This window comes from Ambystoma mexicanum, chromosome 1p (assembly GCF_040938575.1).
Source record: "Ambystoma mexicanum isolate Mex_15411 chromosome 1p, UKY_AmexF1_1, whole genome shotgun sequence".
NCBI lineage: Eukaryota > Metazoa > Chordata > Amphibia > Caudata > Ambystomatidae > Ambystoma > Ambystoma mexicanum.
Window position 1 is genome coordinate 685,601,851 of NC_090921.1, and position 288,358 is coordinate 685,890,208.

A 288,358-nucleotide genomic window follows, 5' to 3' on the forward strand; every position below is an offset into this window, starting at 1 on the left:
GTCAGCATTTACCTAATAGACTGGCATGTCAAGGGCGCTGTTATCAAGCATGGTCCATAGATACTAGAGACAAGACTGAGGGGGACCCGCCCATCCTACTGTCCCAAACATGACCTGACCTCCGAGGAGGTTTCCTCTGCCTTAAGTATCAACATAAGTTCCGCCCGTGCAGTTATGCAGTGCCCCGCCCCGAACCGAGGAGGTGCTTATCAGCTATGCTGACGTTGCTTTCATGAGTCCATCTCAGACTGCCCGTAACATGGAAGGAATTCATGGCGTGTGATTGGGACCAGTTCATGCGTTATAAACTAGGTAACATGCAGCATGCTCAAACCAAGTGTGAAATAAACAAACACTCAATGTGTCCCCACCATATTTTGTGAACATAGATTGTAGATATAGGCTTAAAAAAGTGAAAAGCAATGAAGGAAACGAGACGGTGAGACGCCTTTTTACTGGATGTTTTGCCTTTCTTCCTTACCTGTTTCTGCCATGGGGAAAACGTGCAACCCTTGACAAGAGGTTGGGCCACAGCAATGGAAAGTTCCACAATGAGGCAACACCATTGAGCTGACCGTGTTTCAACCCATCCTACCCCCCAGAAATGTTGGGCTATGTTGAAACAACCTAGCTGACCTACAGAGTGGCTGGACAGAACAGGACACAGATCTCCAATGGCGTCTGGGCTTCACTGTTAACAAAGGCTCTGCAATTACTAATGTAAAGCAGTTCACTGACTGTTAGCACCTGCATTCATATGTATACATGTTTAGGCAATTGAACTCCTCATGTGCGGTTAGTACTTGTATGCCAGGGGGGTGAGTGGAAGGGCAGTGAGGGGACAGGAGACCACTCAGTCTCACACTAGCCCTTAAGTGGGTGCTTTCAGACTTGAAGGAGAGACTTAACTGCTTGTTACATTGAAGCTGCACCAGAATAGTCTCATGTTTTGGATCTGGGTGCATTTCCCCACTAATGTATTTTTTGGATCTAGGTGCTTTTTTCACGTGACTGTGCATTTTGAATCTAGGTGCATTTTTTCACTACTGTATATTTTAAATCTGGGTGCCTTTTCCCCCGACTGCGAGCTTTGGATCTGGGTGCATTATCCCACTACTGTGGGTTTTGATATCTGGGTGCATTTTCCCACTACTTTGGGTTTTGGGTCTGGATGCTTTTTCCCAGTAGTGTGTGCTTTTGATCTGGGCGAATTTCCCACTAATGTGAGTTTTGAATCTGGGTGTTTTTCCAACAACTGTGGGGTTTGAATCTAGGTGCATTTCCCACTACTGTATGTTTTGGATCTGGGTGCTTTTCCCGCTACTGCATGTTTTGGATCAGGGTGCATTCCCCACTACTGTATGTTGTAAGTCTAGGTGCTATGTCCCACTAATGTGAGTTTTGAATCCAGGTGCATTTTCCCACTGCTTTGCATTCTAAAAGCGCTCAGAATGTTTGTTTAGATGGATTGTTGGAAGGCTAGGTAAACCGCTGCATCTAGTTGGATTTTTGGGGTAGGAAATGTCTTACACTTACACGGATTGCTGGGGCAGGAATATGTTTACACTTAGATGTATTGTTAGAGGAATGTGCCATACCCCGATTGTTTGTGAGGGATTGGAATTGTTACACTTAGAAAGGTTTCTCATCTATGAAAGACAAACAATGAGTTACACAAAGATGGATTTTTAGAGGAAATGTGTTACTCTTGTAGAATTATGAAGTTTAGCACATGCTTGCATTAGAATTAACAGTGTATTCTTAGTGGGCTAATTTCTCTTGAAGAACTTAGGCTGGCACCGGTATGGCCAGTGTGCACATTAAATTGATCTGGGAATGGTCATTTGTGCTGTGCCCATGAGGTCAGCCACCTCTAAACCCCAGATCTATGCTGTTAATCCCTCCATCACACTTAGCGATCCTAACTCAGCCTTGGTATCCTGATATCGCAGTTAGTTAGGAGCTTACATCGAACCAGGATGATGGCTCCTAAGACTATAAAGGTAACCACTCCATGGCACCTAGAGAACCCTATTATCCTAAATCTTATGGTAGGTGCCCATTAGCTACACTAGGTCAGCCAGTATGTTACACTAAGAAGAATTGAGGATAGCCCACTGAGCCCCATGAAGCCTAGAAGAATCTATGAGGGTAGCTGGTCTTTACTCCATACACTTTCAGATGACACAGCAACATCAAAGAGGAGCTCCATCGGTGCTCTTGGATCAGGAGAGAGATCAGGAGATGGTGTGAGTGTTAGGGACTCACTATGTGTCCGGCGTGTCTTAGGTCTTCACTGCATAAGGAGTTCAGGGTGTTGAGGCATGGTCTGGTGTAAGTAGGCTTAAAACACTAAGTGTCAAGCTAGCCTGAATTTTGTCATAGGTCGGAGCTGCATTCTACTGTGAGTGGATGGATAACCATGCTTGCGGCCGAGTGGCTACTGAAGTGGTGCATTCATACATACCAAGAGCACCAAGAAAGTGCCAGGTATCATCCGCACTCCAGCCACCCCCTTCGAAGTGCCAGGAACGTTCACGCCAAAATATGTGACGTATGGAGAACAGATAAACCAGCAGAGACCTGCAGTTCGGAATAACAGCACCTATTGAAGTACCGACACCTAAGCAAACCTGGACAGTAAGGTACCCACTGCGAAATCCATATCTACAGACACGACAAAAGGACGTTTGTCAGAATGGAATACCCGAAGAAACCAAGAAGCTACTAAAAGAAAAATACTGGTGACGTCATGAGAAATCAAACTGAAACACATATAGAATATAATGTCCTAAGAATTCTGATAAAGAGACGAAAGACCATGGATAAGTGACATCTTGAGCCTAAGGTGAAACAGTTGATTTCAAAATGAAGAACCTTATGCCATTGGGCAGATGGAGACACGTGTACATACGCAAGAAACCGCGAAAAGCAAAGAATCGTGAAGCTTGCTTATGCTTAGCAGCAAAATAGATTGCGGCAGGCGCCAACTATACATATATCTACCTCAAGGGCACTTTATAAATGAGTGAAAAATCCACTCCGCACATGAGCAGAATTGAATAGAGGTTTGTAAAGGTCTAAGGAGGAGAGGGGCGCAGCAAAATCGAGAAGTAAAGACGGAGAGAAACCCAGCTGAAAGTAACCATACAAGGAAGCCAAGGCCGTACCAGGCTGGAATAGGCTAGCGATGCCTACAACTAAAGATAAGAATAACACGAGTCTCCTGTTCAGCAAGGTCGAGATAAGCCGCAGATGGTATACGACTGACAGAATTAAATCAAATACACAGAATTGCATGAAGAAGAGGCCGATTTCACGGTGTACCAGTCACGTGGTAAAGCAGGCAGAAAGGAATGAGACTTTGACACCTACGTATGGAGCCTTATCGTACCCATACTCCTTAACTTTCTCAGACCAAGAAGCAGACTCAAGGCCAAACTACAAAGCAGTAATTGACACACAGCCACTGAGGTGATGTATGGCTGTAACATAAATTTAAGAAAAGCTGGGGTGCAGACTTACTCCTTGCACCTGGCCAATTATTCTGCATGCTGCTAAGCGCAAGTGGAAAAGAATGTGTGGGATCAATGTCAACCCAATCATAGTGCACCATGTAATATAGAGTCCTATAGAGAGTAGAGCCAATGGGACGTTGTACTTTTAGTGACGTTTACAGTAGCCAGTTCGAAGGAAGGGAATAGTTGCACCACCTGTCATTATTACCCAATCCCCTCTCCCCATTATCATATACAGTTATAGTACCTATGTTAAAGTTACCTTCCTATAACCAATCAAGTTGCATGTTAGGTTTTTAAGATTACACGTCAATGATGATGAGTTTTTGGTATAAAGGTTGTGTTGTTTCTGAAATTAATCAGAATTTAAGTGAGAAGGAAGATCGAGCGGTTGCTGATGTTCATTGAACTCCCCATTTTTTGTACTTGTCATTAAACGGACTTCCATTGCCAAACTATTGAGTTGTCATTATTATTTGATGCGAGAGTACGAATCTGCATCCCCATCTATCTTAAGGGTGCTGCTGCTCATCTTAAAGGGCTGTTTGGAGACCCCCAGTCTTATGGGCTGGCAGGGGTCCATCCAGTTCACTTGGTAGCAGAGATTAGATGGTTAGATTAAATAAGACACCCAATAACCGTCGAAATAAGTAACTTCGGGTCCTCAGCAATATCACACGTCCTTTACCATCTGGCTGATAGAACGAGAAGCCCGTAGATAGTGGCTTTTTTAATTAAAAATCTGCAGGTTAGGTCTGAAGGAACCTTTGCTTTCCCCCAAAAATTCCCTTCCCACTTCTACAAGCAGCCGATCGGATGAGCAGCACAGCAAGGCGGTAACGAAGGCAGTGATCCCGAGAGTCCGGAGAGGAAAAACATGCGAACGGTGAGTGAAAAAGACTGAATGCTTTGGCAAAAAGTTGCATGCCTTAAGAACAAGTAAAGGGAAGGTAACGGAGGGAAGCAGGAACACAAATCACATCAGAGTAAGAGTATAATGTATATAAGGGGAAAATATTGACTCAAGGGTGGCCAAGCAATAGAAAGAGATACCGGGAGAAACCGAGGTAGAGAGTATATGCACACTTTCCTAGGTTTTAAAGAGCACTAGAAGAAGCCTTCATTTAAGGTCCTGAATAGATAGGATGATGTAGAAGACCTGAATCGATTAAAGACGATCTGAAAGAAATGGGCTTACATTCCATGTCGGAATACAATTAGGGGCAGAATGCATCTGAGGAAGCAGATGGCATGAGATTTGTGTAGCCGGCCGGAGTCTGTCTTGTCAGTTTTATGTTTTATGTTTTTGTGTCTTCCATGATGTCAGAAGTTTTAAAACAATTAAATAGAAGGAAAATTAATTGTGCGATTGTGATGATATGATGTTGCATGGCATGGATTGATGGTTGTAGTTAACAAAAGTAAAAGTGAAATTTTGGTTGAAAAAACGGATTGGAGCTTGCGACGATTGGTGCTTGCTCAGATTGCTGATATTGGTTGTGAAACGTAAAGCATAATAAAGTGTTGTATAGAGAATAAAATAAACAGGTTAAGCATGGAAGACATTACCCCATTGGCACACATGTTCAAACAGCTTCCGAAACATGCATCTAAGCTTAAACAGTACAGTGCAGAATGGGTTAAAGGGACCGCAGACAAAATGTTTATGCCATGGCCCCAGGGAGGATTACTATCGAAAACGGTCCGGCAGCACATGACGACATATTTGCAAGCCACATACACTGGCAGAAAGTTAGACAAACGCCTAGCTAGTTTAGAACTTTGGAAAATGTACCAGCAAGAAAAGGAGGAGGAGCCACCGTTATATTGGATACTGAATATATGCACAGAGGGGGGTGAGGAGCCTTCTGCGCCACTCGCCCCGTCTGAAGCGAAAAGCAAAACTAGTAAAGACGAAGGATTATACCCATTCAGGGAATTTAAAGCAGCCACGGTATATAGAAACTCAGCGTATGAGTCACCTATGCCAAGTAGTGATGAAAGACAAAAAAAGGGTAAAGACAGAGATATTGGGCCTCATTACAACATTAGAGGCAGCCATGCCCTTTAATAAGGGCATGGCTGCCTCCAAAATCGTGTCCGGGTCCGGGTTCCCTGAATGGGGAAATTCCAGGCCATTCCGAGTATGGAGGGCCCGGTATTTCCTCCTTCAGGGAACCCGGGCCCGCTCCTTCCCCATTCCCATTGAGCCTTCATAGGGCTCAATGGGAATGGGGAGGGAGCTAACAACGGGCCCATTACGAACGGGCCCGTTGTTAGTTCCCTGGTCCCCTCGCGGGACCCGCTATGAACGTCTGGAAAAACCAGACGTCCAGAGCGGGTCCCACGAGGGGACCTCGTAATTGTGCGGAATGGGTTTAACGGCGCTGGCACCATTACCGGCGCCGTTAAACCCATTCCGCACAAGTTATAATGAGGCCCATTACCTCTAAAGTCCCAAAGGACAAGGAGAGGCGCGAAAAGTAAAAAGGAGATGAAACACCAGCAAGTACATCTCTAGATACGGGAAGAGAGGGAAAGAGATGGAAAGGAGATGAGGATAGGACTGATGAGGAGGCATTCGCACAGAACAAATGGATGGAAGGTCCAATTTTATTGAAACTCGATGGTGAAGGCATTCAGGATATGAGACAAAAGGGAGAACGGGACGAATTAGAAAGGAGGGAAAATGAAAAACAATCAATAGGGGCTAAGAAGAAGGATGGACAGAAACGAGAGCAGTTATATCATGATGAACGGGTCAGAAAACAGGAAAAGGCAGAAGAGCAAAGAAAACGCGATCATAAGCAGAGAACAGCTGATGACCGAGATAGAATAGAACAAAGGAGAATAGAAGAAGAAGAACAAAAGATACGGGAGAAGAGAATAGAAAGATGATGGGTGGAGGAAATGCAAAGGGCAAAGGAACAAAGAGATGTGAGGAGACAAGAAGAAGATAGGCCCAGAGAGAAAGTGAGAAAGCGTAAAGAGTTTGACGAAGACATAGAATGTAAGCGAAGACAGAGAGCACAGGATCTTAAATATCTGGAAAGAGAGGTTAAAAAACCTGATCCAGTTGTAGACTGGGAAGACATGGAAGAATTCTTCCATAAGTACAATTCAGTACCAGATACGTCCAGGGCAAATATCGAAGATGACTTCGACACCAGAAGCATCAGAGAGACGATCGATATAGGATGAGATGGGGCTAGAAAGAGTACCCCAAAGGGAAGGAGAGGATGAGTGTCTGGAGAGCAATCAGTTGTACGATACTGAGGACACCTCACAAAGTAGCAGAAATAGAGAGCTGTCATTAGATAAGCTGACCCTAACCAGAAATGAGGAGGATGAGAGAAGTTGCACATGTTGGGAACAGGCAATATCGGATGCAGAAAAAGAAGAATGTGAAGAAAGAGAAGACGAGAGAAGACATGAAAAATGCTTCTCTAGGGGATAGGGAGTAAAATGGTCAGATTCTAGTGGGTCTGCACCTAAGACATCAGAGTCAGCCACACCAGCAGATTGGTTTGAAGGAGTATCATATGCTCAGAGGGTGGTGTCTCCACCACCCTATGTGAGCAGACTAAGGACATTGCCAGGTAGACAGCGATGCAGGAATATTACTCCTGCGATAGACAGAAGGATGATGAGAGCGGAAAAGGAGTGTCATGTGTCTCAGTTCCCCTTACTAGAAAAACGGGGAGTGAGGCCATAATATATACCCTGGCCTCACATGGATAGAGAGAATCTGAAAAATAAGCTCCCAATGCTGACATCGGGAGCCGGAAAATGGATACATGAGTTAGAAAAAAGGACAGGAGGGAACACGTTAGCTATAGGAGATATTACAGATCTTTTAATCGCCATACCTGGTGATAGAGCCGACGATGTGTGAGCACGAGCAGGTTACCCTGGAGTGACTACAGTTAATACCGCGCATGACAGAGCGCCGTTTAACAATTGCAGAACCGCGGTATGGAAAGCGCTTCGTGTGCTATACCCGGACACATCTGATATGGGAACTTTAATGACACGCAAGATGAAGGAGTCAGATGATCCTTTGCTTTACATCCAGAATTTTCAATACGCCAGGGTGCTGGAAACTCATGAATCTTGCGGAAAGTCTATACCTGTATTTTACCATATATTATGCCAAGGGCTGCCAGAACAGGTGCAGAAGCTGCTCAAGAAATTGGTAGGGTTTGAGGCTAAGCCATGGTCTTAAATACAGTTGACCATCGCGCACTATGGCAGGCTATTGCAAGAGAAGAATTGCAAAAAGGATGCTGCACAAAAAGGTGAAGAGGCTAAATTAGTGCAGAAAAAATTATCAAAGTATGCTATTGTGGGGGTAATGATAATTAATACAGATGGATCAAACATGCAGCAGGCCAATAGCCAAAGACAGTTTGATCATAGCAATAACGGGTTTTATCCAAGGGGAAGAGGCTCTCGAGGAAGAGGATGGCACAGTAATGAAGGAGGTTTTCAAAATATGCAAAATGTAAACCAGGGTGTGCAAAATGGGCAAATAATCAGACCACCGCCAACATGTTGGACGTGTGGAATGACAGGGCATCTAGCACGTACATGCAGAAGTCAAGGCATGGTGCAAAATGACCAAGTCATAAGAGAAGGGATAGGGAATCCATCTGCGTTCTCACAGCAGGGTGGAATCACACGGTGCAACATCAAGCGCTGAGAGTACAGCAAAGCCTGCAACCCCAGAATGTGACAAATTTTCCACAGGGTCAGACACAGGTGCGACACGCTCGTGTATACGTGAAGGCAAGTTTTCTTTGTCCGGCGATGCGATAAATACTCAGGGCTTCACAGGTGCAACAAGTCATGTTCATTTTACAACAGAACTTCCAGTGGCCATGGGAGAATGTGACATGAATGTGCCACTGCTATATTCAAGGCAAGCCCCAGTTAATATATTGGGACGAGATCTAATGACAAAGTTAAACATGACAATTTTGTTCACGGAGAAGGGCATAGTATGTTCAACTCCAGGAATGCATTATTTAAACGTGTTCCAAATGATTAGAGCATACGCAGGACAAATGGCAATGAGAGCTATTTCATTTGAACCAGACATTTTTGCTTACGGAGTGTGCATTTTAATGGCATGGCTCCCAGGCCTTGCAGATAAAACCATGAGAACCCCAGATGAGTTTTTATTCAGACCAAGAATACCTATGCATAAGGAAAAGGGATAAGTGTTTCCATTGACAATAAAAGCAGCCATAGTGTGAAGAGAAATGGCTCTGCTTGATGGTTGTGATGATGAAGGCAGACAATGGTGTGCAGTAATAGCCATTGGGACGGTTACAGATTGACTGACATCACTGATGACGATCTGTTTGAAGAACAAACAAGTGAAGATGAGATAACAATTGAGGTTAATCTCATCTATTTGGTGAAAATTATCAAAAGAGAAGTGCCTCAGAGAATGTTGCTGACACAAAAACGTCCTCAATATTTTGATGACAACATGGCAAAGGTGCCTGTCTCAGTATCGACTACAGGCCCCTATGATGTAGGCTTACTGAAAGGAGTCGGAGAAGTGAAGATTAAATTGAAACCAGGAGCAATTTTACCAAAAGCACGACAGTATCCCATGTCTAGGGAAGCAGATGAAGCGATTGTTAAGACATTTTCTGCCATGATGGAGCAGGGCATCTTAGTGACGTCAGAGTCGTCATGCAATACTTTGATTTACCCAGTTAAAAAAGGCAAAAGGGGGTCTTGGAGGCTAGTGCAAGATTTACGACCGATAAACGAGATAGTCGAGGCCGAGTTCCCTCTAGTCCCTAACCCATCCACGATTCTACGTCTTATACCTGTTGGAGCAAGGTATTTCACGGTGATTGACTTGAAAAATACATTTTTATCAATCCCATTGAACAAGGACTCACAAGATTTGACATTGTTTACGTTCAGACAAGTTCATCTGAAAAGCACAAGACTGCCACAAGGTACTGTGAGGCTTCTTCGATTTTCAACAGAGTCCTGCAGATGTGCTTGAGCAATATTGGATTAGAGAGGGTTGTCTTGCAATATGTGGACGACATCTTAATTTGCAGCACATCAGAAGGAACGTGCAGACACAATTCTATTCAGCTATTGACTGTATTGGCTGAAAAAGGATATAAAGTTGACAAATAGAAGTTACAATATTTTCAACAGGAAGTGCTGTATATAGGCCAGCTAATCTTACATGAGGTGAAAAAGGTTACCTCTGAAAGAGCTAAAGCCATTTTAAGGACAGCCAAACCACGCACCATATAACAAATGCAGAGTTTTCTCGGATTATGCAACTATGTCAGGACATCGGTCTTTGACTACAGTTCCTATATTGTTACAAGCCTTGACGAAAGCACAGGCAATGAAAGAAAAAATTGTGTGGACCGAGACCATAGAAAAAGGGTTTGTTGAACTAAAAAAGGCCATTTGCACAGCACCAGTTTTAGGGATACCCAATTATGCAGAGGAATTCTACCTGTTTTCACACACAAATGTCAGTGTTACGACAGCAGTACTCACACAGAGAACCACGTTGGGGTACAAGTCCCTTGCATACTACAGTGGTAATTAGGACCAAGTGATGAGGGGTCACTTCCTGTGCGAACAAAGTGGAGCTGCCGCAGCCTTCGCCATAGAGAAGGCTACAACCATTGTGATGGAATGCCCAATGACATAGTTTTTCAAGCACACATTATTTGCCATTATAGAGAAACCAAAAGGCACATTGACATCTCAGAGAGCTTCTGATTATGAAGTGGTCATATCAAATCCAACGATTAAAATAGTTCAATGCAAAATAGTGAACCCAGCTATTTTTATAGCAGAGCCAGTCACTGAAATATAGCCAATACATGATTGCGTGAAGTATGAGGAATTCTATGATGAGATTCCCAGAGTGAAAGAAAATGCATAGGCTAAAGGTGAAATTGTCTTTGTTGATGGTTCTTCGAGGATCAATCAAAACAATGGACAGGGGTATACCTGCGCCGCTGTGATGAAGCACATGGCAAATGGGGAATTCCGAGTACTCATTAGTGCACGATTACCCTCACACTATTCAGCACAAGCTGCAGAATTATTGGCGTTGATACTCGCACTCACGAATCATGCAGACCAAGGAGTGAAAGTGTACAGTGACTCCACCTATGTGAGGTCAACAGTACATGGAGGCCTAGTGCGCTGGAAAACGCAGCCTTATTGGACAGGCTCATCAAGGCACTACAGCTTCCAGTGGGCATAGTGGTTGTGAAATGCGCCGCCCACACGAAAGGGATAGATTTTTTTTCACGTGGAAATCAAGCAGCAGATGCTGAAGCCAAGCGTACAGCGGCTAAAGACAAAGAGTGTGGAAATAACTGATGTGCATGAGAGAATGACTGTTGCACAAAGCGAGCCTGAAGGTTATAGCAATCTGGCAAGAACTCAGTTAGTAGAGCTCCAAGGGGAGGCACCACAGGAAGAGAAGAACATATGGAAGTGACAAGGGTGTTCTTTAAACCCCTCCGAGAACTTATGGCGACAAGAGAGCACTGGTAAACCGGTGATGCCTATAGCCTTATTAAAGATAGTACTGGAACAGTTACACTATCCAGCGCACATGACGAAGGAGAATCAAGCAGCAATGATGGCTGAAGACTGGTTTATACCGAACTTGGCAGAACAGGTTGCATTTTTTATGGTGAACTGTATAATTTGTCAGCAGTTCACGGCTGAGCGTACACTATGTGTGATTAGAGGAGTCATCCCTAGGCCTAATGGGCCTTTTCAGCACTTGCATATTGATTATGTCGATATGATTCAAGTATGTAATGGGTACAGGTATCTAATTGTTGTGGTGTGTGCATTCTCTAGATAGATAGAAGCAGGTCCATGTACACACCCAGACTCTACCTGTGTGGCAAAATTCTAGGTGAGGGAGGTGTTTCCCAGATGGGGAGTGTGTGAAGTCATGAGGTCAGACAATGGTCCCCATTTTGTTACTGCAGTATTTGAAGAGATTAGCTTGTTGCTTGGCATAAAGCACATGTTTTCTTTGGCATATCATCCTCAAGGGAATGGTATATGCAAAAAGCTCAATTGCTTGTTAAAGGAAAGGATAGCCAAGTTGAAGCTTACTCTGAAGAAGGGATGGCTACACTGTCTTACACTGGCACTGTATGCACTCAGAAACCAGCCTGGTTCTGACCATCATCTCACGCCGCACGAAATTGTGACAGGCAGAAGGATGCACACGCCATTGACACCTCAAAATAGAGCTAGATGTGATGCCCAGCCAACAGGAGAAGTGTTCGGATTGGAAATGCAAAACTACTTGAATTGCATGACATCTTGTTTTACTGTAATTTCTGGACAGATGCAGCGATGACAAGAAGGGTGCAGGGCAGAACAGAATACAGAAGGAGATATTACAACCAATCAAGTTCCGAAATTACGTGTTTCTCCAATATTCCCTGGCGACACAGTCCTGGTGAGAAACCACACAAGAAAAAAGTGGGATGGGCAGAGGTTCAACAGCCCCTTTAGAGTGGAGGATGTTACAACCTCTGCAGTCAAACTGCAGGGAAGAAGAGCTTGTATCTTTCTTGGCGACATCAAGCCGTACATAGGACAAGACCCTCTGCCCGCACCCCACCACGTAGAGACAACAGACAATGGGGAAGAACCACAGCTTTGCAGATGAGATCCATAACGAGGAAGAAGGACGCATGACCAGCAAAGCAGAAACAAAGAACATTTTGTGAAAGTTGTGGTGTGATTTGGACACTTCCTTTGAGCAAAATAAAGGAAAAAGGGGACATAAAAACATGGACACTCTGTGCATCCTAGTTGCAGGGTGAAGAAGAATAATTGGACGTAAGCCACAAAAAGTAGCTTGTTGATTTTGAACTTTGGACTGAGGCACAACGAAGCGATGAAAAGAAAAGATTTGCCAGATTTTGATTGAGGATACATCAATTGGAAGAGAATACAGTATCCTAACTCTTTTGATACAGAAGCCTTATTTGGACTTACTCATGGGGTCACGCAATAGTGACCTCACCAAAGACATTCTGATCTATTTCGAGTTAATATTGAGGTCAAACCCATCGTTGGTGGGAAGAATCACAAGCATAACAGAGTTTCTTCAAGACCCTGAAAACGAAAAGACAATCAGGAGGCTGCTCACAGTGATTGCAGAGCAGTTTCTTTTGCTTCCAGAATACAGCAAGGACAAGACAAATATCTCTGTCACGAGAAGATAGCAGACTAGCTAGTAACATTTCTTTCACTTAATTGAAGACTTTCCAGAACTTGTGGGGAGACATGCCAGTGTTGATGTCCTGACTTTCATTAGAGACCCAGTGAACTCTGTACAGATGAGTATGCTCCTGCATGGTATCCTAATGCAGGTCGAATTTTATAATCAGCAGCAGAATCACCCCAGCAGATCGTAAAACTTTCCGTCGACAGATCATGAAGGTGTTGCCAAGGACTTTGTTTTTGTTTATGCTGATAAAAAGGAATGCCATATCATCCGGAGCAAAACAGAAAACAGACATTGACTGGAACTGGTCTATTTTGAACACGCAAATTAAAATACTTGCTGAATTTATTGCCTCATTTGGAACTTTAGCTTTTAGAAAAGGAACTGTTTCCAGAGACAAGAGACAGTCTATTATTCAGACAAAAAAGGATAAGCATTTAGCATCTGTAACCTGCAAACAGAGACAACAGAATCCAGATAATATGTCAAATATTTAGCATGTATTAAAAGTTAGTTTTGCTCTTTAAATGATCGAGATGGGAAACCAGAGCAGTAACGTTGTCCTCCCTCATATTGGCCAAGGAACAAATGCTGTAAGCTCACTTATAAGTGCATTATTTACATGTGTATAATATTCATTATCATATTACTGTCATTGGCCCTCATTGCGACCCTGGCGGAGAGGGGTTTACGCCAGCGTAATGCATGGCGTACCTCTCCGCCAGATTAGGACTTTCCGTAGCGCCATGGTGATTTTTACGCCCGGATTTTCCGGGCGGAAAAATCCATGGCGCTACGGGACCCCTTGTTAATTACGCCACCGTATTCTACGGTGGCGTAATTAACGCCTTCCCCACTCCCATTATACCCTATGGGGCAAAAATGGGAATGGGGAAGGGTAAATGGGGATTGGGGACTTACCGCCCCGCCAAGGTCGGAATGGGGCGGTAAGTCCGCCAACCCCCATGGCGGAGTTGGCAGCTCTGCGCCATGGTCCATGGTGCAAATTGCACCATGGATCTCCGCCAGGGTCGTAATGAGGGCCATTGACAATTAGAACTGCATTTTTCATTGGTACACAGAGCATTCAGGTTCCTGTGCACCCACCTAATGATATACGCATGTAACCTACAAAGGTACCCAGACCTTACATACTCATTCCAGTTCCTAGAAAGAATGACAGAGTGACTGAACTTGGAATGGATGTGATAAATAATGACACACACACAAAACTTGGGGTAACAAAAGAATTGCATTGCCGGAGACAGGGTCGGCAAAGTAAACCCGAGAAGTGGTTGAGGGAAGGTACACATACATAAGTAATGAGTACATACACACCTGGTCTAGTGTCAATAAGTACAGAATCACATTCCAGAGAATGGGAGAAGCTTGGACAAACAACGAGGAGAAGTTCGACACCAAGAGAAGTTGAGAGACAAATGAAGAAAGCTGAATCTTTAAGGAGACACAAGACTCTAGATAATGAACGAGCAGAAACAGCACAGACGAGCACGCCTGATCCAGTAATGAAAGGGTCGAGCACAGGGTCTACAAGACAATCACGTGCAGAAATGATAGCAGAATCAATGTGGACATTCACAACCAGAGCCAAAAAGATACAGGAAGACAAGGAAAGACTTACCAGTCTTTATTCTATAAGAATAATACATGTGGACATGCCCAGATCAGTGATGAAGATACCTGGTAATCCTCCAGCAAGAAGAAGCTATATAGATGTGTTCAAGGATGTGGTTATAGCAAACTACAGCAAGACCATAAGAATTAGAAGGAGCACACAAGAAGAAAATAATGAATTGAACGATTACTTGGACAGCACAGCACACTTGGGGTACAACATATGGTACCAACACATGAAGGAAGTGGGAAGACGCACTTCAGAGGAAGAATGCTTTGTGTGTGCACTCCTACCTTCCAGCATGGGGAAGTCAAAAATCTTTGTAGCTGTTGTAGTAGATGTGCAGACAGCAGACTGTCTGTCACACATAGCAATGTGCAAGACCAGAGGTCAGTTCATGGGTGGTGATGCTTCACTCAAGTGGGCAGCTGAAGTGACTGATCCAAATGAAGATGATTATGTACAAGACATAAAGACAAGAAATAACGGCAAAACAAAGAACATTGTGATAAGATATGAAAAGCCTAGAGTTAAGGGAGCAGAAATCAGAAGAGAAACAAACAAAAAACTGAACGTCAAAGGGAAATCTCCAGAAGTGTGCAGATGGAAGAACAGAGGTCATATGCAGATCTGGGGAACAGTGCTTTCACCAGACGGATGGGAGAAAGGAGTAGTGATCTGCAGAGCACGGATGATAATTGGACACTACAAAGAAACTGTTGAAAATGCACAGAGGGTATGCAAACCAGTATGGCCAAGACTGGCAAAACTACTAACATGGGTTGAAGAAAGAGGAGGACCTCTACAGATAGTGCCATTGGAGAATTCCAAACTGTGCTTCAGAAACAATGGTACAAGGAAAAGGGGGGAAATCAGAACTGTGGACGAATATTCGATGCACCAGGAATGATGCATGGAACAGCAGTGATTGCGGATCAAAAGCCTACATCAGACTGCCAAAAGATTGGGGAGGAATTTGCACATTGGTAAATGTCCATGATCCTGCCTGGTGATCCCAAAAGGTGACCTGAATATTGACAGTTTCCTGAAACCAGATGCTCATATGAGGATGAAGAGATCTGTGGAAATGATGAGCCGAGTAAAGAGAGAAAACAACTTCTCTGCCAAATCAGAAGAAGCCTTTCATGCAATCCCATATGAACACAGGTTGTTCATCTTGACCTCATCAGTGTTCACGACAATCCTGATGCCAAGAGTTCAGGTTGGAGCCAATACTAAATGGTTGCAGATAACCAGATGGGAGTTACTGCAGACCATCAACAGAACAATAAAGGGATTCAATGCAATCAAAGAAGAGTTAAGAGTGATTTGACTAATGACTCTCCAGAACAGATATGTCCTAGACATGATCACAGCTATGGATGGAGGTGTTTGTGCAAATATCGGAGAATTATGTTGCACATTTATACCATCTCACGATGATGAAAATGGAACCTTAACAGAGGCCATATGTATGCTGACAAAACTACAGAATCAGATGATTGATGAAGCCGATGAAGTTGATGATGACAGTTGGTTTGGATCACTGTTTTCATGGGTTCCGCAATGGATGGCAGATGCATTCAAGTTCCTAGGAGCCCTGTCAGTGATGATATTGCTTGGATTCTGTATTATCAAGATAATAATCTCTCAGTGCCAGAAAAATGCAAAAAAGGCCATAGGAATGAAAATCATGATCGACATTGAGTCAGGATGGAAACCTAAGGACCTGACTGATGAAGAAATAAGAGACTTTGTGAAGGCCAGCATTTATGCACCAGAAGGAACAAAGATTCGTTATCCAAAGAAACAGAGAACATATGTGGGAAAATGTATCTATTGCAATCCAAGTGGAGAATGTCAACTTATGACATGGAAAAAAGAGGAGCATGTAAGAACAGCAGGATGTTTAAAAGGAGTGATAAAGATATGGACCCAAAGGAACAGTTCTGCAGACCTAGATGTCTAGAGCCAGAGGATGACAGAAAGGTAAATACAGAGAAAGAAATAACAGTGGTCAATGAATTGTCCAGAGGGGGGAGTGAAGAAGGAAGTGCCAGGCATCATTCGCACTCCAGCCACCCCCTTCGAAGTGCCAGGAACGTTCATGCCAAAATATGGAGAACAGATAAACCATCAGAGAGCTGCAGTTGGGCTCTGCATAGTGCCTATCGGAATAACAGCACCTATTGAAATACTGACACCTAAGCAAACCTGGACAGTAAGGTACCCACTGCGAAATCCATATCTACAGACAGGACAAAAGGACTTTTGTCAGAATGGAATAACCGAAGAAACCAAGAAGATATTAAAAGAAGATGACTGGGAAATCAAACTGACACACATATAGAATATAATGACCTAAGAAGGCTGATAAAAAGACGAAAGGCCATGGATAAGTGACATCTTGAGCCTAAGGTGAAACAGTTGATTTCAAAATGAAGAACCTTATGCCATAGGCCTGATGGAGACATTAAGTCAGTTAACACGTACGCAAGAAACCACTTAGTAGAAAAATAGATTGCGGCAGGCGCCAACAATACATATATCTACCTCAAAAGCACTTTATAGATAAGTGAAAAATCCACTACGCAGATGAGCAGAATTAAATAGAGGTTTCTAAAGGTCTAAGGAGGAGAGGGCCACAGCAAAATCGAGAAGTAAAGACAGAGAGAAACCCCGCTGAAAGTAACCATGCAAGGAAGCCAAGGCAGTACCAGGCTTGAATAGGCTAGCGATGCCTACAACTAAAGATAAGAATAACAAGAGTCTCCAGTTCAGCAAGGTCGAGATACGCCGCAGATGGTATACAACTGACAGAATTAAAACAAATAAACATAATTGCATGAAGAAGAGGCTGATTCCACGGTGTCCCAGTCACGTGTTAAGGCAGGGAGAAAGGAATGAGACTTTGACGCCTACGCATGGAGCCTTATCGTACCCATACTCCTTAACTTTCTCAGACCAAGAATCAGACTCAAGGCCAAACTACAAAGCAGTAATTGACACACGGCCACTGAGGTGATGTATGGTTGTAACATAAATTGAAGGAAAGCTGAGGTGCAGACTTACTCCCTGTACCTGGCCAATTAATCTGCATGCTGCTAAGCGCAAGTGGAAAAGAATGTGTGGGATCAATGCCAACCCAATCATAGTGGACCATGTAATCTAGGGTCATAAAGAGAGTAGAGCCAATGGGACGTCGTACTTTTAGTGACGTTTACAGTAGCCAGTTCAAACTAAGGCTTAGTTGCCCCACCTGACAGTATTACCCAATCCCCTCTCCCCGTTACCATATACAGATATAGTACCTATGTCAAAGTTACCTTCTTATAACCAATCAAGTTGCATGTTAGGTTTTTAAGATTACACTTCAATGATGACGGGTTTTTGGTATAAAGGTTGTGTTTTTTCTGAAATTAATCGGAGTTTAAGTGAGAAGGAAGATCGAGCAGTTGCTGATGTTCATTGAACTCCGTTTTTTGTACTTTTCATTAAACGGACTCCCTTTGCCAAACTATTGAGTTGTCATTATTATTTGATGCAAGAGTACGAATCTGCATCCCCATCTATCTCAAGGGTGCTGCTGCTCATCTTAAAGCGCTGTTTGGAAACCCCCAGTTTTATGGGCCAGCTGGGGTCCATCCAGTTCAAAGGGTTAGCCCCCCCACTCGAAATGTAGGTTTGCCACCAAATGTTCTATAATGAACGAGTGCTGCTACACAGACACACAGCACTCACTGAGGTGACCAAAGGTTGCCTACCTGTCTGAGAGTTACACGTGCGAATAACCTGTGCCCTTCTTGGCGACCACAAAATGCTCTAAACTTTTAAGATGTGTTTATGCTCTTTCATATGTGGAGGCCTGGCCCTGAAGGGCATGCGAGTGCTGTACAGCCAGTAATGGGCAGGTGTTATAGCGAGAACATCTATAATAACATATATTAGCAGCAAAAGAAACATGGCTTACGTTAATGTTACTTATGGCACACAAAGCACAAATACATAATGAGCTGATAATGTACCGTACAGTCAGTAGAGGACAATGCAATTAGCTGTTACGGTTGCATGTTGTTGAGGGTAACTTTAGAATGTATAAGCAAGCATCTGTTAGAAAGACAAAATGCTATGCCATTAGCTGCTGTTTTAAGGGGAAAGGGAAAAGTATCAGGTAATGGGATTATAATAGCTGATGGAAAACCATTGGAATGCAAGATGAGGCAGAATCAGGGTCGGACTGGGCCATAAAATTGTCTCGACCACCAATGAAAAAGTGGCCCACAGTTGCAAATGGCTATTCATTCCTTTTGTGACACCGTTTGAATAGTATCCAAGGGGGATTTATTTGATAAAATGTGATGCAAATTCTGCATTTAAAATTTAAAGAATATTTATTCAGCAACACTGGTCAAAACGACTAGCTGCATAGAGAAGTAACTCATCAACTAGCCCACATTGGCCAAAAAAGGGGCCCACTTTGATGAAGAAAACTGGCCCACACCAGCATTTTGTCGATTTTGGTTCGGCCATGAGCCTATTGCCCTATAGGCCAGACCTAGCCTGGCCGAAATGTCAGTACCAATACAGAAGAGATAGGATTTGCTCACTTGATGCAGCAGGAAGTATCTGCCATCCAGCCCCAGACGATGGTGAGGAGCTCAGAGATGTGAGAGATGTCAACGGTGGAGTCATGGGAGAAGCAAAGATGTGTGTCATCAGTGTATGGCTGGAGAGCTGCGTCTCTCGGTTCCAAGATGTCGGCAAGGAGTAGTCATGGTGACATTGCAGCGCCTTGAGGGACACCACACGATAAGGGATGGGAATTTCACCTGTGCAGGTCTTATAAATAGAAAGTATTCAATCCAGTTGAGGACTGGGCCCTTCAGATCCAGGGAGGCATCTTGGCATTTAAGAGGGAATTTGTGATTTAGCGTCTATAGAAGAAAGGTCAAGTAGAATGTGGACGTACAGGGTATTCAAGTCTAGGGCAATGAGCAGGTGCTTTTAATTGTAAACAAGAGAGTTTTCAGTGTTTTTCCCATGCCTAAAATCTGATTTAAGGACAAGAAAGAGGGAATGTTCTTTGAGAAAGGCTTGTAATTATTCAGCCACATCTTCCCCTTGCCTGCAAAAGAAATGTCAGAAATAGGGTGATCATTTTCTGGATCAAGCGGGTCAGCATTCATTGTCTTGAGCAATGGAGTGTTGGTGCGTACTTGAGATGGTCCAGGGCATTGCCAGTGCTGAGGGGGGCGTTGAGCAGCTCAGCCATAGTCTGCAAGGTAATCTCTGTCATCTTCAGACGAGGAGGGGGCGGGGCCAGGGTGACACCTCGGCTATGATGAGTGCATCATTTTGATTACCGCCTTCGCATTGCCACTTATTATTGGAATGAAGTAGGATAACTTATACTTTCAAGCGAGTTTGGGAGGAATTATGTGTGCACAGCACTCCTTAAAGCAAATTGTGTTTTTAGTGTTCTGTAGCTTCTCTTGGATCAAAATGTTATTATTATTTTTATTATTATGGTATTTATTGAGCGTGGACCTAGCTTCAAGAAACAACAGAACACTTTACAAAGGTGTACAACAATGCAGATACACATGGTAGTGCCTTACAGAGGTATAGAACAGTACAGATGCATAACAGAGCGCTTTAAGTCTCAGGAGGATAGCTCAGGGGCAACATGCTCGCCTTGGAAGCAAAACGACACAAAGCAACACTGGTTGGATCCCTGGGTCCGCGGTTAGAAACCTCTGGGTATTAAGCGCGTTATAAATAACCTATCATTTTCAGAGGTAACAAAAAACAGATATAAAGCGGGGGCATGGCACAGAGGAGGGGTACAGCTATACAGGGTGGCGTGGCGGAGACCGATGGTGGAACCCCCTGTACTTAACGCCAGAATTTGCTCTCAATGATTTTCATGAGAGCAGCAATTCCATACAGCAATACTGCACAAAGGCTCTTGTTATATAGCATCAAAATGCCAGCCATGCTGTAACCTGACACCTCTCCTGAGAATATGGCAATTAAGGACATTGTGTCCCTTGTATCCACCAATACCAAACCCAACTCACAAAGTATCTTACTCGGGGATTTCAACATTGGATTTAATGACCCCTTGAATACTAATGCCATTGACCTAGCCCACACCCTATTAGACCTTGGTCACGCCCACATCATTCACGAGCCTACTCACATCAAAGGAAGAACATTGGACTGGCTCACTAACCTTAATTGCACTATTGATCTCGTATTTAACGAACCATGTATTTGGTCCGATCACCACAAAATAACTTTCTCCATCAAAACTACTACTCTATGTCCTGCACCAATCATTGTACCAGCCTCTTACACCAGGAACAAGAAAGACATTACGCCGGTTAAACTTCTTCCTTTAATACTCCCCCTTCTTAATTATACTTCCACGTCTGACCCCACAGTCCTAGTGGACACTTACAATCAAGCTATACTTAAAGCACTGAATACCATCGCCCCTCTAAAATTGCGGAAACCTAAACCCCAACATCATCTGAATTTGTGGTTCATGCTGCATTTTAGGGAATTGCGCAAAACTAAAAGAACTGCAGAAGCACACTGGAAAAAGTGTCCTTCAGTAACTAATAAGAATGAGCTGACCTTAGCATCCTTCAACTACAAAAAGGCCATTATACTTGCTAAAATAGACACCTACAACAAAAGGATCATACAAGCGGAATCAAACACAAAAGAACTCTTTAAGATTCTAAAAGAACGAGAATCTCCTATCGCCCAGATTGACAAATGTATCACAGATGCATTATGGTGTACTAATATCCAGAATACTCTCTTGGATAAAATAGCCTTGCTACAATCTAAAATTAACGCAAAAAAATGCATGCTACTCTCTGACCCTGATTACAAGCAATTACCTAGCAAGACCTCCACATGTGAGCCCACCTGCAAACCATTCAGTTTCTCACCTCTGACAATTTGAGAAGTGGAAAATATCATTAGGAAACTCAAACCATCTAATTGCCAAGGTTATGCCTGCCCCGCCCCGACCATCAAAGCAGCTGCACATGACCTTGCGCCATTTATCATCAACTTTATCAATGCCTGGAATAGTGCCCGACAACTTAAAAGACGCCTGGGTCATTCCTCTAATCAAAAAGCCGACTCTTGACCCTGCCAACCCATCTAATTGCAGGCCTATAACAACGGTACCTTTTTTACTAAAAATACTGGATAGAGCAGTTTACCTGCAATTACAGATGTACTTAGAATCCAAAAATCTATTGGGACTGAGGCAATCAGGTTTCTGACCTAGACACGGTACGGAAACTGCCTTGATAGATCTCACCACACAAATTCAAGCACTAAAAGACAATGGTAAACCAGCACTCCTCCTACTGCTTGATCTGTCAGCAGCTTTTGATCTGGTCAATCACCAAACGCTCTGCTACCACCTGAAATCTGCTGCTCATTTCTCCGACTCAGCCACATCGTGGATCAGCTCCTTCCTGGCTAACAGAACTATGAGGGTCTTCTCTTCTACTGACTCTGCTGAACCCTCCCCGGTACCTTGTGGGGTTCCACAAGGCTCTTGTGTGTCCTCTACGCTGTACAATGTCTTTGCTAAGCCCCTATTCAACATACTTGATTATCTGGGTGTTACGTATACCAACTATGCGGACGACACCCAGATACTCATTCCCATCTCTGGAGACTATGCACTGACAGCAAAACCCTCAACAAAATCTATTCAGTGATACAAGCATGGATGGCACAACATGGTCTTTGTCTAAATGGCAAAAAACTGAGCTGCTAATCCTTGGTATACATGCTAAACTCAAGAAACTAACACTGCTTTCAAATCATTTACTATTGTTGGTAACTCCATCACCGTCTCCAACAATACCAAAACACTAGGCATTTACCTTGACGCCACCCTATCCTTCTCCAAACAAACCAACGCAGTTGCATCATCATCCGGATATATACATGCAAACTCATCACCACTTGCAGACCTTTCATTACCACACCTAATTGCATCACACTTGCTAGAACTCTAGTTCTGTCCAAAATTGATTATTGTAACGCTCTCTACTTAGATACAAGCAATAAAAACATTCACAAGTTACAAGTAATTCAGAATAATGCCATTAGGGCTGCCCTTAACATCCCGAAGAAAGCACATATCTCGGAGACTAGAAGCAACCTGCGTTGGCTCCCTGTTGAGCACAGAATATCGCTCAAAAATCTTGCTCTTACACACAAAGCTAGGGCCAACCTCGCTCCGGCCTACCTTACGAACCAACTCAACTGACACATGTCCTCAAGACCACTTAGAGCGGGCCAAACGAACACAATGACCATACCAAGATTCAAATTCTATAACTCGGGAGGTACTAGCTTCCCTGTACTGGCATCAAAGTTATGGAACACACTCCCTGCTTCACTAAGAGCTGAACCCTCCTTCCACTTATTCAAGCGTGACACTAAACTCTGGCTTCAGGACGTGGACACAATGACAGTCTAACTTCTTTAGATTCCTTGTTTTATATTCTTCATTACTGTACCTACTGTATTCACCATTTATTTATTTGCTTTACCATTACTGACTTGTCTGCTATTCCTATAACTCCTTGTAAAATTGTGGAGAGCTTGAGCCTCCTGCCTTGTTTCAACTTATCTTCCTGATCTACCGTATATAACTCTAACATTCTGTAACCTGTATGAAAGATGATGCGCCCGGTTGCCCATGGGCCTGATGCGCTTTACAAATAAAACAAATACAAATACAAATACAAATACAAGGCAGTAAGTGCGGCTGCCTTCCCACGTTTTACATCAACAAATTCACTATAGCCATGATCAGAGTTTAACTCTACCACTAGGTATTTATGGTTCGACACATATGCAACAATTTTCCTATCCACTTCAAGTTTAGGTTTCTTTACTTTACGATTGAAAAACAGCATTATCTTTGTTTTTTCAAAGTTAATTATGAATGCATTAGAAGTGGAACGATTATGCCGTTCTGTCGTAGTCCTAAAAATGTATGATCTACACGGACCAGGTCGTCAGCATATGATATGCAGAATATCTTTGTATATTGCCATTGGGGCAATTATCAATCTCACTTAGTATACTCGGCAAGTCCAACATGTATATGTTAAACAGCAGGGGGGGCATCACACACCCCTGTTTTACCCCTTTCTTGGTTGCAATTGGTGTTGTGAAGGACACCCTGCTGTCAACTCTTACCTGAACACTAGTTCCATCATGCATACATCTGACCGCACTTTACAGAATTCCTGGACATCCAAAAGCCTCCATCTTGCCCCAAAGTCTGCTTCTGTCTACAGTGTCAAATGCGGCCTTAAAATCAATGAAGACCGCATACAGGTTAGGCCTACCTTTCATTTAAGCCCTGGGAGATTAATGTATCAATAAGTCTTATGCTATGTACCGTAACCAATCTAGGCCGAAAGCCTGTCTGGAAAGTATCAAATAACTGGACAAATTCTACCCATTTCTGCAATTCCTCCAGTAAAAGCAATGCAAAGATATTGCCTGCTATATCAAGCATAGATAACAATCTATAATTCCCAGGATCAGACCTATTGGGCCTCATTACAACTCCGTTGGTAGCCATGCCTGCAAAACCAGCCCGGCTGCCGCCGGAGTTGTATTTATACTGGCACCCGCAAATGGGCAAGAACTGGGTAATGCCGATTTCGGTGGACCCGGTAATTGCCCATTCGCGGGTGCTGGTGGGGCTGAAAGGGAATGGGGAGCTCAGACACACCCGCACCATTCAAAATGGTGCTGGTGCATCCGACATGGTGTGCTCGTGGGTGCCGCTCTGCCCGCCAGGTCAGACCAGGTCAGGACAGCTCGTAGTATCATAATAAATACAATAAATCATAATATCATAATAATATATAATGTTATATATTAATACTAATATAATAATATCATAATAATCATAATAAATACAAATAGTATGGCGGTTCAGGAACTACAGTGCCAGCATGCTTACCGGTACCGTAGTTCCCGGACCGTCATGCTTATAATGAGGCCCATTTGTGTTTTTTAAAGATTGGTGCCAAATATGATCTCTTCAAGGAGGTAAGAATGTTAGCCTCAGTGCAGCCTTTGTTGCCCAGTTGCCCATTTATCTGGGTCATGTTTTAGGACTTTGCTAGCCCAAATGGGCTAGGGGCACGTTAACTTTATTTTTTTTAATCCTTGATAACATCTTCTTTCTATCTATATCTATTTTAAATTCTCCAAGAGAATATTGAACATTTATACTTTCTTTACCGCACAAAAAATATGCCCCACCCACTGTGTGGTGCTTACTAGACTCACCACCCTATCATTATGCAAAGGCACTATTTTAATAATAATGTATTTCTTATATAGAGCTACACACCCATAGGTCTCAGAGCGCTCAAATAACAGAAGTCATTATCATCGACCCCGGAAGGATGAAAGGCTGAATTGACCCTGCCGGGATTCAAACCTGCCACAGTACGCTGCACACAGATATCAGGGGTGAGCGCATTGCTCGTTGTGCTATCTGACCGGCGGTATTAACCCTCACTGAGCCATCACAATACACCATGCATAGTGCACTTGCACAACAGGCTTAAAATGGAGCGACTTTGTACCTGATGAGTAGGAGAGTGCCAAGCAAGGTGGTGTAGTTCTCTCTGAACCATATTTGGAAGACGAGATATGGCCAATATGAAGTTGCTCCAAGGTGTTGTAGATGTTACATGAATTCTTTATTGCTGATATTGCATTGATAAGGCCGATGTTAGCACAGGCTTTTTTTTTTACTAACTTACTAGCAGCCGGACTGCTTTTCCCGTAGTTTTTATCAGCCTGGCGATTATGCATAATCTAGGAGAGGTATTATGATGCTGGAGAAGCAAGGTGATGCAGGAAAGGGGGCGTGACAGAAGAAATAGTTGGATTGTTAGACGGGTAAAGGTGGTTTCTCCAGTCAGTTGTATGATGCGTAGCAAATGCTGCTCCTGACCTCTCTGTCTCTTTACTGCCCCATATCTTCTTAGCCGGGTTTAGCAGATCCCATCGTGGACTATCTTACACTTTTTTTATGTTCAAACTTCAATGTTCCTCCTCTACTTAGCCACGCTCACCTTAACGGCTACACTCGCCCTGCTCCACCACAACAACACCACCCACCACAAACCCCGTCCGCAATCACTCCCAACCCAACATACTATGGGTTTTTTGGAGACCCAACATATTGACAAGCCTGACGCCCTCAGTCCTATAGAATGGATCCGCCGATTTGCTGCTCCGCCCACTCCTTGGAACCCATGCACATTGAAAGACAGAAACCTGAGACTCGGCTCTCGGTTCATAACCCCCAAGACACTCGCCAAAAAACACTCCTTTCATCCCACACACATTCAAGCAAACTCCGCTCAAACTTTGAACATCACCCAATCAGCCCCCTTGAGCACATCTGAACAGCCACTAATCAAGGGCGCCCTCGTCAATGCCCGCTCCCTGGTCGCCCATGCGCTAGATATCGCAGACTTCATCTCTATCAACAATCTACACTTCCTGGCTATCACGGAAACCTGGCTGCACCAAGCAGCAGGCCCAGCCTTATCCCTCGCCATCCCAGAAGGTTATTCAATACTAAGGAAAGACCGGGACATAGGTAAAGGAGGAGGAGTAGCCTTCATCGCTAAAACATCCCTTGGACTTAGATTAATCCCTCCGCCCAGCTTCCGATCTGCAGAACTTCTGTCAGCAAAGCTCCAACTCTCTGCCACACAAACCATACTATTACACCTCCTTTACAGACCTCCAGGCCCCATCACCACATTTGAGGAAGAGATATCTGACCTCTTGACCACCAACACCAAAACAGGATCTCAAATTATCCTTCTTGGTGACCTCAACCTCGGTCTCGGCGACCCAAACGATACCAATGCACTCTCCCTGGAAAGCACCATCTCCCAACTAGGGTTCAAGCTCAGAATCACAGACCCTACCCACAACAAAGGCAGGACCTTGGACTGGCTAGCGGATCTCAACTGCTCTACGACCATCACAAAAAACGAGCAAACTGCTTGGTCTGACCACCACGCCATCTCCTTCTCCATCCAAGGGAAATCACAACCAAACTCTCCAACCCCTACCATCCCCCAAACCCTCACCAGAAACAACCGCAACATTACCTTACAAAACCTCTGCCCACTTATAGACAATATCTGTACCCCTACAAACTACGCCAACCTAGATGCGGAGAAACTCGCTGACCTCTACAACAAAACGTTAGAATCAGCAGTAGACACCATCGCCCCACTCAAACTCACCAAAGCCAAACCGGCAGCCCATATGAACAAATGGTTCACACCAGAGCTAAAAATCCTCCGAAACTCCAAACGAGCCGCAGAAGCCACCTGGAGAAAAACGCCCAACCTCTCCAACAAAACTCAACTCTCGATAGCAGCCACCACCTACAAAACTGCTATCCTTAAGGCCAAAAAAGAGACATATGATAACAGAATTGAGAGCGCCAAATCCAAAACAAAAGAGCTTTTCAATATCCTCAGGGAACTCAAATCCCCCCCTACTCTGGCTGAAACCTGCGTGAAAGATGCAGACTGGTGTGAGAGGATTCAAAAAGCCCTAGCAGACAAAATCACCATGTTACAATCCAAAATCGAACAGAAAAAGCTCAGCCTTTCCAAAAAAACAAACCATCCTCCGTCCACCACCCCAAAAACACCTACTTGCCCCCCCTTCTCCTTCTCACCAGTTTCCACTAAAGAAGTAGAAAGCATCATTAAGGGCCTCAAGCCCTCTAGATGCCAAGGGGACTCATGCCCAGCTCCCATCATCCAAGAAGGCGCCAACACTCTGGCCCCCTTCATAACAGCCCTCATCAATGCATCCTTCAAATCAAGCTCAGTGCCCAGCAGCCTCAAGGAGGCCTGGGTCATGCCACTTCTAAAAAAACCTAATCTAGACCCCAATAACCCAACTAATTACAGGCCAATCACCACCGTTCCCTACATCCTAAAGATCCTAGACAGAGTGGCCTACCTGCAAATACAGAAGCACCTGGAAGACAACAACCTCCTGGGTCTCAGACAATCCGGCTTCAGGCCAAGGCATGGAACAGAGTCAGCCCTACTGGACCTAAAAATCCAGATGGACGAGGCAAAGGACAAGGGTAATCTAGCCATTCTCCTACTGCTAGATCTATCAGCTGCCTTCGACCTCGTCGACCATCAGATCCTCACAGAACATCTGATGACCTCAGCGGCCTTCTCTAACCAGGCGACTGCCTGGATCCAGTCCTTCCTAACCAACCGAACCACCCGGGTCTTCTCCCCAGGGGCATCAGCACTCCCTGTCCCCATCACCTGCGGCGTTCCTCAAGGCTCGTGCGTCTCGCCGACCCTATACAATATCTTCACAAAGCTATTGTTTGACCGCCTAGATAACCTAGGTGTCACATACACAAACTATGCTGACGATACCCAGGTTCTCATCACCCTATCAGGGTGCTACGACGAGGACTCCACCAGAATCAACAACCTTTATTTAGAGATCCAAGCCTGGATGGCAGAGCACGGCCTATGCCTCAACGACGAGAAAACTGAGCTCCTCATTGTCGGCTCCCAACATCGACTAAACAAACTAGACCCCCGTTACGCGTCCATCAACATAGACGGTAACCTAATCACAGTAGCCAAAGAAATTAAAACCCTTGGGGTTTATCTAGACTCTACTCTCTCGCTCAAAAGACAGGTGAACGCAACTGCCTCTTCAACAGCTTACACCAATAAGCTCATCAACGCCTGCAAACCTTTCCTATCACCTTCCAGCTGCATTACACTAGCCAGAGCGTTAGTGCTCTCAAAAATTGATTACTGCAATACCCTCTTTCTTGGCTCATCAGAACACAACCTGAACAAACTACAGGTACTTCAAAATAATGCCATCAGAGCCGCCTTCAGTATCCCACGAAACGCCCACATCTCCAGCTTCAGAAAAGATGCTCACTGGCTCCCAGTACGAGACAGAATCACCCTCAGATCCCTCGTCATCGTCCATAAATGCCGCTCTAATGACGCACCCAAATACCTGGCAGACAAGTTCCACAACCACACCTCAACTAGACCAACTAGAACACCATACGCACATTGCCTTTCCGTTCCCAAATTCTCCCTAAAAAAAGCAGGTGGCGCCAGCTTCCCGGTCCTAGCTGCCAAACTATGGAACGCTATGCCACCATACCTTAGAGCAGAACCCTCATTTTGGACTTTTAGAGCCAAAACAAAAACATGGCTTTCCAACAAAAACGCTGCTTAATGCACTTCCTCTCTGCATGCCTCTGTTGACCACCTGTAACCCGGTCTGCTACACCGTTGTTGTTTTATCACAGTCTGTATTGTATATTTTTGCCATGCTGTAACTGTTTCCAAGTCTCCGGCGCCCAGCTACCCCAGGGTTCGGCGCGCGGTACAAATAAATAAACTAAACTAAACTAAACTAAACTCTAACCTACATGTGCCACCTTACTTCCCCAGTGGGCATGGCTGGTGCATTTCAGTCCTACCTACCCCTTTTAAAATGAACGTTCAAAACAGAAACACTTCAAATTATTGAAACTCACCCTTCTCTCTGTCTGGTGATCTTTTCAGCACCCAGAAAACCCAATCCATATTCTGATATTATTCATGTATTTAATTGCATATGGTTAAACAAACCTTTGCAAAACAAAGAAAAAACATACAATCATATAATGCATCACAATTCAGTTCAATACAATACAAATAACCCAATTAACTAAAACCACAATCCAGTCTAAAACAGTATACACTATTTCATTTCATTCTGTTATTTGTAAAGGTGTATATGGGCATATAAGCCAGTACCATGCTTTGACAGATATACCCTATCCTGTCTGTAGAGATTTGGACATCCTGCCTGAATGTCCATGTGTTAAACACTTCACCATTAGCTTAGTGCAGCACACTCTTCACCACCAGGAGATCTCTCTTAATGTCAATGATACATTCTCACATGTCTGTATCAATACCAGGTCAGGTATTGTCATCGTCTGCCCCCAATTCACACTCCTCCTGACCAGGTTACCTCCACCTATGTGAGACTCGCCCCCCACTCACCCCACTGTTTCTGACAGGCTCTTACCTCGCCATGCCCGGTAGCATGTTTACAAAGGAATGGCTCATGCTCCCTACCTTCTCAAAACTATATACTACTGTAAAACAAACACAATCAACACAGTGTTCTTGCAGGATATCAAACATTCTTATCCCTAACCCAGTGGCCCAAATGTAGTCCATGCCTTATTCAACCCCACCTGCGATCTTAACTTTTTTACCCTTATTGGGAAGAAAAGAGTGCATTCATTCTTTAGCTTGAACCCTAGCCTTCCAGTGCAGTTCCGCAATGCTACACCTCACAACCCCGTCTAACCACACAATCTGGTTATCCCCCCAATGTTGACTTTTCAAGCACCAGCACAGTGAACACAAAGGGCCATCCTCAACATCCATTTTTCCCCACTCTGATATAGCTTTGATCTTTTCAAAATCATTGGAAAAAAATGGCCCCCTCAACATCACATCCTCCATATACAAAACCGTGCATCCTCCCTTCCTAACTACATGACAGGCCTGAACGGCCCTGATAACCACATAACTGGTGTCTTGAACAATCACATTTTCAAGTGAGGAAAACTAAAAGACTACAGCATTCCCCAATTCTCTTCAACAGTCTCAATAGGATTGCTTTATGCATATCACGTTCTCTAACCTAGTTCAAGCTTCCAATATTCTCTTCACCGTTTTCCCACCGGTGCCATGTCTCATAAAAAGTGACACCTGTCTACGTGCAACTAGGACTGGTAGGTGCCAATCTCCTGTCACTCAAACTAAATCGAACGGGTATAACATTGTCTCTCTATTCTGATATGCACCCCCAATTCTCCCCAACCACTGTCAGATATTTCCGTTCAGAAATTCTCAGTGTGCCTGTCTGTATGCCTTTCCGGTACAATTTGCCAATAACCTCCGCTAAGCGGAAAAGCCTCCACATACCTAGCTTCCATCTCGGTGGCATCCATGAGGCGGCTCCCTGTCTGCCTCTGGAACCATCCTAAAATATCTCGACCACTGAAAATGAGCGGGCGTACCCACAACAACATTGTCAATGCTTGCAATGCACCCAGAACCACACGGTTGACCTCGGAAATCTGAACTCAAACACGCTCAACAGCTTCAAAACTCAGACATTGCTTGCAGATTGCTTGGTTACAATAAACACCAATCTCATTGTCCACATAAACAGGGTAATTCATGATATAAATGTGTGCCGAAAAGGGGAGCGCAAGTGTGAAAATTGCAGCGCACGCGTGCTAAAACCACACACGCAGCTGTTCGTCAATTCATGGAATGCACTGCGCGTGTAAAACCTGGAATGTGCGCCAAATCCGTGGGTGGCGCATGCGGGCGCATACGTCACTAAACGCTGTGCGCAAAGCGCAAATCGTTTAGCGCACACAAGAAAAGTGGGCGTAACATGGGGCGTAACACGCGGACTGGGGAGCAACGCGTGAAAATGTGGGCGTTACGGGGGAAGAACGGGAGGTAAATGCTCGCAACGCCCACACCCACACTAACAACACGTATTCACGGAATCGAACAGGGGAAACCCATGCGCCAAAAAAAGAGGCGCTAATCGGGAAACACGTATGCCAGCAGGAAGCAGGCGTAAGCGGCCCCTCGCAGCATAAAAGTGCGCGCCAACAACAAACAAGCTCATACGCTACAATGAATATACCGTTCCTCGCAGCAGTGGTCGTGGGACACCGCAGGAGAAGGAGGACAGCCAGGCCCCGCATTTTTTTACCCAGGACCAGCCGTTTTGGGATGCCTGATGACCAGGTGTATGGGAGGTACAGGTTTCCACCACTTATAATCCTAGAACTGGTCAGAGAGTGGGAGGATGACCTCACATCACCCACCCTGTGCTCCCAAGCACTGAGCCCCTTGCAAAAGGTGCTCAATGTACTGCACCTCTTGGCTAATGGGACATTTCAGCGGACAAGTGCCATAGTTGGGGGTGTCTCACAGGCCATGCAGTCACGCTGCCTACACCAGGTGTTGGCGATCATGACTGCACGCCCCTCAGTCCGCCTTCACATATACATGGCCAGAACACCTGCAGAAAGGCAAGCTGTCATCCAGGACTTTTACGGGGTGGCACACTTCCCCAAAGTGCTAGGTGCTATTGATTGCACCCATGTGGCTCTACCTCCTCCCAGGGCCACTGAGCACATCTATCGAAACCGCAAGCACTGGCATTCCATCAACGTGCAGGTTGTATGTGATGCCAAGGGAATCATCACCTCAGTATATGCCAACAATCCGGGGTCCAGCCATGATAGTTTCATATTCCGAATGTCAACCCTAAACCGGGACCTGGAAGCTGGGCGGCATGGCGACACATGGCTAATTGGTGAGTATAAATGCCTCTGCAGATGCATGCATGTCAGACACTGAGAAATGGGAAAACCCCATTAATGACAACCATTATCACCTCCCCAGGGGACAGTGCCTACCCTCTGAGCACCTACATGATGACACCAATACGGAACCCCACCACACCACCCGGGGTAAGATACAACACAGCCCATATTGCAACCCGGGGCATAGTGGAGCGCACATTCGGAGTGCTGAAGTCACGCTTTCGCTCCTTTGACCGCTCTGGTGGGCAGCTGCTATATGCGGCCCCAGTAGTGTGCAGGATCATAGTGGCAGCATGTGTCCGGCACAATGTTGCAACCCGGCGGAGCGTGCCGGTGGACATGGTGGTACCCCCACATCCCCAACCACATGCACGGCTGCTGCGCATGGGAGGTGAAAGTGCACGTCGTGAGGCAGCCCGTACCCAGATTGTGGCAAATTTCTTCACCTAAAATCCCACCCTTCCGGAGTGCACACAGGCCTGGCACATACCAGCTGACAATTTATGATGATAACAAAAGGGACAGTCAACTGTCACAACCATACCACCCTGAGATTGTTGACCTGGAAGTGTTACATTGTGTGCATCCCTAGCTACTTAAACACACCCAATGCTGTGTCAGTAAAAGGCACACATTCATGCAGCATGAAGGACTACCCCCTAGCAAAACACTACAAACAAATAGTGGCATGTCACCCAACTCCTCCCTAACCCCATCTCAGCTACCCAACACACCATGGCATGGCATGCGATGTGAAAGCAACCAAATGAATGCACATCACATGACACAAGTGTCACAAAGTGCACCGTCCCAAATGGAAACAGGCCATGGGCAATTGCCTCTCACCAATGATATGATATGATAGTTTATTTATATAGCGCCTATACACAATGTGTTTCAAAGCGCTTCAAGGCAAGGGAGGGAACAAGGGAAAATACAACCACATTCTTACAGGCCATGAACAGTAAGGATGTGAAATTAACTACCGTACTCGGCCTGACGACATTTCAGATAGTGCAAGAGCTAGGACATAGATAAGGAAGGGAGGGGGAGAGTGGGAAGGAAATGGAAACAGACAGGCGACTACCGTACTAGGCCTGAAGACATTTCTGGTAGAGCCGGAGAAAAACAAAAGGTGAGGGAGAGGGGTGCAGAAAGGGAGGGGAGGAACAAAACAAGCGACTATCATACTAGGCCTGGTGACATTTCAGATAGTGCTGGAAGGGTGGTGGGGAGGAAAAAAACAGTAATCGGAGGGTGGAGGAAACAGACGAGGTCCAGGGACAATTCTGATAGAGTAAGTGCATAGAAGAAAGTAAGGGGAGGAGATAGGAAAAGGGAGAAGAGAAAGGAGGAGAGAAAAGAGAGTAAGCAGTCAAAAAGAGTGGAAAAGCAAGAGTGGCGAGTGAATACAATTGCAGAAGTCAGTAGTAACACATAATGTTGCAAGCCAGGATACAAGATGAAGATGGGAACAGCATGATTCAGGGCCACCATGAGTACAAGATGCAAAGGAAGTCCAGCATGAGAGTTGAGAAAGAGTGACGCACCGTGAATGAATGAAGTCCATAAAAGTCAAATCCAGCATTGGCCACAAGACAGTGATGGTGAAGGAAGGCACCAGGTAGGCGGGGCTTGCTAAGTGGTGAAAAAGAGCAGCAGGCAGGAAGGTACCAGGTGGGTGGGGCTTGCTAAGTGGTCAAAAAGAGCGGCAGGCAGGAAGGCACCAAGTGGGCGAGACTTAGGCCAGATGACCTAGATCCACTTGCACCTGCTCCCCATCTGCCAATGAAAAAAAAACGCACACATTAACAAATACTTACCAGCAAAACAAAACATCAGTACAGGATCCAACAGTGGGAACATATGACAGTAAAAAATGTAAGTAGTGCAAGTGTCACAACCTGACTAAGGCAGCACATCCAACCCTTCCAACTGCAGAGTGTTGCTGGTAGGCAAATGTGGCAGTGTACTGCATACAATATGAACTGCATCTGCAAAGGAGACAGGCTCGTTAAGACATGAAAAACTACATGTATATATGCAAAAAGTCCTGTATGTAAAACCATATACAAATCCACCATGCAGTGGAGAAATGAACAACAATCCCCACTAGGGATGTATGCACATTTTGGACTACAGACTGCCCACACAATTTATGGGAGCCCAATGCCTCTGTGTAAGTTACTGTCACTTGGTCACACCCTTTGTGAGCCCATGGAAAGGGGAAGCAGGAGGGGTGTGTGTGTCAGGAACCCAAGTTTCTAACCCAAAGATAGGACAAGCCTGTATGTGCCCAGCTGGAATACACAGTGGATGCCTACGGGAGCCACACAAAGCAACACACTGCAACATTAATTCACAATCTGAAAGAAAATGGTTATGAACACAAATGTAAATGCAAATCAAATATAGAAAAAGAAAAAGTAAATGTAAAGTAAAAGAAATAAATTAAATAATAAAATAAAAATCAGAAGCATAACCAAATAAAAATAAATGTATGAAAATCAAAATAACAAATCAAGAATTAAAATAAAATGAAAACAATAAATAGAAAAAATAAGGAGAAATAAAGATAACAAATGAATTAAATACTAATTTCATTTAGCAAATCGGAATGAAATGTGAAAAAACAAAAAACACAAAAACAAATAAAAAAAATAAAAAATGGTCATGTGTCCCCCAGAGGGGGGGGGGGGGCACCCAGTAGGGACGAGATACAGGGTGCACCCCAACACCCACATGCGTGGATGTTGAGAAAAAAAATAACCCTCCATGGGCTCATGGCCTGCACGGCTACCCTACAGTGGGAGAACTGCTGTCACTGTCATCACCCTCTGGTGGTACATCAGAAGGTGGGCGTGATATGGGAGGCAGACCACGCAAAGCCCTGGCATGCTCCTCCATGGCAGCAAGCATGCGGGTCTGAACGTTTTGGTTCTGCAGGATGATGGTACGGAGATCCCCTGCAGCACCTCACGGGTAGCATGCATTTCTGCACACAGCCTGAGCCATCATCTCACACAATGCCCCCTGTTGTGCTGCTATAGTGTACATGGAGTTCTCCCACACAGTATTGCCTGGTGGCGCACGGCCACCGCGTTGGCAGGCACCACACCTGTTTGGGGCAAGGTGATGTGCACCTTGCTGTGCTGGCACTGCCTGAGGCTGCAGGGCTGCATTCGTCCTTTGATCTGCTGGCCCAGGAACAGGAGCAAATGTTGTGGAGTGTGCCCCTGCATCCGTAACCACCACAGGGGGACTTTCCAACACTGAATGCCCCATAGAGGGGTCTACCCCCAGTGCAGGTGGGTTGGACAGAACAGCATCCCTGCCAGAAACACTCACCTGCGACGGGACATATGTCTCAATGTCAGATTCAGCACCTGATTCATAAAGGTCTCCGGAGGTTTACCCAGAGACACCCGTGGACAGTATGGTCTGTAGGAGTAATGGGTTTTCACCCATCACCACCCCACGTCCTCCACTGGTGCCTGGGAGTGGCTGTGAGTACTCTTTCTCTGCGCCATCTCCTCCTCCTCAACAACATCTAGTGCCTCATCACCTGCAAAACATAAAAGAAAACTAATGAAAACAGGCATGAGCACCATAGCCCATACACATAGGCATGACGAGGTAGACATCGAGTACATAAATTACACATGTCACACATGACAATAACTCTGGAATGCATGCACTGGCAATGAGTTTGAAGGGGAGGCAAAAAGCAGACACTGAGGACTACAAGATGGAAAAGCAACACATGTGCTGCATGCTGGATAGCACCGGCATCACACATTAGCCTGTGAGTGGCATGGACAATCCACATACATGACACATGCCAGCACACAGATGGCACATAGCATAGCCATGGCAGATTTGACAAGGACACCCAGATAGTAGCAAATCAGTACTGTCACCCATCCATGTGTGATGGACATCATGAAATAGAACATGCAAAATAATGTGACAAAACATGCATGTGCCACACGCTGCAACAAAGCCAGTGTTCACTAATGCAGTGATGGCAGGCACATGGATACATCAATGGTTGGTCACTTCGACATGACAGAAGACAATTGTCATGTTGAACATTCAAAGAGGGCCCCGAAGTGATTGTGTGCAGGCCATGTGTAGGTGCACATTACTCAATCAGACTGATTGATGAAATCATTCCCATAATAAGGAAACATATGTGGCCCATTGTGGGGTGTAATCTATGTCTGAAGTATGTTACATTTGGGGCAGAAGGGCACAAAAATGTGCGGTAAACATGCAAAGGATTTCATCAATCAGGCAGAATGAACAGGAAAACAGTACGAACAATGTTGTGGCAAGATGGCAGTTGAAGGGCAAGTGCAGTAAACAGGTGCAAATTGTCAACTGCGGTCAGAAGGGATACTTGAAAACCCAAACCCAAGGCCGGGGTATGGTTTGAAGGCACCACATGGGTGACCCATAGCAGTCATGACTACACGGCCTCACCTGGCATTCAGTCAGAACACATCACCCAAGCAACATACACTTGGTTTGCACACACATGCATGGCCACTCACCGGACATTGCCTCAAGATCTGGTAGGTCTCCCACGCCTTCGATCTCATCCTCTATGATGAAGCCTCCAGCGATAGACTCATGGTCTGTGAGTACTTCCTCCTCTGGTGGAGACCCACTGCCAGTCACCAGAGTAGAAGCATGATTGGAAGCCAGCTTGTTCTTTGCTATGAGTTTGAGGTCATTCCACCACTTAGAGCAATCATCAGCTGTGCACCTGACAAATCCAAGCGCACTAATCTGGTCCGTGATGCACTGCCAGTGGGCCCTTCATTTAGCAGTTGTAGTCTTGCACCCTGCAGTCACCAGCATTTCATGGCCATGGGCTGACACGTAGCCCACAAGTGCGTCTAATTCCACATCATTGAAACTACGCTTCCTTGACGTGCCGGAGGGGGGAGCTGTGTCTGGGGTTCCAGCCTGTACCGCAAGAGCACCCTTCTTCCTCTTGGGAGGTGGTGAGGACCCTGAGTGTCTCACGCCGCTCTGGTTGGTAGGGGCTGAAGCGCAGGTGGACTTGACACTGGAAGTAGCCAAAGGCACGATGACCAAAGGTCTCACTGGAGGCATTAGCTGCTGGGTGATGTTGTTCAGGACCAACCCCGGTGTGATGGACTTGGACCAACACTGTCCCGGCTGGGAGACTCGGAGCTGGGGTGGATTGAGCTGCAGCTGCCCCTGCAGCCTCCTCACCCTGGCTATTTGGGGCAGCAGATGACATTGCTACCCCAGATCCACGGGGCCTGGTGACAGCAACTTTCAACGCCACACGTGGCTTTGACTTGGTGACATGGAAGTTAGCCTGGGAGATATCCTCTGCCGGTTTGGTTGACAATATGGGCCGGGTTAACAAGGCCTGAGCTGGGATGGTGTCAGCTGCATCTCCCCGACCCATTGGGGGCGGGGCATAGGTGTCCCTGATTGGTCCTCCACACACTGGCCTCATCCTGCACATCCTGGCCACGTCCCCTACCACGCCCACCTCTTGGAGGTCAGCCACCTTTGCTCCCTTACCACTTGGTCGCCTCCCAACCATGGCACTGATGGAAGCGGCAGGGTACTAGATAGAATTCGTACCCTAGTGCTCTAGCAAGGCTGTCTGTGACCCCTGGGGGAAGATGACGGGTCACGCAATGCTCAGGCACCCCAAAAACAAAATTTAATGTGAACGCGACCCCTGTTACCCCAAGTGCATGGAATAAAGAACCCGCACTATGTTGTGGCACCCAGAAACACAAAAAGAAGCGTACGCGTGGTACACGCTGGCTACAATGACCTCTGAATGGGCACGCGACACACGGGGCAACCACAGTTCAAAAATACATGTGCAACTCACCGTCTGCCTGGAAAAAGAACGTGAAAAAGATGCCCATGTGCGCGTTGGCAACACCCCCGCCAAAAGAAGAATTGCACGCTGTCTGAGTATACAAGGAGTACGAACTCGAACCATTGTGAAGTAATCGTGTGTGAACTGACAAGAAGTACAAGAATCACCTGCTCACTCTCCACAAAAAGCACATACAAGAAAATGGCGTCCTACACTTACCTTTTAACCCAGCCCACACGTGCGACGTCACTTACGCGCGTACGCACTAAGGGCCTTTCCTCCTTTTACAGGCAGTGACACCCGGACGTGCAGTTTTTGCACGTGTACAATCAACATGCACGCGTGTGGAGGGGAACGCTTGCGCATGTTACTTCGCAGACGCGCTTACGCGCTAAGGGCCTTTCCTCGAATTACACACTGACATGCAGTTTTTTCACGTGCCAAATCACTCCGTATCAAGCTGGCCACGCGACAACACACGGAAGACCACGCTCCTGCCCAGAAGGCCATTTCTTGCCCCCCAGAGACCCACGCATGCTCCCACCTGCCATCTGCTGCTGCCTGCCTGCCTGCTGGCCACATGCCCTGCTGTTTGGTGCCTGCACGTCAGCCATCTGCAGGGGTCCAGTTGCTGTGACCACCCCTGCTGGAACAGAAGACTCCCGACTGGCATTCCATTGCTCCACAGCCCATCCCCAGGATCCAGTTGCCCACCCACACCTGCCTCTGGGGTTGCCATGTCCGACACAACACCATCTGGCACCAGTGGCAACCCCCCAGCAGAGAGGCAGAGGGCTGCCTGCTTTAGTGCCAATGAAGTTGGCATCCTGGTGGAGCAAGTCCTGGGGCATTATGATGCCCTCTTTGGAAGTGCATGCGCCAACAATGAAGGACGGAAGAGGATCTGGAAGGACATCGTGGCTGCCATCAACGTGGAGGGGGTGGCAGCCCGTGACATGCAACATGTCTGGAAGCGCAGGGAGGACTTCAGGTCCAGGACCCTCAGCAAGGCCCGGCACCTTTTGAAGGCAAAGTATGCAGAGGGGTGCCGGGTCTGCCTTAACAACATCCAGATGAGGGTCCTGGAACGCATACACCCAGCGCTCCACCTCCAGATCCTTCAGAGGCAGACCCATCCGGAGTCGAGCAGTAAATGTCCATGCTTACTGATTGGACGCTGTGCATGTTGAGATGTGGCAGGAGTGTGCAGGTTGCACACATGTCTTGGAAGGACCATGTATGGATGTGTATGTACAGGGACATGAGCCTGCCGCATGCGAGTCCAGTCATGTGTGAGGCACATCAATGGTGTATGTGTTCAAATGCATGGTGCCCAAATGCATGTGTCAGTGCACACATGCGTATAATTATGTGTATGTACTGTGGCATGGTTGTGGTGTGACACATGGATGCTGGTTCCACCTTCATGTATGTGCACAATGTACATGTCCATATGTGTGTATTTGATATGTGTGCCACTGTGATACACCATGGATGCATGTGACACCGACAAGTAGGAGGCTGATTGGCAGATGTGACATGGATGCCGATGATTTAACTGCGACAGGTGGTGGAGATGTACAGATGCATGTATGTCTGGTGGCGTGTGTGCATGTGTTTGGCACTCCCCGTGTTGCATGTGATGTCAGGCTAACCTTCGGATGCTCATGCTGTGGTATGTGTATGGACGGTGCTGCCTGCTGCAACATTCCTGTTAATTTGCGCATGTGTGTGGGTTCAAATGATAGGTGTGTTGGGGGTTGTGGTGACATGTGTGAAGTTTGACACTGCCACTCATTTGCAACTGTCATGTGTGTATCAGACCATTGTACAGTGCCCTGATGGCTGTGTTCTGTTTCTCCCTGTCTGCACCGTCAACTGATGAAGAGGGCGGAGATGGTGCTGTGGAGCACAGCAGCAGGGATCCCACCGCCAGCCCGAGAAGCAAGGCCCAGCTCCCCTCCCAGGTTGTCATCTTGTCGGGGAGTGAGGGGTCTGGTGCCGTGTCCGCGGCCGCAGCTGCTGAGGGTAGGTCCAAGAGGTGGAGGTAGACTTCCTCGGCAGCAGAAGGGGCAGCTGAGACCCCACAGGGGCCTATGGAGGAAGATGGCACTGATTCATCCAGGTTAGTGGAGGGTTTGGTTGAGGAGGAGGCCGTGGAAGGGCCACACACAGGGTCTGGAGCGAGGGATTACACTGGTGCTAGTGGTGCAGTCCAGGGACAGGGACAGGAGGCAGCACAGGTGGCCGCAGAGGTGCCTGTGTGTAATCCTGTCCCCGATCCTGTGACTGCATCATCCCGCACCAGCAGGGATGCGTTCGTCCAGACCCCCTTTCAGGGAGGGGATCCTCTAACACCTGGCCTTCCTCTCCCTGTGGACATGGCAATCCGGGACCACGTTGAGCCTGTCCTGGCTGGGGTGGCGTTGCGTCAACTTGGCATCCGGGTTAAGGTGCAGTTTTCCCGTGAGGACGCTGCACGTTATTTCAGATGCCTCGTTGACCGCGTTGACTGGCTAGGAGGGATCACCGGTGCTGGGTTCCCATGTGTGCTGGGCCTTATGCCGACCCCCTCCTCAACTGAACCCCCTATGTGCCAGTCGTCCTCCGTGCCATCTTCCGGGCCAAGTATCACCTGGGCACCCTGTGGAGCTGCCTCTGACCCAGCAGCCAGGCTGTTGGAGGACACATCCCTGCCACAGTCGGGAGTCGGAGGTCCAGCAGGGGTGGCCACCCCAACAACTGGACCCCAGCAGGAGGAGGACATGCAGGCATCAACAGGCAGAGCACATGCACGGCAGCAGCAGGCTCAAGGTGGGAGCGATGATGGCTCGGGCCATCAACATCAGAGGGGCAGGCATCGGCCGAAGGGTAGGAGGACCCTGGTTTGGGAGTGTCTTCCGTGTGGCAGCGGTTGGAGCAGCAAATAGATGCAGAGCGGCGGCGGGTGGAAGAGGCACGGCTCACTATGGTCAGGGCAGAGAATTCCATGCGCATGGTGCTGAGGCGGGCTGAGTGCCTCGAGGAAATTCACAGGGAGTTGGAGGTGGACATGGCATTATCCCTGCGAGACCTCGGGGCCAGGGAACAGGCCCGCCTCCAGGACGTTGAACAGGAGTTCGATGATGCTCTGGCCCTGGAAATCAACAAGTGAGCCGTAGGACTTGCCCGCCGCCATTGTATATAGTTCATTAGTGTTAGGTTTCCTTTCTATTTTTGGCATCGTGGGCCGTCCCGGGTGTGCGGTTTCCCTCCTCCCCATGCCCTAATAACGTTATTAGCTCCATGGTCCCTTAACGGGTCCCGCTAAGGACCGCTGGTCAAACCAGCCATTCCTGGTGGGACCCGCTAAGGGACCTCAGAATGTGGCAGTCGGGGTTAACGGCACCGGCATCCTTACCGGTGCCGTTAACCCCCTACCGCCTGGGTCGGAATGATCCGCGATGTGTCCGCTACTCGAGGCTGCATATGCTGATTCAGCAATTGACTTTTATGTTCCATGGTTATCACATTAGCCTATCTCTTGGCCTCCCCACATATAATAATCTACATGCCCAATTCTGCTACACATCTTGAAACTGTGTACTCAGATCTTCTTACCCATGCGTAGGTGCACAGTATCATCTCCTCTAATAACATTATGAGAATATGTATACTAACCTTTTTGAGGGGAAAGAGCACTCTGTTGTTGTTATATATAATATGGCATTAATAACCTGTTCCAAGGGCTGGGATGGGTGGTAACGGCCCGACAGCCTGAGTTAAAAGCCAGAGCAAAGCAAGGGCATTTACAATGGCACCGGGATGTTACCACCCATTCCAGCCCTTGAAATGAATTGCTAACGCCATTACCACCTGTACTAGGGGCTGGGACGGGGCTAATACAAAGTATGTTTTTTCTGTGAATGGGTCACCTTGCAGCGTCCCGTTCACAGAAAGAAAATACTGTTCAAAGATGGCCATCATGGAATGGGAAGGCGTATGGAGCCCCCCTTTTCTTTCCATGGTGGGCTGTCGAAGCAGAGCTGAAGGAGCGGCAGCGGCCAGTGCCGGAGCTGCCATGAGGTAAGGTGGGGTGGTAGTTAAAAAAAAGGAAGGAAGGGTGGGGGGAACATCAGGCGACTTGGAAAGTCGGTTGGGGCACCAGTTCCAGCCCGTGCCATTTTCATTTTTCATTTTCACATTCAGATTCTTTAAGAAGCCTCTTCTGTATTGACTGTTCGATTTAACACGAGCTACCATCAGTATTTTCTTCATGCCTTCTGAATCTTTTTTTTTTTTTTTAAATTGACGTGTTCTTCAAACGGCTCAAATAATTCCCCATAGGTAAAAAATTGACTTAATGTTAACCTTTGTATTAGGTCATTGGATAGACTATTTCAACCAACAATACCCAAATCATTGTAGTTTTGATATTTGTTAAACATAAGGATAAGGCATTTGAGACCCTTGTTGCGGGAAGCAGGTATCAATACATGGGGCCATGCTTTAGAACTTTAGGCAAAATGCCTAATTTCCCTAGCGGCATGCTCCGTGGCCAAACAACTACACAAAGCATGGTTGCTGAGGAGAAAGATGGCTGCTTATTAAATTGGGCCCCAGGCTGCGAGTATTTATCTCCTGGTTTTAAATTTTTCTTTACGCTTGGCAGTGCCTTTATGCCCATTTGTACATGACAACTAAAGCCTTATGCTGCCACAACAACCCTTTTTAGTGGATCACACTAGTTTTTTACCTAAAGTCTTATTTAGCAGGGTTATTTTAAACTGTAAGCTGTTTTGTATTTTTCTTTATGTTGTAATGTAGTTAGTCCTGATGATTTTACGTCGAAGAAAGATTTAATATTGAGACCTTTGTGTGTGACCAAACAGTGTGCTATCTTCCCAAAAGAAAGTGTACATCGAATAGAATGATGAGCCACAGTGACCCATTCCAATCATTTCTGTGCTGCCTGTGTGCCTGTAGAGCTCATAAAGAGAACATCAATGAAACAGAACTAGCTTGTTCAATGCCTTTTTTAAATTTGTTATGCTTTCATAGTCATGATCTTGCATACATAAATTAGCATAAACAGGAGCAGTTTGGCTCCCATCTCTGTTCCACACATCTCCAGAAAATGATTGTCTTGAAAGGAGAAATAATTATCTCAGTAAACGGCAGGGGTGTGATGTATAAAACTAGGATGCATGCAACAACACTTGATGTTGTAGTTTGACAAATTTCAAATTACAAAAGGTTTTAAAGTTCAACTTGATATTTTAATTCATATTTTGTGCTGCTGTAAACATATCAAATATTGATTAAGAAAACAGACCATCAGATAAACACGTTTCACACAAGACCTGCTTTTTCACAGTCACAAGTAGATTGATGCCATTTTTAAAGAAATCCCAAGAAACATATATAAAAGACATAAATGATGAAGAAAACAAAGAAACTACCAATTATTTCATTAATGAAATTCAAACCAAGTAAACAAGGTTGTGAAAAGTAGCAAAGCAGATTAAAAATATTGATGTCATTTTTTCTTCTAGAAAATAATTATCTGTAGCAACGTAGATAAATAGATAAACAGAACCAATGAGAAAACACTATTTAAAAAAGTAAAGAACACGAGGAGTCTGTGAATTATCAGCAATTCTGAGTGATATTTGAAATAAGTAGAAATCAACCAGAATCAGTAGCTTTATAAAGGAAAAAAAACAACAAGTAAAGTTTCAGTCCTTTGTGTAAAAGGGTCAACCATTCATGTATGGAGCACAATAGGAGATGATGATCCAACCAAGGTTTGAGCTGGCCTGGGCCATGCGGTTGGCTTCTGATCGACTCCAGCTTCGAGCCAGGGCATAACCAACACAAACGCCAAGCTGACCCTTTCCTGTGAGAAAAAAACATTTGTGAAGAAGCAGACAAACCGAGAAAGAAAAGAAAATATTGCCTGAAGGATTTAAAGAGCAGTTCTGAAGACAGAATTCATAACTATCCATTTAACTCAATGAGCTATTTAGCTTGCAGAGTGACCGCCGGTGTTGTGCCTTTCTAATAGGACTAACGGAGAGAAGAAGCACACCCTTTTGTTTGTAAGAACGCTTAGTATGATCTACATTATTTCAGAGCTCTTATGGCTCATAAAAACTTATTTGGTTTTTAAAGGGTGCAGGGGTGAAAACAAATGACTTTGGTATCAAAAGTCAGCGTAATTATAAACACAATAGAGTTCCTATTGGTAATAGGAACTCCCGTCCCCTGCACACCGTTGGGTACTGGAAAGAATTCGTTTTCCAATCAAAATTTAAGTATCTTCGATTATTTAGTGGTTTCACAATCGAAAATACTTACATTTTGATTGGAAAACTAATTCTTTCCAGTACCCAACGGTGTGCAGGGGACGGGAGTTCCTGTTACCAATAGGAACTCTATTGTGTTTATAATTGTGCCTTTCTAAGAGAGCATACACATTCATGTTAAAACCGTATAACGAGAACATTGTCACTGCCTTTAGATGCCTAAGTATTAGACATGCTAGTAGCACTGCCTTTCGTTAGCCATTCTCTCCCCGGTGACACTGCCCCTGAAGTTGCTCTACTGCTTCACATTCATCACTGCAGCACAGGTTGAGGAGCCTCCTCACATCATTTTCATCCTGCCCAATGACGTGGGATGAAATAATGTGGAATTTCACTGCTCTGAGTTCAGTACCCCCCAGAGGCGTTGCTAGGGGGAATCTGGGGCTGTAGCCCTTGGTCTTTGGTTGTAGCCCCAGATAAAAGGTCAGGGGCTACAACCAAAAGGCTACCTAGCCCGAGTCCCGACAGTCTCGACATTAGCATAGCCCCAGATGTTTTCCAGACCTAGCAACACCCATCGTACCCCCAATCTAGATGATATTTCCTTCCAGAGAGAACAGCTGGGCAGGTCCTATTCACACCACATATGCAACGCATCACACAGCCTCCTACCAGATTCCCACAGTTTTACTGCATGATTTAACCTGGACTTGCCCACCTTTCTGTGTTCTAGACTGCTGCCAGAACTTCTTAATATGCCAGGTTTGCCACACATGGCTCAAAAGTGGCATATGGGCATGAACAGAAATGATTCCTTACTCAGCTAAGAGGATTTAGAACACATTTTTGATTTTTTTACAGACAGTAAAGACTATAGTTCAATTGCAAAACTCAATGTTACACAATGAGATATTGATTTTCGAGATGGAGAAAAAACCTGCAATTGGTTTTGACATTATCTTTTGCATTGATAAATTCACACAAATTGCATTGACCTGATAGCTACACTGATGCCTGCACACCATGTAATTTATGTATATTTGTATGCATTTGCAACACTATGATTGTACCTTCTGTAATTGTAACGTAACCACTGTTGACTGCTTTTATTGTAACTGTAACCAGATCTAACTTACGCACCCTTATGCCCACGGGCCTGGCTGCGCTTTACAAATAAATAAATGACAAATGACAAATAGCTGACCACCAGCTGCCAAAGCATCTCTTCCTTTTCTTTGCCTTACAATCTATCCATGTCTTCCGAAATCCTTTTGGAATCAAATTATTGGGGTTGCTGTGAATAGCCCCAGGCATAGCAGTCAGATACTACCCAGGTTCACTCCTGCAGTGTCCCTAACGGATTGGGGTTGTTTGTTCGTCTGATAATTGTTCACGGAGAACTGTCTGCAGTAAATCTGCGTGCATTAGAACATTTATCAGACAAACAAACTGAAACCAAAATGCACCCAAAACCCCACTCACCCTCCCCTACTTACCTGTTTGCTCACTGCCATGTCCCCTGCACCCCTGCAGCGTCAGATCTGTCCCTCTAACGTGGGTCAGACCCGATTCCGAAGAGTCCCTTTTTCTTCAGTCCTCCGTCTCCCATGTTGAAGAAGCGGGAGACACCCCTGCAGCCCGCCAAGGGCAGAAATACAGAATATGGAGAGCAGGGGACACCTCTGCAACCCCCACTCCACATGTTCGGTATGTTTTATAATCGATCGAATGGTACTGGCCAAATTTGGTCAAATGTACCATTTGATCAATTATGAATGAACAATTCGAACATAAGGTCCTTAATCAGTAACATGTCATACATGGATGGGATGCAGAATAACTCTTACACCAAATAATCAGACCTACTCAGGAATTTTGCAAAAGTCTCATCCAACTGTTTTAATATCAATTGTCTAAAACAGGGAGTTACAACGTGCATCAACGCTCTTAAACTATAAGGCCCTTCATCATACAGCCTCTTAAAACTGGTTGGCACGCTCATGCCATGTCTGGAACATTCTACTCCTTAGCAGCACGTAAGCTCATACCCATGTGCCGGGAGGTGGGCATGACTTTTGCTTCCCACCCAATTTGCCTCTCATCGGCCATGCCTTCTACCATGCAGACTGTCTTTGAATTTGGCCTTGAAGTAGAGGGAGTACAGGCACAAGCTTATCCCAGTTCTGGTCTGCACGCCTAGCTCCTATTTCCATCCTTAGCTCACGTGACAGGAGACCATATTTTGGCCTGTTTTGCAGCATTTAATTGTCTCTAATTAATAAACCTAGCACAATTGGTGTTCCTTCCTGGCATCTTAACACAGGACGATTCAACATCTCACGATTTATGTTCTTTATAAATAGATAACCAGTTCTTGGCTACTTCAGCTTTGACACCACACAAAACAGCTTCACGTTTCATGTCTGCGATCTCCACCTAATTCTTTGCTGCAACACACACACAGCTATCGGTCCTTCTTTCTCTGTGGATTTGAACTTACTAAAATTATGCCACCAATGTACAGTCACCATATAATGACGGCTTTGCCTGCAGTCTATTGCCAGCTTCTAAGATTGCTTGATCTACTTGCGTTGATGCATCTGTACAGTTATTAAACGGCTTGCATTTTCCGCAGTGCTCTTTTCACATGCAGTTTTCATTTCTGTATAAGGATGTTCACTTGATTCCTTATTTCATCATTAGTTTCTATTAGGTCCATACATCCTTTTCTTCAGCCACTCTTCTCCATGTGTCAAGCTCATCTCTTGTGACATCATCAGCTTCTCTTTCTTTTGTCTTCATATTCCTTCGGGGATCTCCTCCAAGAGATTGTCATCTCAACCCCTAGGATCAATCCATTCACATCAAGACCCCCTTGTGCAATGCGATTGCTATTGTTGTTAACTGTTCGAGTTATACATAGGGAAGTTACACCTTTAAAATTTACATTTTAGAATGAGCAACACATGGTTTACCTTACGAGACACCAGAAGGGAAACAATGTGTTCCAGCATGGGATTCGGTGTAAAAATGAAGTCAGTAGTATAAGTAGAAAATGTACTGACTCGGACAATCTCCCGGTGCATTCCCATTGATCCTACAAAGATCCAGTTTCTTCATAAAGTATCCCACACTACTCCTCTTGCGTCTCCCTCTTCGAGTGAGGAAGATGTGACTAATTTATTCGAGACTCAAGAAATACTTGAGTCATCCTCATTGGACCCTCGATCTGGGCAAAAACAATTGAAATCCCATGCACAAATTACCATAGATGTTGGATAAGTTAGTGCATACTGGAGGATGATGTTTTCCAATTCTAACCTTAAATTAAGTATCCTTAAGTTAAGTATCCTCTTCTAAGCAGGGTTACTATACATATTCACCAGTAAAATATTATTTGTTGGTCCATCCTTAGTAATAGATAGCTTTACTGGCAAAATAGACTCAGAGTTTGTATTCAACACTTCATTCTCCAATCCCAGATTATTGTTTATCACTACTAAAAGGCCATCAAATGGGCACCCTCTTGTTCCCTTGTTAGTCTTCTTTATCAAAGTTATAAAAACTTCAATGATGGGAGTCTCACATAACCACATTTCCTGAAAAAGCAAAAAATCAAACTCCTTAACATTTTCCATCATTTAAGAATTCATAAAACCATTAAAACCTCAGGTGTTCTAAAATAAAAGAGATACCGGGTGAAAATTAATATCCGTGTTGGTTTCCCCTTTGATTACAGAGAACAAATGGGAGCCATCCCCAATCATCTTCTGATTTGGTGGATCCGGATGCAGCAAAAACCTGCCTCCGCCCTCCAACATCAACTCTACACTGAACATATTAGTATTTTGGCTTATCATTGTACACGCCTACATAAGCTTCCACTGCGACATGGTCTCTTACTTCCACATCCCTCTTGTGAACAAACGTATCATATCCTCTTTGAATTAGCTCTTAATGAATATTGTTAACCAGGCTAGTTAAGAGAAAAGTGCAATGTTCGTTCATTAAAAAGATCCTATTTCTGTAGCTCTATCCATTTCAGATTAGTGGAGGGGAGTACTAACAATGCGAGAGCTCCTTTGAGAATTACCAAAATTCTTGTCCGGTTCCTGCGTGCTTTAATTTTCTCATGGAAAATGTTCACAAATTGAATACAAAGCCGATGCCCACCAAAGGGTCCCACTTCTCTTCTTTGCTTATTTTGACACATTTTTGGGGCTACATCCCCCATTCTCTGTAACTCTTCCTCATTGACTGGGTTACCTTTTACACTTGTACAATGGCTATCATTACCAGTATCCACACAGGTCTCCCTCTGAATAATCACAGGAATGGTCTCAGCCCCTCTTATAAAACACTCAGTTCTAGCCGACTCTTGGGGTTCTGCAATTTCCTCTTGAGATTTCTCCTGAGGGTTTGCGGAGAAGAAGCATCTAATGTCCATACATTTTTTTTTAGCCTTCTTATTTTTTTAGATATTGGGGCCTTCTTCAAGTCCTCTTGAGGGCAATTAGTAACTGCTGTCAATACACTCACCTCCTTGTGAACAGGATCAACATCTCCCGTTGCTTGGGACAACTAAAATTATTATAACGTTTGTGTCTGAATTGTTGGTAGTTTTCGGGTTACTAACCCTGCTCTCACTTCCTTAAGTCGCCCGTAAAATATTCCACAGGAATGTCCATGAGTCAGAGCGGCTATAGGGAAGACTGCTTTTCTTATTTTTTTATTTTTTGTTGTTGTGGGCTCCCAGGTCTTTGCTTTTTCCGCTTGCCTTTAACTGTCCCTGTCTCTGCATTATCAGACAGTAGGGTAGAAGCTTGCACAGGATTTTCCCCTGAGCCAAATCGTTATTTTCAATACTCAGGTACATATCCGTATCCAACTTAGCCGAATGACCTGAAAATTGCCATCAAAACTGCGGTATGCACCCTCACTTCATAGCTTATGTTATCGTAAAGTTTCACCAGTACTTGTACGACCGCATTTAAAGTGAATTCTGAACCAAGGTTGATCTAGCATTAATTGTTAACTGTTTATCCCTTCTGGTCAGAGAGAGCCTCATAGCGGAACAATGGTCGTCAAATTCCCTGATGCTTGCATCCACACCAGCCCCTCTAAATAATGCTCAGAGTGAACGAAGAGACAGGAAGAGGAACTTAGATTATATGCAGTGATGTTGAGCCCCAAAATGTCCTCCTCAAGACTTAAGCAGGCATTTATTAAGGAGTTATTTGACTGATTGAACAAGTATTTTCCCAGCATATCTTTTTTATGGATCACCAAGGATAAAGGAGCTGGTTACCCGCTCGTTGATTCAGCCCCATCCTTCCCTTCTATCTGTTCCTGTAAAACTTGCCTCCACAGCTTCGGGATTGCCTGCGGGAAGAATGACGTAATTTTGGAACGAGATCCTATAGGTCCAAGACGGTTGTGCTTCCTTCCTCCGAGACTCTGGTTACTTCCCTTTCACAGGGAGTTGCCTCTTTACTCCTCAAATTGTGCCATTTCCCCATGCTCTTCATTATTAAATATGACTGAAAAACTACCAAACCCTGCTGGACGGGTCCAAAGACTCAGTGTTATGTCTGACTGGGAATATACTTGTTCAGACGGCAATCAGCTCACCTATAGAGTACTTATCCAAATAACCTTAGTTTCACCACCCATTAGAGCAAAGCTCAATCCTCAAATGCTCCCACGAAATTGTTCCGCTGACAAGTCTAGGGAAGGTTGGTAAATGTCCTACCTTCGGAGCACCTCGATAACTGCTTCCCAAAGTATGATGCAGGTGGCAGCCCCACCCGTAAAGGTGTTAGGAGGTTGTCTGTGGCTGACGCCCTGAGTAAACCTGCAGTACAACTGTACTTTCCCATTACTTCCTGTACTAAATACTCTCTGTGCCCTCATCATCCCATGGAGTCCAGGAGTGTGGCTGACCAGGAGGTGCATCACTTCTCACTGATCCATGGAGCTCCGCGGTCTGCGGCAAATGGTACTTCTATGGTGACGTGTATTGGAATTTCCCCTAGCACCCTTGGAATGCACGTACATCCCAGCGCATTCGGTCCAATGTCTGCAGCATTGAACATGTATTGTTCCTTGTTTTGCACCTGGGGTGCTGGACCCAGGACCATGTACGACTTGTATCTGCAGTTACCTGTGTCTATTGTGGACCTTCCCACCACTTTGTGGGTTGGGTAGGGCGGTTGTGTGTTATGTGGGATTTGTTCCATGACCTTTGCTCTGAAAGATCCCATGGCCTATCAAATTATGAGCCATGGTAGTGGGGCCTACCCTGGTGATTTGGGAGTGTTGCTATGCTGCTTCTTGCTAATGTTATTTGCATTGCACTGTCCATGGTGCTTCTTCCGTGCTACTTGTTAAGTGTTCAGTGCTGGAGACTGTTTCTCATCTGCCAGCTCTGTGGTTGCGGTTGGGTGATTGGGTCCCTTTAGATACGTGCATGATCTCTGTTTCTTGGCCTGATGTGGTTATCTGTGTGCTTCTCATTATGTTTTGGGGTGTTCCCTGCTGCAAGACATTTACACTGGCCGACAGTTCTGTTTGATGGAAGTTTTCTGAACTGTCAGTGTTTAGTTACTAGGCGATTGATCAAGTAGGGGCAACTGGTTGTGCTGGGTATCTCGACCCTGTGTCTGTAGGAGTGTGCCAGCCCCCAGCACCTTGTACACATTGTGCATTTGGGAGTATGGCACGTGGACGGAGTATTTTCTCATTGAGTCTTGTGGGTCATGTGTTACCATTTTGCTGGTGTTGGTGGTCAATGTATTTGAGTACTGGGATGTGTGGTGCTCTTACTGAAGCATTCTTCCTTTTGACACTGATGTTGTGGTAATCCCCTGACTGGGTGTGGTGCGGGTGTACTGCACACTTGTTGAGGTTGTCAGAGGACTCAACCAATGGAGATGGTAAGTCTTTATGATGGTTTGTGGGCACAGGGTGCTACCTTTCCACAAGTATGTTTTTCCCCACTTGTTGGTCACTTTAAGTGTGTTCCCTTTGTTTTCTGACCCTTAATGTTAATGTTAAAGGATATTTGTACCACGCACTATCACCACCGGAGTGGTCCCCTGCCGCTCAATGGGGAGGGTGTGTTGCAATGCGCCTTCTATCTTTGCTACTTCCTTTGCATGCTGCTCAGTATGTTTGCTTGCATGTATGAAGTAATGGGTGCACTCTCATGGGATATTGAGGGAGCGATGTTTGCCAGTTGGTGAGAGGCTGCCTTGGAGAGAGGGTGTGCTCCTTATTTTTTCTGTTCCTTAAGGGGGAGATGTCTTGCAATGCACCTTCTATTTTTACTATCTCTTTGCATGCTGCTCGGTATGCTTGCTTGCGTGTATATGATAATGAGTGCTCTCTCATGGAATGCTGGGAGAGTGAGCTGCTGAATGTTCTATGTGTGACAGTTGGTGAGAGGCTGCCTTGGAGAGAGGCTATGCTCCTTCTTCTTTTTTCTGTTCCTTAAGGGGAAGATGTGTTGCAATGCACCTTCTATTTGTGCTATATCTTTGCACACTGCTCAGTATGCTTGCTTGCGTGTATGAGGTAATGAGTGTTGTAGTATAGATTGCTGGAGAGAGGGTGTGCCCCTTCTTTTTGCTGTTCCTGAAAGGGAAGATGTGTGCAATGCGCCTACTGTCTCTGCGGGTTCCTTTGCACGCTGCTCAGTATGCTTGCTTGCATGTATGAGGTAATGAGTGTTGTAATATGGAATGCTGGGAGAGTGAGCTGCTGACAGTTTGGTGTGAAAGTTGGTGAGAGGCTGCCTTGGAGAGGGGCTGTGCTCCCTTTTTCTGTTCCTTAAGGGGGAGATGTGTTGCAATGTGCCTTCTATCTTTACTTTCTCTTTGCATGCTGCTCGGTATGGTTGCTTGCGTGTATGAGGTAATGAGCGTTGTAGTATTGAATGCTGGGAGAGTGAGCTGCTGACAGTTTGGTGTGAGAGTTGGTGAGGGGCTACCTTGGAGAGAGGGTGTGCTCCTTCTTTTTTATGTTCCTTAACGTGGAGATGTGTTGCAATGTGCCTTCTATCTTTACTTTCTCTTTGCATGCTGCTCGGTATGCTTGCTTGCGTGTATATGGTAATGAGTGCTCTCTCATGGAATGCTGGGAGAGTGAGCTGCTGAATTTTCTATGTGTGACAGTTAGTGAGAGGATGCCTGGAGAGAAGGTGCGCTGATGGATGTTTCATGGTTCCTACTTTCTCCTGTATCCTGTTTTGTAACTTCAGGATTAACACGTTCCTTTTATACTGGTGATGGAATTCATTGTTCTCCTCGACCCTTCAAATATGCCTAAGTAAAAAGTGTAAACAAGTATTTATTTACTTACGAGGGTTTCCTCTGCCGTGTTGTTACAGCCTCAGTAAAAAGTAGACATCTCACTAATATAAATTGTGAATATGGCCAGTGCATGAGAAAGCAGTTCTTAATGCAGCAATCACCTTGTAGACACCTGCGGTACAGTTCTCGCAAATAAGGACTACAATTGATCTGTAATTGATATTATTACATAAAAACATGACGTCACTGAATGCAAGCATTCCAGTCTACGAGGCTAGAAGGAAATATTGCTTGACGACTAGGCGCCATGTGCTATGAGTGCCAGGAATTAAAGAAGGGGTTCATATAGTTCTATAATAAAATTGCCACCAGGAATGCTAGATAAAATACAAATAACACAGCAAATAACACAATGTTGTGCATTAAGGACAGACTAGAGCCTTATGCATGTACAGTCATATTTGATTAGTATAAAATCACCGTCTCTCAACAACTTTTAAACGTCATTGCCTATCGATCATGGCAAAGGACATGCCATTTACGATAAATATGAAGGGAAGACTCTCATGCATTTTGAAGATCCTAAAACAATCACATCATTATCAATTCTAGTGTATTGAAAATGTGGGAGGGACATACTTCACCTCGTTTGACTGTCAATTAAAATGTGTACTTGGATTCAGAGTTTATAGGAACGAGAAAACCAATTTGCTTGTTTTGAGTCAACGCTATGTAGATATCGTTTTTATTTCCAAAGACGTTCACGCTGTCTCTATTTCAGAATGTGATTTCATTTCCACGGTTTTGTGTCAATGTGATCAATGCCAATGCACTTAAGGTGATTAACATATTTATTGGGATGGCACTTTAGCCAAAGAATTCCGAGAGCTGTGATGGCATCCCTGTGTTGAGGTGTTTCAGAATTGCTAATTTAGGTATTCAGGTTGAGCTACCCACATACCATGAAAGAGATATTTCAAAGTATATGTGATTTTACTCCTCCTCCAGTCGTTACACAGTCAAAAGTGCCTGCTCAAATGCTTTGTGAAACACGAGCCAGGCACTTTGTGCATATGATTTATAACATGCAAAGCAATAAGAATATAAGAACAGTAAGTACCGATAAAGAAGCATGATCCCCCCCCTTTGTTAGTGAACCTTCTCCTAGCACAACCTCTTTTCTGACATTTAGGTCCAGTTCCCCCACTAGAGGTCGTTTCATTCATGAAGAATTGCAAACCGCCTGGATCCCCCTTAGATGTATATCCTGTTAAAATACTACAATGAATGATGTATATGTTTAATGCCTCTGTCTCTCTGGGCTTAGTTCCTGATAAGTTAAAGCAAGTGGTGATTACTCCACTGTGAGAGAAACCAAACTTGGATCCTTCATAACCCAGTCATTTTAGGGCAATTTCTCTTCGACCACATTTTGCAAAGCTATACGACAGAGGAGCTTCAGTGCTTTATTGAAGTAAATGGCCTCCGGCATGGAAACCAGGATGGGCACTGAAGGGGCGATAACAAGTATTGCAGATGATTGAAGATTAGCAGCAGACCCTGGTGGCTTTGGAGTGCTGGCTTTATTGGATTTGTCAGCGGCCTTTGATACTGTCAACTACAAATTACATGTATGTGGTGGTAAAGCAGTGCTAAATTTGATATTCTCATTTCTATCCCATCACTCCCAATCCATATGTGTGCACCGTTTTCCGCCAAGTGGACAACTCTTCAGTGTGGTGTCCCACAGAGTTTTGTTTTATACTCTCTAATATTTATCTATTTAGCTCTGCTTGCAGAAATTAAAGAGTCTTGCCAATTGGATTTTTTGCGATGTATGCAGATGATACCCAGATTATCTTTAAACTAGGAGGAAACGATCATCAAACACCCAGTAGATTCCGCTCCTGTCTTGAAGCCAGAGATGTCTGGATGTGCAGGCATTGCTTGAATTGGATCCAAAATGGGAACCATTATTCCTTTTTTGCACTATTCCATACTTATTTAAATCACCATTGTCCTCTTGTTTAGGAGGAGTCCACCTCCCCAGCTAAAATAATCAAATACAATGGGGGGTTACTAATGTATCCATCCTTAAATTTCTCCATCCACATATCAGCAATGGTAGGCACTTGTTTCTACAATCTTCGCACCGTATGCCGTATGCTTTAGTTTCTAGCATATTCTACGGGAGTGCTTGCGGTAAACAACCCGGTCTCATCCCGACTTGATTAGTGTAATTTGGGATTGTTGAGTCTACCCAAAAAAAACAGATCAGGTATTTGCAGCACTCCCAGAATGCAGCAGCTTGATGGTTTCTGGCCCTTTCCCTGTGAGGTCATATCTCTGCAGCCATTGCAGCTCTTCATTGGCTGACAATTGAGAGCCGCATTAAATGCAAATCTTTCTGTATGAATTCTAAACTAAACATCCAGTCTCTTTAGACAATGTGTGGCTATAATCCTTTCCATTTTTATGGAACAAATCGTCTGGCAATTCCAGCAGTTCGTCGAGTCCACCTTGAAAGCCGATGCTTCACTATCTGTACTTCACAGCTATGGAATATTTTACTATAAAATATGGGTCTGTCCCCAACTATTCACTTATCAGAAATCCTGGGGAAACTTGGCTGTATTCGTTACAGTAAGAAATCTGAGAATGTTGCATTTTCCACCAACAGCTTGGAAATATTCCTGTGTTCCTGGATACCAGCAATGGTCTTTTGATGCACTTTTTCAAATACAAAGAAATAGAAACATATATTGTTTTGCACGTGCAAATTAGCACATACATGCCAAACATCGCCAAACAATGAATACAGGTTTTGATCTTGAATTATCAATCTGAATTGGATGCGAAGCCAAGCATGCAGTGTTGTGCAATGGAGTGCAATGTCACAAGCCTTACACGAGCAGCTCCAGGCGATATCCGCAGGGCCTTGATCTGGACGAAGGGACACCGGAGCTGCTACATCCTCCTTTATACACATCACAACTTAGGACTAACTTCCCTCCCTGCACCCGCCTCCCTAACCCCAAATGTCACTTCCCGTGAATCGGCCACAACGGCGGCCGTCCCCCTCAACGATGTGGAGGGGCTGCATGAGTGCTGCTAGCACCATGACATCCATATTATGTTTGCCCCCAATGAGCATACATAGGTCCTTGCCCAACTTCATTGCTCTCAGAATTGAAATTAGTGATGGATCTAGCGACTTCATCATGGCGCTTGGCGTGATAGTTCTTACTAATTCACTGAGATACAGCTCCTACTGAGCAGTGATGAACTGCAGAGTCTGGTGAGAAGTCTCTGGCGCTAGAGCTTGCCTCACTTTTACCCATGCTATCATGTGTACAGTTCCTTCGAATTAGTTCACTGAGTGGAAGGCAGTCTTTGATTTGACGAGGAAGTGCACTCATTCTTGATTAAAACGGTTTGTATAAAGTACATCAGCGAACCCAGAGATACCAAGAATGCCATCTCTGTTCACATCTGTAGTAAATATAATGTTGGAAGGATTTTTTTATTAAGCTATATTTAAAAAAATCCACAATATCATTTCAAACTATCAAAATGACATCAATTGCATGCTGTCCTAAAAGGTATTCATTCAAAACACATCCCACCGTTTTTGCATGCAAAGTTGAGCCATCCTAGCAATGGCCTCCTCTTCCAGAACTGCACCTTTCTTCTCACCAGCACTTCTGGCATCAGTAGCTTCAAGTGGTCCTTTTTTGCCTGAGGCAAACTTTGAAAATCATTGTCATGGAATCAAGGTGAATTCCTAGGGACATCCAGCAGTCCCTCGGCCATCCCTGAAGCAAGAGGCGCTCCACTTTCTTTTGTGAACAACCCCAGCATTGACTAGGTTATGCAGGACATGTGAAGACCTTGACACCAGCCAAAACGTTTCTTCCACTAACCATACCTCAAAGGGTAAATGAGGCCGAGCAGCCTCCAGACTTTGCATATTCCACAGATAAGAGCCGACGCTCCCCATTTACCTTCTTCAGGGCAATGCCAAGTGGTGAAATAATGAGGTTAGCAAAGGGTGGGTATTTTAAAAAATGCAATGTACCTCCTCAGTTTCTTCATGTATCTGTTCCCCTGCCACGCTTAGTTGCTTATTGACTGGGGATGGGTCTCATTCCACTGATCCTCTCTTTTATCCTGTAGGGATCCAGCAAACCAGCTAGGAAATCCTCCCCAATGATCTGCTGGGTCATATGGCTAATATGTCACTAAACGCTGCATCCGTTCCACTCTAACTGGCTTAGGAAGCCTTTCCCAAATGCCTCATCGCACCCACTCACCAAGAACACTGTTTCCTGTGGATGTACTCTCACCACTGCACTGCAAGCCCAGCCCGCTGTCTGACTACACACTTGGAGGCTGTGTGACGAAACTTGGATCCCAATCTCAAACATGTCCTTTTGCTAAATGCCAGGTCCGAGCATGCAGAATGATCCCTGGCTATGGGTGAGCATGGATGAGAATCCCCTCCTGAAAGAAGGTGCCAGGCAGAGTCAGCCCGCTTGTTGTGTGGTCTGTCGCAATACGCTTCGTTGGGGATTCACGCTGTTCCGAGAGGCACTATCCAACTCAACCTAGTGCTTGGAATGCTGCACCCCTAGATTGAGATCAACTCCTCATCGCATTAGAGCAAGGCCATGCCCCTGAGACTAGTCTGTACCCTTATAATGATTCCCATCACCATCCTTCTACGAGGGAACCATGTCCCCACGTATTAACGGGCTTTTATCAATAAAGATCGACACCCCAATGTACTTTCCAGGTCCTTCTCCTCTGTGCCTGCATTCCTGCACTACAGTTCTCCATGCTGGAATTTGAATGTGTCAATGACCTCCACAGCCCAGAACGTACCCTTGGTGGTTGCCAATAAATGTGGTCTCATGGGCTTTGAAATTATTCATTGGCCAATCTTTTAGTCTGCATGCCCACAGTAGGTGTTTTCGATGCCTGCACCCCTCTCCTGGGGTGTGCACTAAAGGGCCACCTATCCACCCAGCAGCCTGTGTTTACTTATGTATGGCTGCAGTGTTCAATGCATTTCACTCTCCTCTTCATTGCCTTAGACGGATCTACGGGATTTTTTTTCGAAAATAAAAGACTGCAGGACATGTCAACGCACTTAAACTCCCCTTTATAATATGTATTACCCTAACCCACCACCCCACACATAAATGCACTGAAATATACATTTCGAAATTTGGCATTTTTGGCCGCAGTATTTACGGCCACGAAATAATGGGGTGATAACCCTTAGACATCTTCCAGTGTGCATGTAAATCCCAACAGTGCAAAAAGCTTCTCCAGCTATGCAGGTCATCGCTGTGCTCGTGCTTTGCTTCTCTTACACTAACCCTTGACTCATCAGGGTCTGGCTCCTGCCACTGTCTTCACCACCTGCAGGCATAGCCACACCCACAGCACCACCTAGCCTGATCTCCTCCCCTAGGGACAGACCACAAATGTCTGTGTTTCTCATGTTCCTCGGCCACCCTCTAGGGGGCGCATTGCAACCTGTGGCTCTCCAGATATTGTGATCTACAGCTTCCAATATCCCTCACCATTGCCTGTGGTCAATAGGCCTGATGGGTGATGTAGGACAAAACATATGTAGAAGCACTGGTTGCCCACCCTGCTATAGAGAGAACATGATGACCTCCTCTCCCCCAGTCGAGACCTAGGATTCTAGTCGTGGAAGGCCTACCTCTGACTCCCATCCCTGCCAACTGTCCCCCCACCAAGCTCACATTCATTCCTCTTCTCAACTAGTCTCTGGGGTGGGGACTGAGGACCCACCACACGTCACTTCCAACAATTGGTAACTGGACCTCTGCCTGTGCAGTTCTTTTTTCCAATCATCTGGTGCTGGCCATTCTTGTAGGATGCAGGAAGCATAAGCTCAAAAGGAAGATTTTGGAAGGGCAGAGAATTTTGCCCGGGAAAGGAATCTAGATTCCCAGGTACCTGTATCCTGAACGTGCAGTATCCACACACCTGACAGAGAATCCAGCAATGTGAGTCCAATCCACTCAAGGTATGGTAACCCATATGCACACATGGTGTCACTGGAAGCCACTTGGCAATCACAGCAGTCACCGCTATCTTTCAATAAATTGATTAGGAGGGTACAGGTGATGGAAGCTGTGCAGCAAGGTGGCAGATATGGCATGGAGCTAGTGCAGGCTGTGAAACGGGTCGTCCAGGCTGTTCTAAGTGATTTCGTAAATGGAATTTGGTCGAATCCAAAAGCATTGATTTTTATTTCTTCTTTTAATCCAATTTGCCGCAAATATAAGCAAGTGGGAGACCCCCCTTGCCCCACCACCTTAATTACCTTTCCCACCCCCCACATATATCTGAGGCTAAATTCAGCCAAAAGAATTCGATGGATTTGACTTCAACCAAACCTCCTGTTGCAGCGAATGGTGAGGCTGTAGGTAAGTGTTGCTGAGACAGAATCTGCTCATCCACAGGCTCAAATGATGCTAATGAAGCGGGCGCTGCAGCATCTGCTTCCAGGGACAGGCATGAAAGGACACTGCTCTGGCATGCAAGCAGACCTCTACATTCCCGAATGACCTTGCTGCTGCAACACTGTACTCGCTCTGCACCCAATGGCGTGTATGATAATTCATCCTTGTGCTTACTAAGCAGATGGTCAATGGCAATGCAGTACACCTCTGGCCACGTGCCCCCTTCGCTGTCGCGTTATCCAAGCAGTCTTCCGCCAGGCTCACCAGGTGTTCTGCATGGACATCTAAAGCACCCTCGCCTGCATACAAATCACTGCTATTTCTAAATGCTGGACCGCTGATCCAGCATCCAATGATGACCTTGTTCTTAGTGAAGGCAGCCAGGCAGCTGTTACGCAGTGTCATAGACCGATCGGATAAAACCTGGTACAACATGGTGGAACTACAGTTCAGCGTCAGCAACCATTTTGAGGTTTAAGCTGTGCTGGAAGGACGTGCCTGGTACACAGACGGTATGCATGCAGTCCAGAGCACTCACCTCTTTGTGCCAAGCCTCCTCATTTATCCGTTTTTAGGTTCATGGGTAGACCATGTTTGTCTGTGGTTTTTCCATGGTCATTCATGGACAAGGTCTGTGGATGACCATGATTTGTCAATGATTTTGGCCATGGTTGACCATTGATAAGGGAAAATGGTAAATGGATGACATGGGTTTTCCATGCGTTTTGCCTAGGTTATCCATTGGTAACCAGGGTATAATGCTGTCCATGGTACCAGTATGTCTTTGATCCTGAAGAGTTTGGGTAACCATGAGTGGTTATGGATAAACATGAACATTTACATGTGTTGGCATGTTTATTTATCCCTTTTTTCATTTTACCTGTCGATTTTATACAATTTCTTTTTTTATTATAATACAGCGAAAGGCTTTCTATACAAGAAAAACAATCATTATTAAGATTACAAACGTGGATATGTGGAACAGTCCACTTCAAATGCATAGTTATGTGACAAGCCGATGCAGGATTAACATTTCATGCAGGTTACTTTTAATGCACTGTGTATTCCACTTGCTCGTAGACTTAATTGTAAAATTTTTGGTTTAAAATTAAAACTGTATATAACCATGTGTGCCCATGGTTAGAAGCATGTTTCACAGGGCCAGCACCGTGGAGTCCCACTCCATGGGAATGGGGACACGGAAACACCAGCACCATTGCTAACAATGCTAGTGCTTCTGTAAGAAAATGCATGTAGGAGCCGTTACTCCCGACAGGTCAGACGTGCCGGGAGATCCAGCCACTGCACGCATTCATGTGGTCTGGCGATCTGGAAAGGGTGCCGGTTGTTGCTACGGCACCCTTATTTCCAGACCACCAGACTTAGAATGAGGCCCATTGTAATGGAGATGGCTTATGCTCATTTGACAGGGTGACATTTTAAAATCAGTAAGACCCTAGCTCAAATTGTTAACAGATTCTATTGTCCTGGTTTTTATGCTGATTTCAAAAAGTACATCAATACCTGTGAGCTTTGTCAGGAGACTAGTAAAGGAATGTCTCCTCCTGCTCCTTTTCAACCTTTACCTATTATAGATGTTCCTTTCTCCCGAATAGGGATTGACATAGTAGGCCAACTAGAAACCTTGAAATTGGGTAATACATACATCCTTGTCCTTTTAGATTATGCCACCAGGTATTCCAAAGCATTCCCTTTAAGGCAGTGGTATTCAAACTGTGGGTCGCGACCCCCTAGGGGTCCGCGGGTGCATCCCAGGGGGGCCCTGAGAGCTCAGCATGAAAAAAGATTTTTTTTTTTTTTTTTTTTTTTTTTTTTTTAGATTGGAAGAAATGGGCAGGGGTGGCCCACATGGGCGGGCTGAAGCATGAAACTGTCTCAGGCAACAATGAAAAAGTGGCCCACAGTTGTAAATGGATATTCATTCCTTTAGTCACAGACTGGGCCTCATTACTACTATGGCGGACCAGTAACAACGGTGCTGGTAAGCTACCGGCACCGTTGCTACCGTTCCGCCATAGTAAGAGTTGTGCTCGTGGGTGCTTGACAGCCCCCGCCAGGTCTGACCTCAGCTCGTCGGATGCACCGGCACCGTTATTAACGGTGCCGGTGCATCCGAGCTCCCCCTTCCCATTTGAGCCATATGGGGCTCAAATGGGAATGGGGATCTACCGGCACCTTCGAAAGGGCAATTATCATGTCCGCCTAACTCGGCATGACCTAGTAATTGCCCATTCGCGGGTGCCAGACCCGGATGCAACTCCAGTGGCAGCCGTGCCGGTTTTACCGGCACAGCTACCGCCAGAGTAGTTATGAAGCCCACTGTTTCAATAGTACCCAAAGGGGTGCTTTGTGTTAAAATGTAAGTAAATTGTGATATATTCAGCAACAATGGTCAACATTACTAACTGCATAGTGGCCCCTCACCCATTATGGAGGAGCTAAGGAGCCAGCCCAGTGAAACAGTGAGCACTCCCTCAGCTGCTTTATCCAGCTAATGGAGTGCTCCTGGGCTGGCTGAACTGTCAAAGGGAAACACTGTTTCCCTTTGACAGTTCAGTTTAGTTCCCCAGCCGCACATGCTCACTGAGCCATGCAAGTGCTGGGGCGTTTTGCTTCGCCAGCATTGCATAGCTCATTGGAAATGCTGGCTGGGGCACTGCATGTCTGTATGTCCGAGGGGGAGCTCCTGCGCCTCCTCGCACATACGGACAGAGCAGCTGGAGCAGCACCCACACACAGGCCAATGCAGAAGGTACGTTTATGTTCATTGTTTTTATTTAAACATGTGTATGGATGCGTTATGAGTGAGTGTATGGTGATGGATGCTCATGTGAATGATAGAGTGATTGCTGTATGAATGTGCAGCGCCTTGCATATACACATAATCATGTTCATTGTGTTAGGACCAGTGGGGCCCAGGGGACAGGGATGGTATCTTTTTACCGGACATCTATCATTCAAAACCCTCTGCCTTGTCCACAAGGCTTTCTGGGGCCTCGGTCCAAAATACCTTCAGCTATTCCTCCGCAAATACCTCCCCTCTCGAGCTCTTCACTCCTCTACCTCCAACTCCCTCAGGATCAGTCGTTTATCAAAGAAACGAGCTGGGGGTAGATCTCCGTCTTCGGCTGGGGCCTCCCTCTGGAACAGCACCCTGCCACTCTAAAACTTGAGGAGAACCATCTTTCTTCCTGCACTTATCAGACCTACCCTGTCTGCTGCCTTAAACGTAGCACTTGCAAATTGCTGGCTGCACTACCACTGTTTGTTGCCTTTATTATTTATTTATTGTTATTTATCTGTTTCTCCTCTGCTTCGCACTTTCCACTTCTCCCCCCTTCCATGCACTTTTCCCCTCACACTTGCACGTTCTCAATGTCACTGGGCCTAGTAAGATCGCTGTTTTATTCTCCTCTGTTCCCCTCCCTTGCCTTGTCACGCTCTGAAACACTTGTGTACGAGCGCGATAGAAATAAAATATCAATGCCTGCCCCCTGGACTCCCAGCAACAATTGCAAACTGTTTGGCTATTTACCCATTTTTTGTTAAAAGTATGCTCTACAATGCAACATTTTAACCTATTATTTAAAAATAAATTCACAGGGGGAAACCCCCCCGAACCTCCCCTTAATGCCCCTCCACTTAAAAAAGATTCACCAGCCGCCACTGGCCCTCAGTCTGTGTTGGGAACGGGATGGGGGAACCGAGGGACTATGGTGGGAGCACAATGGGCGGGAACCATGGGATAGTGATGGGAGCAGAGTGGGGAGAGCCCTGGGTGTGTGATGGGGTGGGGAGAGACCAGCGACTGGGTAGGAGTGGGATGAGGGAGCCCAGCGACTTTGATGGGAGCAGGTGACGGCGCGCAATATATACTGTCCATTTGGCATTTCTGGGGGGTCCCGACCTGCCCAAATTTTGCTCAGGGGGGCCCTGGCCAAAAAAGTTTGAAGACCACTGCTTTAAGGAATGATACTCTTGACAAATCCTGAAGCATTTATTACCATTTTCTTCCAGAACTGGTTGCCAAAAGAAATCTTGACTGACCAAGCTTCCACTTGTATGAGTAATCGCATGGCTGAGGCAAAAGATATTCTTCAAATGAAAACCCTAAGAACCTTAATGTATCATCCCCAGACTGACGGATAAGTTGAAAGGTTCAATCAGACTCTAAAGCATATCCTATTGGTTGAAGCAGATGGTAAGAACTGGGATGTTATGATACCTTGGGCTCTGTTTGCTATCAGAAAACATCCACAATCCTCTACTGGTGTGTCTCTCTTTGAATTGTTGCATGGAAGGAAACACCCGAGATGTGTTAGACATGTTACGGGAAACCAGGGAGGTGAGGGAGAGAGCCACTATTTCCTTATTGCAAATTGCTCAAAGACTGAAGGAACAAATGGCAGCAGAAAGGAAAATAATTCATTTAAACATGGTAAAAGTCCAAGAACAGCCAAAAGAATGTCAAGACATGAAGGCATTGACCTGATCTTTATCCATAGCGCAAAAAGTCTTGGTCCTACTAACCAAATCTGGTAAAACAAGATCTAGATGGCCTGGACCGTACGAAGTAATTGAACAGATTGGACCTCACAATTACAAAATATCACAGCTCGATAGGAACATTAAAACCCATATACAGCATATCAATCTACTTAAAGAGTGGCAAGAATGTATGGGTAAAGATACTCCCATCATGCTAGTCAGTCTTCAATCAGAGGAAAACCAGGATAACCAACTCATCTCTGCTGAGCTATCCCAAATTCAAAAACAGGATTTATTGGATTTATTACAACATTGTCCTGATATATTTAGACTTGAACCAGGGAGGGTGAAAGGAGTGTATCATTATATATGTACTCCTCCAGGGCAGGTAGTACATCAAACATCTCACTGCATCCTTGAAAGCAGAAAGCAAATCATTCAGGAAGTAGAGGCTATGTCAAAGGCCTATGTTATTGAACCATCACAGAGCCCATGGTCCTCCCGGATTGTCTTAGTTGCCAAACCAAATAATTCCTTGAGATTTTGTATAGATTTCAGAAAAGTGAATGATGTGTCCCAATTTGATAGCTATACTATGCCCAGAATAGATGATTTGCTTGATAAATTAGGTGATGCCAATTACCTTTCCACTATTGATCTAACTAAAGGGTATTGGCAAGTACCTTTTAATGCAGCTGACAACCCCAAGACTGCTTTATTACTCCTCTTGGGTTATTTCAATTCAAAGTAATACCTTTTGAATTGCATTGGGACTCTGCTGCTTTCCAGTTTTTAATGGATCAATTTCTAAGACCTTTGTCATCTTTTTGTGGACAACATTATACATACCAAAACTTGGCCTGAACGTATATTCTATTTGTACCAAGTCACTTGTGCTAACAGCTAACCCAAGAAAATGTTGCTTAGCCAGATCAGCTGTAAAATGTGTGGGCTTCTTTGTAGGGAATGGTCCGGTGCAGCCCCAATCAGATACAGTTAAGGCTATAATGAAAACCTCCCCTCCCAAAACAAAGAAAGAGTTACAAGCCTTTTTGGGTCTTGTTGGCTACTATCAAAGATGAATTCCAAATGTGTCCTCCATCTCTGGTCCTCTTACTGACAATCTTAAAAATGTAGCTCGTCAGAAATTACAGTGGCAACCAGAAGATCAAAATTATTTCGATAAGTTGAAACATATATTATGTAATTAACCTGTTTTGAAAGTGGAAGACTTTCATCAACCCTTTATTTTGCAATTTGACACTTACCATATTTTGGGAGCAGTATTATCTCAGCTCCATGATAGGGTAGAACATCCAATCCTCTATTTAAACTGGAAATTGTTTGATCTGGAAAATAACTATGCAATTCTAGAATTAGAAGCCCTTGCCATCAAATGAGCAATAACATATTTGACATTTTATTTAACAGGAAGGAAGTTCTGGTTTATTACTGACCATGCCCCTTTAATTACTGACCATGCCCCTTTGAAATGGTTGAGTTTAAGGAAAGATACCAACACTAGAGTAATGTGCTGGTTTGTAGATGTACAGCCTTATTACTTCTCAGTGGAACATCAGAAATGTAAATAACAAGTGAATGTTGATTTAATTTCCCAATTTCCCTTAGAGGCTGAGAAAACCAGCGACATTAGGGGAAGGGTATGTGATAAATTAGTGATGATTCCTCCCAGAAACCTGGTCTGGGACCCTCTTCATGTGGCTGGGGAAAGGCATAGGCTTCCTGATCATGAAGCAGGGGGTGGTGTAGTGTACTGCGTGAGGTTCACATCGGGGGCCAGACCAGGAAACTGGGAACTCCCCCCTTTTAACTTTTCCCATGATCCCATATGTTTGCCAAGCTTTTCCCAAACTGTAGAAATCAAAAGTAACAGCTTTACAGAAGGGGACTACGGTCCCAGAATCCTAGAGGTGCTGGGACGAGGAAGAGGGCTGAAGAAGCATGTAATTGCAGCAGTCAGGCAATTGAGCCTTAGGGCCCACACCTGAAGAAACCAGGGAGGTATAAAAGGGCCCCTCAGGTGCAGCCAATTAGAAGGAGAGGAGTGAGCTGGAACTTTGACCAGAATTCAAGTCATAGCATTAGTAGCAGAAGGAAGCAAGCACAAGGCAGGCAAACCAAGCAGAAGTGGGAGAACAAGAGGGACACCAGAATGTGGACACAGCAGATTTCACCTGCGTGTTCTGAGAGGGTCCTGTCCCCCCAAACTCTAAAGTGCAGAGCTCTGCACCAGAAGACATGTAGGAGATCTGTCTTTTCATGTGAGCCTGATTGCTATGGTTCCCGTATTCTGAATATGTTGGAGACTGAGGTGAGGAGCAGTTACCTAGCCGTGGGTCTCAGGAGCTAGAGGGGCACCAGAAACATGTGGCCGAACCAGAAGCAGCTTCATGGAAGAAGGGTGTGGGTCCTTAAGCAGCAGACGTCTTGGTAGAGGTCATAGAAAGAGTGTGACCCACAGGGTAAGTGTTGGAGAAGCTGGTGAGTGAAGCACAGCGTTCTAATACCTTGCATGAGCATTGCTGTTAGCAGTATCCAGTTCGCCGTTCACTCACATATGAGTTAAAGTGAGTAGAAGTTGTTTGTTTATTCTGAATTTCCTGAATAATGGGAAATGTAGCACTTGCGTGTGAATGAAAAATCTTTCTACTCACATACTGCTTACATCCATTGTTCACTATTCTAAGACTGTTACTATTAAAAAAAGTGGATGTGTGTCACCAATTAAGGAGGGTGAACGTTGCGAAGGCCATTACCGAATACCTAACCTTACTAAAGACATTGTTGAAACCTTTAACTTGTGACTATAACATCAAGGAGTGGTGCCGTGTGCCTAATTCTGATTCCCAAAGTATTCCCAAATGACGATTGAACACTATCCCTCACTTTATATGGGAATACAGTTAAATACCAAACTTTAAGATCTTTAAACTTTAAATACATCAGGAAGTGGTTGAATGTGCATAATTGTGGGTTCTGAAGACAGACTATATTCTATTCTTCACTTTAACAAGGCATAACTTTCCCAAATACCGAATTAAAGTGTACATATTCTTGAAGCAGAGAACACGCATTGCCCAACCCAAGCGTCTCTGCATATTAACAACAATACCTGACTTTCTCAAAGTTGAAAAGCAATATAACTGCATTGTGAAGTTACTAACAGTGGATTGGCCTAAGATACAAGTGTGCAAGCATAACCTGAAGCTAAGAGAGTGCCACTAATGCTTCTAGGTAAATACTGACACTGATATCTGGCAGAAAGGTATAAGTGAAGCTGGGTAAGGGAGACTAGCTGCTTTTAAAGATTATATTGAAGTAGACACACCTGTAGTGCCAAAGACTGTTGAAGACGAAGAGAAGTGAGTATTAGAGGCAAACTCAGGTTGTTATTGTGGCAGATAGACATGAGAGGCAAAGAGACTGCCCCTTTTGAAGAAAGATTTTCAGAGGAAGAGTGCATTGCCTACCAAAGGGTGTTAAAGTACTTTAAAAGTATATCTTGTCTAAAAGTCCAAATAATTTAAGTAGTGGTAGTTGTCAAAAATACTGAAGCTGTGGTGGTATATCTAAATGTCAGTGGATGCAACATTGCAGTAGACTAAACAAGGTGGAGCACTGTGAGACAAGAGGTAACTGTTCTCATGGTAAAAGGAATAGAAGTGTGGTTGTTGAAGCGGAAGCAGCCACACTGAGAAGTCACCCTGACAATAGCATTGTGAATGCTAAAACATATAACTCAAGAAATCCTAACTGTTGATAAAGAGCTGTATATTATTAACAGTGTGGATATTGCATTTCCTTTTGAACTGTGGCAAATCGTCTTGAAGAGGCGATCAAGCATTGTGGCCACGAGTACCACTGGTGATATTTTGGCTAGAAGTGGACAGTGGATATTTTCACTGAGTCGAAGAGATTTGGTGTCAGTGGAACTTTGGTTTATGAACTTTTACTTTGACTTTGAAACATCAAGAACTGATTCAAGACATTTCTCCCTTTGGTTGAACATTTGCAGAAGTAACTTTGATTTCTGGGGAAGGTAGATTGGCCAGGACAGTGAAAGGTAATTCATGAACAGTGAATGTCATGTCATGTTGTATTGCCATATATGTTCTTTGTGTGTTTGTTGTCTATTGTGAGGGCCAGTTATCCTGTGTTAGAGTGTGTTTCCTTAGCGTTTGCTTAGGCTGGGAATTCCTCAGCAGAGTAGGGACCGTGAGGCATTTTTTAATATAATATTAAGAATAAAACAGCATGCTCTGATAAATCATCAAACAGTTGTCCACCTCGCATTACTCACCCCTCACAAATTCATTCATACCTGCTCTCCGTGTCTCAACTCTGCACCGCCACGCAGACCCGCTTGTCCCGCCTAGTGTTTCTCATCTATCAAGTACAAGCAAACACGGAATATGATGATTGCACACAGATGAGAGGCGGTGGGGCCTGCCTTTTTGCACCGCGATAACCTCTCACCAGTGGCCAATATTCTTTTTTGCAGAGAGCCCCAGGCTCTGGGTTAGTAAAACAAGAATAAAGTACATAATGGGTGCGCAGAAATGTTGAGATGTAAACTTAGATTGTCAATTAAAAACTTAAAACAGATACTATTGTAAGTTCATGAATTGAATCTAAACTTACAAACTTTTGATTCAAAGGTCATCTTTTTAATGTTTTACTCTAAAAAGGGGCCAGCACCTTCGCGCCTCAATGCAGCAGCCACCACTCCATATAACAATGGTTACCTCCCCTTGCATAGTCCTCTTACTGGCATAGAGAGTGTTGGGGTAATTACCACGATTCATGGGCATTCCATAGCAAAAATAACTAGGCCAAACAGGCCAGTGTTGACGAGGTATATATGCGGACAACTTTGTATATCCGTGAGGCATGCTTAATGGAAGGTTTCCTGTCCATGTATGCTTCTGTTACATATACAAGACCATACAAAGAGCATGGTCATAATGACCATGATTTATGGACAGGGCGTGGACAAAAATAGCATGAACAAATATCAGAGACAGAACAGGGATGAACATGTATATACATGAAAAACTCGGTATACCCAGGATACCATGGGCAACTGAAGAACAAGGCTATCACTCACTGACTGGTATATTGGGAAGGTGATACAGTCCTCAACCAGTCAAGTAGGGCACTTAGAACCTACATCATCATTTTTAAGAAAATAAACATCAGGACTTGTTATGTCACTGGCATCAACAAAGAACATCAGAACTAACTAGTACAACGGTTGATAAAGCGTTCAAAGAATAGCAAGGTAGGCAAATGTGTGGTGGCTAGAGTCTGACCCAAACTATTTCAGAATGTTCGGGTACCTTCCCCTACCCCCCAACTCAAGCATAGCATATGAAGGTGGGTTGTTAAATTGAAAGATGTAAGTTACGACATAGCTTACTGCATCCTTGTAATATTCTCCCCAGGCAAGCAACATTCCCTGGCAGGCGATGCGAGTGTAACTGGAGGGTGAAATGTTTAGCACGCTTTGGGGCACAGCCCTGGGGCGACGCGTACTTGACACCTTTCTGATCCAGGTGCCTCTAGCCGACAGCCATTGTTCCCCACTTAGCTCTGCATATAAATATGGAAATTGCCTAAAATGATCATTGAGATGGTGTTTCTCTTTCAAACTGGCCTTGGCTAGACCCTGATGGGGAACTCTGCCTTTTTTGGGGTAGTCCACATATTGCTTTATTCACGAAGACCTGTAGGAACGACCCAGCAGAATGAAGTGATAAGGTATGCTTGTTTTATCCCCTCTGATTCAGGCACGAGGCCAATTTCCATTCAATATTAAGGCTTAACACCAGTCCTTTCAAAAAGTCCTGAGAATAAGAACACATGGGATTAACTGCTGATGATGTGAATTGCGGCAGAAGATGTTGAAAAGGAAGCAACAGAGAACTCTGACAGAGAAGCTCTGAAAGCTGTTACAGACCTCTGCAAGATGGCTTTAGAGTGAGACCACTAGTATGGTGCTCATTTCCTTCTCAGACAGGATAGCTGAGCACCCATAGTCTGACTGCTGTGGCATGACATTTTCTGCCAGTCGATTGAACAAGAAACTACGGTTCGAAAGGAGTCTGGACCATCTGTGAATGACCGACACCCTATTGTTTACTGAGACAGAGAACAGCATTTGCATCAACAACACTAAAGTGGGTGTCAGGTAACATTTTGGCTGTGCTTTAATCTCTCGTCCCTGTAACACAATGTATCCAACATATACTCTCTGAGAATGACTTATTGAAATTCAAAATGCATTTTATCCTAAGTGACTTTCTGAATTTCAATAAGTCATTATCAGAGAGTATATGTTGGATACAATTGTGTCACAGTTTCCTGCCAAACCCGAAGTACTCAACATTAGACCCCAAGTACTCAACAATAGGGGTTCCCTCACGTGTTGCTCTTTACTCTCTCATGCCATAAAATAAACTTGCACCATGAAAACGACTTCAGATCCAGCTAAGAGTGCCACCACTTGGGCTCTGTGTATCCTGCCATTACCGCTTCAGCGGAGGATATCCACTAACAGGTTGTGAAAATGATCTTGCTCCCTCCAGCCACCTGTCCGGTGTCCACTCTCCATAGTTGTCATCAAGTTCTAGGAGCCAGGAACCACTGTCATTGCTGGGCTGAAGGTTCAGCCTTCATGCCACCAGCAAGTATCAGTTCACTGTGTTGTTTAACCAAACTGCCCATACCCATCTAAATTTGCCTCATCGCCCCACAGCGGGCTATGGCAATGAAAATGGACCGAAAATGGACCTTTAGAATTAATGTACACGCAATGCTGCAAATATAAGGGTTCCAACCTTCGAGGAAATCACAAGTCCTGATTGCACAGTTCCATCACTGCGTTTTTTTTACTATACTGATGAACTGCACGGCAGACATTATGATTTCAGTAGAATTTATTTAGTGAATAAAAAGCAAATATTTCATAATATAATATCTGGAATAATACATGGACATCCAACTACAGTGTCTGTCTTAATGATCATGTTACACAATATCTGGTGCCACCCAGACTTTCATAATGTCCAGCCCGTGGAATGTGCAGTGACCTAACAGTCCTACGTAGCTCTTGTGTTTGCCCCCAACTACAGAAACGACAAGAGAACATCTCTGACAGTTATCTTTGAGGCGCACACCAAAAACAATGGATGAGAAACAAATATGCATGCATCCTCATCTAAAAACTGGAATCTTGGGTAGGTCTTTGCCCTTGATTCTCCTCCTTATTTACATGTGTCAATTGGGTGACAGCCCACTCAAAGAACCTTAAAAACCCACCCATGAATAAGATCAGACCAATCAACATAAATGGTTTGAGTTTTGATGTTTTCAGTCACAGATAACTCTCGGTCACATAATCTAGTGTGTTAACAGTGCCACCCTCACACTTTCAGACACAGAACAAGCTGGTTTACAATGTATCTTCTTAAATAAATGGCATCAAAATAATGGGGCAGGTGATTCGCGACTTGAATTACAATGGGGTTTCACCTGCACGTCAATCTGAACCAAATCTTATTGATGGTTTCACCGAAATCCACGTGTGATGCAGTTCTCAGAATAACGTTTTTAAAAAAAATAACTTACTGTAGTTACACCTCAAATAGGATTCTTCAATACTTATACTCATTGAAATCTAAAACATTGCCCGCTGCCTATTGGCTCCCAGCTTTGAATAGACCCTACTTGACTGAATCTTCTATGATGTTGAATTTGTTGCAGACCATTAGAAGGGCTTGGGTTTCTCAGGGTTTCTGTTGCTTTTGGAATACTGGGACAGTGGGGCCTAACTCACTTTCTATTGTAAAATAATAAGTATCACCCGCACAACACCCTTGTAGCAACCAGACCATAGTCTATGTGGTGAAAAGGAGACAGGGAGAACAATGATGTAGTGGCACAAGATTGTGATGGCCTTGAGGTTGGCTCAAGAGTGCCTGCATGCATTGGAGGTTATTACACCAAATAACCACAATAGATTCACTGCCAATACTGCAATGTGTGGGTTATGATGGCATGCTGGTATGCCAGGAAATGATAGCGGCATGATGGCGAGGGAGGGTACCCTCTGCGAAGCTCTGTTTAAAAGGGAGAGGTATCCTGCTTATTCCTAAATTTGCATCCCTCTCATCCTCACAGCTCTAATCAGGATTGTGTTATGTCCTTCATAGCAAGACCGCCTTTCTTTCTCAAGTACACAGTGGCCCAGAAATACTCTTTGGTTATGTGAAGAGTCCATATAGATTATTTATTTTGTTAGAAATCATAAGGATGCCGGCTAGAGAGCTAAGCTATAGTGAGTGCCCACATCTAGGTTTTACAGCAGCTGGGCCGCGATTCTCTGATCAAATTTTTAAAGTCAGGCTGCCTGCATGGCATACGGCAGCTTTACTCTCTTAAGCTATGGTGGAGCTACAGCAGCCTTCTGACAGAAAACATGTAGGCCAGCCACTGGCGCGTTGAGAAGATGCACAAAATGAAGTATCTCAGTGGTCTTCCGAGCCTCTCTGCATTCTCTCGTAGCGTATCTTTCTATGAGCTGCGGTCTGAACCACTTAACCTGCTCTATCCTTGTGATATGAGATGAGCCATATTCCAAGGTTGTCTTTTTGGGCGCCCTTACATCATCCTATAGACGGAGTGTGGTATGAGGGGCCTTACACGGGTTTTAATGCCAAACACATCAGTGGCTCCTTCTAAGCCACTCATCTGTAACTGAAGACGGTATTGCAGCTTTCTGTGACTCTATGTGAGCAGGAGACATGTCTGCTTGTGTATGTGCTTTGGCTTAAGTAGTGTGTGTGTGGGGTCCTGAGTGGATCGATTTGATTGTGAATCACACGACTATTGGTTGCTTCACAGTCTGTCGAATACCTGGATATTTTTTATTTTTTATTTAGGCCAAATAGATTTGCCTGAATTCGTCATCAGCTCATTTTAGTGATACAGCAAACCACTATGTCTTGTGCAGGCTGGAAAGAAAGGGCTTGCAAATAAAGTCAGAATCATGCCCACGTGCCTGCGAGCGACTGCCAGCCCCAACACTGCAGAGGGCCATCTTTGTTCTTTTTTGAAAGCCATCCACAGCCCACCCCAGTGGCATTCATTTTTCTATCTGCAGCATGGAGCAGGCAGTGGTTACCAAGAATGGAAGCATGGTCTGCTGACCTGAAGGAACCTAGCTTTCTCTTTGCTGCTCCCTATTTTGGCAGTGTCAACCACGCCACTGAGTGGGTTTGCAATATTTATGTCAGGTTAGAAAGGATTACGCTTAAGACTCCTTTTCCTTCTAAGCATCCGCAGATGGCAGTTTATCACGTGAAGCCCCAGCGTGGAAGAGATTTGCAGAGGTGCATGGCAAAGGGTAGATGCCTGGCTCATGCCTAATTCTTTTCATTGCCCTCAAGACCCTTATGGGAACTTGCCTAGTTGTCCAGATGGCTTCCCTAAGTGGGTGTGGGTTGGCGTTAGGCGAATGAACTGTTCTAGCCCTGCAGAGGTGAAAGGCTCTCTTCATCATCATTACATTTGTATGGCACAACCAATCACCAAAGGCATCAAGGCGCTAACATAACGAATGAGATGACAAGGAATTAGAATTATACACAAATAAGTGAGTTTTGAGAGATACTTTAAACCGCTCGAAGTCGCAAAGTTTTTGTAGAGTCCACAAAAGGGAGTTCCACAGTTTGGAACCTACCACCGAGAAGGCACTGCCACCCCAAAATTCCAGCAGATAGGACGGCACTGCTACCAGACAAGAAGAAGCTGACCACAGAAGACGTTTAGGCAGATAAGGGAGAAATGCCTCCTGCAGGGATAGACACCCCTTTTTGTAGTAAGCTCGGTGAATCACGCAGAGAGACTTGCATTGGACACGCGCTGCCGCGGGCAGCCAGTGAAGGTCTTCCCGGGCTGCAGAAACGCGATGGCCCTAGGGGATGCCTTTGGCCAGGGGAACTGCTGAATTTTGTAATACCTGCAGTCGATTGATCAAGTAGTCAGGTTGAGCTAACAAGGTTGCATTGCAGTAGTGCAAGCTACCATTAATGGAAGTAGCTATAACTGGAGCATGGAAATTGATGGGAATAAAAGGCAAGATTGGTCTTCGACTTGTTCATTTTGATGAAGCCTGCGCTGCAGATTGAGTGTACCTGAGCCTCCAAGGAGAGTGAGCTAGTGATTTTCAGGCCAATATTTTTTTACCACTTTCACAGGGACTGAGAGAGGACCTAGGGAGGGTGGCCAGAAATCTGCAACCCACCAAGACTTCCCCCATTCAATTTAAACCAATTTTCACTCATCCAGGAGCTCACTTCTTTCAAAAAAACACGCAGTCCTGCTGCTATGCCAGCCTGATCGCCATCAAGGCGAAACAGGAGTTGAGTAGTCCGCCTCTATCTAGTTTGGTTCCAGAGGAAGAGGTGGCTGATTGAAGCTCATAGGCAGGCTGAAACACGTGTCGACTATCAGAAGAAATCAGACACTGCAAAAAAAGGGCAGGGCCCAGAAAAGACTATTAAGATTCTAGGGGTTCCCTGATGAATCAGGGGTTGTGCATATTAGTATATATGTATGTCATTTACAGTCTGTCTCGGATTAATGTTGAATATATATGGTTTTTGTGCTTTATGAATTGATTTATGTTGAGTTATACATGAAATATTGGTTATTCTGCATTACGTATACTTATTTTTGTACAGTTTTTAACTTTTGATACATGAATAAAATAGATTATTTTGGCAGAATTTAGTTACTAAGCAGAATTGGGTGGATCCTGTGTGACATGTACGCCTGCATCACTCTTTTTTTGTCAATGAGTTTAAGAGGGGCAGGCTTCACTCAAACATTTCTCAGATAAGATCTCCCTTCCAAAGTTGATGAAGCGTCTAGACCTCTTCAAAAGCATAGCGCTCTGAGGAGGAAGCCCATGGAGGCATAGTAATGTGACATGGCTTTAACACTGGCTCTGCAACACAGCATGAGCTTCGTTTTGATATTCATATGCGCACTGTGTTAATTTAAAGAGGAAGCAGAACGAGAGGCAAAAGGGAGTTTTATTAAGTAAAGCTAACACAGGCAGCAGGCACTGCTTAAAAGGAAAATCCAGCTGACCAACTGATATCAGAACCCATGTGAGTTCTGGAACCACGGTCAAACATAAACAGTGCATGCAATAAACAATGCAGTAACATCACAATACAAGAATATGATACATCATCCAAGAATGCATAACCATAAAAGAACATAGAAACCACTTCTAAACCTAACACATCTCCCTCCTTACGCATTGACAAATGAATTAGCATATCACTCGCAACAGAAATCTTTAAAGCAGGCTAACATTTTCCTTGCCCTACTCCTAGGTGTTTCTATGACTGTGGTATGACCATCCTCACCACCTTCACTTGAAAGTGTTTAATTCCCTCCAATATTACAACCTTGTCACGTACTGCCGCAATTCTCTTTGGCCCTAAATATTTACTCTCCACACATTTAGATCCAACACAGGGATTTTTAATCAATACAAAATCTCCCACATCATACTCACCATTCTTGACCTTGGAGGCAACATCAAATCTTTGTTTGTACTCATTTTGAGCCTCCAAAATCAACCTCATAACTTCCTGCCGATCCACCTCAACACAGCCTGCCAGCTCCAACCATCCCGGACACAATTTAGTAGCATGTTGGCGACTCTTTAATGACACAAAGGGAGAGATTTCTGTGATAAGTCGTGCAGTAGCTCCACACCATTTCCTTGAGAACGTTCATCCACTCCAACCCCAAAATGAAATCCAGCTGTATCTCCCCTTTGATGAATCTGTTGGCTTTCTCAACCAACCCATTGACCCTGGGGTGATACAACGCTGTGTGAAGGTGTTTGATGCCAAACCTCTCTTAAAACTCCTTCATTCTGTCAGAGCAGAATTGGACTCTGTTGTCTGTGATTACTTATGTTGGGAATCCCTCCCTAAAGAATATGTCCTCAAAAAATGATATCATTTCAGTGGGGGTGGCCTCCCTTAATGCTCTCCACTCCAACCATTTGGTATGATAATCCACCATAACCACAACAAATTTATATCCATCCTCAAGCCCTTGTATGGGACCCATCAAATCAACAGCCACCTTTTTCCATGGTTCACTGGGCACCTGTACTGGAGAAAGTGGTATCTCTCTCACCATTTTCCCTTTATCACTTTCTTTGCACTGCTTGCATGACCGGACCCTTCTTTCAACTACACTATCCATCCCTGGCCACCAATATTACTGTCTTAACAGTCTCTTGGTACCTCCCATGTCTAAATGACCTTGGTGGGCTATGTTGACCAACCGGGCCCTGGTGCCAAGAGGAGGCACAATCTTTGATCCTCTCTGTCCGCCTCCAGCTACTCACTCTTGTTCACCGCATCACATGCAACCTCAGTGTTGACCATTTCCTGCTCTCTGGTCAGATCAGTCACGTCCCCATCCTCCACCGGAAGTCTAGACAGACAGTCAGCAATCACATTTTCCTTACCAGGTACATAACCTATTCTTAAATTGTAACCCTGTAAACCTACCATCCACCTAGCAATTCTAGGCAAACCTCTAGCCCAGTCAGAACTGCGCATAAACTGGAACAGAGGTTTATGGTCAGTTTTTACCTGAAATTCCTGACCCCAAAGAAAGAATTTAAAATGAAGTATTGCCCAAAACACTGCTACAGCTTCTCTCTCTATAACAGAATAGTTTTTTCTGCTCCCCATGAAGATCTTGAAGCAAACACTATTACATGCTCCATTTTTTTTTCCTGAATCGAGTTGAGCTAATGAGGCACCCAAACCTAATAGACTCACAACTACTGAAAGCACGGTCCTCCTCTCAGACACAAAACCACCCAACGATGGAGCCCTAGAAATGCCTTCCTTAATGGCTGTAAAAGCTATCTGACATTCCTCAGAACATTTGAAATTGATCCCTTTCTTAAGCAGATTCCTCAATGGAGTAGAAATGGAAGCAAACTTGTCAACAAATTTGTGATAGAATTCCGCTAACCACATAAATGATCTTAATTGATCTTTGTGAACCAGTACTGGGGCTTTACAAAGGCTCTCCACCAAAGTACACTTAAGTGATACACCTTGACTCGATATTTTATGTCCAAGATATACGACATCCTTGACCACTATCTTGCATTTACTCCTTTGAACTTTGAGCCCTGCCTCTCTCAACCTCTCCAGAACACACCTCAGCACCCTGTCATGTTCTTTTTCACAGTCAGCATACACCAAAATGTCATCCTGAAAAACTGCCACACTTTTTGAAAAACAGAAGCGGCTGAGACCAAACCAAAAGGCATGCAAGAAACTTAAAAGTCCCTTCAGGGGTCATAAACGTTGTTAAGTGTTGACACCTTTTGACAGAGGTAGTTGGTGGTAAGCAGCTGACAAGTCAATCACAGAGAACCATTTGGGCTCTCCAAGAGTGGCCAATGTCTAAGCTAAAATGGGTAAGGGGTGTCTCTCAATAAGAATGTTCTTGTTCAATCCCCTGAGATCCATACACAGTCTCAGTTTCCCATTACTCTTGGTCACTAGAACATAAGGAGAAAGCTATTCCGTACCACCAATGCGTTCAATTACCCCCTTCTGGACCAGACCACCTAATTCTTTACAAAGCTGCTGCCTCATATTCAGAGGAACAGGCCTCACTTTATATACCACAGGTTGGGCATTTGTTTTTAACTTAATGTCATGTTCAAAGTCCATCAACTTTCCAAGTTTTTCTGTGAAAACTTCAGCAAACTCTCTTGTCCATCTGTCATCCATTTCTGCTATGGTTACAGGATACAAAGCACTTGCTGGAATCCGCACTCCTAATTTCCTCTGCTCATCCCAGCCAAGTAACGGGGCAACCTTTCTTGCCACCAGAATATTTGCTGTACACCTCCTGCTTTTGTATGATACCAGACCTTGGAATTCTCCCACCAATTCAATGGCAGATTCTCTATAACCACACGGCTGTACTTTGGCAGGATTTAGCACACCCATATCTTTGCCCAAACTGTTTTTCAAGGTATCTTCAGAGATAGTGGTCCAAAGCGACGATGAGTCAACCTTCATTTTCAAATAACACCCATCGACCGTGAACTCATCGACTGGTCCAACCTGTTCACCTGACACAGCCAAAATTTGAAAGACATGTCTCGGTGCTCCTTCCTGGACAGGTGATGCTTCATTCAGTACACTTGTGCATGACCGGCTCAGCACCTCACCGCCCTGTTCCATCTGCTCCAACATATTTATCGAGAACTCCCTACACATGTTCGCAAAGTGACCTTTGCGTTTGCATTTAAAGCAATCTGCAAGCCTGGCAGGACAGGTGGGGAAGTTGGACACATGCTTGGGACTGCCACTTGTTGCATTTCTGGTTCAACCTTTCTCTTCTGGCTGTTGACGTAATCAACCTCTTCCTTAGTGAAACTGCACACACACCGTACGACACATGCTTGTCGACTTTCATTTCCTTCATATACTGTGTGGTCTGTCCAATGCTGCGTGCGAGTTCAACATCTTTGGCCAACAACTTCTCATCACCCTCACACTGATGGTACAGCTTAACTACTGGTCTCTTATCAAGGAATCAGTTAATGTCTCAAAGTCGCACGTGTGGCTTAAAGTTCTAAGAGACGCAATACATGATTCTACGGATTCTGACCCCTCTTGAACACGTTGAAAGAACTTGTGTCGTTCAAATGTAACGTTCTTCTTTGGCTCAAAATGTTCCTCGATCTGCTTGACATCCACTGAATATTCATCCGTATCCCCTGCAATCTCCCCGTGACTCCTTGCAAGGCCGTCAAATACGCTGAGCCCTTCTGGCTCAAGATTGTGCAGTAGAAGAGCTTTTTTTCTTGCTCTGCTGAACCTGTCTCCACCAATGGCCACAACATAATTTTCGAATATGTCCTTCCACCTGTCCCATCTAATGGGAGGATGTGCCTGGTTCCGCCAGGAAAGGCCTCGGGGGTGGGATGGCTGCAGCCATCACTCCTCCCTCGCTAGCTGATAGGGTGTTTTGGTTGGGGATGCTTTATAGTTGTAAACAAGAGAATTGTAATGGGCACCAGTATCCAATGCATCCTGCAACCCCATTAATGAAGTGCTGTCATTGTGAGACAATAATGCTTTATAGTTGTAAGCAAAGGAATTGTAATGGGCTCAAGTCTCCAATGCGTCCTGCAGCCCCTTTAATAAAGTGCTGCCATTGTGAGACAATAATGCTGCTTCATTCTGTTATCGGAACAGGGTCGCTTCCTTCAGTGTATAAAGGTTGCTTGGCAACCCACGTCACAATACCCAACCACTCCGTAGTCCTCTGGTGCGGCTATATAACTAGGCAACCCACGTCACAATGCCCAGCCTCTCCGTCGTCCTCTGGTGCAGCTACGTAACTAGGCTATGCCCCCTTTGCTGTCAGAGGCGTGGGTCGAGACGAGCCGTGATGTTTGTTGCAGTATGGGAGCCTCGCACTGTTGTGCGCCGGGATGCACGAGCCCCTCAACCAAAATGGCTCCTGTGCACCCCGCCCGCTTTTCTCCCACACACACCTCCTGACCTGGGACGCGCGTCGGGCAGGGTCGCGATGCCTGCTGCCTCAAGTCCTCCTTCTCTCTGCTCTCCTTCCGATAGTCGTCGCAAGTGATGCAGGTGGGCAGAAAGGGTTACTGGCCTACCGCACGCTTGAGTGAAGATCCTCGTCGCCAATGTTAAAGCAGAACGAGAGGTAAAAAGGAGTTTTATTAAGTAAAGCTAACACAGGCAGCAGGCACTGCTTAAAAGGAAAATCCAGCTGACCAACTGATATCAGAACCCATGTGAGTTCTGGAACCACGGTCAAACATAAACAGTGCATGCAATAAACAATGCAGTAACATCACAATACAAGAATATGATACATCATCCAAGAATGCATAACCATAAAAGAAGATAGAAACCACTTCTAAACCTAACATACCGCTCCTTTTCTCCGCAGTGAATGAAGTATAAGACGTCACAAGAAAAGCTGAAGAGATTCCGTGGACACATTCTGTGTGTTCCGACCTGCATGTCACAGGAGGGCCAGAGCGCTCTCTTAAAGGGTCTTCACCCATCTACAAAAAGCAATATCTTTTATGTGCATGCATAAATATAGCTTGTGGGCACAAAACATTGCTATACGGTTCTTATTATTTAAACAAATGTTAAAGGTTTTGAATTTTAAAGAATCAAATCAAAACCTGGGGAAAAGACCAAAAGATCATGAACCAGTAATTTCAGTACAGGAAAGTCACGCTTCCTGTTTCTCTATGGCTATAACTGCCCCTCTCCAGCCCCTTTTTCAAAATACCTCTAATCGGAGGATCAGAAGATGACTGCCTTAGTACAGACCACGTTTTAGATGTACGATCTGTCGCGGAAGAGTCATCACCTACTGGCATGGTGCGCTGAGGTCCTGGCCGTGACTCTGTGTAACAATTCCCAGTATCTTTGACCCTCACCCTATATATGTCTGAACTTTAAAAAGAAGTTTTCAAATATTAACATGCAAGTATTATACTATTACATTGCGTACCAATCCTTCTTCTCTACACTGGAGTTTGTAGGGGGAGAGGGGGGGGGGTATCTGGAGTAAAAGCCTTCTTTCTATTAGTCCTGCAGTTTTGCAGTTTACACCCTCTCCATTATATGAGGTTTGCTGCAGCTCCTGTTTTCGTTCACCTGGTGCCAGTGGTCGATCTGGTGGCCAGGCAATAGTCACCATTCACAGGTATATAGATGACACCAGGCTCTAGCTTGGTTGTCATAGAAAGAGGACATCTTCCAGCTGAGGGTTGCTGCTCTGGTTTTGTGATGGGTGTGTTCTTTTTTTTTTTAATAGAATGACCCCCCCCAACTAAAATAGACTTATTTCTGGAATAGGCTTCCCCAGTGCGATCCTAGTTATCTGTGTTAACTCTAAATAGTTTTCCACTGCATCGAGCAAAAATCAGTGGTCTTCTCTTTTAACTCTCCATTTTCTGTGTTCTCTCAGGAAGGGCTCTCACCAGGAGCTCCCAATGCCCTCGGAAAGCAATGCCACGCTCTGCTACCCGGCTGTTTATGGGGCCAAGAGATCATAGCATATTATTACCCCGATTCTTGCTACACTACACTGCTCCCGCTTGCTGCGCGTATATCAATCAAGGCTTGCTGCATTATTGACAAGGCCCTCCTTCTGCAGTAACCAATCTACCTGAGGGCAATATAACTCATGTCAAGGAGGTCACAGCTCCATCTGCAGTGACGATGCTTCGGAGCCTGACCTTCCGGCTAACAAAAAATAAATAATCCAAGAATTACGACACACCTGCTGTATGTTGTCCTCAGCCCAAAAACAAAACTGTTCTGCTGATATTTCGTTAAATATCAACAACTTATATGTTCTGTTTGCACTTTACAAAATGTGTTTCCACCTGCCCTACCGGTTACTTGTTGTTTCAAATTGGTTTCCCCTTTTCTGTGTATTGGGCATCACCTCTATTATTGGCCTGTACATTAAATATGTTGTAATGTATGTTTGTACTCTACGGCTTGACACAGATATCTGGTAGCCACGTGGGTAGGGTGGTGCTCCAAACATGCTTTCCTAGATAACTGGGTGAGGACACCAAGCTCACAGTTTGTGGTTTTTGACAGGCTTTCTGTGGAGTCTGTCACCACGAGAGAGTGACTAGAAGTCGCAGAAGTTAGTCTCTGCTCGTTCTTCACCACCGTAGCTGACCGCATTATACTTACACACCATCAAGGCCATTCCATTATGGCCGACACACTACCATGAGTTCACAATGACAACACGAATGCTGGTATACTGCAGGACCCAGATTGGCTGTTGCGTGAACCAAAAGAACCGCCTCACACCAGCCAGGAGGTGCGGCCTGCCCTTGGTGAAGACCCACAGTTAGGGGCGGTGCAGCTTTTGGATTCTGCTGGTCTGTATGAGCTTCTAGGACCTGGCATTATCATATTCCTCACCACTGCAGTTGACCGCATTATACTTGCCCACCCTCGAGGCCATTCCATCATGGCCGATGCACCGCTGTGTGTTCACTACAACCACAAGCCTACTGGTATACTACAAGACCCTGAATGGCTGCTGCGTGAACCAAAAGAACAACCTCACACCAGCTGGGAGGCATAGCCGGACCTTGGTGAAGGCCTGCAGTTAAGGCCAGTGCAGCTTTTGGTCTCTGTCGGCCTCTGACCGTGAAGCGGCAGAACGCCTGCACGCCTCCTAGCCAGTGTTGCTTTGGGATGCCATCCTACAGCCCTTTGCCCGAAAGGTAAGCTCTGCCCATCGCTGCAGACGTACGCATCAGCTTTAAATTGTACCCTTCTTGATAGTATTGCGCCCCGCTGTGCTCTCTTGTGCAATCCTGCCTTACTGCTCCCTACTCCTCCCCCCCTTTTACCCTCATATCCACTGTGGTCTGGCATGCTGGCCTACCCCTTTGCCGTACCTCGATTTGCTCAATCCTTCTGCCTCAATGGATGCCACTCCACCCTCACTGTAAAAGCATCTTTGCGCTCCCAGATGCCTGCCGCTTACCACGGTCTTCCACCGCCTACCCTTTTCCTGCCCTCACTGTGTGTTGCTCAGCCCACATCGGAGTTACCCTCTCCTAAACACATTCCCGAAAACCACCATCACGCGGCCAATAAGCTAGCACCAGTCCACGCACATGCTCAGCTGCCGCACCATGGAAACATACCCCTTACATACACGACAGGGCAAAATTCACCTTCTGCACAGTTGCCCATATTGACCTCAGTGCCCCAGATTTCACCTAAACTGGGCAACCCCCTCGACTCATCTGGGAACACCCAAGTCACACCACGCGCAAGGTATGCTACCCCTCATGATCCCTCACAGCTCCCCCACCCAATCCTCCTGGCCAGCCAAGCTGAATGGGGGAGCTCAAAATCCAAACCTCGCCCACTCAGCGAATGCTCCTTGCACCTGGACACACGATCTTCCTCACCCACTCACTATTCTCTTTCTTCCACTAAGACACAGCGCAATGCCCACCTACAATATTGCACTGCTCACCAGCCTAGACTGCACCTTGTGTTAGCCCCACTGAGCATGTCCACACCAACCAGCTAATGCAGTACCGCTCGCTCCTGTGCCTCAGACACCTCCACTTCAATGTGCCCTTCTCAACACCAGGTCTCTGGTAGCACATGCCCATGACATCCACATCCTAATCCCCATGAATAACCTTAACATCCTCACATTGTCAGAAACTTGGGTCACGCCCACCACTGGACCGCACTCTGCAGAGCTGTCCCCAATGGGTATGCCCTGCATCGTTGCGACAAAACATCGATAAAAGGAGGTGGTGTAGCCCTTATTTACAAGGACACTTACCCCCTATACTCACTCAACGTAGCCCCACTCCCCAACTGCAAATCAATATCCGCCAAACTAAAATGTACACCCAATGCCACAATCACCCTCCACATCATTTACTGACCTGCAAGCCCACTTGTAACCTTTGATGATGACCTCTTAAAACTCATACTAGCCACCTTAAGCCCACCTTCCAACTCTTAAACCTGGGTGACCTTAATCTTGGATACAATGACCCTTTGGAACAGAGGCATCAGCATTGTCTAGCTCCATGGCAGCCTTAGACTGCACTCAACTAGTCACTGCCCCCACACATGCCCATGGCCACACGTTTGATTGGGTCCTGGATCAAAATGCAACATCACTATACTATCCATCCTCCCGTGCCCTTGGTCAGACCACAACACCCTCACCACCTCATCACCCCCCGGCCATCACAGACCACCATGCACCAATGGTATCACCAGGCATGCTACCTTTATGATCCCACTCCTCGGGCACCCCCTCCCACACACCACAGACACTGCCTCCTTGGTACAACACTGCAACACTCTACTCAAAAAAACTCTACACCTCCTGCTGCCCCTCAAAATCCGAAAAGCAAAAAAGGCCCAACACCTCAACCTTTGGTTCACCGCAGAGCTTAGGGACAACCGCGCAAAAAGAGAGCAGCTGAAGCTGCCTGCCACAAAGAACCCACCACTGCCAACAAAGCTTTTTTGCTAAGACTTCCCTCCACTAGAGACAAAGTATTCATGCTGCTAAAGCATCCTCCAACTCTTGTGAACTATTTGCCATCCTTCGAGAGCTTGAGACCCCTTCACTCCCCCCAACCACCATACTTAAAGACAAATCTTGGTGTACTACCATCCAAGACACCATCACAAACAAAATTGCACTACTACAAGCTAAAATTGAAGCCAAACGATTGTGTACCTTGGCAGCCCGCCCCTCATTCCACCGCCTGGAGAACCCAGAAACAATCCTCCTTTCGAGTTTCAACCTATTTATGTCTCCAAGCTTGGCAACATTATGAAAGGCCTTAAACCTTCTCGCTGTAAAGGCAACACCTGCCCAGTGTCTATTGTAAAAGAGTTCGCCGAACCACTCCTCCCTCTCTTCACCACCATAATCAACTCCTCCTTTCCCACCTCTTCTGTCCCCCCTGTCCTCAAAGAATCATGGATCTCCCTGGTGCTAAATAAAACACCTCAATCCCTACTAATTACTGACCTATCACAACGGTCCCATTCTTTTAGAAAATCATTAATAGAGTCGCCTACCTACAAACCAAGAATTCCTAGAATCACACCATATTAAGAGTATTCGCCAATCAGGGCTCTGCCCAAGGCACGGAACTGAAATGGCCCTTCTGGACTTCAAAAACCAGATAGATGATGCAAATGACCTTGGCAACCTCTCCCTTCTCCAACTTCTGGGCCTATCTGCAGCGTTCGACCTTGTCGACCACCAAAAGCTCTGCTACCACCGTACAGCTTAAGCTCACTTCTTCCCAGAGCCTGCTAACTGGATTGCTGCATTCCTGGCCGACAGAACCTCCCAGGTCTTTTCTGGGCAAAGCTTCAGTGCACCCCACGCCAACCTCCTACAGAGTACCACAAGGGTCATGCACCCCCCCCCCACTTTGTATAACATATACTGTGTGGAATCTGAGGGTGTCCTCACTCCTTTCCCCAATATATCCTCCTCCCAGGTGGCCAGGAAAAGGCTTACGCTTTTGGGTTCCTGACTCTGGGGGTGGATATGCGAGGGAGGGTCACCTGGGTGGAGGAGACTTGGGGAGTGGGGATGAGGCACCCTTCCTTTTTATAAGGAGTCAAATGTCCCCCAGGCTTTTTTAGGGTATTACCGATTCCTTCCCTATTTTGCCATCTCCCAATATACACCAATCTGGTACTATGGCGAGAAAGAGACAACATAGAGCCATACATCTATCCTTTATTATCTCAGACATGCACAAATACCACACTGGTACTGGGACAAGGAAGAGGGATGCCGAGTACCAAGACCGTTATGCAACTGAAGAACATTGCCTGCATCTGAGGCCAGAGGGGTGGTTTAAATGGCCCGCTCAGGTGAGGCTAATGAGTTTGCCTGTGGAACGCTTGTGGAAGAAGCCGGGGGTCTAGGCAGGGAGATGTCTATCCAAAGCACCAAGGAGCTGCAGAGTCGTTGCAGCGGAAGCGGATGGTGGTGTGAGCATTCAGAAGGTCTCCGGTGGTGGGGTTGGTCTGCCAAACTCCTGGAGTCCGGAGGACTCCCTCTCCATTAACCCAAGGTGGCTGAGACCCTGAAAGAGAGGCTTGCTGAGCCGGGAGCCACAAAAGCCACAGAGAGCCTGCCGACGCAGAGAACAGCACCCGGAGAGAGCGTTCCCGGTGAGTCAAAGCAGGCTGAATGACTCTGAGGTGCTGTGGTTCAAACTGTGTCGTTTATGCAGGTCGGATCGCTCGTGAGTGAGCGAGGGACCGTGGAGGCAATCAGAATGTCGGTCCAGTTTAAAATACAAATGATTGAAAAATACGATAACCTAAAGGCTGAAAGTAATGAATGAAAGGATTTTGTGAATACCGAATTGTAAATGAAATTAAAACAGCCAAAAAAGGACCATGAAAATAGTGAACTTTGAATGTGTGAATAAGCCCATGAACATGGTACACATTCCCAGCAGAAGAGTAAACTGGGAGAGTAAACTGGGAGATTAATTCTTAATACCGAACAAAAGAAAGTGATCAGAATTAAATACCACATGAATTGAAAGCAGTGGGTGATGTTGCCTGATACAAAGGAACTGGGAATTGTGTAAACTGAATAAAACAAGCCTCGGCAAGTGCCTTAAGGATAAGAGGAACTGTGTAATTTTGAACATTAGGCAGTGGCAAAAGCTCTGAGAAGATTTGATAATGTGACAAGTGAATGGTGACAAAACAAGTATTGAGAGAGATGCAAGAGGATAAATCCAGTCCACTGTTAAGCTGAAGCAGTGGCAGTGCAATTATGAAGAGAAGCTACTAAGGTGTGTCGGTTGCATGACCTGTAATGGGTCACTCCACTCTTCTATAATTTATGATTGCATGTCAAGGAAAGATTGTGTATTTTGAATTTAAGGAACTGAACTTTGTGATATTGGTGAAAGACACATAAGCCTGATAATCTGGGAAGTATCCCAATGAATTGTCTTGTTTTGGAACATTAAGAGACTTGAAAGCTTGGGGGAGAGAAGCCCCACTTTTTGGTAAAGTGAACTGTCTTGAATCCTGGGGAAGGGTGTATCCTTTTTCTGACTAAGAGCTGAAAGAAGCTCAAAACCTTTGTTTGAACACTTCTCATGTTAATGCTGACATCCCCACACATTTTTTACAAATAGATGTGAGGGCAAGTGTAGCTTTTGGACACAGACAGGCCTTTACTTTGGACTTCCTGGCATAGACTACCATTAGTTTCAGTTAGGTAGGGAAATCCCACATTAGCATAGGACAAGTTAGGCCTTTTCCCAACCTTATTTTGATTTTAATAAAAGTTTGTAGCCCAATCTTTACTCAGTTGTCTGTGTCTACTCTCTGATGCCTTCACAAAACCTCTATTCGATTACCTTGACTTGTTAGACATCTCATACACCAACTACGCCGACGATACACAAATCTTCATCTCCCTATTCAGCAACCGCACGCAGGACTCCCTCAGAGTAAACATGATCTACGAGGACATACAAACTTGGAGGGCCACAAACCGCCTCTCCCTCATTGATGAAAAGACAGAGCGTCTCCTCATCGCCCCCCGACTCTCTTAGCCAAACTCAGCAAACCCTGCAAAGCGTTCACTATCAATGGACATAGCCTCCCTGTTGCCACTTCAGTGAAATCCCTTGGTGTATACCTGGACTCCTCTCTAAGCATGACCTGTCAGGTCAATCATACTGCCTCCACATCTGGATATGCCACCAAGCTCATCACCGCCAGCAAGCCCTTCCTGTCTGAAAAATAAATGGTGCAAATTTGCACATGCTCTTATCTGCTCAAAATATGACTATTGCAACTCATTGCTCAGTGGCACTTCTGTTAAAAACTTGAACATGCTTCAGACGATACAGAATAATGTGCTGCGAGAGGCCCTAGACATTGTCAAGCGTGACCACATCACAAATGCCAGAAAATCCACCCTTTGGCTGCTGGTCAAGGACAGAAGCAACTTCAATATCCTCTTTATCGCTCATCGCTGTCTGACTAACAAGGCCCCATCATACCATGTATGAAAACTGAAAAAACATAACCCGGTAAGCCTTCTAAGATCCGCTTTCAAACATTGCCTCATCACCCCTAGATAACCGCAAAGAATTTCTGGGGTCCAGCTTCCAGGTCCAGGCCTCCACTGTCTGGAATGACTTCTCCGCAGACCTGCCGATGAACCTTCCTACAACATCTTCAGGAAAACCTGAAAACTCACCTCTTTAGCTAACATTCATCTACCTCTATTTCTGAGACTGTCGAATGTTTTTTCCTTCTGACTTACTGTAACCAGCGTCTAGATGCCCATGGGCTTGGTGCGCTTTTATAAATGCCTAAATAAATAAATAAATTGTCCTACTAGGGCAACTCCGCAGACCATCGTTCTTCACCTGCCAAGCCATTACAAAAGGGGAAAGACCATATGCAAATCGGGCTTGGTCCCACCCCAAGAGGGGCAGTCCAACCCCTAACACGGTTGAAACATGTCTGGAGTTGATTGTGTATCTGTGCAGAGGGGACCTGGCCTAGCAGTTCGAACAAGGCTGCTCCCATTGGTGGCAGTGCCTGACTGATTTGCATATGGCTGGACCCATTTTGCAATGGCGCAGACAGGCTAAGAAATGGTGGTGTGGAAGGTTGGCCAGAGCAGGGCCAGTGGTTCAGATTAATTAAAAACCTTCCCCCCATCACTTTTTTGGTTTTAGTTTGTCACACTCAAATGCTTCGACAACATTGGCCTGGCTCAATGAGGGATCACTACTATGCCCTGCTGGGGTACAGGAAGTAGAGCCTAGTGTGCCCCTTCCAAGCACTAACACAGCTGAGGAATGTTTACAGCTAATGATTCAGACTGGTGGAGGTACGCTGCTTATCTGTTGGTATGGGTAGGCATGCACCTTAGATCGTTTGACTCCTTCCCACATCTGTGCATGGTGCCCTCTGAATATGGGACTGCATCAATGTGGTATCCAAGTTGGTCGTTTTCTTCCTTCAGCACAGTGCTTCTGGCAGAATAAATTAGAAATGCATTTACCAACAATTTATCACCAAAATCGTAATGAAGCCCCATGTGCTGTACTACCCTGATTTTCAGTAGATAATGTCTGAAGAGCTCTTCCTGCTGGCACTGAGATAGTGGACAGAACTGAAAGAGCAACCTCTTCTGTCAGTCTCATTGGATGTTCATGCTATGATGCAATACTTGTGCATTTACTTGTACCGGTGCATGTACCCCAGAGCTCATTGTGACAGAGGGTTGGAATTTGTGCAATACACACATGACACACAGGAAGTGCTGCTGTAGTACTGAAAATACCATGAGCATATCTTCCACTGCCTCCGGCTTGTTTGGGTGCTGAGAGGTGTCTTGCAATCACAGACTGATGTGCCACCCACCTCTATGAATCTCTTCTGCTCCCACCAACCAAAATCAAGAGTGCCATCAGGTATAGCGTTAAAATCACCTCCTAACATTACCTACACCAGGGGGTACTGAGATCACAGAGCAAACAGGCCAACATAGAAAGACGGATCATCAACATTGGGACCGTACACATTCACTAACAGAATTTCTCTCTAGTGGAGGATGCCATGGACCAGCACAAATCTGCCATCAGGGTGCCATTGATGCCTAGTAGCACCCAGCTGAGCGAGCGGTGTATCAGAATGAGTGCACCCCTAGCATTGGTGGAGTAGGTGGTGTAGTATCTCTGCACGCCCTAGCTCGGTGCCAAGTCAAGAGCCTGCCTTCCAAGTGCATGCGTCTTCTGGAGGAAGAGTATCCTCACTCCTTTCCGACTGGCGTATGCAGCTATTTTCTGCACCTTGATCGGGTTCCCCAAACACCTAACATTCCAACTAAGGGCTGTGATTCTCCGAGTCATCCCCATTGCTTATAGTGTCACGCTCACCCTGCGTGATCGCCTGACTCTGAACTTCTCATGTCTTCTCCCACATTTCACCAAGTGTGTTTTAAACCAACCCCCCAATTTCCTCCCCTCCCAACCCCCACCACCCACACTGCACCCCAAACTGTGGCAGACGGATGACATACATTCCCATGATGTGCAGGTGGCATGTCTTACCAGCATTTACAGTGAGGGTATTTACCTCGGCGGCTTTGCTGCACATGGCCATTACTGTGCTGTAAATGACGACGCGGGGCAAGCAGTTTGGGAAAGAGGCAGGGAGAGGTCTGGAAAGAGGTCATAGGGAATGGATAATGGGCAGAGAAGGGTCTGTCAGTGGGAGGGGACGAAAGCCGCAAGCAGCATAAGGCGCATGGGAGCAACGGAAAGGTAATCAGGTGAGTTAAGTTGGAGAAGAAGGGCCCTGATAGGGGGAGTGAAGGGGAAAGCCCCCTTCAAAAGAGGCTTTCTGAGAGAAGGGCTGGGTGTGGGAGTTGGAATTTCCCTTCTAGTTTATAGGAGCATGGGCTCAGCGGAGGAACAGCAAGCATGGTTCAGACCTGCCGGATAAAGGCAGCGCTCGGAGTCCAGTCTGCTTAAGACATGTTACCAATAGAGACGACTTTATGGAGGGCAAAAGGGGCTTGTGCCATGGCTACATGGCTACCTGATTCAAAGAAGTCACTGCCCATTATTTACAAAACATGCCATGACGTTTTATAGTGTGCTGCTGAAGTTCTAAACCTGCTGCCTGAATGCTGTTGGCAACCGCATTATTTCGGCATCAATTAATCCCGTAAAGCACTGTATGACACATAGTGGGCCAGTTTATTAAACTCTTTTTTGGTGCAAGTGATGAAATGCTCAAATGCAATTCATCACTTGCGCCAAAAAATGCACAAAATCCACAAAAGACCTCTGAATGTTTACATCTCAGATGCTCACATTCAAATGTCATTTTTCACTCCCTTTGCTCCTTGCAGAAATAAGGGGTCATTTTTAGCACTTCAGCGTGCATCCCGAATCCCCAAATGGGATGTGCTTTTCAATGCACGAAAAGGAAGGATCTTCTGTTGCAACTGTTACGACTAGTTGCAGGGCCCAAAGCACGATAGGTTAATTTCTGAAATGTTCATGCATTTACTTTGAAGTGGGCGAGCTGTGGTGTTAACAAACATGTGAGTGTATTGGTGCTGGGAGCCTGCAATACATTAGTGTCGTGAGCACTCATGTATTTAAGGGTGCCAGGCAGTGCATCTTTGTGGTACTGTTCAGCCTCCCCTAGAATGCGCAAGTCACCTTTGAGAATAATTTTGTCTAAAATGAGCACAAATGAAAAAAGCGCAAGTTCTGCGCTTTTGTCATTTGCACTCAGTTTTGGGAATCTACCCCAGTTTGTCCATTCAATATAGCATAACTCTTGTAGAATTCTCACCCTCCTTTTGGAATATATTGATTATGTTGAATCTTGATAAAATTGGATGCCACGATTTTTAAGAAGATAGTTCAGTGTGGTAAACATTAATTACAGAGATGTGCGTTCATATGCCAGGCCACAGTACCAAATTCTAGGCAGACTCAGCCTTTTCAATGTCTGAGGTTGATCAACTTCCATGTATATATACTTCTGTGATAGTAACACCTGCAGTGCTAAACAACAATGTACCTCATTAGACAGCCGTCATCCACCGTGTTCGGCGCTGCCGCTACTCACCTGGTGCAGGCTGGTGCCTGTACCCTTGGTGGTGCCTTGTCCCGCGCTGCGGTCTTCGTTCTCCCTCTGGACAGCTTTGCGGCTCAGGAACACAGCTGCTAGCGTTTCTTCAGCATTGAGCTTGGAGGACGCCGGTGACGCTTGTTTCCATGGCAACAAGCCACATCACACCATAAGGAAGATGCTGGTATTCTTCGGTGCGTCTCAATGTTCCTCTTTTCTTTGCCTCACTTTACTCTGCTGACTAGTTCTTGCCTCAAGTTTTCTCTGTCCCCTGTTACCACTCTGGGGATCCTTCTTTTATGTATTTCTTTGGGCTTGTCCTGCTGGTTTGGCTATTCCTGGCTATTCCTAAAAATAAAACAAGCAAGATATTTTTGCTCCTGAAGAAGGGGATAGTCCCCGAAACGCGTAGAGCTTGAAGCTGCAGTTCAAAATTGGGAGCTTATTTTTTTGTCTGGTTTGATTTGTTTTTTTTTTATGCTGGCCATATTGGAAGTCAGTTGATACCTTTTTTCTGTACTTTTATGAAGATATTTTGTTACCTATGTTCTAAATTGACAATTCTTTCTATATATTAAAGTGCAAATGTTATGAAATTTGACTGATTTATTTCAGCTTGTAAGGTGTGCAGGGGACGGGAGTGTCTTTAAGTTTAGACACTTTTTGTTTTATGTTTAACACATGCTTCAGTGTCAGGGCGTGTATTCCTCCCCAGCACCCAGAATTGTAATAAAATTTCTCAAATAGTTATTTAGTTTTTGAGTAATTAGGTGTGCTCTGATAGATACTTCTTTTTGTGGTTTGGCTGTTCCTTCCAGATCTTCTTTCCCAGACTCTACCTTGCTGTTGCTTGTAGGCCTACCATTTACTTTTTCTGTGAATCTTCCTTGGACCTAGCTTGGCGCGGTGGTACCCGGGTGACCATCCTTCTGAACATCGCGGTTCAGTGTCCTCAATGTTTCCATGACTCGTTATTACGGGAGGTGAGCCTGCAGTTTGGAGAGTACATCCCCAACCTTCCTTGATTTTTCAGCTCCAAAGCGTGGAAGGGGATCGACTCCTCCTACTGCCCAGCTACTGGACCACTCTGGAACAAAGCCGAAGGAGTGCTGCTTAAAAGACAACCCAGACAGCGCGCTCTAGAGACCAGGACAAGACAACAGTGCCAGCTATAAAACCTAACATAGCAACAGCATGATGGACGTTCAGAACTTGATTCCTGCAGATGGGGGCTGTAAATATTAGCAGCCGCCTCAAAAAAGATCATAAGGTGTTAGTTGGGAATGGTGATTAAATAGTCAAATTCAAGAGTGTGGGACCAAAGTGATGAGGCTCAAATGCTGCCTTTGATCCTGAACAAATTGTCTTATCTCCTTATCTACTGCCTTCCGTGAGAAGGGTTGCCTTCTCACATACAGGTGCCATTGTTTAGCCTGTTGACTGATCTTTCTTGTTATGTAGGCCATTTGAATGACGGGGTCATATACAGAAGAGAGCTGACCAAATGCCACTGGCCTGTGGCGAGAATATTTTTAGGTGTGCTGATTTAGCACAAGAAATTGGTTGATTTCTTTTATAATTTAAAGGTACTTCTGCACATCATAAACAACAGTCAACAAGTCTGAATGTTGGGTGTATTTAAAACTTTAAAATACAATCAAAACCCCCAGATTAACTCTTTTAAACTCACGCCAATTGAGATGCTGGTACTGGAATACTTACCTTGATGATGGAGAACATGAAGCTGGAATTAATGTATTGTGGTTAGTTCAACGTCAGAACTTTTCGCAAACTGGCAAAAGATTAAACAGAGGTATAAGAAAAGGTGATTAACATTACAATCATATTTAAAATGTCATCACATCAAGCATTAAATATTTCAAAATGGTATTGAGAAAGACTACAATTATGTTAAAACCTTCACCCCTACCATAATCAATCACACAAGCAATAACACCACACGAAAACGTAATGCCACACATCACAGCATTGGAGATGCCAATGAACATGTTTTGCAATACGATATCACAAATGAATAATCTAAAATCGGGGATAATATGACCAAAGAAGTGTTATCAGCTATTTAAAAGAGCTTGACATTCAAGTAACAAATGGAAAATGGACTCAACTTTGGTAATATCATTACAATAATGGCACATTCGTAATTTTCTTTTGATTTTCGCTCTGGCCCTGAACATCTCATTAGTCAAAAAGATATTACAGCATAATCTTAAAACTTGGGCACACCAAAATGCACTAGGAAATTTGAATAGATAATTTGGGAGCGTGCTTGGTGGTCTTACATCAAGTAAGATATTACAGTATGACCTATAGTTGCGTACACCCTGGTAGCAATCCAATTGGACTACCACAGTTTCTTTTTTACTTTTAGAGGTGTTGCCAACAACATCTCTATGGTTATATGATGCTGAGCTAAACAATGTTCACATCTAGCTAACCATTAATTAAAAGAGCATCCGTCTTTTGCTCTTTGAGTACATTCAGCTGGTACCAGATTGAAGGATCTTGAGCTGTTTCATTGTGAGCCCAAACATCCAGATATTTCCAGGAAGAAATATATATATATATTTTTTTAATTTTATTGGTTTGTAAATTAAACCTTTAAAATACATAAATGTTACAAAACAGACAAACAACATTCATCCATTTCCCTTTCCCTCATTGTTCTACAGAAGTATCATTTCCCACTGTCCCAGGAGAGATGTAACACATCCTCAGCCGTTATTTATGGCTACATTAGGGGTCAGCAATCGATCTTCAATTATTGCTAAAAGATGTGTTACAGGCAAGACTAGTTTCATATCCCTTCCATTAAACATTTGTTGCCACCAATCTTCAGCGTCCATTGACGGATGGGAGTCACTCCAAGGGCCCAAGAGACGAGTTCTTTCCGTTCTTAGCCCAACGCAGAAGAGCATCAAATGTTTCAAAGTTTCAGGTGCTTGAAGACAACAGCGACAGGTTGGATCTAAATTTGCATATGTTGACCAGGCCCGTAGCCGCTCTTTTGTTTTAAACCCATTTAGCCTGAACCACATGAACAGTCTTCGGGCGTGCGGGTCTGGAAACAGTTCAACGTATTTTTGTGGGTTGTTATATGCCCGAGCTTCAGTAGGAACCTCACACATTATTTTAGAGGACGTTCTTTTTGAACATGTTAGTTCCCAATCCTCTCGCCATATTTTTATTTTTGCTGCATTCGGGTTTCCTTGGAGAGTATCTATCTTAATGTCATATTCAGACATAAGAGCTTCACTGCGTTTCATCCATAATGCCAGGATCCCAGGTCCGGAGGAGGTCGCACCATGGAGTACGCCAAATTGCGGAATCTGTTCACTAATTCTCGTTTTCCGATAAAGTGATAACAGATTCCAACAAACTCTCGCATGAATTGAGATCAATGATAGTTCATATCTTATCGAGTACGTAGCCGTTCCTTTTGGTAACTTAAGGACTTTGGTCCAAAAGATGTTCTCAAGAGTAGACCATATCTCCCAAGTACAACCCAACGCATTTTCTGCCCCATATGTAAGTATAGGTATCACCTTTTGCTCATAAAAATGTAAGACTGCTTTCAGAGAAAATTTCCCATATTTATTGTTTATCATCTGCGCTTGACACGCCAATTGTTTGCATTTACGTTTAATCTCAATTTTCCATGGTTCGTCACTGAGGCTGGAACTGAGCATCATTCCAAGGTATTTCACATTAGGCGAGATAGTTAGCTTTTCTTGGTTTAATGACCATGTTAGATTTTTTGCAAGCCTAGTTTTGCCACTTTTTAAGTCTTTCAAAACCAGTATTTCACACTTCTTTGTGTTGATAGACAGGTGGTTTTCGATCACATATTTCTGGATTGCATTAATTTTCCTCTGTAAAACAATCGGTGTTAAATCCAGCAATATAAGATCGTCCGCATACAACATCCAGCTCAACCGGGATTTATGGATCTTCGGCGGAAAGATGTTTAAGCCTTCAAAGGAGTAGCCAATATCAGAAATGAACAACCCAAATAATGTCGCCGCCAGCGGGCAGCCTTGCTTGACTCCCTTAAAGGTGTTAATTGGTTGAGACAGCGTACCAGTTTGATCCACACGAACCCTTATAGAGGTTCCAGTGTGTAAATCTTTTATTGCGGCAACTAGGTCTTTCGGGCAGCCCCATTCTTTCATTTTGTTCCATAGCCGTGCTCGATCTATTGTATCAAATGCATGAGAAAAATCAATGAAAGCAAGATACACCATTGTTTGGGTTCTAATTACTTCCATTTTAAGTATATTTAACAACAATAGATTCAACGAGCATCCAACTTGCTTGACAAAACCAGTTTGTCTAACATCTACGTGTTTCGAATGAGTTGCCCATTTGACTAACTTATGCTGCAACATGGTCGCGTACACCTTCCCTAAGACGTCAAGCAAGGCGATCGGCCGGTAATTTTTAGGGCATGTTTTTAAATATGGGGACAATCACCGCTGATTTCCAGGATTGCGGTGTCTTTCTTTGGAGATTCACTCTCGCAAAGAGATCCACACAGAAGTCTGCCCATAGCTCTGGATGTTGCTTGATCGTGAAGTTAGTCAAACCGTCAGGACCAGGAGCCCTAGAATTTTTGGCTTTCTTAATTATACTCATGATCTCCTCTCTCGGGAAAGTTAATGACCAACCTGCAGCACAGTGATCGTCCAGGTTAGCGTCACCTCCAGAGTCTTTACATAGTTCTTTGAAGTGTGAAATCCATGTTGTTTCAGATACCATGGAAGCTTGTAACGCTGACTGGGATGCCTGTGTGTTGTTAATGAGCTTCCAAAAATCACGGGATTTCTTGTTATGCAGATTTCTTAACATACATTCTGAGTCGCCTTGGGTCATAATCACTTTGTAAGATTGAAGCCAGTTTTTGTAGTGTTGCTTCGCCTTTCTTATCTTCATGCAATGTGTCTCTGGGGCGTCAGAGCGTGCCTGCCGTATTATCCTTCTCATACCCCGTTTCTGTTGTAATACGGCCAAATCAAAGCAATGGGTTCGGTTCAACATAGTATGTTTAGAGCCACCATTCTTGGTTCTAAAGTTTGCCAGTAGCTGAGCATATTCTAATGTCGCAGTATCGCTATTGAATTTGTTTGTTATGAGTTCAACGTCCTTTTCAGCTAAACACAGGCGAACTCTACTTGCTCCCACATCGACTTTCACCTGCCATTTTGGTTTACCACTTACATTTGTACTTATGAATTCCATCTTTAATATTCCATGGTCGCTGTTTGAATTTCGTTGCACTTTTAATGAAGTTACCAATTGATGGAAATCGGCAGTGACAAAATATAGTCAATGGTAGAACCCTGATTTCCACGGTTCCACGTCAAAGCCGGCGGTATGTCGCCTAGCGTGCAGCCATTAAGCACCTGCAAATTTCTTACGCCCAATTCTTTCATCCATTTAGTTGCCAAATTCTTTGTCTGACGAGATTTAGATTGAAAGCAGTCTATATTCAGATCGCCACAAAGGACTATATTGGCTCCTTCTTGCTCAACCAGTAGGCGATCGATGAGACATGTGACCTCGTCAATAAACACATTGGTTCCAGCCCTCACATGATTCCAATATAAGTTCAAGATAGTTATTTGTTCTTTATTGCTCAAATGTTTGGCCAATTTGACAATCGTGGACTCTTGGATGAAAGGTGAGTGATTAATCGATTTTTCGATGCTATATCCGGACGATCGTCTTACTAAAGTTATAAGACCAGCCATAGGACGGCCTTTCACTGCTTTTATAGCTGGATTTATAGCTATCTCAAAGTCTGATGCGACAGGGCTACTGCTTAACCATGTCTCTTGCAAGCATACTATGTCCAAACCTCCCAACCACTCAGTATTCATCAAATGCTGTGAAGCCCCGTGAGTTCCAAGAGCCTAGTACACAGTGCTTCACGGCGTCAGCATCCTGGCGTTATCGTTCACAGCTATTATTTAGCGTGCCGGCCAACCATTGCCATTCAAATATTTCACCCTGAATGCAGGTATTTGTAGGTGAATTGGGCTCTGCGACACCTTGTCGCATTTTACCTTGCATTGTTATAGTGAGTTTCTCGCTTTCACTTTCAGGTACAGATTTTTTATCTTCGTCCGACAAGACCTGTTTTTTTCCGTGTTTTATGGTCTTGTTTCGAGCCATGTTTTCATAATTTGAGGCCTTGTTTTGATCACTGTGTTCGCCAGGCATGTTATGTCTTGTCGTAGTTGGCCCAATCAGTCGTGTATTGGCTAATTCAGTTGATAATACTGCCGGATTTAATAGGATAGAGGTACTTGAGGCTTGGGGCTCTGTCGCCATCTTGGGCTCACGATAGGCTCCAGAATCCCCATCGTCTAATTTATAGACATCAAAACCCAATGAAAAAAGTGATACATTCGCCTCCAAAATGGAGGTAGCTATCAAGGACGAAGTGATGTGTAAAATCACTTTATCGTTCTTTTGCTCATCTGGAAATTCCACAATCTTTAGATCCTCAGTGGTAACTGCACGTAAACTCGGTACATGATGAAGTAGCTTAATAATGTTACGCCTGTTTAAAATCAACCTGTCAGATGAGTTTAATCTCTCAACCATCAATCTGACCAGAGGCGCTAGACCATTGGCCGTAAGGGCTTTGTTCCTTACACCCGTGTCACATTCGTTAGTGGTGTGTTTAGCCCGATCGAGCCTGTGCCTGTCATTTTGCGTTACAAGCTACATTTCTTGCAATTTAACATGTCTACATGATTGTTTTCCGTATAGTTCAATCTCAGTCTGGTCTCCGGGCCCCCTCCTTCCAGGATTAGTAATACAGGAACCAAGCTTCTTATCCCTTTTTTCCTGCGTGGTCCAGAGGGTCTGGTTGTTTAAATTTCCGTTTATCGGCGTTAATGCTGTTTTCACTTCGTGGTTACTAGCCAACCTTTCAAACGGCTGCACTGGCTTTATCATGACGTCCGGCATGTACTTTAAGCAGGTTCCGTGTAGCTTGTTACGTTTTTCTTGTAGAGTCAAAAACATTGGACTTTTTACCTTCTCGGTCATATGTGCTGATTGTATTGCCGTTTTGTTGGTATAAAGGGCACTGTCAGGACACTGAACTATTGCAACCTGACTTGCTGCAGTAGGCTGTACCTTCCGTTTTACTTTTTGTAAAACGACAAATCTGCCGTCTATGCAGTCTTTCTCCAAGAAGAAGGCCTTGGGACTCTCTTTGTTGTTGCTTTGGACTTTATCGACAAGAACAGTTGGCTCTTCAAGATCTTCATATTCTGGCTCATTATAAGTTGACATATTTAGCAATTCTGATGATATTTCAGACACCTCTATAATTTCATCGCTTGAGCCTTCTTAAGTTGCGCTTTCGTTCGTGGGTAGAATAAGGGATTTTTTTGATTCAGTCGAAATTTGGATTTGAGATCGCTATTTCCTCACCTAAGCCAACTTTATTCTGTTCAATATTACTATTAGACGTAGATTCGTCTCGAGTAATTTCAAGTGCCGGATTTGCTGAGCTGCATGCTTGCACAAACGCAGTGTGAAAAGACACATCAACAATTTCCTCAATCGGCAGTATAACCGGGCCCAAATTTCCTGCACTCGACAACCTTATAGAGCCTCTTGCTGCACTATTCTCTGGTTTATCTATAATTGAAATCGGATCTGACTGCCGGGTAGACGACTCTTGAAGATTAAGTTTTACACCGTCAGACTTTACACGATTATCCTGAGTCACCATGTTTGCAGTCTGTAGAACGACGTTAGGTACACATTTGTTGGGAGCCTTGATGTTAACTTTTAGTAGGGTTTGTTCAGAATGTATTTCAGGATTGGGTACTTTGTTTATAGGATTCGGAGCCTCTATTGCTTTCGTGTTACAGGTTAGGGCAGGATGTACACTGGCCACAGATTTCTCACTCAACTCGCCGTTTTGAAGGCCACGTGTATCTTTTTTAAACAAGGCAAGAGCTTCTTTAGCGACCTCCGCAAACAATTTTTTGTCGATTGTATCATTCTTTTTTTGCTCTTGTAACAGCTTATGCCATTCGTTGCACTTTCCAAAACCCTCATGCATTGAGCGGTTAGTGTTGGCACAAATTTGTTCCAATTCTACAACTTTCAAATTTAGCAAAGCCACTACTGTAGTTAAATCTCTTGTAGCATCGTATAAATGTTCATACAACTTTGTAAATGGGGCCAAGGAGATAGCTAGTGAGGACAAAATCAATGATTGTAAATCTGAAGAGGGCATAGCATTACTTGTTTCGGGACCCTGTGTCAATCTTTTTGTACACTTGGGTAAAAGGTCGAAACGACATCTTTTTCTCCTAATTTTAGGGAATGGTCGTTCCATAAACGACGAGTTTGTTGTCTCGTCTCCATCAGAGTCATCAGTATTAGAAACCACAGATCCATTAGCGTTACTTGTACTTTGATTCCTGCGATAGGCACAATGTTTGCCACTATGCAGTCTTTTCTGCGATGATAATGGTAAGCCTGAAGTGTCGTGAGCATATGCAGACAATGTTTCATTTTTCGACATTTTTGCACGTTTGAAGGGAACATCCACCAGGGTCATCTCACATGGATTAAGTAACACGTTATTAGACCTTTTCAAAAGAGCTTTTGAGCTTCCTTCATCAATAGGAGGTGTGGCCGCACTCGCACAATTTTTGTTGTTGCCCTTAGTCAGGCTAAATAGAGTTTTCAAAACATTGTTTGCGATTTCCAATGAATCGCGTCGCATATTGGGTTTTGATGTTAGTTTTGGAGATGTTAACAAATCAGATACCATCTCTTTATTTAAGCCGGCGACCATGTCTGCACACCACTCTTCACCAGTATTGGTATTATCATTGGGCTTAGAGGTTCTTAACAAGTCTAATGGTGAACCGACGGATGTCATCGGGGCAGCCGGGGGCCGTGGGACCAATCGACAGTTGACTCCAGGAGAACTCGTCTCCAACGGAAGCTCGATGCAGGAGTCTCCATCGATTTTGCTGCACTCGGCAGCTCTGGTCTCAGTCCTCAAACCGTCTCGGTTGACGCCCCCAACTACGCACCTAGGTAGCTCATACGGCGTCGACAAAGATCCGTCATCAGCATCAGCCGGCACATTCCCGACGCACAGAGTCTCTCCGGGCTCCGCGACTTCCACGGCCTCCCACGGCAACCCTCCGGGCACCACAGGGCAGTCCACACTCACAGCCACCACCTCAGCACCGACACAGTCCAGAGGTAAGATTGCCGGTGATTGTGAAGTTTCGGATGGGGACTTAATTGGATTTTGTGATGGATTTAAAGTTCTGCACATACTCGATGCCACGTCCCTGTATGCTGTCTTATAAATATTATTATAAAGACTAAGCGTAACTTCATCGAACTCAAATTGTGTGATCTTATTTTGTGTGCATCTATCCTTGCTTTTTGTCGGGGAGTCATGCAAGACAGCAAGATTATCATTTAAAGCCGTAGGCACTCTAACAAACACATCGTTGGCCATATTAGCCAAATCTGACTGTTGCAATGGTGACAGTGTGGTCGAAGAATTGTGTGTATTTGGGATGAAAAGGGGAGCAATCAGTTCACTTGTGACCTCACATGTAGAGGTACACGAGTGATAATGACTTTCTTTTCTTGCGTGGGTATGCTGTGACTCGAGAGTTTTATTGCTGTCTGCGTGAACCTCGCGTCTCTTTTGTGCCCGTGTTTTCAACATTAAGTGGCAGGGCGTACCTTTTACTTGCGTTTGTTGTGTTTTCTCCACCACACTCATGATGGGAACCGTCGTCGGGGGCACTCCGTCACCCGCCACACGCCAGACAGCCCAACAGCTCTCCTTGTCAGCCCTTCGCTCCTCAGGGCTTAGCGCCGCAAGGGCGGCGGAGGCGGCCTCTTAACCCCTGACCCAGCTGACCACCTGACCAGGCAGCTATGGGGTGAAAGGGGTAGGCACACGCACCTCCCGTCAGGTCCGATGGTCCTCCGATGTTTTTCCGCAGCAAATGCCGAACAGCAGCACAGAATAGGCACTCGCCACAGCCCAACAGCTCTCCTTGTCAGCCCTTCGCTCCTCAGGGCTTAGCTGAAATAAAATAAAGAAATAATTCTCCTTTTGCATAGCATTCTTCTATAAAGATTTATAAAAAATATACATTGTCATGTCAAGTTGTAATATGATTAGTCTACTTTCCAAGTCAGTTTTACAAAACAGAGTATTAGTTTAGTTCATGAAAGTAAAACATTCACAAATAAGGTTAACCTACTCTATGATAAGAACTGATAAGAACTGGGAAACAATGTGTCAAGTGCAGGAATTGCAGACTTGCTCGAATCCCAGCTTCACTGTATAACCAACATGTGTGATCCTGGGCAATTCATTTAATTGTCTGATGCCTAAACTGACAAAATTACCATTCTCTAAAAGATTTCAAAATGTCAGGCCCTAAAAGTGATTTTGTTCTCATGATATGCTCTTAAAAACAGTCTCACTCGTGGTTTAACTAGTTATAGTGTTGTGTCTTATTTAATAATGGTGGCCTTGATCTATCGTACACCACAAAGTCATTTGTTTCTTCACTAATATGAATACCACTTGAAAAGCATAGTTCTCTTCTAATCTCATTCTTTGTTAGCATACATGCACTATGGTAGTTTCTAATTTATATCCACTCTCTCACCAATGTAATGGTGTATGCACCTTTCCCACTGCTTCCAATTTGCCTGCTCGAGCACGTGTAAATTCTGCTAACATGAGTCATATGTCTATGCTAGGATAGGTGTACCTTTTCATATGTCTACTGAACTGTGTGCTGCATCTCAAACTACATCCTCATCGTGGCCAAAACTATTGCACTGGATTACAGCAAAATGGTAGCTGGGATGTGAGGAGGGATACAGGCATATAGGTAATATTTAGTCATTTACTCACCCATCAACTACCCTTGGCCATACTAATAATCCCTATGGCCATTCCAACCCCCTACTACTGGCTGCTTCCTGCCCAAAACACATCCGGCTGGGAGCTTTTTGAATTAGCTTTATCAAGCTGTAACATCAAACATTGGCCTACCCGTGTTCTTTCTAAACAGAATGAATGGCTTAATAGCATTTGTAAATGTGTTGCTGGTGCAGTAAAAATGTATTTCCAAGTGCTCCTTTAGCCACTTGATTCACAAGCAGTGTGCAAGACTTGCACTGAAGGTTTGTTAAATACATGTATGTTCTGACTTGACTATGCTTATTAGGTATGCATTTTCCAGGCACTACTATCAAATGCCCAGGTACTCACACCATGTTTCAGCTGTTGCCATCCTATAACCAGGTGGTACCATTATGGCAGTGTGTGGCAAATGCCAATTTCATGCCAACACAAAACTGTTGACTCTGTAAATGTTTATTAAAATATGTCAACTGTGTCCTGAACCCTTGCCCTGGACTGGTAGTGCTGCCCTTGAAATTCCACTTGTTTATAGTTTTGATTCCAGCAAGTAGTCTGAAGAGGGCAAAGGGACTGGAAAGGAGTACACATGCATATTTTGATTGCTCCAGGGCAGCACATCAAGCTACGGGTTAAGATCGCATGGGTGGGCACAATCAGAGATTCTGAATCCCGTCATGTATTTGGTTTCGGGGTGAGGCCCGAAAGGTGTCTTTGCCCCATTCAAAAGAGCGTCTGAAGGTTGAAGTGGGGGTGCATGAACTCCTCTCATAAATCTGCATTGGGGGTAGTTGTTATAAATGTGGCCAGTCAGGAACAGGATGGATGGATGGATGAATGGATGGATTGATTTATCAATGAGGGTTGAGAAGAGGCAAGTATTACCCTTTACAGGTGCTCTTCACGCTGACAAGAGGGATTTGGGCCACCCGCCCAGGTTCTGCCAGCTCCTCCGCACCTGGACACATTCTTTCCTTTGGGCCATGGCCTTAGTGACTTCCGGCAGCCACTGGATGCTACCTTCAAGTATAATAACATATCATTTTCTCCAGGAAAGCTTAGGGGAGAATGGGGTACAAAGCCCTGGGTTTGCCCCTTGAAGAAGCAGTCACCACTATGTTACCCCTGCAGCTTCTTTTTGATGTGCCGGCAATATGGCATGCACCACACAAAGATGTCTGACTGAAAGCGCCCAGCTTTCTGGTGAAATGGAAAGTGCTGGAGTGCTTTTTTCTTCATTCACAAGCAATGGTCGACGTGGGCGGGAGCGGTTGGGAGGGGTGCTCCTCTACTTTTCTTTTAAGTAAATTATACTATTCCCATACTTTTCTTTTCAAAAGAAACCGTTCCGGAATCATTCCGTTTTAAAATAGAAGTGTAGGAAGAAGTTGAAACGTGCACATCAGTGCACTGCACTGAACATTCCAAAGCAGGTGACTTTGTTTGGGGATATGGATTGTGCGTCTGAGGGGCCGTGGTGATGATTTTTGTGCAGAGCAGGGGCCAGGCCAGCAGGAAACATAGCTCCACTACTTCTTTTCATACACTTCGACCACTGCTCCCAAGTGTTAAATAGCAGTACTGACAAGACAAAGGAAGGACTTGAAGCTGAGCATGCATGCCTTTGAGCTGGTACCGTGAGGTGACCTGCCTCCGTACTACATCCTGAGGAACTCAGAGAAGCACCTCTAAGAGTCAGGCGGAGAAACGGCCTGACTCCACATGATGCCGCAGAAGTCCAATAGCGTTGACTTTTCGGCAATGCCTTTCAACAAGCTACTTTCTATCCTTGACTAACCCAGAAATCCTTTTTAGCATCAAAACTGTGATCGCAACCCTTGACTGGCCTCAGCCTGATCGCTGAGGTCTCTTCTCTCCTTTCAAGGTGGATAGCTGAGGTGGGATCTCTTGCTGAGATTTGCGTGTGCTGGCCCCTAGAGAACTTTTCTTGGAAAGCCTTTGATGATGTCTTTGTGTGTATAGAGAACCCAGTTCACAGAGAAAAGCACGCAGATGTTTGCCTATTCCCCATTCTTTGACCTTACCATGCCACAGTTCACTGTGTGGTCTTTCAAACTAACTCGCGACCATTGACTTTCATTGACCCCGCTCATCGACTGGGAGCATTTAGACTACCTGGCTTTGCCCTCTTATCATATCACCCATTTTAATTTAGGTGCACATATGTTCACATGCCTTTGTCATTCCCACCCAGAAGTCTTGCTTTACGGTTGACGGTATCAGCCTGTATAAGCTATGATCGAAACTGACTGTTTTACTGCAAGTATCAAAGGTCATCTGCAGAATTAAACAACATTCCCCAATAAAGCTTTGTTTTGGATGGTCATTCATGTTACTTCACCAAAGGGTTACAGGTAACAAAAGTGCCAGCACCTGCCTGATAACACATAGGAACCTGCATTCCATGTGACACCGATGACATCACAGGAATGGAATATATATTACCTTTAGCTAATTTATTTATTTTATTTATCTATTTCTAATGCGCCATAGTCGTAGGCATCAGGGCGCGGAGAAGGCAGATCAAACAATAGGAAAGGGTAAACAGTAGAAAGTCTCTGTCAGGGAGAGGCCTAAGAAAATAGAAAAGTCTCTAATGATTCTTTAAAAACAGGCAGATTTCTTTTGCAGCTGAAGTTTATGGGTCATTTGTTCCATGCTACTGCCGCTTTAACAGGGTACGACCGTTCTTTTCCCTTTACCCGTCGGGATCTGCGATATGTCAGTTTCATGGAGTCTTTTGATCTAGTATTTCTGTGGGAGTCCTAGACGATGATGTGTGTTTTCAAATATCTAGGAGTGTCTCCGAACACACATTTGTGAGTTGTATTATTAATTTTTAATGGTATTCTAGCTTCTAGAAGGAGCCAGTGTAGTCCTCTTCTATATTGTGATATATGCTCACGCTTCGGTACCGTTTTAATGATTTTTACTGCATCATTTTGCAGGATCTGCAGTCTTTTAACACAAAACCTGCTTGTTCCACCTAATAAGGCATTGAAGTAGTCCAGTCTTGGAATAATTAAAGCTCTAACCAGAGTAGCACAGTTTGTATCTGACACAAAAAGTCTTATCAGGCGCAAGAGCCTGAGATGGTACTCTACATTCTTAGTGACATCTGCGATGTGGGCGTCTGCATTAAGCAATGCCTCAATGATGACCCCGAGACTTTTTACTTTGTTAACTGTGCTTATTAGATGTTGATCAATAAAGACGTTTGCATAATCCATTCCTAATTTTTCTCTAGCTTGGGCGTAACAAAAAATAAGAAGTTCAGTCTTCTGGCTATTATGGCAGAGCTCATTTTCTGCCATCCAGATACAGATCTTTCCGTATACGGACCCAATGAGCTCTGCGTCTTTTGTGTATTCTCCGCTCAGCTTGAAAGGTTTCTGAGTATCATCAGCGTAATTGGTGAAATATAATCCAATAGAGACTAAAAGGTCACACAGTGATCGACAGAAAATGTTAAAAGGGCGGGGGACAAGCAAGCCCCCTGAGGTACTTCACATGTAATACGTTCCAGGTCTGATGAGGCATTTCCCCAGGCGATCTTTGACTTTCTATTACCTAGAAATGTCCGGAACCATTAAAAAGTATTAGTGGAACAGTTGCCAATTTCCTGAATAGGCGTTAAAGGTTTGAGGTGGTCTACAAGATCAAAGGCCACTGAGAGGTCTAATAGCATCAGCAGCCCTGATATACTATCATCCATAATGTCTAACATTTGTGTTTGTAGACCGAGCATCGCGGCCTCCATCCCGTGTGCGCTCCTAAAACACGTCTGTCGTTGGTGTAGGATATTTGCCTTTTCCAGGTGTTTTTGGAGTTGGATGGTGGCTACTTTATCAACTACTTCCAACAGAAATGGGACATTGGTCATAGGTCTGAAGTTAGAATGTATTGTAGGATCTAGGTTAGGTTTTTTTAATAAGGGAGTAGCTGTAACATTTTTTAAGAGATCGGGCACATGATTATCCGAGAAAGAAGCATTTATGAAGCAAGTCAGGAAAGGTGCAAACATGTCCAAATCCTGTAGAACAATTTTAGAAGGATGAATATCAGTTTGACAAGTGGTGGAACGCATTTCGTTGAGAATTTTGATAAGAGAGCCCATCGTAATAGTCTCAAACGAGAATGGAGGGTCTTCATGAGTTTGGGGCTGAGAGGTACGACTATGAGAAGTGGAATTACCATTAGTCTTTCATGTGCTTGCAGTGTTACATTGTGCTTTTTGCACTTTATCAAAAAAGGCTTTTTGTACTGCTTCACAATCTAAATTGTTAGGAATAAAGTGTTTTATTTGGGCTTTAGGTTTCTCTAGTGACCTAACAATCTCAAATATTTCCTAAGTATCGTTTGCAGAGATGGACATTTGAGAATCAAACAACATGTTTTTGGCCCGGAATATTTTTGTCCGGTAACTTTTCTCTATAGCCTTCCATTTCTCCTTATCCTTCTGAGATTGTGTTTTAGTCCACAACCGTTCAGCTTTCCTTTTATCTTAGGGAGGCGAGATGCCGCGTATACCATTGTTGGTTATGTTCTATTTTCTCTTCGGTAACATTACATGAAGTGGTGCTGTAAATGAAAACAATAAGCTTAATTTTAATAAAATAACAAACAGTTACTAAAGCAGAATTGCTTTGATATGCCATGGGTATTATATGACTGGGGTACACCCAACATAGGCTAGGGGCAATGTATTCATATGCCAGTTGAGTCACATATGGCAAGCTACCGGCATCTTATGCCAGTTAGGGGTTCACATACCAGTATAGTCATATACGATAAATCCAGCCCACCATCCCATGTTATGTTATGTTATGTTACAACCTTTCTATAGCGCCAAAGCCCTCAGGCATCTAAGCGCTCCTTCACAAGCAGAAAAGGGTCAGTGAGGTTGAGCCGAAGATTAGAAGAAAAGTGCTGTTTTCAGAAGTTTTCGGAAAGCCAAGAGATTGCTTTCTTCTCTGAGTGCCAACGGTAGATTGTTCCATGCTTTGGACGCAAGCACTGGAAAAGAACATCCATTTCCACGAGCTCTCTTAGTCCTTGCCACCTGTAAAAGCCAGGTGGAGGTGGGGTGGTATGTAGTGATCTTATCCCTTAGGTAGGTCGGGGCTGTCCCATAGATGCATTTATGACACAGGGTCAGCATTTTAAAGGAGATCCTAGCCGATATGGGTAACCAGTGTAGTTCCTTTCTGGCAAGAGAGGTGGGTTCATACCTTTTCATGTCATAAACTATGAGCACAGATGTATTCTGGATTTTCTGCAATCTGAGGACATCTTCTCTGCTAGCACCCCCCAGTAGGGCATTGCAGTAGTCCAGGCGTGGCAAAATAACAGCCCTTACTAACTTGGCTCGATTTTCTTTGGAGATTAATGGGGCGACTTGTCTCAATAATCACAGATGGTATTGGGTATTCTTTTCAATAGCATCTACTTGAGCTCCTGCGTCTAAGGAGGCCTCCAGGTATGCACCCAGGGTGTTCACCGTATTGACTACTTCAATAGGGCTGTCCTCAACCAGGAAACTAGAAAAGGCAGGAACTAGTGCCTCTCTAGATTTTTCGGACCCATAAATCATGAGTTCCATTTTCCCGGCGTTTAGGCATAGCCAGTTTGTTGTCATCCAGTTTTTTATCACTTTATAGACTTCGTTTAGTTTATACTGATCTTCCTGGTGATCTCCTGACAGCTGGAAATTGTCTTCGTAATTTGTAAAGAAGAAGCCCAACTTTTCCAGTTCTCTTCAGAGAGGAACAATATAAATGTTAAAGAGCAGGGGTGACAAACATGCTCCCTGAGGGACGCCACACATGATGGTTTCTACTTCAGAGAACGCGTCTCCCCAATTTATTCTGGATCTTCTGCCCTCCAAAAAAGATCTAATCCGATTTATAGTCTCAGTAGCCAGACCACCCGTATCTAGCAGACTATTCAGTACTATCTTATGATCCACAAGATCAAAGGCTGCACTAAGATCTAACAATATTAGCAGGCCCTGTCTGCTCCTTTCCACTAAAGTTAACATGTGGGTTTGGAGGTCCACCAGGGCACTCTCTGTGCCGTGAAAATGACGGAAGCCTGATTGTCTTTCGTGTAGCCGACCTGTGTTTTCAATATGAAGTTGAAGGTGGATTGTGGCTACCTTATCGACCAACTTCAAGAAGAATAATGTGTTTGTAATCGACCAAAAGTCGGTAGCATCTTTAGGGTCTAAGCCTGCCTTTTTCAAAAGGGGTGTAACTGCCACTGTTTTAATGGCCTGTGGGACTGTGCAGTGTCTGAAAGAGGCATTCACGAATCTGCATAGGAATGGAGCACAAATGCCCAAATGTTCCAAAATTATCTTTGAAGGTCTGATATCCCACCGGGCAACTGGTCGGGTTCATAGCTCTCATAATATCTTCAATCTCTGTGACTGAACTCAGGGAATTTCAATCCTATATGAGTTGATTTCAGTTCCTCATTTGTAAGTGATGTATGATCGGTCAAATGATGTGTTTCGACATTCTCTGAGTTGAAGGAATTTATACTTGGGGTTTCATTCTGTAATTCTCTCCTAATTTTATCTTGAGCACAGAACAGTTTATTTGCGAAAGCTTTCTGTGTTTTAACACAGTCCTCTTCAGTGGGTATAATAGTGTGATTTTGAACTTCTGGTTTCTCCCAAGACCTGAAAAGGCGAAAAAGTTCCTTGGTATCATTGTCTGCTAATTCAATTTGATCATTATAATAGGTCCGCTCGGCATCCATGATTGTTTCTTTGAATGCTTTCTCATGTAGTTTCCAAATGGCCTTATTATTTGAGTGTTGATCTTTGAGCCAGGTACGTTCTGCGTGTCTTTTGCTAGCCTGTAATTTGGTTAGCTCTGGTGTAAACCATTTTTGTTGGCGCTCAGATTTCCTAATAGTTTTGGATTTCATTGGAGCCACATCATCCAATAAGTTTGTCATGTGTGTGTTGTATTCTTCCACAAGTACATCAGGGTGGTCTGATTCATTGGTTTTGTGCATAAGGGAGTTCATACATTCAGATAGATTATCTGTGGTAAGTGCCTTATAATTTCTATGTATAGTTTTACGCAATGGCTCATGTTTGGTCTTATTAGAGTACGGAAGCAGGGTTTGGCTAGAAACATGGAAGTGGTTGGACCAAATGCATGGTGTGGAAGTGATCCCTGATAATGTAATATTATAGCTAGCCATCCAATCCAAAATATTCCCTTTGATATGTGTTGGGTCATTGTTATGCACCAGGATGTTGTTTTTTCTTAACAACTTTTCCAATTCCTTAGCTTTTTTGTCTGTAGTATTTCCTTTCCATAGGTTCAAATCTCCTACTAGTATGATGGCAGAGTTCGTGGTCTGGATGGCATTAAGTACATTCGTGAGTTCCGCATTAAAATTATGTGAGACTCCTGGTGGTCTATATACAGTTATCAGGTGTATGCTAAAATTAGGATTAGGAATTAATTTAGTGTGTAAAATATCGCATCTCTCGCAATCAATTTTGGTCTCATACATTTTCAAATCCTCCTTACAGATAACTGTGACACCACCACCATGATCCTCTTTCCGATGTTTTCCAAAGAATGTATAGCCTGGTGGGGTGACCTGTTCTATAGTGGGTTCTTGCGCCTCGGATAGCCAGCTCTCAGTTACACACATAATATCAATATTATTGTCACTGATATAGTCCCGGACATCCAAGGTATGTTTAACCAAAGATCTAGTGTTTAGGAGCGTTACATTCAACACTAAAGTATTAAGGGGAAGGGAGGGTACTTTAATTGACTGGGGGGAATGACTATTTACCATATCCTGTGTGTCATTTATCTTACAAGTTTGTATGGTATCATCTATAATGTTGACATTTCCCTTATCTGTGTTATGCTTACCCTTTCCATTTAATGGGGATATGATCGTAAAATCCACATTTTCATTGCGTGAAACCGGGGCTGTTTCTATAATGGGGGTGGTATTTATAAAAAGCTGACTATTCGGAAACAACTATATATCACTGGTATACCTAGGATATGCCATTACCTCCGTGGCCAGAGCTACTAGGGGTGATATCGACAACATTCTATTTTGTTTACTGTAGCCTGTACACCAGGATGCTGCCATATTTTGCCTAATATAATCATGCATGACAGGTATAGTCATATTGTGTAAGGTATAGCCTGACATCCATTTATTTTTACCATATGCCAAGTGCAGCCTTCAATTCCTCAGAAAGGCCATCTAAAGTCATTCAGTTTGTCACATCTTTGGCACAGTATATATGGGTAAGGTGCTACCGTCATATGCCAAGTGCAACCTCAGTTTCCCTGGTGATGTCATACAATGACAGTGAATGCCTTGTATGCATTGTATTGTCACCATATGTAATTTGCAGCCTCACGTTTCCTGGCGCTGCTATCATGCACTGTGTGCAGCCCTAAATGCGTCAGTGATGCCATCAACTGTCAGTTAATGGTTCATATGCCTGGTATATTCACCATATGTAAGCACAGCCTCACATGTGCTGTCAAGATATACCAAGTGCCTGCTCAAATGCTTTACGAATGCCAGTGAATGTCTCAAGTGCATCCTACAGTCACCATAATCGAGTATTCTTACATTCACAGATGCTGCCATTATATTCCAAGTGCAGCCTCTGATACCTCAATAGTGCTATCCAATTCCAGTGAATGCTTCCTTTTCTGTTAAAGTTACCATATATAAGGCAAAGCCTGACGTGTACAGGAGCTGCTGTCATATGCCAGGTGTATCCTAAAATGCTTTAGCAACCCAATCTAGTGTCAATTAATCTGTCAGATGCCTGGCACGTTTGCATGGGCCAGTAAGAGGTGGAACTAAACAAGACAAGCACCTAATAATAAAAAGCTGTCTTGGAGCAAGAATAAATACAAACATTGAATGAGAAACCTGATAATGTATAGGAAAGAGAGAAAGATGTACCCCAACCACTAGAAGAATGCTGTGACCATAGATTGTACAGCTCGCAATAGCATAGGAGGTCACCAATTGGTCACACTGTAATGTAGGATTTGTTGTGAAAGGTTTAGAAGGAGCATAGGCCCCTGAAGAAGTTCTAAAGAGTGGTCCGAATGAGTATTAGAACAAAACATGTTGGGTAAATAATAGACTGGTGATCTGTATGATGATCAAAATAGTTTTTCATTTGTACACGGTTTTTGATGAATGGGTGTTAACAGTCAGTATTTAAGAAGACACAATCAATGGAGCACACTGCACTTTAAAAAGGGTTTTATAGAGGTGTTTTAATGAAGATATGTGTTTGATGCTGTATGTTACTATGAAACTTTAGATTAATTGCTTTTAGAAAATAAAATTTGATGCAGAAGAATAGTGGTTACCTTGTCCGGTACTAGCAGTCCAGATAGGGGCCAAGTTTTCATGAGGTTGTTGAACCAGGGGAAGCTTGTTCTGCTGCATTAAACACAAGTCCCTGGAATCTCCTAGTTTGTTTTATAGCAGTCTCCTTCCCGCAGCCCGCCTCTTTTGTCATCTGCCTTCCCCTGTTTTTCCTTCTGCACTCTCCTACCTTAACCTTGCAATACAGCTGAAGCAGATCCCACTCTCTTTATAGCTCCAACTATAATGAAATCAATAGTGCTTCAAATTTCCAGGAAAAGGTGCAAAGTTTCAGGCTTAATTGTTGCTAAGTGTCAATTTCTTTAATGCGGCCAAGTTCAAGATGCACAGCTTTAATGATCCTAAGTTAGATGTTAATAGTTAATATTGGCAATTCAAGCGCACAAATGTAATGTAGTCATGTTTTTGGTGACCCTCTAGCCTGGCTTTTGTCAGACCTATCCAAGGTCCTGTGTTTAGAGCAATAATTGTTTATGTTGTTTCTATCCGTTTGAGGTAAATGCGTAACTTACCTGGTATTGATATTAGGTGAATTATGAGAAGAACAAGTAATGTACAAAATACAAGAAAAATCTGCCTGTACATGTGTCTTTCTCAAAGAATGTCAGCATACGGCATATTCATGTATCCATTCACCCAGGTTCTGTTGTATGCATGCCGCAAAAGTCTCCATGCATCATGTTTTTGAATATGCGGAACAATTGTATCAATGAATAAATGCAATTTCTGTCTTGCATATTGGAATTGATAATCCAATTTTTGTTTCCTTCTTAAAAAAAAGTGATTCAATGACTGAGGATAGATAATAAAAACTACTCTCAGGTTTAATTTAATTTAACTCACACGAGAGTGCATGTGTATTATTACTTCTTTGTCTGTACACCTATCCTTTGGATGTGCATAAATAAGACTACAATAGAGGATCAGATACACCTCAAATTTCTTTTGCATACAAATAAATTGCAATTAGCTTTGACTCCATAGACAGGACTCCTCCTCTTGTTTGCTTTTTATGTTTTTGGTTCAAAGCAGTAATGTTTCTATGGTTTGTGGCACTCTCTACCATAGACGGAGGTAGGTGGGAAAGGCAAGACTGCACTAACTCAAGGAACATGTTTAAACAACATTACTATCCCTTGCCCCACCTCTTACCTGCCTCTTCTTTTCAGCCTGGAGACTTCCAAAGGCCTGCACCAGGATGGAAAGAGGAGAAGGTTGCCGGTAGGAAAGTTAGTAGAAAGGAAGGGTGCAGAGGTAAGGGTCCCAACTTCCCCTAAGTACAAAACGCCATTTTATTATACATTGTAATAGGGTAATATCGGCAGGAGGCAACATAAACAAGACACTGATCACTTTTATCTGGTGTAGTGAGCTCTTTTGTGAGCTCCTGTCTAATCTAGTCTCTGCCTTTGCTCGGTGCAACTGCGAATGCCTTCTCAGTACAACAAAGTGTTCTTGGTTTTATAAATATAAGCCGGTTTAAAACACACAAGTCATTATTTTAAAACAGCTAGGACCCTATTTATCTCTATATAACTCAACACACCCCTGTCTATGCAGCTGCAATGAAAACAAAACATACAATAAACGCCTGAAACCTGCCTCCAAGCATAACATCTGGTACGACTCTGAATTTACAGACCAAAAACATAAGTGCAGGGCTGCTGAATGGAAGTGGCACACTTCAGGCTAACCCTCTGACAAACATGCCTTCCGACTGATCCAGAGACACTACAGACTCTCCACACGGACCAAAGAAAGAGCCCACATTCAGGCACGAGTATCCAATGCGTCCAACAACATGGCTGAACTCTTCAAAATCTGCAGGGAACTTGCCTACCCGTCCGCAGTATCTTCTGCCCCTACTTCTTCCCAGGCACTTTGCAATGCACTCTCCTCTCACTTCACTTCCAAAACCCAGGAGATACTGAACAGCCTAGTCACGCAATCTTTCAACCCAACCCTCCCCCAACTGCCCACCCACCACTCACCCTCTTCCTTCCTCCTTCTCCTCTGTCGCTCCTGCCTCCCCTGAAGAAGTCACCAGAGTTGTCAATTCCATTAAGGTCTCTTCTAAACAGGTTGCCCCATGCTCTTCCAGAACTTTCAAGGACAACATCTCCTCTCTCAGCCCTGCTCTTGCTGATTTCTGCAACCACTCCTTTGCTACTTGTTCTTTTCCACCCTCTCTCAAGCAATCCCTTGTGTGCCCCCTCTTTAGAAAAACCTCTGCAGACCCTTCCTGCCCAGCCAACTACTGCCCTATTTCCATCCCCCCCTTCTTGGAGAAACTGCTCATGAAATTGGCCCTCCCCCAACTCAACTCTCATACTGAACTTGTTGGCAGTCTACATGACCACCAGTTTGGATTCTGAGCATCCACAGGCAAAGAACTGCTCTTCTGAACACCCGTGAAGTACTGCTTGCATCCCTTGACTCCAACTCCCCTGCTGTCCTCATTCTCCTTGAACTCTCTTCTGTATTTCAAACAATGAACCTTTCCATCCTCATAAAAAGGCTCTGTGATTCCATTAGTATCTTGGTTTGGGCACTGTACTGGCTTACTACCTTCCTAACTGAGCGTTCTTCCAAAATCATTGTGGGCCCCTTCTCCTCCCCTACTTCCTTCTCCACATGTGGTGTTCTGCAGGGCTCCATTCTTTCACCCTTTCTCCGCTGGCACAACTAATTGTCTCCTCCTCCCCCAACTTCCAATGCTACTCTGACAACACACAACTCCTCTTAAAATTTCCTACAAACGCACTTATACCTTCCTTTATCCCTGGCCTGACTGCCTCTCTGCACAAGATATTCACATCTGGCCCTTGGCCTCCTCAAAGGCTGACACTCACTTGCAGGTCCCGCCGCTTCTCTAGCCCGTCCAACCCGTAGGCCCTACTCACCTGTTGCGCCACCTAACCACCCCTCATTATGCCACTGCAGACGACATCAGAGCCCACAATGGAAATGGAAGAAGGCTACAGTTCGACATACCGCCTTCCATTTTTATATTGGCCTTCCTGCTTGTGTTTTTTTTTTTTGTCTGAAACGACATGTCCCATTTTTACAGACACAGTCATTGCTTTTAGCACCCTGATTTACAAACCCAGGGTGCCGAGAGCAAACATGACTGCTGGCACGGTCTTTAGCCCTTTGTACAGGCCAGAGCACTTTATTGCTTAGTGAAAACCTTTGGGGGAAGTGCTCTAAAACCTTGAAGTGAGCATTGTTAAGGTAGAATGTTGGATAAAGCAGACTCTGAGCTTTGAGGCAGAATAATAATAGTAATAATTTGTTTTTTAATATAACTCTTTAATCTAAAGCGCTTTACAAAGGATATATTTACATACATTACTATTAAAAGAATGTTGGGGGACAAACAGCAGGCCTTGAAACAGTGGTTTAGGATCACTGTTGACCCATTCTTACAAGAGCCTGCCAAACTGCTCAAGATATAATGTGGAGAAGTTTCAAATTTACAGTGCTTAAGGTGCTAACCTCAGAATCCTAGCTTTAATCCAAGTTCCAGGTTCACAGCTGTAATGTTGCAAGTACCCGGCTCACAGCTGTAATGTTGCAAGTTCCAGGTTCACAGCTTTAATGTTGTAAGTTCCAGTTTCACGGCTGTAATGTTGCTAGTTTCACAGCTGTAATGTTGCAAATGCCAGGTTCACGACTTTAATGTTGCAGGTTCCAGGCTCATAGCTGTAATGTTGCAAGTTCCAGTTTCACAGCTGTAATGTTGCAAGTTCCAGGTCCACAGCTGTAATGTTGCAAGTTCCAGGTCCACAGCTGTAATGTTGCAAGCTCCAGGCTCCCGGCTGTAATGTTGCAAGTTCCAGGTTCATAGCTTTTGAAGTGGGAAAATGGAAAAACAGACTCCCCTCTTTCCCCTCTCGCGCCTGGCCTAAAGGTTCACGGCCCAAGCACCCGCCACTAGAAGAGTTTGCCCATCTACCAGACGACCAGATACCCTGGTACAGGAACATACGGATGTGTCCATCTGCCTGGCCAGCAGCCCGCCCTGCCCATGCCGATGCCTGCGGCATGGATCAACTGGACTAAAACTATACGTTGTTAGAGATGCCATGACGACCTAGCCAACGGATAGCACACCTATGCCAACATACACACTGGACACTCCCGCACCAATCTACATGAAGAATATACTCAGTGCTATGACGTAGGCGACAGACATACTCACGGACGTGCATCTTTATTATTTTCCATATAGGCTTTCAGAAATGCAGAAACGCAAGACGCATCATGAACTCATCTAAAGAGCTTGCTTACGCTTCTCCTACACTTAGGTGCTGTAATGAGAATTATAACAAAGACACGATACTGGCCATAAGACAATATGAGACTATAACCTAAAGTGCCTGTGCATGAGACGGTTCCACCTATATACTAGGCCTGAGTAGGCCGCAAACAAGAGCTCTCGTGGACGATTAACAGAACAAGAGTCAGGTTGCTGATCCTGCAGAATGAGCCTGGGGAAAGCAGACAGCCAAGGTCGTAATGTTGCAAACCCACATTCCAAAAGCAGACCATCAAGGGCACGATGTTTCAACCTCGCACGCCGCGCACCAACATCAAAGTCGCACCTGCAATTAAACCAGGCACCCAGTGGAAAAACAATATTAATTGTGCAGAATTCTGCCTCAAACACGGTCCCATCCCACGTGACCAAGCCGAACCTGACGAGATGCCAAACCCAGGAGGAAGGAGGCGTCTGGATCCCTCGTTACGAGACACAGGCAGATACACTTGAAAGGATCAATGGACATCTGCAACGATGGGAGTAGTCGGCCGTCTAGCTCATGAATAAGTCTTCACATTGTCTGCATGTACCAATAGTGAAACATTGTTGCAAATTGCAGGTACACCGAGAGCTGGGAACAGCGATGGTCCCAGGCTGGGAAGCTCACGGGCGCACCAATCAGAACATGGGGCTCTTATCACTGACGCCATTAACATCAACCAACCATTAGGAGTCTTCATGTAACAATTCTCATGTATCTAATTGTAGGGACAACCCAGATATATCACCTGACTAACCCTCAGCCACTCATATTATTCTCTATACGTATGCTATACTAACCCTACCACTCGAGCAACCAATTAAGAGTGGCGATAGGTTTTTTTGTTAATTTTCTAAAGTGACGCAGGTAGCGCGTCATACTACAGTAAAAAGGGCCTGCGTGCCACACGATTGTGTGTGTGTCAGGTCAGACGCGTATGATCCTTGACCCATCCCTGCCGTTTGTGTTTAATAAACAGCAGAGTCACATTGCTTCTTTTGTGTGTCTCATACTCTATCTCTTTTGGGATAAACGGGAGGAGTTGGGGCCTCCCTGCCCGGAGGTCTGCGGACGGCCCGGCCGACCCCGGCAGAATTTCCCCCCCGACAAGTTGGAGGCACTGCTGAGATCTGTTTAAGATCGGCATTTTTTTACTTTTACTTTTTCCAGGCACTCCAGTTGCGAGAAGGCCCGGCGGCGCGGCCCCCTCTGCCGTTGCCCCCTTCTGAGGACTAGAGGACCATCGCGGAACTGCGAGAAGACCGGACAGCGCAATCCGAATATTGGCCCTCGGGAGCCGGTTGAGAAGTATCCCGCCCGCGGTTGGCGAGTGTCCAGACGTGGTCCAGACTAGGGGAGGTGGCGAGCCGCTTGGAGGGGTGCACGCAGTCGAGCGGCCCCGCATCAGGAGAACTTGGTGAGCATGCCACGCACAACAAACAATGTGAAATTGTGAGGGAGCGGGGAAGAATTAAATACGGGAGGCGGGAGGTGTTGAACAGGTGAACGGCGAAGGTTTGATACTTTAGTGTTAGATATAGAATGAATGATAGTTGAACAAGCGCGAGAGCAGTTGGCAACGTAACGCGAGAGAAGGGGGCGGAGCACAAAAACATCACGTGCGGCCGCTCGTAGAAACTGATTGGCCTAGGCCGCGACTACGTGTAAGGGTGTGTGTGTGTGTGGTTTCCTACGATTTGGCATTTATTGATCAATGAGTAGATGAGGATCCCTATTGTTCGAGCAAGACACTCAATAGGTAGATGACGTTTCCCTGTAGGCGGTAGCTAGTTAAGTTGCCTAAATACGGAAGATAATTGGCTGGTTAAGCCCTCCTTTCGAGGGGCGTATCACACGCGAGGCGACGCAGCGTGCGCAGTCCGATTATAGTGTTGATTTGGTTACCTTGTTCTAGGAGTGACAGGAAGACAGCTGTGGGGTTAACGGGGGTAGATTGCAGGTGTATTTTGGATTTAAAAAGTATATGAAGAACTTACCAGTAGCTTTACGTGATCGGTGACGTCACCAATATGGTTTTCATAGGATATCGCAAACACGAGGCATCCTCGTTGTGAGAGTGTTGAGGAAGAGAACGGAGGTTAGGGAGTAGACACGGAGATAAACGGTAAAACGAGTTGATCGAGAAAAGGCGAAGCGGGAAACGTGGCTGCGCACGGAGAACGCCGGCCACGGCAAGTGTAGAAGGGGGAGGAGCATGTGAAAACAGGACGACTGTATAAGCACGTAATAAGGGGTACGCAGCCGCAGGGGGCTACGTGCGCCTCGGCCGCAGGGGGCCGTAAGGGTGTTGTATAAAGGAAGAAGGGCAGAGGAAAATGTACAAATGTGACATACCATATTTTTATAATTTCCCTTAAGCAGACTATCGTAAGTCCCCAAACTTACGGGGCCAGGTAACGATATAAGGTTGTATATTGTAAACTACTAGTGGGATAAACTGACACCAGATTAAGGGAGGGTAGCGAGTGGAGCGTTACTATGTCATACGGAACAGGATCAGGAGGGTGGGGGAACACCCTCACTACGCCACTACAATACATATGCACAACACTGCCACCCCATAGGGAGAAACTGATTAAGTATAGCATAGAATGGACCCAGGGGATGGATAACAAAATGCTAACACCGTGGCCGCCTAACGGTAGCTTCGATCCATATGCCCAACATTCACTATTAAATCATCTGCACAATACATATAAAGGGAAGAAGTTGGCAAACCACATGGAGGTGTTTAACTTATGGAGGATGTTCCAGGGGTCCCGACCAGGACCAAATGGAATATTCACTATGGGGGAAATACCAAAAGGAACAGAGATTAAGGTGGAAAAAGAGAATGGGAAACAGGGGTATGAGGACCCAAAGAACACGGGGAACAGAGGTGAGGGAGGAGAAAAGAATAATAAAGCAGATGAAATAAAAAAGGAACCGAGCAATGATATACCCATAGGAGCGGGAGTAAAAACAGAAGGAGGGGGGTTGTACCCTTTAAGAGAATTGGGAGAAATAGAAAGAGGACAGTTAAGGGCGGCTGAGGGATACTCGAACCCGGCATACAGCCCTCCACCATATGTGGCTCATAGGAAAATGCCAGCAGGGGAAGGGAGGACTGGGGAAGACCAGTCTGTGGAGATAGGAAATGATGAATGGGTAGCTGCACAGATATTATTAAAATTACGAGGTTCATTACCGGGAGAAGAGAGGGAGGTAGTGAAGAAAACAGACGAGGATAATACCAGGGAGAGTGAATTGAGGGAGGAAGAACTGTTAAGACAAACAGAAGAGATTTTGGAGGAACGATTAGCAAAACTAAGGGATGAACAGAATGAATTGACCAAGCAGCTTGAGAGGGAAGAGAGAGAGAGAGCGAGGAAAAGGAAAGAAGGTAAGAACGAAGTGGAAAAAATAAGGGAACGAACTGAGGAGCAAAGGAGAGAAGCTGACAGGGTAAAAGCAGCAGCAGAAAGGGTATCAAGAGTAGTACTGCGGGAAAAGAAAAGGGAAGAAGAAGAAAAAGAAATGGCAATATGGAGGAGGAGGTTACTATCAGAATCAACTAAGAAATACGAAGAAGAGAGGGTGATGGAGAGTATAGTAGAAAAAGAAAGGGCGAAATGGGAGAGGGAGAAAGAGGATGAGAGAATATTAGAAAAGATGAGAAGTGAAGTGATGGAGGAATTGAAAAGGAAGAGGGAGGAGAATAATAAGGAGATGGAGGAAAGGTATGAAGGAGAAAGAGAGAGTGGAAGATGGGGGAATATATATGATGACACAGAAGTAGCAACAACATCAGCACAAAGGGGAGCGGTTGACAAAAGAGAAAGAGGAGAACTGGACCTAATAGACTTACAAACAGTAACGATCAGGGGGAAAAAGACCGAGTGGGGGGGTGCCGTTTATAAATAGCTTTTGTAGTGAGGAAGAGAGAGTGGAAAGTGAAGGGAGGAAGAGTGAAAGGGAAAGCTTAGATAAACTATACATCACCCGGACCAATATGGACTCACCATGGATCAGTAGGAGAAAGGATGAGATGGAGAGAAGTGAGGGGGGAAAGACAGGAGTAGAGGAAAGACGGGCAAATGAGGACGCAACATCCCCATCCCCATCATCCCCATCACGCCCTCCCCTATCGCACCCTACAGGATCAACCACCTCACGTTCATTACGCAAAATAAAACTAGCTCCCTTCACAGACGAACTGACACCCTATACATGGCGGCTTAGAGACCTCCCTAGTCGCAGGCAGGAAAGAGGTGTACACATGCCCACATTAAATAAAGAGGAAGATGGAAGAAGGGGAGAAGATGGAGAAGAAAGGGGTATGAGCAGGGGAAATACAAACGAAAGTGAAAATGCGGAAGAAAGAGAAGTGGAGGAAGGGTGTGAGGACTCAATATTATGGAACACAAAGGGTGAAACGGAACATAATTTAATGCCACTGTTGGAGAGAGGTGGGGTTAGACCACAGTATGTTCCTTGGAAGCATACCGATAAAGAAAATATCAAATGTAGGCTCCCATCATTAAGTGGAGGGGCGGGTAAATGGATATATGAAATGGAAAAACACACCGCAGGACAGAAGCTAGCAGTAGGAGATGTAAAGGGCCTTTTAATATCAATATTAGGGGATAGAGCGGATGACATATGGAAAAGAGCGGGATTTCATGGGGTAACAATAACAAATACATCGCACGACGGGGCACCGTTCGCAAACTGTAGACATGCACTATGGCAGGCATTGAGGGTACAGTACCCAGACACCTCAGATATAGGAGCAATTACATCTCGCAAAATGCTTCTCCTACACTTAGGTGCTGTAATGAGAATTATAACAAAGACACGATACTGGCCATAAGACAATATGAGACTATAACCTAAAGTGCCTGTGCATGAGACGGTTCCACCTATATACTAGGCCTGAGTAGGCCGCAAACAAGAGCTCTCGTGGACAATTAACAGAACAAGAGTCAGGTTGCTGATCCTGCAGAATGAGCCTGGGGAAAGCAGACAGCCAAGGTCGTAATGTTGCAAACCCACATTCCAAAAGCAGACCATCAAGGGCACGATGTTGCAACCTCGCACGCCGCGCACCAACATCAAAGTCGCACCTGCAATTAAACCAGGCACCCAGTGAAAAAACAATATTAATTGTGCAGAATTCTGCCTCAAACACGGTCCCATCCCACGTGACCAAGCCGAACCTGACGAGATGCCAAACCCAGGAGGAAGGAGGCGTCTGGATCCCTCGTTACGAGACACAGGCAGATACACTTGAAAGGATCAATGGACATCTGCAACGATGGGAGTAGTCGGCCGTCTAGCTCATGAATAAGTCTTCACATTGTCTGCATGTACCAATAGTGAAACATTGTTGCAAATTGCAGGTACACCGAGAGCTGGGAACAGCGATGGTCCCAGGCTGGGAAGCTCACGGGCGCACCAATCAGAACATGGGGCTCTTATCACTGACGCCATTAACATCAACCAACCATTAGGAGTCTTCATGTAACAATTCTCATGTATTTAATTGTAGGGACAACCCAGATATATCACCTGACTAACCCTCAGCCACTCATATTATTCTCTATACGTATGCTATACTAACCCTACCACTCGAGCAACCAATTAAGAGTGGCGATAGGTTTTTTTGTTAATTTTCTAAAGTGACGCAGGTAGCGCGTCATACTACAGTAAAAAGGGCCTGCGAGCCCCACGATTGTGTGTGTGTCAGGTCAGACGCGTATGATCCTTGACCCATCCCTGCCGTTTGTGTTTAATAAACAGCAGAGTCACATTGCTTCTTGTGTGTGTCTCATACTCTATCTCTTTTGGGATAAACGGGAGGAGTTGGGGCCTCCCTGCCCGGAGGTCTGCGGACGGCCCGGCCGACCCCGGCAGAATTTCCCCCCCGACACTTTAATGTTGTAAGTTCCAGTTTCACAGCTGTAATGTTGCTAGTTTCACAGCTGTAATTTTACAGGTTCCAGGCTCACAGCTGTAATGTTGCAAATGCCAGGTTCACAGTTTTAATGTTGCAGGTTCCAGGCTCATAGCTGTAATGTTGCAAGTTCCAGTTTCACAGCTGTAATGTTGCAAGTTCCAGGTTCACAGCTTTAATGTTGCAAGTTTCAGGTCCACAGCTGTAATGTTGCTAGTTTCACAGCTGTAATGTTGCAAGTTCCAGGTTCACAGCTTTAATGTTGCAAGTTCCAGTTTCACAGCTGTAATGTTGAAGGTTCCAGGCTCACAGCTGTAATGTTGCAAGTTCCAGGTTCACAGCTTGCAAGTTCCAGGCTCATAGCTTTAGTGCTGCCAAGGTTCAAGGTTCACATCATCGTTGTTGTCATCTACCAAATATATAGCTTTATTGTTGCTAGATTTCAAGCACGTACTGTAAACGTTGCCAAATTCCCAGTTCACAGCCTTAAACCCACCAGTGTCACAGCTTTAATCTGTCTAAATTCCATCTTCATGCCATTACCTTTGCCAAGTTCCTGGTGTACAGCTTTAATGTTCCTAACTTCTGGGCTGCTTGTTTTAATGTTGCCTGGGAGCAGGTGTCCAAGTTCAAGCTTCAATGCTGACAAGTTCCGGGCTCATAACTTTAATGTTGCTGTGTTTCAGGCTCTCATCATCAACATTGCTGAGTACCGGGTTTACAGCTTTAATACTGTTGGGTTCCAAGCTCATAGTGTGAACGTTGCCAAATTCAAACCTCAAAGCTTAATGTGACCAAGCCGCGCGAAAGTCCAGGCTTGTAGTTTTACGGTTGACAAGTTTCAGATTCACAGCTTTAATATTTGGCAAATTCCAGTTTGCCAGTTTTTGTATTGCCATGTTTTAAGCTTGTGACTTATAAGGCTGAACATTTTCTTTTTCAAAGATTTAATTGTGCCAAGTTCCATGTTCAAAGCTTTAATTTTGGTACAGTTCTGATTCACAGTTTTAATGTTGCTAAATACCCGGTTGTAGCTTTTATGTTTCCAAATTCCAGACTCATAGGTTTAATATTGCCAAGTTACAGATTCACAGCTTTGAAGATTGCAAATTCCAGGCTAATAGGTATAATTGCTAAGTTCTGGACTCGTAGCTTTTTATTGTCAAGTTTGCATAGTGAATACATTGAATTTTGTAGCATGTGAGTGACAGCACCCCAATCTGTCTGGAATCTGAAGTAGATAGGGTTCTAGAGAGGTCATTTGTGCCAGCGGGACAGTGGCACTGGTGGGGAAAACCTGCCATCTTAAATAAATATTTCGAACTGATTACCTGCTTGTTGAGATTTATGCACTACACCGGCAACAAACTCCCTACCATGACAACCAACGCTGATGGCTGTGCTATTTTTGCAGTGATGGAGGGTGTAGGCAGAAATAATACTAAGCTCCTAAATGATAGCGCCACGAACAACAAACAGGTAGCACACTCCTATCAGTATGATGGTGAATTCGTAAACACCCTTCCTATGGCTCCCACAGCTAACACTCAGACTCAGTTCTTTAGAAAAATAAAAACATTTAATATATACCATATATCATAACATCACTACAAACAACTGGTCTCCTAGGACATAATCTCTTGTTTTAAACAAGCACAACAAATACAATTAACATAACAATCTACTGCTTGGCGGTTAGTACGTGAGACTGATTATTCACTCCCGGGTACCCGCTCACAGAACTCGTAGGTTGCCGGTACTGAAACAACGCTACCGGCAAGCTTACCGGTACCGTTGTTTCCAGACCAGCAAATTTGTAATGTGGCCCAATGACTAGTTCTCACAGTTTTAAACTCATTGTATTTGTGTGTGTGGTCTTCCACAATAGATTAGGTTCCCTTTCCCCATCTGTTGATAATCTTTACAACAAATGTGTCCGTCCCCAATCACTTTTACTGTCTCATGCTCGTGCATCAACCTACACACATTCTAATGTAACTGTATATCATCTCATACAATGTCTATAAACAAAATGTCAAAACTACTGTGTTTGGCCCTAAAGTTTCTAAGGTCTCTCTTGCACGATGCTTAGGAGCCTCCTCTGGTATAATCTTGCCTTCATCAGGACTTCACAAATCACTACATCCCCTTCTTTGCTTTTTTAACAGCTGCATAAATTACACAAGGTACAAAAATAACTTTTTTACTTCACCCACTATCCTAGGGGAGTAAATACACAGAATTAGTAGGCTGGTTCCTGTGGACCTGGCTTCAAGGACAGAGAGGCAGAAGGAAAATTATATATCACACACAAGGGCTCAACTCCACTTCTATGCTGGGTTCACCAGAGGAAACCGGGCATCAAACTAAACCATTGGAAATAGTAATGATGAAAGTAGACAACACTACAATGAAAGATGAAGTATTCAGAGAGGGAATAGTGTGATCCAAATCCAATACACAAATAATGCAACATCCCAATAACCTTTTAGGGTGAAGTTAAAGGAGAACAGCAGGTCAAGTAATGACATGGCATAATAGAAAGAATTGATATATCGGGGTGGATATCACCCCTATCAGTCACAGGCAAACCATGGGGAAACTAGAGCTCTGCATTGACCGTAGAGCACTCAATACATGTTTATAGCTGTGGCTGGTACTCTCTAGCAGTCACCCCAATTAGTAGCAGAGAACACCTTGCCCTATCAAAGACTCCTTGCTACAAGAACGGAAGACTCAGCCATGGGGCAAAGTTACAATTAGCAAAACAAAGTGACAGGCATAACACCAGAAAAACAAGTATCCTCCGGAGCTCTCGTCTTCTAAGCATGCGTCACCCAGTTTGAACCCTGTGTGACATCATAAATCCGTGTTCCATCCATGAAACCTATCACACATTTGCATTGGTCAGTTTTGGTATGCTCCATAGAGTAGATTTATGGGTTAGTTCTACAATTGGATAGCATATCCAGGGGCTCCTCCTAGAACCACCCCTACTAGTGTTAATCTACAATGTTTCAGGGTCACAGAGAGACCATTGACTCTCGCAACAAATGATATCCCCACGTGTAAGGTGAATCTAGATTGAGCAGAATGTATCCTTTCATCCCTGGGACCATAGATGGCTCTCAGACTGACTGTACCTTTTCAAGGCAATGAGAAAGAAAATGGAGGTGTGAAGTGTTCCCAAATGTTGCCATCTCTGATCACCTAAGCCTGGGAGAGTGCCTTCAGTTAGCCGTTTGTGGGCAACAGTTGTAGCTTTTCCCCCTCTGGTTCTATGGGAACAGTCCTCTTCGTCTACCTCGATTGAATGTGCATTGTCCTGTTCGGCTGTCACATGTGCCGCGACCACAAAATGAAGCCTGTAATTATGAATTTCTGCAGATTGCTTATTGTCTTGGTAACTGGAACGTTCTCTCTCCACTCGTCCTTGGCTGTGTGCCTGTTTCTGCATGCCTCTGGCTTTGGCGATCATGTCGGCATTTCCATGTACTCGAAGCCTGTCTCTCCTTTGCCATCCATTTCAGAGACCTATAGCTTCCACATCATTACTTATGGCTTCTCCATGTTAGCAGTAGTCAAGCGTGTGCAAGCTAAATATATGAATACTTTGAATCTTGCGGTTTCTGCTTTGGCGAAGGGTGTGAATATAGAAATATGTTTGTGTGTTCTTCCTCTACCTATGTGGCTCATAAGCATGTACTTTGTGCCTATATGCAATAAACTAGTGCATGTTTGTGTAACTTCACGAATGGTTGAATATGTACTTCATGGATAAACGCTGCATACGTCGTGATGTCAGTGATGATGTCATTGATTGCTGGCTTTGCGGTCAGTCGACTTGCTCGATCAGTGTCAATTCAATATTGTCCAAATCATTGATTGGTATGGTCTGAACGACTATCTGAAAGAATAGCACCTGTGATACATCGATGATTGTGGTGATGGGCCTAAGAGCGAGGCACATTTGTTGTTTCTCTGCCTTCATGTTGGGAGTCGTGTGGGCGGCATGAGGGTCAGATTTGCCTCCCCCGTCTACACGTGTGTAGAACTAGATAGGCAACACCCTATCAAATATTAGAGAATTTATGCTCACAATAGTGAATGTCAAGCATTCCTCCACTCTCATCCTTACAGCTGCATACCACCAAGTAAGAATTCACCCAGAATCAAGACAACTAACAAAGTTCATAATAAATGGGAGCCTATTCCAGCCAGTTGTGTGACATTTTGACTGGTCTCAGTAGCTGCAGTGACTTAAAGGATCATGTACTGACTATTCCAGTCAGAGGAGGGAATATTGTTTTGTTTAGTATGATATTCTAGTAGCACAATGTCAGACTTGTAAAGACCTTGACATTTATAAGGGATGCCGGCATGATCTAAGCAAAGAAAAGTATAAATTGAAAAGTGATGAGTTTGAATACCTGGGGAGTGTCATTTCGCAAAGAGAGGGGGAACCAAAGAAGCAACTAGTAGACATCATAATAAACACACCAGAATCAACACAAAGAGCAAGTCCTGCCATTTTTGGCAATGGAGGAGTATTACTCTAAATTCATAGCTAATTTTACAGATCATACAATTAACATGTGGACTATGGCAAAGAAAGGTTAAGCATTTGAATGTAACGAGGTATCCAAAAAGGAATTGCATCACATCAAGTGGGTATTGATTCCCTACACAATTAGTAATTTGAGGGGAGAACAATAATAAATAGAGATGCAAGCAATGATGGGCTGAGAGCCAGCCTCATCCAGATAGAGGATAGCCAGGAACGTAATATAGATTCTGCATCTCAAGTCCTAAAAGGGGCTAAGCGGGCCTACTGAACCATCGGGAAGGAAAGCCTGGCTATCAAGTGGACAATGGGCAGTTGAAAAATTCCAATAATTTATTTGTGGTCTGAAATTAGAAGCATGCACAGACCTCAATCCCATGTCTAGTCAAAATTTCAGGGATAATAAAAAAGTGTAGCATTAGCCTGAAAGAGCACACATTTGTAGTGACATATGTAGCGGGTGCAAAGAATAAAGCAGATGACTGCCTGTCCCATTTGACAAACACCAAAGATACAATGGCATATGACACCCAGGAGCAAGTTTTGTCAGTAGAGAAGCCTGGTATCCAGCCAATAATGAGAGAAGCAAATAACAAGGACCTTATGTTGGGTAGTCTAAGAAGAAGCCTGGAGAAAAATAAATGGAGCAAAATATGCTTAAAGGTTTGCGGTATGAGGCTCTATGAGCCATCATCAATTAATTATATGTAGAGGCGGGCATAGTGAAAAGAGGAGACAGGATAATTCCCCCCTCTGAGGGTGCTTGACCACATAGTAGTTTTAGGCCAGGTGGTATCAAAAACGAAACAAAGGATCAGGAGTGAGTATTGGTAGCTGGCGCATGACACACAGTGAGACAATGCATTCAGTGTGAACACAGCAAATCACACACTCCTCCCAGGGGACAGTGCCCAAAATACCACAGAAAAGGGCTATTTTTTAGCATACGCCTCCTAGGCCCATCCGGAGTAGTTAATGCTGTCGTATTGCATCATATGAATGTATCTACTGGCCCAGTGGTTGGGAAAATCCTTCTGCAGTGGTATTTGCACCGAGACGTAATAACCATTCCAGAACACACGTTTAAAAGAGAGGAATTCTCTCCATTCCACTGACAGATGAGGCACAATTTAAGTCGGCAAAAATGCGGAAATTCTTAAATGATAATGGAATTGAGCACCACACAAGTGCAATATATCACCCCCTAACAAACAATGTGGTGGAGAGGTTTAATAGCATCATTAAAGAAGGTATTGAGCACAGACAGAGATTGGAGACATTAGAGTATAGAAGACAGTAGAGACACACCGGTTCACACCTGTCACGATGCCTGCCCCCGGAAAGCCAGACCAGGCCCAGTAACCCCGGAAGCAGGCATCATGCCACTTGAAGCATGCCCAAAAACCCCAGTTAGGGGCTCTTTGGGAAATCTTACCTGTTGCAGACCATGCTGCATACCTACCTGATGCAGACCATGCTGCACGAATCCACAAGCCAAATGAGGCTTAAAGGGACTACTTTACCTCAGGGACTCCTTTCCTCTCAGGTGGGGCTGTGGAAGAATACTTACGTGGGACTTCTTCCATGGCTATTTAAGCCACAACTGGACAGCCACACGTGCTTCGCGTTATTCTGCTTGCTGCAGCGTAACGCTCACTGTGTCTTCAGCAGCTCCAGTCTTCAGCCACGCCCGCTTCAGCCCTGGAACACCTGGAACAAGAAAAGGAGAAGGAGAAGAGGTCAGAAGAAAACCCTTACCTGAATCCTTGAGCCAGCACATCGAGATCTGGAAGAGAGAAGCCTTCTCAGGTGCATTGCCACGCACCTCGCAGCGCTGTGCTGTACTCACCAACCGAGGCTGCATTCCTTTACTCCATCACGAATCCAGCATCTCCAGGCCAATTATATGGGGAACTAAGGGCCGAAGTGCATTCCGCCCGCCAGGAAACCAATGCCCTCAGGAGGGAATTGATAGTGTCAAAAGAACGAACTGATGATTTGGCTAGACAGCTATTACAAAGCCAGGCTGGACAAACACCTCTACCTGGACTCGGGGCCAGCCCAGCTCTGGTGCCACGGAGTAACCCTGTGCAGATAAACCTTCCTGGAGCCGTTCCCTTGGCTCCGCCTGAACGCTTTACCGGAGACCCTAAAAGGTTTGCTATATTCATGAATCAATGTCGCTTACACTTTTTATGTAGACCTGGAGCTTTCCCAAACGATCAAGCAAGGTAGCTTTTGTACTGTCATATCTCAGCGGCAGTGCAGCGGACTGGTCCATTCTGCTAGTAAATCAGGATGACCCGATTCTTCGAGATTTCCAAGGTTTTCGAACTAGCATGGAAAGACTGTTCGCCCGACATTCCCAAGGACAGGCTTTGGATAACGAACTTTTATCCTTACGGCAAGGTAATCAGGATCTTTTATCTTACATTACAACTTTCAATAGATTACTTGTGAAAACCGAATGGCCTGAAGCCAAGCAAATTACATTATTCCATCGAGGGCTTCGGGGAGAACTCAAGGATGTTTTAGCCCAAGTCGTGAACCCGCCTTTAGACTGTGCTGAATATATAGATTTTGTGGTCCAGTTAGATCAGAGACTTCAAACCAGAAAGGCTGATCGAACTAAGTTTGAAAACAAGGTCTTGGTTAAAACCTACGTACCCTCAAAGGGGGTAGATGCCTCAGAACCCATGCAAATCGGGCGGGTTAGAGGACCCTTAACCCAGAAGGAAAGGGAAAGAAGACGGCAACAGCAATTATGTTTATATTGCGGAGCTACTGGTCATTTCCTTTGGAACTGCCCTGTAAAACCACCCAAGAAAACTATAGGAGCAGCAGACGAAAACCACTTGAAACCTGACTCGGGAAACAATCACGCCCGGCAAGCGTAGAGGTCAGCTTGCCGAGCTTAAAGAAGGACACTCTGACCTCGCATTTCACCATACCCATGGTCCTTATAGATCCAGAGCAGCCATCACGCATGCACGCGATAAAGGCGTACGTAGATAGTGGAGCCATTGGAAACTATTTGGACTACGGATTGGCTTCCAGGATGAATCTACCTCTCACCCGAAAGACCACTACCGATGTCGTCACCACTGTTGATGGAACTGAAATTGCCTCTGGGCCCGTAACTCATTCCACTGCAGAGATGACTTTGCTGGGTCAGGATGGACACCGAGAGGTTTTGGTGTTTGATTTAATCAAGGCTCCACAGTTTCAACTGATACTGGGAATCCCTTGGTTGGAAAAACACAATCCCTGTATTGATTGGCGAGAGAAGAGACTAACCTTCCCAGAATGTGCTAACACCTGTTACCCAAAGAGAACTCTAAATTCAGTACTGGCCCCAATAATCCTAGCAGCCATACAATTACCTGCTGAATACCAAGACTTTCAGGATGTCTTTCAAAAGGGGCAGGCAAACACCTTACCACCGCACAAATCGTATGATTGTCAAATAGATCTTATACCAGGAGCACAACCACCTTGCAGCAGAATCTATGCCCTCACGGAACCTGAAAATCTCCACTTGCGCCAGTACCTAGACCAGTATCTTGCTAATGGCTTCATCCGCCCGTCCAAGTCCCCTGCATCTTCCGCTTTGTTCTTCGTACCAAAAAAGGAAGGCGACCTTAAAACATGCATTGACTACCGCGCGCTGAATCAGATAACTACTAAGAATCGGTACCCATTGCCTTTGATCCCTGAACTCCTAGAACAGGTAAAGAACGCTTGTATATACACAAAACTAGACCTTCGGGGGGCATATCATCTGGTACGCGTCAAAGAGGGTGACGAATGGAAGACTGCTTTTCGCAGCAAGTACGGATTATTTGAGTACCAGGTGATGCCTTTCGGACTGTGTAACGCACCAGCAGCCTTCCAGTTCTTCATGAACGATGTCTTCCGAGAGCTCATCGATGTTTGTGTAGTCGTTTACATCGACGATATCTTAGTATACTCCCTATCAGAATCCGATCATGTAAAGCACGTCCGAGCAGTCCTAGAAAAGTTACGCCAGTATAAGTTATACGCTAAACTGGAAAAGTGCATTTTTCACACTACGGAAGTAGAGTTTCTTGGATTTATTCTGACCCCGAAAGGAATCCGGATGGATACACGGAAGGTGGACGCAATTCTTAATTGGCCTTCGCCAAGCTCAGTCAAAGGAGTGCAAAGCATGCTCTGCTTTTCCAATTTCTAACGCAGGTTTATCCCGGACTTCTCACACATTGTACATCCCATTACAACACTACTGCGAAAGAATAAATGCTTTTCATTGCCAGAAGAAGCCGAGAACGCCTTCCAAGAGTTAAAAATGAAATTCACGTCCGCTCCTGTATTACGACACCCACGCCCAGAGCTTCCCTGCATAGTGGAAACAGATGCATCCAGTTCTGCTATGGGAGCAGTGCTCTCCCAAAATGATCCCACAACTAACCAGCTGCACCCAGTGGCGTTTTGGTCAAGATATTTTTCGGCTCCCGAATTAAATTATGCTATAACCGACAAGGAACTGTTGGCCATCAAGTCCGCCTTCAAGGCTTGGCGGCACTATCTGCTGGGCGCCAGGCATACCATTACGGTCATCACTGATCACCGCAACTTACAATACCTAAAGGTAGCCAAGGCCCGATCTTCACGCCAACTCCGTTGGGCATTGTTCTTCGCCGAGTTTGATTTTGTAATAACCTATCGACCAGGTTGTAAAAATGGAAAAGCTGACGCCCTGTCCCGAATAGGAATGGGAGAAACAGAAAGAGCTTTAGAACCTGTACCCATAATTCCTGAACAGAGGATCCTTGGTCTGACATCCATACACTCTCTGGAGGACATTCAAGAAAAGGTCCATCAACTCTTTGATTCCGATGCCTTACAGGGCTGGGCAAGGAAAGGCCCAGAGTATTCTGTCACCAACAATCTACCTTATTACCAAGGCCGGCTATTTTTGCCACTAGAGGAACTACAGAAATGTGTCATTTCTCATTACCACCACACCTTGATGGAAGGACATCCTGGCATTGCTAAAACTGAAGCCAAAATCAAGAAACAGTTTTGGTGGCCCACCTGGCGAAAAGATGTCAAGTTGTTTGTCATGTCTTGTGGCATTTGCGCTCAAAATAAAGGGGAAAAGAAAAAACCTGCTGGATCATTACAACCGTTAGACATACCACCTTCTCCTTGGCATACCTTGTCATTAGACTTTATCACGGATTTACCCCCGTGCAAAGGTTATAACACCATTCTAGTTATTGTAGATCTTTTTTCTAAAATGGCCCATTTCATTCCTTTAAAAGGAATACCTTCAGCTTCAATCCTGGCCAAGGAGTTCCTTGAAAATGTTGTCCGTCTACATGGTTTTCCTTCCGTGTTAATTTCAGACCGGGGAAGTCAATTTATTTCACATTTTTGTTGGAAGTGCTGCCAGCTGGCACAAATTGATGTTAGGCTTTCAACCAGCCACCATCCCCAGACCGACGGTCAAACTGAGAGAACCAACCAGACTCTTGAGCAATACCTACGTTGTATGCTACATCAATCTGAGGAGGATTGGAATGACATTCTTTGGATTGCCGAGTATGCATACAATAATTCTGTACACTCAGGAACTAAACAAAGCCCTTTTTTACCATATATGGTCACCATCCTCGAACCCTAGACTTAGATTCTCCCCAGCATTTAGAGATGCCTGCGGTGGACCATCTCCACGCTGTTATCACACAAGCCTTTAAAGAAGCGACTGCACATTTACAAAAGGCTAAGGATAAATACAAGAAGGATGCTGATCAACACAGGAGTGAAGCACCGCAATACCAAGTAGGGGACCAAGTATGGTTAGCCACCAAGTACTTACCACTCAAGGGAACACTGACTTTTAACCCCAGGTACTTTGGACCTTATTCTATTAAGGCTATTATTAACCCAGTGGCCGTCAAGTTGGACCTGCCTGGTCATATGCGTGTTCATCCTGTTTTTCACGTGTCTCTTTTGAAGCCTGTGCAACCAGGAACAAGACTAACCACCCCACCTGAACCTATCCTCATAGACGGGGAACCCGAATTCGAAGTCAAGAATATTTTGGACTCTAAAAGGGTGAGATCAAAACTCTTCTATCTCATTGATTGGAAAGGGTATGGTCCACAAGAAAGATCTTGGGAGCCTAGTGACCATGTGCATGCACCTCAATTAGTGAAAAGGTTCCACCAAGAATTTCCAGACAAAACAAGGCCGAGAGGGAGAACAGCTTTAGGAGGGGCCTTGAGGGGGAGTGCTGTCACGATGCCTGCCCCCGGAAAGCCAGACCAGGCCCAGCAACCCCGGAAGCAGGCATCATGCCACTTGATGCATGCCCAAAAACCCCATTTATGGGCTCTTTGGCTACAGTCCTGGCGCCTATGGCGCCAGGCTCATAAGAATAAAGTCAGTCCTAGCGCCATGGGCACCAGGCTCATTACAGAAATCTTACCTGTTGCAGACCATGCTGCATACCTACCTGATGCAGACCATGCTGCACGAAGCCACAAGCCAAATGAGGCTTAAAGGGACTACTTTACCTCAGGGACTCCTTTCCTCTCGGGTGGGGCTGTGGAAGAATACTTACCTGGGACTTCTTCCAAGGCTATTTAAGCCACACCCGGACAGCCACACGTGCTTCGCGTTATTCTGCTTGCTGCAGCGTAACGCTCACTGTGTCTTCAGCAGCTCCAGTCTTCCGCCACGCCCGCTTCAGCCCTGGAACACCTGGAACAAGAAAAGGAGAAGGAGAAGAGGTCAGAACAAAACCCTTACCTGAAACCTTGATCCAGCACATCGTCGATCTGGAAGAGAGAAGCCTTCTCAGGTGCATTGCCACGCACCTCACAGTGCCGCGCTGATCTCACCAACCGAGGCTGCAGTCCTTTACTCCATCGCGAATCCAGCATCTCCAGGCCATTCTTCAACACCTGGGGGAGACAAGAACAGATAGGTGAGCAAGGGCAATATGAACCACCCCCAAAGACTTACCTGATTTACCACAGGGGGGTACTCACCTCATCTCGGGTCGGCGTAGTCAATTCTGCATCAGAGCAGCACCCCGGCCCCTAAGGGGAAAACCAGAACAATACAAATCACCCCCAAAGACTTACCTGATAACCACAGGGGGGTACTCACCTCATCTCAGGTCGGCGCAGTCAATCCCGCATCACTGCCGCACCCCGGCCCCTAAGGGGGAAAAAAAAAGGACAATACAACCTAACCCCAAAGACTTACCTGATTTACCACAGGGGGATACTCACCTCATTTCTGGTCGGCGCAGTTAATTCTGCATCATCGCTGTACCCCGGCCCCAAAGGGGAGAACCACAATAGACCTACCAGGATCTTACCAATTGCCACTTGGAACTCTTCTGGTGGTTTATATCCACAACCTGCAAGGAATCTGGCAGAGTGAAGATCAGACTTTTGAACTCTTAAGATCAATTGGACTTAGAGTCAATACTGGAACTCACCAATTCCTCCACGCCAGTGAAGTAACTGGTCGTCTACGCGCCCTGCGCCCGACGCAGGATGGAGAGCTCATCTTTCCAAATCTTCAGGTGAGATTAAGAGGGAACTTCAGGAGTGTTCTGTGGGCAGACAAGGGGAGTGGGAAGGCGGGTTAACGCTCAGATTACGGGAGGTTAATTCCCTTTCTCCAATGCAGAAAGATATTCGTACGAGTCCAACAAACGAAGCTAAGTGGGTTTGTCCAGTCTGTCATCTCGGCTCTACGTGTTACTCTGGTGGAAGCAACAGCGGGCCAGTCCAGATCGATGCCCCCGTGGGAATCAGGTGAGCGTAACAACACCCCACTCCATTACCAGGGTATCCCCATTTAAAATGGGGAGAGGTAGAAGACCAAGCACTAGCATATATCCCACAGGGCTTGATAGGGTGAGCAGGGAGAGCATAAAATAGGACATTGTGAAGAACTGAATTAAGGCTAGGCAAGGCAGAATCAATTGGGCCTAAGAAAGATGCAAAGCAATCAAGAAAACCAAATTGAATGTGGGTGATAGGGCAAGGATCAGTTCTCTATGACTGCAAAGGTCTCATAATACGTGATTTAGACCGCCCAGAGTAGTAAGAGTTATGCATGGGGATATCAAGATAACTGATGGTAGGGTGTTGAACCTAAACCATGTGTCCAAGGGTCGGATGAAGGCTCCACCACAAACCCAAACCGAGCTACAGACTGCTAGAGAGCCTGGGAACTGAGTTATGAAAGGGCTCCAATCACAGAGCCAAACATGGGAAACTACGGCAAGGATGAACCACATGTAGAGATCACCACTAGATACAAAAGGCAAGCAAAAATGTGCATACATTTAAGATCATTGTATGTACATGTATTCATGAATATTAGTGAGGGCTATCCTGAAAATCCGACATGGATCCTTCCCTTGAGGCCTGGATTTGGACAACTCTGGGTATGGCAAAGATATCTTAGAGACCTTCTTGTTCCTCTCCCCACCCCACCAGACAGGCATATCCGCCTCCTTGGGTAAAGAGGGGAGATGTGTAGCAGCACCAAGGGTTCCAGAAAAGTCGGTTGAGCAAGTGGGATGCTGGCAGTGGTGGGGAAGACCTGTTATCTGAAATACATCTTGATTACCTGATTTTCTAGCTTGATTCACTACAAATACTTTAATGAGACACCTACACGTTAAGTTTAGAGTTTGTCATAAATGTACACGGTAAAGGAGACAACTCAGAGTTGTGTTTTGCTTTGACTCGCAGTTCACATATCAAACACTTCAGACATTCATGAAATCAACGTCAATCATTTCAAAGCATTAATCTGCCAAAATACAGCAATTACAGCAGTAGGTGGTAAATTTATAGCAAATGTGGCTATTCTCAGTTCTGTGTGGTTAGGGAGCGAGAGAGGGTCTTAGGATGCTGTAGGAGTGTGAGAAATGTGACCATCCGCACAGCGGGTGTGCACTCACCTGGACTTTTTTGATATTTTTTTAAGAAATTGAATTATGGTAGATCAACCTCGGAAAATGTGTGGGGCTAATCCGCACACATTTTCCTATGCTCAACGCACAACAAACACATAGTCACTTGTACTCTGGGTGGACACAGTCTACAGGTGCAGTCCTCCTGTTATGTTCAGTTGGAATGTGATAGCCATGATTATCTGAAATCAGCAAGACGAGGACGGCAACACTTTCTTCCTGCCATGACCAGCCTAATTAAACACCAACAGCTCCATGGATCCGCCCTATCCTTTGTCTGCCTCCTGGTGTTAGCGCATACTGATAACAGTTAATTGAAGCAGGCCTGCGGGAGGCCTGGTCGCAGGATTGACAAAGGGAAGGATGCCCAACAACCTTTTAGATATGCATCTGTGTTAACTTGAAGTTACCTCCCACCCCTTCGTATGAAGGGAAGTGAATGTCATGTCTGGGACAAATGTTTACAGAAGGCAACCACTGCAGGGGGACCCCCTTTCCGAGGGAAGATGTATGTGATTTGATGGAGAAAGAAAGTCTGTGCTCACCATAACTTCAAGGGAGACCTGCGCTTTGATCAGGGACCAGAGAGAGCTCAACTAACCAGAGAGACCCTTTGATCCACAACAGACAGGAAGACTTAGTAATACATGTTATCACCCCTTTACCTTTCCTGTTGAAAAGCACTCTGTTTATGACCTCACGCATAACAGAAGATTGTTGGTGGGGATGCAGGATTGGCTCTTAAAGGTAGGCTTGGTCTGCACCAATCGCTGGGGCCCATTTGGCTTTAAAAGAGGACTGAGCCCCTCTCTTAGCAGATCATCTGAAGACTTTGCAAGGATTAACAAGAAGGACTATTTTTGGGCCCTGGCTGAAGGTGCAGTCTGCCTTACAGCTTCCGCCAGTGAAGGAAGACCGGATTTCCAAGAGGGAAGCAAGATCCCTCCCCTAAACATCTCCCAAGGAACAGAGGGAAATGCTGAATCCAGAGGACCCTCTAGCATCTCCAGAACCAGTAGCCAGCCAGCACACAGCGTGCCCTACTAGGCTCTGCAAGCAAGCTTCCTAGGTGGGAAGTGCCAGAGATTGTCTGAACCGAAAGAAGGACAAGGCCATTGCCTAAAACACTCTCCTCAGCTTTGGGCCATCTGCATTGAAGGACAACATGAGCCCAGCTAAGACGCTAAGAGGAGTGCACTGGCAAGCATCAACCAGTGTCTGCCTGAAAGGACATTTTCGAGACAGTCAAGCCCCTCGAGCAGCAACAGACTGCACCCTTGACTGTTGTCACGCCGCGTTTGCTCACGCCGTCCGAGACGCCTTTACCAGTGCTTCAGACCCGCCAACCAGCACTGAGCCAACGATTCCTGACCCTGTGCCGCTGTGTATGCCAGCCTGCAGCCGTCCATCTAGTCTCGCTCACCGAACTGCCTGCCGCTGATACCTGCAGCTGTCTCCTGTCTTGAACTCTGTCACAGAAGCTGAAAAACGCCCTGAAACCGCCTCAACGCTGTTGAGCATCAAGAACGTCTGCAAGCACAAGGTACATTGTGGTTCTGTCCCCCTGGTCCTTCTCCAAAGGCCCCTAGTGACATTTTACGACCCATTTCTCTCTTTGTGCTGAGACCAAGTATCCTTGAACATTGTGATTAATTACTTTACTGCCAACTCTCCTGTCAGTATCCCGAGTGCATCCCCTTTGCTTCTTGAAACTGTCCTCTGCATTCCTATCACAGGGTGGGTTGTATTTTGTAGTATGCCTGAACTGTCTGTTGTAATAATAATAAAGTAGATATTTTTATACAACCATGACTGGACAGTCCCTTTTATCACTGTGTAATAATTGTATTTTCCCTGTTTTGCAATTAACCAATGGTCCACGACCTTACAGAGATAAGCCTGCCGTTCTGTCCACGTTACCAACATTGGAGAAGGAGATTTATAAATGACTTTTGATTCCAATCTGTTTGTATCCCTTCTGGTGTACTAGAGGTGTGGGGCTGATTGATGGTTTAGCAACCGATATTCATCCCTGGACCACTCGTGCCGTGGATGTAGATTCGTCACAATGAGAGTAAATAGTGCAGGTTAAACAGGGTTAGCTGCAGAGCTTGTTCCGCCATACCATCCCCGGGTCCGCGCCTCCCTCAGTGACCAATGTCTAAATGCCCACTGTGAGCTGTCTCACATAGACCATTTATATTCGGAACGAACCTTCACAAAAGTAAAGTGCATCCCTCGCGTATTCCCAAATGCCACACGAAGTTTCAGGACATTCCTGCGTAAATGAAAAGAGAGAATCTGCACGGCTTGGCTAAATTCTTCAAACGCCCAGCGTGTGAGTCGACAAGACAAAAGAGGGTCTGAGCTCTGTGCCTGTCTGTGCCCACACATTGCCCGCTGTGCCCTTTACAGCCCAGTCTGCCAGACCCTCGCCCAACCAGGCGCATTCTTTAAGAATACTCACGCCTGCGCTGCCTGCCCCCCTGGCTCTATGTTTCTTCTCGCCGCCCTTATTGGCCACTCCAGGGCACGCTGGCACGCGCCACCTTTGTTCCCTTTCATTTCTGTCAGACAAAGACCCCATCCCAGTGATAAAGGTAGAATCAGAAATGCAGAGAAAATGCCAGGCGTGGGTACCATGGCAAAGAGGGCGCCATTGTTTCCGAGCCTCTTTCTTTACTTCGCTCAGTTTGCAAGCTCTGAAAATCCCAACGCATGCCTGGTCGGCTGCCAAGACACTTCCTGCCAGCTCCGGGCAGTCCAGGGTCGTCCTGCAGGGCACCGAGAGAGAGGCCACGGGCTGCTTCCGCCGATTCACGCGTGCCTTTCCTTCCAAATAATAGAATAGCGAGGGGAATAGTGCACGGGCCCGGAATACAAAAACAGCCCGAGAATGAACACTAGAAAGGCGGGAAGCGGGAAGGAAAGGACCTCCGAGGAAACAGCTGCAGGGACGTAAGGCTTCGCAAGAGAAAGCGACGTAATCATTGAAAACGACAAGGAAGCTTTCATTTGGAGGACGCCGGGTAACACTTAATATCACTCCTGCAGATGGGTCTTGCTGAATCCCTCCCCTGAACCCCGTTCATGATGGCGGCGCCATAGGCAGATGCCTTTTACTTTGCTACAATTCTGAATGACTCTGCCTTGGGTGCAACAGTCTGTCTCCCCTGAAGCACGTGTCCTTGAGTGCCAATGTCTGGGATCTGAATCGAACTCCACTTGGTGGCAAAGACTGACTCATCGCATCACTTTCTAGTCTTCCGTAGGTGGCAGTGTGGCACGGTCTGAAGTCATGTGCCACGCTCTGGTTGCCAGAACTGTCTGAATCTCTGACACCGTCTCCATTGGGTGGCCCGGTCTTCCGTCCTGAATCTGACTCTGAGTGGTGACATAGACTGGATAACTGAAGAACACTCCTTTTAATTTTAATTATAATTGGTTATTTTTTTCTTCTATTATTACCCAAAGGAAATTGGTACTTTTTCAGTCTGTTCTGCCATTGTTTGGCACTCTATTACTTTAGTCAATAAGGAAAACTTAGTTTGATTCTGCACATATTTGCACATCTGGCCTCGAGCACTTTGATGCAGTGCCAAGATACGAGGTTGGAAGGGGAGATGGGCGAACCGCTATGATCCAGTTTAAAGAAGTTACTCCCTTCTCATCCCCATGCTTGAGGCCTTATCTGCCCGTCTGTTTCTGGGCGACGGAACTCCTGGCAGACCCGACCTTCTGGGAGTTCAGGCCCTTACCCGTATGGTATTCGCTTCAGGTTTCCCATTTCCATGGGAATAGGAAATAACCATACCACAGCAGCTTATGATATCCCGGTAGTACCAGGTTGTCAGGCAATAGTATCAGTGTTACGGGGTAGACTGCCGCGTAGTGGCGGGTTTTCCTGCTGACCTCGTAATGAGGGCCATTAGAATCATTGATTGAGTGATTGAAGGCATGCCTTTCACTCCACTTCAAGAAGACTGACCTGGTCCTTATTTAGGACTGTCTGCCTAAGTTTCAAAACCCTTATAAAGCTGAACCATGGAAGGTCACCCATTGCAAAAGAAAATGATAACCACTCCCTACAGAACATCACTCCCAAGGTAGTACTGTATCTTCACACATCAGAGTCACTCACATCCACGGGACCATAGTCTTGTACCCTGCTGGGAGGATGGGACCTCTGTTGTGAATGATATTTGCGGGTGGATTCCCCACTCTCTGTGAGAATATCTGATCTGGAATTCACTGGCGTATCCAGTGAGGACACCTGGCCCCAAACATCCACAAAGGATTGCCTCATTACAGAGATTTTCTGGATACTTTTTAAATTTCAGACATTTCTTTCAGGCATTCCCTTCCCTAGCAGTGTGTATTAAACAACAAGGAATCATCTTCACCTTCCTAAAGGATCATTTTCAGGGCAACATAGTAACTGAAAGTGAGGAGACTACTGCATCAGGATGAGGAAGGTGGGTGGGGGGATGGGAAGAGCGCTATCAGGGCAGTGGCATGTGCAGTCTGTTCATCAAGGATAGTCTAAGATATGTAGCCAAGTTAGTCTGCCTGAAGGTCTCTGTATCGTTTGGATATGTAGATGATCTACATTGAAACAGGGTGGCAGTAGTATGTGGTAAGTATATTAGAAGGAAAAGAACTGTAGAGAAGGAGACAAGTACCCCCACCTCAACCACTTTGCCCATATTGCCTATATGTTGGGAACCAGAGTGTGAGACACGAGCAAAGCCATTGAACATACAGATACCAAGGAGAATCCTGGAAGCAAGGTTCCCAGTGAGAAAACCATTCTTTCATACGAGACAGTATGATGGCCATTTGAATGAAACCCCAAAAGAAACAGGACAGCTGAATGGAAGAGAAGAATGGCGACGTCACCAACACATGAAGCAAGCTTACGTACATAGAAGAGATTCAGAGACAAGAGAATTAAGATATTCTAAAAGGCATCAAGAAAGTTTCAAAGATAAGTCACATCTTGGGATCAAGATGAAGAAACTTATGCTGCAGAAACGCTGAAGATATCAAGTCATTTTACACGTGTACATATGCAAAGAAACACAAGCAGAGGAAGTATTCTTGAGGCCCGCTTTATAGTGAATAGATTGCAGCATGCACCAATGTATACATATATAAGAGCAAGTACATAATGGATGTTTCCACAACATATTATAGCAGAGCTGGACTAAAAAAGGAAGGCCTCTTTTCCAGTGTGTCGCAGTTAAAAACAATTGAACGAATTAACAGAAGCGAAACTCAGAAAGGCGAGGCTGGATGAGCCCAAAGAAGCCAAGGTCTTATCAGGCTGGGGTGAGCAGACACTGGATACAAATCGTGTGAAAGAGCGAAATGCCTGTTCAGAAGACATGGACAAAAAGAAGGAGGACGTCAGAGGTCTATTAGAAAATAGTATTTTAAATGCACTGGAGCTCAATTTTGTGGTCTTCAGTCACGTAGAAGGATGAAGTTGGACGAACATGACAACCACACCTACGCATGAGGCAGAGCGTGCCTTCACTCCCCTGAATTCTCCAGAGCAAAAGAACACTTCCAAGGACAAGTTCAAAACCTTAATTTTCAGCAGACCACTGAGGTGATCATAGATGATAGGTTAATTGGTGAGAAGCTATGGTTAAAACTAGCCCACCAGCACCTGGAGACCCAGCCTGCGTGCTGCTAACGTAGGTGGAAAAGTAATGACGGAGGTTAGAGTGCCAACCAATTGTAGGGGGCCGCATGATTAAGGGTCCTATAGTTTGCATAACCAATGGGACGTTGTGTATTTAGTGACATTCATAGTGAACTGTTTAAGGGGAGGGCTTAGTTGCCCATCTGATGTTAAGAAACCTATCACCTTATTTCACTTTGATAGACTAGTATGGATCGTATACTTAGATGTTCCTTACGAAAAAATCACAATAGCCACTAGGTTTTTGAAGTTTGCCACGTAGGATGACGTTATTAAATACGTAGGTTGACGTCATCAAAGACAATTTTGTGTTATAAAAGAAAGCTTTTTTTCAAGATGCATTAAGAAACTATGCGCTGAGACGTTTGTTGATGTCCGTTGTACTCCCTGTTTTATATAATTGATATAAAAACTGTTATCTTTTTGCCAACTACCTGAGTCATTTCGATTATTGATGTTTGAGTAACTTCTGCATCCTCATTCATCTCAAGGGTATTTCTACCTCCTCTTAAAGGGCTGGAGTCGCCCAGTTCAGAACAGTGAACAATAGACCTGTAAATAAAACAAAACAAGAATGGAACATCTGAATCCACCAAGACAGCTGGTTTCCCAGGGCAAGGGTTCCGGTGCACAGAGGGATCGCCATGAGGGTTGAAGTGGAAAAAATGAAGAGAAAGCTGTGCCCTTATTATGTGAAAGGAAAAGGCAGAAGTTGAAAGATATCCTTCTTCCGGGAGTCTCTGCACCATCACAGGCCAAATTAATTGAGGCTTTTGGTGTTTGTCTTGGGAGGATAGTTCAGGGGCAACGCGCTCGCCTTACAAGCAAGACAACACGGAGTAACACAGGTTCGATGCTCGGGTCCACGCTTAGAAACCTCTGAGTATTACGCGAGTTATACATAACCAATTATAATGAATTAAATTAAATATGCTATTAGCTAAAACACAATTAAATTCTGCAAAGCTGCCATTTCTCCACCAGAAACCAGGGGGAAGGGGAAGGAATAGATAGATGCACGTCACAGAGCTGGGGGCTTCAGCTGCCTCAGTATGTATGTGGCGTGTGAGACCCCATCTGAGAGAGCACCTACCATCAGAAGGAGACTTCAAACTTGAAAGATGTATATAATTGGGACAAAGAGCAGAGTTGCCTAAAGACGGAATTACGATGTTAGTGGGTTCCAGCGCTGAAGCAGTGCCAGTCCATGGTGTGGAAACAAGTGACACCCTGAGGATGGGACGGACACCATACATTACAACTCAGGAAATACTATAGAGGTAAAGTCCCGTGGCAAGCATCATAGGAAACCGGGATTTATGCAGAAGTGCAAGTGATGTGGTAAACGTTGACATTTCCTGAGTCATAGCCACTCTAATCAGTCACAGGGGAGGCTAGCTGGCAGTGCAGGCAGTCATAAAGAAACCAAAGGCTCTGAAGAATATGAGGACATTCTGAGCCTGACCTTGGAGGCAGCATCATTGCTTCAGGTTTACATATTGGGGGACAAAGCATCAAGATTCTCCAAAACACTCTTCTCAACCATGAATGGTCATACTTCACTTAAATTGTCGAGCAGGCGGCAATGCCTGCAATGGGTGTGGGGTGTAATCAAAGTCCCCCAAACCAATGGAACTGAAGGGCCATGTGCAAAAAGGCCTACCTGTCACTACCAAAGGAAAGCAGCATTTTAATTCACAAAGGCAGAAGAAATTCAAAGGTCCCTTTCACGTGGAAAACAGGATTTTTAAACACTGACACCAAAACGGCTTTGCGTGTGTGTTTGCAGTTTAAATGTGGAAAATGTACCCCTACTAACATAAGAATGTGCGGGAAAATATATGATGTGTGTTTATAAAAAGTAATGTATGTTATGTTTCGCATGCAAAATACCAGCAAACTTTTGAAAAGAAAAGCCCACATTGTTTCCATGATAATGTTTCTGTAGGCCCGATGCAAACCCTTTGCTTGCTGTGAGACAAATGTCAGAAAGAATGCCCCCCACAGAAAGCCTGGCTTGCATTCCAGTGGATTACAACAACAATAAAATGTGGCTTGCCTGAAAGCAGGGACTCATTTCACCAAAAGGCCAGGGGTAGCAGAAGTGACATCACATGACCCTTGACCTCTGATGACATCACAGAAAGTGATGTCATTTGACTCCAACCTGAATTGATATAAAGGGTAGTGATGGAACACGACCTTTCACAAAACAGGAAGTGGCATCACATAGCATTGTTCCTAAGCAAACTACGAAAAATATGGTTACGATATCACTATAATGTGATGATATACATTTCATACAAGAATGGTTCGCTATATGTATTGTTTAGATCAGTGTGTATACTATAGGCCCATATTACCAAATGACTGTGAATGCAAGCGGACGTCCTTGGCCAAATGATAATGATGTGCTATTATAAGCACTTATGCTTAAGCGATTTATATAGAACAAATATACATACAATATCACCCAAGCCTTCAGAAGAATGAAAGGCTGAGTTGAGGTGTTTAAGCACAGACTATATCAGGAACTCACCCCCTGAAGTGTGCCTGAAATAAACCTTTAATGAGTGTAGCAATTATTGTATACAATTCCAGAAAGACAAATTATTTGGTATCCCCATTCTTTCTTATTTAGCGTCTCTGCTGAAGGTTTTAGACTTCTGGAACCCCTGTTCTTTTTTAAAACATTTTTTATTTTTAAGAGGCCTGAACAAGAAAGCCAGCCACTCCATAAGCAAAGGGCCACATGGTGCTGGCCACAGCCCAGGACCTTGCATTAAACAAAAAGAAAAATTTAAGTTTTATCTGTGTTTTTTTTAGGGGTAGCAAAGGAGACCACAGGCAGCTATATGCAAGGCAACTCTTTTGGCTGATACATGACTGGAATGCAAGAATGAGGTGTGAAAACAGGGGCTACAATTAAGGGAGGCTGAACCTTCAACTTCAAACAGGCAACCAACTTCGAAGAGACTAATAAAAACACTGGCCCTATGTCACACCCTTGGAGTATCACACAACTCCTTCCTAACCACGGAAGCCTGATGTAGTGACCCCGGCAGAGGCCGCTGATACGAGGCGTCAGAGTTGAAGTGCCATTTCAGCAATGGGTAGCTACATCACCTGAACACGGCCGCAAGAAAGTCGGGTCCAGAGCTGAAGAGTGAGACTCCAAGAGGAACAGATCCCTATGGAGAGTAGGTAAAGGTTGAGCCCGGTGCAATTATGCTGAGTAATGCACTATATGCTGCGTAGTATGCCGAGTAGTTAGTGCTTGAGGAGATATATTGAGATACAGTGCTGTATAGATATAGAGCACTACTATTCGTGAGAGCAGTTAATAGAAAAGCTGGGACATTGTAATCAGAAGTCTTTGATTCCCTAGTGCGTGGCTAGATTGAGTAAGTGTCTTCAGCGAACGGTGTAAAACCAAACCATGGTTTAAGAAGGACAACAAGTACATTGGAACTGTTATGTCAGCACGATGTGTTCCGAGTTCAGATTCAACACCGGTTTAGTTTTCTGTTCCTTTTTGTGTTTTTCAGGAATTGAGTAGTTCGACATAATTGTTGGGACTCTCCCCTTAAATAACCGCTGACAAGTGACTTGGTTGAAGAGTGACACAGTAAGCCTTAGTCCAGTAAACTTAGGTACTGACTAAGTAGGACAACAGATACGTGCATATTACTGACTGTTGTTTCTTGTTATTTTTCCTTATTTTGTTTTCCCAGGTCAAGAATTGTGTGGTGTAGTGTTAATTATATTTTGTGAACATCACTTAGAGTGAGTAGGAAAACAGTATCGAACCAACTAGAGAGGAAGAGAGATGGTTTAAGGGTACAAATGGTCCCCTAAGCAACTAAGCATGCCTGATAACCCAATCTTCCAAGGAATACGTACACTTCTTAATTAGTGCACTGAACCCTTGCTCCTTGCCTCTAGAGATATAACAACAAGCACATGTAGCATGAAATGACTCAATGAAATTATGACACAACACTCCCTTCAGTGTCCTAGACGCAAATACAATGGTCGTCTTTCCTCTTTCTTGGATTTGTGTCAATACTGCCCCAGGGCCCTAATTTCTAGCATCCACTGTCATTATGGTTTTCAATGCAGGTTCAAACATTTGCAGCGTTGGTGCTTTATTTATTTCATGCTTTATATTCCCAAAATCTCTCTGTCAAATGTGCGTTCATCTGAATTTGTTGTGTTTTTTTTTTATATCTCTCTCATGCTGCCTGTCTTGTCGGTATAATTGTTGATGAACTTTGAGTAATACTCAGACAATCCTAGAAACACCTCAGTTGCTCTTTGTTGGAAGGAGGAGGCCCCTTGAGCATATTGTCTACTAAGTATTTCTTTTGCTTGATACCCTCCCCATTGATTGTGTGCCCTAATTATTCAACTTTCTTGACCTTTATCTTACGTTTCTCCAACTTGCATGTCAGGCAGTTATTCTTCAACATGTTTAGTACCATAAGTAGCCTCAAATTGTTCTCACTCCCATTTTGCCCTGTAACCAGAATGTTATTTTGAAAGAAATAAACACCCACAAACAAATGTTGCATTAACCTCTGGAATACTGTGGCAGCAGACGCCAATACAAATGGCATGTGCCTAAACCTATATGCGCCCATTGGCGTGACAAACCAGGTAAGCCCTTTGGAGTCTTCTTCTAACTAAATTTAATGATATGCTGATGACAGATCTAGAGTACTCAAATGCTTTGCTGGTTTCCTAGTAACAAGCATATGGTTCATGTTTGTTAGCAGGTATTGATCAACCAATATATTCGCATTCGGATCTCTAACATCAACGCACATGCAAATGGTATTATTTGGTTTCCTCACTATTACAATTGGTGCCAACTACTCTGATGACTCAATGGGCTTGATTATGCTATTCTTGTACAGTTTCTCAAGTTCTTTTATCAGTTCTTCTCGTGTTCCCATTGGAATGGGTTTAACCTTATGGACAGATGTTTTTGCTCCATGTTTTAAAACAATGTGATGTTTAAATCCCTTGACGTGCCAACCTTATCATTGAACAGCTCAGGGTAGTCCATGTGTACATTTTCTTTAGTGCAGGTGACATTATCTGCCACGTATAGGATGGGGTAGCTCTCTGCTGGATGTAGCTTTATCTTCAATGCTGCCTGTTCTTCCCATCCTACTAAAAGTGATCATTCTTCTGTTACATATAGCCTGCAACTAGTTATTCAGTCTTGAAACATCAAAGGAATCCCCTTAAATCCTATTTACCCTTATAGGAGTCTTCCCGTATTTCATGGCTCTGACATTTGCTGGCAACAAGGTCTCCATATCTTCTTTAAGTGCTCCCATAGAGATGTCTGTCCCCACCATGGGTTGACCCTGAGTCTATCATCATCCTGATCTCTACATTGTTCATGTTTAATTGTCCCACGGGCCCTTCCCTTCTTTGTTCACCACGGTGAGAATATGGTGTGGTTCCTAATCAACCTCAAATGTGAGTAAACTTCTTGCTATGCCTTTTTCTTCCAATGCTTTAATCATGCCTACCTTGGTTTTATTTCTGTTATTTCTGCACATTCTGTCAAAATGACCTATCAAATCACATCTCAAACATTCTGCCCTGATCGCCATGCAATCTATCTTTGTTACCATTCAGATGCTTATATTTGCCACACCTTTTGCATTTCAAATTCATTCTACTGTGCACCCGTGATGTGTTCTTGTTTTGTACATTGTGTTCACTTCCCATTTTTATTCCTTTCTACCTTCATTGATTTCACGTCTTTCCTATGATATTGCTTTCTCCTGATTTGAGCTATTACATAATCTTTCTAGTTGTTTTCTTCCCCTGTAATTGATTTTACCTCACTTGTGCTTATTTTTTACATGCGCACCACTTTAACACAGTTTCACTCCATCATTCTCACAATGTAAACGCCTGATCCAACATTGGATATTTGGCTTGCCAGAGCCTCTGCTGAATGTTGGTATCACCCATGTTGAGCATTAGTTGATTTCTGAGGTATTCATCAATATTTCCGGTGAACTCGCAGGACGCAATGAGGCCTCTCAGAGCCACAATGTGGTTATTCGCTGATTCCGCCTTTCCCTGCTTCCTCATGAAGAAATAATACATTTCAAGCACAACATTTGTTTTATTGCTGAAATGCTTTTCCAGTTGGCCAGAGCGACTCTTACCTCATATCCCCACTAGTTATTATGTAGCTTTACTGCATTTATTGTGCGGCCTATGTTTTTACAATGTTTGAATAGCAATTTCTGTCTTTACAGAGTTCCCCTTTCATGTATGAAGGGGCCCCTTCAAAAAGGTGTTCTCTATCTTTAAGAGATTCTGTTCCTATGCCAGAATAGCCATGCGTGATGGGTGTAGTAGTGCCCTTCCTTCCAGTGTTTGTGATGTGCATCACAGCTCAGTCCTTCTATAGTCGGTAGGGCACCAGCGCTGCATGCCGCCTTACCGCATAGCTTACCCGGAACGGCTCCTGTTTGTCTCTGCCTGTCCTTCCTTTGCCGTTGACATTGCAGTGTTTTCATACAACGCCGACAGCCACCCCCCAAAGTCGTCTGCTCTCCCTTCGCCACCCTGCTTTACCAAGGCTGATGGCATACTGCTGTGAGGAATGCCAGGCCCATGGCTGCAATGGGATATCATGAACAACGATGCAGTGAGGTCCCCTATTTTCCGGTTGATTCGTTGCCAAATATGATGTAATTAAGGGCTCATTGTAAGTAGAACAACCTTCAAATATAACATTATTTTGCCAGTGTTCTGGAAGCACATCTCACAGCTGGGACCTGCTTCCAGAACACTCAGCCAGTATCACAACATAATGGTTATAGCTAATAGCTTTCCGTGCATCACACAAAGTTGTCATGCATACGCTCCCAATGAAACAACTAACCATTTCAGCTGCATGCCCTCATTTAATCATGCTGTCTGACATATGGTAAGTTTATCTAGGCAATTACTCAGACAGACAGAGGCGGCCATCATGCTTGTGAACATAGTATTACAGAATAACACGCCTTCTCTACTTTCATATCCAAAACTGGAACAGCAGCTCGCCTCAGCCACCTAAATATTAGGAAAATTGGGCACCTCCTTCCTTTCAACACCACCAAGCATCTCTTAACCGCTCTTCTCTTCTCTAATCTGGACTACTATGCCAACTTCCTCTTTGGTCTCCCAAACTATACTTTCTGTCCTCTTGACAAGATCATTAACTTTGCTACCTGGACTTTCTATGAACTACCTCACTCCACACCTACTTCCTCTTACCGTCACCAGGCTGGATGGCTGATGATGCAAAACAGGGCCAGATTTAAATGTCTTCTCCCAGTTCACAAATCAATCCATGGTAAGGCGCCACTGTATCTATCCTCATCTACTACCTCCACATCTTTGAGATAACCTCTTAACCTACCTCTCATCTGCCTGCTAGCTAAACAAATGTCCCTTGCCTTTAACCTGCCTTTGTCCCTCACTTCCTCTGCCTCCACTCTAGCACTTCACCCATCACGGTCACATCCTGAACGCAGCTGGTCGTAGAGCCTACATGCACTTAAAAATGTCCAATTTTGGTTGTCCTTAATCTATGTATGCCCACTTATGTATTGTCCCCGGTGACTGTTTCATTTACTCCCCTCCACATCCTGGGCAGAATGTCCCTCAAACCCACACCATTGTAAGAAGCTCACTGCTTCCCATCAATTCTGATTTCTTATCTATTGAATGGTCTTTTGTGATCAAAAGAACATTGTTCCTCTTGTATATAAATATATAAATAAATAAATTACTTAACATGCAAATCGTTTTGATCTATGATAGTCAACATGAATAACCTATATCTTATGTTGCATGGTCAACCAAAGATCTTACATATTAGCTGTTCCTGGTCTAACATCTGCTGGTCTAGCATATCTTAGCCTCTTAACTGCCAGGCTATTATGCTAGTCTTATATTGGTCGGTAATTCATAGCATCACTTCTGTCCCCCTTCTTAAATATCGGAATTACCACTGGTTGCTTCCGGGAAGGTAGCGTAGGTCCCTGTGATGTATTAATGGTCATTGAAATGGTTAAACATATCGGAATGGAACAGTGGTGGCGGGCCAATAGCGGCGCTAGGGGCGGATCTCCACCAACATTCAACCAACAACATTCAGCACACCACTCGCCATCATTTCCATGAGTGTCATTCATGGACATGGTGGCTGCACTGGTTGCACTTCAAATGCGCAGTAGGGAGCGCCAATGAGCCATTCCCATTGCACATGCGTAGTGCTGCTTGAACTCAGGTGAGGCATAGAAAGCCAAGAATCCTGGCTCAATCGGAGACCTGGGGGCATTAAAAAAAGTAGCGACCCCAATGCTTACTTTGCCCTTGAGCCTGCCCGCTGTCCTGTCCCTCATGCAGGCTGCGGTGGGGTCTGAATTTGCAGAACCCACTCCAGTCTGTGCAAGAGACTGGAGAGAGGGTGGGTTACTTGATGAGACACAATGATGCCACAAGCTGAGGGAGTGGCCAGGCCTTCACTCCCATTCTTGACCCTCCTCTCTCAGATTGTGACCCCTTCCTCTGGCAGGAACTAAAAAACAAAAGTTACTCCCCTGGAGCAGAACAGCAGAGACCTGTGCGGAAGACACTACGGTAAGTGAATTTATTTTAATTTCATTTTTTTAGCAATACCTTTTCTAATAAGTCAGGTGACACCACATTCAATTGGTATGTTAGTGAGTCCCCCCGCTTTTCTTTTTAGCACTTGACCCCTGCTTCAAGGTCGCCTTGGTCTCTCCCTTGTCAAAAGTGCTTTGTGCAAGTAAATTGCAAAGTGGCAAAGAGTCAATCAGGGCCTGGCTCTGAACGCAAACACCAACTTGCCCAGTCTTTGCACTAGCCCTTTATCACTTGCAAAGAAGCAGCAAGCATACTTGTTTACAACTTTCACCACCTTTGTTCACATTTGTATGCCCGTTCTAGAGGTGCACCTATAGCCCCATTTCCCAACTTTCCTTTTCTCAATGTTGGGATCAAAAAAGTGGGTTCTTGTTGGAATATTCAAATTGTTGACTATCCATGGTATTGTACAATAGCACTCCAGGTAGTGACATTGTAGACTCTGATTGGCTAAACTCAGTGCTATCTTTTCTGATACAACCTGGAGTTTCCCAAACCTCTCACGACTGAAGGAAAGTTTGAACACTGGAAAGCAGAGCAGCTCTCACAGAGTCCTGTCAGGTTCCTGAGAGCTGCACTGCTGCGCAGTGATCGAACTTTCACACAACTGGTTGAGCACTGGACAGCAGGGCACTACAAAACCTACATTTTGGCAGGTGGCCAACCATTTAAATGTTTGGAGAGGTGCTAACTTCAGAGACAGGGCCTCATTACGACCCAGGCGGATTTCGCGGTGCTAAATGCACCGCGAAGCATGGCGGAAAGCCGCCGATAGCGCCATGGGGGTTGGCGGATTTACCGCCCCATTCCGACCTCGGCGGAGCGGTAAATCCCCAATCCCCATTCTGCCCTTCCCCATTCCCATTTTTGCCCCATAGGGTATAATGGGAGTGGGGAAGGAGTTAATTACGCCACCGTAAAATACGGTGGCGTAATTAACAACGAGGTCCCGTAGCGCCATGGTTTTCTCCGGCTGGTAAAACCAGGTGGAGAAAACCTCCATGGCGCTACGGGAACTCGTAGTATGGCGGAGAGGTACGCCATGCACTACGCTGGCGTAATACCCTCTCCGCCAGGGTCCTAATGAGGCCCACAGTGTGGTGGGAGAGGGGCAAGCCTATTTGTGTGGGGGCATCTGATTTCTTTACACTTTCTATTGAGATTATTCTAGTGCAGCTTCGATGTTACAAGCAGTTTACTCTCTCCATTAAGTCTGAAAGCACCTACTTAAGGACTGCCGCAAGAATGAGTGGTCTCCTGTCCCGTCTCTACCCTTCCACTCACTCCCCTGGTATGAAAGTACTAACCCCACTTTACGATTTCAATTGCCTAAAAATGTATGCATATGAATGCAGATACTAACAATGAAATGCTTAAGTTAATAATTGTCTACACCGTTTATAATCTGTGACCTGCTCTGTCCGGTAAATGTGAACGACGTGGAGACACATAGACAACTGATGTTTAATATATTCTTTCCTTACAGAAAGAAAGCTCCATTCAAATTTGTTTGTGCCTTTAATGGTGATGCTTGGGTGGAACGCATGGAAAAATGTATTCACCAAGTCAGATTGGTGCCTTTGTACTTCTTAAAATGAAAGAGACTGCCAGTAGGTGTCTGAAGTAAATTGATGTGCTGCAGTTGACCTGGGCTAAAATGTTGTCTAGCGTTTTGATTGTGCATATTTTATTAATGAAATATGCTATACTGCAGTGGAAGCATTTTTTGAAGAAAAGAAAATTGTAGCTGCGATATTGGTTTAATGTTCATTAGTTTCAGGAACAGATTGGGAAAACTCAGCTAGACTGGCATTTTGGTGCAGCCAGTTTGGATATATATTTACACTGCGGCATGCATTTTGGTAAAGCCAACAGGAGTATGTTGTGAGGGCACTGGCATAAATTGGTAGAACCAGCGTGGACATATTCTCTTATAGTATCATTATTGGCATTATGCGCAAATTAAAAATGAGTATTTTCTTATATGGGAATTCTGGCATGTATTGGTGCAGCCAGTATGGAAATGTATGGGTACAGCCAGCGTGAACATCTTTTTATACTTGCACATATTGTGGGCAAAGGCATCATGAAAATCCTGTGCACATTGGTGATTTGCATCTATTGGATTTTTGTCATGAGTTACCTAACAAAACCAATTGCAAACTGTTTGATTTTTTGCACAATTTTTCAAAAAGGTGTGCTGTAAAATTCACCATTTTGACCCATTATTTAAAAGAAATCTAGGGGTGAAAATGCCCCCAAAGCCCAAAGAATTGGTTCGGGCTCCCTTGCTGGGCTCGGTCGCTAAGTCATATTGGGGCACATATTTACACCCCACCACTTAAAAAACACACCAGCCGCCACTGAGATGGAATGAGAGGTATCAGTGGTATAAGAACAGTATCTAAGTTCCATCGATCACACAGGCCTCCATGATATGTCTTTGTAGATGCGTAATTGTCAACCTCGTTCCATTGCAGAGTCCCTGTGATGGCATAATATTGCGTAGTAGCATAATTACAGCAGCTACTTTCAGTTTTAGCTTGAGAGGAGGCATTGATTGAACAGTGTTTCGCTCTTTAGAAACTGAAACTTTGAGCCGGTAATCAACTGTTCATTGACATTGGAACTGCCGTGTCCTGTGTGAAGAGAAATGGGGATGGAAAGAAGTAACTTCAGAATGTTTGCAATAGTGGAAGATGTAGAAGATGTGGCCGCGTAGAACCGTGCTCATTCTGTTTGTTGAAATGTTTGCTGTTGTTGAAGCTGGTGCACTTGGCCATTTGGACAGCAAAGTGTAATTTAACACTGATGAATTGCATCAGCTGAGTACAGAAACATACCTAAGGGTGTTTATATATAGATTGGCATGACCTCTTGCAAAATGACTAAACATAAAGGTGAACATCCCTTCATTCTCAAAACAGTAGATGTGAGTAAACCGCTAGTTTATCTTTATGTCTTACAAAGACATAATTTAGAAGTCGTGAAATGGTTTATTATTGAAAAACTATTGTCTCATATAAGAGGAAGGGACCCAGAAGAGATATTCCTAGAAAAATAACAAAACTGGATATACTGTTTGAAAACAACTGACATTGGGTTAAATAAAGTGGTTTTCATTGGTCATGCAACATTATGCATACCTTATTCACAAAATAAGATAAAATCGAAGAGCTGGCAGAACAATTGCCAGGCACAAACAATATTTACAAAAGATGGGTCCAGCAAGTAAAGAAATAGGCATCGTTCAGCAACTTTGTGAAACCCTCTGTGAAATTATTAGTGGATGATACAAGTTCAGCTCCCACAGTGGGCAAGTAACCTCTGGCTCAAAGACTGTATGGTGGTGGGAATGCTTGAAATCTATATTATAAACTGCATAGCATTCAAAGCAACAAAACGGGAAAAGATATAGCAATATGCATGGAACAACAAAGAGGTATCTCTACTCTCCAGAGTGTGACCTTTCAAGGCAACACCCAAGCTGAAAAGTAGTTCAGATTACAGGAGCTGGGTGAAGCTGAAAGAGAGGCTGACTCGAAGCAGAGCTGTGTGTGTGTGGGAGGGGGTGTGTGGTTAGTTTACAAAGAGTAGAGTGTTCAGATAATGAAGTCAAGTACACGTAGAGAATGGGCATTGAAACAGTTTTCATCTGCCAGATGCTCCCAAAGGTGCCCTCACCTTTCTGGATGTGTTAATGTGTTGATTATGTGTCTGTCTCTTCAAGATCTACCTGCAGCCATCTTGGCTGGCCACCAGCACTGCTATAGTGGCAGCACTATGGAAAAACAATCTTGGACTAAACCACCGAGTAAGGGTTCACACTGATACTGGAGCTACACTCCACTGCTCATATACAGCATCCTGCAAGTACGTGCAGTTGATCTGGTCCTCTGTTCCATGTATGCACTGTCTCCAATACTTGAGTGTCCTGGGGACAAGAACAAGAAGCAATTGTATGTCAATACTTCCTTCAGCTTTGCTTAGTGCATGATTTTGTCCTTCCCTTAAAGGAGGGAGATGGGTAAAGCACATACCTAATGGTTCATACTTCCACAGATGTAGGGAGTGTCCTTTAGAAGAGTTTGTTGTAGGCCAGATCTCATATGAGTGATCTTTCCTCATCATCCTCCGATTCATTTTATACACCTTAAATTGGGTAGAAGGCAGAAGAGAATCCTGATGTCAGTGCTTGCTGGGTGCCACTTCAGGAAAGATCATGGTTTTCCTTCCCCTGTGGGGATCTCCTACTCAAGATTCCAGAAGTATGAGATGCACTGCAAACCATCTTGTTTCACCTTGGTGATGACATGCACTTTCTGGTGATAAGAGAGCGACTAGACAGACATTGATAAGACATCCATTCCAAAGATCCTCATGATATCACCTGAAAGGCATTGTTGCATAACTGCTGCTTCGATTTAGCTCAACCCGATGCTCCTGAATTTGATTGGGCTCTGCTTCCTGACAGTGTTACTATTACTATGGATGCAGCTGATCAAAAGGTTTATACAGTGTTCAAGAAGTCGCTCATTGGATGCAATCTAGCTCTTCATTATTGAGCGTACATTAACTATGCAGTGGATCCTATCTGAAGGATTTGCAGGTGCTGATCTCTACCCGAGACGAAGCACAAGGCTGCGCTTCTATTTGTGATAATAATCAGAGGCAGGAGGGATGAATTTCATACACACTAACGATAAGGTGAGGCAAAATGCTTAGTTTATTCATGACAGTAATCGGTCAAGTAACAGCAGCCCTGGCTTTCCCTCACCTCTCACTCAGTTCAACCACCACACTTGGAATCCTGGAGTCTGACCTTGCTGGGTTCCAGGAGGTCAAGGTGGTCAACATAAAGGAAGTTGGGACTGGACAACATGGAGCTACAAAGAGGGATTGGTAGCGTAGTGTGGGGAAATTATGCACCAATGAAACATCAGAACATCACAACAATGCAGTCATAGTTACAGCTTTTGCTACTAGGGCTGTGGTTATTGTAAGAGCTAATGTTTGAGTCAGAGACTGAAAGACAGAAGTGCACACATCTTCGTAACATTTCTTTTCTTGGCCAGCATTAATTTGGAGGCCAAAGGGAGGTAGAGAGCCTAAGAGGCCAATCAGCAAGCCCTGACCGTTCACCCTTAATCAAATAATTGACTGCAAGGTAACCCCTCCCTATCTTTCAGCCATCCCTTCCCCCAGAGACCATAAAGTAAGTAGAGTCAAAGGCACCCTCAGCCAGAAATCGTAAGGAAGGGCTTCTTCTGCTAAGGCTCCTCCAATGCTGGGCACTGCCAGGATTGTATGGTTGGAGGTATCCTCTCACATTTTGCAGGCATTTGGAAAACAAACATTACAGACAGCAGCTGGGCATTATGTAGCAACAGCGAAGGATAGCACAAAGAATGATCTTCCTTTCCCCTGGACCGAGGGATTCTAGACACTCCTCTCCCACACGATCCAGAGAGGAGGGCACACCTGTTCAGGGAAATGTAAGAGCTATTGGAAAAGGATGCTATGGCCTGGGCACTGTCACCTCACGAAGGACCTGAAGACCCTTCTCTTCAAAGTACATTTTGCCAATCAGGATCACTCCACCCAACCCTAACTCCCTGTGGTGCTCCTGCACTTTCTCTGCTCCCCGTATCCATCCCAACTCCTCTGTTACCCCAGCCCCATTTCTTGTAACTTCCTCGGTGAGTCCCCTATTTATAGTCCTTCAATGCTGCCTGCTATGTTTATGGTTTAGAAATCCCATACATACATGCATACATACAATACATACAATGAAGGCTCCTACTTCCCCTTTTTTCTCGTGAAAAGCACTCCAGATGCCTACGCCCAAATCTGAATCTGCAATGGTAAATAAATGGTATCTCTTGAGCGGATTCAAAATGGAGACTTTCCAACAAGTGATTCTTATGGTGATAAAAGGCAGGGGCGGCTTGTTAATAATGGGTGAGGGGGGGCAACCCACCAGAACCCTCGCCCGTTATGGGGGCGCTGCTCCAGCACAGGAGCTCTCCCTCAGCTGCTTGTTGCAGCTGAGAGAACGTGCCTGTGTCAGTTTGAACTGTCAATAGGAAACACAGTTTCCCTTTGACATTTCGCACCCCAGCCATACTGGTCCAATTGGCCATGCAAGGCTTCAGGCTTTTTGCTTCCAATGCCTTACATGGACCATTGGGGATGCATGCTGTGGTACTGCACATATGAATGTGCAAGGAGGGCTCTTGTATCTCTCCACACATACAAACGGTGCAGGCAATATGTCATCAGTGCTCTGGCTCCTGCGAATATGAAGTAACTAGGAAGCAAACTTCCTGATTCCTGTTCCTATTCTTGCTGTGCAGGAGCCAGATGCTTTCTGGAGGCGGCTGAGAATGTGAGGAACAGGGCTGTGTGCAGGTACACATTTTTTTAAAAATTATTATGTGTTTGAATTAGTGAATGATTGAGTGAATGTTGTGTGCGAATGTGAATGTGTTTGTGTGTGGCTGTTTGTGCAGGGCCGGGCTGTGAGTGGGGAGTCAGGGAGCCTTAACAACACATTTTTTTACCGGCTATCTTTAATAGATGCTCAATAGAAAAAATCTTCATTTTTTTAATCAATTGGTGGTTAATAAAAGAAAGGATGATGCATCATTACATGTCTGGAATTGCATTTTGGGGCAGCCAGTCTAGCCATTTCTTACTATGGCATGAGATTTGTACTGGATAACTGTGATCAAGCAAGCATGTTAAGTGTTATTACTTGGCTAGACTGGAATTTTTGGGCAGCCAGTCTAGCACTTTCTGACTCTGGAATGAAGTTTTTACTGGGCTTCTATGATAACCCAAGCATGATATGTATTATCACTTAGCTAGACTGGCAATTTGTGGCAGCCAGTCTGTCCCTTTCCTTCTGTGGAATGACATGGTTTACTGGGCATCTATATGATAAACCAAATATGGTATGTGTTATTACTTGGCTAGACTGGCTTTTTAGGGTAGCCAGCCTAGCCCTTTCTTACTGTGGCATGTTTTAAAAAATAAATTCTAGGTCATCTATGATAAAGCAAGCATGTTAAGTGTTATGTAAAGTGTTATTATGTGGCTAGACTGACATTTTGGTGCAGCCAGTTTAGATATTTCTTACTGTGGCATGGCATTGTATTCTGTGCATCTATGATAAAGTACGCATGACAAGTGTTATTATGTGGCTAGTCTACCATTTTTGAGCAGCCTATTTCTTACTGTGATAAATACTGTGGGGTGATTTATACACCGTCCTTCACATTCTGCGACCAGTCAATATGCACTGATGAACTTTTAATTGTGTCCCATTTGGCAGGAGAGAAAGAGGTACCAGCCCCCACCTCTGCAACAATTAATATCTAATTTGAACTCTCCTTCGTACAAATGCGCCAACTTTTGTCATTAGTTTGATCCAGAAATGTAGTTTATTTTCACATGTACTTCTGAATTATTCTAATTACGTTATTTGTAAGGTGCCCTTCTATGGTAACACGTGTTTCGGCAAAACATTAGTGCCTTTCTCAAACCAGGGTGAGTTGTTTCATGAATGTTTTGAACAAAAATTATATTCACATGTTGTGAAACAAATATTAAGGGAAAACACAATGAGAAATACATATGGTTCATCATCCAAACATTGTCAAATATCATGAATTGAATATAAGACAGAGATTCATCACATCGTACTCACATGATCACACCAAGATCAGGCAAATATTGAACCGTAATTGCCATTTATTACAATTAGATCCACATTTGACAGCCTTCACGCAAAAAAGACCACAAATTGTGTTCACACGAGCAAAAACACTAAGGAATCATTTGAGTCCTTCACTTCTTCCTATCATAAGTGACAGGCAACAACAACGAAAATTGGCTCACATCGAATATCCATGGATTCAGGAAATATATAGCACATGTTCCATGTGCCAATATGCATGTGAAAAATCAACAATATTTCGAGACAAGTATGGAAATCATATAAACATCAGACAAAACATCAATTGCAGAACTAAACATGTAGTATACGCAATAGTTTGCATTTGTCAAAGAATATACATTGGAAGCACGATTCGCCAACTACGGACACGTATCCGAGAACATTTGTCCGGTATTGGTAGCCAAAATCACACCTTGCCATTAGCCATACATTGGCAACAGGAGCACCAAATGGAAGACAAAAAAGACATCAGATTTGTCAGTTTAAAACCTGAGAGTCTTGGCAGGAGAGGTGGAAACTTAGAAATGGCACTGCGACAATCAGAAGCAAGACTCATCTGTCATTTTCAAGCTCTGAAATGTGGTCTGAACACCGACAGTGATATTATACTGTTTTTTATGAGTGTATGTAATTGTATTCATTGTGAATTAATATGTAAGTGACAGGTAAACACAGAACATACACTACTGAAAGTCCTTTCTTTATTAGGTCATGTATAGCAGTCGCTGATGTAATTCACATCAAGCATACAAGTCGAGAATTTGAAATAAACACAGCACAAGTGCATATAAAACTAACAAAATTCATATTAGACACAATACATCGTGCTCAGTCAAGATATATGGCAATCTTGAATTAAAATGTTCGCGGATAGCTTAGTTACACTAATCGCAGCATTAGTATTAATACACATCATACATATGGTACTAATCCATACATAAGCAAAAATTAGACTGCACAGTCGATGGATCCAGCATCCAATCGGCCAGAAAAATATACAGAATTATTGATGATTTTTTGCTCCCAAATGCTGTTAATTATTCGTGCATTAGGGGCAATAAGATATAACATTGCAATTGTCCCAAATGTTGTGTGTTATCTTATGTTTATCTTATTACAATAACACAAGTACTGGATCAGAATATTGTCCTTTACTTTCTTTCTTTCTTTAAATTAGAGTAGGCGTGGACGGACCCACGCAGGCGCTTCCCCATCCAATTGGATGATGTGCACCTATCCACCATTCAGCATTCAACCCACGTAAAATTCACAATTCCTCCCACTGCCCTGTCTGCCTCACAAAATCCAACAACACACTACTCCTCCTCCTGCCACTCACCCCGTCACCTCCCAACAAAGCCTACCCACTCAACTCAGTCATACCCTGCGCAGACAATCGAACCCTCATCAATTCTCTCTCTACAGCATGTCTCTCACACCTAAACAGAAAATGTTCCACAGTCTCAGGCACTCCACACACCGCACAATCCCTCGACTCTCGCTTCCCCACTCTAAACAGACATTCATTCAGCCCCACATGCCCTATTCTCAATCGATTCAGCATCACCTCCTCCCCCCTCCTCCATTCTAGGCTTCCCGGATCTACCTTTACTGACACTTTCTCATGAATACCAAACATCCACCTACCTTTCACCCCACTCTCCCACTTTTCCTGCCACTCATCCATGACCCGCTTCACCATCACTGCCTTCGTTTCATCCACACTCAAAGGCAACCTTACATCAACCGCTTCCCTTCTCATACCCTCACCCGCCGCCAGATCCACTAACTCATTTCCCAGAATGCCGCTATGACTTGGGACCCATGCCAACTCCAGATCCATCCCCCCACGCACACACCGATCAATCTTTCTCCTGATATCCAAAATCACATCCTTCCTATCACCATCCCCTGCCACAATCGCCTGCAACCCACTCAATGAATCTGAAAATACCACTACTTTCTCAAACCTCAACTCGCATACCCTTTCAATCGCCATTGCAATCGCCACCAACTCAGCCGTACAAATTGACACATCATCCGTCAGACGCCCCACTTTATACTCCCCAGTGCTTTCCAAATAATACGCCATTCCCACTCTTCCAGATACCGGATCCTTTGAACCATCCGTGAACACCCTGCACCCTTCTTTCCCTTCCACATATGCCTGTCCCAAATCTTTGATCTCACCCCGCAATCCCCGCTTCTTTGACACCACACTCGTCAACTCTAAGCACACCTTAGGAGACCTCATCATCCACATCGGACACCTCACCAGATCCATATCTTTCACAACCATCAACTCGCCCACACCCCACTGCACCCCCTTCTCCCACATATGAAACCCCAAAGTGCCCCCTTTCCTCCTCCACCGATCCCCATAATAGTCAAACCTCCAATTATAGCGCAAACATTCGCGTACCGGATGAGCCACACTCTTCGCACTACACTTCATCCACCACCTCATATTCAACACATCCCTTCTCAATCCCAATGGCATCTCCCCCACAAGTACCTGAACCGCATTCATTGGAGAGGACCTCATCACACCCGAACACACTCTCAACGCTCTCGCCTGCACCCTATCCAACCGCAACTTCTGACTCTTTGTGAAACCCACTGCCACCTGACATCCAAAATCTAGCACACTCAAAATCAATCCCTTATATAACATTCGTAAACACTTCTGCTGCGCACCCCACTCTTTCCCAGTCACCGCCCGCAACAAATTCAACCTGCGTTTACACTTGTCCATCACTCCATCCACTTGCATGTTCCAATTCAACTTTCTATCTAGAATCACCCCCAAGTACCGGAACTCCTTCACACTCTTCACCCTCACACCTTTCAGAATATTGTCCTCCGTTAGGTAAAGTGGTAGTTGTCCAAAAAGATGGCCGACAGGTGCATGACAACTAAGAAAGGACTACGAATGTTGCCATGGCACCCATCCGCAACACAAGTCTCATGGTTACTTAATTAGTGACCACCGCATGAACGCGGGATGATAGACGAGGCTGGCACGCAGGGTAAGTTATTTTCAATGGGTGATTTAATTTAAGTTGTGCGCACAACTGCAAAACGAAATATTGCCATTAATTAAAAATATTCAGGACAATGTAGCCGCGTGTGTAAATGAGATGAGTGTGCAAGATCGGTAATGAAATCAATAGAATGAGGTAGTATGCACTGTTATGAAGCCGCACGCCAGTTCGAATCAGAAATAGGTTTGACTTTGTGCGTGCAGATATATTTTAGAATGGTTACTTAGAAAGTCTTATACATTTGTGTTATTGTTCTGCGCGATCGGTATTGTGGTGACAGAAAACAGTGTACGTAAATAAAATCACAGTCAAAACTTTTTAACAACAATAGCTGATTAACAGTCATCTCTCTCATTAGGGATCTAAACCGGTTATTACGTCAAGTACAGATGGCAGCATTAAATCACATATGTACCAAGTAATCAGGTAACATTACAACTCAATCCATTGCGTAGGCTTCACAGTAAAGAGGCAATGGGCAAATGGTGTTGGTTATTTGTTTTTGAATATATATTTTGTTAAAGTTGAAATCAACATTTTGCATTGTTGAGTTTTAAAGAACATAAAAGGGGCATAACCCATGGACAAATGAGACATGTCAAGTAATACAAGCTTCAGAACAAGCATGTCTAGATTCAAACATGGAAAACTGTATGGCCTAGTACAAGACATTTGAACTAATGAGTATCTTTTATGTTTTTCTCATTTTCCCTCAAACTCCTTCCCCTTTACCCATCCCTTCTCATCTCTGTCTTATATTTGATTCATGATATTTGACAATGTTTGGATGATGAACCATATGTATTTCTCATTATGTTTTTCCTTAATATTTGTTTCACAACATGTGAATATATTTTTTGTTCAAAACATTCATGAAACAACTAGCCCTGGTTTGAGAAAGGCACTAATGTTTTGCCGAAACACGTGTTACCATAGAAGGGCACCTTGCATATAACCTAATTAAAATAATTCAGAAGTACATGTGAAAATAAACTATATTTCTGGATCAAACTAATGACAAAAGTTGGCGCATTTGTACGAAGGAGAGTTCAAATTAGATATTTCTTACTGTGGAATGGCATTTCTACCTGGCCATAAGGATAAAGCACACATGATAACTGTTAGTACATGTCTAGACTGGACTACATTGTGTAGATTCTGGCATGGCAGTTTTAAAGGCAAACCAAAGAGGAGCATGTTCTTTAATGGAGATAATGCCATATATTGGCAGAGTCAGTGTGTACATGTTTTCTTATGGTATCATTACTGGCATTATTTTCAAAGCAAACATGAGTATGTTCTTATGTGGGAATTCTGGCATGTATTGGTGTATCCAGCATGGAAAAGTATGGGCACAGCCATTGTGAACATGTTTTTATTTTGGCATATATTGCAGGCGAAGGCATAATGAAAATGCATTGGGAAATGCTCCTGTGCACTATTGGTAATTTGCATCTATTGAACTTTGGGATTGGAGTTACCCTGCGAAACCAATTGTAAACTGTTTTGTTTTTTTACCCGTTTTTTCACAGAAGGTGTGCTGTATAATGCACCATTTTGACCCAATATTTTTTTTAATAAACTTTTGAGGTGGAAACCCTCCTCCCGCGAACCCCATTGGTTGTTTCAGGCTCCCTCGAAATGCTCGGTTGCTCTGGCATATTTGTGGGAAATATTTACATGCCCCCAATTAAATAATTCACCAGCCTCCACTGATAAGAGGGTATTAATGCAGGGACACTATCTCCTCCTTCCCATTTAGCCTCCACATGATTGCTTTCTTCACTTCTTTATTGGGGAAAGAGATATTAGTTCAAGCTTCTAGATTGATGACTAATATGGATTTAGTGATTATTCATAGAAATGGCTCCCTTCATGAAGGTAATCCACAGCCGGGGTATTCTTTACCGCTCATATGTAGATAGTTGGGAGAGCCATGCTTTTTCCTCCCAGAAAGCAAGCAGTGGTATTTGACGGACAGTCCACCTGTTTCAGGAAATCAGACAGCTCCTGAATTGACAGGAGTCCTCTCTACTCTTAATACCGGTTCTACAATGAATGCAAACCAGTGCAGGTCGAATCCAGTCAGGGTGGCTTTTCCAGAATGCAGGATTTGCCAGGTTACAGTCAAGTCCTCATGGCTTTCAGGACGTCCCATTATAAGTATAGGGACTTTCAGTACAGATGGCCTTTCTCATGGGGAGGGGAGCGTGTCCCGTGCCCTGGGCCCCAGTGCACCCACGTACTCGGCTCCCCTGCCTGGGGTTGATACAATCACGTGTAGCTCTGGTTGTCTAGAAAATCCGTCCACTGCTACCATAATATAATCATGTACATAGAGAAGTCCAAAGGAATCCATAGCTGCATGTGTGAGCCTGGAGGGGCGGCATCAATGAAGGCTGAGTGAAGAGCAGGTGATCCCTGGAGTGATAAATATTCTTTTTCAGCAATGACGCTGCCAGTGGGCCAAGTGTTCATCGGGAACTCCAGAGAATGACCATTTATTTCCAATAGTCAACGTGGTCTGTGTTCCCTCGCTGTGGTATTGCCTTGCACCTCCAACCACTAGATGAAGAATTCGTTTTACCACGACCTGAAGACCTGGAATCAAGACGTCAAATTCTGTGATGTAGCTGCCTCGCTCTTCCACGCTCTGATGCGTGTTTTGAACGATCAGGTGAGTTTTTTAAATCAGATTTGGGATGATGCCGTGGATCACGCATGGGAGTCTTCTCAAACACAGGTGTGCGGGATTGCTTCTGGAAGCAGGTTAGACTTCTCCAATCGAATTTTCTATTCGACAAGTGTTGGTCCCATATTTGACGTACAGCAGGGCAATTGCCATCACGCGGGTATTCATAGCCACACCAGAAGCACACGTTTTTCCACTCACCACTTTTGCATTTGGAGTGTCAATACATTTGTACATCAGGGGGGTTGTGCTTGCAGTGCTTGTTTAGACATGTCTCTGGCTACGTGTGGAGGCCATCCTCCAAAGCATTCCGAGCCATACTCAGAATCTTCTGAAGGGTGCATTGTTTCTGCAGGAGTTTTCTCTGAAATGGGGAAAATTCACATCCGGCAATAACTTGTGACTGGCGTGCTTCCTCAATGGAACCTCTGTGGAAGTTACAGTGCTTAACACACACCCTTAGGCACATGACAACATGGCTTGTCATTACTATTTCCCTCGCTTTTATTTACCGTGGCATGAGAGATACAGCATTTGTTTTCTACTAATTGTAAGTTTAGTCCCCTTTGGATTTATGACTGTGGACGAGAGCTTAGATACCTTTGGGTGGTAGCAGCTCTCCTTTGGTATAACATAACATTGTTGTGAGGTGTAACATAATCATCCAGACAGCAGAAGGAACCGTCTTTTCTCTTGGCGTTTCCATGGTGATGTCATGAACCGGAAAGACCCACACAGTGCACCAGCAGATCCGTCATGCGCTTTTCATCATGCAGATGCCAGGGGGGCACTAGGAACACGTTGAAATTCCTCCTCCATCTTATCCAGTGGGGGCCATGATGGCTGGAGTCGTTAATGTTACAGTGGAAGGCTGGGCGTGCATGGACCTTTAACCTACAGTGACGGAGTGACTGCTCCTCCACCAGGGGCCTGATTACAGAAACGTTGCACTGGTGCAAGTGCGAAGTTGCACGATATAAGCACCAGGGCAAAAATGGCACCAATGCAAAAAAGATACATTTTCTGTGCATTTGTGCACCAGGGCAAACTTTTCCCTGGTGTAAAAAATGCACCAAAAGGTTATCTTCTGTACTAGGGCCATTTGTGAACTGTTGGTTATACCATGCCAAATTGCACTTGTCATGATGCAATTGTTTTCTAATATGTCCCGGTGTGCTTAAAAATAGGGCACAGTTTTCTACAATGCTAATACCGTCTAACTCTGCACTTGCACCAGTGCAGAGTTTCTGTAATTTGGCCCAAGGTCGTCCCAGTAAATAATGAGATGCCTCACAAGGCAGTGATGTCAAGTTCACGGACGAGGCGCCACCCGAACACGCTGCAATAAAAGGCAAAGGGGATGTGTAGATGGGGGCAGGGCAGACCGGAAGGCCAACAGCAGCCCGATCAGAAAGGAACCCCAGCCCGATTGAAAGATCTGAATTATTCCTCTCCACGGTCTATCTCACTTTTGGTGAATGGCAACTTTGCTGAATTCGCTTATGCTGGATTTGTAGCCTTTTTTTAAATTTTTTTACCTCACAGCTATATGGTAAATTGGTATAAGGTATATAATCGGGGGCGGGGAGGTGGAGTGTAAGTGGGAGGGTGTGGGATTGCCCCCACTGTTTGTGGTAAAAGAAATCGTCAAATTCGGTGAAAGAAATTCGGCAAAAGAAAATCCTAATCTAGAACAGATATTTGTAATTTGCTATGTAACGATATGCTACACATTATGTAACCCTGTGCAGCCCTATCGTCCAGCATGTAACGCTTCATGGAGAACTAAGCGTCATTCTTGCAACTGTAACTAAGACGATGTCATGCAACAGCCTCTGGGCTTTGTGCCTTTATAAATGCAAATAAATAAATAAATAAATAAAATGCGGCAAACCTTCATAGAACCAATGCAAACACAGCATTGTGAATGGACCTGAATAACATGCACCCAATGTAGTGAGCTATGGGGCCTGCATGGGCTAATGGCCCGTGTAGATGCACACGAGTAGTGTTTATCCTGAGAACCATAGGAGGGAAGCGCTCTATAGAGTCTAACAGCTTTTTAGTTATGCTAATGTGAACTTTCTAAATGCCTAATCTCTGGTGACACAGTGCGGCCGGCTTGAGAGGGAAGGGGGAGGGCCGTCACCACAGGGAGGCAGCCCTAAACCAACAGCAGAGCAGCACTGGCGCCACAGGGGCCAAATATCCAAACTCACCAATGCACACTGCGCCCCTGGATTCAGCCCCACGTGAGTAGCAATGGTCAGCAGACTTGGCAAGGAGAGCAGAAGCAGAATCAGTAATAGAGGCAGATTTTGGCGTCGAGTGTGGGGGGGAGGCAGATAATAGGGCATCAGTGGGAGGCTGGGTGGCGCACTGGGCATCAAGGAGGAGTCGGGGGAGCGGGAAGGCAGTTGCCCCCCCCCAACAGCCTACCCCCCCCTCGGATCCATATTATATGCCGATATTTATATAAGAAAAGTGTCACTCCATCACTGAATTAAACTTTTCTTGTCTTACATGGAACTCAGACTCAGGCCCTCAGTAGTGTGAAGACTGTTCCTTAAACTATAGTTTTTTAGCATCTCTTCACTGTGAATGCACCCACAGGGCTGATGGCTCTTATTAAAGCCTGTGCACTACTCCGCACACTTCTTCCCGCTCCTTTCTGCCAATCACTGCACATGCACTGCGTTGCATATGTAGAGCATGGGTCAGGTGGGCCATACATAAGAAGTGCCATTCCATGATGAAATAACATTATTTGCTCCATGTCTAGTATCTATATAAATAGAGGCACGTGATATGGAGCAAGTAAGATAAGTGTTGTTCTATCACAGAATAGCACTTTTCTTATTTTACCTGGAGCTCAGAATCAGGCCCCAAGAAGGCGAATGATAGGGAGGCAACAAGCCACCGGAGACTGTATGGCCGATGGCATCATGCATGTGCAAACTATGGCTCACTGCACCTGTCACTATTGTTGTATGCTTGAAAGTCTACACGGACAAGGCATCAGTGTGAAACGCTTCTCGTTATTCCGTATTCCTGCATAGTAATACATTCATTCCCCTCATTTCTTCACCGTAAATCCACGTATTCACCTTTTCCGCCCAACCTACTTCTCTCCCTGTAACGATATGTGGAGAGCAGAATGCAGCAGATCAGGGCTTAAAGTGGGCCGTTTAGAGCGTTGGCAGTCTCCAAACAGTGCTCCCAAGTGCTCTGCCAGCCCCGCCCCCCCCACGACTAGCCATAGACACTCCAACCCCCTCAGGCAACCCTTTCACTCCATACAGCTGCATGGTTAAAGTGCTGCCTGCAGGGGTTGGCACTTCTGATAAGAAAAAAGGAGAGATGGGAGCAACAAAAAGTATGTAACAGTTATCCTACCTCTCTATGTTTTCTTATTCAGAGATGCCGACCCTGCACCTAAGACAGCCCTTTAAGCACGCAATGATGTGGATTTAAAGGGCTGCGTGAGGAGTTTGGCACTTCTGCAGAAGAGACGGTGCACATTGTTATCATTGCCTTTGGAGCATGCCCCTCTCCTTTAGTTTCTTAATCATAAGCTCTGACCTCAGCAGGCAACATGGCGGCGGGGTTCGGAGTCTGTGATTAAGAAACAAAAAGAAGGGGTCACCAAAAGGAATGATATCAGTGCCCCCATCTCTCCTGCTCGCCTTCCAAGAAATTATACCTCCCGACCGCTGCCGTACTTAAACCACAAACCCTTAATTGAGCCCCCCCATCTATCCACCTCCCACTTAAATCACTGCAGCAGATACAACAGCACAGATCTGGTTGAAGGTAATCCTTGAAATAAACTTATCTTGATGACTTTTGAAATCAGTCATTCTAGAAGGGATTAGTGTTGAACAATTGAGCAATAACCATGAATGCAAAGAAACTCTGTACGTGTCCTTGGACAGTCGTACCTTTTGTGACCAACTGGGCGGAAGCATACAGAGCCTAGGTGTTTGGTGCACTGGTGTCTCTAGAAATGAATATGGAGTTGGGCCAGGGAGCACAGCTAGAACTAGGGGGGCAAGTTGGGGCACAAACAAGGGTCAACAGGTACAACTGGCTTAAGTAAACATATATTTTACCAAACACTTTGCCTTCATTAAAAATGTGACATAATGCAAGTTCGGGGTAGGTTTAACACAATTAAAAGTTTGCATCAAGGTAGCATACCCCCACAAGGTAACGTATCTTCCACGGTTGCAAAGACCCTCAAAAAATCCTTCCCATGGCAGATGGTCTTGCAAGTGTTTAACTGTCTGCTTTTCTTGCAACACATTCTATCAACGTGTGTTGCCACAGCTTTTAATCAATTAATGAAAAATACATAACAAAATAAATTAACAGTCTGCAAACACCACCACTCTTCCCCTTCATCATGTATCATCATGATCTAACCCACTGAATCCTGAATTTCAACCCAGTCAGCTTATATAGTTCAGCTCCATCATGATAGTTAAAAGTCCAGGGCTATTATGCAAAAAGGACCAGTATACTCGTCCTCGGCACTTAATTAAAGTGCCCACTCAGCGCATTAAAGAGATAACGCACAACAATGCTCCATATAACCTTTCTCCATTATTTTTAGTTTACCAACAATGGAAACAGTGCATCTTGCATTCCATTGCTGATAGCTCCCTCATCTAAGCGCTCTATAAGTGTTTCACTATCCACTTTAATGTTAACATAATGTAACGTAAATTGGTTTTGTGTAGCAGATATTTGAAATTTGTGGCGACCTTGTTGCGCTGTGGGTCTGCCAAAAAAGAGGCAGGTGCGTAATATGTGGCGTTGATGAGTGTGGGTCAGAAGTACCAGAGTCCTGAGCACCTGCATGGGTGTATGTGGTTTGTAGCATTGACACTATCCAGATGTAAATAGTCAGGAGCCATTATATGACTGCGCTGGGGCTCAGTATGTGATAGAGCTAAGGATGTAGCAGGCCGCACAATGAGCTCTGACTAGCTGCAGCAGAGTTCCCGTGGTCGGGGTGGTGGTGTGGTGTGGTAGCGGGCATACATCTGCCTGTGTGTTGTGGTCTGAGTTGGTAGGAAAGAGAAGGAGAGTCTTCAACTTTCCCAGTTTATAAACTTCTGAAGGATAAATAGTCAAGTCCACCAGATGCCAGGGGCAAGCACTTCATTAGTCAGAAATCATGCAGCCAGGCATCTTGGGTGTAAAAGAATATGCCCACACTACTCCCGCACCGCACTCCATGTACTCAGCCGGGCATCCTGGGTGTGAAAGAATCTGCCCATACTACTCCCGCACCGCAGTCCATGTACTCAGCCGGGCATCCTAGGCGTGAAAGAATCTGCCCACACTACTCCGAACACGGGTTACAAAGGAGCATACAAAGTAGTTTATTTTATACTGAATCCAGTTACAAAAACAGAGCAAAATCAGATAGCTATCGTCCCTCAGAACTCCTGCATGGTTCAGTGTGTTCAGTGAGAGACGCTGTACATTAGAATGCATTCGCTTTTTATACATTTAGTGGGCGCTATGTCCAGCCCCACTTCGGGTTAATAGTCCTTTTAATACATCACCGAACTAGGGTTTGTGCCAAGTCTCAAATAACTGCATATAACTGGTTTGCCTTTAATACATGTATCAACAAGCGTATGCAATAACTGTGTATTTTAAAGTTTTCCATGCAGGCCTTCTTAAACATGAATACAATGTAGTTAAACAGATGTTCTTCGTTCAGTATTTGAATACATTGTCTCAACATATGCTCGTGGATTAGTTTCATTGCACGAGTAATCCTTCTACACATTGACATAGGTCAATGAAGGACATGGTCTCTGTTCATGATCTCAACAAGTGGCCTGCAGGCAAATTACACATTAGCTATGTACAGAGGTCAAGACGGCCATGTTGTATTCTGAAATTACATCGTCCACCATTTTAGCTCACAGGGTGACTTTTACACAACGAATCCTAAAATGGCGGTTTGACCTAAAATGGCAGCTTACATGGATTTAAGGTCAAGACCTTGCAACACAGATTTCTTTTGCAAGCAACTTTCGAGCAGCTTGGCGTAGGCAAATATTAATATATTTATTACAATTGGAGGCACGATATACTTTCTATTTCGACAAACCCTCCTTTTGGCCTATGCCAAATGCTAAAAAACGACTTTGGATCTCCTTGCAAATAACTCCATGCATCATTGTCCATGCACCCTGATTCACTATCAGAAATATCTATTGCCATTAGGTCTTTTGCTAAAATATCCTTCAATACATATTCTTTGGAAGTCTTATCTGGGGCATACACTTTATGTTCTATCGAACCTATCGCTTGTGCGCAACATCCCCCTAGTATTGAACACATACCTGGCAGACACTGAATACAGCAACAAAGAAACAACTGTATTCCCAAAATAATCAAGAAGACCGACAGCACCTTCCAACCCCAAGATCGCAAGAAGTCCCAGAACCAAGCACTCAGATCCCAGTTTCCCTCGGGAACATGCACTTCGGAACTAAGGACGTGCAGATTCTGTATTGCCTTGAAGATAGTTGGGGAGGAATCTGGTGCGAAAACACAGCAAGCGGACCCCACTAATTTGCATACTCCACCACGCTCAGCTAGAATGACATCTAATGCCATTCGATTTTGAAGTGCTACTAATCTTAACGCCTTTTGTTCTAACGTCATATTATAGAGTATGTCCGTGGTCCGGTTGATGGTTCTCTCCAGTACTCTCGCTAGTTTTCTGATATCTTCTGAATTCGCTATCTGCCCCCAAAATGGCACAACTGATTTAGCTATATCTCCCAAGACTTGTGCTGGGGTGTCACCATTCCCATCCCGCCGTGGACGAGCCTTGGAAACTTCTTTTGTACTAGCTATAAACACCCCAGGTAACAGGATCCCTAAATAACAGGTTCCCTGCCAACCCCTGAGCAACCACGGGAATGCTACATTACCGCAGACAAAGTATATAGGTTCGCCTACATACAAAGGTCTGTTCTCCCCAGTCAAATTTGCAACGTTGGCACAACCTAAAAAATTTCCCATTGACTGAGTTCCATTCCTCTGTATGCAAAAAGAAACTGAATCGGGGCTATGGTTAACAGTGTAAGAAGGAGGCATGGCATACTTATTGCCTATCGGAGCCATTTTAAAGGAAATCAAAGATTGGAAAGGACGAGACAGTTTGTCAGAAGGCCTAATAGAAGCAACATTTGGTTTACTCCTATTTGCAAAAAGCGAGCATCCCAGGGGAGTCAAAACACGTTTCTCAAAACTATTCAAATTGGTGCCATCAAAGTTCCCTGAGATGCTATCATTCCATCGGCCAAAGAACAGTGCTCTAAGAGAAGCATAGCAGGCAGTTGTCAACGGTAAAGGATGAATACACCAACCTAGACCCTTATCCCAATGTTGTGGTAAATGTGAGCAGACCCAGCAGTTGGATTTATTAAAAATGGCATGTGTAGCATTCATGATAAGTAGTAGAGTGTTATTGTGGTACCTTTGTCTGTGCTGGGAATCCTGAGGGGATAAAGTGTGCAAATGTACAAAGGGAGTAGGAACAATGGGTGTCCTTTCAGTAGGCAACAAAAGTTCTAAAGAGTGAGTTTCCTCGAGGTACCATAATCCTAAGGCAGCGACTATTAAAAAACCAAATATCATTATAAGAATACAACAATACGTTTTGGGGTCCAGGCATTCTGTCCATTGTCCCGGTTGGTCACCCCCTTATTTACAAGTCCCATACGAGCGGTAGTGGTGGCGGGCATCGTAGTCTTCAAACGAAAACTCTAAAGTTTGTTGCAGGCGACCTCCCGGTCGAGCGACTTCTTAGTCCTTCCACCACCCCAGCCAACAGAATCCCCTTTCTCAAATTTGGGCAAAACGCAAGCCCTCGATGACTCTTTTCCTTCTCCAAATGCACAGCCGAACCATGCCGTAAGTCTATCAGATGCACAGCAAAACCGTGCCGTAAGTCTATCTTCGCGGTTGCAGGTTATATCGTACTTTTCCTGGTACTGATTGATCCGGAAACAATATGTCATCACTTCCTGCTGGAAGCAACGTGTCGGAGGAAAGTGAAGGGGTTGAATTTAAAACAGCCGTTTCCGGGTGCAAAATTTTGGAGAGTGTGGAGACAAAATGGCAGCTTCCCCAAGACTCCCGGGCTCAGAGATATTCTCCGACACACTCTCAGTGCTGCTTACTGCTTTGGGATCATTGGTTGCAGTATCAGCGAGGGGTTCTGTTTCTTCTGTAGCGTATGGCACAGGGCGAGGAAGTTTCTTGATGTGCGACGCGTGGATCCAGTTCTCTCATCCAGCTACCCGCACCGCTGTCTGGGTGACCAACAGGACTTGGAATGGCCCACGCCAGCTAGGTGCAAGGCAGGAGCTGCGCTCAAATGGTTTGACGAACACCCAACTCCCAGGCCGTGGCCCGGGCCCTCGTATCGCACAGGTAAAGCTTCTCGTACCTGGTGATAAATCAAATACAGGTTTTTAGTCAATTGGCTACAATAATCTGAAAGTAGTACATTTTCAACATTCTTTAAACTTCGACATTTTGGAAGGTTCCAGATATTGGCAGGTCTCCCCATTACCACCTCAAATGGAGAGAGCCCACTTTTAGTTTGAGGGGTTGCACGCATGGCTAGTAACACGATCGGTAAGGCGTCCGGCCATTTTAGTTTGGTGCCGGCACACGTCTTAGCGAGCTTGTTCTTGATGATACCGTTGTGTCTTTCTACTAGTCCGGCGCTCTGAGGATGTCTGGCAAATGGAACCGTTTGTCAATTCGGAACGCTGTACATATCAGTAGAATTACAGCGGCGACAAAATGGGACCATTGTCCGACCAGATAACTCTCGGCAAACCAAACCGGGGGAAGTATTCCTTTAACATGGTTTTCACAGTGGTCATGGCTGTAGCATCTTTAACAGGGAAAGCCTCAACCCATTTACTAAAGGCACAAATGACCACGAGGACATACTTTAGATTGTTGCATCATTCCATTTCAATGAAATCAAAGTGAATAACTTCGAAGGGGACAGAAGGTGGGCCAAAACTTCCCCTTGGAGTTGATGTCTTCTTTCCCACACTGTGTTGTAGGCAAATCATGCAGTTCTGGACATAGCGCTGGGTAATTTTCAAAATCTTGTCATTTGCCCAAACATTTTCTACCATTTTCGTAACCTGCTGGGCACAAACATGTGTAGGGCCATGTGCCATGACATCCATCATCATGACATAGGCGTCACGTAACAGCCATTTTCCTTCGACCATGTCCACCCAACACCCATCATCATCAAGTTTCTCCAAGCCTTCAGCCCACCTCTTAGACTCTTCCATTGTGGCATCAGCTTGGATATCCCATACAGACCCAACACCCTCATCCATAGGCATCTACAGTCTCCCTTGAAACATACATCTCCGTGAAGAGATCTGTGGCAGTTTGTCTAGCTATCTGATCAGCGAAAGCATTCCCTTTTCCAATATCATCTACAATCTTTTGATGTGCTGCACATTTCATAACTGCTAACTGAGTAGGGAGCACAAGCGCTGAGAGTAGTTGCACTATTAGGGAGCCATGTTGAATCTTGGTGCCACGCGAAGTTAGGAACCCTCTTTCTGACCAAAGTTTCCCAAAGTTGTGAACCACCCCAAAGGCATACTGACTATCAGTAAATATATTTACTGCAAGCCCATCGGAAAGTTCACAAGCTCAGGTCAATGCTATAATCTCTGCAGTCTGCGCAGAATTATGCGTAATGCTCTTAGTTTCCACAACCCTGCTCAATTAGTGATTGCATAAGCGGCTGTGGATGTACCATCCAGAAGTTTAAAGCAGGAGCCGACACAAAACAGCTCTCCTTGCGGATTATCCAAAGGAGTATCTTTCAAATCAATTCTACCCTTTGTTTCTTGTTCGGTCGTATACAAACATTCACGTGACTCTTCATCGCCGCAAGTAGTATCTTGCGGAAAAGGTAGGAGTTCAGCCAGATTAAGGACACAACACCTCTTAATTTGAATGTGAGGAGCAAACAAGATCAATTCATATCTTGTCAACCGTGCGGAAGTGAGGTGTTGTGTTTGAGTTCGGTTCAATAGAACATCTACAGAGTGAGGCACCATCAGGGTTAGATCATGGCCTAGGACCATTCCCTCACTCTGTTTTACAGACGCGGCAGCAGCAGCGACAGCGCGCAAACATCTTGGCAAAGCGCATGCTACAGGATCAAGGGCGGAAGAATAGTAACCGCACAGCCTATTCTTCCCTCCATGTTCCTGCGTTAATACAGCCAAAGCACATCCATCACATTCATGCACAAACAACACAAAGGCCTTTTCATAGTTTGGTGTGCCCAAAACTGGTGCAGAGCATAATGCAGTCTTAAACAAGTCATACGACTCCTGGTGTACCCCGTTCCATGGCAATGGTGAAGAACTGCCCTTCTTTGTCAAAGCCACCATCGGTTTGATCACTAGTGAGAAATTTGGGATCCACAACCTACAGTAAGAAGCCATACCTATCAAGGCCCTAACTTACTTCTGTGTATTTGGGACAGACATGCCAGAAATGTGTTTTATTCTTTCAGGTGTCAATCTTCTTCCCTCCTTTGACAGGAGGCAGCCTAAATAGGCGACCTCCTGACAACAATATTGACATTTTTTAAGCAAAGCTTTGTGACCATGCTTAGCTAGATGAATAAGTAATAACACAGTGCCCTCCTTACAGGCACTCTCAGAGTCAGCAGCTAGAAGCAAATCGTCAACGTTCTGAAGCAAAGTACAGATAGAGCGCAATTCAAGGGTATCAAGTTGTTCTTTCAAAGCCCTACTATAAATACTAGGAATCTCTGTGTACCCTTGAGGTGCACAAGTAAATGTAAACGAGCGTCCCCCTAAGGTGAACGCGAACAAATATCTACTATCCTTGTGTATAGGAATACTAAAGAACGCATTCTTTAAGTCCACAACACTAAAGTAAGTAGCTGTAGCTGGAAGCATGGTTAGGATTGTCGTTACATCAGGCACAATTGGAAATTGTGGTGCCACAACTTTATTAATGAGACGTAAATCAATTATGAAACAGAATGGAATTACATTATCGCCTTTCTTGTACATGGGTAAAATCGGACTATTACACAAACTTCCTGAAATTTCTTCAATCACACCGCGATGCACAAAATCGGAAACAATACATTTAAAAGCTTGCTCGCCCTCAACCGAAATCTTATACTGGGGAATGCGTGGCAGCTCAATTCCATGTTTCAAAACTATCTTAACAGGCTCAATCTGTAAAACACCGACATCATTGTCGTCGACAGCCCACAAACTCTCTAGTACATCAATGAATTCTGGAGGCAAAGGTCTAGTCAAAAATTGCGAGGCAGAAAATTGCTGTGGTGAAATCGTTAAGTGCACTCCATCAGAAGAACAATAAATCACTGCATTTAATTCTTTTAACAAATTCAACCCCGAAAGTTCTCTCCGCAATCCGAAGTCAACAGAAATGGACACTGGTCCGTAAAGGGAACCAAAGAAATAGGTACCGCATAGAAACCGGAGAAACAACTGGTGCACCGGAAAACCCTACAGAAACATTGGTTTGCCCTGACAGTGGAATGTTTGGAACCCGCAAATGATCAATGGAACACTTCTGTGCTCCAGTGTCTATCAAAAACTGATGTTTCCTATTTCCCAACACTATTTCAACGTAGGGACCTTTCTGATTGACGGGAATAGGTGTAGGTTCCAAACCCTGCTTCGGGCAATCCTAACAAAACAAAATATCATCAAAAGGAAGCTCTTCAAATAGATATGCAGTGGAAGGATGATCAAATATATTCCTGGTGTCCGCACTCGGAGTCTGATTGTCCTGCGAAAAAGGTTGCTGAGGGTCCTGTGTAAACTGACCTCTACCAGGGTCCCCTACGCCCGGGCGACCTCTGGATCGCCTACCCATATTACCAAATGCATTATTCGACCTTTGTTGAAGGACGGGGCATTGTGCTCGCCAATGACCCTCTCAACGACAATAGACACACTGGTTAATGTTCACAGGACCCAAGGGCACATTCCCCTGCGGGACATACTGACCTCTAATCTGAGAATTACCCCCTCTGGGGCCCCTAACAACTTGCTGCAATAGCACTTTAGTTTTTAAATCGCCTTTCCGTTTTTCAATCCTATCTTTTTCATTATTGACACGGTTCTCATAGTACTGAGCCATGTTCAGTACTTCTGATTGTGATTTTGCCTGCCAAGTGCTCTCAGAAGACATAATTTGTGACTGGATGTCAGGCAGCAATCCACGTACAAATGTGTCCACAAATAATCTTTTCCCAGACTCTGTGCCTAAGTCTTGTCCACTGAAATCCAAGAATACCTGTTCGAACCAATTAAAGAACTCGGTAGCACCTTCAGACTTTCCTTGGACACAGGCCGTAAGCTTGTCCCAAATAATTCTCTTTTCGGCAATTATGGTTTTTAATTTAGTAATGATTCTATCAGGCAGAGTTAATATCACCTGTTGCCGTCTTTCGCCAGCTGGCCTTTCCCCATCGAGTCTGGTTATATTCGCCCATGTATCTCCCAACCTGGGTACATCGTCAATAGTTCTAACTTGTTTCCATAAATCTATGGGCAGGAGTACAGGAAACAACAAATCAATGTCACCTAAGGTGAACACTGAGGACTGCAAAACTGATTCTATCTCTTTATAGAACCCTGTCGGATTTTTCCTAATATCGGGGATAGATTGCCTAATAGTATTCACTTCCTGTCTTGAGAACGGGACGTGAACAAACTGTGATACATAATTTGCAGGAATGTTCACAGCGACTATATTATTTACAGCATCGGCCGCAACCTCAACCTTCGGGACAAATGTCGGAGGAACCTCTCTCATAGGCAACTGAGAAATTGGTGACTCCGAACGCTTACTAAGCAACAGAGCCAAGTCGAGCGCTAAACCAGTCGAAGAAGTGTCAAGTGAAAAAGCTCTCTTATAAATGCTCAATAACTCTGTGGGACAACTAATCTTCCTTTTTACACATTCATCCTGCAGGTATTCTACCATTACCTGTATCACTTTCCTCTGCATTTCTAATGTATATTGACTATACGTGTCATATACCTCAACTGGAGTTATCGTTATGTCTGAAATCCATCTAATCGCGTCTTTCTTACAAATTTGCATTTCCTCCGATATCGGTTTACGACACGGAAGGAACAGTTTCTGTACATACATATTCTCCTCTTCATCATCCTCATTCTGTAACTTTTCTAACTCCTTTCTATACCCAAATAACCTCTCGACATGCTCATTTACCTTCTCCACAGTGTCTCTAGAAAGCGCTAGAGTATTTAGATCCCTTGACCCTTGCGGAACATCCACATTATTTAATCTTCCCCACATTATACATAACTGAATCCCTAAACCTTCAATAAAAACATTTTTCTCAGGAAAATGATCCGTATTACAAAGTGTGGCAAAAACACTAGCTTGATCATCCTTCTCCATACAATGCTTAGCCCATGCAATTAACTCACGTTTCTTCTCCGGCGGTACAGTATTGCGAGTGACAACTTTTGTTCCTGTACCTCGATCGATTACAAGTGGCTCAGGACCACTTGGAAGAGAGGGAGCAGGCAAATTTGATGGAGGTATTATAACTGGTGCGATAAAAAGAGGCGGAGGAGCAGGTGGAGGGACAAAAACCAGAGGAATAGGAACAACAGGTTGAGCAGGAAGAGCAGGAATAACAGCAGGAAGAGGTACAGCAGTGGGAAGAGGAACATACGGAGGTGGCGCAGAGGCACCAGGCCTTTGTTCATTTAATATTTTGTCAATAAACTCATCAGAAATATGAAGATCTTTAGAAGGATAGATTTTCTGAATTCCAAGTGAGAAAGCCCTATCCATATTTTTAGTCGCCTCAGACTGTTTGTTTTGGTCATATAACAATGCTTTTTCAGCGTTCGTTTTATGACGACGTGCATGTTTCTCTCTACCTCTAAGTTCTTGCAACGCTTCTTTTTTCCAATTCTGCAAAACATCAAATGCTGCAGGTCTAGCCTTTTTCTTTAACAAGACTCCAAATATTCAATACGAGGGATCTCAAAACTACCATTGATTGGCCACTGAAGTTCGGAGGCATGTCTGGTTTGTCTGTGCCAAATATCATTAAATACTATACTTCCAATGCCATGCTTACAGTACATAGTACATGCCGGCGACCCCTCCTGTGGTGCGGGACGGCTAACTTCCAAAGATTGTCTATCACTGCGGACTAATGCCCTAAAGCAGGTAGACAATTTCCCAGGCATATCTCAAATTCTTGGTGTTACCTGGTCAATAATTGTGTCTGCAGATACAATGCACCAAAATTCAAATTGTCAGGGTTAAATTAAGAATCGGGTCATGACTCACCTGACCAAACCTAAGGAGGACCAATCGGTATTTCTAAGAATGAATCTTACCTAACTAATCTTACCTCGTGTATGGTGATTTCGGCAATTCTGCCCGCCTCGATAAGTGCACCCTCGTCAAGATGCCGTCTCGGACCACACGCTTATCGTCCAAGGATCGGGTCGTGCAGCGCTGTTGAGGTGTCGCGTCTCGTTCAGGGGGCCCCTTATGACACACCGTCCGATCCCGGTCCGATAGCATGCGTCAACCTTCAGCAATCCGACATCAATCTTGAGGGTCCCTATTCGGGCGCCAACTGTGAAAACAGAAAAAGAATATCGAGGCTGAGTAACCCAAAAGGAAATACACCGAACACGGGTTACAAAGGGGCATACAAAGTACTTTATTTTATACTGAATCCAGTTACAAAAACAGAGCAAAATCAGATAGCTATCGGCCCTCAGTACAACACAACAAACTCCAGCGTGGTTCAGTGTGTTCAGTGAGAGATGCTGCACATTAGACTGCATTTGCTTTATATACATTTAGTGGGCGCGATGTCCAGCCCCACTTTGGGTTAATATTCCTTTTAATACATCACCCATCTAGGGTTCGTGCCAAGTCTCAAATAACCACATATAACTGGTTTGCCATTAATACAAGTATCAACAAGCGTATGCAATAACTGTGTATTTTAAAGTTTTCCATGCAGGCCTTCTTAAACATTAATACAATGTAGTTAAACAGATGTTCTTCGTTCAGTATTTGAATACATTGTCTCAACATATGCTCGTGGATTAGTTTCATTGCACAAGTAATCCTTCTACACATCAATGAAGGATAAGGTCTCTGTTCATGACCTCAACAAGTGGCCTGCAGGCAAATTACACATTAGCTATGTGCAGAGGTCAAGACGGCCATGTTGTATTCTGAAATTACATCGTCCACCATTTTAGCTCACAGGGTGACTTTTACACAATGAATCCTAAAATGGCGGTTTGACCTTAAATGGCGGCTTACATGGATTTCAAGTCAAGACCTTGCAACACAGATTTCTTTCGCAAGCGACTTTCGAGCAGCTTGGCATAGGCCAATATTAATATATTTATTACAATCGGAGGTACGATATACTTTTTATTTCGACACTCCCGCACCGCAATACATGTACTGAGCTGGGCATCCTGGGTGTGAAATAATCTGCCCACACTACTCCTGCACCGCAATCCATGTACTCAGCCGGACATCCTGGCCGTGAAAGAATCTGCCCACACTACTCCCGCACCGCAATCCATGCACTCAGCTGGGCATCCTGGGCCTGAAAGAATCTGCCCACACTACTCCCGCACCACAATCCATGTACTCAGCCGGGCATCCTGGGCGTGAAAAAATATGCCCACACTACTCCTGCGCCACAATACATGTACTCAACCAGGCATCATGGGCGTGAAAGAATCTGCCCACACTACTCCTGCACTTCGATTCATGTACTGGCACCAGATAGACAGATAGTGAATGCGTGAGTACGTGTTGTGGTGGGTGCAGAGTGCATGATTGAAAAAAGCGGCATGAGTGCCTGACTGCTTGTGTGCATGTGCTTATATGATTGTGTGTACATGCATGAGTAAAGTGTTCTGCTGGGTGCCTTGTGACTGAATCATTCACACAGTGCCCAGCAGAGAACTCACTCAGGTAGATGCACATATTCCTATACACATGCACAAACGCAGAGACACACCCATGCAGCTTTTCTCAAACGTTCAGTGATTGATAGAAGCGGTATGGGGGTGTGAATGTGTGCATGCATATATGAACGTGTATATCTGTTTGAGTGAAGTGATCTGGTGGGTGACATGTGCATGATTCAGAGATGCTGCATGGGTGCAAGGCTGCTTGTGTGCAGTTGCATGTGTATATGAATGTGTGTGTGTGTGGGGGGAGGGCATAGGGTTTGAAAGGACCATTGGAGCCGGCAGTACCAAGGTGAAAAAACATGTTCTTACTGACTGTGTAAGAACATGTTTTCTTACCTTGGTATTGCCCTGTGCCAATGTCCCCTCCGGGCACACACACACAGACACACTCACACAGTTGATATACCATATACATAAGCAATTACACACCCATACAGCATTTTAATCATTCACTTGCCATCCACTCGAACATTTTACTCATGCAGATACACACAATCATATGTCTGTGTGAGTGAAGTGTCCTGGTGGGGGTTGTGTGAATGATTGAGAGAGGCTCTATGGGTGCGTGACTGCTTGTGTGTATGAATGTGTTGGATTGGTCTTGGCGGGGGTATTGTGCCTGTCAGTTTGTGATTGTAGATTAGGTGGTCATTGATGATGAAAGGTTGAGCTCTGCAATATCAGCAGCAATGCCTAGAGCAGAGTGTATGTTATGAGCATGGACGAGAAAGTGTTCAGGTGTGCCTGCATGTGTGTGTGTCTGCATGTGTGTGCACTTGTGAGTGTGCGTTTGTGTGTGCCTATGGTGGGGCCGTAGCATGGGTTCTCATTGGTGTGAAGAAGGCCTATTGACTGGAGGGGTTTAAGGAAATGTATGGAGTTTCAGTTTCAGGAGTTGTTTCTGTGTGGGTGCGATAATGTGAGTGTAGTAGTAATAAACCAAGGCTGAACTGTGAGCTGTAGAACAAGAGTTGTGGGTCTACACCTTTTCTGAACCAAACAGGGGTCACCATTAGGCACCACCCCTTGCTGGGTCTGCCCTTACCAGGGAAGGCCAGGATAGACATTCTGGGCGTTTGCAATGTACTGTTACGTAACTCAGTCTATTGTAGCACACCTTCTGCTCCTTTTTTGAGACTCTGCTGAAGATAGTGGTGTGGGTGCGGGGACGATTGTGATATGTGGCCTTGTCACGTTTCCTCACTTTCCTTGTCTTTCCTGCCTTACCCTCTCCCTCCCCTCCACCCCCTTAACTTCATGCTTGGTCTCATTAGTTGTGATTTTGTTTTCATAAAAGATAGTGCTAAGAAACCACTTGTGGTGTGCAAGCAGTAGCAGCACCTGCATAATGGGCTAGGGATCACCCCCCACCATTATGGAGGAGCAAGGAGCCAGCCCAGTGTAAACATTGAGCACTCGGTCAGCTACGTTTTGTAACTCAGGCAGCACTCCTGGGCTAGCTTGAACTGTGAAAGAGAAACACGGTTGGGAATGAAGGCTGAGGAATTGCATGTTTTGATGTGCGTGGGAGGGGCATCTCTACTAGGCATCTATCATAGATGGCAAGTAAAAAAAATACCATTCCTGCACCCTGGGCCCACAATCGCCTTGCTTACACACATAATCACATTGATTGTGTGCATGCGTGAGGTGCTGTAGTATCCAGATGGCAGGCATGTTATTTTTTCACTGGGCATCTATGATAAAGCAAACATGATAAGTGTTATTGAGTGGATGGACTGGCATTTTGGTACAACTAGTCTAGCCAATTATTACTGTGGCATGACATTTTGAATTAAGCATCCTTTGTTAAAGGAAGCATGATACATGTTATTACATGGCTGGACTGGCATTCTCGTGCATCCAGTCTAGCCATTTTTTATTGAATGGCATTTTGTATTGGGCATCTTTGGTAAAGCAAGCATGCTAGGTCATCTAGTTAGATTGGCATTTTGGTGCATTCAGTTTGGATATGTTTGTATACTGTGGAATGCATTTTTACTTGTAAAGCCAACTGGTCTATGCCCTTATGTGAGGATACTATCATATATTTGCAGATTAATAATGGGCATGGTTTCTTACGGTATTATTACTGGCATTATGCGCAAAGCAAATATGAGTATTTTCTTAAATGGGAATACTGACATATATTGGTTGTGCCAGCATGGAAACGTAAGGGCACAGCCGGAATGCAAATGTTTTTATACTGACACATTTTGTGGGCAAAAATGCTCCTGTGCACTGTTGGTGACTTGCATCTATTGATATTTTTTTCATGAGTCATCCTACAAAACCAATTGAAAAGTGGCTTTTTCCCAATTTTTCAAACAAGTGTTCTGTAAAAGGCACAATTTTAATCCATTATTCAAAACAAATTCTCAGGCGTAGACCCCACTCCGCATCCCATGAACCACTGTTGATAAATTTGGGCTCCCGAACTAAGCTTGGTCACTGGGGTATTTCTGGGTGAAATATTGATACCCCTCCACTGGAAAATTACCAGCTGCCACTGGTCTTGGGTGTAGGCAGGATAGTTGCATGGACTCATGCTTTCTGTACTGCCCTTAACTTTTTTTCTGCCTGAGGTGAGAAGTGTACTTGCAATAATCTTGCTTATGTAGCTTTGAACTTTTTTGGTCAGACGGGCCTCCCATCCCAAATCCTCATAAAGGTCCTAGCTCGCTTCTATGTGGACATTGATTTCAGTAACATTTGTAGTTCGGTGCTCGCGAAAGGTGGGGTTAGCACCGAGAGAGGCATCGACTAGAATTCTCTGAGAACAACTTGCCAATGAGGCACCCTTTTTCAGTCCCTTTTTAATCCTGAAATAGCCCAACAGTCTGGAGCAGTTATGGGCAATTTGCAGTCCTCCACATGATTTGGCATATGTGTCAACATTGACTATACTGTCTAACGGGAGTTGTAGGCCAAAAACATCTGGAGGCCACTTGTTGCCAACCACTGGTCAGGAGTAATGGAGCAAAGGACTAACCCGCTGTTGCTTATTTACAATATGTTGTAATAATATGCAGAAACACAGCTTGTAAACTGTGCTCTGTGAGCTCTGAGCTTCTCAAGTCTTTGCATTGAGCGCACCTCATTCGTATTCTTGTTCAGTAATTGTAGTTTCAGTTTCAGACTGAAGCTATGTTTATAAGCATCAGAATGCAATGTGATGATAGATAGAAACTGGTTTGGATTCTCACACTTGACATGGGCAGATATGAGATGATGATAATCTTCCCACTGATGTATTGTTTTTAGATATTATAATTTGGAATGGTAGTATGCCATTACTTGGAAGGTAGAATGTTGAGAGAAGTCTTGGAACTTTTATGAGTCAGTTGATATACGATGATTAAAGGATAAGGTTTGTGTTTAGCAGGTCTCTGGTTATTGCTCATTTGCAACATAAAACAGTTGGCGACGAGGATAAAAATAAAGAAGAAACTTGGACGCGTGAAAAAGGAAATTGAAGTTGTTGTGCAATGAAGGTCTCGCGCAAAGAAGGCCTTAAATGAAGATGAAAATGTTTGAATAAACGGTAAAACGTGCTGAGCAAGCAAATAACATATGCAAACAAGGAAACTGTAATTGGCACATTGATATAACTTATAAGGAAAAGAAAGCGCGCGCATAGTCAAAAAACTGTGTTTAGTTTTGAAAATGTTACGAAACGTACGCACGTACCAAGGCGCGCAAGGAAAGCAAAGCGTGAGTGCTTGAAGCCGATGAGCTGCTGACGTAGAGACGTTGCGAGTACCTGGAAAACGTCAAAAGCGTGCCGCCCCATTTTGGATTTGAATGATAATATAAGATGGTGCAGGAACATTAGAGAAAGACACCTAAAGAGCTTGAGAAAACGTGACTCCATTTTAAATTCATTACTGTGAAAGAGAGGTTGTCATAGCAACGCAACCCAGCACACAAAAAAAATATTGTAATAAGAATCAAATCGCACTGTGTCAACGCGGAGCCGGTACATGACAACAGTATACCATATTGAGCTCATATTACCCATGTTCAAACAAGTAAAGGGAAGAAAGCATATATAGAAAATAATTGCATAAACTTAAAATTAAAAAGTCAAGAAAAGGGGGCAGTAACACAACAAACAACTTATGTCCTCAATAATGTGATGCCTTGAAAGAAACATGATATAGTTGAATACATCAACAAGAATAGTCTACAGGTGATAAGCAAACAAAAAGAAAAAGGAAAACACAGTGGGGGTCATTACGACCCAGGCGGTAAGTACGCCAACTTTACCACCATGGTGTAAACTATGTTTACACCATGGTGGATGGCGGATTTACTGCCCCATTCCAAGGTGAGTGGGGCGATAAATCCCCATTTCCCATTTTACCCTTCCCCATTCCCATTTTTTCCCCATAGGGCATAATGGGAGTGGGGAAGGCGCTAATTACGCCACCGTAAATTACGGTAGCGTAATTAGCACCAAGGCGGTTTAGCGCCATGGATTTTGCTAAAAGCAGCCGTTAAAATCGGAATCAGGCGTTAAGGGTTAACGCTTAACGCCTGAGTTGTAATGAGGCCCAGTGACATAAACTAGACAGAAAGCCATAAATAAAGGGAATCAAACAGCTGCAAGAAAATGGAGGAAATGTCACCTGATAATGCAAGTGGGGATATGGACACTGCATCTACAAGTAGTGCATCGCAAGTTATGTCAGGAGCATCAATTGTATCATCAGATCCAACACATTTCTTGAGGAAACCTAATCCTTTTGATCTAGAACCCCAAGAGAATCAAAGACAATTTAATACAAGAACAAACATAGAAGGAGTGGAACCAAGATCAAGTCAACCAAATTTCCGAATAGGTCAATCAAACTTTCGGCCAGGATTTGTGAGAAGCATGGATGCTCTAGAAATCGAAGAAACTGGACAAACAGGACAAATAGGAGCTGAACAAATACCACTGTCGCAGACAAACAGAAGTCAAGAATATATCAAAGAAACACACAGTGATCCTTATGAAAACCCTCCGATAGAAAGCAGAAGAAATGTAGACAATGAGTACATAGACTATGTATGTATGGCAAAGAATATGTAAGGCTAATTTATGGAGCATCGGATGAAAACAGAGCCATAAAAGTAACCATAAGCTTAGGAAATCAAAACATACCTTTCTTGGTAGACACTGGAGCCACAGGTGAACGTGATGAACAACAAAGTTTTTGAAGAAATAGCACATTTATACCCGTTACGACCGTCAAGAGCCAACATATTTCAATGGGGAGCTAAACGGCCATTAACTGTGAAAGGGAAATTCACATGTGACTTAATACATAAGAATACTCACATACCCACTGAAATATTTGTCATAGACAGCCCGGATGAAGGAAGATGTCTCATCAGCTGCAAGACAGCAACAGGTCTGAAAATCATCAATGTGAACTATAACAAGAACGAGATGATAAAGGGTATTCCACCTCAGAGACAGGATGTACAAAATATAATGGAAGGCGAAATGGATATGAGAGTGATCAAGGAAAAATGTCCCAGTTTGTTCAAAGGAGTAGGAAAGCTGAAAGGTGATGCAATACATCTCCACATTGACTCTCAGGTTTATCCGACGCCACAGAATCCAAGGAGGATCGGGTTTCATCTTCAGGAAAGAGTGTCTAGAGTACTGAAACAGTTAATTGACAATTATATAATTGAGAAGGTAGAAAGTGGTCCCACGCCATGGGTGTCGCCACTAGTAGTGGTTCCGAAAGCTAATGGACGTATTCGCTTATGTGTAGACACGAGGATTCCAAATGTAGCGATACAGAGAGAGAGAGACACCCGGGACCTAGCATTGAGGATATGATCATCAGATTCGAGATTCACAAAGCTTGATTTAAATCAAGGATATCACCAGCTAGAAATTGATCCTGAGTCCAGGTATATAAACAAATTTGCAACTCATGTAGGGTTATATCGATATAAAAGGCTACGTTTTGGGATATCATCAGCAGCAGACATTTTCCAAGAAACAATCAGGAAAGTCATTGTTCCCGTAAAAAATACATTTAACTGAAGTGATGACATATTAGTATATGGCATCACTCAAAAGGAATATGATGAAGCATTGGAAGAAGTTTTTGCAGTGCTACAAAATAGAGAACTGACGTTAAATGAGTCTAAATGTGATGTGAATAAAAAGACTCTATGTTTTTTTGGACACATATTTTCTGAAAAGGGGATAACAGCAGATTCGAGCAAAGTAAACACAATTCTTGATCTTAAACCACCAAAGAGTGTATCTGAAGTGAGGTCGTTTTTGGGAATGACAGGATATTGTGCCCATTATGTACCTAACTTTGCAATGCTAACAGACCCTTTGCGACAACTGTTAAAAAAGGAAACAGTGTTCATGTGGGATGAAAAGTGCAACGATAGTTTTGAATTAATAAAGAAAGAGCTTGTTAATGGCCGACAATTGGCTTATTATAATCCAGAGTGGGAAACGTAAGTCACTGTGAATGCAAGCCCTGTAGGATTGGGAGCAATTCTGGCGCAAGTTGAGCCAGGGAACCCGGAGAGGCATGTCGTAATGTATGCTAGTCGAGCCTTGAACAAAATTGAGCAGGGATATTCAAAGGCAGAAAAAGAAAGCTTAGCTGCTGTGTGGGCCTGTGAAAAATTCCATCATTTCATAGTTGGAAGACCTTTCGTACTCATTGCAGATCACCAGGCTTTGATATCTATTTTTGGAAATCCAAGAGTAAGGATGCCTCCATGAATTGAAAGGTGGGGTATACACCTGCAAGAATATGATTATGCTATCGTACACAAACCAGGTAAAGAGGCAAACCCCCTGATAATTTATCTCGACATCCAACAACAGAAAATGAAGATAAAATGCAAATAGAGGTGTACAATTATGTGTCATATTTGTCTGCTAATGCCTTACCGCCAGCGATATCAAGGGTAATGTTTGCTGAAAAAAGCAAAATTGATCCAACTATTCAAGCGGCAATACGTTTGACAATAACTGGTCAGTGGAAAAGGGTATCAACAGAGCAAGAGATCGACAAAGGAGTAGAGGTTGGCAAAAACTAGTGGAGAATTGGCATCAACAGATGATGGCATGCTTTTGAGGGGAAATAGACTGATGGCACCTAGAAGGTTAAGGAAGATACTGGTGACACTAGCACACGAAGGACATAGAGGAATAACAAACGCAAAGAAAATATTGAGAAATCATGTATGGTTCGCATGGATGGATGCAATGGTTGAAGACTTTGTGAAGAAATATTTTGGATGTCAGGTATCTGCTTCTGATAGTAATGCTTGTCCACTTTAAATCGACAATGGTCCTCCTTTTCAAGGATATCAATTTGAAAAATGTGCAGCATACCTGGGATTTAAGCATCAGAAGATTACTCCTCTATGGCCAAAAGCCAATGGCATGGTCGAGAAGTTCATGCTTAATCTAAAAGAATTGAGACAGAAGGCTATAGTAGACAACATGGCAGTGAATCAAGCAGTGCCACAAATGCTCAGGAGTTATCGAAATACTCCCAATGAAATAACGGGGTATTTCCCGTCTGAGCTAATGATTCGATATAAACCTCAAACTCGTATTCCACAATTGAATGATTATACTCTGGAAGAAGATGATTAAATAAGGAAATGGGATGAGGTGAAAAGAAGGAAGCTCAAAGAATGGACTGATAATAAAAGGAAGGCCAAAGATAACAACGTTGGGGTGGGAGAAAATGTGTTGGTTCAGCAAAGATTACGTTCTAAGTTGGATTTGAGATATAAGACAGTGATCTGGAAAGTAAAGAAAATAAAGGGACCTATGATCACTGCAGTTGATGAGGACAATCATGAAATCACATGAAATGCGTTGTTTTTCAGAAAGTTGTTTCAAGAGGACAAGTTCGATGTTCATCCAGCAAGATGTGGTCAAGGTGAAATAAGTGACAATTCAATGTGGGATGACTTTTCTGTGAACTCAGGAGATCTTCAGAGTAGTGAGGAAATCACTGGACATGCGGGAGGTGGTCATAATCATAATGATCATAATGGTTTGGGTTCTGTAGAAAAGGGTTTAGAATGTAGTGGAGAAGTTGAAGTTGGTGGTGGAGAATTGGAGTCTGATGCCGGAACTACAGTGGTGAGAAGTCGTTCTCTCCGAATAGTGCGTAAACCAGACAGGCTTATTGAGCAAATATAGGTGTCTGGTCAACTCAACAGAATAAATGAAATTAAGAGTAACCATATATATATATATAATATAAATGAGGGGATGTTCAAAATAATCAATCTGTCCAAACACACCCTCACCGATACCCAACACAAGGTTCTCAGTTTAGGTCTTAATTATTGTCCAAATGCAAAAAACGATTACGTAGAAACAAGAATCGATTTAGACCATTTCATTCGCAAAGTGCGGCTCAAGAAATTTTTTGCAACAAATAGTTGGCACCCACGTAAAAAAGAGGCTCAAACAGGAAGAACTAATATTGAAATCAGAGAATTGGACATTTTGACAGATCTTATGGAACTGGAAAGGGGCACAGATACGGAAACAGCGGCAGGGCCGGTAGATCTTACAGACACAGGTATCCAAACAGACTGGAGGGCCAAAAGCAGTCTTAAATTGAAATCAAAATTCAATCCAACATCAAATGTTAGCAGCAATATCGATGTGTTTCAAAGTCTAGTAATTGAGGACTTAAAAAAGTTACGCAGAAGAACAAAAAAGTCAACATTCAAAGACAATCTAACTCCGAATGAGAGACAAGCACTGCAAGAACTTCAGGAGCTAAGCAATTGTATAATTAAACCATCGGATAAAGGGCGCAACATAGTCTTACTGAATAGAGATGATTACATCAAAGAGGCATATAAGCAATTAAACGATATAAGCTGCTACACTAAACTAAAGGCCAATCCTATGGCAGAGTTGGAAAAGACGGTGAAAACATTTTTGGACAAATGGGAAGAAAGAGGCATAATATCCGAAGACACAGTAAAATTTCTGTGGATCAGGCATGCAATAACACCAACTATATACTTTCTTCCAAAAATTCACAAAAATTTGAAGAAACCCCCAGGAAGACCTATAGTCTGTCTTATAGGATCTGCATTGGAAAATGTGTCCAAGTATATAGATGAAGTACTGTTTCCATTTGTCTCCGCCCTCCCGTCATATATCAAAGACACCAAAGATTTTCTTTGTAAAATTGAAGACATTCCTTGGGAGAAGGAGTACCTTATAGCGACGATGGATGTGGTTTCATTATACACATCCATCGGACATGAGGATGGCAAAAAAGCGTGTCAACACTATTTGAACTCAAAATCATTAAATTTTCTGGAGCATACTAAGATGGTGATGGAAATGATCAATCTTTGTTTGACGAACAATGTCTTCCTCTTTAATGATGAATTCTTTAGACAAGTGCAAGGAACCGCAATGGGCACAACTTTCGCTCCCTCGTACGCCAATTTGATGATGGGAGCATGGGAGGAACAAGAGGTCTGGGCAGAGACGAATCAGGAATTTACTCAGAATGTGGTCTTATGGCTTAGATACATTGACGACTTGTTCATAATCTGGAAAGGTACTGCAAAAGGTTGGTTGGATTTTGTTGAAAGACTGAATGAAAATTCTAAAAATCTAAGATTCACCGAAACCCACAGCAGGACATTTATTACCTTCCTAGACGTGAATGTAAGAATAGTGAACAACAAAATCACATGTGAACTACATAGAAAAAAAGTGGGTTCCAATACCCCATTACACGCACAAAGTGGACACCCCAAGAGTTTGATCTGGAGTGTCCCCTATGGGGAATTTGTACGACTCAGAAGGAACAATACCACCTTAGAAGTATATGACAGAGAGAGTAAAATCACAGCAGCTGGTTTTCAACGTCAAATGTATCCTAAACAAGTCATAGAAAGGGCTTTTCTGAAAGCTAGACAACTAGAAAGACAAACTCTACTAACAAGTAGTCATAGCAAAAAAGAAAAAACAGAAGAAGAGAAGAATAACACGAGAATCATCCTCACTTTTGACAGCGAAGCCAAATCTATAAGACACATCTTGCAAAAATACTGGAACATTCTCTTAGCTGACCCAGACCTCGCCAAAAGTCTTCATAAACACCCACAGATAAGTTTCAGGAGAAACAGATCTTTTAAAGATATTCTGGTCCAGAGCTTCATGTCCAAAGATGAATCCAAAAGACAAATTAATTGGCTAACTGTAAAAAAGAAGGGGTTTCATAAATGCACAAGATGTAACATCTGTAGGTATGCAACAAACTGCGAAACATTCATACATCCGATAACAGATCAAAAAACATGGATCACACAATGGATAACATGCGAATCAGACCATGTGGTGTATGTGTTAACGTGCCCTTGCCAGAAATGGTATATTGGCAGCACAAAATGTAAGCTGAAAATTCGCATCCAACAACATGTGCGTGCAATCCTGCATAAGGATGCCAATTACCCCATGGCCAAACACTTTTCTGACTGTCATCAAAGCAACATTGATCAATTGGGTTTCTTTGGAATACACAAAATAGAAATGGGTCCCAGAGGAGGAGACAAAGAGAAACTCCTAAGACAAAAAGAAACTCGTTGCATCCTAGATTTTGAAAGTAAACAACCTAACGGACACAACATCGATGAAGAGTTGTATACTTTTCTGGGGTGCTAAATTAGATTTCTGATAAACTCCCATGTTTTACCATCACACTACAAGTGAAGAGGCGTATAATGTTTAGAGCTAATGCATTACAGAGTTTTCCCCCCCCCCCCTTTTTTTCTCCTGAGTAAACTTCTGACTCCCCAACATTAGAACTAAAATGTCAGCAAGAGCAAATGTAGATGTAGTAATTAGAAGAGTATTAATTCTAAAAATGTTTTAATTGAGTTATGGTTTTAATAGTTTTTAATTTTATAATGCTTTTTAGGTGATTGTTTCTTATTTTTGCACTGATGCCTAACATATAATATACAATAGGTTTCGGAAAGAGGGGTCACAACAAGGGACCATATAAAACATGTAATGAATTGGGCTTCATGCAGTAGAAGATAGGGAGTATGGGAGCTTAATAACGTTGAGGGCCTTCTGAGATAGGGATGGCACTATGATGATAATGTCGCGCATTATGCACTTTATAAGCATTCAGTCATTGGAAGAAACGAGACTGAGTCATAATGATGAATTAAAGACAATCCTTTGCTGTTTAAGCACAATGCACTTGTAAGAAAAAATCGGATTGATCCGAGAGAAGGTATAATTCTATGGTTTTAGGTTGTTGGCACTATACACCTTATGTTCTTTAAGGGTTGCCCGGTATTAACTGGATAATAAAGAGACGTTAAGGAGCACTAAGCATCCCAATAATTTCAGAATACTGCTGCTAATGCACTAAGCACTTTATTTAGCAAAAAACAATCGCCCAAATATATGGGGGTTTGGTTATTTGTTTCCGCATGATATAGTTAGCCAACCCGTAAATAAGAAAAACTGTCATACAGACATTTGTTCAGCCTCTGTTTTTAGACATAATAGACAAACTATGCCTCAACTCCCACGAAATATTGCAAAAGACAAATAAAACTCGAAGGTACCCACGTTTATCTACAATATGCCATATGTATTTAGAAATGGATTGAAATTTTGTACCACATAGATCACGAAATGGCATATGCAAAAGGTGGCAATTGCTGGGTATTCGGGAAAAACACAGGGCCAGTATGGCCGACATATAAACTGTGTGTTCGAATCAACTTTAGCAATAAGTCCCTTTTTTGTGTTTATATCCAAACTGTGTGGGTAGTCTCTCTTTCATGTTTCCTCTTTTAAATGTTTGGCTGACAATGAGGCAAACTGTTGTGAACAAGCGGCGAGTTGGCCGCGGAACGCGTGAACGCCTCAGCAAATTATTTGTTGCACTTGGGAGGACCCATGTATTTTGGTCGTTTGAATTTTAAAGGATTACCATGTGTTTGGTGAAGATTACAATTTTCCCTGTTAAAAAATAAAGGAAGGTTATTTTGGAAAACGAAGTGTGGACTTGGACGTAAACATTTTTTCCAATTTGGATTTGATTGGTGCCTTACCAACACTGTGGAGAGTGCAGCTCAAACTTTCTGGCATGAGAATGGCAGCATTTTGAACATATATATATATATATATATATATATCTTAGTGGTAAGTTAAATAATAAGTAAGGGGGTTGTTGTATTGTTTGTAGATATTATAATTTGGAATGGTAGTATGTCATTACTTGGAATGTATAATGTTGAGAGAAGTCTTGGAACTTTTATGAGTCAGTTGATATATGATGATTAAAGGATAAGGTTTGTGTTTAGCAGGTCTCTGGTTATTGCTCATTAGCGACATAAAATTGAGATGATGATAATATTCCACTGGGAGGAACCTGAGTTTATACGTTGGTGATTATCTATGCGAGGAGTACTGTGTGAGATACACAATCGCGTTGTAAGTGGGAAATTAAACAAAGCCAGCCTTATTTAAGCACTACAAACTCTTGATTTCTCTTTGCTGATTCAACAGTTGTTATGAATAAGTTCTATACGATCTGTGGTCTCCATTACTTAATGGGTACCCTCTCACGAGGTTTACTTGAACTTGAATTTGTCAAAAGAAAGAATGAGGGTTTATTCCTGAGGATGGGACATGTTGTCCCAAAACGGGTAGGATTACTGCAATAAAACCCTCATTGATGTTGAATTTATCATTTACTGGATGGATATATGATTGCTATACTCTTTAGTTTAATATTGACTAGACAAGCAAGTGGACATTTGATTTGATTATACTGTTGCAACAAATACTGTATTAATTGTGTAATGTTTGTGGATATTTGTTTCAATGATTTATTTAGTAAAATGATGTGACTCATTGTTTTCATGAATTAAATTCTATATGTTATGTGTATACTTGCTTGTTTAAGTTATTAGCAAACGTTAAAACCTGTGGTTCACCATTTTTGAGTGTGCATGCTGGACTCTGGCCAGATTAAGCTCAGACATTTGGTGCATTATTTATTTGTGATGTCAGAGTCTCTTAGTTGTTGTTTGATGCAGGCATGCAGCTTGTTGTTATTCATGATTTCCTACATGGAACAAGCAGCATACCCTTAATGAGAAAGCATAACTCATTGTTCAACTTCCTAATAGCATGCACTCAGCAAGAGACAGGATGCTTTAAACTAAAAGAGACATCACTAATAGCTATGCTTCAAATATGGATTTAAAAACGATCTCTTTAACAGAAGAGATATTATCCATAGGCGCATGTACAGAGGGGCAAGCGCGACAGCTGAGTCCTTCAGGCTTTAGCAACTGGGACAAGAACCTCACTTTGCCTACGTGGAGATGTTTACAGTTTTAGGTTTCTGACTGAACATCCTCAATGTGACTGTGTACATTCGGTGTGCCTGGAGATCACACAGTAGTGGCTTCAAACCCATGTACGTGACCTGCACTGCTGGTCCTACTGTGACTTTGAGCACAATCGGAGATCCACAACTGTTGTTGAATTCTTTGGATGTAGAGTGATGTGTCCTAAAGCAAAAAGCTACCAAACTACCTCAGCAGGTTGAGTGACTGTTGCTGAGATGTTCTATGATTCAAGCGGCATGCAAATCCGATGGCTTTTTGCAATTCCTATTAGAATACGTGTGCTGTAAAATGCACTGTTCAGCCAGAGGGGTTGTGCTGGTCCCTTGTTGATATTCAGGGTGGGGGTGCGGGGATGAGTACACTTCTGCCCTCACAATGGGCATCAAAAGGTGGCTGCCATGAGCCCTTAGCTCAATGGTTTAATACAAGTATTCAATTTCGATTGAGCCGTCTCATAAGCCAATACATTAGAAATATACCCTGGGGGAAAAATACTCAAAGGATGCGGCAAAATAATCTCAGGGTTTTTGTGGGGGTAAAAATCAGCTTGTGTATTTAAGTTTAAGAAATGTGTTTCACTGTCTTTTTTATTGTTTTATATTAAATTGTAAGGAGGACGTTTAGCAAGCAACAGTTTTCCTAGCATGTGGGAAGCCCACCTTTAGCAGAGAGGGCCACTGCCCCAATGGTGTTCATGGCCATCTATTCCCAAGGTGTCTGCTTCAGGCCAGACGAGAAGACAGTCTGAGTAAGAACATGGGCTGTAAAAAATAATTGCCTGATGGTTGGAGAGCGCATTTAAGTCTGATGAAAAGTTTGCTTAGCCAGAGGGGGCAGCAAACAACCGATTAGGGAGAAGGGGAGGGGAGAGGTCCAATTATCGGGAGGAGGATACCATGCCCCCTTGTGTCCACCCTTATCGATGACTAAGCTTTGGTGGGAGACCCGTCTTTCTCTGATTGTGCAGCTAAAAGTCACAGGTAAATCTGTCTGAGCCATCATTCCTTCACAACAAATTGAGTTGCAACACAGAGAACCTGGGTCCCAGGGAGACATGCCAGCCTTCACTGGAGACACTTCTCCCAGTATCTTCCTTGGCCAAAGAAACTCTGCAATGGTGGATTCATTGAGATCAGCTCAGCCTTCATTATGTTGGATAGGCACTTACGATAGCAGCCCTGTGGGACATGAAGAAGAACACAACCTTATGGCTGTCTTGTGGTGGGATCATAATTATGACTCCTCCAGAGTCAGATTCAGAGGCAGGGAGGTCGAGGGGGAAAGGAGGCAACAATGTTCATGCCTCAACCCCGATGCTACTTACTTACCACCATGAAGATATGGAATAGAGGGATATGACAAGGGCACACCCCAAGCAAATGATGGTGTAAAAAAGACAAATGTGTTTGAGTGTGTGCATATGAGAGGGAGTGTGTGAGTGTGTGTTTTTTGCATTGGAGGAAGGAGAGGGACATTGTCATGGGGCAGAGGGGATAAGTGAGAGAGTGGCACAGGAAAGAATACTGCAAAATAAAAGAGGTGATAGCTGGAAGGTTTAGAATTAATCTTAACCTCTGACATTGCTCTGGGCAACCCTCCAGACCATTGTGTTTTTTACCTGCCAAGCCCTTATAAAAGGGCAAAGACCATATGCAAATCAGGCTTGGGCCCACCACAAAAGGGCCAGTCCAGCCCAAACTGCTTGGTCAAATCCCTTCTGCGCGGAATCACCTGCATCGCTAGACATGTTTAGCCTCATTGGGCCTCATCAGTGAGGAGAAGCTTGGGTTTCTAGGCCCAGCAGACACTGGACCCACGTCTGGGCATATCCGTCCCACTCAGGGTTACTACAGCAAAACTAAAGGGGTGATGGCTAGAAGGTTTAGAATTAATCTTAACTTCTGGCATTGCTCTGTGCAACCCTCCCAACCATCATTCTTCACCTGCCAAGCCATTACAAATGGGGAAAGACCAAATGCAAATCAGGCTTGATCCCACCCTAAAAAGGGACAGTCCAGCCTGAACTGCTTGTTCACATCACTACTGCATGGTACCAAAGGCATCACCAGACATGTTCTAGCCATATGGGGCCTCATCAGTGAGGAGTAGCTTGGGTCTCTAGGAAAGGATACTGGAATCAAAAGCAGCACAGGCTACATGGAAATATATTTTACATAGGTATTAAAACATATTTTTGAAAAAGACTACTATATTGGGCAATGACCGTCTTACAACATTGTGTTTTACATGATAACACTGGCATATATTCTACACAGCCAGCAGGAACATATGTCTTTCAAGGTGGAATATATTGTTAGTAACTGGGCTGGCACTATTAAAGTGGTGCAGACCTGGCATATTCCATTGACAAGTACCATGATCTGCTTTGGTCACCAGCATCTTTAAAATGTATTTTTATGGTGTCAATGATGTTATATATTGAGCACAGCCAACATGAACATGTGCTTCATGTGTTTTACATGGTAATGATCTCATGTATTGTGCACAGTCATAATTAAATTGTGTTTACTTGGCAGTGCTAGCATATCGTGGGCACTGCTAGCATAGACAAATGTTTTGTTTAGTGGCAATGCTGGCATATGTAGTTGGGCATTGTGCTGGAAGCATGACAGTGATGAAGCGCTGATATATTGAGTTGAACATGGGGGCGAGGCTGGCACCTACTCGGCACAGACAGCAAGAACATCTGTTTTACATTGCAATGCCAGCATATATTGGGCAAAGCCAGCATTAAATGTGTTTTACAGGGCAATGCTGGCATATATGTGTTTGCAGTAAGTGGACAGCATGAAAGCAATGCGTCACTGACCTATTGCGTATTGACAAGCCGCATTATTTGCTTTCTACACATGAAACAGGAAAACATAGTTTCTTTGGCACTATTGTCATATATTGTTGGTCACTGGCAGCATGAAATTGTGTTTTATAAGTCAGTGCTTTAACATATTGTGGAGACAGCCATCGTGGTTTTTTTTCCGCTGGGTGCAGACAGCATGCAAATTTGTGGCAAAATGCACCTCTGCACTGTTCGAGCCCTGGCATCTCTTGGAGATGGGTCCATGTGATCATCTATAGAACCTATTTTCACTTGTACAGCTTTTTTATCCAACGGTTTTTTAAATGTGTGCTGTAAAATGCAGTGTTTCTGCCCACAAGCAATTATTGGGGAGATAACCCCCACTCCTCAAAAAGTCGTATATGGTTCGGGCTTGTTCAATATACTTGCTCTCTCAGGCCAGTTCAGGAAAAACATTTATGGCACTCCACTTTAAAAAGTTACCACCCCGGACTGATTCTGAAGTCTCGAATACTGGTGCCAGAGTGGCTCCTCCATCAGCTTCTGAGTCTGTTAGAGATCCCTCCTCTACCAGCGCTGTCACTTTGTCATCTGCACAATGCGGTCTGTAATGTGTGTCCAGTGTGCTCCAGCACCAGAAGTTGAGGGATCAGGATACTGCCATTCAACAATCCAGCAGACCACCACAGGAGTCTAGTGTCTTGTTCAAAACATGGAAATCCTATTTCAGTGTTGGTGTTTAAATAGTCACTTTCTCCTCTGCACTGTGAGCCCTTTCACATTTACTTCTTTCTTAATGAGGGATTTCTGCTAAGCATCTACGCTTCCCTGTGGGTTCAATACATGGCAGATCAAGACTTGAGGAATCGTTTTAAGCTGGAGAATTACTCTTTCGTTCTCCTCTGAGCTAGCACATTTGAAATATTATATATTATATATTAATATCATATTTGATATACATTTGTCGACTCACGTAATTATACAGCACTCTTGCCATTTTTGGAAAGTGTTTTATTGCCTTGCCGATATGGTGATATCCATGTTCTACAGAATGAGTTTCTAGTTTTGATAAATTCAATACTATTAGAGCCAACAATTGTACAGCACAATATGGTGCTTCCTCAGGACCTTCATTTGTAAATCATGATAAATGTCTTTTTTATGTATTTATAGTTTTGATATAGCACAAACTTGACACATACATTGCATCACAGTGCTCTACACACATTTCATTCCACAGAAATACAATCATTATCTAAAACAACAATAAAACAATTATAATTGAAACATGTCCTCCACTAAAATGATCATAAATCATCATCTCTCGATGAAACAATTGTAAAACCACTTTAAAATGTTAAAATCCTAAAAGAAACCATATCTAACCTACAACTCAATTAAACACATTTTTCCACAACCATGCTTTCACTAATTTATTAAATACATTTTAGGCAATCTGTTTTCATTCTTAAATCACTTTGAAGTTCATTCCAGTACCTTGCTGCTGTCCCAGAGAATGACCACTTCAGAGTACTCACCCTTTTGAATTTAGGTACTTCTCATCTTAAAGACTTGCAACTCCCTAGACCTCTCTCTCCTACAGTATTTGACTTTGATCACATCTGCAATGACATGAATCATATGTTCACAACAATGTTAAAGTAACTAGTAGTTAGTGTGTGTATATTATAAAATGTAATTTAATTTGTTTTGATCTTTTATTTATCTCATGTAGAGAAACATCATATTCACTTCTCAAAATGCACAATGATGAAAATTCCATGATTGTCATGTGTATAGACATAAAAGATATGTAGTGCTCCCTTTTATGATCATCAAGACGATAGATATAGGAGAAATACATACACAAAATATGGGCACAGAAGTTGAATGATAGTTACAAATTACATTCACATAAAAAATGATTATGAAAAATATGGTACATGTATTTCAAAATATTCAAGTTGATGATTGAAATACAAAAACAACTGTTAATTCATAATTTACATCATGTTTTAATCATGTTAAACTTTTGCGAATGCTTACCATTATTATATATTTTTAATGAAGTGCCTAAAAATATCTTTCTGTAATGTTTCATGTTTGATCTTAATCTGTGTAACCACCAGACTGACAGGATTAACTGTATCCTTGTATTGCCACCCTCTGAAGATCAAACCACATTCCCTTGCAGCGCTCTTCCTAAAATGAGGAATTACAGCTCTGGTCAATTTTATCGGAATCGTACCTAAATGTCGCCCTCACAATTACGACGTCCAAAAATGCTGACTTTATTATTGTTAGACCCCCCCCTTACACCACATATATATGTGGGGGGGTATGGAATATAATATTAATATGGGGGGGGTTGGTTGCAGAGGGTCTCCCCCCGCATATACATGTGGTGTAAAGGGGTTTAAAAAAAAAACTCAGCATTTTCGGCCGTCGCAATTGTGAGGGTCGAAATAATCACATAGATCCATTTTATTGACTTGAGATTTCCCAGTGCAGTTAAATCTGCTCCAAGTTCTACCTTTTGAGCCTTGGTCCAAAATCCCTTTCAGTTTCTTATAAGGGTACCTGTTTTGTGGCCATTTTTCATGTTCTTCCGGATATGTTGTTACTGTTGGTTGTCTATGAAGATCATGAGACCCGGCATTGATGAGTAATTATGAGAGAATACCAATGAACCTGCACCCAAGTATCAGACATTCATTGGCTACCGAGTCACCCACCTTGACCAAAACATCATAAACTAGAAAGAAAATCCTAAATAAATGGTATCACCACCAATTAGCCCTCATGAGAGCAAGCGGCAGAAATTGGAAAGAATCTGTTCTAGGTCCGGAAACCCCAGTGACAAGAAGAAATACATCCAACATGCCAGGAAATACAGACATACCATATGCCTGCAGAAAACGAATTTCACCATTCAATGAATCATTCAAGCAACCACCAAAACCTGTGTACTGTTCACTGGGCACACTGCACTCACCAACCCCAGCTAAATCACCAAAATACCACATTCGTTTCACCCACCCAAGACGTGGCAGAAGACATGACTAACTTCCTTATCTAAAAGGTGGCAGCCATTAAAGACTTGATACCAACGGCTAACATCAGGAGCTAGTCTAGCAGGAAATGAAAAAAAGCATCCTATTCCTTCCAAACGTCCTCCCTTGATGACATCATCAATGCTATTAAGATGACCAAACCCTTGGAAACACAAGCCTCGCTATGTTCAGCTCATCATGCTGAGGCCTTGATCAAGTTATTGGGCAAACCATTAAAGGCTTTGAGGAGCATTGAGGAGGCTGCTGGTCACGTGGCCAGTATCTGCCACTCAGCTGCTGCGCCAACCACAATTTTCCAGCGTTCCTGTTGGCTACATAGTGACTCCAGTCAGACAGCATTGAGAATGCTACTGGTGACATGACCAGGCTCATCCACTTAGATGATCCACCCTCCACCTATTTCACCAGTCCTCCTTAGGCATCCCCATCACTGGCAGCCTGATAAAAGGAACGAGAAGAGAAGGGGCACTCCATTTTGTGCCCGTTCAAGCCTTTTAGGGCCAAGGATCAGATGCTCTAGCATGCGTTTCACCTTCAAATTATTTACTATAGAATTACGCACCATGAGTGCCATCAGCATATGTCTCAACTCTCCACAGCCCAAGACCACCCTCTCTATGGTTTAAACAGCCAAGGGCCATGGGTATTCGTGGAACCTAGTGCACCTTTAATATCTCCCTTTGCCCCATCCAACACCCATGGACTGCAATGCCCCTATGCTGATCAAAGCAGTCTCAGCAGTCACAAATACCCCTGATATCCCCAAATTATCTTATACAATTACCTTGATGCCCTCTTCATCACCGAAACATTGTTTATCCCTTCCTCTCCCCAGGGTTCCAACATCCTCCTACCCCGACTACTGCATCCAACAAGCCGATTATCCAGGAAAGGCAGGAGTCATAGTGGTTAGATTGGCCATGCTCCATCATCCCCTCTCCCAGCACAGGCCTGTTTGAATCACTCACCTGTCGGGTCTCTTTTTCTCACAAGAAGTCGATCATCTTACATGTCATCTACAGACCACCTCACCGGAGTGATTCTTTCAGTGAGGACATCCTAAAATGTACTCTCTCTTCCAAATTTTCACACACTGATAATGTCTTTCTCAGAGATTTTAACATCTCAAGCCTCGTGCTTTAGAGGACCCCCTTAAAACAAAGTGGGACTTCTACTGCCATGCCTTCTCTTTGCTAATAGAGAAGTCCCTCAGGAGGGAGTAGGTTATTCTCCCTTTGAACTTCTTTATGGTCATCCGGTCAGAGGTCCATTGGCCCTGATCAAGAAGGGGTTGGAGAATGCTCCTTCCCCCAAGCCAGTCAGAGTGACTGACTACGTGATAGGTCTCCAAAGGAGAATGTCACAAATGATGGCAGAAGCAAGTGATAACTTGAAAGCTGGACAAGCATTGGTCAGGCACTGGCATGACCAAAAGGCTAACATGGTTGAGTTTACTCAGAACCAGCTAGTTCTTGTTATGATTCCAACAAAGCAGAGGGCCTTGCAAGACAAATGGATGGGACCCTTCAAAGTTGTGGGTAAACTTGGAGAGGTCAACTATCTGGTGGACTTGGGCAACCCCAAGGAGGCTCCAACAGTCTTCCACACCAACAGACTAAAAGCGTATGTCTCCCGACCTGATGTAGGAGCTTTGCTTCTAGCATCATCAGAGGAAGAAGAAGAGAGTGAAGCTCTTCCTGATCTCCTCAGAGGCTTACCTTTAGACGAAAAGATTGAAGGAGTAAATCTCTCTTCAAATCTGACACCTGAGCAACAGGAAGAGTGCAAGTCTATGTTAAATCAGTTTGCCTCTCTATTCTCACTTTCACCAGGCTTGACCCCTTGGGGACAGCATGACATACTCACTGGTGGCTGTCTGCCAGTCAAAAGCAGAGGATATCGAATGTCAGAAAATGTAAGAACCCACATCAAAGGTGAGGTCAACAAGATGCTTTATCTCGGGGTAATAGAGCCCTCTACTAGTCCATGGTCTAGCCCAATTGTGTTAGTACCAAAGGCAGGATCTAAAGAATTTAGATTCTGTGTGGCTTACAGAGCTCTTAATGCAGTCACTAAGACTGATGCCCACCCTTTGCCAAGGACAGATGAGTTGGTGGATAGACTTGGTGCAGCCAAGTTTCACAGCACATTTGACTTGACGTCAGGCTATTGGCAAATAGCCCTGACAGACCATGCCAAGGAGAAAACTGCATTTTCTACCCCAGTGGGCTTATACCAGTTTAAGGTTATGCCTTTTGGATTGAAAAATGCACCTTCTACATTTCAAAGGTTGGTAAACCAGGTTCTGAATGGGATGGAGGACTTCTGCATGGCATACTTGGATGACATAGCAGTGTTCAGCAATTCCTGGGAACAACATGTGGACTACCTCAGATATGTTTTGCAGGCTCTTGGAAAGGCCAATCTGACCATAAAGGCAAGTAAATGCCAGATTGGACAGAGGAAAGTGGTCTACCTTGGACATGAGGAAGGAGGTGGAGAAATAAGGCCTTTGCCCAATAAGATTGAAGCTCTGCAAAGTTGGACAACACCTACTACTCAGACCCAGGTGAGAGCCTTCTTAGGTCTCACTGGTATTACAGGAATTTCATTGAGAACTATGGGTCCATACCTTCTCCACTGAATGTCATCTCCTCTCCTAAATTCCCTAAAAAGGTTAGGTGGAATGAGGAATGCAATCAGGCCTTTGAAACCCTGAAAAAGGCTCTTTGCCAAGCTCCAGTACTCAGAGCTCCTGACTACCACCAAACTTTCATTGTGCAAACAGATGCTGCAAATGTAGGAATAGGTGCAGTCCTCAGTCAACTGGATGGGAAAGGTAGAGAGCACCCCATTTGCTTCATCAGTAGAAAACTGAAGGATCCCGAAACAAGGTGGACAACCATTGAACGAGAATGTTTTGCTATTGTGTAGGCTCTGAAGAAGTTTAGGCCATACTTGTATGGTTCTACTTTTGTCATTCAGACTGACCACCAACCCTTGAGATGGTTAATGCAAATGAAAGGGGAAAACCCAAAACTATTGAGATGGTCAATCTGCCTGCAAGGGTTTGATTTCACCATTGAGTACAGGTCAGGGTGTCACCACCAAAATGCTGATGGTCTCTCTAGGATGTATGTCATCGACTAGAGGTATGAGATTCATCCAGGAGTGGATTAAATCCTCCTGTCCCTTAGTCTGGGGGGGGAGGGGTGAGTGTTAGGGAGAATTCTCTCTTTAGGCTGAATGTCCTAACCTGGTGAGTCCCCCAGCAGCTTTGCTGGATTTCTGGAGTTTGTTTTTTTCTCCTGCCAAGAGTGAGACTCTTTTTCTCCCACTCTTGGACATGATTTATGGTGTTCCTTTGACTGTTAATGTGTTTTATGGACTATGGGGTCCTTTACTCCATAGGGTCTCATGTGTTTTTACTATGTGTGTTACACAGCACCCTCCATGCAGTAACACAGGGATTTCATTGTGACACCCCACCATAGACTCCATACCCTGGGACTGACTACTGTCTCCCAGGGCCTGTAAAGTCACCATTGGCTTTACTAGTCCCAAATTATTAACAGTAACCAGTACAAACCATCATATTGTGGACGTACTGGTCGGGGCAATTCGATTGCCCCGGGGTCTGTTAGTCGAGGGGGCACGTCTCGTCCCCCTTGATCGAGTTTTGGCTGGTGGCAGTGGATACGGCTTTTTATATTCGACCGCGAATATTTCCCTATGGGATTTTCCCAATGTTCGAGGCTACCAACTTTAATTATTTAATTCTCATAGCCTCGAACATACCGCCGGTTTATTTATTTAATATTAAATCGCCGGTTGGTATTTTTTGCCAGGACTCGATTCTAAAAAATGTGTATTCTCTTCTGTGACTCCAACCCAAGCCGAGCCCTTTGTTCCACTTTTTGGCGGGCTTCTCCACAGAAGCCTCCAAATGTGGTGCCACTCTGTATGGGTACCACAGGGGGTGTGGGAGGGGGTTTAGGCACCCTGGACTGAGTTACCTTGGTAACTCAAGTCACACTCTTGTGTGATTGGCCCAAGTGGTGAGCCGGCCGGCTCACCACTTAGCATGTTTGATTGACAGCTAGGCTGAATGAATGGGGGTATGCTGCATAAAAGCAGGGCTTCTGGGACTGGAACTTCAGAAGTCGCCACAGGACCTGAGAATCCGACGAGGGAGAAGCTGAGCCGACCTACCACGACGACACCACCGGTGGAGCCCTGCGGAACCGACTCACCACTTCCCGACAACAGAGAAGATCTCCCGGTTGGAGAGGCTTCTTCCCCTGACTGGTGGGCACAACCAGTTTATCTTCTTCTATTCTTCGCACCCCAGACCGGTGTGTGGTCGAACTGCCCGTGCCAAGCACCCCGGCTGCCGGATAGCCACTTACCACTGAACCGCGAATCAACGGACCGCGCCTTGTACCTGAGAAACTCTGTGGCTGGTTTCTTCCCTGGCAGTGAAACGGACTCCTGCCTCCCTCCCCGACGGGATCCTCTCTTCCCCCGGACGAAGCACCGACTTGCATCTGCTGCCAGGAACAACTGCCCCCGCTGGAGTGTTCTCACCACTTTAAGGTACTGTGTCCGCCAGGCCTCCCTTTCTAAAGATTGCTACAAGGTAATAATAACCCCTTAACCTTCTGGACTGGGCTGGCCGCCTTGACCCTCTAACTGGTCCCTTTCTTTGATCCAACTCCTTTTTGAACCGTTACAAGACTTTTGTGCCCTGCAACCGTGTGACCTTGGACACATTTCGTTTGATCCTCTTAAAGCGGATCCGGCCTACTGACTCTGAATTCATGGTGTTACTTTGCCTTCCTCTCTTGTTGTGTTCGTGAAAAAGTGTTGGGATCTGTTTCAATTTATTCTCTGCTTTTCTCTCCCTTTTTAAAACGAATTATTAGAGTGCCATCTACGTTAAGCGCTCACCGCTGTCTGAAAATAAGTGGGGCTTTACTTAAGACTTGTCTAATCTTCTTTTAAGGGAGTGTATATCTTTTAGTGACTGTGTTTTTGAATTGCTTACTATTAGTGCCTGTGTGTTTTTCTAGATGTGGTTTTAAATAAATAATTATATCTCTTTTACACAGTGTTTACTTATTTTATTGTGTTCTCCTGACCTATTGTGAATACTCTGTATACTACCTAACTCTTCTTGAAGAAAGCCTGACTGCTCAGCCACAGCTACCAAGTGAATCTGTGTGGTACAGACTGCTACCAAGTGGGTTTACTGCCAAACACTTGTAGTCCTAAATCTTTTGCAGTGGTCCCAGAGGGAACTACACAGGTTTCTGCCTAACACCCCCCATCACTTGTGTAGACCCCATCTCATTGGACTGGTCGGACCATGCTGCCATCCCACTGTCCATCGCCCACTAGACCATGGGCCACATAGGTCAGGCTAAATGCCCCCTCGATCAGCAGTGCTTATTAAAACGTTTCCAATCAAACTTTGCAGACTTCCCCAACATGGGGATGCCTCGGTCTTACTTGAATTATTCATCAACTCCGCTATAAACCTTGTGGACAATCATGAGCCCCAAAAAACTGTTGTGCTAAAACCAAATCATCCATCCTTTTGTACACCCCTCAAGCTAACCTCAAACAAACTGAATCAGAGCCCTACAGAAACAGTGGCACAAAACAGTAACCCTCGATTCCTCACCAACCTCAAATCTCTCTGCTTCAACGATAGGATTCTGATCATAGTTGCCGAAGCTACTTGCTACTTCACCACCATTGTGGCAGTCTCTAACGGGATCAAAGTCCTCTTCAAAGTAGTAAAGCATTGTAGCAAGCCCTCACCCGGACCCAAGATGCAAAGGAATCGTCAACAATAGAAAAGGTGGTAGAGCCTCTACCTGTGCTCGATTATTCAAAAAAGATGTGATACATCCCAAGGCTTACCATCAAGCCCCATCAAACACGGCCGCGAGATCCATGAGGATGAGGACTCCAATCCCCCCTTCATCAACCTAGGAATTCAAATTCTCTAATGACGCTAGTTCCACTGATTCAGTACTTCTGCCTGGCATGAAACCTTCTTGCCCATCGTCTAAACAACCAGCAGTTTTAGTCACAATCTGATGTTTATTTATTTATAATGTATGTAGTGCTGCCACTGACCCGGGGGCTTAAAGGCGCTGACAGGAGACAACAAATATAGCCAAAGCCAGAGATACCAGGTAGAGGTAAGGGGGAACCAGGAATCAGCAGAGATATTTAGTGAAATAGGTATGTTTTCCAGCCCTTTCTAAATACTCTGTTGGAGGTTTCTTCTCTGAGCTTGATGGGCAGGTTGTTCCAAACGATGGGCGTGGCTGAGTAAAATGTTCCTCTTTTAACCTGTGATAGCCTGCAGGCAGGGGTGGTTAACAGAGAGCAGTTGTTAGATATTAGGCTGTATTTACTAGTCTTTAGCACTAGCTCATCCTTAAGGTAGCCAGGACCAGAGTTTTTCATACAATTAAATGAGATCGACAATAACCGGAAGAGAATTCTTTCCTTAATAGGGAGCCAATGTAAATCCCTTCTAGCTTCTGAGATATGATCCGATCTCCTACGGTCCAGCACTGTTGGGAGGTACAACTGACTCTAACTGCTAACCCAAATATGAGAGCTATGAGATGGGTCAATAGCTTGCTGGAAATGTGGACACCAAAGTGGACTTTTGAGTAACGGTATAACCGCTGACAATTTGAGGCAGTCTGGAACAGATCCTGTCATCAAAGAGAAATTAATAATATAACATAATTCGGATGTTGTGAATGTTCAAAACTCTTTTAGGACTCTAGACAGGCAAGGATCCTGGGGAGAACCAGTGAGTTCATGCTCGGTAATGAGCTCTGACAATGAGATCTCAGTTACTGGTGCAAAAGAGTCAAATACCTTATAAGGAGGCTTGAAGACACAAGATCATATCTCAGGAGCTCTGAGATGTCTCCACTGGACAGCCACCGAAAGTCGAACAGATTTTAAGGCCCACTGCATTGCTTGACCAGGTCAGAAATATGGAACATAGGACCTTGTGGGTTGCACCTCAAAGTATATCCCGAAGCTATCCCAGACATCCACCTCTACCATCAACCTGATCCCCTATCCATTCAACTAAACCATATTCAGAAGAGAAGAATAACGCTGTCCGGGGCATTGATGTGGGACGTCCTCCCACAAGAACTCAAACTGGAACCAGACCATCTCCAATTCAGAAGATTACTAAAAATAAATCTGTTTAAAAAGCATTCATAGACCAGCAAAGACAATAATCATGCTTAAGGACCATGATACTACTGCACACGTATCTCATAATAGTGTGTGCGTATACACTCCGGAGATTGCTGCCCTGCACAGAATTTGTAAACCCTGAAAGTGTGTACATTCTTGTACCATTTCTTCAGGTGGACCGTCTTCATCTTCACCCATTCCTCTCCCGTCCATTTCAGCGCATATGCTCTGACATATCACGTATACATGTATGCTAGCAGCGGCATACAAAAACATCCAACAAGTAAATAAATAAATAAATAAATTAATAAATGAGACGATTCAAGAATCAAGCCTTCCTGAAGGACGCGGAGGAGAGGGGCTGTGCATAGTAGATCACTCGTCTGGCTGAGCTGATGGCCACTCTAAACATGACCTTAAAACAAGGCAAAGTCATGGGAATCATTTTGATACTTTGAAAACGAGGATCCTGAAGAGTTTTTGGAACTGGGGGAAGTTCCCAGGAAGGAAACACAGGGCACACTCTTGTCAAGACATCTCAACTCCTCGTGATGCAAAACGCATATCCTAGCACCAGAGTGGAAACAAACACGCTTCCCTAAATGCAGCGAGCAAAGGCAAACTAACAGCAGAGAAATAGAAAGAAAGGCCCATTAGAAACTCTTCCTTTAGGAAATCCAGTCCCCTGAGCAGGTTACATGAAAGTAGGGTCAGGCCTTTCCTGTCACACCAGCAGCAAAAGGACTTCCAGTAAATATGGTAGGATGTAAAGGTTGAAGGTCTCTGTTATAGGCTGGTCTTGGTGTGGGACTGGGCACTTTGGTGATGTCAGTGTGCCTGTCATGTCAGCATGGAATGTATGGGTTGTGTGCTCTGCTGTGGATTCCAAGGTGGTTGGAAAGCAAAGGAGCTGGCTGAAGGGTGTGGGGTACCGGTGTTTCTCCAATGTCTCTACACTTGTCTTTACTGTGTACCCAGTTTACCTGTCAATAACTGACCCGCGTGTCTAGCAGACCACGATACAATAAAGCCTGCACTTATCACTGCACCTACCGTGTCAGGTGCCTTCAGTGCAGCCTACGGTACACCTTTCCAGTCTCCTGGAGTTCTGACTAGCTAAAGGAACATCCCTGAACACACTCCATGCTTTGCAGGCCTCTCTTTTTGCGTTCCGGACTGATAGCTTCAGGTGTGTCAAGGACTGGACCAGGGGGATTGAGTAGCACAGGGGAGAGGCAGAGTGTTGCAGTAACCACTCCTGCGATACTGACATCTATAGAAGAGAAGTAGAGGCAGCCACAGTATCCTCCTCCAACCCAGGTCAACCTGAATTGCTGTGGCACCCTACAAGCTGATCTTGAGTAATAGGGAAGAGGAAGGGAAGGCAAATAGGCAGACACATTGACCAGGGAAGTGTTACCGCATCTGCCCTGTAACTGGTGAACAGAAGCCTGGCAGAAGAGCTTTCGACCTGGAAATAACATCCCCTACATCCATGTCACTACCTGTATAAGTGCCCAATTTATGGAACAAGTAGTCTTTGGAGTTGAGAACTAAGGTCACCCGCAGATGTTAGGAGGAAGGGCCTGAAACGCTACCTTTTAACTAAAGATTAGCTTGTCAGCCAACCTGCCTGGTGTCGTTGCAGCTTGCTCAGTAGCACTTGGCCCTATAAGCGTAGCCACCACTCCCACACCTTGAGATGTTGGAATCCTGGACCTCACACTTGAGGCCATAGGCTGGCGGCACTGAATCTCAAACCTTGTGGGTGGGGTATAGGGTGGCGGCCCCAGACCACACTTCTTCACGGCAGAGGAGGCACATGCTGGTGACCATGGACAGTGCCAGGGCCTTTCAACTTTTTCAGTTGACTTATTCCCTGAGACTCAGGATGACCCCTGAGCAGCTGACCCCATGTTGACAGTCTTATGGCACAGGGACATATTTATTCAATTCAGGAAATTAAACATACACTTTTCTGCTTGCACATTGCAGTCTGCCTTTGCTGTCACCCTCGGGGTAAAATCCTCCCTCAGGCCTCTGCGGTCTCCAGCAGCGCTCTTATTGTCTCATTGTCTTTTACTACGGTTTCATCTACATTAGCTCCTTGCTGACAAAGAGTGACTGTTTTTGGGAACTGTAGGTAAGGTGACCCCAAGCATCAGGTTGAAATGGGCACTACCCTACACACATCAAACACCAACGAGTCACATTTCCATACACCTATAGAAAGATTCCGGCTGTTGTCGCAGCGGCCCGCCCTGCATACTCAATCCACACACCACTCAGTGTACACCAACACACAACAGACCGCCTGGCCTCCTTCTCTCAGCCTGGTGAGCACAGGCTTCCTGTATATAGGTCCTGATAGTTTTGAGGATAGCCGGTACATTAATAAGGAAATATATTAGGCTAGCCGTCCAAGGCACACAATAAGTATTGGGATCCTGTCCATTATACCCCACCTTGGCTGCACATCTAGAGGCTCTGTACCGTTAGCCTGTCTGCTTTCAAAAGATTTATGGGGATTGCAGATAAATGCACTCAGAAAATAACTGAAATTGGAATCATAAGTTCCCGGATGACAACCTGTCTATTATAATTGGAAGATGTATTAGGCCAGCATGTTCTGTTCCAACTAGAGACAACCAGCATTTACAGATGACCTTAGCACCCAACTACTTTAAAGACAAGGCTCCTTCTGAGCCTCAAGGTATGCATGCACGCACCTCTGCATTGAACTTCGGCCACAGGCACGGCAACCCACCCGCACGCAGGAGAATTGCAGTGAGGAGTAGCACAAAAATTCGCTCTTGCTGGTCACATAAAGCGCCCACAGGCTTAAACACTGCTCACAACACCTCTTTTCGATCACAATGCAGTGACGTGCTACGACAAAATTCAGTCTTGCTGGACACTTAGCGACTCTCTCTTGCTGTCGGGGGTGGACTGGCCTTTATGGAACTCTGTAGGCCTCTGTACGCTGGGTCTCTTTTGCGTGGTAATCTATTTTATTTCCACATTTTCTCATAGGGAAAAGGTTGGGCTTGCTGAAAATGAGTAATGTGGGGCCACTTTGAAAAGTATTTGCAGGACATCTTTTGGTCCCCAGCCCGCCCCTGCTTGCTTTCCCCCACTCTGCACCCTTCCATGGGCCTGACTTCATGTGTAACTTCCTTGGAGCCCGACAGGGCCTCATAACTCGTTATCGAGGGAAAATGCACATCCAAATTCTAGCCTTCACACAACTTCCCACACCTTGGACTTCGGTCTCCCGAGGGCGTTCCCATCACAAGCGCGTTGAGGCCCTCCACATGGGATAAAGGTGTTATACAAATGACTACTACTACCCACAGGCCCTGACACGTCTTCAGCCAGCCCTGCCCTGGACTTCACTTCTTAGGGGTGACTGAGGTGGCCCCGGAGGTTACTTCTGGTGGCCCCAGAGGTTACATTTTTCTGGCTGGGGTACACTGGTGGCCCAGCATCTTTAAGGCAGAATATTCTAGTCTGTTTTGTCAAATATGCACATTTTATAGAGACCAGACCAGGAAAAGCTCACAAGAAACGTTTTAAACAAAGGAATTTAATCTGATGCTCTACAGAATAAAACCTGCTTCTTTTGAAGCAGGAACACACCAGTTATGAGTTTACAAATAAAGCGATTTTGTAAATGTAGCACACGTGTGCGTGTTTATAACTCTGTGTCTTTGATTTGGGATATGAGGTCTGCGTTCCCCAGCACCCCTGGCTCCTCTTCCCTGAGGACTTGAGCTAGGGTGACCAGATTTTCAAAACAAAAAACCGTTTCGGCCAACAACATAAAAGAGGGACTACCCCATCGCAGCCCACCAATTACCGCCCCTCCCCCAACACGCCCCCACAACCACACCTCAGCCATATTTCCACCACTTCTCCTTTCTATAAACTGTATATAATCTCATTTGTGCAGTTTTGTCTGTGAATCGTGGCAGGTTAATTCAAAACGAGCATTTGCTATCATTGATATGCTGTACAATAATGTCCAAGCCTGTTTCTATGGCACAGTCAGTAAGTGTTCTGACTTGTACCTGAGAGGTTGGGGGTTCGAGCCAAACCTCCAATTTTAAAATTCTGGCAGTATTGTGAAAAATAATTAATGTTTTAATTACCATAGCCCCCAAACATGCAAACCCCGGACAGGGTTTCAAAAATGAAAAAACCCGGGACCCCGGGACGGAGGGTGATTTCCCGGGACTGTCCCGGAAAACCCGAATGTCTGGTCACCATAACTTGAGCGCGTGGGGCAGACCCCATACAGAGTTGAACTGAGGTCTGTTGCTGCTTGTGTGTCGTAGACTTCCTCTCCCAGGTTCACATTCAAGCACAGAAAAGGAATTCACAGTTTCTGTCTAAAGGCGCGCCCCTCAAGGCGCCGGCCGCTTTGGCCGCAGTGGTCCTTTTGGCGCAGCCAGTTGGCGCAGGGACAAAGCAGCTCTGTATTTTCCCTAAATACACTTCTGTCATTCGAATCCCTAATAAAGCGACGTTGTCAGGGCCTTTCAACCATTTTCGAATGAAAGGGGCCTCGAGCCTCAGGGGGGAGGAAGGGGTGCAGCAACTGCTCCCGTTGCCAGTCAGCAGTCTTAAAACATGTAACGGCAATGGATTCCTGGGGCTTTAAATGTGCGCTTTGAGTCGCTCGTGTTACAAGCTTCATTTGCTGCAGCCATTGAGGAGTCACTTGGAAGTGATCCCCTAAAGGGCTCCAGCACATCAAGTCTGTAAATCGAGCACTGCAAAGGGTACATTGAAAGCAAAGAAAACCACCTGGTGTTAAAAGCCGCCTATTATCACGAGAAAGACGGCCAGCCAGCAGGTAGCTGAGGAACTGAATGCCCACTGAAAAGCTGTAGATTCTTCTTTGTCAGCAACACGTTGATGTGGAGGAACTGGTGCTAAAAGACAACGAGATGATAATCAGTGGGTATTTAGTGTTTCAGATCCATGCTGGTTGGCCATTTCATAATAAGTGGCAGCTATTAACCCCTGGCTGTATTTGTCTCCATTATAATGTACACACCCCACCAGACTGTTTCCTGCTAGGAGCGGGGGAGGGGGAGGGAACAGGGAGGAGGGGGGTTGCAGCCATCATGTTGAAATGAGCCCCTCACATCTTCAGCCAGGCCTGAGCCTTTTTGAAAAATTACTGTTCACAAATTCTCAGAAATAAATACAACAATAAACATATGTAACCTACTAGTTTGCATACTAAAAGCAGGATTATAACCCTCAGAAAACTAAATAAAACCCGTACTGGGTGATGAGCTAATACGCCTGAGACAGGCCTGGGAGACAGCTTACGTGCTGTTGGTTTTTAAAGATGTCTCAAAGTTTAACAGTTTACACCTTTAAAAAAAGTGTTTTGGTTAAATCCATGAGGAGACGCTTACATCTTAAAGCCACAGAACAGACCACAAGTGTTCCTCAAAACGTAATCATTCGTGGGAACTAACAAACAGTAGGTCGGAAGTGGATTGTTTTCGTCGAATTTGGTCTAATTCCTTGTAAACACGATTTGAAATCGGAGGAAAACGTTCAAAGCTCTGGCTCTGTGAACCCCAGAGCACAAAGGCCCCCATAGACAGGCTTTCCGTGTTAAGCCAGATGGCGCAAGCGGACAGGTCATGCGCGAGAAACCATCAGAGCGCGTGCACAGCCATGTGAGGGAGAAAGAGTCATCGCTTTATCCAAGGAGGTGTGTACATTAACTGAGCCACACCATGAATGGCGATACATTCAACAAAAACATTAGCATAACCCCTGCTGCTGCTGTTTTTTGTGGTAAGTTATTTATACTGTGCTTATGCTGCCTTATGTGCTGGGCAGAAGTATACGAGTGAGGTAGAAGATGGAAAATAATTGAGAGGTGCAGAAAAATGGGAACATCCATCTCGAACTCCAGGCTTCGAGCCCGGATCCATGTCGGAATTTCTGAATACCCCTCATTAATATACATAAGATACATTTGCATGCAATGATTCTTAAATGTATGCACATTTTTGCTCATGAATATTATTGAGCGGTATCCTGAAAATCTGTCAGGTTTCCGGACCTCGAGGCCTGAAGTTGGACAACCTCTCATTTTTCCTCTCTTCATCCGCCCCACCCTAAAAGGAACTCTGAAAATCTGCCCCTTGGATGTGGGTCACCAGATGAGAGGGGACCCCAGTGGGTACTAAACATTTGGCTGTCATGTCCTCCCATCTCAGTGCAAGCTAAAGCAAGGTGAAATACAGAGGCTTTTGCCTAATATGATGATGTCATCGGCACGCACAACAGGTTGAGTATTTTAGCAACTACCGTGTGCCACCACAATCTTTATGACAGTGGTAGGAGCAACTGTTTTGCCTCTCATTTACCTAAAAACAGAGTCATTGCGCGGTGCGGGCTGGGCAGGAGGGCTATAGCCTCATGTCTTTTGGTTGTAGACTAGATAGAAGCTCAGGGAGCTACAACCAAAAGGCTAGCTAGCCCCAAATCCCGACAGTCCCGACATTAGCGTAGACCCAGATATTTTTCTGACCTAGCAACACCCCTGCCTACAAAGGTCCTGAGCGCCTTGCATTCCTTACATTTGGTCCTTTCTTAATACTAATGGGCTGGTTGAGGGGTATATTAAACTTAGGCCTAGTTGTAGTGTTGTCTTTGTCTATTAGACTATTTATGCCTTCATGTGAGTGTGTGGGTGCAAGCAGTCTCTCCAGTGCAGGTGGAGGGACAGCCTGCACATGGGACCTCCATTTCCCCGTCCACAAATTCAATGTTAGCCACACAGTCATGCAGAGAGAGAGAGTTGGGAAATATCTATTTTAAGCTTTTTGGAGCCCCTGGCATAGACAAATATGGGCCCCACACCAAAGAAATGAAGAGATCCAAGAATCTCTGTTCTTCACCACTGTGCTCCCCGACATCCCAGTCACAGCCCATGGCTTGATATGCTTCCGTAATGAAAGCAAAAACTACATTTTCTGGGAAACATGTCAATAAAGAGCATGTTTTGTGATTTCTTTTTAAATTATAATATCAAACATGAATTTAAAGTGCAGATCAATAAGTCGCTAATTCAAACCACTAAAGACTAAAACCAATACGCACATATAGGACAGACAGGGGTATAGTAGACAAACAAATCATGACACAAATTAGATAATCAAAATACTAGAAAATGTATCATTTGTGTCCTGTGTCACTCTATTAAACAAAGAGAACAATACACATTGATGTTAACATCATATAGTGAATATATGAAGGTGAACAAAGTTCTTTAGTTAATGCTCCTTATATGCAAATATACTTGGAAAAGCAATTGTACAGGATCATGAGATCAACTCGAGTTTCGGCTCATACAGTTATTGTTGCATAGCCCCTAGCCTTCTTCAGGATCAACAAAATAGCTCACACTGTCATGTCCCGAATCGCTTAAATGGGAATGTCTCACAAGTCTCTTTTTGTTTTATTTGTCTAGCCACATATCGAGTCATGACAATCATTGTCACAGTTAATGGCCTTGACACATAGAAGAAATTGAATTTTAAGTATCTTGGTGTATTGGCAAAATGATGTGGCTTTATTGAAATAGACAGCAATTTGTGGGGCAGAGGTCGAATTAAAGGTTTTGCCTATTAAATGCCCGTTTAGTTGAATCTACATGTTGTTGAAAGTGAGTATCTCTCCTAATGGCATACGAATTGAGCCGCAGTGAACTTGGTCTTTAGAATTAGAGCCTTTAGATCCGAATTCTGCATAGTTTACATGCTTCCCCGGCAGTGATCAAAATAAGCATGGGAACTCCTTGAAAGTCCCCTGAACACTTCATCCATGCTGGAACAATGAACAAGTGGTATTTCCATGGCAGCTTTGGCAGTCCACAATGAGGGTACTTGTGTTTTAGGATAGGCATGGGACATATCACAATATCTTGAGCAACAAGGAGGCAATATGGGCTGCAGTATAGATGTAGGGCACAGATCAGTAGCCATATGAAAAAGGTACACATACCCAGGCAAGGATACAAAAGTCAGATTAACAGCCTCACAGAATGGACAACTACTGAAGCGCAGATTCAGGAGTCAGATTGAAAGCAAAAAGTCAGGTACACATTACAAGCATAGAGATTAACACAGGCAGGCAGTTGGTCAGCTGCTGCAAGTTAATCAAGGTCGCATGACCTTTGCCCGCCCACCTGCTAATCACTGCAAATATTTTCCCTCTCCATGTATCTGCCCCATCCTTTTCCTTCCCTTCTTAATCTACATCTACCCATCACTCCTGTTAATCACTGCTAATCCTTTCTCACCCTGGCCTGTCCCATCCCTTTCTTTCCCTTATTAACCCGGAGATGCATGGGCACCTCTCATCCGGGTGCCCGAAGCGAAGAGCAGACGAAGACAAGAGCAATTCCTATTGGGTCATGTTGCGACTTCGAGAGGGATTGAGTCCCTGCTCCAGGCATCCTTGGTAGGCCAACAGTATGTGCCCCTTGCCACCACCTCTCACCAACAAATACAGGTACTCTTTCCTCACCGAACTTCCGAAAATGATGTGCGACCTCGTGTTCAGCACTTCTACCCCACAGTACTACATGCAGAACACTACTACAAATAAGTAAACAAAAACAGCCGCAGCACAGTCCTGTGGTGCTCTAAATCCTCTCTGCTTCACGCAGCATTATTGTTTCCTGGGTTCTGTAACACACTACTGTGCTTCAAAGCTCTAGGAAGGGAATGCAAGACATCACGTTAGTGCTGCACATAGCACACATCTAATCAGAAAATAAATAAGAAAAAAGGAAACACGTAATTCCATTTACAGAATCCACCAGTAGTGTTAAAGAATGAGCCATGACTCTTAGCAAAAGAACCCAAAGGTCCCATCCTCAGGCCAGGAGAGATAATCAGGCCGATTCATGGAATAAATGTGCGCCGAAAATCCCGGCGCAGAGGGGCCAATACGTGCGCTGCGCCGAAAATTAGCGAAAAGCGCAGGGAAACCAGCGCACGTCGATTCATGGAAGTCCGTGCGCAAGAAAAGCAGAGGACGTGCGCTGAAAAAGCGCGCGGCGCAGGCCGGCGCACAGGTCAACCAACGTCGTGCGCCACGGCCACTGCGCTATCACTCCGAGCGCAGCGCACAGCTCTAAAGTAGGCGGAACACAGGGCGGGACACTCGGAATGGGGAATAAAATGGGGCACAACACTCGGAATGGGGAAGAATGTGGGCGGCACGGGGAAAGTTTAGGAGGCAAGTGCGCGGAACGCCCACACGCTCGCATACAACACGAATTCATGGAATAGAATAGGGCAAAAAAGCGCACGCACAAAGCAGCGCACAGGCACAAACAGGCACAAACACGACCGCCACAAGAAAGCAGGCGGTAGCGTCTCTGCGCCTGCAAGAAATGTGCGCTAAAAGGTGCGCCAACAAATAGCACCTATATACAGACATGATCAATGTCCAATACTGTGGCCCTCCAGGACAAATGACGTACAAAGGGGTACCCACAAACACAGACACGCGCTGAGAGAAAAAATAAACGTGTGCGTGTATACCGGGGTGCGCGGGAAGTTGCACACGCGATATGGCCGGGTACGTGGATTTCAGGGGTGCGCGGGAAGTTCCACACGCGATTAGTCAGGGTACGTGGATTGCAGGGGTGCGCGGGAAGTTGCACACGCGATATGTCCGGGTACGTGGATTTCAGGGGTGCGCGGGAAGTTCCACACGCGATTAGTCAGGGTACGTGGATTGCAGGGGTGCGCGGGAAGTCCCACACGCGATATGTCCGGGTACGTGGATTTCAGGGGTGCGCGGGAAGTTCCACACGCGATTAGTCAGGGTACGTGGATTGCAGGGGTGCGCGGGAAGTTCCACACGCGATATGGCCGGGTACGTGGATTTCAGGGGTGCGCGGGAAGTTCCACACGCGATTAGTCAGGGTACGTGGATTGCAGGGGTGCGCGGGAAGTTGCACACGCGATATGGCCAGGTACGTGGATTTCAGGGGTGCGCGGGAAGTTCCACACGCGATATGGCCGGGTACGTGGATTTCAGGGGTGCGCGGGAAGTTCCACACGCGATATGTCCGGGTACGTGGATTTCAGGGGTGCGCGGGAAGTTCCACACGCGATTAGTCAGGGTACGTGGATTGCAGGGGTGCGCGGGAAGTTGCACACGCGATATGGCCGGGTACGTGGATTTCAGGGGTGCGCGGGAAGTACCACACGCGATATGGCCGGGTACGTGGATTTCAGGGGTGCGCGGGAAGTTCCACACGCGATATGGCCGGCTACGTGGATTTCAGGGGTGCGCGGGAAGTTCCACACGCGATTAGTCAGGGTACGTGGATTGCAGGGGTGCGCGGGAAGTCCCACACGCGATATGTCCGGGTACGTGGATTTCAGGGGTGCGCGGGAAGTTCCACACGCGATTAGTCAGGGTACGTGGATTGCAGGGGTGCGCGGGAAGTTGCACACGCGATATGGCCGGGTACGTGGATTTCAGGGGTGCGCGGGAAGTTCCACACGCGAATTGGCTGTGTGCTCCCAGGCATTACCTGTACACCCTCCACGGCCCCTGCAGGCAGCACACACCACAGGGAACTACCCTGCACACCTGCTCATGTCTCCCACCACCCCCACCCCCCATCCACCAGGGACACCCTCCACCAGGCCCCCACCCATGTCTCCCACCACCCCCACCCCCAGCACTGTGGGGAACCTGCCAGCAGGCCCCCACCCATGTCCAACCCATGTCTCCCACCACCCCCACCCCCCATCCACCAGGGGCACCCTCCACCAGGCCCCCACCCATGTCTCCCACCACCCCCACCCCCAGCACTGTGGGGAACCTGCCAGCAGGCCCCCACCCATGTCCAACCCATGTCTCCCACCACCCCCACCCCCCATCCACCAGGGACACCCTCCACCAGGCCCCCACCCATGTCTCCCACCACCCCCACCCCCAGCACCGTGGGGAACCTGCCAGCAGGCCCCCACCCATGTCCAACCCATGTCTCCCACCACCCCCACCCCCCATCCACCAGGGACACCCTCCACCAGGCCCCCACCCATGTCTCCCACCACCCCCACCCCCCACCCCCCAGGGACACCCTCCACCAGGCCCCCACCCATGTCTCCCACCACCCCCACCCCCCATCCACCAGGGACACCCTCCACCAGGCCCCCACCCATGTCTCCCACCACCCCCACCCCCAGCACTGTGGGGAACCTGCCAGCAGGCCCCCACCCATGTCCAACCCATGTCTCCCACCACCCCCACCCCCCATCCACCAGGGACACCCTCCACCAGGCCCCCACCCATGTCTCCCACCACCCCCACCCCCATCCACCAGGGACACCCTCCACCAGGCCCCCACCCATGTCTCCCATCACCCCCACCCCCAGCACTGTGGGGAACCTGCCAGCAGGCCCCCACCCATGTCCAACCCATGTCTCCCACCACCCCCACCCCCCATCCACCAGGGACACCCTCCACCAGGCCCCCACCCATGTCTCCCACCACCCCCACCCCCAGCACTGTGGGGAACCTGCCAGCAGGCCCCCACCCATGTCCAACCCATGTCTCCCACCACCCCCACCCCCCATCCACCAGGGACACCCTCCACCAGGCCCCCACCCATGTCTCCCACCACCCCCACCCCCAGCACTGTGGGGAACCTGCCAGCAGGCCCCCACCCATGTCCCCCTGGCCCCAGGTCCTGACGATACACAATCATGGCAGTAATGGCCAGCATACCCAGCACAAACACCCATGCAAGGATTGCATGCACCCACATAGTGAATGCAATCACATGACACAACCCCAAAGGCAAGTATGCAAAAGAACACATGTCCGTCACACACACATACACAATGGGTGCAAGTGAATGTCAAAACCCATATCATGACATGTAAGAAACCAAAGAGAAAATAACACAAGTGTAAGATAATATAAAAATGTATTAAAAACAAAAATTAAGTAAACCAATAAAACATACAACTATGTGGCAAAGTAAATAAAAGGTCCATGTCCGAGAACAAAAATGATAAACCAAAAAACAAAGGATTAAAAAATCAATAGCATTTGTCCAAAGCAAAACCATGTAGTAGGAAATCAAAGAAAAACCATTACGTCATGGTGCAAACAATAAGAAAAAAAAAAATGTATCTCCCAAAAAATAACAATATATACAGGAATGTTCCAGGGTCCATGAGCCCAACACCACAAATGAAACCTAATACTAACTAATAAAAAAAATATGTACAAAAAAGTGGCCATTGTCCGAGCGGTCCAAAATAATTAAAATAAATAAAGGAAACCTAGCACTAACTAACTAAAAAACTATATACAAAGGCAGCGGGCTAGTCCTGCGGCTCACTTGGTGATGCTGGCCAGGGCATCCTCGAACTCCATGTCAATGTCCTGGAGGCGGGACTCTGTCCTGGCCCCGAGGTCTCGCAGGGACAACCCCATGTGCTCACCAAAATCCCTGCGAGCCTCCTCGAGGCACTCAGCCCGCCTCAATGCCCGACGCATGGAGATCTCCGCCCTGGCCATGGCGAGCCGCTCCTCTTCCGCCCGCTGCCGCTCCGCACCTATCCGCTGGCCAAACTCCTCCCACACGGAACACACCGCCATGCCAGGGTTGCCCTGCCCTCCGGCCGATGCCTGCCCCTCTGATCTTGATGGCCCTGAGCCATGATGCCTCCCACGTCGAGCCCGCTGCTGCCTCCGACGCCACTGCCTCTGCCAGCACGACGGCATCCAGGCTGATGGTAACCACCGACGCCGTCGTGCACGTGCCCTGCCCGATGATGCCGGCACATCTTCCATCTGCTGGGGTCCACTTGCTGTGTTGTCCACCCCTGCTGGACCTCCGACTCCCAACTGTGGCAGGGATGGGATCCCCACCGAGCTGGCTGCATTGGTCGGGGCAGGTCCACAGGGGGCCATGGTGGCATCTGGGCCGGAAGACGGCAAGGAGAACGACCGGTGGATAGCCTGCACAGAGGAGGAGAGGGCCGTCAGATTGGCCAACACATGCAGGAACCCCCCGAACATGGCCGATCCCAATTGGGCCACGTCGGCACGGTGCACTTCGTGATGACGTGCGTGCTCCTCCCGGGAAGCACGCACGGCATCACGAATCACAGCCGTGCGCATCGCGACCCCAATCAGGACCTGCTCCACGCGGCCAGGGGTTCCCACGGCCGCAGGTGGAGGGGAGTCAGTTGACATGGACATCCCCTCTACCTGCGGACGGGCCTGGGACGGGGCATCCCTGCTGGTGCATGGTGGTGCACTCACAGGGTCAGGGACAGCGACATGCACAGGCACCTCCACGGTGACCTGTGCTGCCTCCTGCCCCTGGCCCTGGACTGCACCACTTGCACCAGCAGGGATGCTCCCACCAGGCCCCATGTGTGCACCAGTGTCGGCCTCCTCCTCCTCTGTGCAAACCACCAACCTGGATGGCTCCTCACCGTCTTCCGCCGTAGCAGGCCCCTGTGGGGGCTCACCCACCCCTTCCGCTGCAGCCGTGGGGGCATCCCCGCCGCCTTGCTCCACAGCGCCATCTCCGCCCTCTTCTTCACTAGCCGCTGCGTAGAGGGAGACAAAGGACACAAGCATCAGGCTACTGTAAAATGGTCCCCTAGACAGGAAGCAATAGCAGATGAGCACCCCTGTCAAAGTACACTTCCATCATGTCCCTCCACAACACATGGGTCAGTCCAGGCAAAACACACACAGTAACAGGCATGGTGCATGCCATGCACATTTCCATGCATGTCCAATTGGCTCTTGAAACATCCAATGATATGTAACTCACATGCATCATGGCTCATGCATATCACATGCACACACTTCACCTCAGTTACATCCATCTGGCCCCAAACACTACGAACACAGGCGAAACAAGGGTAAGTTGGGTGCGTCACTGAATCTGTGCATTGTCACACACATGTGTCATGCATCCATGGCATGCACAAGTCACAGACACGCAGGTCAGACACACAGACATGGCTACCATATATGTACCTGGCATCAGCACCCATCCTTCACCCCCATCCATGTCCAGGTACAGAGACTGGCATGCTCTCATGTCCTAAATCTGCATAGGGCTCCCCATGCCGCATTTCAACACATGCAACAACCATGTGGGTCACACATCACTGGTCGCACATGCATTACCATGATGTCCCTGCACACATACATGCATACATGGCCCATGGCACACATACAGGCAAGTATCATAGAACCAGCACACCGCAACATGCCCTGTCTCACACAGTAATGCTTGCACACTTACCGCTCAACTCCAGACGGGCCTCCCTCTCAAGGACCTGGGCGTGGAGCGCTGGGCGTACGCGTTCCAGGACCCTCTTCTGGATGGAACTCATGCGGCCCCGGCCCCCCTCCACGAGGCGCCGGGCCTTCACAAGGGTCCTGGACCTCAAGTCCTCCCAGCGCTTCTTGATCTTCTGGACGTTGCGGGTTGCCACCCCCTCCGCGTTGATGGCAACCACACAGTCGGCCCAGATCCTCTCCCGTCCTTCCTTGCTGGCGCGGGACGATCCAAAGAGGGCATCATACTGCCCCAGGACATGCTCCACCAGGACACCAACTTCGGTGGCAGTGAAGCTGGTGCCCCTCTGCCCCTCTGGCCTGGGGTTGCCACTGGTGCCAGATGTGGAAGTGCCCGACATGGCAACCCCAGAGGCAGGTGTGGGTGGGCAACTGGGTCCTGGGGCTGGGCTGTGGAGCGATGTAATCCCAGTTGGGAGTCTTCAGTTCCAGCAGGGGTGGACACAGCAACTGGACCCCTGCAGATGGCTGATGTGCAGGCACCAAATGGCAGGGCACGGTGGCAGCAGGCAGGCAGGCAGGCAGGCAGCAGCAGATAGCACGTGGGAGGCTGCTCAGGGCACTGGGGGGGCAGTAACTCGGCCTTCTGGGCAGGAGCGTGGTGTTCCGTGTGTTTTCGGGTGGCCAGCTTGATACGGAGTGATTTGGCACGTGAAATTCCTGCACGTCAGCGTGAAATCCGAGGAAAGGCCCTTAGCGCGTAAGTGCGTCAGCACGCATACGCGATTCTATTGGACCAGAGTCCCTCACCGCGTAAGCGCGTCTGACGTGATCCGCACGGGCGTTCCCCACTCAGCACGTGATGACGGAGCACACGTGGAAATACTGCACGTCAGAGTGTCATCGCGTGTAATTGGCCAAAAGTGCGCGTACACGCGATTGGCCTATGTACGTGTATTACATCGCGTGTAATTGGCCAAAAGTGCGCGTACACGCGATTGGCCTATGTACGTGTATTACATCGCGTGTAATTGGCCAAAAGTGCGCGTACACGTGATTGGCCTATGTACGTGTATTACATCGCGTGTAATTGGCCGAAAGTGCGCGTACACGCCATTGGCCTATGTACGTGTATTTCAGGGGTGCGCGGGCACTTACACACGCAAGTACGTCAGCGCACCTGTATGCCTGCTGCGTGGGAATTTCCACACGCTATTGGAGTGGGAACTAGATTCCAGGGGATGCGAGGGTCACACGCTCGCCTAGAACACGCGCAAGGCATTAATTTGCGCACTTATCAATAAACAAGCCAGATGCCAGGATGAACATACCGTTCCTAGCAGCAGTGGCAGTGGGCTACCAAAGGAGGAGGAGGAGGAGAGTCAGGGCCAGAATATTCACACCCAGAACCAGCCTATTCGGGATGCCTGATGACCAGGTGTATGGGAGGTACAGGTTTCCAGCACACATCATACTGGACCTGGTCAGTGAGTGGGAGGATGACCTCACATCACTCACCCTGTGCTCCCAAGCACTCAGCCCCCTGCAGAAGGTCCTGAATGTACTGCACTTCTTGGCCACTGGATCCTTTCAGCGGACAAGTGCCATAGTGGGTGGTGTGTCACAGGCCACGCAGTCACGCTGCCTACACCAGGTCTTGAACATCATCACTGCACGGCCATCAGTCCGCAGGGACATATATCTCCCCAGGACTCATGCAGAAAGGCGGACGTGCATCCAGGAATTCTATGGTGTGGCTCAATTCCCCAAAGTGCTTGGTGCAATTGACTGCACACATGTGGCTCTACGTCCACCCAGGGCAACAGAGCACATCTATAGAAACCGCAAGCACTGGCATTCCATCAACGTGCAAGTTGTATGCAATGCCAAGGGAATAATCACATCAGTATATGCCAACTATCCCGGGTCCACCCACGACAGCTTCATCTACAGAATGTCTACCCTATGCCGGGACCTAGAGGCTGGCCAGCATGGAGATACATGGCTGCTTGGTGAGCATGAATGCCACTGCACATGCATGCATGTCAGATACTGGGTCATGACACAACACCACTAATGATACCCATCACCACCTCCGCAGGGGACAGTGCCTACCCTATCAGCCCCCACATGATGACCCCAATCCGGAACCCCACCACGCCACCCGAGGTAAGGTACAACACAGCCCACATTGCAACACGGGGTATAGTGGAGCGCACATTCGGAGTGCTGAAGTCACGCTTTCGCTCCCTTGACCGTTCTGGCGGGCAGCTGTTATATGCTCCCCGAATAGTGTGCAGGATCATAGTGGCAGCATGTGTCCTGCACAACGTTGCAACACGCCGGGGCCTGCCCGTGGACATGGTGGTGCCCCCACATCCACAACCACATGCACGCCCGCTGCGCATGGGAGGGGAAAGGGCACGGGGGGTGGCAGCCCGTACGCAACTGGTGGCCAACTTCTTCACCTAGGAATCACAGTGCTGGCTAGTGCACACTGCTCTGGCACATACCATCTGACAATCAATGATGACACTACCTGACAATGTCACAAAATTACTTGACAATAAACTGTCAGATACACATCAGCCTGAGATTGTTAACATGGAAGTGTCACTATGTGTGCACCCCTACCTACACATACACCAGCAATGCATCACAACGAAAAGACACAACTCCATCAATCAAATATGCATTGCCACAGGCGATTCACTACATGACAACATTGCCATGTCACCCATTCCCTTCACAGTCCCGCCACTGAGGACACCATGTCATGGTATGTGAGAGCAAACAAACTGGCCATCACAACATGACACCGGTGTCACAAATAGCAGTGCCCCAAATGGAACATAGCCGCACTTGAACAGCTAACCGCGCTGGAGCCACTACTACACACCTGTGTAAGAGTAATTTCAATCAAATTACACACCAACCCACCCTGAAGCCCACCCAAACAAGACACAATGCATGTAATCAATGGTAGTCTCATTACCTGATTCTGCTGGTATGTCCTCACCGTCCAGATGTACAGTGATGGCGCCACGCAAAAGTGTCAGTGCACATCTACCGACATGTAGTCTGACTCCAGGGAGTATGCCCGTGTGAAGAACTGTGTGAAATACCTGCAAAACATGAGCAACATATGTAAGTAGAGGCACATATCAAACCATCATGCATAGTTAGGTGCAACAACAATGTACACTATGAATGTCTACACAGTATTGACTATGGACTGGCCAACAGCTCATGGGAGTCCAATGTCACCGTGTAATTTGCTGTCACTTGGGCACACCCTTTGCAAGCCCATGGAAACGGAAGCAGGAGGGGTGTGGATGTCTGCTACCCAAGCATCGAAACCAAACTCAGGACAAGCCTGCATGTGCCCAGCCACAATACAGTGTATGCCCAGGTACCCACACAAGGCAACACTCTTGGAAAAGAAAAAAGAAAATTGAGAAAAAATGGCCATGAAAGGGCCGGCGGGGTGGGGGGGGGGCACCTATGAGGTCCGAGGACAGGGTGCACGCCACAATCCACCTGTGTGGATCATGGGAAACTAAAACACCCCATAGGCTCGTGGCCCACACGGCTACTCTGTTGTGGGAGATGAGTTGCTATCGCTCTGGCCAGACCCTGCAGCTGACTCAGGAGGTGGGGGAGCTGCCTCAGAAGATGGTGTGACAATGGGAGGCAGCCCACGCAAAGCACGAGTTTGCTCCTCCATGGCTGCAAGCAGGCGGGTCTGGTAGTTCTGGTTCTGGGTTATAATCATGCGGAGGTCCCCATGCAGTAACTTCCGGGATGACCTGACCTCCGCACGAGTTGCCTGCATCTCGGCCGAGAGCGTCCGTGTCAGACGCTCCAGCTGCTCCTCTGTCCTTCTATGGGATGAAGCCTCAAGCTCTAACAGGGTCGACCTGAGGTGATGGAATTCTTCCCTCAGGCCTTCCCTGTGGCGCTGGGACTCCATGGAAAGTGATTCCCGCAGAGTCGCCAGTGCCGCCCGCCTGTCCTTGTTGGACGCCAACATATCCTCCCTGTGTGCCTGGCAGATGGACTCTGTAGCCTGCTCCAGTCGCTCCATCAGCCTTTCTGGGGGGACAATGGAAGTGGCCACCCTATCCATGGCCTGTGCAATCATCTCGGATGATGCTGCCTGTTGGTTGGCCATACCGTAGATGGATTGCTCCCAAGCGGTATTGCCAGGTGGCATACGGCCACCACGTTGACGGGCACCACACCTGCCTGGGGCAAGGCGGACTGCGCCTTGCTGTGCCGGCAAGGCCTCAGGCTGCAGGACTGCATTCCCTCTCTGATCTGCAGCCCCAGGAACAGGATCAGAGATTGTGTGGTGTGGCCCTGCATCCGTAACCACCGGAGGCTGAGCTGCCGACACTGACATCCCCATTGAGGGCAATGGCCCGGCTGCAGGTGGGTCGGACAGAGGAGATTCTCTCCCAAGAACACTCACCTGCGACTGCACATAGGTGTCATCCTCCGAGTCTACACCTGAATACTGCTCGGGGGAGGAACCCCCAGAGACACCCCTCGGCAGCACGACCTGCAGCACTTGTGGGTTTTCACCCACAAACACACCACGTCCCTCACTTGTGGAAGGTCGGCCCGGGTTGCCCTCCTGGGACGGCTCAACCACCACATCCCCAGCATCAACAAGTGCTTCGTCCCCTGCAAAGACATGAAAGAGAAAAATGGAAACAGGCATTAGCACCATGGCATGCAACAAGGGCTGATGAACAACAGAGGCAGTAGTTCTACGACACATGTCCCACATGACTGGGAGACCTCCTATGCATTCACCATCACTGGGTCTGTAGGGGAGGCTCAGGGCATACAATGTACAGATTGGAGAGCAACGCCTGCTCACCATGCTGCCTAGCACTGCCATCACACATTGGCCGGTGATTGCCATGTCAAAGGCACATGCCATCACACACATGGCATGTGACATAGCCACCAAGTGAAGAGGGATAGGAGGGCAACTTTTTTGGATTTCAACCACTCTGGTCCTGACATTGCATCATCACATCAATAAGTTAACATGTTGTACATGGATCTGCTAGTCCAAATTGGCCACGATGCACAGTGCCTTGTCTACATCAACAAAATGCAGTAAACAATGAGATTCCACCTCCCCATCACCTGTAAAGGAATCATATAGCATTCGTGAAGCACCGGTCCAGAAATGTATGAAGGTACAGCGGAGCACTGAGGGGTGGTGGGGCAGTAGGGGATGCCAGTCAACAATCCTACTGGTGCTGGTGTCATTCATGTCACGCAAGTGCAGGGGTGGGTGGCACAATGAAGTGCAAGGGGAAGTGGCGGCTGGAAGTGTTGTACAAGGTAAGTAGGACTTAACGTCAAGGGCAGATGGTGTTAGGCGCAGACAAGTGCTGGGGGGGTTGCCTATAGGGGTACAGAGACAATCATGCAGTGCTGTGGGCTCGGAGGGGACAGGGGAGGTACACACTGCATCTGGCTCGTCAAGGTCCTTGCAGATTTCTATGTGTCCTGCAGAGTTGTCACATGCCGCAGATATGTGCCCTTGGATTGGGGATCTCATCTTGGTGAAAAGGGTGAGGCGCTATTGCCTTTGGAGCATGTGGCAGGCCAGTTTGCCAGAGGATGAGCATGATGCAGGACATTCCCTCTCTGCCACCCGGCACCTGTGGTCTGGGTTCACAAGATCCGAGTCATGCCAGGACTCTGCATTGGCATGGGGCTTCAGACAGGTGGTCATGACCGTGGCAAAGACATCCAGTGTACCTGACATAGAGTGGAGCATGGAGTGGGCCCTGTCAGGATGGGAGTGAGCCTAAGGGGGAGCTGGATGGGGGGGAGATTTTGGCAGCATGAGCCTCGACTGACACACACTTCATGGGTTGGAATACCAAGAAGGTGTGTGACAGTGGTGAGGGTGGCTTTGCCTGTGGGGTGGTGAGGGTGAGCTGGGAGGAGAGGAGAATGTGATCACTCCAGGAGAGAGGAGTGCAGAGATGGACGGAGAGGGGAAAGTCAGATGAGATCAGAGCATCAAGAGTGTGCCCTGCAGAATGAGTAGGGACAGACGGGAGTCTAGAGGGTGAGAGGGAGTTGCTGAGGTCACAGAAAGGTCACGTGGGGGGGTCAACAAGCATGCAGGTGGATGCGTACAGCACCAAGGAAGAGGATTTCTGTGTCTGGGGACATGAGTGAGGAGGAGAGGTGAGGACACTCAGAAAGGAAGTAGTACATTTGACCAGTTTTCCCAGACACAGTACGCACAGTTTGTGAATGTCAAGGTGTGGTAGAGAGAGACGTCACACAAGCCATTCCAGAGTGGAGTAGGTCTAAGTAGGAGTGACAGTGGCAGGAATACCCTCAGGGAAGCCAAGGGCACACCCCCCCTGCACAGTAGTGGCGGGCCAAGGAGAGGGTCTCCTGAACATCAGGTAGGAGTGTGTGAAGGATGCAGACAGAGCTGGCCGTCAGACATGTTTCCATGAGACCAAGGATGTCAAGGTGCATAACCTCATGTAAGTGACAGATATCGGAGGAATGCCTGATGCAGCCGCAGTGAAAGGAGTGTAATTGTGGAGGAGGTTGACAGCCTTGGAGGACTTACGGGGAGTGCTAGAGATCAGAGGTGCAGCATGTGTAGGAGTTGGAGTGGGAGGCGGAGAAGGATCATGGGAGGGTGCTGGGAGGCAGTGCAGGATTGATGAGGAGAGAGGAGGGGGGACAGCAGGAGAGGAAAGGAAGTTGATGAGATGTGGGTAGCATTTCTCAAGGAGAATGAGGTTGGCCTAAGGGCCTTGGACTGAGATGCTCCCATTACCATGCACATCAATTGTGGCCTCTGAGGATTGGAAGGAGGCCAGGAGTACACCCCAACGGGTCCCACCATTGATGGTGGAAGAGGAGCAAGGAGAGAGGACAGGGACCATGTGAAGGGTCTATGGGACAGGCAAAGGCATGTATGAGCAGATGTCAGTGAGAGTTGGCTTTGAGTAGGCTCAGATGCACTTGTCAGCAATAGGGTGGGTCGCATTGGAGGGCAGGGTGCCCTCATTTGACTGTTAGCAAGCAGGTGTCGTGAGTAGGGCACGATGGTCTGAACTGTAGAAGTCAGGGAAGATAGACCATGAAGAGCAGCATGGAGTGTGAGGGAATGGGGCTCGAAACCAGACGGTACCAAAGCACACAGGTAGGAGGTGGATGTCAAGGCAACATCCACAGTATGACAGCATGTTGGTTGGCATTTATATACAGAGGACGCATTAGCATGTGGTATCATTGCATGTCAGGCATGTGAAGATGAAACTTGATTGGCTGGGGGAAGTATAGGAATGGTATGTAAGACATCAGATGAATAGACAGGGGAGTATGAGCAACAATGTAGTGACAAAATGACAATTCAAGGGCAACTTCCATGGTGTAGGGCCATATGTGCACTGTTGCCAGTTGGGATAGTGCTGTGGGCAGATGGTGTTGCACTGAACATACTGGATGAGGCACATGGGTGCCACTATCAACTCTGCCACACACCCCCTTGACAGGCACCCAACATGAATGCTTCACACACACACCATGCACATGGATAATACACACATGCATGTGCACTCACCGGATGATGCCTCGTAATCAGGGAGATCTCCCACACCTTGGAGTTGTCCCTCGGTGACGTAGGATCCAGCTACGGACTCGTGTGGTGTGAGTTCTATTTCCTGTGCTGGGGACCCACCTCCAGTCACCAAGGTTGCGGCATGACTTGAGGCCAGCTTATCCTTTGCCCTGCGCTTAAGGTCATTCCAGCGCTTCTGGCAATCACTAGCTGTGCGCCTCACTACTCCAAGGGCACTTATTCTGTCAGCAATGGTCTGCCAGTGTGCCTGGCGTCTGGCATGTGTGGTCTTGGACCCTGCAACGATGACCATTTCCCTATCATGATCTGACACATACTGAACAAGTGCATTCAGTTCGGCGTCTGTGAAGCTTGGCTTCCTTGATGGGCTGGACTGTGCAGCCGTGCCTGGGGAATCAGCCTGTGCCGGACGTGCACTCTTCCTCTTGCGCTTGGAAGGGGCTGGGGATCCAGAGTGTCCTACGCCGCTGTGGACACTAGGGGCAGGAGCCGTGGTGGACTCAGTACTGGGTGTGTGGGATTGCACACTCAGCATGGGAGTAGGTGCAGGCATTGGGGGTAGTGGGATGGGGTCAGGCCTGATCTGAGGTGCATGAACTAGGACCGACACAGTCTTGGCAGGGTGTATGAGAGGTGGGGTGGATGGAGCCACACCCTGGCTACGGGGGCCAGCAGATGACCTATCTGGCATAGATGCGCGTGCCCTGATGACACCAATGTGCACCGGTGCACGTGCAGTGGACCTGCTGACCTGGATGTCAGCGATGGGATCACCCTCGGACAGGTCTGCTGCCACAATGGGCTGGTCCGACAAGGGCTGATCAGGGTTGGTATCAGCCACATGACCCTCAACTTGGGGGGGGGGGGGCATGGGTGTCCCTGACTGGTCCTCCAGACTGGGGGGGACAGGGGCACCCTGCAAGTCACAACCACGTCCCCTAGTGGATCCTCCACGGCCACCACGTGTGGCTCGGCCACCTTTGCCACCCTTACGGCTTGCACGCCTCCCAACCATGGCACTGATGTTATTGTGCGTATGGGAGTCGGTGTGCACAATTGTCCTGGGCAATTGGGTGTCAAAGGGGTTGGGTACCAGATGGTATTCGTACCCTAGTGCAGTGGCAAGGCTATATGACACCCCTGGGGAAAGATGACGGGTCACGCAACGCACAGGCACCCCAGAAAAGTTAAGGAACGTGCACAATACCCCTCCTAGACCACGTGTGCTGATGGAAAACCCTGCACTACGCTGTGGCATCCAGTAACACAATGAACGTATGCGTGTCACACGCAGCCTAGAATGACCTCTGAAGGGGTAGGCTACACACGGGGCAAGCACAGAAGTTAGATACGTGCGTGACTCACCGTCTGCCAGGTGAAAGAGCGTGAAAAATGAGCGCGTTTGGTTGGCAACACCCCCGCCAAAAGAAGATGTGTACGCTGTCTGAGGAGACAGGACAACAGTAGAAGGGGACACTGTTTGAGGGAACAGGCCCAGGTAAACCAGTACAAGAGGAAAAAGAGAAAAAGCTGTCAGAGGTAACAGGGAGTACGAACTGGAAACGCCGTGAAGTAAATCGCGTGTGAAACGACAAGAAGTACAGAATTCACCCACTCGCTCTCCACGAAAAGCACGTACAAGGAAATGGTGTTCTACACTACCTTATATACAGGCCCACACGTACAGCGTCACTTACGGCGTGTACGTGCTTGGCCCATGTTCACCAATCACACGCTTTGTCACTTCTGCGTGTGGATCCTTTTTCACCAATCACACGCTTTGACACTCCTGCGTGTAGCTCACTTTTCACCAATCACACGCTTTGTCACTCCTGCGTGTAGATCCATTTTCACCAATCACACGCTTTGTCACTCCTGCGTGTAGATCCATTTTCACCAATCACACGCTTTGACACTGCACGTGCAGGTAACTATAGACGCACATATGCTGGTGACGGGTTTTCGCGCGATTCGCTGAGTGTGGGGTTTTCACGTGCAAAATCACTCCCTATCAGGCTGTCCACGCGTTCAAACACGAAAGACCACGCTCCTGGCCAGGAGGCCAAATTACAGTCCCCCAGAGCCCTGAGCACGCTCCCACCTGCCATCTGCTGCTGCCTGACTGCCTGCTGGCCACGTGCCCCACAGTGCTGGTGGGTGGGGGTGGTGGGAGACATGGGTGGGGGCCTGGTGGAGGGTGCCCCTGGTGGATGGGGGGTGGGGGTGGTGGGAGACATGGGTGGGGGCCTGCTGGCAGGTGCCCCTGCACTGCTGGGGGGTGGGGGTGGTGGGAGACATGGGTGGGGGCCTGGTGGAGGGTGCCCCTGGTGGATGGGGGTGCAGGGGGACATGATCAGGTGTGCAGGGTAGTCCCCTGTTTTGTGGGCTGCCTGCAGGGGCCGTGGAGGGTGTACAGGGTACACCTGTGAGGGCCCACCCAGCCTATTCGCGTGTGATAATTCCCACGCACCCCTGTAATACACGTACCCTGGCCAATCGCGTGTTGAACTTCCCGCTACCCCTGTAATACACGCACCCTGGCTGTTCGCGTGTGATAATTCCCGCGTACCCCTGTGATACACGTTCCCTGGCCTATCGCGTGTTCTACTTCACGCGTACCCCTGTAATACACGTTCCCTGGCCAATCGCATGTTGAACTTCCCGCTACCCCTGTAATACACGCACCCTGGCTGTTCGCGTGTGATAATTCCCGCGTACCCCTGTAATACACGTTCCCTGGCCTATCGCGTGTTCTACTTCACGCGTACCCCTGTAATACACGTACCCTGGCCAATCGCGTGTTGAACTTCCCGCTACCCCTGTAATACACGCACCCTGGCTGTTCGCGTGTGATAATTCCCGCGTACCCCTGTAATACACGTTCCCTGCCCTATCGCGTGTTCTACTTCACGCGTACCCCTGTAATACACGTTCCCTGGCCTATCGCGTGTTCTACTTCACGCGTACCCCTGTAATACGCGTTCCCTGGCTGTTCGCGTGTGATAATTCCCGCGTACCCCTGTAATTCACGTTCCCTGCCTAGTCGCGTGTAGAACTTCCCGCGTACTCCTGATTTGAAGATTGCCCGCTTTGCTTTCCTTGTTTGCCTGCCCTGTGAAGTGGTCCAGGGTTAGCGCAGCCCTTAGCGATGATTTGGCGATTTTGATGGCTTTTCCTTGCGCGAGGGCGTTCTTGGGGGCGTTACTGGCGCTGCTGCAGGCTCGCTGCGATTCTCTGCGCCACGGCTGGTTTGGGAGCATGAAATCCATGAATACGCTGTGCGCGGAAATCAGTTTTAGCGCACGTGCCTGGCGCAGACTATCGCAGGCGCACGCTGTGCGCCAGCCGCGTGCGCTACTTGTGCGCTGGATTCTATGAATTACCCTGAATATGTCTTAATGAAAGGAGGAATGGCACCACTTAATTAAAAGAAACGGCATTTGCCCAAGGGCAGAATGGAGGATGGTGTGAAGAGTGGAGTTCCCCTGCCTTTGAGCACAGGGCCTTGACCTTCAAAAGTGTATTACATTCACTAGTTGAACTGTAAGAAGGTTCGATATTTAAAATCCACTGTTATGTGTAACAACTTTCAAAGTGCATAAGCTTGTGGCCATGATACCTAAAATGGCCGCCAGATAAGACGTGCTGCAAGAGTGCTGCTGGTTCAAGGTAAGAGACCTGCTCAATTTCTGTTGCATAAAACTGCACATCGTTCGCTTGCATGTAGGCTACATCTTCCACTGCGAGCCATAGCAAACAGCTAAGTCTCACAAAAAGTGTTATCAGCTGTCCAAGCTTTGTGCTGCTCCTGCCTTTTCAGACCATGGTCTGCTTAAGGGCCCTGCATCCTACAGCACTGCTATGCCATCACAAATGGCAGGAGAGACTATACAAATATAAGATAACATGCACTGCTGACCTCATCACCACTCCACTCACAACCTAGAATCAATATGTATCAACCTAACATCGTTCTCCCCCTGTACACACATCTTGAATGGTCTCATCATCCCAGGCAACAGCATCCAATACAAGGACAACAAAGGGAAGGATGGCAGAGATCTCTCAATCATCCACAAGACCTTAAGCACATGCATTCTCAAGGAGCAGAAAGCACTATCATCCATGCCACTCCTCCTCTGCCACTTTTCTCGTCCACGCTCAGACAGCCACTGTCCCTGTGTACTACTCACCACCCCAAAGCAGCAAGCCCTTTCTTGAAGAAACGTCCAACCTCATCACACCAGTATCCATCAGCAGCACAACTAACCTTCTTTCCCGAAAGCCAAGCAACCAAGAAATCCAGAAAGACTTGTAATGTGCTTCTTTCCCTTATGTTATGATGTGAGCATGTGAGCTGCTTGAATGCCTGTGGAATGTGAGTTGTGGAATGTTGATGTGTGACTCCCAGTGAGTATTCTCTATATGTGAGTTCAGAACTAAGCCGCCTGAGTGAGAGGGTAAGGGTGGCTGTCCCCATGTCTCCTTAACCTAATGTTCTTATCTGTAACTTGTAACTTGAAGCCTGAGTAAAGAGTTACTTACCACATCTGTGGCTCCAGTATCTTTCCTGAAGAACCCATCAATTTTAACAAGACTCTATTCAACCTGATCGTCACCATGGACATCAGGAACAAACCTGTAACAAAGGAAACGCACTTGACCTGTTATTCATCACCTCTGCAGCCATCACATATCTTCTCCTCATACCCTGGGGCTGGAGAGATCACACTACCATAACCATGCTTCTCCACCACACACCTCTACCCCACCTGAGCCAACCCCCAAAACACCATATGGCACCTTCAAGACTTTCCTCATGGGCACAATGGAAGCAAACCTCATCATCCTGGCCTCCATGTCAAACGCTCAGAGCATATTAATGCTGAGCTCAGTGCACACAAACACACAATAACAGAGACCACCAACACCCATGAACCACTGAAACTTTTTAACAAATGTAAATCCTCCACGGGGTGGTACACACAAGAACTCAAAGACTCCATCTAGAGATAGGATCATCCTGACAACCTCCCAGGAGACTCATTGCCACAGTCAAACCAAACGGCTACACAACCATCACAAAAGTATCTGACAATAGCACAGTGATGTTCCAAGACATGATGCACTGCTTCAAACCCCAGCAGACCCTGCAGTATCACATTTCACTGACCAATGCAATGCCATTAACTACTTCATAGACAAGATGAACTAGCTCAGGCAACACATGAATAGCTTCACGCATACCACATACGTTCCCCAATACCAGTCTTCAATATGTAAAGATGGACCAGATTTGGGACAATTACTCCAAAAGTCCTGACCAACTCTCTTGCAGCCTTCAAAGATGACATCCATCATGCATAGTGCCTTGCAATATGCAGTGAACATTAGACAGAACCCCCCTCCCCAGCTGACGGAATTCACACTCAACCTGGATTACTTGGTCACTTTTGTCCTATCACATATTTCACCTTCTTCGGCAAAGAAGGGAACATTGTTGTCATTCACTTGCATGAAAGGATCCCTCAGCACAATCTCCTTCAGGATTGCCAGGTCTAGATTCCAACCACAGTGCAGCACAGAGACCACCACAATCCAAGTTATGGACAACCCTCTTCACAGCCTGCATAAAGGACACTGTTGTCTACCTGTCCTACTCAACCTCTCTGCTACCTTTGATACCACTGACTATGAAGTCCACCTCAGCATCTAAGACATGTGCCTTGGGTTTGACAGAGAAGTCCTGCAGTGGTTCACCTACTACCTCTCCAAAAGAGACCAACTTGTCCCAGTGTGACACAACAGATCCCAGTGCCACACATTGGGCCTCATCACGAGTTGGGCTGTAGCCCTTAAATGCCGTGGTAACGGTATTACAGTCGCATTTAAGGGCTGGCCCTATCACGAGTTGGGTGCTAAATGGGCTGTTTTACCTCCAGCCTTTCTCTGGAGGTGAAAATGCCCTGTTTTTGGCTGTATTACCGCCGGCTGTATTAGCCCGCATAATTAGCGCTGAAAATACCCCATTGAATCCAATGGACCCAATGGGGAATGGGGATTTACCGTTAACACCCAACTCGTGATCCGGCGGTAATACAGCCGGACCGGTCGGTGCTAGAGCTATTACAGTCAGCGGTATTACAGCCGGGAATACAGCCCAACCCGTGATGAGGCCCATTAATCTGTTGTGTGCCACAATATTTCATCTTGTTCCCTTTCATCTTCAACTATAGAGATGGAACCTTTCAGTGAAATCCTTGCTAAAACCAACACCAAGATGCACCAATACACAGATGACATGCAGCTTCATCTAACAATCAACTTCCATTGACTCGCGCACTGTCTGTCTCTCATCTAGGCGACGGCACATAATAGCCTGCAGCTGCCGTCGAGGAAATCGGGACGCATACCTGCCGAGCAAAAAGAGACGACACACGTGTATTGGCTCTCTTCCTGTTTTCATCTTGGACTTGGAGACCAACAGGGATGGGGCATTTTGGTTTCTTCACTCTGCCAAAATAGATCCCATCAGAGCATGTGAAGCACTTTTGACTCCCCATCTGAACCCTGTTCACTAAGAACAGCAAAGATGCCAGTGAGTTACCATTGATTCTCTTTAAATAGGAGCACTTGGTCATCATGGAGGGCGAGTCCACCGGCTGATTTGACCCAACATCACCGCCAGGAGGCCTATATCTGGTGAATGGCTTTTCTGATTGCACCGATTGAACGCTTTTCCCTGACAAAACATCACGCGCAGGTGACATTTATTGGGACAATTTCTAGGACTGGAATATGAAATACACAAGAAGGAATACAGTTGAACATGGAAGAAATGCACTTTACTAACACACCAACTGTTAATCATTTTTAGAACGTTGTTTGTATGTCCTGATGAGATGCAGTAGTTGGAAAGAGTTCTACCAACTATTTTCAAGTCGACAAGACCAGAGGTTCCACTCCATTCTGGGGTCGGACCCTACTTGGGTGACAGAGAAATTTTCAAGCATTTGTATATATTGAAAGAAATGTGTTAATATATACTCCTTTTAGAATACACATTGATGCACTTTGCAAGACTACGAATATGTTTTAGAGCCTTTAGGTCTATTTGTATAGACTGGTTTCTGTTTTTGGAACACACAATAGAAACTGCGTTGATTTGCACAGGTATGAATGAGTATGTTTTTGATTTTTTTGAATGTGAATGAAAGCTTAGGTGATGAATGTTGAGAGACAATGTTTTTTGGTTAGTGTGGTGTTTTTTTGTTTTTTTGAATTGCTAGATTTTAACATTTGTTCAACTGATGAAAGCTGTATTTTGCACACATTCTCCTATGCGTCGTCAGTTATGACTACACAAATAAGAAAACAAAACTTAATGAAATTAGCAATGCCATGTCTGTAAAGTATTGTGCATAATAACTGCAACCGTCTCTTGGAAGGAATTGGTTGGCAGTTTCTTCGTGTTAGTTACACATAATAAATGGTGTGAGGGAGGTACTTGTCTGCTGACATTTGTACCCTTTGTATGGTGTCTCTCATCTAAGCCTGGTTGCCAAGCACCTACTGGGAGTTTAACCTGACAATGACCACATTCCTGGGAAACCCCACAAAGCATTACCATGTCTAGAATGGGCTCATGAACATGACGTTTGATGGATGCCCACTTACATGTCCCCCCATTAAAAAAATCATCTTTACTATGGTCTGTGTCCTCACACAAAACACAAGATCAAACAAGCATGGTACCAGCTTCTGCTTCACTGCAAAGTCGAGCACCTCATCCCAGTCTGGGCTGCAGGGCAGTTGTTAAAGCCCTGATCATCTCCCACCTGGACAGTGGCAATGCCATTCTAGCAAGAATCATTATTACCCTTGATGCACCCAGCGCCTCCTTTTAAACAAAATAAGGGGCTTCGTGCACCAAAAGGTGTGACACCAGAGTACCCTAGCTCGCACGCAGCAGGCAGCCCTTTCATTAAAGGAGCCATGTGGTGCAACGCTTTAACCACGGGCTCCTTGAATGGAAGGTGTGCCTGCTGCTGGTGCCTCTGTACTTGAAACAGGATGAGAGCTGGAGGGCCCAGTCACTCCTTTTGTTTCTGAGTAACTAGTCATCGGAAACAAAAGGAGAGCTGGGCATTACAGCCCTCCTCCTGTTTCGAATACATAGACATCCAGCAGCTTGTGTAACCGTGCAGCCTCTACACGGGCTGCCTGAGATGTCGGCTGGCTTGGGCTCAGTAGCCCTTACTGGAGACTGCCGGTGCTCGGCCACAGCTGGCCGGGCCCACTTAAAGCCCTGTGTATTATCTAGTGGCAAAGCAGGGCAATCCGCTTCAACTCTTTGGTTTCACTGGCTCCAGCTTGTCTACCTAACACTTCTTCTGGCTAACTCATTATGCTCTTCTCTTGGAAAGTTAAATATATGGTAATGCTTAGAGCTTTAAGTGGGCCGGGGACTGCCGGGCTTAGCCACGACAGGCTACTTATCTCGTTTTGAGGCGGCGCACTGCCGGGGCTTTCGAGTCTCCCCTGGCAGCCCCGGCCATTACATGACAAGGATTTTTTTCTAAATCCTGAAGCACTCGCCTTTCACCCATAATGGTGTCGCCGCACCTGCGAGGCAAGAGAGGCTGTGGGTCAGCGGCACCAGTATGGAGAGAAATGTGAGGCCACTAGAAGCAGAGCCCTTGTTTTATAAATCCGGAAGCTCCCACACATTTAGGAAAAAGGCCTCTGCTTCCAGTGGCCTCACCCTTTCAGTGGTGACGCAGCTCCTCCCCAGCTGGTGAGGGGCAGCACCGCCATTAAGGCTGCATAGGTGAGGCGGTATCCCATTCCAGGCAAGCCTACAGAAAAGAAATGCAGAGATCAGCACTCTCTCCCCGATAGGGAGAGGGTGCTGATCTCTACAAAAGGCTGCCTGGCAGAGGTGCCAGTGGCCCATTGAGCTGGGGCTTGTCAAGGGGGCATGGCCTAATGGGACAGCAGGTGATCCCCTGCTGTTAGGCCACGCTCCCTTGATGAGCCCAGGCTCATTTAGCAATGTTACTTAAGGCACTGGTAATTATAATAATAATTTAGCTTTTTATATAGCGCTATGAATCCTCAGGCATCTGAGCGCTGCTTATTATTACCCATGGTGTGTGGTGCTCATTTATCGACCTCAGAAGAATGAAAGGATGAGTTCGGCCCTGCCCGGATTCGAACCTTTGCACAGATGTCAAAGCGAGCGCTCTACTCGCTGTGCTATCAGACTGGCCAGATGATGCTAGGTCTTGCTTTTTATTTTACAATCCTTGTTTAGAGGGACAGAGATGTAAACCTGGACACATGTGTTTTCTTAGCATAGGTGTTATAGCTGCCAAAGTTTATAGACAAAGGTTTATCATACTCAAAAAGAGGAAAGGCAGAACCAGCCTAGTCAAGACTTGATACTGTGAACAGGCATGTTAAAACATTTCCCTGTGCCAAGTGCCTTACACACTGAGCTATCTTCTTAATCCTTGTGGCATTTAAACCTATCACTATGCAGCTCAACTTTAGTTATTGCACTGGATCAATGTATGCCCCAAAGATGGACGAACACATTACAGTTATTTAATTATTTATTTAATGTGTTATAGTTTAGAAGTAAACTTTTCACATTCATTAAGTACAAACATTTCAACTCAATCATTTCTGCAACATTCACTATTATTACAGCAATGCAATGCATCTATAATGCATGTTCAATATAGCTACAACTTCAAATATGATTGTTGATATGCTATATAAAAAATAAAATATAATTTCTAACAAAATAAAATGCATAGGTCCACAATAATTTCAATTGGCCAAATTAAAATATATGAATTCCAAAATAACATCTATTTCGAAAATAACATCTATTTCCACTCTAGCTTGAACTTTCAACAGTGTGTATGTATGTAAATAAAGAGTATGTCGAGTCACTATTCTATAATTATTTCCAGGAGTTTTTCTGCCTTTTGCCAGACGTTATACATCGAGATATATACCTTCATGTTCCTTGTATTAATACACTGTGCCCAAAAAGCCATATCCTTTATGGTATCAAGATTGTATACATATCTCCCATAAAGTCTGGCATATGTCTGAGTGAGACTAGAGCATTCTGAAAATACATGCTTGGCCATTGCTATAGCGTCCTTATCCTTACACATCGGTCGTACCATGGCATGTTGGTAAATGACTCAGTTACTGACAGTACTGGCAGATGGTTCAGTCTCAGTAACAGTATGAAACACCTGAGTCTTGGGGAAGGAGAAAGATTCATGTATTGCTGAGGTATCTTAAACGTATATAACAAGTGGGATCCCGACTGGTACTTTTTTAAGGTGTTCAGATGAGCATAGTTTTCCAGGCAGTCCCACAGTTCAATACGTCTAGCAAGTGCATGCTTTGTTTTTGCAATGTTCTGTCCTTTCCTCTGTATCCAACATATCTCTTTAAAAAGTATCTACATATTTATTTTTAGCTGACACGTCAAAACATTACACAAGTTGTGTTATGCTGAAGTCACAAACTGTAAAGTGAACGCAGAACAAATTTCACAATTAATTATTCAGATTAGCACTTAGTAGTCAACAAAAGCCTGTTAGCAAACTCAGAGCCTTAGCAGCAGACTACATGATATGTGGCATATATGTTTTGTAAAAAAATGTGCACAGAATTCTTTACAGGGGGCCCCAAAGATGGCCCTGTGATACATGGCCTGTTTGCCCACCTGTAGAGATGTCTCTGGGTTCGGGTGACTGCAGGGAGCTCTACTAAGGGCTACAGATTCTGGCCATGAGATTGTGGGGTTCAGGACACAGCCAAGTGTTCCATCACATGCTGACTTGTATCCACTGTTAAGGCACAAGCTGAAGCTGCGAGTGTGCAATGTCTGATAAAGATTGCTTACCTTGCTTAGCCTCCTAAAAGATTTCAAGCTAAGGCTTGGAGTAGAGGAGTTTTTGTCGAATATAGACAATCTATGATTACAAACATCCCTGCAGTCATCTTTGGGGGTGCTTTCTATGGAGAAAGCATTGTAGTCAGTCTTCTTTTTCCATTAGCACCCGGGCCGGGGGAGCAGCCAATCAGGTTCCATGAAACGCGGGCTGAAACCGCTAATCTGAGCCTGTGTTCTATGGAACCTGCAAGCTGCCTCCCCTACCGCGGACCACCATCTTCGCCCATCCTCCTTTTTATAGATATATATTTTTCCCCAATTCCCTTGCCAGTCCCCCTTACCTGATTGTTTGGTGGCTGCCCTGCTGGAATGGGGGCAGTTGTAACAGCCCACTGCTCTCGCTTTGCTCGGGCCGTTAACGTGGGCTGCTGGGCCGTTACCCGCCCTCAACCCTTGGAACAGGGTTCTAACATCACATTATAATTTGCACGTGGGGCCTGCTTAGAAACATTTATGAAAACAAAAGACAAGGAAAAGGTCTCTCTTCAGAGAGTCACTTATCAATAAGCCCCATAGTGGTCTAGTGCTTTGTAGTCTCCCGCTGGGTAAGGACGCTGCCCCATGGGCCTCACTCCCTTGGCCGCCGCCCATTCTGAGAGCTGTAATCCTGCCCATATCTTGATCCCTTCTGCCTTTCAACATGGCCATGAAGCTAGGCAGCAGGCAAAAGCACAGATGCCAATCTCCTCTCCTGTAGTTGCCCTCACAATGACAGTGTGTGTGAGAGTAGTGCAACAGTCCTCGTCACTGTCAAGGAGATGGAAAGCTCCACATAGGTAATTGATATGAGTGCCTTGGCCTGGCCCAGCTGAACATGTGTGGGGGCCCATTACAACAGCACGGTTGAGGGCCCCCCATGCTTAGAGCTGAAAACAACCTGAGTCAGCCGTCCGGTGCATACATTATAATTGAGACAAAGAAATAAATCTGGTGGTTAACAGCAGCCGATTATCACGAGGCGGCCAGCCAGAGGTGAGCTGAAACTCTAAATACCCACTGAAACACCACGAATCCATCTTCGTTAGAAAGGAGCTGATGTGGAGAAGCCTGTGTTAAAAGGTAACGAGTTGATAAGACAACTTCTGCATACCCCGAGGCAAGTGACAGTCTCCAGCAAAAGCACCTTGTATCGCAAGTGCTGCTAAGCACACATGTAAAGCCCCAGAGCAAAAGTGATATAGCAAGGAATATATTTCCTTGTTATATAACTGCTGACCAGCAACATGGGGGCAGTTTCTATGGCTCCCCCTGAGACGCGAAACCCTTTTTTAACTGACCCTGACGCTGTGCTGGGTTTTATCATTCAGTGGAAAACCCTTGCATATGCTGTGTGCTTCAAGGCATCAGGCAGCAAAATCTGGTGTCTATGGTTTGAATTTATGTGATGGTAAAATCTGGCAAATGAACGGATCACATGGGCATACAAAAGAATATAGCATGTAGGGGCGCTAGAACACTTTCCAGCTAACCATCTCTCACCCCTAGGTATCAGGAGATGGTGAAAAGGTTTGGAGCCTCTCATCATATTGTAATGGGGGCTCAGATTACGTTTTGTGATATGGCACTGGGCACATTACAAACATAATGTGGGTATATGGGTATGTATTTCCGAGGCTTAGGGTGAAATCTACTGTGTTGCCTTCCATGCATGATCATACACGACAGCACACTTGTGTTTGTTATTTGTTGTCTGTCTGTCTGAGCGCACTGAGGCCTATGGGCTTGATGCGCTATAGAAGAATGTATTATTAATAATATTAATAATAACAATAATAATAATAATAATAATAATAATTGCCCATCTGCGGGCGCTGGAATGAAATGCTTCCCATTTGAGACCCATTAGGCTCAATGGGAATGGGGAGGTCGGATGCACAACACCATTCAAAATGGTGCCGGTGCATCCTGACATGCTCTGCCCGCGGGTGCCGGTATACCCGCCAGGTCAGACCTGGCGGGTGTGAAGGCACCGCAAGCAGATCTCGTAGTTTGCTGGTCCAGCACCGGCAAGCTTACCAGTACCGTTGTTACCGGACCAGCAAACTTATAATGAGGCCCAGTCGCTCAAGTAGAACCAAAGTCCAAGATGGAGGCCAGGTCAAGCCCTGCCAGTAACCTATAAGGAGAGACCCACCCCCATATAAATCCACTCCTCTAATAACAAAGCCTCTTTCTTTGCTGCTAATGCCGTAAGCTAAGTACATTTGTTTCACGCTTGTTCTTAGAGCTAGTCAGTGTCTTTCTTAGTATCAGAACGTGTGTTCTGTGATATTTTGTTGCAATATTTGTGGAGTAGCGACTGCTGAATCTTTTTGTTTACTATCCCTTCAGCGGTCGCGTGTGCTCGAACGATACTTTGAGCATTCCATTTTTAAGGCCAGACAACATGGGCCCTGTGGGGTTTCCCGCTCGAGAGTAACAAGCATTCTGAGGAGGCAGCTCTGCCTCCGATCCTTCCAGCGTTCAATGCTGGTGCTTCCACACACACCCACATAGTACTTCAACGCTCGCGCATGAACACAATTAACGCTTGCCTGCTCGGCGAAGTTTTCAAAAACACTATTAGTAGAAAATATCCTCTCTTGGTTTTGTGTGTGTGTTGATTTTATGAAAGGCAAATGCCATTCCTCCTGTGCAATTTTGGTGGTTATGCAAAACCAATTTAATGAAATGTGCATATTTTACCTTGATATGATAATTTCTGGCTACGTCAGATCCCATTTGTTTGTTGATGAGACCCCCCTCTTTAATTTTTAGGACTTGACCCCTGGATAGATTCTTGCGATGATGCCTCACCTTTAGGCTCTGTAACGCCCTGTAACGTAAGGGAACTGGAAAGATGGCCTGAATGGAGACGGATAGCATCCCCACCACTCTTGCTAACTGCCTGAGAGAGACCAGCCCCTTCTTTAGGAGGAGACACATTTCTTTCCGAATCATTAAGAGCCTGCTGTCTGGTAGAAGAAGGTTTCATTTCCTGGAATCTATATTGAAGCCCAGAAACTGGATGTATTCAGTAGGCTAGAAGATGGACTTCTTTACATTTACTACAAAGCCTAGGGCCTGCAACAGGGAAATTGTCAAATGTAAGTGGTCTGGAAGAACCTGGAGATCCTGTGCCAAAAGGAGTAAGTCGTCACCGGCTTCATTAGCTTGGTGAAACACCACAGGGCTGACGAGAGGCCGAATGGGAGAGAGGCCAACTGCCAAAGGTGACCCTCCCCCCCGATTGGAACTGGAGAAACTACTGATGAAGGGGAAAAACCGGGACTGCCAGGTAGGCATCCCTGAGGTCTAATTTGACAATCCAATCTGCCGGGAGAAGGCTGACCCTGAGAAGGTGAATGCCCTCCATCTTGGACTGTTGGTAGACTACAAAGGAGTTAAGGGCTCCTAGATTTATGACAGGGCAAAAACCCACCTCAGATTCTGGTACAAGGAAAATCGTGCTGAGAAACTGGGAGTCTCTGAAGGTGGCTGGGACCACTGCATCCTTGAAGATGAGATCCCGAACCTCTGCATCCACTAACTTCTGTTTGACCTTGTCGAACGAGAGGGGAAGAGGAGGAGAGAGTTGACAGGGATAGGAGTAAAACTCTATTTGAAACCCCCAAACGGTGTGCAGTACCCATGGATCTGAGGTGAACTCCTCCCACCGATGGAAGAACCTTGCCAACATGTCCCCCAAACCTCTGTGCAAAGAAACATTTAAAATATGTGGTAATACCTGGAGCAGCTCTCGCTCTACCCGCACCTCTGCCGGCATGTCTTCTCCATGGAAACCCTCTCTGGGGGTAGAAGGCAGCTTGAGCTACTCTAGCAGAGGAGGAATGATGGGCACCTCTGGAAGCATATTGCTGTGGACAGGTAGAATCCCGGAAGGAAAGGCCAGAAGAGCAGCCTCTACCTCATCCAGCCTTATCAAAAACGGTGGGAGCAAACAACTTCCTGATGTTGGTCTTGGCCTTATCTAGGCCAGTGAAGGTGTGCAAATAGGTGGAAAGGTCCTTAATAAATCTGTCTCCAAACAGGTTGCCTTGGGGCTTAGGGTCTGCCTCTCCTTCTGCCATATCTTGCAGCTTGGAGTCAATGTGCCTTTCTCTGGAGATGGCAGCATTGGCATTTCCGAGAAGTCATACTGTCCTTTGTACCCAGCCTCTGAGAGCTTGGACATTAATAGGGGTTGTGGTGAGCGTAGCCTTTTCAGCTAATTTGAAAATGTGAGTCAAGGGTCCCAAAATGTCTAGCAATTTGTCCTGACAACTACGAAGGGCCTTGTCAACCACTTTTTTAGGGTTCTTTCTTTTTTGAGATAAGAAAGACACCATTAATTGATCAATATCTTGGGTAAGGGCCAACTTATCCGGAATAACCGGCCTAGGGCATTCGGAACGTAACTTGTTCCTGTCCTCCTTGGGCAGCGGTCTTCTGACCCAATGATGAATAAAAGAAGAAACCCCACCAGAAGGGTGCCACTCCGCAGATCTTGGGTGTTTGATGAGCAAGGGATCAAAAAACATACCCCACTATCATCCAACAACGGACCCTTAGCTCCTTGAGATAAATCCACAGGGGTCCCTTCTTCTTACGCCTATTGGGCGTGGAGTCGAATCGTCTGAACTATCAGGAGAGGATATGGAAGTTGAAGGGGCATGAACCAGAGGAATTGGCTCAGGGATCCCCCCAACTAACGCTTCAGGACCCTACATGGGAAATTAGTTTGACTAGGGGAATTGGAAACAGGACTGAGTTGTCCTTTCAAATGTTTAGACTTTTTTGTACAGTTCCTAGGTTCATGCACTGCTAAAGAGGGACCCACATCGGAACTGGGGTGAAAACCAGAAATGCTATTATCAGCCTATCAAAGGTTGAGGCTAGGGCTGAGTTCAAGTTAAGCAGGGCCAAGACCGTGGAATCCTGAATAGCCCTAGTAACCGAAGGTGGCCGCTATGGCGCTCTCCCCTGAACAGCTAACCCCAGAATTATTCCCAGACCTCTCTGTTTTCTTCAAAGGCATAACTTGGGTACTCGCATGTGCAGAAGGAGGCCCCTCCAAACCCTTGGATGCAACTAATTGCAGCAAGTGAAAGAGGACCCAGATAAACCACGTAATAGCCTCCCAGAGCAACCCAATAACTTGGAATGTGGAGGCAAAGTAATGTACTTCTCCAGGGGAGACCAGGGAGCACCTGGAAAGCTGAGCAGGCTGAGGGAAATATATAAATAAATATTGTTAGGAATGTGCCTGCAGAATAATACTCGTCGAGCGTTGAGGCGGCCATCCACCCAAGAACAAGTCAATGGGCTGTGTTCATGCTGGTAGAGAGTTTCCCAGACCCCCCTTGTTTTGCATAAATTAACTTTGGGTCTAACCCTAAGTTACCAGGGCGATCCAGACGTGGACCCCTTGCTCACTGTTCTTAGAGAGGCGCAGCTTCACCTCACTGATGATGCCCAACAAGGCTGAAACATGTGTATGGGGTTGCTGTGGTACTCTTGTTCAGAGGAGAATTGCCTAGCATTTCGGTGCTGGACTGCCCCTGGGCAGGACAAAGACTGATATGCGGGGAAATGTCTTCTCTGTGAAAAGAACAGTGAGCTAAAGACTTGGTTGAGACTCTCCCAGGGGCCATCCACCCAAGAACAAGTCAATGGGCTGTGTTCATGCTGGTAGAGAGTTTCCCAGACCCCCCCTTGTTTTGCATAAATTAACTTTGGGTCTAACCCTAAGTTACCAGGGCGATCCAGACATGGACCCCTTGCTCACTGTTCTTAGAGAGGCGCAACTTCACCTCACTGATGATGCCCAACAAGGCTGAAACACATGTATGGGGTTGCTGTGGTACTCTTGTTCAGAGGAGAATTGCCTAGCATTTTGGTGCTGGACTGCCCCTGGGCAGGACAAAGACTGATGCGCGGGGAAATTTCTTCTCTGCGAAAAGAACAGTGAGGTGAAGACTTGGTTGAGACTCTCCCAGGGGCCATACACCCAAGCTCAAGTCAATGAGCTGTGTTCATGCTGGTAGAGAGTTTCCCGGACCCCCCCTTATTTCACCTTTAGTTGTTTGTTATTCTTCATCAGGTTACATAGTGCAGTGGTGAAGTGTCTGGCCTGAAAACCTGATGACTGCGGTTCGATCCCCGAGTTTGGCTTAGATTCAAAAAGCACATTCAATGTTTCTCATTTTAGCTGGGGGGACTGAGTCCACCCCCTGAATAAAGTGGGGGGACTCCGTCCCCCCCTGTGTACCCTCGACTTGAGCCCTGAATCTATCCTATTCTCAAATGGTGGTGTTGTCCCCCGATGCCAGATTGGAGCTCCTATGGTGGCGCAAGCATATGACTGCCTGGAATGGCAAAGCGATCTTTGGTCCATTTCCCGACATTGTTCTAAAATACGATGCCAGCAGGGCAGGTTGGGGGGCCAGGATAGGACAGGTTTCCACTGGAGGGAAATGGTCAGTTCAAGAGAAATGTCTTCATATAAATTGTCTGGGAGTTACTGGCGGGCTCTTTTGCAGTCAAGAGCCTCTTCAAGGATCAAGGGAATGGTTGCGTCCTTCTTCGGATGGACAATGTGTCAGCGGTTCGCTATATAAACCACCTAGGGGGAACCCGCTCAAAGGCCCTAGCGGATCTAGCGAGGGAGTTTTGGCATTTTTGTTTAGATAGGAACATCCTCCTAAAGGCAGAGTATCTACCAGGGGCCAGCAATGCTGTGGCGGACTGCAACTCCAGGTATCTTCAGGACAGGAGCGATTGGATGCTGGACAGGGTAGTCTTTGACAAGATCCTATATCTCTGGGGTCTAATTCAAGTAGACCTGTATGTCTCACGCCTCAACTGTCAGGTTCTTCTCTTTTACAGTTGGAGACCCGATCCCTTGGCTTTAGTGACCAACGCCTTTCTCCAAGATTGGTTGGGTCGCCTCTCCCATGCCTTCCCTCCGTTCACCATGATTGCCAGAGCCCTGGTGCAAGTGTGCAGGCAGTCTGTGACATTGATAATAGTAACCCCCTTTTGGCCCTCTAGGGTGTGGTTTCCTGCTCTCTTGGAGTTTGCGGTGGATATCCCTCATCTTCTCCCTCTCCACCCTCGGCTCCTAACGGACCCGACAGGTCACCCTTACAACCTGGTCCTTCGGGGGGATCTCTCCCTTATGGCTTGGAAGATTTCAGCTCTTCCTGGTGCTTCCAAGGAGTTTCGCTGGGTGGGCTGGTGTTGGGCTAAGCACCTCGATCCCATTTTTGCTTCTCCTGTAGAGGTAGTTAATTTTTTGGTTGAATTGTTCAAGGAGGGCAAGGCTTATAGAACCATTAATGGGTTCAGATCAGCCATTTCAGCTGGTCACATGCTCGTTAAAGGAGAACCAGTCGGCAGGCACTTCTTGGTGATGAAGGTCCTTAAGTCTATTTGTATTAAGGTCCCTCGTAAAGCTAGATATTAAGTTCTTTGGGATGTCAATAGGGTTTTGGATTTGTTTCTCTCGTGGCCCCATAATGACAATCTATCCTTGCAGCAGCTTTTCTTTAAGTTGGCCATGCTCCTGTGTCTCGTTTCAATAAAAAGAGTGTCAGATATTAGAGCTCTAGATATTGATAATAAAATGTTCTCCCGGCAAGAGGTAACCTTCTTTGTGTCTAGAAGGACTAAATGTATGAGTTCTTCCATTTTACATCCAGCATTTCCAGAAAACGTTACACTGTGTGTTGTGCAATGTTTAAAATGTTTTGAGTTGAAGACAGAGGGGCTTAGACCCCAGGGTACCTGTCAGCTATGTATTTCCCACTGGAAAACCATATCAACCTGTTTCCCCTGCCATCTTGGCCGGGTGGATTAGATGGGTCATGAAGGAAGCAGAGATTTATGTTTCTTCCTTCGGGGCACACTCAGTAAGGGGGGCTATGGCTTCTTAAGCTTTCCTGGGGGGGGGGGGGTCTTGAACATAAAGACAAGGAGGCGAGTATTAATGTAAAATGTTGTTTTGTTTTACATGCAGCTTCGGGATGAGGCGATCCAGGCAAGGACGTTTCTCGAGGGCCCCCAGATGGTGTGGCATAGGAGGATCTGAGAGCTGGTCATCCATTGGACTGTTCGTGTTACTGTTTCTCTCTGGGATGGCGTTGTGGCGCAGCTACAGAAGAGGAATTACTATTACAGGAGTGGACTTATAGGGGGGTGAGTCTCTCCTTATTGGTTACTGGCAGGGCTTGACCTGGCCTCCATCTCGGACTGGGTTTCCTCCCTTTGGTTCTACTGAGATACTGTGTTTTACAGTTTAAGTTGTTAAAACTTGTTTTGTTTTTTCAAAAAGTTTTTCTTTGCTGCTATGGTGTCAGTAGTAAAGATTGTATTGCATAATACTCTCCTCCTTGTCTTTAATAGAATCTAAACTCCCTCTCTCGCTAGTGAGGGGGATTAACCATTCTCCTCTCTTCCTGTCCTCTCCTCCACTTATCAATATGCAAAAGCAGAAACTATTGGCTTTGTCAATGCTTGTTTTCAGAGTGCTATAATTATGTGAGCTCGGCGGCCAGAAGAGAAGTGAGAAGGGCTCTGTAGGCCGGGTTTGTTCTGCTAGTTTAAAAGCAGCAAGTGTTACAAGATCTCGGAAGCTCGAGCAGCAAAACAGGATATGGAATCTCAGCCGGGGGTCTGTGAGCATTAGCATAGAGTTTACAAGAGCAGGGAGCCTGCTGGGTGGGAAAGAGGGATTATAACCGATACCCTCGTGGAAAATGCTGACATCCGCCTGTGCCAATGGCCCTGGGACAAAAGAGACGGAAATTCCCAGCACGTATTTCAACAGTAAATGCCAACAAATTTGCTGGCATACATTCTCATTTCATAAAATGGCATCGCGTTTGCGGGGACATTAGTATGTAAGCTTTGCAAAGGTTATGCCGGGATGATTAGGGGTATTAGGCGACCCGGTAAGAACTCGACTTTACATTAATTAACAAATGCCCTTTTGGAGTTCAAGCCTTGCTTCACTTCAATTGAACCACTTTGTGAGTATTCAGGCATCACCATGCAATCAGTCCCCGCCCCTTTTTAGTCCACCACTCAGTATTAAGCACAGATAAGTGCACTGGGGGTCGCACTCCTCCAACCATAATGGCGGACACTGAGCCCTTCATAGTGCCTCGTCACCTGGGAGTATCCCAAGAGAGAAGGCATAGGGGCACGAGTAACTTGTGCTCACAAGAGGAGCGAGACTATGGCCTTCGCAGCAGGTAACTCGAGCGCTTAGATTACGCAGGCAGTGTGTAGCACTCCAGCATCCCCCCTATACTCGATCTATAGAAACTGAACTGTGAATATGGAATAACCCAGTGCCTCCAACTATATCTAAGATGGCCCTGCAGGACCAAATGGGACACTCCAGTCATCTTTTTAATTATGAGATGGCCAAACAAGTCGGCCTTACATAAAAGGAATCAAAAACCTACATATTAAAAATAATTCATTCATAATTCATCATACATTACTTATAAACTCCACAAACAATATAAACTCTAAAATCAATAAACTCCAAAATCAATCAACAAACACAATATCAAGTACATAAAATAAGTAATAATTCCAACACTTTAACAAAATAAATCAAAATTAAATTAAACTCAAGATTGTAACCCATGCTGACCAAACCCATCAGACTAAATAAGTAAGCACCGCCTGCCATCCCGGCAATAGGACGAGATGGCCAATCGCAACCTCAACCCGGGTTATTCTGTTTTATATCAGAGCATCCATCCAGGTCCCCTTACGTGCTGATATTTGTTCATGAAATACTCTCAATTTCTTTAATAGGGGCTGTGCCCCTTGCACCAAGGAATTTCAACAGAGCGACGGTTAAGCCCGCACTCTTCCCCCAGCCACCCTGGTAGTATGGTGCAAAAAGAATACTACATGCTGCACTCAAGGCACCCCAGTCCATGCCACCATGCGATGGTCTGCTTCATTACCTTATTTAATTAAAAAAAGACAATAGGATCAGGTGCCATTGATTACATTTGTTTATTTGGCAATCTCTTTATACATTCATGGTTTTGTATAAGAAAGACAACCAGGCAGCTTTTTCAGTGTTTTGAGCCCACCATATCCATGTAAAGTGTGAGGGGCTGTCCAGCCCCCGTAGGGGGCGCTAGATGGACAGCCTGCATAGCGGGATGCCCTCTGGCCACTCCCGAAGGGGTAATTACACCTCGCCTCCTCCCTGGGAGGAAGGGGCGTCCCCAGGCCCAGCCACTTCTGGAGTAATCATAAGGCTTGGGGGCTGCTCAGCCCATTTCCTTTTTGCAGCCCCCTGCCTGAAGTCCCACCCTCCCTCCTTAGGCAGGATAGCATGGACACATAGCGGAAATTTACGGAGTAGGTTATGGGTATTGTTTCATTTATATGTAAAAAAAGAGGTTGATTGACCAAAGAATTGTTTTCAGGGTTTTCACCAGGTGGAATGGGGGGCCATCCTCACAAGAACAGACACATGAGTGATCCATACAAAGGTTATGGGAGTGACTGACCTGACAGTCAGACAACATGAGGCAAAAGTTTCCTCGGGTTGTGTTCATAGCTATTAAATGGGCAGGATGTGCTAATGAGAGACGGGGAGTGTAGATGCAGTTATGTAAGGTCGGTACATTTTTGGGGGCACTGAGGGTGGCCCCCCAAAGCGTGGTGGACATACAGGGCGGTCCTAGCCAGTGAGGACTTTGACGCTGCGGTTGCGGCCATGGGCGGTTTCCTGATGGCCGCACTAGAGCCAAATTCGGATGACAGGCACTGAATCCTTTAGGGACAGTTGAGACTCCTTGTCAGTGGTCCCGAAGAATTACTGCTTGGCAGTTTATAATTAGAAGCAGAGCCATCAGCTACTCTGGAAACCGGAAGGGACAGGTGTCCCCAGGAACTATAAGATAATGACAAGCCAGACAAACCAATGGGCCACCTTAGAAGTCTAAGGAGATGTGACTTTACTTAGGGCTGGGACTGCCCCCCAAAATGTTGTATGACTCCAATACATGTGATCTTGTGTTTCCAAATATACACCATGTGTCCTTGTGATTCTTTGGTATGTGTAACCATTGTTTGATGTCTTATACCACGATGGGGGCGTTTAGGGTGGTAAGGGGGATGGCCCTGCTCTGTAATAATGTGTATAACAGTGCCTCGATGCCTTATGGCTGCAAGTGCGCTTGACAAATGCAAATAAATAAAATAAATATGTGCCACACCCTTGTACTAAATTGTTAGTCTCCCAAGCTTCCAGATATCTTGGGTGCTTATACTCAAGCCGACTCCTCCAGAACCAGCTAGAACCAAAAATACTACTTTACTTAGAGATACATTTGTTCATATGGCTTTTTTAATTTGCCAAATCAGCTGCCTCGCTGATACATTTCAACACTATATTATCTGCAATTTACCTCCATTCGACACTGGACACAACCTTACAAGACACCCTTTGTCATTTCTCCTCTCCTTGACATTCCATTCAAAGGGGATCTACGCCCCTGCACTTGCATGCACTGCGTGACCACAAACACACTGAGATGCATGAGGTGATGAGTGAGTGTGACACAGACATCATTTCAAGTTCATGTGCATTCACTGGTCTGTGCTTATCTGTAGCATTAGCAGACAACAGCTTGGTCTACCCAAAAGTACATTGGGGCCTAGGGTTCGGGACTGGCGAACCTCTTATCAACAGGGTAAATTCTTTAATCAACTCGGCACCAGATTTCGATTTGTTCTACCGATTGCTTTTTGTTGTATACGGTCGGCTTGACTGAACATACTGTAGTTTGTTTTTATTTATTTGTTTATTATACCCTGTTTTAATGTATCCCCTGTTTTATGTGCGTGGCAGACAGATTTTGTAAAATGTTTTATTCAGACAGATATAAACATGGCGCTAAATTCAGATACAGGACATTGCTTCAAGTTTGGTGAGGTGGGAAAAAAGTAGCGGTAATTCCGTTTCTAATGACCACTGTTTTCCTGCAGTACCAAATTATAATTTTTGGTGGATTTACCGCTGGCGGAATTGCTGTATTCTAAATCCACCGATTGTTGGAGGACATGTGGCAGATTCACCTCCAGCTTGTTGCTGGAGTTAAATCCTCCACTTTACCTCCAAATAACGGCAGATTTACAGCATGGTAATTCCACCGACAGTAAATTTGCCAAAAACCCCCATGGATTCCTATGGACTTTAAACATGGGAAGTTACCACCCCTTGTAATCCTGTGGTAACCCCTCAGGACCAAGTGGTGATAACGGTAACCGAGTTTCGTGTTAATTTGGTGGAATTACCACTGATTTACTAGCAAACCTATAATGATGCCCTGGCCAGTATAAGTTATTGTAGCCATTTTGTAAGAACTGTCGTACAAGAGACAGTGTAGAACCAAATACTCCATTCCCAGTCTCACTGTAAAAACAGAATTTTGGGCACCGGTCCCAAGAGAAGAGGTTGAATGGGGACCTACACCTGTCACCACACCTCAGAGCCTTCCTATTTTGTGAAAACCACTGCCTTCTCCCCACAGGTCATGACACACTCTAAGCGCCCTGCCCCACTTGTTCACGCCAGATTTCTGAGAATGGTACATTAGTAGTTAGGTTATCCATCAAGGGTACTTTGTGCTGCAATGCATCCCATGCTCCAGGCTGATGTTTAACAAGCGGTGCAGTCTGAAACAATGTGGGCCTTCGAACTCCATCTGTTTCTCTGCCTGTGTTTGTCCACATAGACCCATGTGGAGAGCAGATGTTGATTTACTCAATGCTTCAGGTATTAAACTATGTACCTGTGGTGCCCCTTCTGTCAACAGCCTCTTGTACCATCTGTCTAACACTTTATTAGATTGGAATACATTAAATTGGAATGTCATGTATGCTTGCCTCTGTTTCATTGAAGGAAATTGGTGAATATACAGTGCGGCTGCTAAAGAGAATATTAAATGGCTTATCGATGATTCCGATTACATCCACTTTCAAATTGCTGCCACCAAGGAGGACTGCATTTTAAACAAGGTCAGGGTCAAACACCGACTGTGGGACTTAGAGTGGGCTACTACTAAGACCATATGGAGAACTATACACTTTATCCTGATCTGCCCCCACCGGAAGGCATTGTATCGAAGTAAGACAGGCACAAGTGACCACAGTTCAAGGGTGGTTATTGAACTTTCAAAAGGGGTGTGATAAACACCTATCTAAACTTAAATCTAAGATGGGAGCAAGCGATGACCATCAAATAATAAAGAATGCAGTCCTAGTGGAGTCTTGTCAAAATAAAAGGGCCTATACTAAAAATCCTATTGCCAATCATTACAGCTAATTTACAAATAGTGTGGGGGAATGTTCATGAAAGAAGTGTTCACAAAATGATAAGTCCGGATGTTCGGGCCGTTGACCTCCCTTCCCCATGTTTTCAGCACAGGGCAAGGCGGTTCACTCGAGCCAAGCACGCACTCTGGCTTTCTTGACACAAGGAAACAGTTCCAATTCCAGCGTCAGGGCCTTCTGTGCTCAAGTCTGTTTTCCATCAAAGTCTCTTGATTCGGAGGGCCTGATGTACAAAACAAAAATAGAAAGTTATTTTCTTCTTAGAATTATATGATTTGTGTGTCTCTCCCTGGATCCCCTTCAGCCGGGCTCAGATCCCTTTATTTTACGATGTCAAAAGTATTCCTTCTCGGGTGACTCACGGTTCACCCCGGATCACCCTCAGCTGGGCTCATATCCCTTTATTCCTTCTCGGGTGACTCACGGTTCACCCCAGATACCCCTCAGCTGGGTTCAGATCCCTTCTTCACATTCAATTAGTCTTGCTGTGCTGGGCTCGAACCAATTGAAGTTCACTTCACACTTATGGAAGACTTTCAAATGTGTACAGGGTTTAGCTCAAACCGTCGCAGGACCACTTCGATACAAAGTTCATTTTTTACAATGCAGTTGCCACTCAGTTGGATACCTTACAGAGACCTCTGAATGAGCACCCACTTGACGCCAGACCACTCTGTACTCGGTATCTTATTTGGCCTTTTCAAAGTACATTCCCCCCTTTAGTTTCCACTTATTCGTGCATCTCATCACATGCGCTTTAAACACTCTCCTTTGTGGATTTCTTCATACAAGGTTGCCGCTTGCAAATTTGGTTCAAACACAAGCTGATGTCATATCGGTTTCTCCGACTCACCGGCTGTGCTGCTTTTACTGGCGTGGCTTTCTTGAAGGAGCCAAGGACAGTACCACGGAGGTAAACCCTTCTCCCGGCCTGGGTTATCAACATGGAAGCGCCCTGGATACCTTTGATGCACAGTGTCGGATAGATCAGCATTAGATCCCGGTCTTAGGCTTCTAACTTTCCAAGGCTCATGAAAATAATAGTTTCTAGAGGTCCAGGGCACTTCCCTCCCTGCAACCCTCTTCGGTTTCGTCGCCTTTCTCCTTGTGTTAAATCACCAACTTGGAACCTTCCTTGTGTGCTTTTCCCCGCTCAGAGGGTGCTTTCATGCTCTGCCTTTTATTCGTGTGGGTAAGTGTGATGGGAGTCAGTTGTGTGTAATGATTAGTAATTGCCTGACCTTGCCTAACCAGAATGTTGGGACATGTCAGGTATACGACTCTGGTGTTATTCCGTTGTCACTCACGATAAACTGTCTGTGAGAAAGTTTTCATGCCGGGAAAGGGGGGTGGGTTGAGCTTCTAAGTATCCTACCTGGTAGGATAGGGAAAAGGTGTTACAGGAAAGGGGATACTCTGCGGCGTCACACTTCCACTCCCCGAAGAGCCCTCCTCCAGGTGATCCTCCCACGCTGGTCCACCACCCAGAACTGGATCCAATAGCGAAGGCCGTGTCCTGGCCACCTGGATGACAGATCCCGGGCACCAGCAGGTGAGACACCTTCAGGTTTCTCACACCACACAGAAAATGCGAAAATGCTTCCAATGTATTTGAGCAAACTCTGTAACGTTGGCCTAAGAAATACCCGGATGAGATTACACCTTTACTTTACTTTACTTTAATATATTTGTATAGCGCGGCCATGAACCCGAAGGCGCAAGGGCACTACAAAACACATAAAACAGAAAAACAAAAGACTGTGGGCCTCATTACACGGAAGGCGGTAATGGTTAACGGCCACCGTTAATGGTAACGGTGACCATTAACCATTACCGGCTTACTACGAGGTCCCTTAGCGGGTTGGTGCTTTAACGCCTGCTTTTTGCAGGCGTTAAAAACCAACCCGCTAAGGGACCTCAGAGCTAATTACGGCACCGCAAAATTGCGGTGCCGTAATTAGCGCTTTCCCCATTCCCATAGAGCCCTATGGGGCAGAAATGGGAATGGGGAAGGGCAATGGCGGAAGGGGGATTTACCGCCCCACCAACCTTGGAATGGGGCGGTAAATCCCCTTTCCGCCAAGGCGGTGCCAGTAATTTACCGGCATGGTCCAGGGTGCTAATAGCACCCTGGATCACCGCCTTCCATGTAATGAGGCCCTGTGTCATGAAGCAGGGCCGAGCGAGAATATCACAAGCAAAAAGGTTGTTTAATGGAACAGATATGTCTTTAGTCTTTTTTTAAAGATTTCTAAAGATTCGATAGATCTTAGCTCCAGCGGCAGAGCATTCCAAGCTCTGGGACCAACAGAAAAGAAGGCTGAATCGGTTGCTCTGACAGTGTTACACTTAGGTTCAGATAAGAGGAACGAGTCATTGGACCTAAGTGCTCTTGTGTTGATTCTTATGGGTAATAGTTGTTGTTAGTAGCCCGGCATTTTCCCAGATCTGCACTTATGGACAATAGTCAGGGTATGAAATAGAACTCTAGCGGCCACAGGCAACCAGTGCAGCTCAGGTCTCGCTAGAGTAACATGATCTCTGTGTTTGAGTTTCATAACGGCTCTAATAGCCCCATTTTGACAGATTTGTAGCCTGTTACTTTCAGATTTGTTAATTCCCATAAGAAGGCTCGAGCAGTAGTCTATTTTAGAGCCTACTATTGCTCTCGCAATAGTTTCTGCATTATCCTGAGAAATGAGAGGCCTTAGATGTGTTAAAAGTTTAATGTAGTATGCACAGGAAGAAACAATACTACTAACATGCTGTTTCATCGACAGATGTTGATCAAAGGTTACTCCTAGAGTTTTTACTTTTTTCAAAGGTTTGATGGATTCATCACCCAGCTGGAAATTGTTGTACTGTGAGCCAAGTTTAATAATGGTATGCAGTGAGCCAACTACCAATAGTTCGGTCTTGGATTTGTTTAGTGCCAGCTTGTTATGAACCATCCAGGTTTCAATTATAGTAAAGACTTTATTAATGGCAATTTCATCCAGTCTATGGGACCCCTGAAGCGGGATGACACATTGAGTGTCATCCGCATAGTTGGTAAATATAATATTCTCATGGTCTAACATTGCGAACAGGGGAGCCGTAAATATATTGTAAAAGCAGGGAGAGGTGCAGGCACCCTGCGGGACACCACAGGTAGTAAGAATGGGCTTAGATTCGGCGTTGCCTTGGAAGACTCTGCTAACTCGGTTGCTGAGAAATGACAAAACCCATTTGCATGCTAGTGGGGAGAAATTAGCCACTTCAGACAACCTGGTGGCCATGATATCATGGTCCACCAGGTCGAAGGCTGCGGAAAGATCTAGCAGCATAAGCAGAGAAGCCTCCTTGTTATCCATACGAGCCATCAATTTGGATTTAAGTTCGAGCAGCGCGGTTTCTGTGCCATATCCAACTCAGAAACCTGACTGATGGTCATTAAGAATGGGATATGACTTTAGGTGCTCAGCGATCTGTATGTATGCCACCCGGCCCAGAATCTTAAGCAAAAATGCTGTGTTGGTTATAGGGCGGTAATTGTTTGGCATGTCGACTGAGAGTCCTGGCTTCTTCAAAATAGGCCTGACCCAGGATTTCTTAACATCCTGAGGGACCGTGCCAGTAGAAATAGAGGTGTTAACAAATTGGCATATGGCAGTAATAAGAGAAGGGGCACAGGTCTTAATTATCATAGTGGTGTGCATATCATTTTTACATCTTGTAGGCTTGAGTTGAGTGATAATGATTTCTAAGTCCCTTTCTGTTATGGGGGTGAGATTAAAAATAGGAATAGTTGGTGCTCTTTGAAAGGACCATTCTGAGGGAGTAGTCATAGTACATTTTAAATTGTTACTTTTCTCAAGTATATTCACCTTGATGTTGTCTAGCTTTTTATGCATTGCTTGTTGCATGACATTGCACCAAGTAGCATCATCGGCGATGGATCTATCTGGGATAATGTTGTTAGTCCTTTCTTGTTCTTTCAGGATGCGAAAGAGCTCTTTAGTATTATGCTGGGCGTTTTGTATTTGGTCATTAAAAAAGCACCATATTTTTCCAATTGGTGCCTTTATTGATAAATGGAAACTTGATAACCTGAAGGACTGTAGTTGTGTCTACTGTGGGCCCACGACAAAAGAAACTTTAAAAAAACGTATTCCTGTAGTTCCGGGGTACATTTGACTTGCGGTGCATGCCTTCAGAACCTTCGTACATGATAATGGCCCCTATACATTTGAGAGCTTGTGGCATAGGATCTGGTATGGGAGTCAGCTTCCGCTGATCATAGAAGGAGCGAGATTTAACTGCGAGGCTATTATGTAAGTCTATGCAAAAAGGACGCGCATACTCATCCTTGGCACTTAAGGGGTTAATGCCATTCTAGCTTTATCAATGAAATGCCACACGTAATGTGATCTCATTTCTTTTATTTTTTTAAATCTATTTATACATGTGCATTCATTTAGCTTATGTTTCTTTCTTTTTCTGTGAAAGGTTGAATAAACTGAAGCACAATAACACACATAAATATACAGTAGCTTAATAGTTTCTCACAATGAGGAAAGACTTTCAGAAATTCGCAAGTCCTCCTTTTTCCTGTTAAATATGTATAGTTAACTTTATGTCAATGTTATGACAACATTCATTTAATTTGTTTTTGGTAATGTGAATAACATGCCACCATATCAGTATTTAACTTTAAATGTAGTGCTTGAATCTTAGCCTGGGCTGACAATGATACCGGACATGATTATGTCCCAATGTTTACCTTTGAGATTTTTTAAAGCAGATAATTCTGATACAAAGAGAACTGTAGGAGCAATATTTATTGATCATGTTTGCATCAGTCACATAATGAACCCACAGTGACTACTGTGAAATATCAGACTTCTTTAAAGCTGATCATCATTTGTGTGACTTCCCATTTGTGAAGGTCCAGGACGAAATGTTCAGTATGCGTGTGTTCTTTAGTGCCATGACTTTAGCAGCAAAACCTTATCGGCGGCCGCAAACGGGCTTGATACATATAGGCCCCCCCCCACTATAAACATAGGTGTTCAGCCCAAGAAATCTTTTTTTTACTGAGACTGTATCTGTCAGTTTTCCATGTACTTTTAGAGCTAACTCTACCCTGTCCCATCCCCACCTCACCCCTTGCCAACCTAGATTTGCATGTCCAAAAACCATCGCCACACCCCACTGCATCATCACAAAATGGCCCAAGCGGGTAAATAAATCAGGAACACATACTTGTTTCTATAACAGGAAGCTTGCAGGCAAAAAAAGTTCATATAACATGTATTATAATGCACACAATACAATTCATATATAGTAAGTCAGAATTCCTATTTTGGGGATTTTAAGGCTGCTTTCTGGGGCCCCTTAACTTTTTTGCTTTTTGCCCTTGTCTTTTTTTTTTTTAATCTCTGATTACGTTTTGGTGGCCAAAAAGACTTCTCCTGAAATCCACCTGCCATTATGTTCCTTTATACCTTATTTTACACTATATGGTATTCGTTTGCCCCTAGAGTGCCCAGCCCCTGGGGCCCAGTCCTCTTATGCTCCCCATTTTTGCCCTAGGGGGATTCGATCACCCAACACAGGATTTAGGGAGTAGTCTGTGGCTAGACTTTAGTTTTGTCTTCATCAAGGGTGCAAGCCATTTTACTGCATTGGGAGACCAATGTACATTTTTGGCAGCCACTGGAGTTTTGTGTTTTAGGGATTCATGTTCAGGCCTGATTGGCTGAGTGCCCTTCTCCAGGTGCGAATATGGCTTGTCTCATTCCATTGCTTGCTCATCCTAAAGGCGTGCACATGTATTGTTCATGTAAAAACATCTACTCCTGGATACTACTGGGTCACCATCATTTCCAGCAGCATCTCTCTGAGCCTGTAAGGAGGGAGGACACATTTGACAAAAACATTCATTGATATTTAGAAGGACCTCCTTCCACCCATTGATTTATTTTTTGGAAAACAAAGGTCAATGTGACATTTGCTTTCTTTACACTTGAACTATTATGAATTGAAACAGCATGGCGCTGTTGTAACACAATATAAAATATCACATCTAAGTCTGCAACTAAAGACACATGTAAATGGCCACCTCCCTAAGCACTATTTCTGGAACGTTAGCATCCGTTGCCAGAAGCACGGCGGCCATCAGAGCCCCGGTGCATTCGCCTTGGCCATTGTTTTCACCTCCTCGGAGGAAGTGTAGTCCATTCTTCATTAACCGCAGCATAGAAAGGGAGACGCAGGGGAAGAAGATAGACCAACCAGAGCAGAGAAAGAACAAAGGAGTAGCCAGCAAAAGGTAAATGTGGTTGAGTGGTTGTGAGGGTCTGAAGTGCTAGTAAGAACATAGGATTTCTGCCCAGTATCCCTGCATCCTGATTGGCTGACAGGATTCCAACATTCTAGCCCGGTTGCTAATATTCAGTGTTGCCTCTTGTGCTCTTGGTAGCCTGCACTGCAAGTTCCATGAGGCAGTGCACGTTTTCCCTCTCACTCTCAAAATGTTTTGATTGTTATGCACTTCGGAACCTTCAAACTGGTATCCAAAATGCAGCACACAGTTTTTCCCTCTCTCACAATGTTTACTTTTGGCTGTTGGGTGTTTGAGAACCTTAACTACATGTTCTATGTGGGAGTGTGAGGTCAGTCTCTCCCCCTCTCTCTCGAACGTTCACTCCATATTCCATGATGCAAAGTATTATAAAGTGAACACCCACAATAGGGTAAGTACGGAGTTGTTTATTGTGCCGTTAACACCCGATCCGACTTGCCATTAGCAACCCGGGTGACCAAAGCGGCAACACGGGGTGCTAAAAGAGCGTTTACATTCCTACAATGGGACGCCCGCGGCATCCCATTGTAAGAAGGAAAAACCTTTACCAACATGGCCACCATGGAAAGAGAAGGCGGGGCTCTGTACGGAGCCCCTCTCCCCTTTCCATGGTGGCCGTTTCGAACAGAAAGGAAGGTAAGTTTGGGGTTGGGGGGATTCAAAATATAAGAAAGGGGACGGGAGCAGTCTAGGGGGGTAGATGGCAGCTGAGGAGCCGGCCATCAGGCGGCTTGGAACGCAAGCTTACACCAGCGGTTCAAGCCCACGTTCCTAGCCACCTGATTGGCTGGCTGCCCCATGGTGGGTTCTAATGTAGTTTAAGCATAAGGTAAGGACTGCAGTCTCTCTCTCAGCCCGTGCAGAGACCCACTCCAATCATCACCATCCCATTACTAAAGAAACTGTTCCAATAAAGAATACAACAGTACAAAGGAAGAGAGAGAGCAGATTCAGCCTGCAAATAAATGAACATGAAAAGAGTGCACTTTACAGCACACCTCCTTCCGTCTGAACACATGGTACATGAAAACAGTTGAACTATGTACCTATGTTTAAACACAGTGAAGTTATAGATTTAGAAAGAGAACAACGGAAACCATTTACACACTTGAATCAGAAACTACACACTTGGATGAAAAATGATATAACACTATTCACACAAAATGGATGAACAGATGGTGCCTACAAACATTTAAGGCTGCTTATGCATATACTCTGTTATTGAGTTCATTCGCATGTGCGACTCTCTCTTTATTTCATACTTCACCACCACAAACCTTGACGGTGTTGGCCCAGATCCTTTTTCACTTGAGAATACTTAGAATCAACTTTCCTTCCTCTCCTTGGCAGCAAAATCCTGACTCTTTCACCAGGTGAATATCTTTGATGCTTGCATCTATGTTTGAAATCATAATGCATCTTTAAAACCTCTCAATGATGCCTGACGTGATCCCTGACTTGTGTGACACCAGAGGATAACCTCTTTGACTTACCAAGCCAATCTGGAGTTAATAAAGTGTTCGATTTATGCCCTGAAAGCACCTCAAATGGACACCAGTTGTACCATGAGGGGTAATTCTGTATTGAAACACCCTCCTTATGAGTGCATTCCTCCAGTCTTCATTCAGTTCAACTGATATCCGAAGACCATACATCAAAGTGTGATTGAAGCGCTCAATGCACCCATTGTTCTGGGGATGATAGTAATTTTCTGCTCAATCCCCATCCTCACCAGCCACTCCTGAAACTCTGTATAGGTAAATTTGGGACCATTGTCACCAATAATTACAGAGGGCAAACCTTCCCTCCAAAATATTCCTTTAAAAAATATTATCAAATTGGTCAAGGTGATCTCACGAAGAATCTCCACCTCAAGCCACTTGGCCAGCTGATCTATTGCCACAATGATGTAATTGTCCTTCGCCCCAGAAAAAATTCAGTGGTCAAATATATCCACAGCAATTACTTCCCATGCCATTTTAGGTGCCTTAGAAATCTCCAAGGGTGGCACCCTAATTTTCAAGATATTACCGCTATCGCAACAATGTTCGCAATCCCTCACTTATTGCTCAGTACAAATCTCCATATCTGGCCACAAAAAATCAGTTCTGATTATGGACCTGGTGATGAATACACACATCTGACATTCATGACCTAGCAAGACCACCACCTCTCTCATTCCTTCCGATACCAATAAGTGCTCACCTCTAAGCACGTGCCCACCTTGTACACTTAACTCATCTTTAACTCTTTTGAATTTTTGTATGTCTTTGTTCCAACTCTCATTTTCATCACTTAGACACGACTTGCCAAGAATATGTTTCTTTACTTCCTGATACAATACATCCTGCTCACAGGACTTGTTCCAGTCATCATCCTTAAGATAATTCTACACCTGAACAATATTATTTGATATCCTCTCTCAACTTCACACACTCCTCTGCATTCTCATCAGCTATGGCATTCCTTTATAAGCCATTTTCCACCACATTCCTTTTACCTGATACATGCTCTACAGTGAACTCTAAACCCTGTAATCTCTTGATCCATTTGGCAGTTCTCCTGGACACACCAACTAGTCCTCTTTTATTAAAGATGTTGACCAATGGTTTTCATCTGTCTTTACAGTGAAAGGCCTCCCATAGAGATACACTGTAAATTTTGCGATGGCCCATATTGCAGCTAAAGCCTCCTGTTCTATCTGTTCTATCACAGAATATCATCTTTGCACATCTCTACGTGTCCTAGAGGCAAATTCCCCATTGTTTTCACTCCCATCATGGTACTCTTGCATCAGAACAGCATCCAATTCTAACTCACAAGCATCAGTATACAAAACCGTCTTGACATTTTCATAACATTTCGTGAGTATAGGAGCTTGAACTACTTCCTCCGTCAGCTTGTGAAATTCCACATCAGACACACTAGTCTACAAAAACCTCTCAATCTTCCTAGTGAATTTCCTCATGCAAAAGGTTTTGCTCAAAATACATATGATGAACTATGGATAATATTCAATGAGACCAAGAAAACATGCAACATCCATCTTTGTTTTGGGTACAGACATGTCAACTATGGCTTTGACAGTACTGATCATTGGTTTGAAACCTCCTGCAGAGAAAGTATACCCAAGGTAATCCACCTCTGACTTGAGAAATGTGCACCTTTCTAAGGTGAAAGTAAGACCAGCTTCTCCTAGCTTAATCAAACCTAGACGTAATCTCTGATCATGCTCAGGAAGATAAACCCCTGCAATCAAATGGTCATCCTGATAACATTTTACACCAGCGATTCTCCCAAGAACAGTTTGCATTCTTTTTTTAAATACACTGGCACCCGAGATCAAACCAAATGGCATCCTTACACATTTGAACATCCCCATATATATAATAAATGTCGAGACCTCAGACAACTCTGACTGCAACCTGATTTGATGGTATTCAGATTTGAGGCAAAGTAGGGGAAAAACAGTGGCTACCGATGAATCTGTAAAGAGCTAATCGATTTGTGATAATGGAAACCATTCAGAAACTACACATTTGTTTTCTTCTCTCAAGTCTATGACAATCCTAACAGTACCATTGGCCTTCCTTACAATAACTATGAGGCGGACCCACTCTGAGGCATCAGCGGGTACTCTTATCCCTTTACATAGCATGTGATTGAGTTTGGCCTCTACTTCTTTCTTAAGTGTTAAAGGTACTGTTCCAACCTTTGCTGCAACCAGAATAACCCTTTTCTTGAGTTTGATTTTCTGCACAAAACCTTTTAAACATCCAAACTTGTCTTTGAAAACTTCAGGCACCCATGTCTCTATAGCATTATTTCCCACAGCACAAAATCCACTTTGAGCCACTTACACAGCACTGTCCAAAATCTGACTCTCAACACTTCTAGATGACATGGGCAGCGATGCACTACTCAGCATGAATGCCTCCTGTTTCTCACCAACATAAATGTGTTCCTTGGCATAGGGATCCAATGTCATCCCTAGTTCTGCCAGACATCCCCAAGATAATAGATCTCCCCCAACATTAGTCACAATAATCTTGTTGGTGGTACTTCTATACTGAAACTTAAGCTCAGCCTACATTTCACCTATGATGTGAATGGGATTCTCCCATAAGCATTGGCTTTAACATTGGCTTATTTTAGCACAAAGCAACCAGATTTCTGATGCCAGGTGTGTTTTCCTATGAGAGTAAAGTCCGCTCCACGATCCGCTAGCATTCATCCCCCAACACCATTCATTTCCACTATTACTCTGGGCTTCTTTATTTTACTTGTAGTCGCAGCATTCACCACCTGAATATTTCTGAGCCCTTCATGCAGCATTGCACTAACAACCTCCTCACAATCATTCTCATTGACACTCCCCCATCTAAGGCATATCTGCAACCCTTAGCAAGATGACCACTCTTACCGCATTCTCTGTATTCAACATATACGCCCATGGATTCTTTGTCATTCGCAAAGTGTTGTACACTACCACATCTGAAAGAAGCTCTTTGATAAAAATTTCACCCATCTATCTATTTGCGACGTGAATTTACCCAACCTCCATGAAACCATTGGTTCTCCTTTGCCCATGTCCTTGTTCCTCCAGTCATTTCTCGTGTCACCCTCTCTCTTGGAACCTTGCGGTTTATATGTAGCTGTCCTGCCTTTAAAAATGACATTGTGCTCTCTAGCACCTTTTTCATCCTCCTTGCCCAATTGTTTTATGCAGTCAGAGGGGTGCTCCACCGGCTTGGCAAATTCAATGGCACCATCCAAATTGGGGTTTCTTTCTTTCCATAACTCTTTTCGTATTTGATTGTCCGTACACTTTATAGAGGAGCAGATGTACACATCCGCAGGAGATCCTACCCTCTAACCCCCTGTATTGGTGCTATGAGACCGTGCCCTGTCTAACACCAGCTATTGTACCAATACCGCAACGAGTATATGGAAGACGGTATCCATCAAGACGTGCATATCGAATGTACCCTCGAGTTAATGACAGCCTGCAGGAGGAACTCCCTGAAGGAATATGAGCAAGAGATAAGACAATGGGCTGATGACATCATAATAAAGTGTGTGCACCATCCTGAAATTCTGAATGAAGATGATGTAAAGATCCCAGAGGAGAAATGACGAAGTCAAGAACCAAGTGAACCTTAAAGTGTAAAAGAAAAACATTACACAGTAAAAAGTGCTGCAGAAATCAGAAGTATAAAAAATGTACATACGTGGAAATGCAAGATGGATCAAGTCATTGTATAGGCTATAAGTAGTGAATTGAATGCAGGTGGAGCCGCCATTGTACCGAAACTGGACATTATATAATGAAATAATAAGACAAAGAATCATGAAGAAAGAATGAAAGGCTGTGTCGCAGTAGAATAGCAGGTTATTGGAGCTTCATTGGGAGGCTATCTGGCCTGAAGTCAAGAACTGAGAAGTCAAGGTCAGCTATCTACACTGAAGAAGAGCATGTGTATGGAGGATGAATCCTCTCATGTTAAGGTGCAAGAAAGAACACAAAGGATGCCAAGTCATAATTCATTTAAAACATTTAAAAGCTTGCAGAATGAACAGAATCATGGTCTGTTGTCACGTGAGTCAAGGCTGGAAATAGGGCTTGAACTTGAAGTTCCAGACACAATAGTGAGCGCCTTCACTCCTGTTGCATTCCCAGGACAAGAATACTTTGCAAGGCCAAGTAAAAAGTTAATTTCATGCCAGAAGGCATGGGTGATGAGAGATGTTGGGCTAATTGGGTGGTAGGGCAGCCTCATGTCCTATTTACTTGCACCTGGGTCTTGGTTTACGTGCTACTAATTTAAACGAATGTTCCAAACCAATTGTATTAATCCATATAACGAAGGTCCTTATATCGGGATAAACCAATGAAACACTTTGTAGCTGTTTTTTGTTTTTAAATGATGTGTGTGAAGATTTAGTCATGAGTTGTCCTCCTGATATAGGACACCCAATAACAAACCTTGTTCCTATATGATTGTATATCTAGTTGTGTCCCTTAACCAATCCCAACCCTTGATAGGTTTTTCACTATTACCACATAGCATGATGTCATTCTGGCACATAAAGAAGTATATCATTGTCATTTTGTGGCAGTCGCTGAAAATGAGCATCCGTCCGTTGATGTTCGTCGTAAACTCCCTGTTTTATATAATTGTATAATAAAACTGCATCTTTCCATTCTCTTGAGTTTGTCCAATTATTTGGACTCATAATTATTCTGGTGTAATCCCATCCAGTAACAGATGCACGTTCCATGGGCCATATGCTCATGTGGTAGCATTTCGGATGGTTTCAGATCTAAACTAGTTTGGCTTCAGAGTTTCAGACAATCGGGCATCCTCTGCCATTAGCAGGAAGATCGTGGATATTCCTGTAGAGAGCGGCCAATAGAAATGAGCTTGAAAGAGAAATCGAGATGGTGGACAGGTCCCTCTTTGAAGAAATCCCGGCTCTCTGCGGATGGAAGGCAAAGTGGTCAGATTGGAGGAGGAGTCGTTACCGAAGGCCTCGAGTTGATTAAACGAATATAAGTAGACTAAGGTATTGGCAATATAAAAGGGCGTGATTGTGATATGTTATGAAAATAAATTGGGCAACAAGAAATTTGTGTGGATAAAAGAACGCCTAGGTAATCCTATTTCAAGGGAGTTAGAAGGAGACATCTCATATTTCAGTCGGAGTATTAAGAGAGAATACACACGGTCAGGACCATGGAATGAGACGTCTTAAACTCCATATGGGGTAATATATTTGGAGGCTTAGAAGGAATACCTCTTACTATAAATGATTATAGGAAAAAGAGAAGGTAATCACAAGGGTTGTTAATGTGTATTGTGTTATTATTTTGATTATTATTTGTTTTATGAAGTTCTGAAAAGTGATACAATTGAGAAATGTGGAAGTGACGTTGTTTTGAGTAAATTGTAGTTAACGATTGGCGCCAGCCAGAAGACAGATAGGGCCAGTCAGAAGACAGATAGGTTGTTGAGAGAAAAGAGTATTGAGCCGCGATTGATGGTGCTTTCTCATATTTATTGTTTTGAGATTAAAAGAGTGTAGCAATATGCTTTGAGATAAATAGAGAAGTATTAAATATAACAATGTAAAGATCTGGTAAGTATTAACAGTTAATTGTGACTTGTCATAATGGAGGAAACTCCTCTGATGCACCTTTGTAAAGCATTACCACGACATGCACCAAAGCTAAAAAAATACAGTGCAGAATGGGTAAAGGGCACAGCTGATAAAATGTTCATGCCATGGCTTTCTAGGGGGATCATTGTGAAAAGCAGTATTATAACACATGACCACATATGCGCACGCTGCATACACGCGAAAGAAATTAGAGAAAGGACTAGCAGTTTTAGAACTCAAGAGGAGAAAGAGGACCCGTTACCGGAAGAGTGGATGCATAATCAGCATTTAGGGGAGGGTATCGAGCAGCCAACTCCTCCTACTCCACCTAAAACTAAGAATGCAGATGCAGAGGAGAAAGGACTATATCCTTTAAAAGAATTAAAAGCAGCGATGAAGTATAGTAACCCAACATAGGCACTCCTTGCTTATGATAGCGATGACAGTACAGAAGAGAGCAAACAGAAGGAAGACAAGTGTTTTTTCCTATGAGATAAAGAGGAACGAGGTGAGAGATTGAATATATCAACAGACATAGAAAAGGAAATTAAGAGATGGAAAGGAGAGAAGGATAAGGTCAATGAGGTAATGCTTGTACAGAACAAATGGAAGGTAGGACAGAAATGAGCTAAGTAAGATGGGAAAAGCATCAAGGAGGTTAAGCAAAAGTAAGACAAAGACGAGCCCGAAAAGATGGATATTGAATGACAAAAGCAGTTAAGCGAGGATGAGCATGGAAGGAAAAGCAGGGAATGACAAGAACAGATATATAGAGAAGAACAAGAGAAAGACAAAAAGCGAGCATAGCAACAAAGGAAGTATGACAGTCGGAAAAAAGAAATAGAAGAAAGGGATAAAATAAAAGAAAGATAGAAGAAGAAGAGGCACAACAAGTGAAGGAACAAAGATTACAGAAAAGTAGAGAAGAAGAAGGAAGAGAAGAAGAAAAACCAAGACAAGAAGTAAGAAGGGAAGCATGAAAGCAAGGAGAAGAGAGGGCAAGAAGGGATGTGAGAGAGCAAAGGGAAGTGGAAGAAGGAATAAACCAGAATAGAAGGCAGCAAGGTCTTGATGCCAGTCTCGTTCTTAAAGAACTAATAAGACAGAGCGATGAAATACAGGGATGATGGGACACAATAAGCAAAGTTTTTCCAATGAGTGAAATTACTCAAGAAATATCCAAAGTAGCACCAGAAGAGGGAAGATATGATGCAGAAAGTATTTGAGAGAGGACTGATAAGATATATCACCAAATTAGGCAGGCCAGCGAGTATGGGACTCAAGGGAGCGGCAGACGATCCCTGATACCATAACACGGGATGAGAAGGAAAACACGTTCAGTGATGAACGCGGAGCATTGTCTTTGAGTAGACTAGATTTAGATAGGGAAGAGGAGGATGATAGTCACACCAGTTGGGGTAGAGCAATGTCAGAGGAAGAAAGAGAGTCAGCTCATGAGATATAAGGGGAGAGTACATGCGTCCCCTTGGGAAGTCAACATCTGGATAAGGAAGTAAGATGGTTAGATCTAGAGCACCCTACAGAAAGAACACCAGATCCTATACCATATCCCAAACTTCGCCAAAAACGATTGTGTGGTGTGAGAGGAAAATCTCCACCTTATGTGAGTAGGTTAAGGTCGTTACCAGCACAAATACATATATGGACGGTTAACCGTGAATTGGGTAAACGAATAAGGGGATCCAGTTATGGGATGGGTTCTCACAGTTCCCCTTGCTAGTGAAGGGGGGGCAAGATCCCAATATATTCCATGGCTCCAGACTGATAAGGATAACTTGAAATGCAAGTTACCTAGTTTGACTTTGGGGGCTAGGAAATGAATACACGAATTAGAGAAAATGACAGGGGGAAATATGTTGGCCATAGGGGACATAAAAGGTCTATTGGCAGCTATTCTTGGACAGATAGTTGACGACATTTGGGGACGAGCGAGATATGCGAGTGTCACAGCACAAAATGCAGCGCATGATGGAGTGCCATTTAATACGGATGTTTGGCAGGCTCTCAGGGTACAGTATCCCGATAAGTCATATATGGGGCAATTATGACACGTAAAATGAAAGAGGATGAAGACCCTATTGCTTATATTCAGGATATTCAAGAGAGATGGTAACTTGAAATGCATGAGCCGTGGGAAAAAACAGTGGCATTATTCTATGATATTTTGTGTCAGGGATTGCCACAAAATGTACAGAGACAAATAAAAAAACAAGTAGGAATGGAAGCAAAGCCATAGGCTGAGATACAGCTGACTATTGTACACCATTGCCGATTGTTACAAGAGAAGAATAGAAAGAAAGATGAGAACAGAAAGATTGAGGAATCCAAGTTAGTTCAGAAGAAATTGTCAAAATGTGCTATAGAAGGGGAAATATTGACAAGTGGACAAGGAGTTGGAACGCAAGAAATAACGTGTGCATCGCAGGTGAATATTGTACACCCAATGGATCAAAGTGGGTATGGGTTTTGGCCATGAGGAAGAGGTGAAGGATTTAGAGGAAGAGGAGGCGGGTTTCAGAAAACCCAAGGTGTTTTTCAAAATGCCCAGGGTGTTACATTATGTTATGTTAATTAAATTTATTGAGCGCACGGTCACCAAGGTATCATGGCGCTAGAGAAAGAAGAGAGGAGATGGAGAATCAGTAAAAAAATTTACTGAAATAGGTACGTTTTCAACAGTTTCTTAAACGCAAGATTATTAGAAGGCATTTTTCAGAACCAAAGGAAGATCATTCCAAATTCGAGTGGAGGCGATTGAAAAAGCTCTGCCTTCAATCCGAGAGTGGCGAAAAGGGGGAAGAACAAGTAGACCAGCAGTAACAGATCATAACTGCTGTGTAGGGAAGTAGCTGGTGGACTTGCTGTGAAGATTCTCAGCCCCTGGTCATGCAGCGCACCGTGTACCAGGCATAGAGACTTATAAACAATGTGCTGGAATAGTGGCAGCCAGTGTAGAGACCGCAGCACTGGTGAGATATAGGCCCCATATGGGGAGCCCATTGCTACTCTGGCTGCCATGTTCTGAAGACACTGAAGTCTCTGGAATAGAGCTTTAGGCTGCACCAGATATAGTGAGTTGCAGTAATCTAAACGGCTAAGCACTAAGGTTGCGACCATGGGAGGGCGAGGGTGGACTGGAATGAGAGAGAGTACCTTCTTAAGAATTTTTAGATGAATATGACCCGCCTGGCAGACTACAGCCACTTGAGCCTCCATCGAAAGTGAGGCAGAGACAACTACACCCAGGTTTCTCACCTTGGCTGATGGAATTGGAAGAGGACCCAGCGAGGAGGGCCAGAAAGAAGACACCCAGAGTGAAGGATCAGGGGGAGAACCCACCACCAGCACCTCCGTCTTGTCTCTGTTCAACTTAAGCCAATTGTGCTCAATCCAAGCCCCCACAGCAGTCAGGCAGTGATTGAAGCACAACGAGAACTCAGTCTGATCATGATACAACCGGAACAGGATCTGAGTGTCATCGGCATAAGAATAGCACCTGATGCCGAAGGTTCGGATGAGACAAACAAGAGGCCAGATATAAATATTAAAGAGAATATGAGACAAGGCGGATCCATGCGGGACGCCACAGAAAAGAGTGAAAAGGCCTGAAAGAAAAGGAGGGAGTGAAAGAGTCTTGGTTCTGTCGGTCAGGAACTAAGTGAACCAGGCAAGAACTGGGCCAGATATTTCAACTTGGGCCAGGCGGGCAAGCAGGATGGGGTGGTCAACAGTGTCAAAAGCCGCAGAGAGATCTAAAAAGATCAGGGCACCAACCCCTCCTCCATCCACCAGCCTGGCCATATCATCCTGAACTGAGACCAACACGCTCTCCATCCCCCGACCAGGTCTAAAACCAGATTGGCCGGGGTCGAATAGCCCTGTAGATTTAATGAAAGAAGAAAGCAGAGGAGACACCAGTGATTCCAGAAGTTTCATAAGAAACAGTAAAAGAGAAATTGGATGATAGTTGGATGGCAACAAAGGATCAAGCGACGGCTTCTTAAGAAGGGGGATCACAGTTGCATCCTTAAGATCACTAGGAATACAACCCTACTGACAAGACACATTAACTGCCGCCGTAATCTCACAGAGCAGCTCGGCAGAAATATCTTTCATCACCGCCAGGGGAATAGCGTCTGAAGGCGCCCCCAACTTGATGTGCTCAATAGCAGTAAGCACATCAGTCTCAGAAAAGACAGGAAAGGAAGACCAGTCCGGAAGTCTACATGTATGGGGTGAGCATTTTATTAACATGGCTACCAGGATTAGTGGTGAAAATTGTGAGGCTAACTGATGAGGTTTTATTTAGCCCATAAGTACCTATGGATGAGGAAGAAGGGCATATTATTCCCATAGAATGGAAGCAGCCATAGTACTAAGGGAAAGAGCAATGCTTAAAGGAGTAGATGACGAAGGCAGAGGAGGAAGAGAAGTGATAGCTCTTGAGGAGGGCTACAGATTGACTGATATAACGGCTGATGATATGTTCAGAGATGAACGTATAGATGATGAGGTAGTGTTGTTCATAAGCATTACATATTAAATCAAAATTGAGAAAAGGGATCTCCCACGGTGAATGGCACTAATGCGGCAGAGACTAGCATTCTTTCAGGAAGACATAGAGAAGGTGCCAAGTGTCCTTTGGGTTACAGGCCCATATGACGTTGGCCTATTGAAGGGAATTGGTTAGGTTAAAATTAAATTCAAGCCATGAGCAATTTTACCCCTAGCAAAACAGTGCCCCATGTCTCGAGAAGCTGATGAAGGCATATTTCTCAACGTTGATGAATCAGGGAATCCTAGTGTCATGGGAATTCCTGTGCAATACTGCAGTGTACCCGATAAAAAAATCAAAAGGAGGGTTGGGGAGATGTATCCAGGACTTGCACCCTCTTAATCAGATTGTAGAAGCAGAATTTCCATTTGTTCCGAATCCTGTGACAATATTGTGTAGGATCCCAGTTGAAGCTAAGTATTTCATGATGACCAATTTGAAAAATCCCTTTTTCTCTATCCCGTTGCACAAAGACTCACAAGACCTTTTATGCAATTATTGCAGGGCCTGTGTGTTCGATTGCAGCACACACACAAAGCCACTTTAGCAAGCACTACAAGTTGTTAAGGAAAAAATAAAATGGACTGAAGAAATGGAGGAAGGATTTTGAGGAATTAAAAAGAATAATTTGTTCAGCTCCAGTGTTAGTTATCCCCAATTATAGTGAAGAACTTGTTTTCTCACACCAATGGGGCAGTAATAGGGGTGTACCGAATAGTAGATTTAGTATGCGGCCAAATACCCAATAGTTGGCCAAAGTATTCGGCCGAATACAGAGCCAAATAGTTCCTTCCTGCCTATGGCATGAAGCATAAGCTGTCATTGCTTATGTATTGCTTGAAACATATGTAGAGTCCACCAATTACTATCAATGGGGTGGGGCCATCACTGTTAAAAACAGGCTTTCTACCAGCTGGCCACACTATTGTTTTCCAAATGTGCATCTTACACTTTCATAGAAATAAAAAGACATGTCCAAACTATAAAATGCTGCTTAAACTTGCATTCAATAGTTTTCTTTGAAATGTGTTTCTTTTTTTGTTGCACTACCACACAAATAACCTCTAATTTTTGTGCCCCTTCCTTTGTGTTTTATCACAAGTTATATTTATAAAGACTCATGAGAACCTGAGATACAGATTCATGAGAGCCCAATATACAGATTCAAATACCATACCAAAATAAAAACTATAATGCCAGGTTTTCCATTTTTCTCATGTTGTCGCACAGTTTTTCATGTCGCACAAGTTTACCCTTAAGAAAATGAGCGTAAATGGAAGTAAAGCGGCACTAAATACTGCTTTACGGGTGCAATTCCCTGTGCACATGCTGCAAGGTTGAAGGACTCCAGGTCCTCCATTATAGCTAGCCACATTTGACTAATTTTCATATACTCTACCTTATTTAGTAATGTGACAGTGGGTGTCTAGCCCAGCGAGCAGACGCAGAGGGACCGAACAAACGCCATTTGGTGGGGAGCAGATGGCCGGCCACGAGGGGCATAGTAAGTCTCTTTCAACAATGTTTCATTTACACACCCAGGCCTGATGCGCAGCTTCATTCACAGAATTGAAGATTACCAAGACTTTGGACAGATAGTAGGTCCAACGCTAGCTTGGAGACTAAACTCCAGCATCTACTGAGTGTACTCAGTGTTTGCAAATCTCTCAATTTCTGTGTCAGAAAAACTGCATGGTCTGAGCAAACAAAGCTAACTTGTCATTCGTTTGTGGCCGAATGTTTAGGTTTGCTGCACAACCTCGTATTTCCGGAATTTAGTGACAGGGGCATATAGGTGGCCGGATGCATTTATGTGCAATACACGTTCCACAAAGGCATGTATCTAACCTGCCTTGGAGCCGGCTTTCTTACTGTGTGCACGCTCTGAGTAACTAGTTCCCCAGTGCATTAGAAAACAAACCCACAGCAAACAAACAATGTCATGCAAAGGGAATTGCGAGGTATGATCATGCAAAGAGCTATATTTGTGGTCTTAGTACATTATATTCCACTGGATCACACCTGTGTTTGGTCTGAGCAACTAACCAAGAATGTAATACATATCTGTTGGTTATCTGATGCTTCACGGACACCCGGTAAACTTTTGTCCATTCCCATCTATAAAGAGTAGGAGTGGAACTTCGGCTTCGAGTAAGGTTTACAGTAAGTATTTGGCCGAAACTGAATATCCTATTTTTGTCTGAATTCCGGCTGAATACTTACGCAAAGCCGAAGTTCGGTACACCCCTAGTCAGTAATGACAGCAGTACTCAGACAAAGAACAACACTAGGGTATAAACCTTTGGCGTATTATAGTGGGATTTTAGATCCAGTTACGAGAGGACATCATCCATGCAAACAATCTTTGGCTGCTGCTGCATTTGCGATTGAGACGTCCACAAGTATTACCATGGGCTGTGTGATAACACTACATGTGAAGCATGCCTTATTTGCTATTTTAGAGAAAACCAAAGGTATATTGATGACACAAAGTGCTTCTGCATATGAAATAATGATTTCTAATCCAGTGATTAAATTTGTACGATGTAAAATAGTGAATCAAGCCACGTTTGTAGCTGGACCTGTAGAAGAAGGTGATCATGTTCATGATTACACTGATTGTGTTGACTTTTATGATGATATACCATGTGTGAAAGAAAATGCTTTAGTGGGAGGGGAGATTCTCTTTATTGATAGTTCATCAATAATTGACCAGACTAGTGGGGAAATGCATTCAGGAACTGCAGTTGTAAGAAATAGATTAAATGTGAATTTGAGGTAGTGGCGAGTGCAAAGCTACCGTCCTATTTTTCAGCACAGGCAGCAGAATTTTTTGCGCTTATTGTTGCTCTCAAAAAAAGGTCAGGAAGTGACGGTGTACAGTGACTCCACCTATGTGACTTCAACCGTGCTCACAGGGCTATCAGGTTGGAAAAGGAGGGTTATCTCCACGCAGATGGAACTCCAGTGCACCATGCGTCTTTATTGTACAGGCTCATTAAGGCACTACAACTCCCAGTAGCCATAGAGGTCATAAAATGCACAGCGCATACTAAACAAACAGACTTTATCTCTCGTGGAAATGAAGCCGCAGACTTAGAAGCCAAAAGGTTTGTGTATTCTTCAGAAATGTCGAGCTTCAAAACTGAAAATATTAAGGAAGTATTAAATAGGAGCATGTTAGTCGGAGAGGGGTTCAATATGCAGCGAATTACGCAACTAATACTGATACAGGGTACAGCCCCGCAAGAAGAAGAAAAGTTACGGAAACATAGGGTGTGCTCTTTATCCCCCACAGAAGCAGTATGGAGACAGGAAAGCACTGGAGAGCCAGTGATGCCAGCAGCATTATGGAAAGTCGCACTTGAGCAGCTGCATTACCCCGTGCATATAACCTGAGAAAGTCTTGCTGTCACTATTGCAGAGGACTAGTTTGTTCCCAATTTATTGGAACACGTTGCACAGTTCATTTTGAGTTGCATCGTGTGTCAGAAGTACACAGCTGGGCATACACTAAAAGCAATCAGAGGAGTTATACCCCATCCAAATGGCCAGTTTCAGCATTTGCATATCGACCACTGCAAATATGCGACTATGAGAATAAAGGGTGCAAGAAGATAATTGACATGTCAGGAATGAAGAGAGGGAGCTGTCATAATGGATTGATATTGGCCCTGTGGATCCAGAGCATGCATGAAGTTGCCCAGGAACAGGGCATGAGTGTGTTCCATTGTACTGATCCATGTTCCAGCCTTGGTGATTCTCCAGAGCAAACTGAACATCAAGGGATTTCAAAAAGTGGATGAGCACTTGAGATAAAGAAGGTCACTTGCACTCCGGCAGATGAAGAGAGAGAATTATTTCTCATCAAAATCAATAAAGGTTTATGAAGATATCTCTAATTAACACAAGTTATTCAGCAAGACTGATATGATAATGACATCTATATTTATGCTTGGACTCCAAACAAAAGTGAATGCCAAATGGCTGCAGATCACCAGGTGGGAACTGTTACAGACAATGAATGCCACTATACAAGAATTTAACACCATAAAGGAATAGTTGAGGGCCAAAAGGTTAATGACCATCCAGAACAGGTATGTTCTTGACATGATTACAGCGATAGAAGGAGGTGTTTGCACCAAGGTTGGGCAATCTTGCTGTACTTTCATACCATCTCATGACTGTGAGAACGGGACTCTGTGACAGATAATATAACCATGTTGACAGAACTACACATGAAAATGGAGGAGGAGACAGAGGCCATTGGAGATGATGATTGGTTCTCCTATCTACTTGCATGGATTCCCGACTGGATGGTGAATATATTCAAGTTCCGTGGAGCAATATTGATGATGATAATGATCGGATTCTGTGTTAAAAGGATAATATTTGTACAATGCCAGAAATCAGCAAAGAAAGCAGTGGGAATGAAGATCATGATTGATATGAAGGATGAAACAGAAAACAACGCGCAGACTGAAAGTACCATCAGAGACTGCATAAAAGCAAGTATTGTGGGACCTGAAGGAACAAAGTTCCTGTACCCAGAAAAAAATAAGAATTATGTGGAACTTTGGGTCTTCTGTACCCAAAGTGGAAAATGTAATCACATGAACTGGAGTGTGGAGAAACATATCAGAAATGTGGGCACCCTGAGGGGATGACAAAGATGTGGATACCAAAGAAACCCTTGTTCAAGAGAAGATTAAAAAAAGCAGGAAAACCTGAGGAGGTCTTCGAGGACTCGACCTGAAGGAGGAATGAAGAATAGCAGATGTACACATCCGCAGGAGATCCGACCCCCTACACCCTCTGTATTGGAGCCATGACACATGCCCTGTCTAACACCAGCTATTGTACCAATACAGTGAGTATATGGAAGACTATATCAATTAAGATGACCATATCGAATGTACCCTCGAGTTGATGACAGCATGCAGGAGGAACTCCCTGAAGAAATATGAGAAGGAGCTAAGACAATGGGCTGTTGAAATCATAATAAAGTGTGTGCAACGTCCTGAAATACTGCATGAAGATGATGTAGAGGAGAAATGACAAAGTCAAGAATCAAGTGAACCTTAAAGTGTAAAAGAAAAACATTACACTGTAAAAACTGCTGCAGAAACCAGAAATCTAAAGAATGTAAATATGCTGAAATGCAAAATAGATTAAGACATCATAAAGGCTAGTTAAAAGTAGTGAATAGAATGCAGGTGGAACCGCCATTGTACAGAAACTGGACATTGGTATCATGAAATAAGAAGACAAAGAATCATGAAGAAAGAATGAAAGGCTGTGTCACAGTAGATTAGCAGCTTTTTGGAGCTGCAATGGGAGGCTGTCTGGCCTGCAGTCAAGAACTGCAAAGTCGAGGTCAGCTGTCTATGCTGAAGAGGAACATGTGTGCAGGGAATGAATTCTCTCATGTTAAGGTGCAAGAAAGAACACAAAGGATGCCAAGTCTTAATTCATTTAAAACATTTAAAAACTCGCAGAATGAACAGGATCATGGTCTCTTGTCATGTGAGTCAAGGGTTGAAAAAGGGCTTGAACTTGGACTTCCAGACACGATAGTGAGTGCCCTCACTCCCATTGCATATCCCGGACAAGAATACTTTGCAAGGCCAAGTACAAAGAGAATTTCATGGCAGAAGACATAGGACATGAGAGAAGTTGGGCTAATTGGGTTGTATGGCAACTTCAGGTCCTATCTACTTGCACCTGGGTCTTGGCTTACATGCTGCTAATTTAACCGAATTTTCGAGACATTGCACAAGCGTGCCAAACCAATTGTATTAATCCATATAACGATGGACCTTAAAGCTTGAGAAACCAATAAAACAATGTCTAACTGATTTGTCTTAAAATGACACAAGTGAAGAGGTAGACATAAGTTGTCCCCCTGATATAGGACAGGCAATAGCAAGCCTAGATCCTATTTGATTGTATATCTAGTTGTTTCCCGTAACCAATCCCAAACCTTGATAGGTTTTTCACTATTGCCATGTAGCATGTCATTCTGACGCATAAATAAGTATGGAATTGTATTTTTTGTGGAAATCGCTGATAGAATAAGCGTATGTCCGTTGATGTCCTTTTATAAACTCCCTGTTTCAGATAATTTCTAATAAAACAGCAGCTTGCCATCTTCTTGTGTTTGTCCAGTTATTTGGACTCAGAATTATTCTCGTGTAATCCCATTCAGTTACAGATGCACTTTCCAAGGGCCATGTCCTAAACTTGATAATGTGCTCTTCAAAGCAATGTTCAAATTGGCACTTAATAGCTAGACCTTTCAGGGCAGTAACAAACTATGGAGTCCCTTTTTTATGTTCTTTAGTGCTGAAATAATACCTAGTTAAAATTGTATTCTGTTTAAGCTCAAAATGATTGTCCAAATTTTCTATGATCATGTCAAAACCGTTAAGATCTGTGCCATCAACAGGTTGTATAAGTTCTGGTACTTTATATATTTCTCCTGCGTAGCATGACCTACGCAGTTGTGCTCTAGGACCTTGAAGCATCTCTTGTGCTGGATGGAATTACCAATAAAGATCTCAGACCAAATAACCGGACACACTTAACAAATATGGCAAAGTACTACTTTATTCTGAACTAGCTAGCGCAACCGGTGGTGCCCGCGTCCTGATTGAGTGGTGTCTCATGTACCTTGGAGGTTATTGCTCTTGTCCTCTTGTCGGCAAGTGTTGCTTCAGTTTGCTCTGGTGTCTCATATGCCCTGGAGGATGTTGCTCTTGTCCCCATATCAGCAAGTCTTGTTTCAGTTTGCTCTGGCATCTCATTTGCACTGGAGAAAGTTACTCTTGTCCTCTGGTCGGCAGGTCATGCTGCTGTTTGTTGTTGTGTTTCAGAAGCTCTTGATGTTGATTTTCGCTTTGCATCAGATGGAGCTTTCCCAAGTGATGTTTATTTTTTTGTCCAGCATATTTCAGTAACTCAATGGCTTCAACACATTTGAGAAAATGTCCAAGAATGATTGATTGATTGAGCTCTCTCTCTCATGAATGAATTTTTAATAAACTATAACCTTGCCATTTCCCATACTTGGAGTGGCACGATAAAACAAAATGGGCCTCATTACGACCCTGGCGGAGTGGGTTTACGCCAGCGTTATTCGCGGCGGACCCGTCCGCCCTACTACGAGTTTCCGTAGCGCCATGGAGCGTTTTCCGCCTGGTTTTTCCGGGCGGAGAAATCCATGGCGCTACGGGACCTTGTCGTTAATTACGCCACCGTATTTTGAGGTGGCGTAATTAACGCCTTCCCCACTCCCATTATACCCTATGGGGCAAAAATGGGAATGGGGAAGGGTAAAATGGGGAATGGGGATTTACCGCCCCGCCAAGGTCGGAATGGGGCGGAAAATCCGCCAACCCCCATGGCGCTATCGGCAGCTTTCCGCCGTGCTCCATGGTGCATTTTGCACCGCGATTTCCGCCAGGGTCGTAATGAGGGCCAATGTAATTTTTTTTATTCCCTTTAAAAATGCTTTAATAAACACATTCGAACTGTACACAGTAGTAATAAATTTCAAAGGAATAACCAACACATCAAACATTTTGCTTCAGACACTTTTCAAAATGTTGCCTCCTTCTAGTATCTACTTTAGTGATTTGGGGTGAGCATCAGTAAATAAGGGTGTCTACAGAGTGAATATCTAGACAAATGAGGAATCAATGCAAAATGTGGTAGCAGTGGGTTCAACAGTGTGGATTTGTATAGCCGGACAAACATACATACATTCCGCTTTATATATAAAGATTTATTCTCAGCAGGGCAAACTGTCAAACATCGGACTGATCCTTGAATACTCACATGCAATCTTGATTACACAGAGGTTTCATACCTCAATATGCGTCATCTCTGATGTCACCCTACATGGCAAACTGTAAAACCTATTGATGGGAGGGATTGGTTAGGGGAACATATCTACTTATAGAATACATATGGGTTAGTACTTCATTGGCTGTCTCTTATCTGTAAGGCACGCCTCAAACTACCTCTAAATATGCATGATACTGATTATAATGGACACAATGGCAGAAGATTGGTGTATGCAACATTGTATAGCAGGTTGCCCCATAGACCCACTGATTGGTTTGCATTCCCACCTAACCTTGGACTTTCGGCTTGGTTAGCAGCACATAAGCAAAATGAAACCCAGGTGCTTGAGGTGCTTGAGTCACATCAATTACTCCCCACCTTCTCAATTAGTCCATGATCTCTCATCAGTCTGACCATAAACCAAAGTTTCCCATCTGTAGTTGACCTTGTAGCTTGCTCTCTCTTCTGGGACATTCAAGGGAGTGTAAGCACATCACTAGCTTCATCCACAGATTAATGAATAGCCCTTATTTTTGACTTCTGAATCACGTGTAAGGAGACCGCAAATTTGTCAATTTCGACCTCCTATTTACTGCTATTGGATTCAATTATGCAGGGTGTCATTGCTCCTCTTGGCTTCCAGGGACTTGCTCACTCAATCCTGTTGGAGCCTTATACATTGTTAAGTGTCTAATACCTGGCTCTTGCAAATGTTTTCCACTTTAATCTAAGAGAAATATGTCTCACGTCTATGGCTTATCCATCTACCTCCCTTTGTGCTTTGCAGCTCTTCCTCAAATAGCATCCTTGATCCCAAGCCAACATAGGCTCCTCTTTGTTTTGAACAAGAAGCTAATTCTCCAACGTCTCATGAATGTGCACCCCTGGTCTGTTTCTGAGGTAGCTGGATTGAGTCTTTAAACAGGCTAACATCCATTTTCCTATCATGGTCATTCTTACCAGGTTATATGTTCCTCTATATGTCTCATATATCTTGTATTACTGCATTTTTACACTTATAGGTCAGCAAGTTACTTCATTCCTATTTCTCTTGTCACTTCAGCTACATCGTTACTCGTATGTATTTTCATATTGTTTCAATAAGTTCTCGTATATCTTCTTCATGACATCACTCTGCAGATTTCACTCAGCACTACATGATGTTCAATGGTGACTGCTGAAAGTCTTCCATGCAATATCCTTCCACTCTCTCAGTGCAAGGATACATTGGACACGGTTGTCGGAGTGCATATTGGGCCTCATTACGAGTCCAGCGGTAACCTAGCTGGAAAAACTGTCTGGTTACCGCCGGACTCGTATTACCATTCTGCCTCCGTGATTCCTGGAATTACCGGGGCATTACGACCCCGGTGACAAAGGAATTCTGGAGGTGGAATTCGGTAAATCCCCATTCCCATGGAGTTCCATATTACTCCATAGGAATGGGGAAGTGGAAACACCGGCACCATGCTGTAATGGGGCCGGTGTTTCCACATCTGCCTGCAGGCGGGTGGTGAGTGACACCTCCCGCCTGCAGGACTCGGAATCAGCCGGTCCAGAAAGAACGGTGGTGGCGGATTTACCACCACGTTCTTTCCCGACCGGCTGACTCGTTATGAGGCCCATTGTCTTTTTCGTACACTCGATGCTGTATAGGCATAACACATGGAGTCGCACACGTTCTCCTGCTCTTACAGTATGATGGCAGTGAGAGGGCAGGCGTTAGGGAAAATGCATCCACTTGGCCTCTACATTCCCCCTGTGGTCGAGTCCTCAACCACATTCTCCTCTCCATTCTCCTTCATCTTATCTTCATACTGTTGTTTCTTTGGGATCCATATCTTTGTCACCCCCCCTCAGGTGACCTGCATTCTTTATATGTTCATCCACACTACAGGTCATGTGTCAGCATTTTCCTTATGGTTGACAGAATATCCACCATCCTACATATTTTTTATGTTCATTGGGATAGCAGAACCTAATTCCTGGAGGTGCATGGATGCTTTTCTTTATATTCTCACAGATAGTTTCCTCATCTTGCATTCTTTCACCCGCTCCAGCATCTATATCAATCATTATCTTCATCCCAATAGCTTTCTTGCTGCCTTCTGGCACTGTCCCAAGATGATCGTTATAAGACAGAATCCTAGCAATATGAACACGAGCATTGCTTTGAGTATTTTGAAAACATTGGCCAGCCAGGTTGGAATCCATGACAACATGAATGAGAACCATTAATCTCCTGCTGTCTCATCAGCTTCATCTTCCATCTTCATATGTCAGGGTTCTATTTTCTCTGTCATGGAAGGCCCGACCTTTGAGCACATGCCTCCTTCCATTGCTATAATTAAGTCCAGGAAATACCTGTTCTGGAGAGTCATCAGCCTAATGGCTCTCAATTCTTCTCGGATTGCACTGAATTATTTTATTGTTGCATTAATCATAACAGCTCCCATCTGATGATCTGCAGCCACTTAACGTTCACTGCAGTCTGGAGTCCTGGCATAAATATAGATGCCATTATCATTGATGTCTTGCTGAACAGTTTATGTTAATCTGGAATGTGTTCATAGGCCTTTCTTGATTTTGACGAAAAGTAGTTCTCCCTCTTTAGCCGGCAAAGAATAAGCAACCACTTCCTTCTCTGGTGCTCATTCATTTTTGAAATTCATCGATATTGAGATTACTTTGAGGAATCACTAATGCTGGAACATGTATTAATACAATGGAACATACACCTCCCCAATGTTTAGGCAACTTCATGTAAGCTCTAGATCCACAAGCCCAATATCGGTCCATTAGTACAGCAGTTCCTCCATTCATTCCTGGGACCTTTATTGTCTGTCCACATCCTTTGTTCTCTCCAACCAGAACCGATCCTCTATTCTTGAAACATGTTGTTGTATTTTTCAAAGGTATTATACATACTGGTCCTGCTTCGTTGTCGACCCATGTTAGTAACTTCGAATACTTGGCCCATGATTCTAGGCATCTGTCATTCAATATTTGCACTATGCCTACTGGTTCTATCTTCAATAAGTGTTCAGGGCAAGCTAAAAGTCATTCTTCCCATCTGGTACTGCTGGCAACACGCTAATATACCAATAGCTGAGGTCTCCCCCAGCATCCTGGCTCTCCTGATCTTTCAGTCATATCTGAGCACTCCATCCTCTTCATCTCGTCAATTTGTATTAGTTCTCCAATCTCGGATAGATACATAAATTCTTTGCTTGTCCGCCCCATTCCACTTTCCATCTTTTGTCTTCACATAAGTATCTTCATATGGAAATGTTCCTTTTGATCGACATCGTAAAGTTACCCATTTTCCTTCTAATTGTCCTCTAGTTGTACTCTCACTAGATGACTGAGACATATTGCATAATGTGCATGCATCACTTTGGAAATAAATGTCCTTGGCATATGGTATTATGGAACAGACATAGCAGCTTTCATCCGACGCTCTCCCTCCCACCTCCATCATGTGCTAATACCATAGGTTATTTTTTAAATGAGCCGAATTATCAAGATATATATTTATGTCTTCATGGTCTTCCTCAACATCTCTTTTAAATCGAAATAGATGCATAGTAAGATAATAAAGGATACTGTTTGTGCTTTCATCATGAACAATAGTTTCATTGTTCCACACATGTCTGTATTGCTTCTTATAACATGTCTAAATGCCATAATAATCAGGAAAAAAACACCAATCATAATACAGAATGATATCACAATTAATATTCCATGAAAGTTCATCGATTGTCTTGATGGCAATGAGCCTCTTATATTATGGAGTCTCCTAAATTTTTCTTAGAATTTCCCACGTCACTATGTTGGCATGTATTCCTACTAAAGCAGGATAAGACTGTAATATGTAAGTTAAAAACAACAAGCATGTGTGTATTGTCATTATAATGGGTAACATAGGATTAAATGGGCTTCTCTTCTTTCAGCTACGGTACGTTTAAACAGTGTTCCTTGAGCCTATCTAATAAGTTACAGGATAACTGCAAGTTTATTAATTCTTTATCAAATGTTGAAAGATATTGGTCTCTATTTTAACGTGCTGCTGTGCACTTCATTTTCCTTGTCTTTGCACTTGGCCATTGAACAAGTCTACATGCTTGGAACATCTTCCCTTGCTTCACTGTTGGTAGTTGCAGGAGGGGTCGGGGTTTCTCCTTTACATGGTTTGATGTTGTGCAAATGCAGCCAGGCTCTTCTTCCTTTTAACTTGACCACTGTAGGGATAGCTTCTTCCACTTCATATGGTCCTTCAAAGTGGAGCATACTCCAAGTTCTCATGCAGCATCCAGTCACCAACTCATGAGGAGTTAGATGGTGATCTGAGGGTTCCATGTAATAATGTTCCCTCAAAAATATCGCCATGCAAAATAATCACAGAAAAATTGCCGTTTTTTGTGGGGACATTATTACATGGAACATGCGGGGGACACCCCCACAACCCTCAAGCCTTTTTTTTTCTTCATGGGGAGCGGGGGACACCCCAGCAACCCCTGCTGCCCCTGTCCCTATTTATATGGTCACCTATATAATATTGCCGCAACCTTTTCCAGGCGATATTTTATACAGCAACCATATATGTAGCGATAATATTACCTGATACCGATCTGAGCCAGGCTTGTCTCTTAGGGCATATAAAGCAAGGGGTAGGCATTGTAGCCATCCCTTCTTTAGAGTCATCTTTATTTGTGCAATCCTTTCCTTATGCTTAATGCATAATAAAATAACGATGTGTTCAACAGTTCATTTATAAAATGTGGTCCATTGTCAGACCGCAAAACCTTGCATACGCCACATCTTGGAAACACTGCATGCACAAGGAAATTGGCAGTGCACGTAGCATCAGGGTGTGTGCATGGACCTTTCTCGAAAACTCTAGAAAAAGGACATACCACGACCAGCATATATCTGTAGCGGGTGCATGTCTGCATCATATCCACATATCTATATGTAGGTGCTGAAATGGGGCTTTGGGTCTAGAAATAGTTTCTCTCAATGTTCACAAAGTGTGTCCGGCAGTACATTTCTGGCACACAATGCAATGTACAAAAAACTGTGCCACATGCTCTAACAGATTTGGTGAGAACCACTCTTCTGCAACTGTAGCAGCTAGACTCTCTTGAGTCATATACACGGGGTAGTGGAGCTGCTCCAATGCTACCCTCAATAATGATATGAGCATACCTGGCTTTTCAGTGCTATCCTGTCCTCAAATTTGCTCAGTGGAGAATAAAGAACACACCCACTTTTTCCATAAATCCTTTTCCTCTTGTGGGGCTCGACCTTGTATCTCAATTAACTGGACAATAGACAGCATGTTAAAGCTCTCCTTTACCAACATGCATTGTCCTGTCATCTGTTTTACACTTTCTAATTCAAAATTAGAAATGGGTAGGAAATAGGCTTCCTTTTTGGCTTCTATATCTTTGGCTTCGTTTCTGCAGAAAAGTATGTCTTCTATTTTAGTATGCACTGCCCATTTTACGACTGATTGAGTCAATGGGAGTGCTAGTGCTTCAATAGGTTTATCCAATAGGGCTGCGTGTGGCACTGGAGTACTATCTGTGTGGAGGAAGCCCCTCCATTTCCAGCATGACAAACATTTACTTTTACTGTGTGCACAGTTGACGTCACATAGGCACAGTTAGAGGACACTGTCACCTACGCATCTTCCAATCGCTGAAGAGCGGCGATAATCACCACTAAATCTGCAGCCTGTCACTCGCACTTGTCACTACCTCAAATTCACCCTGTTGGTTCAGCTGTACTACCGCTGATCCAGTATGCCTTTTGACGAGTCGTTTGGTCAGTTTTTGAAGATCTATCAATAAAGAGACCTTCCCGCCTCCCAAGAGCATTTACTCTAGCTTGGGAAATATCATCATAATGTTCAGTGTACGTTGTGCAATCATGTACATAATCCTCCTCCCCTACTAGTTCAGCTATGAACATTGCTGAGTTCACTGCCTTACATCTGACAATTTTAATTGCAGGATTTGATATAATTACCTCGTATCCTGATGCTCTTTGTGTGGTCAATGGTTTCTCTAAAATTTGAAATAATGCATGCTCTACAAATAGTGTTACTGAACACCCCATTGTTATACTTGAAGCTTTTTCGATCGTGAATGCAGCAGCAGCTAAACACTGCTCACAAAGAAAATGCCCTTTCATAACTAGATCTAAAATCCCACTATAATACGGCAATGGTTTGTGTCCATGTTCTAATGTCATTTTCTGTTTAAGGACTGCTGTCATGACTTCTCCATTTGAATGAGAAAATAAGTAAATAAGTACAATTCTTCATGATAATATGGAATTCCCAACACAGGGGCTGTACTGATCACCTTTTTTAATTCTTAAAATCTTTCAGTCATTTCATCAGTCCATATTATTTTGCTCTTGCCCACCTGTGCTTCTTTAAGCCCTTTTAAAAGTGGTCAAATATATGTACTGTAATCGAAAACCCAGGCCCTACAATAGTTACACATGCCTAAAATGGCTGCATTTTCCTCACTGTTTTAGGTTCTGAGGTCTTCACGATTGCTTCTCCTTTCAGGTGTCATTTTCCTCCCCTCGTGAGAAATCAACTCTCCTATATACATGACCTCTTCCTGACAGTGTTGTAGCTTCTCTTTGTCCATGTTATATCCTTTCTCTGAGAGTATAGTCATGAGCTTAATTGAATCTTCTCTGCATCTTTCTTCTGTTTTACTACACACCAAAATGTCATCCACGCATTGGACTATTGCACTTTCGAGCTGAACAGTACCTAGGTCCATCTGAAGGAATCTGTTAAAGATTGAAGGGGACTCACATTACCCATGGGACAAACAAGTATGTTTCAGGCGGATATTTCTATATGAAAAGGAAGTCAAATCCTGTGAGTCTTAATGGAAGGGATTTGAGAAGAATGTGTTCTTTAAATCTTTGACTGTAAAATATCTAGTCTTAGATGGGATGTTGCACAATATTGTCACAGGATTTGGAACTAAAGGAAACTCAGCTTGTTTAGGGGGCAAAGGTCCTGTATGTATCTCCATGCCCCCCATTGATTTTCTCACTGGATACACAGCCGTGTTACACAGGGAATCGGATGGTACCAATATTCCTTCCTTCATTAAAGCGGAGAAGGTCTTAGATATACTTTTATCCACCCCTCTGGACATGGGGTATTGCTGTGCATGTGGCAAGAGGACTCCTGGTTTAAGCTTGATTTCAACTGCTCCTATTCCTTTTAATAGAACCAGGTCATATGAACTTGTGGTCCATAGAATTTAGCACTTTCTCCAAATCTTCCTGAAAAAATAATGGTTTCTTTTTTACCAACCTAAAGGAAGAACTAGAAATCAATCCAGTTCGAGGTGTGCACAAGCTTAGCTCTCCATTAGAGTTGCAGGAAATGTTCAGTAGAATTGTATAGCTATAATCTTGTCATTCACAATCCATTCAGAAATGTACACAAAAGGCCAAAACATCCTCTGTGTGGTGCTCTCAATTTTGTATTATTTATTTGCCTGGAGGCTAAATAATTGCATCCAATAAAGTCAGTGCCACTGTATGTGGGATGCCAATGCATTTCGCAGCAAGTCCATCATCAGGGCTAGGGCACTATTCATGATAATATTTGCATTAGTCAATTTATTTATCAACATATAGTAAAGTAATGGACAGAGTATGAAAATCAAATCATAAAATTCAAGTTACCCATTTTCAGAACCAATATGTATAACCAAGCCAAAATTCAAATACAGTTCGAGATTTCAGTGCATTTACAGGTAAATAACATATCATTGTTTAGATCAAACCATCACCAAAAAGTAAGTTAGTTAAATGTCATCATTCAGCCACACCATGGGGAGTTCACATCAGTCAGCGGGTGAAGACCCCATGGAAAATAATATTGAAAATTCGAATTAGAAACTAAATTAAAATGTGTCATTAAACTCCTACTTGATAATTCAAATATCATTACCTGCTTGTGGTGTCCAAAATTGTTAAATGTGCCTGAAAGATACCAAGAAAATAACAAGAAAATGACACGAGCGCGTGGGTCCAGTTGCTGGCTCTAGTAACGTACTGCCTTCTATTTAATACATGTAACTTTCAAAGCCTACCTGGCGGCGTATTCTGTTGTCGCTGGACACCGGATCTAAATATTAATATACATACCTGGCACTACACTTCACGTGCACATGGTTCCTAGATTACTAGACTGAAGTCTCATTGTTGCTTACCTGCCGTAATCTGATAAAGCGACCGCCAGCTAAGCAAGCCAGTGTCTATTCAGTTTAGTAATGAACAAGATTCCACAAGCCGTTTCTAGGTGACGCGACACCATGCGTTGGAAGACGCATCAGCGCTGCGATCGCCTTGCGCCCCACAGGTTCATGTTGTCAGGGACTGCGGGGGTGGGGGGCTTGTTACGCATATGCATGATCATATTATTCATAATTAAGATGTCTGTGTAAACGGGGACGGTATGCACAAAATCACGGTTAGTCTTACTATACATTGCTAGGTAACGCGTGACATGCATATCGGCCAACGGAGCCACATACACCTCTTTCCACATCAATCACTGTTACCAAGACATACCGGAATGCTTTGTGGAAACAAACCGGCCTTGCGTAATTACTGCGCTTCAGGCTGTGTTTTTAATGTGTTGTACTGCATTCCCAAGTTATGGAACACCCTCCCTACTGCAGTAAGAGCTGTGCCCTCCTTCTATTTCTTCAAGCACAAAGTCATAAACTGGCTCGCTGAACAGGATTTAGCTATGGTCCACATATAATGGCCTATCACATTCACTAACAGCACATTTGTACCACTGTAAATAGTTCTTGCGATTTGGCTACTGTATCTTTTGTGATTTTTCTGCTTATTTATCTGTAAATTTGTAACTACTTAACTGTCTTTAATTGCTTGTATGTAACCATGTTTGTGTCACCTTTATGCGCCCAGTTGCCCACAGGCCCGGATGCGCTTTACAAATAAAATAAATACAAATACTCATATCGTAGGTTCTTATGAGGAAAAAGTGTTCTGTGGGCAATGTTCATTGGTGAGTTCCAATGTATGTTGGAAATCAGTGTACACAATGTTTACCAATTGAAGGTGTGTACAGCAATACTAGCCAAATAACAACAGAAGTAGATCTGGGGGTGTTACCAACCAATGTATGCACAGTGGGCCAGTTACAAAGCCAACTGCTACTTGTCTTGTTATTTGTCTGAGGCATTGTATAGCCCTACTTGCAGGGGAGCCCAGATGTGCTTAGCCTAAATCCATATGGGTGCTGGCTCATGTTTTGTGGTGAAATCTAAAGAAATATAACATTCAGATGGAGTAACAATGATGCGTGCAGTGGTTGATCCCATGGCGCTCTAAGTCACAGGTTACAAGAAGAAATCATCAATCTAACTAAACATGCAGAGCAAGAAGGATGGATCTGTGAAAGCGAACACCAGTTTCTAAACAAAACACACCCAAGAATACCTGCGTTTTATATTCTGCCTAAGATACACAAGGATGCAAGACAACCACCTGGTAGACCAATTGTTTCCGCCTGTGACTCACTATTGGAGCCCCTCTTCTTTTATACTGACTACTTTCTTAAGCCTTTTCGTGGGACAGATGATGTCATACAATAAGGACACCAAAGATGTGATCCAAATCTTACAAGAAGTTGAACTTCCACAACACTGTATTTTAGCCACCCTGGATGTGGAGTCATTGTACACCTCCATTCCCCAGGCAGAAGGTTTGGAAGCACTCAAGATCTGCTTGGGAAAAAGGACAGACACCACCACAACCTCCACCGACTTCATTCTGGAGTGCGTCCGGCTAGCCATGTCCGAGAACTTCTTTTTGTTCCAAGAACAATTGTACCAACAAGTTAAGGGAGTCAGCATGGGGCCACATTTGCCCCTGATGTAGCGAATCTTTAAATGGCACAATATGAAGATGATCATATCAACAATGACAACAATCCCCTCAAAGCACACATCAGACTATGGCGACGTTACATAGACGACATGTTGTTGATTTGGACAGGCACGGAGTTAGATCTCGAACTCTTTCATCAATGGCTCAATGCTTCCAATGATCATAATGGGATTACCAGGCGGTGGACTTCCTGGACCTCCATATTTACAGGTCAGGTCACAGTCTCAAAACTGAACTCTTTAGGAAACCAACGGACAGGAGCAATTTGTTGCATTCACAAGCTATTATCCACAAGGTTTAAAGTACAACCTACCCTATGGTCAATTCCTCAGGATCAGAAGGACTTGTTCTGAAAAAGAAAAGTATGAATTAAATGCAAACAACCTGCAGTCCAGGTTGACAAGCAGAGGCTAGCCGAGGAAATCCATCTGGACGGCACGAAAGAGAGCAGCTAACGCAGACAGGGAGATCTGTCTCACACCAAAGAATAAAACAGCTATGAACAGGATTGTGTGTGTG